At 42.0% G+C, this 243,626-nt stretch overlaps 2 protein-coding genes and 2 long non-coding RNA genes across 7 annotated transcripts in view; 2 read left to right on the top strand and 2 right to left on the bottom strand.

Annotated features, from left to right (window-relative positions):
• Positions 1–552: 552 nt before the first annotated feature.
• LOC143269411 (uncharacterized) lies at positions 553–1,886 on the bottom strand. Its single transcript, XR_013045809.1, has 2 exons — positions 1,650–1,886; positions 553–919 (listed from the first exon to the last, which is right to left on the bottom strand). It is a non-coding gene; the product is annotated as an uncharacterized LOC143269411 (long non-coding RNA).
• On the top strand, positions 1,870–152,306 carry C18H12orf42 (chromosome 18 C12orf42 homolog). Of its 3 annotated transcripts, XM_042263359.2 has the most exons (7): positions 1,870–2,006; positions 13,921–14,014; positions 64,711–64,779; positions 93,248–93,470; positions 96,487–96,598; positions 147,728–148,093; positions 151,716–152,306. In XM_042263359.2, exons 4-7 carry the CDS (start codon positions 93,366–93,368, stop codon positions 152,150–152,152), a joined length of 1,020 nt encoding a protein of 339 aa, XP_042119293.1. In that variant the 5' UTR covers positions 1,870–2,006; positions 13,921–14,014; positions 64,711–64,779; positions 93,248–93,365; the 3' UTR covers positions 152,153–152,306. The 3 variants fall into 3 exon arrangements, with proteins under 3 accessions (XP_042119293.1, XP_042119295.1, XP_076410684.1); XM_042263361.2 differs by lacking the exon at positions 93,248–93,470; XM_076554569.1 differs by lacking the exons at positions 1,870–2,006; positions 13,921–14,014 and having other exon boundaries at positions 64,571–64,779.
• LOC143269410 (uncharacterized) lies at positions 16,068–65,075 on the bottom strand. 2 transcript variants are annotated; one of them, XR_013045808.1, is made up of 6 exons: positions 64,599–65,075; positions 48,203–48,415; positions 30,742–30,796; positions 27,150–27,370; positions 21,974–22,243; positions 16,068–19,812 (listed from the first exon to the last, which is right to left on the bottom strand). XR_013045808.1 is itself a non-coding variant. In XM_076554570.1 (6 exons), exons 2-5 carry the CDS (start codon positions 48,224–48,226, stop codon positions 22,232–22,234), a joined length of 312 nt encoding a protein of 103 aa, XP_076410685.1. In that variant the 5' UTR covers positions 48,227–48,415; positions 60,597–60,770; the 3' UTR covers positions 16,068–19,812; positions 21,974–22,231. The 2 variants fall into 2 exon arrangements, 1 of the variants encoding a protein (XP_076410685.1); XM_076554570.1 differs by lacking the exon at positions 64,599–65,075 and adding an exon at positions 60,597–60,770.
• An 86,006-nt stretch (positions 152,307–238,312) lies between the features above and the next one.
• Positions 238,313–243,626, top strand: part of LOC143269322 (uncharacterized) — a 6,762-nt gene continuing 1,448 nt past the window's right edge. Inside the window, exons 1-2 of the long non-coding RNA XR_013045711.1 lie at positions 238,313–238,490; positions 240,962–241,010. This is a non-coding gene — a long non-coding RNA (uncharacterized LOC143269322). The remainder of the gene's footprint in view (positions 238,491–240,961; positions 241,011–243,626) is intronic.

Genomic DNA, 243,626 nt, shown 5'->3' on the forward strand with positions numbered 1-243,626 from the left:
AACCTCTGTTTCTTCAACAGCTGCCAGACCCTGGAATGAGGTCCATTAAGGGATACGTTTTTTTTTTTGTTTTTTTTGTTTTTTTTTTTTTTTTTTTTCAGCTCAAAGATCTTCAAAAAGAGGGTGGGTTTGAAATATGGGTAAAGGGTGGGGCAGAGTTCAGCTTAGAGCTCTGGTGTAGTTTCGATGTTGTTTTGTAGACAAATGTCCCATATTTGGCCAACTTGAGAATATTCTACATAGTAGGAGTTGTGAACAAAACTTAACTACCTCCCCCCGCCCCATATCTTCCCTCTGCCTGTCTGAGTCTAGGTTGCAGGCAGTGGCCTCCAATCCAGAGGCAGTTAGGCTCAGTGATGTAGTCTTGGCACCTGTGGAGTTGTTACTGTGGAGAAGTCGTGCCCTGAGGATCACCATGTCTGCCCTGTACCTGGTAGCTGACCCCTGTAATTCCAGCAGTTGGCGGGCAGAAGTAGGAGGATGCCTGCGAAACTGAGGTCAGCCTGGGCTACAAAGGGAGACTATGCCCCAAGAAAGCTAAAAATTGCAAAATGGAACAATGTTTGTATTGTGATTTGTCTTTGCCCCCAAATTTTGCAGCTTCAGGGTCCTGGTTCAGCTGGGATGCCATGTCGGCTTCGTAGCTGAATTGTGTTGCTATTCTAACATGGAAATCGATTTCCCATAGTTGGCACCAGGTCTCGATCAGTCACCCATTTCTGTGAACCACATTCTGGGTTGGAGCTGTGGCAAGCAGCCCTGTGGTGCCATCCTGATGTTCATGTCATAGCTTTGATATGGCATACTGGCTTACTTAAGTGCTTCTGGGGGGTCTTGTTTTGCTTCTGAGATAGTATGTTGGCCCATAGCCTAGGCTGACCTGGAACTCAGAGGTTCTTCTGCCTCATCCTTCTCAATGCTGGAATTATAGTAGTGAGCACTATGACGCCTTTCAGCTTTCAGACTATTTTTAACCCATAGAAACAAAAACCATTTAATACACACACACACACACACACACACACACACACACACACACACACACACACACACATATTAATGATGAGGCACTATGTGCAAGTAAACAAAACTTAACTTGCTGGGGGCAGTAGGCTCATGTGTGGGCAATCCCCAAATGGGGGCAGTTCAGATAGGACGGTCCTAGCGAGTTCCCGACCAGCCTAGGCTACATACACAGAATGTTCAGTGCTACACCCGGGCAGTGAGTTTGAGGCCGGTATGGGTTACCAAACAGTGAAACCCTGTCTCAGAAACCTAACCACTGCCACCCCAGCCCAGATTCAAAACCCAAATCAAAACCAAACCTAAACAAGCCCTGGCTTAGGGTTGGTTGCAGTGTGTGGTTCTTGGGTCTTTCTCTGCTCAGCTGCATACAATCTCCAGGCGGATGTGAGCCGCCTTTGTGGGAACAGCTCAGTCCTTGACTAGCTAGAATAGAATTTCTAGAAAGTTTCTGAACCAGAGAGTAAGTCTGTGGCTCACAGGCAAAGGGAATGGGCCCTGTTCCCAACTACAGCATCGCCCTGCCCCCTGCTGTTGGCTACAGCGCCATTATCCTTTTAACTTGAATTGGCAGGGGACTTTAGGAGACTTTTTTTCCCCTTCTTCTTCTTAATTCCTAGAACTACCTCCTTCGTGGAAAACCAACTCTGTCAAAAGGTCAGCAGGTGACGCTCGTATTCTTAAACTGAAGGCCTGTCCAGGCCTTGGTAGAGCAGACTATCGGAGAATGATGTGGACGCTGTCCCTGTGACTTTGGTGGCAGGGGCGGGGCAGGGTCTTGTCTACTCGCAATGCTGGCCCCATTGTGGTTGCCCGGAGACTGAGGGGCTCTCAGGACCGCACCCTGAGGTGCCCACAAGAGTTGGGTAGTGTGGGACCAGCTCGCTTGGAGGAGTCTGCGGCGAGCTCAGGACAGGGCTTTCTGCAGCTGCAGGTAGACAGGCAGAAGAGGAAGTCGTGGGTCCGGTCTGGACACCGAGGAGGTGGGTTGCTCAGAGAGGGACGCTGTGCTTCTGGCTTCTGTAGACTCCAGCCACCTCGGGTGGGGGCGGCTCTCGGGAGGGGCCGTGGGGCGGCGAGCAGCGGAGTCCGATCGTCCCCGGTGGTCGTCATCCCCCTCCACCCCGCTTGACCAGTCCCAGGGTGGAGGCGACAGAACTGCGCCCCGCCCCCGCCCCTGCCGCCCGTACCCACACCAAGACGCACACGCTCCTTAATCTCCCCCCCACCCCCCCGCCCCCGGTTGCCCGGGCGACGGCCCAGACGAGCAGGTGATGCATTGACAGCGAGCAGATGGTCCCCCGTGGAGGCGAGCGCGGCCCACAATGCGCCCAGCGCCGCGATCCCACTGCGCCGCCCCCGCCCCGTGGCCCGCGCTGCCCGCATGCTAATAGGGGTCGGGGGAGGGGCCTGGGGCGGGGCCGTGCGCCCTGGGCACGCCCCCTGATCTTGCAGTCTCTTCGCCTCATTTTTTTTCCCCCTAATGCCATCTCGAATCCCCGCATCTGAAGAGTTTTCCTATGTCACACCCAGCACGCTTCATCTCTCTCCGAACTCTGTCTAAGTGGATCCAGGATACCCCCCACCCCCCCCCCCCCACACATACACACTTTGCCTTTCTCCCATTCTGCAGTTGCAGGAACCCCATTTACTCCCTGCTGGCATTTCATGGTTGATCTGGGAAGACTAGAGGAATGGGGTTTTTACCACAGCCCAGCCTTGATCCCTGCTTCTAGACCTGGCATTGGAATGGCAAAATGTGTAAAGACTCCCGCCCCCCAGCCCGCCCCCTCCCCGCCCCCACCCCCTATCCCCAATGCTTCATGGCCTTTTCAGGCTGCTGCTTTTCCGGGACTTTCCTTTCTGGAAGTTCAGAAATAAATCACTCGCTGGTGACTAGTGTGCTGCCCCTCCCGGGAAGCCCTCCCATTCACACAGCCTCCCCCCATTCATTGGACGCACACACCCTCTTCTGTAACCTATTCACTGCTGTGTGGCAAATTGAGGCGATCTTATAGTAAGGGCACGAAAACTGCCGGGCAGTATTCACAATTTTAATACTAACTTCATAGCTGTCACATAAATTCATTGCCAGGCCAACTCTATAATGGCCACGAAATAACTTTAAGAGAAGGGGGCAGATCTGAGGACAGCGTCATGGCATTTCTTTGATTTGCAGGTGCTCCCCCCTCCTTTAAACCATTACTACAGTAACTGCAGATAGCTTTCTCTTTCTTTTTTTTTTAACTGTCACACAGAGAGCTTTAAAAAAGCCATCCTTCTCCTTTTTATTTTACAGTAGATAAAAAATGCCAAATGCCAATAAAAGCTTTAAAAAAAAGCAGTGGAAAAAAAGAAAAAGAAAAAGAGACTAGTGAATAAAGTTGGGACAATACTGGGTCACAGAGCTGTCGAAACTAATGTCATAGTGCGGCTGTTGGGCGGGCGTACAGAAAACTTCTTGTTTCTTGATTTTTATGGAGATTTGGTGTGTGGCACGAAGCACTCCCTGAACAGGTTTAGAACAAGTGGGAAAGAAAGCACTCACAATAAACTCCCCTCCGACGGTCTTTCTGCCCACAAACACCTGTGAGTTACAAAGAGGCCTTTTGGAGGACAAAGAGAGGCCAGAGGGCCGGGCTATTGTCGCGAAATGGATGCCTCATGTACTCAAGGCTGTATGAGAGGGGTTGTTTTATTTTAAAACATGTCCTGGATCCTTGCTATGCAAACTTACAACCAGAAACCAAGCAGTTCTTCCGAGGGCTCTTTAGGACTGTTTCAAATGCATCTGCTCCCGAGCCAGTGTTAGCCAGCGTTTTTGCTAAGTTCTTAGACTAGTGGAATTCAGTAGAATTCAGAGAGTCGATTTATGCAAGCCTCCTAGGGAAGGGAAGTTAGTGGTCATTACCCAACACAGAGAAAAAAGTGGTTAGAATGTGTACTTAAAAGACGGATACTATTTGCATTCATTTGAAAAATTATGAGAGCATGTTTCTTTCCCTGGGAATGGTAATAATTTTCTGTTTATCTTCTTGATCTCTCGCTTTTCTTTTTTCTATTTTTGAGACAAGGTCTCTCTATGTAGCCCCAGCTGTCCTGGAACTTGCCATGTAGAACAGGCTGGTCTTTGCCTCTACTTCCTGAGCGATGGAATTAAATGTGTGCACCACCACACCTGGATGCTTATCTTGATCTTATGATTTAGGCTTACTTATCACTTGAAGATTTTTGTTTTCTTGTTTCCCATTTTGACTTTGCCCCTCTTCTTTGTCATTTCCTTCCCAATAAGTTAGAATGATTGGAAAGCATATAAAACCATGAGGCAATAACTTTAAATTGGGTGACATTCCCTTTGCTTAAGATAACTAAAGGAGGCCAGAGTCAACCGTAGCCCGAAGCTAGTAAAGAAGCAGGGAAGCAAACAGCCATGTGGCCAGCAGCCATGTGGCCAGCAGCCATGTGACCAGCAGCCATGTGACCAGCAGCCATATGACCAGCAGCCATGTGGCCAGCAGCCATGTGACCAGCAGCCATGTGACCAGCAGCCATGTGGCCAGCAGCGGAGCTGCAAGGGTCTCAATTCACTGTCAGAAGGCTGTGTGGCTGGGGCATTGTGGGAGTGGGAAGAATTCTGAGACAGAGCTGGATGAGACTGGCTTGGGTCAGTTAGGAAGGTCTTTTGTGGGAATGGGGAAGGGAAGGCTTTTATTCTGAGATAAACAGAGCTGGGGAAGATTTTGAGGGATTTTCATGATTGGACTTACCATTTTAAGATAATCACTACTGCTTTGTGGAGTATTTTCTTAGTTTGCTTTGTGATGCTGCAACAGAATACTGCAGATACGAATGAATGGAGTCCTGTCTTGCAGTTCTGATGGCTGGCTTCAAGAGCCTGGGTGGCACTCGGCATTGTGCTATCTTATACTGAGGAGGAAGACAGATGGGCAAGGGTTGGCTAAAATAAGCAAGAGAAAGAGAGAACCCGGGGCCTCAAACTCTTTTATAATGGGCCCTGACCAGTTTATGAGATGAGAGTCCTTACAGGTTGTAGGGCAGAACTAGAACCAGACAGGCAATGGCTGGTTAGAGACCTGTTGGAAGGCCACCTCAGTCGCTAAGACAAAGCATAGTCTTGGAGTAAATTGTGTCAGCAGAAATGAAGAGAATGAATGGCTTCGGATCTGTTTTAGAGAAAAGTATGAGACCTGATGAATGAAAATGTGTGGGTGGGATGAAGAGAAGCAGCAAGGACAAGATCTTGGGGCTGAGGGTAGGTGTGAACAGCTGAAGGGGTGGTACACACATGGAGAGGGTAGGTGTGAACAGCTGAAGGGGTGGTACACACATGGAGAGGGTAGGTGTGAACAGCTGAAGGGGTGGTACACACATGGTGAGGGTAGGTGTGAACAGCTCAAGGGGTGGTACACACATAGAGAGGGTAGGTGTGGACAGCTCAAGGGGTGGTGCACACATAGAGAGGGTAGGTGTGGACAGCTCAAGGGGTGGTGCACACAGGGAGAGGGTAGGTGTGAACAGCTCAAGGGGTGGGGCACACATGGAGAGGGTAGGTGTGAACAGCTCAAGGGGTGGGGCACACATGGAGAGGGTAGGTGTGAACAGCTCAAGGGGTGGGGCACACATAGAGAGGGTAGGTGTGAACAGCTGAAGGGGTGGTACACACATAGAGAGGGTAGGTGTGAACAGCTCAAGGGGTGGGGCACACAGGGAGAGGGTAGGTGTGAACAGTTCAAGGGGTGGGGCACACAGGGAGAGGGTAGGTGTGAACAGCTCAAGGGGTGGTGCACACAGGGAGAGGGTAGGTGTGAACAGCTCAAGGGGTGGGGCACACATGGAGAGGGTAGGTGTGAACAGCTCAAGGGCCGGGGCACACATGGAGAGGGTAGGTGTGAACAGCTCAAAGGGGAAGTGCACACATGGATAGAGTAGGTGTGAACAGCTCAAGGGGTGGGGCACACAGGGAGAGGGTAGGTGTGAACAGCTCAAGGGGTGGGGCACACATGGAGAGGGTAGGTGTTCACCAGCATGTGGTGTGAAAAATCAAGACTTCAGTTTCAGTGTGTTAAGTTTAAGCTATTATTGAGGGGCTAAATGGAGATGTTGGGTGTAGGGTCAGACAGCTGACTTGTGGTGTGTGTATATGGTGCAGCTTTCCGGAGACCTGTGATGGGATGTGACATACAAAGATTAGCGAGGCCACAAGATTTCTCACTTTTCGAATCGGAACCAGAAACGCTGATTCAATGTGATAGTTAATCCAGAGGAAGACTCGAGAAGTCAGGGGCCAGGAAAGGAACCATCAGAATCTCAGTGCACAGATGTCATGAACAGGTAGGAACCTACAGAAGAGCAGAGAGGAAACCTGTCACGAGACGTAAGAGAGGCTGACAGAGACAGGAAGAAGCTACGCCACAGATCAGAGGAGTTTAGGGGTCAAGTAGTTGTAATGGCATGCAGCTGAAGTATTACAGTTCTTTCCACCGTGCTGAATTGTTGAAATTGAGAGACAATATGCAAATGACTGGCAAGTCTATTTAAGGTGGCACACGCCTTTAATCCCAGCACTCTGGGAGGCAGAGGCAGTTGGATCGCTGTGAGTTCGAGGCCAGCCTGGTCTACAGAGCGAGTTCCAGGAAAGGCGCAAAGCTACACAGAGAAACCCTGTCTCAAACAACACACACACACACACACACACACACACACACACACATACACACACATATATACACACATATACATACACACATACACACATTTACACACACACTCACACATACACATATACACACACTCATACATACACATACATGCATACACACATATACACATACTCACACATATATACACACATACATACACACATGCATACACACACACACACACACACCTGAAACTGAGAATGTTTTAGCGTCTCCAATAGGCTAAGGGTTATCTTGAGAACTCAGTAAATAAATTCTTCCTCATTGTCTCTTTCCCTCCTACCCTCTCTGCTCTGTGCAGACCAGGCTAAGCTTGGAATCACGATTCTCCTGCCTCGGTCTCCGGGTGCAGGGATTATCAGGGACGCCTTCCCTGTCTCCTCAGACACACACAGGAGCTGGGGTAGGCAGAAGGGTGGCGGCAGGGCCAACCTCTGCACCCGCAAAGTCTGGTTGTCATGGAGACAGGTGAGACGCTGGGTGTGAGCATCTGGGCCCAGGGAAGTAAAAGACGACCCAAGACAACAGCAGAGGCTGGGCAAGACTCTTGCTGTACTTCTCTCTCTTTTTAAAAAACAGATTTACTTTTGTTTTCTGTGTGTGAATGTTTTGCCTGTATGTATGTATGTGCGCCACATGTGTGAAGTATCTGCAGAGGCCAGAACAGGTGTTGGATCCCCTGGAGCTGGAGTTACAGACAGTTGTGAACTGCCATGTGGGTGCTGGGATTTGAACCTGGGTCCTCTGAAAGAGCAGCCAGTGCTCTTAACCACTGAGCCATCTCTCTAGACCTCTTACAACTTTTTCTTTAAAGGTCCTGGTAAATTTAGCCAAATAGGTGTAGGTTTTCTCCTGTCTAACCAGTTATCTGCTGAAAGGAAGAATACGTATGCTTTTTTAAAAGATGTATTAATTAGATAATTTATTTATTCATTCTTTGGGTTTTTTAGAGATAGAGTTTCTCTGTGTAGCTCTGGCTGTCCTAGAACTCACTCTGTAGACCAGGCTGGCCTTGAACTCACAGAGATCCGCCTGGTTCTGCCTCCCTGAGTGCTGGGTATTTTTCCTGCATGTATACTTGTGTAGCACACATGTTCAGTGTCCATGGAGTCAGAAGAGGGCATTGGATCCCTTGGAACTGGAGTTACAGATAGTTGTTTGTGGCCATGTAGGGGCAGGGATTTGAACCTGGGTCCTCTGGAAGAGCAGCTGTGTTATAATTGCTGAACAATCTCTACAGCTCTGGTATTTGTTTCAGTATTTCCTCTGGGGAGCAGAGCTGCTTCCAAGGAAATAGAAGGCAGGAACTAATTTTCTCTTGCTCAAGTGTGTAAAAGAGCCCTCAAAGGTATGAAATCACTGTAAAATTTCATGGCAATACAGTCAAGAGCCTCGACAAACTATTGGATTAACAGGAGAGATAATCAGAACTGACTTAAGGAGAGATGGAAGCCCTGGATAGAGCGACAGAAATGGCAGAGATGAGGAAAAATGCCTTGGGATAATTATCTCCAAAAAGGGCTTTGAGTCCTGATCATCTTACACACACATGTATTTTTTGGGGCCGAGGATGTAGCTCAGTGGTAGAGCGCTTGCCTAGCATCCATAAGTACTTGATCCACAGTGCTGCAAGAACAGAAAATGAAAAGTGAATTCTTTTCATGTATTAAGTAAACATAAATTAGTCATCGAAGTTATGGAATGTAAGAGCTGATGAAATTTTCCCAATTCATGACATTTTAGCTAGAAAAAGAATAATCAAACAAAGCCAACAAGCTATTTTACTCATACATATGTATGTTACTGCTTTGAAAACTTCATTAACACATTAGATTTATGAGTGTACACAGGATATATTAAGAGGGCATTGTTTAATGATAGTTTAGGGATTCCAGAAATGCATCACAGTAGGATAAATAAGCAGATCATCCAAAAATCCTATTAGATACTAACCATGAGATATGTCCTAGTTAATTTTGTTAACTTAACACAAGTTAGAGTTATCTGAGAAGGGGACCACAATCTTACGGGAAAAACACCTCCATGAGATTGGCTCGTAGGGAAGCCTGTGGGGCTTAACAATTGATATGGGGGAACCCAGTCCATGCAGCCACACTACCCCTGGGCAGGTGGTCCTGGGGTGTATAAGGAAGCAGACTAAGCATGCCCTGGAAGAAAGCAGTGTTCCTCGGTAGCCTTTGCTTAGGTTGCTTCCTCCAGGTTCCTGCCCTGACTTTTCTCAGTGATGGCGTGATTTGAGGGTTGTAAGCCAAAACAAACCCTTGCCTCTCCAAGTTGCTTTCGGTCAGTGTTTTACACAGCAATAGAAACCCCAACTAAGACACAAATGTACAACAGTTCTTCTTTTAAATGTTTTGCTTGCGTGCATGTTCATTCACCGTGTGCATGCAGTGCCCACAGAGGCCAGAAGAGGGCGTCGGATCCTCTGGAACTAGACTTATGGACGGCTTTAGTCACCATGTGGATGGGAACTGGAAACTGAACCCTGGTCAACTGCAAGAGGATGCTCCTTAACCACTGAGCATCTCTCAACTACACAATAGTTACTCTTTTTTAAAACTTAGTTTTGGTTTTTTGAGACAGGGTTTCTCTGTGTGGCTCTGGCTGTCCTGGAACTCACTCTGTAGACCAGACTGGCCTTGAACTCACAGAAATCTACCTGCCTCTGCCTCCAGGCTTATGACACCATACCCACTTAAAAAAAACTTTCATTATTTACTTGTTTATTTATTATTACAGTAGTTATTCTTTATAAAAGTTTAAAATGTATTTTAAGGTGTATTCTTTGGCAGTTTTACACATGGATAAAACACATTTTTAGTTATTTTTATCCCTGTTATCATCTCTTACCATCAGCCACTGAGAAAATAAAGTGTCCATTTTTTTGAGATTCATCATCATAGTTAACAACAAAAAGTTGGGAACGCATAAACTAGAGTGACAAAATAAGACAGTGTCACTATTGATTGGGACTGTTCTGAAAATTGTTAGCAAATCCATCAGACATGGACAGACATATGGGGTAGAGCCAGGTAAAATGAACAAGGTCACTAATGGCAAATAACATTTCTCACTAGTAAAATCTGGGAAAAACATACAAGATGAGACATAGAAATGTTAACTTTCAATAATAATCATAATCATAATCATAATAATAATAAACTAATAGATTTCCAGGAAAATGCACCCTACAGAAATGCAGCCCCAGATGAATAGACTTTAGGAATATGTCTTTGGAATTTGGCATCTATCTTTCCCTGAATTTGAAAGCAGGGAGACTGAGCCTTTTGTTCTCAGGAGAAACAGAAAGCTGTAGAAGATTAAAGTATGTACACCATACCATTGACACCTATTCAGGATTTCAGTGGGCAACTCCTATGAGTTCTAAAAAGACTGATTCTGTGATTACACACCTCTTAGAAGTTATGGCCATCATGGGAATACCTGTACAAATTAAGACAGATAATGCCCCAGCATATATCTCCAATAAAATGAGACAGTTCTTTGCTTATTACAATATAAAGCATGTTACAGGTAAGCCACACAATCCCACAGGCCAAGCAGTCATAGAAAGATCCAATAAAACTTTAAAGGATATGCTAAATAAACAGCAACAGGTAACAATGACTCCTAAAAATAGATTACACAGTGCTTTATTAACCTTGAATTTTCTCAATGCTGATGAGAAAGAATAACAGCTGTGGAGAGACATTGGACGACAGACAAAACTTCTGAGCTAAACCAACCAGTTTATTTCAAAGATGTGCTGACCTCAGAATGGAAACCTGGATATGTCCTACATTGGGGAAGGGGTTTTGCTTTTGTTTCTGCAGGAGAAGAAAAGCTATGGATACCAAAAAATTAATAAAAATTCGATTCAAACAGGAGAAACCCCTTGGTGAGGAGAAGTAAAAGATCATCCACCAGTGTGACATCTCTATAAGTTGTAAGAAAAATTTAACAATCAAAGGTTGGGGTAGGGTTCTGTTTTTCTTTCCAAGATAATGGAAATACCCATCTTCCAGAAATCATAAGGCCTTTGATATCTGAATGTTTACATCAGAAAGAAAGAATCTATTGGTACCAATCTACACTGTCTAACATCTATATCTCTATCAATCTGAAAAAGTTGTGGTTCCAATTCAATTATAAATCAAGCTGGCTTTGGGGATGGAATTGGCTCACTCCTTCTCTAAACCCAAGCATATTGCTAAAAGAAAAGGTTGAGAGATTCTGCAGTCCTGTATCAGAAGAGCCCTCTTGTGTGGGACAAAAGAAAACCAATAAAAAGGCACCATTGTCTTCAAGATTCTAATTCTCTCCATGCTTACTCTTGATTTCTTGGAATCCTTTCTTACATGCCATGTCATCTTTAAAACCAAACTTTCCATTTTGATAAAAAATAAGTTTTTCCAATAACAATCTCTGAAGAAAGATGGGGCTCCAACAACAACTCTACCCAATCCAAAATGATGCCATGGTTATCATCATCATACTACACTTCTTGCCAGAATTTCAGACAATCTTACCCATTACTCTGAGACTTACTGCGGAATCTACAGTTAGTTTAACTGAGATTTAACTATCTGAGCTTTCTCATAGTACCCAACAGAGATACCACACCCTCTAAACAACAGGAAACAATTCTAAGAAAACGACACCCCTTCTCCCTAAGGTTTCATATTTCTCAGGGTTATGGATGATGGTTATAAGGTTAGGGGTGAAAGGCATTCCAGTTTTGATCTGGAATTTCCAACCCCCATTGAGGCTTCAGTAACTGTCACGTCTACAAGGCGGGGCCCGAGAGAGGACTCCTGAAGACCCGAGATCCAGATGGGCTGGCTCTCTTGGTTCCTGGACCCTGGACGCTGGAGGTGGACGGAGCAGAGTTCTCCAGAGAACACTGCCGGACTGTGCTACACCTTTCCCAGACCCTGCAAATTATCCCTTCATTTGTAAGTTACACCACAAAATAAACCTCCCTTTTAACTACGTGGAGTGGCCTTAATAATTTCACCAATAGAACACCTCTTCCTGCTGTTGTTAGCATTAGAACTTTAAGTTAGCATACAAAGTAGTGGGTTTCATGGTTAAGGTGCTTTCCAGGCAGGCAGTGGTGGCGCACACCTTTAATCCAAGCACTTGGGAGGCAGATGCAGGTGGATCTCTGTGAGTTTGAGGTCAGCCTGGTCTTCAGAGTGAGTTGTAGTCCAGCCAAGACTATATAGCAAGACTATGTCTCCCGCACAAAACAAAACAAAACAAAGCAAAACACCCAATGAAAACCAAACAACAATGAGAATAAGGTGGTTTTTTTTTTTTTATCAGTAGTTACTCAAGTATGTGAGAGACAAGTAATTTTAACCATACACAGACTCCTGTGAGTGGTTTGGAAAAGTGACCATCCTAAGTCCTTTTATGGGACTAAATGACCTTGATGGAAATGTAAAGGTATAAAGGTGAGGGTGGGATGAATTTTATTTATGATCACTGAAGAGAAAATAGAATTAATATTGTGACAGTGATGCACCCCAGCACTGAACAGAAACATGCTAGACCATGGATGCTTGACTGGCTTACTGTTGTGAATTTTATTAGTATGACATTGTATTAACAGGTTAACAATGAAAACATGGCCGTCCTAAAACATCCGGAGAACATCTGCTCCTCTTTAAAAATAAAAAACAAGAATCTTTATAAGCTGAGAATGGAAGGGGGTCTGCTCAACCTTGTAAAGACATCTACAAAAGAGTTAGAAAAATATGGCACACTTTGTACCTGAGCATGGAAATATGTCAATTCTTTTAAATATCAGAAGCAATAATGAATATCCAATTCGTGGAAAGGCTGAAAGTTTGGGGGCTCCATCTCTTGAGTGTGCACACCCATGGAACTATCAGCATTGTCTGGTGTTATTTTTTGTACCCCATTCTACTTAGTGAACCCTTTATAGCCACTTTCATATTTTGCTTTCTGTAATAGAAATATCTTAAGATTTAAGTCTCAGAACTACAAATATAAAATTATTTATTAAAAATGAACACGAGTCGAAAGCACAGGGAACTACTGGAGACATAGACAGGGCTTGTCCTTCTGAGCCATTTTAATGGGTCAGAATGTTCCCAATTTCCCTAGGCCTCTCCTGTCTACCTAGAGCACTTTGCAAATCCCAGAATGTTCCAGATCCACAGCGAGGGCTACACAAATGTGGACTTACTATATTGCCTTCATAGTAAGTCTGTTTTGGGGGAAAACATCCACGTACACCACCACAGCTTCACCTATTGCAGATGCGAGCTAGTGCAGCAAGAAAAAACTTAGGGCTTAGATATTTGAAAGGAAGAGGGAAGAAGAGCGGTCGGTATTAGCAAGATACACAACCGTTCACGTTAAAGGTCTCCAGTAATCTACAAACACGTATTTCATCATTAATGTGAGAGTATTAGTCAGCTTGCAGTTTAAGATTCTCACCAAAGTTTAAAAGAGATTGTTTAATCTGGAGCCAAATATGAGTAACCACGGTCTGGGAACATAGCTGTAGATTACTTCAAATTTCATGATTCAATGAGGTGTACTAGTACTAGTTTATAGTAAAGAATAAAGAAAGTCATGAATCAAGATGAGAGACACTTTCCAAACACATTGGTGGGAACATCAAAGCAGGGAAATTCTGCTATAGGCTGCAGATGCTGTCTGAAGATATTCTCAGCCCTTGGGTTGTGGACCCTCTCAGTCTATAAGCACATTTCAAAGGGCTTACCTAATGGTCCTGAGGGTGTTCGGCCACACAAGTGCATTTTTATACCCTGGAAGTGATTTGAAAAATACACACACCTGTAGCTCTGGTATTGGGGATTCTGAGTTGGAGGCCAATTTGGGCTACATAGCCATACCCTTTGTCAAAACCAAAACCAAAACCAAAACCAAAAAACCATCCCAATGCAAAGATAAAACAAAATTAACAAACTGAAACAAACCTAAGCATTTCCTAGAACAGGGAATCTATGTCTTAAAAACAGATAAACTTACATTTTGGAAAAGTATAAAGTGTTACCAGAATTCATTGTCAAGAAATAACGTTTTAGGTAGGATGATGCAGTGTCTTATTAGATCACTACATCACCGTAACTGGCTCTTTCTCCATCTGTCGTCACAGGAGACTGAACTCACAGACGGATGCCTAAGGTGACTGGTATGGAGGAATGGGAGAAGCATTCTAACTAGATATTAGACTCTGCCACAGGATGCAGGTAGTGTGTGAAAGAAACTTTTTATTTATTTATTTATTTTTGATCACTGAGTGGGATTGCTCCAGGTCAGCCATTCATTTTGATTCTTGCAGCAACGGTATTGGCCTCACAGTTCGAAACATCCTGTTCGTTTGTATTCGCCTGTCTGCAGTGATGTGTGAAATATGCAGATGAGAGCATAATTGCGCATGCCTTCAGAACATGCAATTTTTTCCCCACTCGAACAAAACACTACACTTCTGTTAAGCACCTGGAGGTACAGCCCCCCCTTCTTTGACGTTGTATGTATTTGCTAAGATGGCGCGTGCCATACAGGCGGGGTGTATGGGGTTAAAGCTACCGCTGGGGTCCCTGAGTTGGACAAGCTCATGTTTTGAACAGAAAGCCCCCCCCCCCAAATCTACTGCCATGTAAAGAAAGTGAAAACTCTGAGTCGGCACCACCCATCCTTCCTGGACCACTCTCTGCAAACCGAGGGAGGGGCTTAAACGCTTTTTAGCCCCGAAGGTCAGAAGTCTGACACACCCTTTGGGTTAAAAATTTGGATGTTGGCTGTTCTCTGGTACTACCTGAAGACTTTCCATTTCTTTATCATTTCCAGCTTCTTGACCCTACCCGGGCTTGGCCCCTCTGCTTCTCTTCCTCATCAAAGCCAGCTGCCACAGGTTGCTGAGTCCCTCTCAAATGGCCTTTCTCCAGCCTCTCCACCTCACCCGTCAACTGTTAAGGACCCTTGAGCTCTCCTAGGCTAATCCTTCTTCACAGTCCTTAACTAATTACAATTGCGAAGTTCCATGGAACAGGAAGGTACCATGTTCATACAGCAGGTGTGAGGGCACAGGCACCGGAAGGGGAAATTGAACATTGGACATCATTTCCCACTTCCTCTGCTTGCTCTCCTCTGGCCATCTTTCCACATGCCAGCCTCTCTGCTCACTTGCTCTCCATGGTGTGGAATGGCTTACACTCTTAGTTCCTATTTCTGCTCAGAGGGCCTTCAAGGACCCATGTGTCTAAAACTTGCCCTGTGTTCTCTTACCTCATACTATTCCTCGTTTTTTCTTCATAGAACTTCTCTCTTCTGTCAGGGTCTTCTGCTGAAGGTGAGAAGCGGGCCAACTTTGCTTCCTTGGGCCACTGAGAAACTAGCCAAGCGCCTAATACACAGAATGAGCATATCAATGCAATTTGCCTCTTAATGTTCTATGTTCTTCAGTAAGCTGGATCCTAACTGAGTATTTTGTGAAGATGAGCTGGTTGGTCTTTGAAAGTGTGTGCCAGAGAATGCCGTGTGTAAAACAGCGCATTGCCGTTCTGCCCTTTGAAAGCTGGGCACACATATATTCTGCGGTCAGTAGCTTCTCAGAGACAGCTCCAGCTATGGGAGGGATGGGCTTTTCTTCTTTAACTGCTTCAGCACTGGCCTCGCTGTTTAGGGAACATGAGTTGAGCTAGTACAAAGTGTTTGTGGTGAGAGCTACCACCATGGTTGTAGCAAGGCAAGGGTCAGCTGTCCCAAGACAACAGTAGTAGTTGTAGTCCGGGCTTGTAGTAGTTATCTGCCTACTTATGCAAGCCAAAGCTTGCTGGAAGATCAAGTTTTATGAGGAATTAGTTTATTTTAAAGACTGAAATATCTGTTTTAACTTGTGAAGTAAGTTTTGAAGATTATGCTATGTTCCCCACTGTCCCTTCTAAGAGAACAGAATCGTTTCAGTCAATAAAAAAATATACTTTAGGCTGGGCGGTGGTGGCATACACTTTTGATCCCAGCACTCGGGAGGCAGAGCCAGGCAGATCTCTGTGAGTTCAAGGCCAGCCTGGGCTACAGAGCGAGATCCAGGACAGGCACCAAAACTACACAGAGAAACCCAGTCTTTTTTTTTTTTTTTTTTTTTGGTTTTTCGAGACAGGGTTTCTCTGTGTAGCTTTGTTCCTTTCCTGGAACTCACTCGGTAGCCCAGGCTGGCCTCGAACTCACAGAGATCCGCCTGCCTCTGCCTCCCGAGTGCTGGGATTAAAGGCGTGCGCCACCACCGCCCAGCTCGAAACCCAGTCTTGAAAAACAAATAATTTTATTACTATATATATATAGTAATAAAAAGAGATTATGCTACTCTAGTGGCCAGATTTAAGCTGACACTAGTTGGCGATGAACTCAGATGAATAATAGGTGTCCTTTCATAAATAGCCCTATTACTTGAAGTTTTTGAGAACAGAGATCAATAATAATCAGGACAAAATTAAGTACCATCATCTTTCCTGCCACTTACAGAATATTTACTGTGTGTCAGTTGTTAAATTCTTCATGTATACAAACATACATATATATATATATTATTATTTTCTATGTAATCTTTTCATCCCATGAAGTCATGGAGCATTTATTGTTTTGTCTACCCATCAAGAACATTCCTTTCACCCAAAGCTCATTTTAACTCCTCTGCTCCCACCAGTTCTGGAGATACAGCCTAGTTATGGTCTCTTAGTATCTTGGCTGTCAAGATGAACATGTGATCTAGACATAGGTGAACAGACATATCTCAGAGCAGTTCTTTACATGTCAGGAATCAAATAGCTACTGAATAGCCACATGGGGGGAATTTCCCTAGTACCTATTCCAGCCTGATTCCAACCATATTTCTGTCAGTTTGCTGTGCCATGTCTTGACATTCCATAGTTGCATTCAATCACCCACTCTTCCCATTCAGATGGCGTCTTGAAAACAGGGGGGAAATGCACACCCTGCATTTTTATCAGGGTGCGGCCCAGACAGTTGTTGCCTTCATTTGTCTTTTGGTAGATTAATATTTTGTTCTTGTGTCACCAGGGCTAGGATGTCAGGTGGGCTCCATCTTTTGTGCTAATTCTAGCGGAATATAAGTGGTTGTTTGGGACTCTGTGTTGAGACGATATTCGTTACTTTTCATCTCGCAGTGACCAAATGCTTGAAAAGGAGCAATTCCCGGGAGCAAGGCTTGGTTTGGGCTTACAGTTTGAGAAGATGCAATCCAACATGCAGAGAAGGGCCCGAGAGCAGGACGGGGGGCAGGTTGGTCACACTGCGATTGCAGTTGGGAAGCACAGACTGGACAGGAGGTGGGTCTGGCTTAGTGTCCGCTCCAGGGAGGCTTCAGCTCCTAAAGGTTGCTCAACCTTCCAGAACAGCACCGCCAGATGGAAATCAGGCGCTCAGACACATGAGCACCCAGGGGATCGTTCACTTTCAGCTGAAGACTTGTCCTGGGCTAGTGGGAAAGTGAAGTGAAGAAATGAGTTATTAAATGTATTCAAATATTTGACTGCATTTGGATTACATTTTGGACATAGGAAATTATATGGTTTTCTTTTCTTTTCTTTTCTTTTCTTTTCTTTTCTTTTCTTTTCTTTTCTTTTCTTTTCTTTTCTTTTCTTTCCTTTTCTTTTCTTTTCAGAGTGTGCTGAACCAAGAACTTCTAACTTGTTTGGCTCAAAGAATATTTCTGTTGTGAGCTCATCTGTGTGTCAAACTAAACTCTTAAATAAGCCTGTTCACTGCAGGGCAATGGCATCTTCTAACACCTCCCTTCTCTACACCGTGTCCAGACAGTCTTACCCAATAACGATAGGGACGGTGACATGATCTGAATTTAGATTCCGAACTGAATCATTGGTGTGTGGGGGGGTCACTCTTTTCGGAGAGAGGGGTGTTAAATCAGAGTCACCCTGAGAAAACTGTCATGCCCCGGCATTGTTGAGCCTGTCTGAGCAATCGCATTAGGGCTCCCGTTTTGTGGGTTGGGGGTTCCATTTCTTCATCTTCGGCCTAAGTTACTTAGCAATGACCAACTTAACTATGCGCCCGCCATATTGTTTTGCGTGTTTGACTAGAACACTGACAGATTAATAGGAAGGGTAAATAGTAACAGCGGAGGGACCCAGTGTGGGGCAGCAGGATTGACTGCGCTGGACTTCGTTGTGTTTGCTCAGAGGAAGCCGAAGCAAAAGCCTGCTGGGAGGAGGTGACTCGGGTCATGGGCATTTGTTTCTCATCTCTATAGAAAACAATTGTCTCCTCAATGGAAGATGGCTTTTTCTGAATCTACATGGCTTCACTGACAAGGAGGAGACATTCGCCGTTCCGGGGTGTTGGCTGAATCACACACAGATGAAAAGGCCACACAAAAATCCAAACGTACTAAATTCCTCAGAGAATCCTTTGACTTAGGCTGAAGGAGAGAAACCTGAGAAAGTTTATCAACTATTCAGCGCCTCCATCCAATATTTGATGTTCAGAATTTTATGATGTTTCAGAATGATCCCTTCTCCTGATCCATGAAGGTAGAGCCCTGGACATCAAGCTCTGTTGAATTTGCAAGCCTTGGTTTAGGGGAAATCTATTTTGACTCAGATTTGTTCTTTGAACTTAAGTGGCTGAGGTGTCTTGAAATAAGGGGAAAGATCTCCTTTGGGTAAAACTGAACTGGCTTCAATCAAAGACAAAACTGGGTTCCCAGGGGATTTTACATTTTAGCACTAATCTAGTTCTTTACGTTACAGCTCATTTCTAATAAAAGTCCAAGAGTTTCCACACAGAGTCTGACCAGTCCTTCTTGGTCTGTCTGTCCCTGCCCCACTGTGTACGTGTGCACATGCATTGTGTGCATAGATATATAAATCTTCCTTTGAATCTCCCGGGCAGGCACGGGATGGGGCGACATTGGCAGCCTCTCCCTCTGGCTGTCGCTCTGCTTTGCTGTCTCTGAACAGATGTTGTTTTCTGACGTCTGCTTCTGCTCCCTGTGTCTCTCTCCGCTGTTGGACTCACGGTTTCCTTCCTTCTCTTCTTAGCGCTCAAGGGTAAGGAGCCGCATGGCAGCATTGTTTGTCGCGGTGCTGGAAAACATTTCAGCACCCATAAGCTTCTCAAACGGAAAAACCATTGAGAACTGTCTGTTTTTAACAACACTGTAGCATTTGTACCAACACGTGAAGGGTGAATCCCTACTTCAGCGAAGGCGTAGACTGGTTTTCTGCCGCCTCATAATGTCTGGTCTGAGCCTGATGGAGGCGCCCTCACTCATGCCTGGCGTCTGAGTTGGCTTGATTCAAAGCTTCTGTTCATTTGAAACTATAACTCAGTGCCTCTACCCACAGCCTTTTCTTGTGGTGCAGGCTTCTCCGTAGTTTGGTGATATCAAGGCAGAGAGCTCTCTCAGGTGGTGGCTGATGATTCCAAGAATAGTTCTTCCCAGAGGACAAGGAGGAAGCGCTGTTGCCTTTAATCACTTAGCACAGAGCTAGAACACATCACTTTAAAACTCTATCGGCTAAAGCGAAGGGAGCAGAGACCTTTTGGTTCTTTGTGAAGAAGAATTTGGGGCCATGCTCTGTGCTCTACAATTCCAATGCAATGGGGTTGAGAGAGAAGAGACTGGAAAGTGCTGGGTGACATCATAGGAAGTGCTTGAAAACGACCTCCTGCAGACACCTGCCATCAGCAAGACACTGACCCCCAGAAATAACCTGCCCTTGATCTTAGGTAACCTTTTAGTACAGCTTGCCACCAGACCAAGCTTCCTAATGTCACTTGGTTTTAATTTATTCTGAAACAAGTTCACCTTTCATGTTTCTTCCCCTCCAAAAGGTAGGATCAGAGAACTGCTGGGTGGTAGGAGCACCCTGCAGGGGACGTGTGGAGACTCTGAAACGTCAGTGAGGCAAAACTCTTACCAAATGCCAGTTAAAATGTTCTTCCACCTTTCTGTTTGGTACACATCTTAGAGCAGCCTTTGATCCTACTGAAAACCTCGAGGACCCTGGAGTGAGTGAGAAACAGAAGACTCAGGTTTTAGTTCATCACCGAAGAGAGGCCCAGGCAGAGAATTTCTCCCTTGGCCTATCACGTTCTCTTTGAAGTCACCTACATTTTCTGATGATCCATTTTACGGCTGTGCAAATGGGCTAAATATATAAACTTTATGAGCAAACCAGGCTATTTATAATGCATTTTGTAGTTATAAACAAAAACAAGTGACTTTAGATATGTAATTGTGCTTGCCAAATCACCACAGGTTGAACTTTCTGTGTTGGTGGGAGTGTGTAATAAACATGAAGCCATCCCATGCTGCTGCGGAGCACACTGATTTCGGGGCCCTTCTGAGCAGCCATTTGCCTTTGTGCATTAGATATATTGATGAACTTGTGCATCTGTTGATCCCACTTCCAGAATCCATCTTACACACATTATTAGACCATGAGGTCGAAGGTTCTGTCCAAGGATCTTTATGAGAGTGCTATTTATAGTTACTCAATAATGGGGCCCCCCTGCACTTTCCAATAACAGAACATTCTATAACCTACAGGTCATGAACAACAAAAAGTAAGGCTTTCTATACATGTTTGTATAGACTTTGCATAAATTAATTTAAATAAGAATTAAAGTCTACCTAGAGGAAGAATAGGCAGGGACTGATGGAAGAGAGCTCTATAGAATTATTAGTGATCTTGTACCCTTTCGGGGTGTCTTTTTTATTAAAAATACTTATTTTATTTTTTAATGGGTGTATGTGTGTGTGATCTGTGTGTATATGTGTATATGTGTCTGTGTGTATGCTTGTGTGTATGTGTGCATATGTCTGTATGTGTGTGTGTCTGTCTGTGCGTCTGTGTGTATGTGTGTGTATGTCTGTGTGTGTCTGTGTGTATGTGTGCATGTGTGTGTATGTGTGTCTGTGTGTCTCTCTGTGTGTATGTGTGCATGTGTGTGTATGTGTGTCTGTGTGTCTCTCTGTGTGTGTATGTCTGTCTGTATGTGTGTGTGTGTGTCTTTGTGTGTATGTCTATGTGTGGTCTGTGCATGTGTGTCTGTGTGTGGTCTCTGTGTGTGTGTCTGCATGGCTCTGTGTGTGTGTGCATGTGTGTCTGTATGTGTGCATGTGTCTGTATGTGTGTGTGTGTCTGTATGTGTGCATGTGTCTGTATGTGTGTGTGTGTGTGTCTGTCTGTGTGTGTGTCTTTGTGTGTATGTCTATGTGTGGTCTGTGCATGTGTGTCTGTGTGTTGTCTCTGTGTGTGTGTGTCTGCATGGCTCTGTGTGTGTGTGTGTGTGTGTGTCTGTATGTGTGCATGTGTCTGTATGTGTGTGTGTCTGTGTGTGTCTTTGTGTGTGTTTTTGTGTGTATGTCTGTGTGGTCTCTGTGTGTGTGTGTCTGCATGGCTGTGTGTGTGCACGGGCACACATGTCGCAGGTGCCTATGGAGGCAGGAAGAGGTCACTGGACCCCGCTGGAGTTCTGAGGTCTTCTGAAGAGCAGTGTGTTCTTGTAACCACTGAGCCCATCTTTCTGTTCTTCCAAAAGCTGATGTGTATTATGTGTATTGTTGCTGTAGTCAGGAAAGAAAGCGAATGCTATGTGTAGCTGTCTGGCATACCATTTTTTCTTGTAAATACCTTGTCCAAAAGGCGGCTCAGTAGGTTAACACTTTCCCTTATCCACTCACCTGAACACCAGTGGCTGCTGTCCAGCAGTGTCCCCTCCCTCCCCTCTCCCCATCTCTCTGATTCCAACGGGGATTCCCACACTAAGGACTGGCTTTGCCATGGAGGAGGATGGAGGATGGATGGGCTGAGAAGGGCAAAGGCAGCCAGGATCTCCAGTCTGATCTTTGGGCTGCTGTGGGAACCTGTAGCCACAGGACAGCCCCAGGCCTCCATGTGGCTTCCTGCTTAAAGACCTCAAGTCCACAGGCTATTAACTGGATTTTACCTGAGTAAATTGCCCTGCTTTTTGAGAACATTAATAAATTACCAGGAAAATTCTGTCATCCCGAACACAAACATCTTTCAAAGACTTACTCACTTCACTGGCCTTTTGGTCTCAACTCAAGATTTACCTGTTAGCTTTACAAAAAGCATAAACTGAATTTGGAATCCCAAGGTAATTTGCCCTTAGGGTGTTTGATCTGGCACCTCCCTTACCTCCCCATACAGTTGGTCCTGTATCCAAACCCATCCAGAATTCCCCCAAAGGCAATCAGGCTTGTGTGGGTCGCAGAGGGAGAGCATTCCAGTGTAGCCCCTCCTCTTGAACCTGAAGAATGGAAGAGATTGCCCTTTAGTTAAGAGTAAGATAAATTTGGGTCTAAAATAGGGAGAAGTGTTACCTTTAAAGCTCTGATCCAGGGAAGGCCTGCAGGCTACACATTGCAGATAATTTGCATTACGACGTTTCCTCATTCAATTACCATCCTGTTTGTGGATATAATAAGCACATGCCTTAATGCTTGCAAATCTGGACAATAAATAGCTTTTTAAAACTTATGGGTATGAAAATGGTACAGTTGGCTCCTCTGAAAACATTAGCTTTTTGTATTGTCTGTTTATTATGTCTAATTATTGAAGGAAGGCTCAAAAAAGCCAGGAAGTAATGAACTTTATTAAATAATCACAGTATTCAGCATAACTGTTTAGTATACCGAACACTGTATTGAGGTTCCTTCTCCTAATGCAATCATACTCACTAATAAGGGACTTTTCAAGGCATCTGCTATGAAACCTGACTTCTTTTGTCTTTGTTAAACTTGGTGTTGGTATAGATTATTTATATCTTGAAACAGATGCACCTGCTCAGAAGTCAGGCAGCATCCCTGGCAGAAAAACAAAAGAACGTAGCTTTCTTGGAGTCTTTTCTAATGTGTAGATGATATCAGAGTTAAGCGGGCTCCTTCAGAGGGGTCCCAGGTTCTGGTTCCAGAACACAGGATTGGACAGGGATTCCTCGCGTAGCTTCAGAGATGCTTGCACAGCAGGGACTTCCCAGACATGCTCCATCTGTACCTGTGGTGGACCTTCGTGCATCACGTGTCTCCTTGCATCCTCAACACCCATCCAGAGCTGTGTATTTTACTATTATAACGAGCCCCAGGTTACCTGCAGGCACTCTGAGCACCTTTGAGCCGGAACCAGTGGCTCCGTGGCTCCAGACAGTCCTAGTTGGCCTCAGCAGGTGTAGCGGGTTCCCTTCTCTTTGCCAACCATCTTTTCTGTACGCTAATTTTGTAGCCTCTGGATGGGACCTTCTGTATCTCACTTTACATTATTCTTCTGAGTCACATATAGCAGAGTGCCCGAGCTGAGGGCTAAATATTTATCCACAGAGAAAGAGAAAAATCTCTGCCAAAAGATATGAAGCAAATCCAAATCCGGATCTGCCAAAAGCTGCAGGGTATTGGCTTTTAGTGATATGCTAGGCAGCTGCTAACTAGGAGATCCTGAATTCAGCTTGACATTCTGTGTCACTAAAAAGCAAATATTTTGGCAGTGGGCACTGTGAGCCTGTTGAGGCTCAGAGCTTCAAATCTCCTAGTCCAGTATGTCCAAGGAGGAGCATTGAGCCTAAGGGTCCAGGGGCAATAGAGTTAGGAGAGACGTAGAGGAGAATCCCTGTGTGTGCTGGACTTTGTGGGACAAAGAGTGAACCGGAAAGAGTGAACTTGCACCCGAAAGTGCCAAAGAAGAAGCAGGGTCCCTGATAGAAATGCAAAACCTTTTGTCTTAGCTCCAAAATATTGACAAGGGATATGTCAATGGGCCCAGAAACTTATTTGATGTGTTGTATTTCTTTGTTTTTAAATTTATTTGAATTTGTATTTAAGTGAATTCATATGATATATTTCTATGTGTGAACACGTTCATGCAGGGACACATGCATGCGAGTGCCTACGTGTAGAGGCCAGAGGTCACCCTCGAGTGTCCCTTTCTCAGTTGTACGTTACCTTATATTTTGAGACAGGTTCTCTCACAGAACCTGGAACTCACAGATCTGGGCAGGCCAGGCTGGCCAGCAAGCCCCAGGCGTCTTTCTATTTCTCCCTCACCCCTTTAACACACTTATTTACTTATTTGTTATTCGGGTGTCCGTAATTTGAACTCCTATGCTCATGCTTACGCAGCAAACACTTTCCCGCCTCGCCATCTCCCCAGCCCTGCAGCTTAGGTTTTAACAAACCCATTGGCCGTGCATTGCTATGTAATGCATTATGTTCAAACTCGGCCTCGGAGGACAGCCATTGTTATCATATAGTTTTTGAGGGGCTAGCACTGGTATCTCCAAAGGAACTGAGACAAGAGGCTCCTTTTCCAGGCTTGGGGTCCTTCTCAGGGCTGCTTACTTAATTCAGTGTAAAAGAGAGACACTACTTCTAGTTTATAGTCAAGCGGAGGCAACACGGGGGGGCCATATTGTTGGTGGATTCTAGAAGGGGGTCCTCAGGAAGTATCTTAGAGGCTGATTGCTGCCAAGCCCTCAGGACACACTCATGTCTGCTAAAAGGCTTTTTGTTTGTCTCATATATCCCTTGGAATCTACTAGTAGCTAAGGCTGGCCTTGAACTCCTGATCTCCCTGCATTTGCCCCGAGGGCTGGTATCTGAGACCTGCACTGCCATACCCTGCCTGCTAATGTTTTAGAGCTGCTAGGTTTCTGCAAGAAGATACAGGAGCATTCCGCCAACAGCGAGGCTGTAGGGGATTTTGCTCAGAAGGAACTCCACAGGTACTACAGGCTACCATGGGAATATTTTAGGGTTGGCTTTGGATTTTTTTTGGGGGGGTAGTATCCAAGTTTAGGAAATTTACTTTTTCACTCCATCTCATACCTAAAGTTGAGTATAACTTTTAAGTCTCATTACATCTCATTGCATTCATTACACACGAGTACCACAGTGTACTTGGACATTACATTTCCTGTTTTATCTTACTGTATCCTGTCTTTTGTTTTCTATTTCCCCATTCCATTCCCTTCTCCTTTGTTCCACTCCATTCCATTCCACGTTGCTCCATTAAAATAATCAGTTCCATTCCACCTAGCCGATTTCATAATGGAGTCCGTGGTCATGACTATCAGTTAAAACGGCCATTTAAAGAAGTTAAGAATCCGAAGAGCATGGGGTTAGATGAAGAGTGAGGAAGACTTAGCCTTGGTAATACAGAGACTCGAGGATCCCGGCCAATTGCAGGAGTCAGTAACTTCCAGTTTGAAGCACCCACCTCGTGCCGGGTACCATGTTAAGCTTTGTTATTTTGTTTCCTGTCTAATTTGCACAATGACCCAATTGCATGTCATTTATTTGCAGCCGGATAGCAAATGATTTCCTTAATACAGAGGAAACTCAGACTCGTAGAACTTAGCCACTTTCGCCCGATCTCCCCAAGATGGCAAGTTATAATGATTAGAGCTCAAACTTTTACCGTTAGCGGCTCCAAAGGCCTAGTCCTTAGCCCATAACTCCGCGTAGACCACAGGACATAAGACACAAAGATGTCAAGGTGACAAATTTAGGACAGTCTCTGTGGATGGACTTTCACTAGTGAGAACAGCATTGATTCTAAGCTCTCTCCGATGTTACGTAGCTATCACACCAACAGTGTCCGTACAGATGTACAAGCAATCTTGTGTGTGGAAACCCAGAGAGGTTGCATTACTATACAGTTAGACTTTAAATTAAACAAATGAAAACCGATTTATTTTTATTTATATATGTGAGTGTGTATCTGTGTAGGGTTATGTGCAGGTGCCCGCAGAAGGCAGAAGAGAGTGTCTAAATGCCCTGGAGCTGGACTTCAAGGCAGTTGTGAATCCCTCCCCCTCAATGTGGGTTCTGGAGACTGAGCCCTGGTCCTCACAAGTGTGGTTAAGCACACATAACCTCAGCACTGTCTCTCCACTCTAAGCTGTGTGTGAGTTTTCAGGGCTTGTGTGTGAGTCTCAGTTGGCAGAAAGGGCAGAAAGAGCAATAGTTTATTAAATATTGTGAAATTATGAGGACCTTCTTTTTCTGACTGTAGATGCTTTTCTTCATCAGGACTGAGGCTATGTTCTGCACTTTGTCAAGAGCAGAAGTAACTCAGCTTTGTAGATGATTTTAGAGGGTTTAGCATATCTGAATCTTAAACTCCACTGAAACTACTTTGGGTCTAGATTAAGCAGAGAAGCAAAAAAGATTAGGAAATTGATTATTTCTCTTTCAAAGACCCACTTTGCAGTTTTCATATCTTATATGCACACAGACACATGCACACACACAGACACACTCACACAGACACACACATAGACACACATACATAGAGATATAGACACACAGTTATACACACATGTAGACACACACACTCACAGACACACTCACAGACACTCACACAGACACACACATAGACACACATACACGGAGACACATAGACACACAGTTATACACACATGTAGACACAGACACAGACACACTCACACAGACACACATACACAGAGATATAGACACACAGATATACATACACACGTAGACACACACAGAGACACACAGACACTCACACAGACACACTCACACCGACGCACACAGACATACATACACAGAAACACAAACACACACATAGACAAACACACAGACACAGAGATACACACACACACACACGCACATAAACACACAGAGACGCAGACACACATACTGACACACACAGATATACACACACAGACACAGACACATATAAAGATACACACAGAAACAGACAGACAGACAGACAGACAGACAGACAGACACACACACACACACACACACACACACACACACACACACAGTGTAGGAATTGAACCCAGGGCCTTAGCACACGCTAGGCAAGAGCTCTACCACTGAGCTATACCCATTGCCATGTACATTTACTTTTTAATCTGAAGAGGATTCAGAGCCCTGGGGGGGAAAGAAGGCTACATGCAGCTTTCTGTTTGTGGAAATGAAAAGGCTGAAAGGTTCAAATATATAATATGGAGGATTGGATGTGGGCGAAGTCATTCACCTCAGATCTCAGTTTTATGTAGCAGGGAAGCAAAGCTCAGGCAGGTCGATCACTTGTCTGAGAGGACACAGAAAATACATGCAGAGTCGAGGCAAGCCGTTGGGTTCTTAGAATGCTACATCGGAGTTCTTCCTGCCACACCCAGTAGCTCCAGTTCCATGTGTCTAAGTGCAGACACCAGGACTATTCTAACATTGGTGCCCACACATCTGTGAGTGCCATGGAAATGTTTTGCAATGCAAAGTACGTCTGGAAGGCCCTCCCTGCAGATTTCTCCAATCAGGAACCCATTGTTCAACTTCTTAGCGGCACTTACAATCTCTCGGCTCTCATCTGTAAGCCCAGGATATTGCTCATCCTCGGAAGTGGACACTACAGAGCAGGAGTGTGCTGTCAGGGAATTGTGAAGGTTGTCATTCACAAAGAGGAAGCAGTGATGCAGCCTGGGAGGAAAAGAGACCCGTTTTCCTCGCGCAAGCAAAGCGCTTAGATTGCTTGCCGTTTTGCATTCTCTCTTGCAATTCTTCAAGGGTATGCCTGAAATGACATATTTATGTATGGGTAAGAGTCCAAAATAAAATCTCAACATAATTCAGTCAAGAAGGCACAAAACTTTGCTCTCATAAAACGTTGCATCACTTCACTGGAGGTCAGCAGTAGGCAGTGTTTTAAAACAGTTTATGGTGTCACAGAACCCACGGGAGCAAAGAATCCACTTAAGGATGTTAAGGTGGCCTGCAGCAAATCTTCAACAGAGTAGAGATTATATGTAGAAAATTCCAAATGGTCTCAGAAAGTGACTCCCTAACCTGCCTCTGCCCTGCTCCTTCAGATGCTAAACATGCAGTCTTGTCAGAGGACTCGAGCCAAGTGCCAGTGACCTTACGTTCAATGTCACACCGTCTCAAGGTTTTACAGGATGTGACATACACATTTATGCTCACGTACACACATATTTAGTGATTAATGTACAGATGGGTCTTCTTAGTCTGTTTATAACTCAAGACACATTTTCTCATAGAAAATGCCTGCCCCCAAATATTTACCAAAAGCCCAAACCTGAGCTTTTAAGCAGCCCAGTTGTGTATGTAAGTTCCAAAGATAACTTCAGAAACCTTGTGTAAATGTGCGTGTGTGTACAAGCTCACGTACAACACTAGTGCACGTGGACACTCAAAGTCAACACTGAGTGTTGTTCCCCAGGAGACACACACCTTGTTTTCTAGACAATTCCTCTCACTAGTCTTGAGTTCACTAAGCACTAAGCTATCTGGCCAGTGGGCCTTAGGGAGCCGCTTGCCTCTGTCTCCCCAGTACTGGGATCACAGCGGTTGCTGTCACATCTATTTTTTTTCCCATGTGACTCTGACTTCAAGTCCTTGTGTGTGCAAGATAAACACTTAACCACCTGAACTGTCCCCAGCCCCTAGGGACCCTTTAACGGTGTCCCTTGCCTTTTGAAGAGGGCCATCTCTCTGTGCAAGGCTTTAGAGTTTAGCCTGAGATGCCAATTCCCAGGCTTCAGCTCCGCCCTTAGCAGAGATGGTGTGGCAGGGGCCCAGGCAGGCAAAGCCATTGCCAGTCCTTAGGAAACGTGGCCTCCTCGGGGACCTAGGGAGTACATTTCCATAGCTTCCCCCCGTCAGTGCCTCTTTTTCTCCAGCCATGAAGACAAACTTAAAGTAAAGCAGACATTTCAGAAAGAAATATTTTCATATATAAAGTCAATCTGTGGACTGACCAGGACTTTAAGCAGAGGAATCCCAGGACTATTCTTGGTCATTGACCAGTGCAGTAGGTTCATTGGGTGGCCTTTGGTGTCAGCGGCAGAAGGTCCCTGAGGAGGACAGTCTTTCCATTGTTTCCTCCTCTCTTCTCCTTCCCCCAGGCTCAGGGTCTTCTCGGGCAGGTGGCCCCGGTAGCAAATCGCTCATTTTATCCATCTTTGTTTTTCTGCTTCTCAGAGGATTTGAACTTTCCCAGAAGCCAAATGTCATTTTCTAACCTCTCAATGTGTAAGTATAAAATGGGACTTTTGTTCTCAGGTGTGAAGGTGACCTGCTCAAGATCTCTGGGTAGATGGGTTCTGTTGACAATGACTGGTTGCTGGTGTATATCTTCCTTGGTGAGACAGGACTGTGGGGAGGAGCCCTTCGACCCATCTGAGGACCTGGGAGTCAGCTTGCAAGCGCCATTAGAGAAGAGAACTTTAAAAAAAAAATGTGTGTATGTGTGCTCATGTGCGCACACACATGGGGTAGAGAGCAATGTTGGTTGTCCCCACTTACTCTCTACCTTATTCTTTTAGACAGGGCCTTTCACTGAGCCCGGAGCTTACCAATTCAGCAAGACTAGCTGGCTAGTAAGCTCCAGGCTCCTCCATCTCTGTTCTTAGCGCACTAGGATTATAGGTGTGTGCCAATCATGCCTGGCTTTTTTGTGAGTGCTAGGATCCAAACTCAGATTCTCATGCATGGCAAGACATCTTTCTGGCCTGAGAACTTGTTTTTAAACACAGAGGTTCCTGGTAGAGACGAGACTATTAGTTAAGGTTGGTGCTTTCAGTACATTATTAAATGAAAATTCATCTCAGGCAGATGATTTGACTCTGAAGGGTTGAGGCTTAAAGAGGAAGCAATGTGCTGACCTCACACATCGGTTAGGAGGCGGAGCCTGCCATAATGGTCTCCCCTTCCCACACCCCACAGAGCCCATTTTGCTACATTCCTTTTTGGAGAAAAGTTTTGTAGTGAATTCTTCAAAAAGTTCTGTCTGCTTTTTTTTTTCCTTTTCCTTAAAAAAGAAAGCTTGAGACAAACCAGTTTCAGAGGGTGTAGAGAGGGCAAGGCTCCCCCACAGTTCTTTGGAGTCCCCACCTCCCTGAATGAAATGCCTCATAATTAAAAAGCGCAGACTCTGTACGGACACTGAGTCTTTTCAGTAGAAACTGCGACTCCAAAAGTGGTTATTATGCATGGATGTGCTGTGCGAATTAGATTTCTGTGTCTTGACTTTAATGGCCCTGTCTAGATATGTGATTAAGCTTTTGTTCTTTGTCTCAAGATGACTGGTTAATGGAGTTGTGTGGTTTTAATTTCATCTGAAGTGCAGTTGGGGAAGAGGTAACGAACAGAGCCTGTTGCTTTCTGTCTCTTGCTCAGTCACTGTGACCGCTGTTTCAATATTTTCAGGTCTTGTTAAACAGCTGGAGTGATATGAAATTATGTGATGAGAGGTTTTTGAATACATCATGGAACTTCTAATTTAAAAATATATGACACAAAGAGGGACAAAGAATGAATTTTTTACTTGTGTCTTAATCCACATCCCCAAAAGACAGAGTTACCAATGTGCAGCCTGCGGGAAGTGAAGGAAAACACAATCTAATATACATAAAATTGTAGTTCCCTATCTGGGATCATCGGTTACTATGACAACTAATTCAAATGCTGGAAAGACCCAAGTAGTTAGGCAACTTGACTAGCTGTTTCTGACAGTATGGGGACTAAATGTATTTTAAAAACAGACACACGCAGATCCCATCGAGTGACCCGGGTGACCCAATGGTGAGGCATTGCTGTGACAACCAGAGGTTTTCCACAAAAGAATGTAGTTTAGAATCAACAGTCGTAGCCAGGAGAGCAGGCCCCAAGGCTGCGGCTCCTCACTGCCGTGGGGGAGACAGGTTAGGTGCTCACGGCACCCCTGCTGAATGAATCCAGGCTCACCTTGTCCTCATCTTCAAACCACCAAGAAAGGGGCAGGCTACAGTTGGAGGACACAAACCTGGAAAAGGAGAAGTGTCGTTCCTAAGATGCACAAGTACCTGCCAGGGCCTTATTTTATCAACTCTATTAAAAATGACTTCCCCCCTTCCTCTGGGTAATGATAGAGAAATTTGCTCTTACCTGCACATTCAGTTGGAATGATAAACTTGTAGATTTCTCCCCTTATCATCAGGCACTGTTAGGTAGAAAATAGAAAGCAAATAAATAAAAGCAAGTTTCCACATCTTTTGTTTATGTGTGCATGCACGTTCGTGTGTGTGCACATGTTTGAGCATGCATGTAGAGGCTGGGGGACAGCCTCGGGTGTCATCACAGAGACAGGATCTCTCATTATCCTGGAGCTCATCAATTATATTAGAGCAGCTAACCATTGTGTTCCAAGTGCCCGTGTCTGCTGTCCTAGAGATGAAATGAGATCAACATACCTCATATTTTATAAAACATGGATTCTGGGACTTGAACTTTGCTCCTCCTGTTTGCAAGGCAAATGCTTTATGGAGCAAGCCATCCTCCCCACCCCCAGCATAGTTTCCATGTTTTTAAAGCAACGTCGATCAAGTTCCATGAACACAGTAGTTCCATATGTACCTAAGCACATACTTGGGTACAAAGTATTTGAGGAGAGTCTGCAGAAGCGAGAGGAGAAGTTAGACGAGGTTCCTTCCCTCTGTGTCATGTGGACTTTTTAGGCTTCTAGGAAACACATCTTCAGGACAGTGGTTGGGTCAAGTATTTTCCTTCTTCTGATGAAATTTTCAAAGCAAATTCAATTATTTTCAAAAATGAGAGCAAGAAAACAAAACACAAATCACTGAACAGAAGGATTTCCTAGACTGCTCATTTATTTAATGAAGGAATGTGCAAGAAACACCCTTAAATCTGTGAGATATTTTCAAGAGAAAAAAGACAAATGGATTCAGATGGAACTGGGCAATGGTCCCATTTCTTTTCTTTTCTTTTTCTTTTTGGTTTTTTGAGACAGGGTTTCTCTGTGTAGCTTTGCGCCTTTCCTGGAACTCACTTGGTAGTCCAGGCTGGCCTCGAACTCACAGAGATCCGTCTGCCTCTGCCTCCCGAGTGCTGGGATTAAAGGCGTGTGCCACCACCGCCCGGCTGGTCCCATTTCTAAGGTTTGGCAATACACCTCAACCTTAAAGCAGTTATTGGTTTTCATGGAAATATAGGCTGTACCATGTGGGCAGGCATTCAAGGCATCACTAGTGTTCATTCCCCTTATATTTTGCTACTAGTTCTTTCCTTATGGGTGTTCCAGGCAATCACATAACAAAAATGGCAAATACTATGTTTAAAGCCCCTCTCTCCACTTTCTCTGGTAGTGAAAAGGACATTCTGTAAAACTATGGATTTTTGTTTATTTTCTTTTAAACCGTGGATTTTTGGATTTAAATATTAGTGTATTACATCACCCATAGAAAGATTCTGATACTGACTTTTGCTTTTGACAAGGTTTTAAAATTCTATCTAATCTCTAGAAAATGTCCCACAGACTTAAGAAGCCTTTATGAACTATGAGGCGCTGTTCTGAAGCCATCAAGGGAAGAAGGAAGTGCTGGACAAGCAGGAGACAGGGCCCTGATGATCCTCTTCCTGCCTTTCTTGTTGGGAGTTCTAAATACTAAGAGCAGAGTGTGGGGGGAAGGCACCAGCCCGAGACCAGCAGGAGCTGCGGAGAACAGCCGGGTTGCCATCCCTTTCTCATTCCCGTTCCTTTCCTTCCTCCTCCTATGGATGGATTTAGTCAGAGAGTCCATTTATTCCTGGGCAGAAAACCCATGGTATAGTGTGCTTTAGAGATCTCCACTGCAGTGAAGTGTGGGACATTCACAGCAGCAGACCTACCCTAGAAATGTCTCCTCGACGTCGGAGGACCAGACTGCCATGAATCCCAGGTTTCTATTGTCCCCCACCCCTGACGTGTGAAAAAACGAAGCTGCCTCCATTAACTTGAGTGTTGGTTGTATATTATCAACCCCCTTCGCGTGGATAGGGCAATGGTGTGCGGTGAACATGCTCCGCAGGAAGCTTGGGAGTCTTAGTAGTGGAAGCTTATCTTGGAAAACGTAAGGAAAGGATACTGTGGTTCAACAAGATGGCTCACTGGGTCTAAGTGTTTGAGTTCAATCCCTGGAACCCACATGGCAGGAGAGAACTAACTCTCACAAGTTGTCTTCTGACCCTCTTTGGACACACATACACACACACACACACACACACACACACACTAAACAAACAAACAAATACATAAAAATAATAAATGTAGTGGAGTAGTGGATACCTGTTCTACCTACCTATGACCTTGAAGTAGCTGCCTTTGGGGTGTGGCTCGGGGGCTACCCTTGAGACCTGAGATGCATGTAAGTCATTCTCTTCTCTCCCTTCTGGGCTTCGATGGTGCAGACTGACTCAGGCGCCCAGAACAGTGGAGGACAGTACCTCAGCCTTCCAGGACCCTGTGACAATTCTCCTATCCTGTTTAGTGAGTTTCCTTTCCTAATAAATTCCTTTATCCTTTAAGCAGACTCCAATGGACTTCTCGCTATAACTGATGCCCAATGTGGGGCATGAACCCAAGACCCTGAGATTAAGAGTCTCCTGCTCTACAGACTGAGCTAGCCAGGCTATCCTTTAAGCAGACTCCAGTGGATCTCTCACTATAAACAAACAAACAAACAAACAGATGTAAAAAGAGACTAATCTGCAAGTGGATTTTTTTTTTTCCAGTAGAGAACAAGTAGATGTTTTTAAAGTTCACTTTGTTTAACAGTTATCCCATGCTTGAAAGAATAGCAATTAAAAACAGCACAAATAAAATTAGCAATGAACCGGGCAGTGGTGGTGCATGCCTTTAATCCCAGCACTCGGGAGGCAGAGCCAGGCGGATCTCTGTGAGTTTGAGGCCAGCCTGGTCTACAGAGAGAGATCCAGGACAGGCACCAAAACTGCATGGAGAAACCCTGTCTCGAAAAGGCAAAAAAAAAAAAAAATTAGCAATGAAAAAGAGGCTATAACTGTACATATAGAAGTCAGAATGACTATGAGAAAATAAAAACAAGCTTATGTCAGTAACTTAACAGTTAAAATGAAAATATTACAAGGAACAGAACATGTGAAAGCCTTTGCACAAACATAATTTTACATAAGTATTTTATAAAATACTGAGAAAATCCTGAAAACCTTATGATCTTGAGATACATTAGCTAACACTCTCATAAATACTTTAGAAGGAAAAGAAACCATTTGAATTTGGCATAGTCTTATAGAAAACTTATACTATAAATTCAAAGAATAGATTAATCTTAAGCAAACTTTTCCACAAACTTTGCGATGTTCCTTGTATCACATTGACTGTGAAAACTCTACATTTCCAATTCCTAACCTCTCCCTAAATGTATGCCATTTGTAATATGACTTTGGGACAGCTTGTCCCCAAAGAAGTGGGGTCTACTTCCTTAATCTTTGCATCAGGATTAGTTTCATCAGTTACTGTAGTGATTATAAAAGGTAATGGAAGGGATGGGCAGGAAATGATGATGTGCGGGTCATCGCCAGTGCCTTGAGAGGTATCCCATGCTTTTGGACTCCTGACCTATCCATCATGTGTGCATACCTTGGTTGGCTTGTTGAATGTGAAAAACACATAATAACTCAGTCATTCCTGTCATTTCATCCCATAGCCCACCAACTGTGAGGCACATAAATAAAGAAATCTTAGATGACCCCCAGTATCCAGCCCACAGACTTACCAGAAAAGGCCAACCACATCTAGTCTAAATCATGTGAATTTTCAGCTGATCCTCAGACTCATAGGGATTCATGCTTATTGCTGGAAGTCATTAAGTTTCAAGATGGCTTTTTCAACTGATGGAAAAACTAGTATCTACAAGTGGGGTGCCAGTAATACAAAAGCTGAAAGCATGTGATGTGGCTTTTCTAACTGGGCTTGCTTCAGAGGCTGGAGAAACGGTAAGCCAACTGTGGCAAAGCCAGAAAAATGGAGATAACATTGTTACTGGAGGGTGGCCATAGATGACATATGGTAATACTTGCTTATGTAAACCAGAATAGAGAAGATGACCTATAGATGCTTGGATTTGGTGACATGGGTTCTCAGGCAGAATGCTGAAAATGTCATCTGGCTGCCCCCCAAACTGTGCAAGATCCAGTCTGACAAGATAAAGAAGTGGTTAAGGAAGGACGGTTCGGTTTCTAGACAAAATGTAGAGGGCATATGGAAAGCAGAAGCGCTAGCCTGGAAATAAAATGTACTCTAGACTCTCCATTTGGCCAAAGTTTCTTAACTTTAAATAGAACCTTGAGGTGTGCATAAACTCCAAGTTGAGTCCTTCAGACTGTTTATGTAGACTACCGCAAGAAACTTACCGCAAGAAGTGGTGCCACATAGATCTGTTAAGGTCATTGTCCCAAAGTAGAGTCACATACCCAAAGGAGAAGTCTTAGAAACAGTGGTGGATTTTTTTTTGTAAGTTTTGAAAAATACATTTGAGTGGAGTTGGGTACATGACATGAGCTCTTGAGTGGGTTGTATAAATCAGCTCCATCAATCTTAGATAAAATAGATTGAAGAGTAGGTAAATTTAAAAATGACTTCTGGCCCCAACTTTCTTGTGGATGGGGGAAGTTTTTAGTGTCTAGTATCAACCACTTCCCCAGCCCTCAAAGATACTTTAGGCTGCCAATGAAAGAGTAAGTGTACCCCAAAAGGAAAGACAGGAACCATGGCAGAACAGTGGGCAGAACAAGTAATTACCAAGAACAGCATATTGGGAGGACTGCTCCGGAATATTGCGGAAGCCTAATCAAAGCTGTCTCCCTTACTGCAGGGATGGGTTTCCCTGGCAACGTCCCTAGGTGAAGTGTCACAGTTGCTGTAAAAACCCACAGGAGTTGACAGCGATAACTGATAGGCTTCCCTATCCTGAATTATGAGGTTCATATAATTTTTATATTGAAATTAGTCAAAGAAAATACAGTGATAAAAATCACAGAGCATTTTAAGGAATATTAGTATGAGAATTTGATCCAAAATATCAGCAAACTAATTTGAGAAAACTCATCAATGCAACAGCGGCCTAATGCTGGAATGCCAAGCTGTGTACTCTGACTTCAAAGCAAAAGAATAACACAGATGGGAACATTAAAGAGAATTCTGTCTTATGGAGCATGAGTGCAAAATTCTAAACACAAATCTACCAAGCCAAACCCACCATGTTAAATATATTTCGGGGAAGTGAGGCCAATTTTTCATGAGAAAACCAATGAACTCACCACGCTAAAAGATGAAACTATAAATGTAGGGAGTGTGCTTCTGGGTAACCATGGTGGATTAGAACTGCCCCTTGGGATCTAGTGAAGGAAGTGTTAGAATAAGAAAAAACAAACAAACAAACAAACAAACAAACAAAAAAAAAACCAGACTCTTCAAAGTAAAAAGAGAGGAAGAGTCTCAGAAATCCAGGAAGAAAATGAAGGGGAACCTGGAGGAAAGAAAACCAAAAAGACAAGACGAGAAGATGGATGAGGTGGAACAGTAAGATGAACACAGCCTCTGCTTCCATGTTCTCTGGTTGGAAGGAAGCAGAAGTTCCTTCCAAAGGGGAGCCGGGTGTGAGACAGGCAGTCCTTCCTACCCCAGGACAAGCCCACAGCCCTCCCAAGCCTCAAATCCAGTCTAGCTGTTGGTGAGACACTGATACCTCCAAGTCGGTCGGAGAGATGAGGTGAGGGAGAGAGGAGGATGGAGAGAAAGAGGTGTGTGTGTGTGTGTGTGTGTGTGTGTGTGTGTGTGTGTGTGTGTGTGAGAGAGAGAGAGAGAGAGAGAGAGAGAGAATCCACTTGTCAGTCAGTATGACCCAGGGGTCAGTGCCTGGGTGCCATCTTAACAGAGCAAACTGATGACTAGGGAAACGACTCCGTGGGGAAAGTATGAAGCAATGGTGAGGACGCTGGACTCAGATTCCCAGAATCCATGTCAAACCAGGCCTGGTAGCACACGTCTGTAGTCTCAGCACTTCTACAGTGAGAGGGGAGCCGAAGTCAGGAGAAGCCTGAGAGCTTGAAGTTCAGTTAGCCTGCCTTGTGTAGTGGCGAACAATAAAAGCCCTGGTCTCCAAGGGAGGGTGAGGACCAATATGTGAGGTTGTCCTTCGACCTTCCACGTGTATCTCCCCCTCCCCCCAATGATAAAAACCTAGAGCCACACAATGATAGAGTCCTCCCCTCCAACCTCCCAGCGATCCCGGGGGCTTGTGACACTGTTCCTGTGAGATGAACAAACGTCTGCTTAGCCCAGGTAGGGAAGTGACGACAGTCCAAAGTGCAGATACCACGAAAGTCAACCCGGTGAACGGATGACTCCTGTTGTGGTTACTCACAGGAGCATGGGTGAAGGCTTACCTACAGAGCCGAAAGGACTCAAAGCCTACCCAGCATGAAAGCTGGTGTTCACTGCATTATCTGCAGGCAGCTCGGAAGGCTGGAAAGTGTTCTCTCCAGGTGGCTCAGGTGGTCTGAGCGGGTTTTCTGGCAGCTTCGTTGGTTGGTCTCTGTTTCCTGCAGGCAGTTCAGATGATCCCTGCTTCTTCCAGGCTGCTTGTCTTGTGTGAGAGTTAACCCTTCAGCAGGCCTCACTGCTCACAGTGCCTGATGGAGCTGTAGCTTCAGGGACTTCCGGGGAGCTATTTGAAGTTGTTTACTTCCTGAGCTTAGAGGGCTTCGCTGCGGGATGCAATGTTTCACCTCCTAGCAAACATTCTGTGTCTCAATGACCTTCCCTCTGAGATGGAAGGTTTTTAATCTCAGGAAAGTGCCGCCCAAGAGCCTGAGAGGGAGGAAGAGCTTGCCACAGTCCCAGGGTGAGGGAGGTCCAGAGAGCCCCTGGGGAAGACCCGGGGGACCAGCTGAAGGGAGAGGGACCTGGTGCAGGGAGGGGGGAAGTACATAGGGACAGACAGCCTCACCTCACTGCTCACAGGAGCAGATCTCATCAACCGAAAATAACACGAAGTGGTAAGCCGAGGCCATGAGAAGGAAAACCAAAAAACAACCCAGAGCCACCAAGAACAGTGCCGTTCCGTGGTGTTTTTGTTACAGCCACGTTTTTTTCAGGTGATGAGTACCACCCAGGCGGTCTTGGTACAGGGACAGGACTTCTGCCTGTCCTGACCTTACTGCTGTGGCTGGAGACATCCTTTCCCACCCAGTTAAAACGTCCCCAGGTTCTCCCCTGCCCGCAGGCTGCAAAGCTAAGGTTGACCAGCAGAGGTCTCTGGTATGCAAAGAAGAAAAGCTACCAAGTGGAGACGAGGTGGAGACAGCTGGGGGTGGGGTGGGGTGGGGTGGGGGACAGACTTGAGAGCCTTGTCCTACCCAGAATATTATAAACCATAGGAAGACAAGGAGCCCACAAGATCAACCGAACGTTCCAGCCTCCAAGAGTGCAACCGCAGTCTCCATCTTAGCTGCTCTCTGCTCTCTTTGGAACCCTTGTTCTCCGTTGCCAGTTTTTACTGGAATTTCAGCAGGATTTTTTCCTTTATTGTTTTTAAAAACTGTATTTTACTTATCACTCCACATCGTACAATCATCTAATTTTCTTTACAATTTTAAAATTATTGGGCATGTTTTTCCTTTTTTCTTAGCTTTCTTTTTTCTTTTAGCCCCTGAAGGTCCTCCTTTGGAGAAAACTGTTTAGTAGTATTTTGACTTTCCTTACTGATTTAAGAATTTCCTTATGTTTTCATTTTGTATTCTTATTATATTTATCTAATTTTAAAACCCTTTTCACCACAAGGGACTCCCCCTCCCCATTTTTTCCACTTTAATCTAAATAGTTTTTAATTTCATAGTATATTCTACAGTAGTTTGGCCACTGTGAGTTTTTGTGGTCATTGATGATATATGAGAGAACTGTAATTAATTTTAAGTGTCCAAGAATTGATTTCATGAGAAAATTATAATTCGTTGAAGTATGTCAAAACCTGAAACACACACACACACACACACACACACACACACACACACACACACACACACAAAACATGTTCATATGGAAGATTTAGAATTTTCACTGTTTCTCTTTGCCTCAGGTTTAGACTTTGATGCATTTCCACCCAAATGTGAATGTGTTTTAAAAAATAAAATAAAACTAAATAAGTGTTCCAAAGTTTGGATGTGAGGAATGTCCAAGCTATTCCTACATGAAAATAATTTCAGGAGGATTTAGCTGTGTCGGATGTCAAGATTTGTTACAAATGGGTAGCAATTAAAAGGCCATTATGGCGAAGTAGCCCAATGGAATAGAAGAGAAAGCCGTAAATATGGAACCCTGCTGCCTGATAGAGTTTGCATTATACAGCAGACCCCATCAGAGAGTGGGCCTCACGTGTAAGCCATGGAGAGCAGTGGCTGATGTGAGGCGAGGAAGCCCAGGGCATAAATTGGCCGCTTCGAGTAGTGATGAAACTATGGACTAATCTATAAATAATGATAGGGTGACCGATTGCCTCACAGGACAAAGAAAGTTGATCCTTACCTCATACCATAGACTTAAATACCAAATTACCTCACACCAAAAGACTTAACTGTAAAACCGTAGTAGGCTAATCTTTGAGAAAATTCCTGGTATAGGGCTTATGAGATGGCTTGGCCAATGAAGGTCCCCAGATACCAGCCCTGGTGACCTGTGTCTGATCCCCAGGCCTAAATAGAAATTGTACATGAGGAATACATTCTGTTTATAAGCACCAAAACAATAACCAACCAAATAAAAATCAATAAGAGGAAGAGGAGGACACAAAGAATCTGGGGAGGGCTGGCACCCAGCAAACATCCCAATAGGAAGGCAGGTAAAGAACTCACAGAAACTTGTTACCAAACAACCTGTCCTAGTGGTGGCCAATGAGGATGTGAGGACAGTCATGCAGTCAAGAGATGCAGGGGAAATTGAAAATAGGATAGAAATAGGGATCTCCTCCACCAAATTGAGTAGGATGTTGGTCAGGTGTGAAACAACCAGCATCAGTATAAATTTGTGTATCTCTTTTGAACAAGTAGGTATCATATGCTGCATATAAACGTGTGCGAATTTCATCCCCGAATGCCAGCCTTGGAAATCCTTGCACATATACACAAGGAGTTAATGTTCAAGAACACAGAAGCATTGCTCAAAACAGTAAAATGAGCAAGTCCTCCACTGGGGCCCGCAGAGTGAAGCCTTGGGGTGTAATTCTGGATAAAATGTGGTGTGCATTGGCTTTTCTGGTTGGCAAGAGGGAGGGAAATGTCTTAGGAAGTGGTTGCGAAGGTTGATGGATATTGGCTAAGATCACAATGGCAAAGACTTCTACCAGGACCCTGGCTTAGGGACTCCGCCTGCGTTGGTGTCTTCTGCCTCACGAGTCTTCTCTTCTGTAGTGTGAAACTACTGCCTGCTGCTCGTTAGTTTCAGCAACAAGATGAAGAGTAAGATAACTGTGAGCAAGTGTTTAATAAAGCTAATCTCTCTTGCTTAGGTGTTTCAAAGAGGAAGCTCATGGTGTTTGACATCCGCTTATTCCAAAACACAGGGCCTGCTGGTCCCACCCTCAGCCAGTGCACGCAAGTCTCTCTCTTCCTCCTCCGCTTCACTGGCAGTTCTCCGCTACTGTTGGCCTATAAGCCCCTGCTAGCCCCTGCCCTGCCTGCTGTTTGGTTCTTAGTGCCCTGGGCAAAGGCTGGCATCTCATAGGCACTTAGAGAACATTTTCTTCATGGATGGATGGATGAATGAGTGATTGAGAAAGAGAAATTTCCAAGACAATTTCCCTCTAAAACAATTTGAAAAATCACATTTCTTTCCCTCTTCAAAATGCCTATTATTGTTTAACTCACTTTCTTTAATCCTAATGCATGTGATCTGATTTGTTAGAAAATAATTTAGTATATTTTAGGATGGGAATAAAATGTTTGTGCTAGGGCATCCAGGGAACTAGTGGCAGATACAGGGCTGGCTTGGGTCACAGCACAAGGAGCAAAGACAGAAGAATCTGGACCCATTTGGCAGATTGAAATGTTAGTGAGAGTGCTTTCCAGGAAAACCACCTTGTCCTCAGCTCCCTGAAGGTCACGGGTGCCCAAAGCTGCAGTCTGTCCACCTGCACAGCTGCTTCCTTATGCTTGAGAGTTCCATTGTCCACAGACTGCCATCCTGTGAGGCAGACATCATCAGTCACAGCCCTGCTTTTGTATGGAAATGGCATCCATGTGAACACAATTGTTATGGTTAATGGCTAACATTATCTTATTGGAGAAACCTAGAGACATTCACGGATATCAGATTTATATTTACAGAGGTTTATAATAAAAGTGATATAAAGTATTAATGCTGAAAGAGGTTAGGAAAATACAGAAGGCAAACAAGCATCTTGTGGAAGTTTTACTGAAGGTACTTATTTTTAAATGGCCAAAATTGCATTTTTATTTTTAAGAGAGAATTTCATTTCCAGCAGAATCACGTTGCTGCCTTTTTCTTCAAAACTTCCTGTCCTTCAACAGCATATTTCCTGGATCACAAGTGCCCCCTTGAACAGGACAGGGGACAAGAGAGGAGTATTGCTGGGCCCATTGGAAGATGGGGTTTGCATTGCATGGTTTCCAGACCCCTGTCCACCATCGTAGTTTCTGAGGACTCTGCCGTGATGAAGTTTAATTATTTAAATCCAATCAAAGCTCCCTTGGTCTCTGCTCACAGCCTCTCAGGCTGCTGCTTCTATGTGGCAGCTCTGAGGAGGTGCTTGGGGGTAGAAATGAGTGAGAAGTAGGGATGTTTGAGGGGCAGGAGGAGGCAACGAGGCTTTGATATGTACGGAAAACATTTCTTAAAATAACTTACCTTGAAATAGCTGTTTCACTTTTCCTTTTTTAAAAATTATTTATTTTACATCCCGATCACAGTTTCTCTCCCCCGCCCCCATTTCTATGTTTCTATTCAGAAAAGGGCTGGCCTTCCACGGATAATTACCCACTTTGCCTTTTTTAATGATCAAGTTTTAGTTTGAATGTTTGAGGCATGGAGAAAAAAAGTCACAAATTTCTGTAGGCTTTGATTAAAAAGCTTATGTTTTTGGTTGAAATAACGGTAACATTAAATTGTGGCGCCGTGACTGACAGATGGCTCAGCAGGTAGAGGTGCTTTCGGACAAGGTTTGACAACCCGAGTTCCTTTATCAGGACCTGGGTAGTGGAAGAAGAGAAGCCCTAGGTTTGTCCTGTGACCTCCATGTGCATGTAGATACATATGTCATTCTCTACCCTAATAAATAGATATTGGAAAACTTCAAACTTGTAGCGGTCCATAAGAAACTGGTACACTTTTTCTTTTCTTTTCTTTTTCTTTTTCTTTTCTTTTCTTTTCTTTTCTTTTCTTTTCTTTTCTTTTCTTTTTTTTTCTTTTCTTTTCTTTTCTTTTCTTTTCTTTTCTTTTCTTTCTTTTCTTTTCCTTTCCTTTCCTTTTCTTTTCTTTCCTTTTCTTCTCTTTTCTCTCTCTCTCTTTCTCTTTCTTTCTCCTTCCTTCCTCCCTCCCTCCCTCCCTCCCTTCCTTCCTTCCTTTCTTTCTTTTGTTTTTAGAGACAGGGTTTCTCTGTGTAGTTTTGGTGCCTGTCCTGGATCTCACTCTGTAGACCAGGCTGGCCTCGAACTCAGAGATCCTCATGGTTCTGCCTCCCAAGTGCTGGGATTAAAGGTGTGTGCCACCACCACCCGGCTTTACTAGTACACTTTCTTAGAGAATATCTTCAAAGGTTTGTCATGACCTTGTTGCATTACGTCAGGAGACACTTAACATCTCCCCAGACACCTTTCCGTATCTTAAGACTGGTCATGTATTTGGATGGAATCAATGCAATCTTCACATTGAAACCCCCTTTCATTAGTGACTTCAGGATCTTTTAACATCAGTTTCTGCATTAATGGTCACAATATAACAATCACCACATTCTATCAGAAGTTCTGCAATACTGATAGTATTTCTACAAAAACTTTGTCATTAACTATCTGTGTAGCCTGGGACAAGAAGGATAAGGAAAAGGATAGAGAGTTTCTCAGTTTTTTTTTTTTTAAATTTAATGAGTATCTGTTGGGTCACAAGAATTATATTATGTGTTAGGGACACCTAGTAAGCAAGAACATCTACATTCTTCTGCTAGGAGTTTATAGCATGGGGAATACAGTTAATAAACAACTACGATATGGTGTGAGGTAGAAAGCCTGTTCGAGTTCTCTTCGACTCCTAGCTTGAGGTGATTGTTATTGTTCCGATCTACTTTATAGAAAGTATTCATCTATTTGAGATGCTTTGAAAAGACCACCGATTAGAAAGCTCAAGTGAAAGAAAGTCAAATGATGGACAATGGCCATTAAAAGCTTGTGTGAGGAATCCAGCTGTTATTCCTTGGGCACTTTCAGTTGGTCAGGCTGAGTAATGTGTGTCTGTATGACTTCACCTGCAGAATGAGTCAGAGCGTTGGCCTTGTGGTTGATGCCATTACCATTTCCTGTTTTAAGTGGGAGGGGCTTGAGAGGCAAATGATCTGAGTTGTCTTAACAAATCAGAGCAGGGTGCAGGATTTGAATCCAGAGTTCACAGTCTCGTCATGCTATTTTTTTCTGCCCAAGACATTAGTGTTTTATTAATGGTCTTTATAAATGGTTTCCCACTAATGCAGCTTGGTGAAAATAACATGGGCTCTCGATTAAAAAAACAAAAACAAACACATTCTCCTCCATCACCCCTTGTCCTTTGGTATTGGTCTTTTGATGCTCCTGGACCACAGTGTCCCAATTCAGAAGGCAGAAACATTTCCCTGCCAGTGAGCACATTGGTGGCTTTGGGTGGACACCTGACCACCATGTCTGAGTGATGAAATTCATGATAGATATTAATGAGGCTACCGTCTCTTCCTACCTTAGGCATGTTTTCTCATTAGATGGGTGTGGGGGCAGCCATAAAGGTACGGAAGACAGAAGAGCATTAGGAGGACCTTAGAGCTATGGCTTCGAAGCCCACAGATCCTATCCAGTGTGTAATGTCTTTATCAGGTCCCCTGCACAGCACTGTGTGCGCTCATGATGTAGGAGAAACAGGAGGAGGAGGAGGTACCATGTACAGGGCAGGCTCTAATCCCGTTGGAGATGCTCTCTCAGGCTTCCTTTCTGCAGGGTGACTGGTGGGAATGTATTTCAGCATGAGGAATCGTGATATTCTTCCTTCACTCACCAATCAAAGGGGCCTTAATGTTGCCCCACATAGAAAATTAAAGCAAAGATAATAAACTACCTTTACTTTGTATACTGTGTATACTTTGAAATCCAGCTTCAGGAAATAAAACAGAATACTTTTTTTTTTTAACATTGAAAGACAAAGAAATTCCACCGTAGGTTATTTATAAATGTCTGTAGATCTCTTGGGGGGTGTAATTCTCACTTGTTATTAAAGAGGATGCTGAGAGGTCTGACTTCATTTGGAATTTTAAGTTATCACAGGTTGGGTTTTTTTTTTCTCTGAAACTCATTAAATTTTAACTAGATGCACACTTTCTGTGTTGAACTGTAGGGAAAGACATATTGGAATATCTGTCAAGTATGTTGTTGTTACTCATAAAAATATGTCTAGTTTTAAGCCCTGGAACACGGATCTGCTTGGAGGCAGCACTTGTCATCCGGCAGGGGAAGCTCCTGCTTCCACCGAGGAGCCCAGAATCTTCTCAGAAGTTCCCTGGCACATTAATACTCCAAGGCCAGTTTGAAAATTTCCCATTCAACTCCACTAAAGAGTTGAGGGGGTGGGATGGGGAAAGAAAAAAACACTTATCTTAAAGATTCATGATTCAAGCGGCCGATAGAATCTGCAGTTTCCATAGTGCTGGGCCCTAGATTTCCCTTTAATGTAATTAAGCCTCAAGATTTATGAATACAACAGGCCAGAACTTGATCCGTGTTCGTTTTCAATTACTGCAGTGAAAGGGCCCTATCCAGATGTCTCTATTTATAACATTCAAGCAGGCCGGGCAGGGGCTGAGGGGGGGGGGCAAATTGTCAACTTGTTAATTCTTCACAGAGGGTACTCAGCTGAGGTCCTGGCTTTGACCCCGTGACAAAAGGCTAGAGGCCCTGGGGGCGAGGGCATCAATGCTTCCAGGGACAACATGGTGAGCCCCGGGGGTCACTCGCTCTGCTTTGTAGGTATTTCTGTAATAATGGGGTCCATTCCTTATTTTTTATTTCTGTTACAGTTCTGGGAACATGGAAGGGTGAAAAAAAAAAAACTGGCTCGAATGTAGATGTGAAAGACAAATATATAGAATGAGAGCATCAGGTGTCCCCTGGCAACAGTAACCAGGATAAAATGCTACAGGGGGACCCCACAGTATGCAGTGACCCACGTAATCGGGCCTATTTTGGGAGCATTGTTTTATTTTTCTTTTGAAGGGTGTTGTGTCTTTTTTTTTTTTTTTTAAATGTTCCCAGGTCTACAATTTAGTTTTGCCAGGATTATTAGAACCCAAGTGTCTTTTCTTTTGCCACAGTTACAGGCTTATTTCTTTCTCGAGCAGGTTTTCAGCCACCAGAAACCCACCTGCTAGGGAAGCCTAAAATATTCTATTTTATTCCTTTTTATTTTTTTTTCTTTGTAAAAGATTTCTGTGCTTTCCAGGACCATTCTACAGGCTTCTCAGACATGTGCAAAGTGTTTTCTTACATGAATGTGGATGTCTGCATGGAGATATCATTTTAAAAGGAAAATCCCAAACAAAAGGCTTAGATATAAGAGCCCAGCAGGGAAGGCAGGCCCACTAATGAAACGGACCCCGTCCAGTAAAAAGCCCCAAATCCTACCCACGCTTTTCCTTGGCGGCATGTGTCTAGTCCATCATTTTATTTTCTAAACTCCCAGCCCCGAGTTGTTACCTTGTAAACAAGAATGAACTGGAATATTGCGTTTGTGGAGTGATAATTGGCTGTTACATGTGGCTCACTCAGCCAGAGAATGGTTGGCTGATTCCCTTCCAACTCAGAAAGTCCACTTCTGAAAGGGACTGCAAATCTTCTTGGTTAGTCCCTTTAAATCAATTTGGGTTTTTTCTTTTTTCGAGTCATGACCTTTACAGGCCTCAAATTTATTTCAATGAATTTAAACAGATTTGAATAGAACAAGGGCTTGTTAAAAAAAAAAAAATCGAGCTTCCACCAGGTTTAGTCCATTGATGCCCTTCAGCATGACACCTCTCTTTCTCTCCCTTTATTTAAGAAGTTATTTAATAATTCAGTACCAAATCCAATCAAGTTCAAAAACTTCATTAACCATAAATGTGCCCTTCTGGTTTCAATGAATATACTTCAGATACAAACATCATTTCTAACCACCAACTCCTCTTTTCTTTTTGAAAATGAATGTGTACCAGACACACAGGACAGGAGCTCAGGACTGAAATCTATCTTGATTAATCATTCCTCCTGGAAGTCTGTGGTCTGACAGTTTTAGCCATGCATCTGGGTCTTGCAGAATCACGAATGCGCGCTCCGCTCTCTCGCTCACCCGTTAGTTGCACAGTGGCTCTGGAACCCGCTTGAAAGAAGGCACAGTATTTCCCCAAGGTTTTCAGACGTCGCTTGGTTCTCTGCTGCTTCCGATTGGTTCTACCATATTGATAGGGTCAATTGTGTTGTCTAAAGTGTTTTTAAGTTACACTTACTTGGCCTTGTTTGTCTTTTGAAAGAAATTAAGAGTTAACTTGGGAGACAACAACTACTCATTAAGCTTTTTAAAAAAAAAGTGGGGGAATTTTCAGCAAAAGCGCTGAGAAGAGTCATCTTGACCTCACTGCAGAAGGTAGATAGGGTATTTAAAGTAGAGGCAGGATCAGGGCATAGGAGACGTGACCGGTGGCATAGGAAGTTTGGAGAAGCCAACCCTTACCCTTCCAAGGCTTTTTGATAATCTTCCAACCCACTATGGACCATGCTATTAACAGTGGTAAAGACTCCAGTGACCCCAACTCTTCAGATTCCACCTACCCAGAATCCTCCAGACTATACTTCCAGCTCCTCCAGTCTGCCCAGCATACATACCAGTCCCATGGACCTATGTGTGCCCATTTTATTAACTTGACTATTCTAGTTTAACCTTTGGCCTTCTTAGAGACTCTTATAAACTCAAGATTATCCTCTGGTCATTTATACTCTGGCTCCCCTCTGGTGAATACCTTGCTATATCTTGTCAAACAGTGCTCAAATCCTAACATTAATTTATAATCTTTTCAGGTCCTAGATACATATGTGTCCCACCTTTGACATAGTGACACAATGATGTCATCCACAAACCTCACGCTTGAGAACTGTGCATGCTTAAGTACTTCTGTTTGAAGTAAGTTTATGGTTTGTGTTGGTCACTGGCCAAGGGTTGGGCATGCCTTCTTCTCCATCGTCTCCAGCTGTTAGCTGCCTCGACGTCTCCTTCCTGCAAATGCTGCCACCTCTCCAGGCTGCTTGTGGGTCTCTGAATGCATAGCTCCTCTGCATAGCTTTATGTTCTCATTTGTCTCCCATCCAGACCCGTTTGGACAGTGATTATTATTATTTTTTTAGGAAGCCATATAAGGTTGTTTATCTCTTCTTATTGTTTGTGACTCACCTTGCTTAATTCTGTTTCCATGATGGGATCAGACTCACAGAAGCATGTATGGAAAGAACTCCCGACTTTCAACAGTGATAGATATGAGCAAGATGAACAATATGGCTATACAAAATATTATCCAAATATTAGACTGAAAATGAGCTTCAGAGCCATTTTATTATTTCTTAATTCAAAACTTAAATTATTTTGAGAATTTCACATGTGAGTACTATGCTCACATCATTTCTGACACCCCCTACCCCTTTAATTTCTCTGTGTCATCCTCAGTTCCTCTCAAATTCATGACCTCTTTATTTTCTCTCCCCCCCCTCTCTCTCTCTCTCTCTCTCTCTCTCTCTCTCTCTCTCTCTCTCTCTCTCTCTCTCTCTCACACACACACACACACACACACCACACTCATGCATGTGTAAATACAATCTGCTGAGTCCATTTAGTGTTGCTCCCGTGCACGTGTTTAGGGCTGACCTTTTGGGATTGGCTAGACTATTGGGGATTTGTCCCTCAAAAAGATTGCTTCTCCTCTCTCAGTAGTTAGTGTCTGTGTCTCTTCATCTAAAGGCAGCCTAGTGGACTTCCCACATCCATATTGCCATGTCACTCCAGCCACTTTGAAATCATTGTTTCTAGCCCATTCTTAGCTGATATCATATACACAAGTGCCCACTACAGAAAACACATGGGTATGAGTTGTAGTTGGATGTTTCTTGGGTCCTGCCATGCCCCCACAGTCCCACGGCCCTCTTATAGAATTGTCACTCAGAAGCTTATATTAATTGTAACTGCTCAGCCATTAGCTCAGGCTTATTACTGACTAGCTCTTATACTTAAATTAACCCATAATTCTTATCTATGTTTAGCCATGTGGCTTGGTACCTTTTCCCAGTTCTGTCTTGTCATCTTGCTTCTTCCGTGTCTGGCTGGTGACTCCTGACTTAGCCTTCCTCTTCCCAGAATTCTCCTTGTTTGTGTATCCCGCAGCAGTGAGTCATCCCACTTCTGTTTCAATGTAGCTTCTTAGGATCAGTTGTTTGCTGGAGATCAGACTGTCGCAGTGTTTAGTGGTAGAGAAGGGTAGGCTGTGTGCACCTAAGAAGAAACAGCATAAGCTTGCTGGGGCCTGGCTTTCATAGCTTGGCTTTGGACAGTGGGAGCTGAAGGCTTAGGAACTGATGGCCCTAAACCTGTATTTTCCATAGTTACAAAGATTACTGTATTAAAGTAAAGATTAATACAGTAAAGATTACTGTATTAAAAAATAGCTACTGAGGAAAACTATTTTCTCAGTCACTCAAAGGAAGATATGGTTATAGTGTTCTTAAGAATTAGATCTGGGTTGGCATTAATTAAAATGCAGTTTCTGTGTATTAATAGCTCTTGGCTATAAGACAGATAGAGGAACAAATTTAACTTCAAAATATCTTTGTGAACAAAGCTGGATTAGTCCAGAATTACAGAGCTAACTGATGTTCTTTGTAAGAATTTTGTTCAGTGTCATGTGAAATGCAGCTTCTGTCACTTGAATCTTATGCAATGACGCGATTCATTCATCCACCCAACTGTTTAACTATTCACTTACCCAGCCATTTATCTGGTCACTTGTCATCTTCTTGCCCAATAACCTGTCAATCCCACAATTTCTTTATGCAGTATCTTTTTTTGCCTCCCAACAAAATGATTATTTATTTTTGTATTAGACTAAAAGTTACATAAATCCAGGCATGTATGTCTTATAAGTTGTCAAAATATCTGAATCTAGGTAAAGTTACACATTACTTAAATATGAAAGGTATTGTGGTAAAAGAATCATTAAGAGATTTTACACTTGTGTGAACATTACGGAGTATTAAGGAAACTTAGATCACACAGTGCAATACACACCTATCCTGTATGCAATATGTCTTATGTAAGTTCTATTCAGTGCAAAGTTTTTTTCCTCATTGAGAGTATTCTAAAGACAGATGAGGTTATCTCTCTTCTTGAAGTGCTCCAAGCTTGCTTTATTTTGTTCTTTTTTTTTTAAATTTTATTTCCAGAAGAGGGCACTGGATCTTGTTATAGATGGTTGTGAGCCACCATGTGGTTGCTGGGAATTGAACTCAGGACCTCTGGAAGAACAGCCAGTGTTCTTAACCTCTGAGCCATCTCTCCATCCCTCTCTTTGTTCTTTTTTTAACAATAGATTTATTTATTTGTTTTTATTTTATATATATGGTGTTTTGTCTCTTTGTATGTCTATGCATCTGCATGCATACCTGCTGCCTGCAGAGGCCAGAAGAGGGTATCAGCTCTCCTGGAACTGGAATTATGGGAAGGTTGTGAGCTGCCATGTGGATGTTGGGCATTGAACCCGAGTTCTCTGGAAAATCAGTGCTTTTAACTGTTGAGCCATCTCTCCAGCTCCTTTTTGGCTGTGGTTCCTCTTGATTTTTGCTTTTGAAAGTGGGGCACACTGCCCTGTGCAGGCTGGTCTAGATACTGTGATTCCCCTATCTCAGCCTGGAGGCAAGTGCTGGAGTTACAGGTATGGACTAACACACCAGCTTCTCTGTGCATGTAAACACGTCTTGAATCGTTATGATCAGGACCTAGATGCACATGAAGCGAGATGTCAGTTGAAGGGATAAGTCAGAGTATGAAAGCCACCCACGGGAAAAGCAAGGAGAGTAGAGGGGACACAGAAGCGCTTGGGGGGTTGGTAAGAGTATGTAGAGGGGAGAATGCGGGCCAAGGTTGAGAGGGTGGTTTGGATAAGGAGCAGACACCCTCATTCCCATGAGAGATGCTCAGAGACCCTTTGTGATTTCTGAGCAAGGCAAGTAATACGAGGTTCAACTACTCTTTAGAAGGGCAATCCAGGTCTCTCTTGAAGATGGACACAGAGATCTTTACAAGCTAGTTATTCAGATTTGGGTCACTTCCAACACTCAGACTGTTGCCATAGCGAAGCTAGGGGGCTTTCCAGTGAAAACTACTCAGTCTTGTTCATATTTCAGGGATAGAAAAAAGAAGTTGCATTTGTAATGCTTTGGTTTTCAGTGCACATTCAATGTTGACTTTCTCCTAAATGTTGCAGAGATTCATTTGTACGTTCAGATTGTTCTTAAGCTGGTACTTTGGTACAGGGACATGAAAAGACTTGGGTGGCAGGGTGCGGGGATAGATAAAGATGTGTTCAAGTTTAAGAGTGGGCAAGGATAGGCCGCCTTTGTTAGGAAAAGAACTGGAACCTGAAACAAATCTGTTGTCTTTGCATGTAGTGGTTGTAATATCTTTTATATACTGCATGCAAATATGTATTTAACTCAGCAAGAGAGCCTGCTGTAAAACACAGAGCTCAGGGTACAGCAGGTTAAAGCAGGGGTCAGGAGTTGAGTTCAATTCTTAAGGTCACCAACTTAAAATCAATTACAATAACGCAGAGCAGGGAACAAAGATCCCTTTCACAGAGTGGTAGAGTTGTTAGGTCAGGACCAAATACCCATCTTGGTGGGCACAAAGCGAACTCCCAGTTGACTGTTAGACATAATAGCAAACCCAGCACGTGTGTGAGCGAATTCATTCCTGTTGTGTGGGTGGGTGCAGTGGAGAAGTGCATGCTTTCTTCAGCTTCAAAAATGTCTTGGATCCACAAAAGCATCAATCCTGCACAGCTCCGCTGAAAATTATCCAGTGAAGCTTCTCGGTAGCAAAGCAGTCTATCTGTCTGTCCTCACCTTCCAGGAAAAAAGATGTCTATTTCCTCACATGTTAAGCTCTGCCTATGTTAGGCTACTCTTTCCTCCCTGATTCCCTGATGCACTAAACCTTTTGGTTTATGTAAGATTCTGATATATTCTGAATGTTTTATTGGCTGAACAGGCCAACCAAAAATATATTGTAATCAGAAATGCTTTTTAACATCCACACTGCTTTTCTCTAAAATCCTGTATTACTTTTTAGGCATGTATGTGCCTCTTATTGAATACAATTTTTAATTATAGCAAAACAGACATCCAACTGACATCCTAGCACACACTTGTATGCCTTACACACTCAGTTGTAAAAAGGCCAAGACACACTCTGAGAAAAAGACCAGGTTGCCCCAGCAATCACCTGTTAAGATGTGTGAATGCATCAGAGAAGAACCAGGAAGCCGCACCAGGCAGAGGGGATTTCTCTTCTTGGAAACGGGGAGAAAAGAATACAATTTGGCACTTTCTCAGCGTGGCAGCTGTGCCTGTCTCCACAAGAAAACGCCATCAAGCAATTTGCGAATTCTTGTTATATAATTACTCTTCACTTAAGGTGACTATTGTGTTCTGTCCCTCATTATGAATATCTTGTGGTCTGATTTTTGGCACATTTAATCCTGTTCAAAACCAAATTAAACTCCTAAAGCATATGTTACCGTAAAGCTTGAGTCACAAGCCTTCCGTGATATTTTGCAGAAGGTCATCTGGAAAATAAAAACCCAGAGCAAAGCTAAATCCTCTATATGCCCATAGTGTGTCAGCGGCTGGACTGACTTATGGTCCATCATTACACAAGTGCCGTGTGAGGATGGGTGTCGTTTTGAGGGACTGCAAGGATGACATCACCCATAGCCTCACCTCTTACCAGATTTGGCTAGATGGAGGACTTCGTGCTTGCCTAGAAAGTCAGACAATATCATCTTTGGTTAACCCCACACTGTACAAGCTGTATGCTCCTGGGTGATGGTAGAAGTGGAGTTATTTGTGAAATGGGCTCTCTGGTGGCTCTTTCTCATTTGGGGTACATTTGTGGAATAGGCGAGACTGTGTGAAGATTTGACCAGAATCTGTTAAAAAAAAAAAAGGACCTTTTTTTTCCCCAAACATGAATACTTCATCTTAATGTCTGAACAAATTATTTTCCCTTACACAGTCATTTTTTGCCCATTCCCCTTTTGCTCTTCATGAAGTCTGTGTTATATCTAGGAGTCTTAATGAGCTGTCTAATTCTTTCAACAAAGTAGACTGTTCATCGCCATCTCTGTGACAACAGTGTCATGGTGCCCCTTCTGCAAAATATCATGGAAGGCCCCATAGTACTAGATACTAGCTGTGTTCATCTCTCCTGGAGAGACTACGCACTCATAGCTTTTTTCATGCTGCTGTGGAGTCAGGATTATGCAAGAATTATCTAATTCTCTTACATTTTATAGACACCATTAAGTGACCTTTGTTATTTCCCATTAGTATTTGAATATTTGGTTTTAATCTTTGGGCATGATTGCATTTTCCTCCTAATGTTCAAGTAATTTATTTCTGAAACACGATATTAATGATAATATTTACACATACTCACACCACTACGAGTTTTACTTACCATGTTTATCATCTGACACCTACTCCAAAGACTGTGATCCAATGGGCTAACATGTATAAAATGTTTGTTGAAGCTTGGGGATTTTATAAATGGGTGCTTTTGTTAGTCTATCCTAAAGGTCATTGAGTTGGCAGAGGAGGAAGAGACAAATGTAGCCCATTAGACTTTTGAGTTTAGTCTGTTTTTTCCACAAACAACATGTGTATCCTGTGTCAAGGAAAGCCAAGTCAACTCTAGTCCCAAATCTACACTCTGAGATGTGGTCTCATGTTGTTTGGGCTGGTTTTGAACTAACAATGTAGTGAAGGATGATCTTCTCCAATCTCTGATTCTTTTGTCTCCACCTCCCAAGTGCTGGGACTACAGGCTTCTGTAGCTAGAGTTTTCCTGCCTTGCCCACAGTCAGGACAAATCTTTGTCACCCACCAGTCCCACAGCCGCTCAGACCCAACCAAGTAAACACAGAGACTTATATTGGTTACAAACTGTATGGCCATGGCAGGCTTCTTGCTAACTGTTCTTATAGCTTAAATTAATCCATTTCTATAAATCTATACCTTGCCATGTGGCTCATGGCTTACCGGCATCTTTTCATGCTGCTTGTCCTGGAGGCGGCTGGCAGTGTCTCCTTCTGCCTTCTTGTTCTTTCTTTTCTCCTCTATGTTAGTCCCGCCTATACTTCCTGCCTAGCCACGGGCCAATCAGTGTTTTATTTATTGACCAATCAGAGCAACTTGACATACAGACCATCCCACAGCACAGCCAAGTGCAGACCATCTCAGACACCTGCACTCAGGCCCATGGTCCTAATCATCCTCTATGCGGACCTGCTGGGTAAAGCCACGAGGAACCCGAGAAAGGGCTCCCACAGGACATACAGAACTTCCCACAGCAGCTTCCACCTTCCTCCTGTTGTATGCTGGGTCTGACATAATCTTCCTGCATGCTTATGTTACATGTTAGGTAAGCCCTCTCTCTACCAGCTGAGCTACATACATCCTCATCCAAAGTTCTTTTTGGTGGTGGTGGTGATGGGTTTGTCTCTCTGAAAAGTTATTACAATTTATCAGACAACCACATCCCTGTATTTGCATGGCAGAACCATTATTCATTCATTATTGCTTGGCTGAATTAGAATATACTTAGCATTCAAGTGAGTAAAATTAAATCAAAATGGTCTCGGTGTGAAGTGTGTTTCTCACTTTGATTCTGAATGATAAGATTTTACTTCTGCTCACTCAAAGGTTAAAAATTTGGACTTAGTTAAAATGTTAGAATGTGTGCTTTATCTTGGAGTGTCAGATGGTGTTCTGTTGCTGTGGTAACAAGTCCAGATGTGACATACACCTGAGTGTAAGTATAGTCTGCTTAATTATGCTCAACAAACTCAGCACAGTAATTAATGTTTGTTGCATTGGCCTCCCAGTCAGTGAACAGCAGGGACTATATCAAGTTTTTATGAATTGTATTTAGAGTAGAAGTGGGATACAGAATGGCAGCATTCATTGTGTTCCTAAGTCTGTCTGTCTGTCTTTGTGTGTGTGTGTGTGTGTGTGTGTGTGTGTGTGTGTGTGTGTGTGTGTGGTGTATGTGTGTACTTGTCATAGCTTGTTTAGGCTGCTATAATAAAATTACTGGACTGGGTAATGTATGAACAATAGAAATTAATTGCTCACAGTCCTGGATATTTTGAAGGTCAAGGTCAAGGCACTTGATGATTCAATGTTCTCTGAATATGATACTTCATTGCTGTGTCCTGTGATAGAAGGGGCAACAATTTCCCCTTAGGACTTTTTATGAGGTCTTTAATCACATTTGTGAGGTGTTGTTTTTTCTCTTTACTCTTTGAGGGCTTCCAAATAATTACACATGGAGACTTATTTCTTACAAATGCCTGGCCTTGGCTTGGCTTGTTTCTAGCCAGCTTTTCTTAACTTTAAATGATCCCATCTACCTTTTGCCTCTGGGCTTCCCCCTTTTTTCTGTACATCTTACTTTCACTCCTACTCCACCCAGCTCTGTGCCTGGCTGGCAGGTGCCTGGCGTCTTCTCCTCCTTGCTCTCTTACTCTTCTCCCTCCCAGATTTTTCCTTCTCTTGGCTGTCAGCCCTGCCTATCTTTTCTCCTACCTCGCTATTGGCCATTTGCTCTAAGCAAAAGTAACACACCTTAAAATAATATTACCCAACAGTGAGGTCAGTTCATCTTCCAAAGGTCCCAACTTTTGATACCAACCCTTTTGTATTATGAATTTCAATGCACAAATTTAAGGACAGAAGCACTCAGACTTTGGCAATGACTGTCCATACCAATTTTTACTTTTGGTTACTAATTTTGTATTTTTTTTTAATATTTAGTGATATCATATGGAGCAAAGGGGACTGTTGTGGGAAGAATAAATTGCTATAGTTTAGCATAATAAAGAGGGTAGTAAGTCCTTTTGTTTATTACTTATCTTAAAGGTTTTGCACATTAAGAAGACTAAACAGGGACCTGAAGGAAGACTGGGTGGTTAAGAATAGGTATTACTCTTGCAGAGGATCCAAGTCTGTTTCCCAGCACTCACGTTAAGCCGTTTACAACTGCCTAAAACTCCAGCTTCAGGGTGATTGATGCCTCTGCCCTCTGGGCACGTGGGCATTCTCTCCCACAGACACAGACATACTGACCGAGACACACACACACACACACACACACACACACACACACACACACACACACAAATAGCAAAATATTTTAGCATTAAACATACCCCTATTAGTATAATGTTATTAACAAAAGACACAGATGGTTGTTTTACCTATGTGGCAAATGAGCTAACTGTGTAAAATAAAGATGGCAAAGGAATCTGTAGCTGTGCTGTGTGCTTTCATATGGATAGGAGAAGGGAAACAACTCAAATATGGTCTTTGTTGTCTTAAAGGTAGTTAAATCCCATTGTCAAAGTTATTGGACTGGGCTTGGGTGCTTTGGGTACAGAACTTGGTCTGAATCTCCCCTGTTCAAGAGCTGAGTGTTCTTGGCCCTGTCAATTTATCTAGTCATGTAGCCATCCATCAGTTTTCTTTTATGACTTGAGACCACAGTTCCTTTTCTATAGGGTGGTTGAGATGAGCTCAGTAACTATTGACCCTGCTTATTCCTCCCTCTTACTTGGCCTTCAAGAATATGGATGTACATAAATGTACAGTCTTCTACTCTGCACCCACTTTTCTCATCAGGAAGGGCAGAGGCTCATGGAATTCAACACTAGACATGAAGTGTTCTCTAAGTTGTTTCCTGTTCCCGCCATGTTCTTGCTGGCACCAGGTTACAGTCTTAAGTGTCCCTCTTGCAACCCTTTTCAAAGCAGTGGCTACAAAAAAGAAGGTACATGCTGTATCACTTCCCCATCCACTCTGGAACTCGCTTGTGGCAATGAAAATCATGGCATGCAGCCTGACGCTCTTTCATGTGAAACTTGGAAGGATTTCCAGGCAGTGGCTCCTTGTGGACTTCAGCAGATGTTCAAGTCAAAGATGACTCAACCGTCTGACCTACACTGGAAAAGTCAATTTCATAAAACCACACGAATCTTCAGAGATGAGGGCACACACTAATCTTCCTTTCACATGAATAGGGTGCTTGAGCAAATTACTCGAGTTATGAAATTGGCTTCAGAGCTACAGTCAAAATTTGAGACACTTGACTTCAACATTGAATCATGTTAGTTCTGTTTTCAATGTTTGCTTATGAGATTGTGTCTTCAGAAATGGATGGCCCTAGGAAATGGCAAGTTTGAAGTTTTTGTGCGAGTCCTAACTACAGATTGGATACAGTGAGGTGGCAATGTGATCAGGAGGTCAAACATCAGCTGGGATGCTGAATTACATGATCTGGAAGATACCTTTTGGGCCCTAGACCCTTAGGCTCATTTTCATTATATCATGTAACAATACCATTTTCTAAACATGAAATATCTTAGGAAGTAAGTGGCCAGGCCTGGGACTCCTTTGTAATCAGACATTTAAGGTTTTAAGTAACATCAGTTTAACTAACTTATGTTTGGTTTCCATGAAACACATTTAGAACTCTGGTTATATTCCTAAGTGCTTAATATAAGGTGAAAATTATGAAATTTAGAGAAGAAGAACCATAAATATTTAAGTTTTTTTAAGTTAAAAGAGCTGATAAATGCATGGCCAGACCCTAAGATTACTTTCTGATAAAGGAAAAAAAAAAACCTCTTATTCATGCATACCTCTCTCTTTAAAAGCATCTATGGGAAGCTGAACATTGAAATTAATTCCTGAATATGAGATTTCAGAGGCACGCATCTGTCCATTTTGAGCACAATGAATGTTAAATAGATGTGTGTGTGTGTGTGTGTGTGTGTGTGTGTGTGATGGGTATGGATGTGATGTTCTCATTGAGCCTTGAAAGCCACAGTGAGCTTCTCTTGTGTCCCATCTCCCCCTTGCAAGGCTCTAAATCTAACTTCTGCCCATACTATTGTTCAGAAAAAGTGGCCATATTGTGCTGATTGCTATTAAATTAAAGCAGAAAGGGAGCGACACAAACGTGGAAACCCATCTTGCCAGCAGGGATACCACAATCTTTTATTTTGCATTTTGGGAGGGTCAGAAAGTCATGACAGGCATCTGACCCCTGATAACCTCTTTGATGCTTCTGTGTGCAGGGTTTTTTTTTTTTTTTTTGGGGGGGGGGTGAACTTAATTAAATACAATTGAATTTCTCTGCTAACATGACCAGTGAAAGGACGCCTTTGAGACGGCTGTGTGTTTGCTGGTGAGGAACAAACAAAGATGCTTCTTTTGTTCCTCAAAGAAAAGTTAGCATATGTTAGTTAAGGATTTGTGATTTCTTTTGACGAGCCTGGCTGGTTCCTGGAAATTCAATGATTCTTCTGAAATGGTAACCACATGATGAGACAGAATGCGTGGTCCACAAAACCCCCAGTCTCCCAGCGTCCTGCTAAGGGTCTTTTTTTTTTTTGTAAGCTTGTTGTATCTAGCCACTGATCATCACTAACTTACAATGGACTTGCTGGTGTTTGGCTGCACATAACATATTTGTCCATTTCTTGGATTTTTTTCTAGCAGCCAAAGGAAGGGATATTTGTAGAGGCATGTTAGTGTTGTTTGATAGAAAACTACTTAAACAGATGTTAACGAAGAATATCCAGTTGTTACTTCTGCTTAGTTGACCGTGGGTGTCCAAAGTTGAATAAACATCCTGTCTCCTGCTAATTCTTTAATAATAATAAAAAAGCAACAGTTATAAAAACATCATTTAAATCGAGTTTCTATTGTTTTTCTTGAGCTTCTGGAATCAGTGGCTGACAATTAACAATTGAGGAATGAATTTATAATTAAGATGCACACAAAGAGTAAGTGATTTTGTTCAACTGGGAGCCTGTGTGTTTATCTAGAGGGAATAAGATTTACTTCTTAGACTCAGAATCTTTTAACCTAGATGGTTTTGTCTTCCTTGAAGAGAGGATTAGAACTGGGGACTGGCACTTTTGAATTTAAAGTTGACTATTGTATGTATTAAGCCTCCTTCCTCACCTCCACACCCCCTTTCTCTGTTTTTAAGCTTTCCTAGACCTCTGTAATTATTTAGAGAGATAAAGTCAACACTTGACCCCATCGCCCTGGCCGGCTTCTGTCTTATCTCTTGTTCTCCATTCACAGTGGGACTCCTAAAAGTAGTGTAGACTACACACAGCCCACGTTTCCACTTCCCCAGCATCCTGCAATGTAGTTGTGATGCTCACCCTTGTACCACATCCCACAGGTAATGCAGGGACAGTCAGCTGCTGTGTGAGGTTGGAAGGTTTTGCTCTTCATAATGACATTTACTCACCAAACCAAGGATTGTCGGAGGGCCCTGTCTGCCAAGAGAGGGCGCCTTGTTTTTCCAGTTTTGAAGTTCACGGGGAGCTCCACCAGGCTAACTGCCTTTGTCAATGCTTCCCTTGGCTCAGTTTCTGCCTGTCTAGTTTGAAGTGTACTTTCCAAAGTTGAGGTCTTTCAAAGGTAAAGATAGTTTGAAGAATCACTGAGAATAAAATTATGGTTATTTAAAAGGTCTGACAATTTGTTGCTGACAGGAGTTTGCCAAAGGCTGATAAAATAGTAGATCGCCATGTGACTGGAGTCAATTATTTTTTCTGTGTAGTCAAATATTCAAAGTACTAGCTGAAGAAAGGAAAAAAACAGAGTGGAATGTTTGCACAGAAATGCAATACTGGTCTCTTCTCACCGGCTGCCCCATGCTTCTCCATCTAGATCTTCTGAAATACTTATGCAAGACGCCATGAGAAGGACACAGGTCTTGCACCAGGCACTCTCATCTTGGGATCCCAACTGCTCAGTAATGGGACTGCCTTGGGATATAGTGAAATTCTTTGGGTTTCAGGTTTCTCATCTCCCAAATAAATCTTGATAAAAATAGAAGGCAACCAACAGTACCTTGGTTAAGGGACAAGAGCTATTATTGTCCCGATCTGCAGCTACCTCATGGTCAGAATGTCCTCCCGTCAAGACTTCTCTGTCCCTCTTCTCTGACGTCACCATTTTACATCCTTTTTTGCCACTAAGTCTATTTTTGCTTCTACTTCTGATTTTGGCTGAAAGACATTTGGCTCTTTTTTTTTTTTTTTTGGTTTTGGTTTTGGTTTTTCAAGACAGGGTTTCTCTGTGTAGCTTTGGAGCCTGTCCTGGAACTCACTCTATAGCCCAGGCTGGCCTCGAACTCACAGAGATCCACCTGGCTCTGTCTCCTGAGTGCTGGGATTAAAGGTGTGCGGCACCACCGCCCGGTGACATTTGGCTCTTGAAGGACATGTCCTTTAAGAAGTGGCCCCGATACGTTTTCGTGTTTCTGCCTTGTCTGATGGAGGCATATCTCCGGCACTCCATCCTGTCAGGGCCTTTGTTCCGCTGGGCTTCCTGGGGAGGACCATAGAGATTGTGCGCCATTTTGTTTTGCTCCTTTGGGGCTGAACACACTGCGGTGTGGATCAATAATTATCCTGGTTGCAATAACCAAACAAGTGGACACACATGCGTTGGGCATAGCTATGGCAACTGGGAAGTCCACTACATGGTGGCCAGACCATGTCTTCATTTTTGTTATTAATGGACATCGCTCAATCCCTGGTTCATTATGCTTTGGAGGACTCTCATTGGAGAGGAATCCATTTTCAAGGTTTCAGTTATCTGTGGTCTTAATCTCTTTATTTTATTTATAATTTTTGAAATGAGCATTGTTTAATAGCCCCGGCTGACCTCTTCGTGGCTACCTATGCAGAACAGATTATTCTTAGCAATCCTCCTGCCTCAGCCTCCAAAGTGTTGGGATGATAAGGCATATTCTACCATTCCTGGCCTCTTATATCCTCTTTAAGACAATAAATACTGTAAGGCTCAGAGGTTCAGTGACATGTTATAAGGGAACCATGTAATCAGGAAGCTTGCTATAAAAGCCTGATCTTGAGTCCACACTAGACCCCCTGAGCTAGCCGGCACGTCTTAACCAGTGAGCCCCAGGTGACCTGACTGTACATTAAAAGGTAAGAATTGTCTGTAATAACAGCTACTTCAATATCGGATTTCCTGAATTTTCTGACACACGAATTGTCTTTGACTGTAAAGACTCAGGAAAAGCTCCTGGGACTACTACAAAGGAATGGAGTGATGTATTAGTACACTGCTGGAGTGTGGTTTACATCAGGAAGCAATTTGCTGACCAAGGAAATTTCAAATGAAACACCCCTGTTCGGTTAACAAGTAGACAATCTGATCTATAAAAGGAGCTTCAATTAAGTGAGTTCATTAATGCGTTTTGAGAATAATATCTTGATCCTATGCCTAGAAACAAATGATTTTTCTCTTATAATCAAACTACATCTTTTAGAAGAAATAGCACTCACTGTGGCAAGCGTATCTTCCTATTTGGTGCAGTTCAGTGACTTAACCCGAGATTTCAAAAGCCATCCCCTGGTTTCCACTTTCCGTTCCAATCCTAGGGGCAAAGCAAGTATTTGCTTTTAGCGTTGTTGACAGCCAAGCACTTCGCAAATGTTTCCACAAGGCCAGCTGCCCTTTGTGGAGCCTCCTGGGAACTTTCTTTTGGTTACTAACCCTCAAGTACATGCGAACCTTTATTTGTGAAGGTATTTGTCACATCCCATCTTTAAAGGAGGGTGATCCGGACATTGACTCAAGCTTGAAAATCTTTGTTTTTAGTCCACTCTCTGGGTTCCTCTGAAGATTTTCTCCTGTAGCCTAACCATCTTATTGCTACCCTAGGAGGGAATGCACACACACACACACCATACACACACCACACACACACACACACACACACACACATTCTTTCTCTCTCTCTCTCTCTCACACACACACTCACATACACATTTGCATACACATGCACACATTCACATACTCTCATACACACACTCACACATTCACACACAACACACATTCACAGACACATTCACATAACACACTCACACATCCATACAAACTTTTACACACATTCACACACACACACACACACACACACCATACACACACACATATACATTCTTTCTCTCTCTCACACACACACATACACACTCACATACACATTTGCATACACATGCACACATTCACATACTCTCATACACACACTCACACAGTCACACACACACATCCACACAAACTTTTACACACACACACACACACACACACACACACACCTCTATTTTTCCTATTTATCCACTAAATTTTAGAGGACTGGAAATTTCGAAAACAGTGATTTCCTATCTGAAAGCGTCATCACTGAAGCTTTGTATGTGGCTCTGCAGAGACACTTTGATGATAAATTTTGCATGGAATTTTGTGCTTGCATCCTTCGCTTTAACCGGTCCAGCCATCTTTCCCTGGATTCTTTTCTTAAGGCCACCACAGTGCTCTATTCACTTTTGAAAGTTGTTGACTGTGTTTAATGACTGGAACTTTGAGCCACACACTACGTTGAATAAAGGCCCCATTCAGGTGTCATCTGAAGATCAAAATTGTCAGTGGTAAAAACCTGTTAATTCAATAGAGTGGCTGTCTGAGCTCCCCCCCAGCAGGTTTGGTTTTCACTGTTCATGCAGGGAATGCGTCATATATGTCTGTGCGTGCATGTGAATGGAGCAAAACCTGTATCCTGCAGTGTGTGACACTTGGTTTCACAATATTGTGTCACAATGTTTTTTATTTTAAATCTCAGTTAAATGGGTGGATCTGTCCTTATTTTTGGTAACCTGACTCTTCTCTAAGATATGGGCTATGACTTCATTTCTTCTCATCAGACCCACGCCTTCTGCTCATCACTTATGGTATATTTTTGCCTTCTCTTTCATCTTCAGAGAAACATGGGCTATTATTATTATTATTATTATTATTATTATTATTTATTATGAGTATTTTGGAGCAAAGCACCCTTGCTTTATGTGGCGACTCTTGTGGCTTTCTAAATGCACTTGATTTAGCTTTCAATGTGTAATTACTGCCAAACAAGTTAATTGCTTTATAAGTGTCCAGAATTCCCTGGTTACATTTGCTTGCATTTACCAACCTTCATCACACATCAACTCCTCAACGTCAACACAAATGATTGTTAATGAATGCCTAATGCCGTATTCATTAGGAAATCAGGTTAATGACCGACAGCGACTATCCCAGCAATTTTATTTCTTCAAGCCCCTCCCCCACTGGCTTGTGGATTACAATAGCCGTTTAGTTTGAAAATAAATTCTACCTGCATTTGAAGGTTCAAGGAGAGGCTTTCCCAGAGAGCTGATAGATAATCCTACTCTCTGTTGCTTCTTTTCTCTGGTAAATACCTCCCAAGTCATTAGTTTGTGGATATCAGATACATTCAGTCATTTGTATATCAGCTACACCTAAACAAAATGTTCTACTTTTCCTTCTAAAGGAACAGAATGTACTGTTGGCCATGGTGGAGCCTGTTTGGAAAGTACCCATTGCAGGACTGCTGTGCACACGTGGGGATACTGTGTTCCCATCCTGGGCACTCTGAATGATGCTCCTCAGGTGTGGCGCGACACAAGCATAGCTTGGACAGTGGTACCGAGGAATCTCTGTTGAAATCAATGTCAGAGCAGTGTGCAAAGGGTCCTGTCCACCTCAGGTAAAGGCTACCTAGTTGGGAAACCCCAGATGCATGGAAATGCATGGTTGGAGTGAATGCAGAGGTTTCACTGATGAGGGGGCCTGAGATGCATGTTGGGCATGAGCCTGACTTCCCCTGGTGGTCCTTCCGTCCTGCACAGATGAGGTGGTTTCCAGGTTTTCCAAACAGACTTCTGGGGTTTGAAGGCTGCATATGCTCCTAGTAACTCACCAGAGAGTTAAGTATTTAGAGGCGTCTAGGCTGGTAAAGCTGCATTGGCTCTTCACTATGTTGGGCGATCTGAAGTAACTTCTTCACGGAGCATGCAAATGGTGGTAGTTTAGGATTCCTTTCTGCTTCTTACCTGTGTTTTCTAGTCCTGTTTGTTGTATGTTTGTCATGTACAGAAATGACACCAGGGTTACCATGTAAAAGATGTGTTTGCTTGACTTCATCGGCTCACACCTGTGCCTGTATTTATGGTATATTTATAATCACTTTCAGGGCTCTTGGAAATCTTTGTACTCACTGGTATATTTCCTCTAGATTCCAGGAGTTTTATTCTTTTCCTGCCCTCTTAAACCTAACCTTTGATTTCTCATGTCATTCAGTCTTGCTTTGGATTTTAGGAAGACCATTATTTCTTCTTGATTTTTGTTGAGTAGGAAGACGTCTGTTTCCCAAGTCCACACCATCTACCACCATTGAATCTGCATACATCTGTCTGTCTTTCTCCTCCACAACATTCAGCTTTACTGCTTTTCCCTGCATGAGTCTTTGTAACTATCACTGTTTTAAATCCTGGTCATCCAGGGCTGAAGAAATGCTCCACAGTTAAAAGAATTTGCTGATCTTGCTGAGGATCCAGGTTCAATTCCTAACAGCCACACCAGACAGCTAACAATCAACCATTTCTCCAGTTACAGGAAATCACACACCCTCTTCTGGTTGCCTTGGACACTTTCATACATATGGTGAATGTACATACACTCAGGTACATACAACTACACATAAAATTAATCAACCAATGAAATGTTTAAATCCTTGCCACCTTGATGAAAAGTAGAAGGGCTACTGTTTTTCAGTTGCATGCCTGTATCCTGGCCTTGGGCATGTTGGGGTGTGCTCTTCAAGGTACCAGGATTGAGTTTAGCAAATGCTGGGTCAAGGGCTCTGAACACTGTGACTAACTAAATGAAAAACATCAAATTGGAAACAAGAGGTTAGAAAACCAATCCTGATATCATCTTATTAAGGTTTGACATTTTTCTGGAAAATGTCAAGGTTCTCTCCCATCATGAGGTCCTCAGGTTACCTTCTCTGGCTGCCCTGGGCAATCATATTATATGCATTGCACATTTGTTTCCAGCAAGTTTTTCCCATGTTAATTCTGCATAACATATAGTTCCAAATTAATGACTTCCACCAAGTAGTGTTCATTTCTTATTAATGTTCTTGGGTATGTGGGTTAGCTTTGTGTATATCAGTCGAGGATGACTCAAGATGATGGGACATATGCCAAAAGCATATGGCAAAGGGTGTACCAGTTTAATTCTGTTTCATCTTAATTGAAGTTTAAAGGAACTTCAAGAGTCATTTTCTCCCTTTATGATACACCAGCATCAACATTTGAAATTCATTCATGAAGTTTCTTTAAACTTCCTACATGTCGCTTCATCTGGACTCTGAAAAGTGGCAACTGCATTTGGAATTTGCCACAGTTCCCATGGTAACTGGGCCAGTGTTCTGGGTATTATCAGGTACTCACCGTATGAACGGCCATTCTTTGGATAAATGAGCTTCTGAGCTGCCTAAAACTCATCTCTCAGTGACAAAACGAGACTGAAGTGACGCCAGATGACTTGTTCCCTCTCTTCCAGAAGTCCCTCTGCTATCTTCCCATTGTGAGCAATGTGACCCTGTGGGAGAGAGGCGCATCTCAGACAAACGTGAGTAAACAGAATCCTGTTGCCTAGGACCACATCTGTACTGTCCTCTCTTGGTGTTCTGTAGCTTGACACTTGGCATCTATTCCTTCATACTTATTTCAGAAATTATAACTGTAAATTATTTGTGTTTAAATAAGGATGTTAAAAGATATTTCCCACAGAATCTTGAGTCTGTGTCTGAGAATCATGTGAGCTCTTTCTTCTTTGAGCACACAGATATATGTGTACCAAGGAAAGCCTCATCTGACTATGAAGACTAGAAACATGGACTAGATACTTTTTTCAGTGCCTATATGTGTCACAATTTAGGGGGTCTAGCATGATGATTTTGTCTTACAGTAGTCAATACAAGGAATGACTGGTTTGATACAGAAAACATCAAAACACTGAAAAATTTCAACACTCTGTGTGACCTCTTAGCAGGCTGCTTTTATTCCTTGGTTGCTAATGGCCCGTTCACGGAAGGCCAAAGTGAATGCCTATCTCTACGATGAGTGCCTCTCTCAGTGACTGTGGTGTGTACACAGAGATGGTCGCCTTGGCTAGCAGGCCAATCCCACTGTCGCGGAGCCATGGTAGCTTCCCAGATTTAGCCATACCTGAGCTTTGTTTACAAAAGCGGGGCTGGGAAAAGGAGGGACTTTTGTCCTGAAATACACATTGTAAGAGCTCTGTATGTCTCCATGTCCTTCCTATTTGCCTTGAGGGCAATTGCAATGTCATCTAAAGAGGACCTGACCCCAGAGTCCAGAGACACTGATGCCCTCACTAGAACTCAGGTAGATGAAGAGGGTTTGGGGGTGATTCTAAGATAGTTTTACCTTCTAGTTTGCCCTTTCCAAAAATTTGGTAGTTTCAGGCTAGCCAGGGCTACATGGTGACACCCTGTCTCAAACACACACACACACACACACACACACACACACACACACACACACACACACACACACCCAAGAACAACAACCAACCAATGGGACAAAGAAAAATTTGGAAAGAAGAAAGCCCAAATCCAACAACAACAAAAGCTCCATCACGGTTTGTGAGTGGGTTTGCCCTGAGTTGGTGCTTACTCAAAAGTAGGATGCAGTGACCAGAAATAGAATTCTAGTAGCAACCAGAGGTGTAAACTCATGTTCTAAGATTAAAAACGAGGCCAGCGTGGAGAAGATGAAAACATGGCCTACTTAAAACACACAAACAAAGCCATGACCTGATTTTATGCCGACTCTTTCTGTGCTGGAGCAGAGAGCTGAGTCTAAATAAGGCATCTTCAGCTTTCTGTGTCAGTGGTTGTTTTTCCATTCGGACTTGAAGTCATTGGCCGCCTAAGAATCCATTCAGCTAATGGAGTCTGTGACTCACAGCAGGGTTTTGTAGGAAAGGGAAAGGACATTACAGAATCCCCTTATTGAGGCCATTCCATTAGTGTGCCTAGACCCTCAGAAAGCAGAACTTCCTAAAGGAAGGTCCCAAGTCTCTCTTGGAGAGATGTGTTCCACGTGGCAGTCATGCATTGCCTACACTGATACAGTGACATAAAGCTTGCTCGCAGCTGACTCCCGGACACCCCTCTTTTCACTGGATTTCAGCAAGGAGTGGTGGGTGCGCCCTGAAGTCCTGTCTGAGCCCTGGGTCTTGGCGTCTCCTGGGTGCTCAATTGGACCGGCCACTTCCTTCCTTTTGTTCTTTCTTCTCCCCTCTCTGTTTGTGTGCTTTGGGGGAATCCCCGAGATGGCAGTAAACATTTTAAGATGTTTCTCTTTAAAACACTTCTATGTTGTCATAGGTTATAGCTACACTATATGCTAACTATTGTATACTTCATTTCCTATTATATATCATATTTAGGGTGTTCTGTATTGTATGTCAAATACTGTATAACACATAGCATATATTAAAGAACATATATCATATGTGGGGCACTATCATAGATTACACATTGGACCCCCTCTATCTGGCCATCATCTGAATATAGGTGTTGAAGGATCATGCTTTTTATATTGTGTTCATTGAATACTAAAAAAATGGTCAGATGGCTGTTATAAAAACAGCAGTAGAGAAAAAGAAAAAAAATTGCCTTTTAGGAAATCCATGTCCAAAGTCAGGACAGAAATTTTAACATGATAAGCAAAAAATTAGAACAGTTTTCAATTAAAATTCAAAATTTCCTGTTGCTTCTCAAAGAGTCTATCAAGAGTGTGCCATGCTCAGTTCACTGTGACTGAGTTTTATTAAAATGTCCAATGCCAGAAATTGCTATGGAGAGAAAGAGAGAAATATGTAGCTCATCCTTTGAAGCGAGCAATACTTAAAAAAGGAAACAAATTATAGATCATTATAATTTATAAAAAACATTAAATGGAGTGCTAGCAAGTTTAAATTCAGCAGTCTATAAAATAAAATGCATCATGACTAATTAAGATTAATTCTAATGATACACCATAGTTTAATATAAAAGAGAAATTTATGAGATACATATTAATAAACCAAATGAACAAAAACATTCCCATTATCATGGTCATTTATTTCAACATTAATTCATGGGAGGAAAACTTTAGAAAATTGGGAATAGATGGGAACTTTTTTATTTAAATTTTTTTTTGTACAATGTATTTTGGTCATAATTTCCTCCTCCCTCAACTCTTCCCAGTTCCTCCCTATGTCTCTACCCACACAGTAGTTCATGTTCTTTCTCTTAGAAAAACAAAACCAAAAAAGGAAAAAAGAAAAAAAAAGACAAAAAAACCAATACAACTCTCCTCAAATGAAGAAATAGACTCCCCCAACATACAAACCATCACCACCACCACCACCACCACCACCACCACCACCAACAACAACAACAATAACAATAACAACAGCTACTACTACCTCTATTACAATTGCAACACAAAAAGCCACGGAGTCCATTTTGTGTTGGCCTATGACTTCTGGGCATGAAGCCTGATCTGGACTGTGGTTGATCTACCCAGTGACATCCCACTGGAGAGCATACCCCTTTCCTAGCAGTCGTCAGTTGCAAATAACTTCTTGGTTATGAATGGGACTTTGTGTCCACTTCCACTTCTGAGCTGGGATCTAGTCTGGTTGAATCTGTGCAAGGCCTTGAACACGCTGTCACAGTCTCTTTGAGTTCATATGTGTATCAGCCCTGTTGTGTCTGGAAGATGCTGTTTCTTTGGAATCATCCACCACCTCTGGCTCTTACAAAGATGTACAGAAACAGGAACTTCACACACTGCAGAATCACTTTGGAGGACATTTAACAATTGCAGATGCAAACAGCTGTAAAACTCAATAGTCGTCACCAGCATATGAAATTAGAGTTGGTGAAGATACGCAAGAGCTGACTTTCTGAGGCCTGAGTCTTGTAATGAATGGGACACTAAAATGCCACTCATGCCCATCCACAGGGGAATGGCTGAATTCATTGTGGCATATTTAAACAATGGAATGTTGCAGCTGGTGTCAAGTGGAAGCTACATGCAACATCAAAGATACCCTGAATGACTTAATGCAGAATGAATCAAGGAGAATCATGTGTGTGGTTTAATATGATAGCTGTGTCCGTGGAGGTGATACGTTTATACACTTTGGTATTTTCTTCCTAGTTTAAAGCTATCTGAGACATGAGCAAAGCAAACAGATGGTGGTAAAAATACATTCTGGGTCAAAGATGGATTGAAGGACTTAGTGATGTTTCCAAAAACATAAAAACATCATAGTCTGCTTACAGGCACCAACAGGGTTCAGTTCCACTAACAATTAATTGTGAAGACTTTGTCAAGGCTCCAAAGGCCTGCACACAGACTGGTCCTCACTCTTGGCCTTCATGATAATCTTTTCCTTCTTAGTCTGTTTTCTATTCAGCCTTCCAAGCACACTTCCTTCTCGGATCCTCCTTGTCCTGTCTACCTGAAATGAACATACCTGAAAAGTTTGATTGATGGTTTTCTCGGGTGTCAGCCCCACTTGTTGAGGACGAATCAACCTGGTCTATGGGACATCTGGGGTAAAATGCTCCTAAGCAACTCCATTGAAAATAATTCATCAGTCAGTGTGCATCCGAGGATTAGAATAATGGTATTTAAATCTTTATTGCAAATACCTTGCAGTGATTAAAAAAAAATGAGTGTTCATATTCAATCTGCTTATGTTTATGTGTATATCACCCCACTTAGTATGACATTACAAGCTATATTATAATGTGCTTATAAATTATACATATATCATAAACTACATATCTCACTGAATTTAAAATATGTAAATAAATAAATGAAAGCAGAAGTGGACATATTCCTTCATATCTATCCATGATGTTTTCATAATTTCTTTGGTGGTGCTGTGGGTCAAATCTAGGGCCTCATGCTCACTGGCCAGGCATTCTACCACTGATTTTATAGAAGTTTTGACTGAAAGGAGCGAGTGTGTGTGAACAACTTAAACCAAATATGTATGAAAGTGCTGTAAGTATATCTGCTTTATATGCTAATTGAAAAATGTTCTGTAATCTTAAGCAAAAGGAAACGCGGAGTTAGAGATGTGTCCTGTGGTTGTGAGCAGGCACTGCTCTTGCCAAGGCCATGGGTTCAATTCCCAGCACCCACATTTTAGCTCATACTGTCTCTAACTCCAGCTTCAGAGGATTCAATGCCCTCTTCGGGCTTCCACCAGCACTGCTTGCACAAAATGCACAGACATACATGTGGGCAAAACATACACACACACACACACACACACACACACACACACACACACACACACACATACACACACACAAATAAATTTTCAAAAATGTTCTATGTGAGGGTCATCATTAATACTGAATGCGAAGTCGTATTTCCACAGGTCTATTTTAGTAAACTCTAAATATAGTAGCAAATTTCTCGGCAACCTGACGTCATCACCCCTTTACCCTGTCAAGTGGCCGATGAAGAAAAGCGTGTTGTACAGAAGCCCAGAAGAAAAGGGTGGACTTAGCAGTTATCCTCAACCGATTAATTCAACAAGTATTTGTTCAGTGTCTCTGTGTGCCAGACCATAAACTCCCTGAAGGCAGGGCCGAGTGCACCTCACTTACTGATTTATTCCAGGCTCCGGCAGGAAGTGTGGCTCACTTGGCATTTACTTACTGAGTGGGTGAGCTGGGCACTTTCCACAAGATGGAGATGCTCTGAAGAGCCCCGGCCACTGCTTTTCTATCACCCGGCATCCTCGTTCTGGGAAAGACCTTGCTTTGATCTGGGAGCTCCCACATCCACACTGTAGCTTCAGCTTTCTCTTGCTCCCCAGCCTTGGCTCCCACACTGGATGGGACTTGCTCTGTCACAATTTGGAATCAGCCTTTGGTTGCTGGTCCCTCCTGGGGCCTGGCTATAGGAAGGGGGACTCTATCTGAACTTCCTAGGGAGCTGCTTCACTGCCCAGTACTTGCTTTCCTTTTCTTTTTTTTTTTTTTTTTTCTTTTTTTTTTGTGATATATATTTTTTATTTTACAATACCATTCAGTTCTACATATCAGCCATAGGTTCCCCTATTCTCCCCCCTCCCACGCCCTCCCCTTACCCCCAGCCCACCCTCCATTCCCACCTCCTCCAGGACAAGTCCTCCCCCGAGGACTGTGATCAACTTGGTAGACTCAGTCCCGGGAGGTCCAGTCCCTTCCTCCCAGACTAAGCCAAGTGTCCCTGCATAAGTTCCTGGTTTCAAACAGCCAACTCATGGAATGAGCACAGGACTTGGTCCCACTGCCTAGATGCCTCCCAAACTGATCACTTGCTTTCCTTTTCAATGCTGACTTTCCTGACAGCGTAACTGGAGCCATATTAGAAACTTGTTGCTTTCTGGAAAGTGTGTTTCCAAATGATGCTACATGTCACATGATAGCCCAATCGATGATCAGCATGAAACGCATATTTAGAATCGTGCGATATTCAAGACAGGTAGAGAAGCTGTGTGTTAGCAAGAGGAAGGTTCAGGTGGCACTCAGCAGTTCCATGCTGTTGGGACATGAGTTCTCCACAGCTGCTGTTCAAATGGACATTTGAAAATGAGCCGTGCTGTGGTGGTTCTGGGAACTGTAAGGAGTCAGGGAAATGTAGGACAGATCATGGGCTAGAAAGGAGAGCCATTTTCCCAGCAGGTATAAGAGAGTCAGATGTGGACAGCAAAGGCATTGAGGCATCTTTTATAAGAAAGTAATATTGAGAAGTGGGCAGTCTTCATCAGCTCATTCCATGTCTCCTCTGACTGGATTAATTCCTACTGTGGCTGAGGTGGCCAGAGGATACCTTTATATTTAGGTGCTAAAGAGTGGTCTCTGAAGGTGTTTAGAAATGTTGGGCTTTTCTAATACCTGATACAAACATCTTATAGAAAAAGGGAGACATATTCATTCACTTCGGTAAACCTGTTACTAATGAGTACAGGGGAAAGCTGGCAGATCGGTGTCATGCGGAAACAATGTGGGGACCAAGGGAGGTCCTGCTAGTGACTCCCTGATCTCTGTCTAGATGGTAGAGTATATAGCTGCTGAAGAGGAATCACTGACATGGGGTTCAGGATAAATATCATTGCTTTTGGTTTCTGACAGATGCACATTAAAGCTTAAATAGATTCATAAGTGTTTCATTCATACAGTGAGTGAGGTTTTATTAAGTAGTCAGTCTACCAGACATTGCAATAAACAAAACAGAGGATTCTAACTTCACGGAGCTTTTATTCTAGTATTGAAACTGAACAATAAACAGATAATTAAAATTGTAATAAGTGGTACAGGTGAAAAGCTGGATAAAAGAATAAGGCCATATATTACTATTGACCATTTGTTAAATAGGGTTCCTATTTTGAACAAGGGGCTGTGGAAATAACTTAGTTGGTATGTACAAGCTTAAAAACCCGAGTTCAGATCTCTAGTACCGACATAAAGTGCTAGGTGCGGTGGTGCACACCTGAACCCCAGGACTGGGAAGGCAGAGGCAGGAGAACTCTGGGCTTGCGGATCATCCAGTCTAGCAGAAATTAGTGAGCTGTAGGATCAGGATGAGACCATATCTCTGAAAATAAGGTAGGGAGTGATTGAGGAAGACACTTGACATTCTTACACACACACACACACATACACACACACACACACACACACACACACACACAAGCAAATACAGCCCATACACAGAAAATATTGAACAAAATACATTAAGTAGTTCAGAGTATTTTTGGGAGAGCAAGGGAGTCAGAGCTGGGGTGGGGTTCTGGGCGGAATGCCCCCATAGCAGTGATCTGATACTGCCCACGCCTGCCATCGCCTCCACCACGGGATGCCACGGTTTTCACTCCTGCCGCCTGCTGCCAGGTACTCAGGCTTGCCCTTTCTGCTACTGTGTAGCTGGCAGAAACATGCACAGAACTTCCTAAGAGCGTTGCTGGTTCCTAAGTCAGTCTGCTAATGCCGACGTCTGAGCATTGGCTATTAGATGGTCACCGCACAAATCTCACTAAAAATTCAGTGTTAAAGCTAGCACACAAATGCAACAAATCAATACATAAAGGGTCAGTTGTGTTTGTATCTCCATCAATGAGACATCTGAACAGAAATAAAAAAAATCCATTTCAATCCCTTTCATGAAAGCAATACAATATGAATAAAATTAGCTAAAGAACTGAAATATTTGAACACTGGAAAGTACTTATTAAGGACACCACTGAAATAGCCTAGACAAATGAGAGACTTGCAATGTTTGTGGATCAAAAATTTCACATGGTTGATACAACGTTATCTAAAGTGGACTATAAATTCAATGCATATCTATCAAAATCTCAACTGTGATTTCCCCCCAGAAACCTTAAAATTCACACAAATTGCCAGAGGTACCCAAATGTCAAAACAATCTTGAAAGCAAAAAGGGAAATTTAGACACTCGAAAACATCTCATGAAGCTTTATTGCTTTCGGGCTGAATCCAAAGCCACACTAATCAAAATAGTATGGAAGTGGCGTATGAGCAGACATAGACCAAGGGAATAGCTTAGAGGGACCAGACGTAAATACACGTGGCCAGTGGATTTTCAAAAAGGGTGTCAAGATGATTCAGTGGGGCAAAGGACAGTGTTTTAAACAAATTGTTCTAGGTTAGCTGAATATCCATCTACAATAAAGTAAAATCGTATACTTACTTTCATCATATACAAAAATCTACTCAAAAGGTTTAAACATAGCAGCTCAAATTATGAAACTTTCAGGAAGAAGGAAAATCTTTTTGACCTCATGTTGATTTCTTAAATATGACATCAGACCAAGAGTTATGTAGGAAGAGAATGTGGTACATGAGTTCCCCTTACCTGGACTTTTAGAAGAGAGAGATCCATTTCTTCTGCCTTCTGTTTGGTTTCTCGGCTGGGAGGGAAGATCCTGCATCTTAGAGTGGAGAACAGAGTCATGGTAGTTCTGACAATAAGCTATTTTGCACACGGTCAAATCTCACTCTCTATTCCTTGGTGTAGAAGAGGCGACCTGAAGTGTTCTTCACAGCCTTGCTCACCTTCAGCCCAAATCTCATCTTCTGCTGCAAAGCTCATCATTGGGAAGAACAGCTTGCTCCTCCCTGGGCTCTGCTTCCTTCCCCACAAGTCTGTCTCAGGAGTCCCCACATCCTGCTCCAGCTAGCCAGATTTGGAGTAGATGAAATAATCCCTCTCTCTGGTGGGTGTCAATTTTCCAGACTGAGCTACCCCGTAGACCCACCAACTTCTCTCCTCTGGACCAGGGAGGCGCTAGAGCTACCCCTGGGGATGGAGAACCCAGACTTAGTAGGCAGGAGTGATTCCCGAGCTTGCTCATTTTCAAGGAGGGAGTATGTATGCAAGTCCATTTGTGTGAGAACACCTACCTGCCAGGCATCCCAATTTCCCATACAGTTTGTTAACGGCATGGGGGTGGGTCTGCTTGGAATGTGGGAACACATCTGGACTGTGACTGCAGAGTGGAACTGTGGTTTAACAGGGCCATTTGGCATGACTTCTTGGAGGCAATAGAGGTAACCCATGAGGAATTCTTCTAGATAATTGAGGTTCTGATGTCTGGCACCTGGAGTCAACACTCGATGGTCCAAGTGAGTATTGCAGCCTCTTTCAGAGATTGTTCACCTGGAAAAGGCCACAGTGAAAACAACAAATATGGAGTGATGTTTCAGTCTGCTGTGAGTCTTCAGAAACCCAGCCTGCACTGTGGGCTTTGGGTCCTGCTAGCCCCGACCATCACAGACTGTTCTCTGATGATATCTTGTCTAGAGATCAAAGACTCACATTACAGATGACATTAGGAAGACTACTCTTGGCAAATGATTTGGAGTACTTACCCAAATCTAGCAGCTTCCTTTACTCACATGGACATGATGCTGATCAGACAATTTTAGGGCTTATAGACTTGGGAGAGGAGGAGTGAGTTCATACTAATAGCCAGAGCTAGTCTGGAGTCCGGGTCAGACAGATATCCAAAGGCCAATTCTGTACCATAGTAGAGTTGCTACTGAGTTCTTTCTTGCATCCCAGGTTACTGAGAAGTGGTACACTGAGGTTCCTGGAACCTGTGTTTGGGTGGCCTTGGCTCTCATGGGTGGAAACTGAAGAACTAGTTGGGAATATTGATTGGGAAGACAGACTCAGAGACTAGACAGCCTGAGTTCAAGTCCTCTTCAGTTTCTTCCTGGTGACTTTGGGTGAGGTTGTCTGCAAAACCCTGTAATGAAAACATCAGCTTCATAAGGCACAGTGTGTGGGGGCCCCAGTGAGTTAGATGTGACTCCAGCCATGTGCTCCCATGTGCGTTAGAGGCTGTCACTCATTATCTTACTTCACTGATACCCTCTTTATGTGGATTCTGTTTTGTGGAGGTCATTCCTTTTGACCCCAGTGATGGGCAGACTGCTGTCTTTTGTTGTTGTTTGTTTGTTTGGGAAGTAGATGAGTTAGTTCTTCTGAGATTCTTTCTAAATTAACCATCAAATACTGGTTTTTAGTAGTGTGCAGACGGCCTCTAAGGCAAACTTAGCTTTTCTCTCAAATTGTTTATATATTGATTGGGGCAGGGTCTTTCTATGAAGCCTAGGTTAGCCTAGAACCCATGCTATTCTCTTGCTTCTGCCTCCAGAGTGCTAGGATTAAATGTGCACCACGTCTGCCTCAAAGTTTCCATTCTTTCTTTCAAACAAAAAAAACAGAGGTAAATGACACTCAGTCAAATTTCAAAGTAACATTTTTTTAAAAAAGATTTTAATCTTATTAGGCAAGTGAAATTTAGAACTTTAGTAAACAAACATTGATCATTCTTGTAAAACCAGGCAAGAAGTCTCTAATAGAGGAGATGACATGGGACAATTTATTATAACAATTTCAAAGCTCATTAGATGGATGGATGGGTGAGTGCCGTTCTACCTGAGTCGCTTTTGTAAGCTACGAATGGGTTACTTACTTATAATACAAGAACGAGTACATCTCAAGGAAGAATATCTTCAGATTGACTACTCATCATAAGTATAATTATTGTTTAACAATATTATGAAGGGCTGGTGATGAGACGCAGGTGTTTAAACACACAGAGCCAATAGATTTGACACGGCATTCAGTTCCAGGCGTATACATTTTTAAAGGCTCTATTCACCAGAGGGGACAATAAAACGCCACACAATGGTAAGAGTGTTTGCTAAAACATGAAGTGACTGGTTAATTTTTTTTCAAATGGGCTATTATATTCAGTACTAAGTGTTTCTAAACTTATTAGTTTCTACACATTATATATTTTAGGATGGGGAAAAAAACCAACTGGCTATGTGGCTAAAGCTGAACTCTCCGAAGCTTTCAAGCCATCTCTGAGGTTTGGAAGACGCTATGTGTTAAATTTTGTTCTGAGAAAGTTGCCTGCCAAGTGATGGCTGGCAGCTTTGATGGGCATTTTTAGAGAAGGAGTAACCTGAGCCCTCGTTTTCTGGAAGAGGAAACTGAGGCTATAGTTTCCCAACTTACTCTGCGGAGCAGACTCTACAGTAGAGCTTGAGGTGTCCCCTAACTTTTGTTACGAGGATCTTGCTTGCCAAGCTGCGTCCTGTCGAATGTGGGGCTTTATGAGTACACAGGCCTAGCTAGCAGGCATCGTCAAGCAGGTCCTGTGTTGTTGGACTCAATTGGATGTAACTGTCGATCGTTCATCTCTGATTGGTTGATGCTTTCTTTAGCATCTGCCTGTGGGTTAGCTAATACGTCTTCAGTTTGCCTCCAGTACTTGAGTACCAGTAGAGAAGTGGGGGAAGAAGTCTCTGTCTGCTAAATATGCCGTGCATTTTACATGTACTACTGCATATAAATTATCAAGCTTATATCATACTCTAGACAATGACAGACAACACCATGTAAGATTAACTGTCTTTAAAGGGGAAAATGTGGAAGATTTGTTTACCACAGCTTAATGTAGTGCCTGGCATACAAACCACTTACATTGCATTAAGTGAAGAATGAATGAATGAATAAATGCTAGGATTTAAACAGTGATCGAAGTGCCCCCAAAGTTCTGCTATTAGTTGTTTTTTTGTTTTGTTTTGTGTTTTGTTTTTTGTATTTTTTAGTATCAGGAATCACTCCCTTTGGCCATCACTTAGCACTGTGTAACCAACTGTTTTAACAAGTACATTTCTTTATGACAGCATTTAAATTACCCAAAGTTTAGCCTGTTTATATAGCTGTTACCTTGGTCTTTCAAGTTTTATTTACTTGTGTGTGTGTGTGTGTGTGTGTGTGTGTGTGTGTGTGTGTGTGTGTGTGTGTGTATGTGTGTGTGTGTGTGTGTGTCTGTCTGCATGACAGTCGTATGTAGGTGACTGCAGGTCAGAGAGGGCAGTGGATTCCCTTGGAGCAGGACTGAAGTCCATTATGAGCTGCCCAGTGTGGGTGCTGGGAACCAAATTCGGGTCCTCTGGAAGAGCAGCAAGAGTTCTGAACTGTTGAGGCATTTCTCCCGGCCCTCTTAGGTTATTTTTTAATTTTTAATAATAGAAATGATGTACTTATAAACTTAATTGTTGAAGTTGTCATTGGAAGTTTAAAGCAGCCAGAATGTCTTAATACAGAACTGGGAGTATCACCCGGAGCTCCACTGCCCATGTCCAGCTCTTTCTGCACTGTGCCTTTCAAACACTTCTGGTGATTGTCCCTGTCAGTGAAAGTTCATGGCAACAGATCGTTATTTAATGATTCCACAGATACTTTATTTTATCTCAGTGACGATCTTGAATTGCTCTGGGGCTAAGCCTCATTATTAATAGCCATTCATCTTATTCCATACAGTTTCTTAAAACTATGTTCCCTATGTTATAGGAGGAGAAAGTCGAATTCCAGAGCAGTTAAGCAGAGATCCTGTTCATAGCGTGAACCAATATGTCATTTACCTTGATTGTAGTTCACAGCTGTACACCGTTATATGTTCCTTTATTCAGTGATCTACCCAGTTAAAAATATGTGTGTATATAAAATATGTATATGTAATTATTTATATATTATATTAATTATGTTATATATTTTAAAATTCTATTATATATATATATTCAACACATTAGTAATTATACAAAGTTGTTCCAGGAAGACAGAAATCAATGCTTGTTAAGAAAGCATCTAGAGTTCCCATATGTAAAGAGACACATGCATCAATGTTTATTTGATGAAGCAGTCTTCCTGATGGTAAAATAATCAGAAACAACCTCCACACTCATCAACAAGGATCTGGGTCAGTGCATTCTTATCATTGTACAACCCTGTATGCTTTTAAAGAGTTGGAATGCTGTAACCACAGAAGCTCACCTGTAGGTAGACGCCAGCTGTAGTGTTCAAAGCTGTAGTGTTCAAGTGTCATGGTGTGACCACGATGATGTGCAGATGTGTCTTCACAGTGTTGACCTTTCTACTGCTCTTTGAGGAATGAGATGCCCTTGTTGCTTTGATGTGCTAGCGACATTTGCCTCTTTATTATGTCAATCCAGTGATAGATACAGAGGAGAACTGAGAATTCTAGAAAGCTTAGTGATTTTGGAATGGATTAGATCTGCTGATGTACAGGCAAGGTGGGAAGAAGTGTGTGTGTGTGTGTGTGTATGTGTGTGTGTGTGTGTGTGTGTACATTAGAAGTCTACACTGAGTCTTGAGGATACGGATATTTTGGAGGGAGTAGGGATAAATGGGGAGAGGGGCCCACAAGAACAGGATCTAGGCAGGAAGGTGAAAGGTGAACAGTGTTGGGAACCCAGTGTACACTGTGTGAGGTGACCCTTTTCTTGCACGACTTCAGTAAAACCTTGAATTGCTTTCTAGCTGGGTCTGAAAGTAGGTTTAATTGAGGAAATGGCTTTATCTGGTTCTGATATATATATATATATATATATATATATATATATATATATATATATATATATATGACTGCACATACCATTCTAATACATATACATCAAAACCCATGGAAGCACCTGAGAACATTTTCACTTTTAATTATCTGAGGGTGGTAAAATCTACACCCTCTTTAGTATGGTTGAGGATTTTAGAGTGAACAGTTACCACTTTTATAATAAAGAAGGGAAATTATTAACATTCCTCCTAAGGTGGAAAAGCTGTATTGAAATAGCAGCTCCATGGTCTTGCTGGGAAAGGCTTAAATGTAAATACTTCTGGAGACACCTGCTTCTGATGCCTAATTTAAGTCACCATAGCAGCACTGAGAAGTCCTGGCAGGGAGATAGGTATGCTGACTAAATGGGGCTCCAGCTATGTGCCGGGGCAGCAGATTTGACTTCCGTAGCTCCTGGGAGAGAATCAGAGAGAACCTCCTCAGTTTCAGCTTGGACACTGGGTGTCAGGGCCTCCTTCATGCCTGGAAAGCCCAATCTCAGACAGTGCCATGGGTTAAGAAGCAGATACCTACACGATGCCTTGGGTCTGGGAGATGGTCATCATCACCCTCCTCTGGAGGATGCTTCCTAGTGGGAAATGCCCTCCTTCCACAGAAAGGAGTTGGTAGGAGGCAAGCTGAACCAGATAGGCAAACAAACAAAACAAAAGCCAAACCAAATCAAATACTGGAAAATCGTCTTGGGTCTAAGCTGCCAAAGTGTAACAGTTTTTTGTTTGTTTGTTTTGTTTTCTTTTTTTCTTTGCATCCATTTCAATTAAAGAGAAATCAAAATACCAGATTGGCTGGGAATGCTGACTTAGGTGTGTGGCAAGTGAGCTTTCTGACCTGACTTCCAGCATGACAGCCTCCTCTGGACAACCCGGGTCATGCTTTGAAGTCCAGATCTCCTGGGAGCATGGAGATGGCAGGTGTGTTCCCTGAGAACCATAGGCCAAAATGCAGATGGAGTCACTTGTGTCTGCAGACTCTGAGGGACAGAGTGGGAAGACTTCTGAGCCAAAGATGCGCAGTTACCTGGTCTCCACACTTTTCAGTCAGATGTCTCTCTGCCCTGAGATGTGCAAGGCTGGTGTGTGGGCAAGCTTCCTTCCCAGGACAAAACAGGAAGAGTGCTTTTTTCCAAAGAAAGCAAATGCATTTTTAAGGGAGAACCAGGAAATCTGATATGGAAATTGGTGCCTTTAAATGACGCCCTTTCTTTCTAATATTCAGAAGAGTCCAGGTTAGCCCAGATGTGACATGAAGTCAGTCAGTTTATGTCCTTTACCCCTCCTACCATGGTCACCCTCATTGTGGGAAACCCTGAATTCTTCAAAAGGATCATCATCACATCTACACACAGGCAGAAGTGACTCATCAGCTCGGGTTTTGCTTTTGCTTCCTGTATCAAGGACTCGTAGAATTCAAGGTAAACCAATTATACCAAAGAGAAAGACCAAGAAAATCCAACAGAGGAAATGGTGGTGGAGAACCCTGACATCATTCAGAAACCAGAAGTAAAACCTCCCTCTAAAAAGACGGCTGATTAGTACTCTGGGGTGGGGGCGGGGTTGGTTGTGAGAAGACACAAGCTAAGAACAGCTGTGTCCTTTAAAAAGCAGCAATCCGCGGACAGAGGGAGTTCATGGAATCAAGTGTGTGATTGTTGGAAGCCAAAGTTTTAGTAGACAATTGAAGGAGCGTTGCAGAAAAACCTACCAACTTGCAAAGCAAAATGACAAAAATATGGAAAATGCAAGAGAAAAGTCACGTGGGATGAATGAGAAAGCGAACACATTCGGTTTGAAAGGCGGATGCTCTGAGGAAGGAGCGCAAGATGAGGAAAACTAAGAAGACACAGGAAAAGGACCTATCCCCTCACCCTGGAGTCTGATTAACATCTCTTGCCAGTAAAAAGTCAAGAATTCTTGCCTGATTGACAAAATTTGCACTCAAGTTTGCCTTCATAGACTCAGTGCCCCATTTATTTAATTTATTTAAATTTTTAAGATTTATTTCATTTATTTACATATTATTTGTGTGAATGTATATGTATATATGCCTATATGAATGTGTTTGCCTATGTGTGTTAATGTGTATGTATATGTGCCTATGGGAATATGTTTGTTCATGTGTGTTGATGTATATGTGTATGTGCCTATTGGAATGTGTTTGTGTGTGTGTGTGTGTTAATGTATATGTGTATGTGCCTATGGGAATGTGTATCTGTGCAAATATATGTATATGTGTATGTGCCTATGGGAATGTGTATCTGTGCAAATATATGTATATGTGTATGTGCCTATGGGAATGTGTATGTACACGTGTGTGAATGTATATGTGTGTGTGCCTAGCATATGTGTGTTAGGTGCTAGCATCTGTGTTCATGTATGGAGTCAGAAGGGAAGTTGGGTGTCCTCTTCTATCACTCTCTCCCTATTTTCTTTGAGGCAAGTTCTCTCCATGTTTTCCCAGCTAGGCTGGAAGCCAGAAAACCCCTTGTTCCCTCTCAACTTGGAGCTGGGGATAGAGGTGTGTGTGGGAGTCTGGCTTGTTATGTGGGTGCTGGGACCTACACTCTGGTCCTCAGTATTGCAAAACCTCTTAACTACAGAGTCATCTTTCCAGCTCCCTATGCAGAGATCTTTTAAATAAGAATATTAGGGGGCTGGAGAGATGGCTCAGCAGTTAAGAGCACTGGCTGTTCTTCCAGAGGTCCTGAGTTCAATTCCCAGCAACCACATGGTGGCTCACAACCATCTGTAATGAGATCTGGTGCCCTCTTCTGGCCTGCAAGCATACATGTAGGCAGAACACTGTATACATAATAAATAAATCTTTAAAAAAAAGAATATTAGTTAAAATGAATTATACTTAAGACCTAACCATATATGGTCTTAATTCCTTCTTAGAAGTCAACCTAATTTTTCTGGAAATCTTATAAACTGAGACTATAAACTTTTGTTTCCAGTAGAAACATGTTAACTTCATATTTATTTATTGGAGCAGAGTTTTACTTTATCAGTTATAATCCTAACCAATGTTCTTCAGAAAACATGTCATGGTTTCATTTGTATCCCTCAGCAATCCTTTGAGATACAACTTCAGAAGCCACCCAAATCACATGTATGTATGTCATAAAGACAACTAAGTATGAGTCTCTCTTGAGAAGGCCATGTCCACACTGCCATGTATTATCCTTTCCTCCTTTGCCTTTCTGTTAACTCCTGTGTTTGAATCTCTTAAAACATCTGCCCTGCGCCGGGCTGCATGCCTTTAATCACAGCACTTGGGAGTCAGAGGCAGGCAAATGTCTGTGAGTTTGAGGCCAACTTAGCTACAGAGTGAGATCCAGGAAAGGCGCAAAGCTACACAGAGAAACCCTGTCTTGAAAAAAAAAAGAAAAGAAATCTCCCTAACAAACTTGACACTGCTTCATGCTGATGTGTCCTGAAATTTGTTTCTGTAGCACAGTCAAAAATTCTGGCTTTCCTGTGAGAAGAGTTCCTCAGGCTGCCACAGGGGGCAGTGTAGAGCTTCCTTCAGCCCTCTACATGCCCAACCCTTCTTCCTATCCATCTGTGAAGACACAGGCAGGAGTGTGAGGGAGCCACTCACAGGCACAGAACCCTGGCACCTGTCTTCTTCCATCACTGGGCTTTGTGTCATCCCCTCACCCACTCTTTTAATCCCATGTGAAACCACAGGATCTATTTTGGACAATTCATTTTGTTCTTTTGCTTTTGTTTTCTAGATTATTTTAAAAAACTGCAGCCCAGCCTGGTTGGCACAGGTCTGTGATCTCAGCGACTCGGCTCTTCTTCTAGGTTTTCTACATATGAGCTCATATCACTAGTAAGGAGAGATTGTTTGACCTCATCCTTGTACATCTTCTGTTACTTTTCTTTTTTAACCCAATTATCCCAGAAGCGCTTCTAATACTGTGTTGAATAGATGTGAAAGCAGGCATGCTTGTCTTGCTCCAAAATGATGAAAAAGAATCATCAGTCTTTTAATACTGAGTATAATGTTAGTTGTGGGCATGTCATAAATAACCTTCATTATGTAGAAGCAGTTTCTCCCTATTCTGTTTCCTTGAGTGTTCTTTATCATGAAAGTTCATTGGCCGCCCTTGGATGCAGTATTTTGGTATCAACTGAGATAATCATGCTAGACGAATACATTACTTTGATCCTCTCCACTCAATACATTAAACCACCCTTACACTCTAGGAACAAAACCCACTTGGTCCTGGTACAGGATTCTTTTTATGTTTCCTAGATCTTCATTGAGGATTTTTGTACCACTGTTTGTTGGGGGTATTGGTCTGTCATTTTCTTGTGACATCTAAGTCTGTCTTTGATAACAGGGTGATGCTGGTAACTCACCTTGTCTTAATCAGAGTTGACATTCTATTATCAGAAACTCTCTCTCTCTCTCTCTCTCTCTCTCTCTCTCTCTCTCTCTGTGTGTGTGTGTGTGTGTGTGTGTGTATTTACATGTGGAGGACAGAGGACAACCTCAGGTATTGGTGTCATGTCTTAGGTACCATCTACTTTTTAATTTTTGTTTCATTTTGGATTTAGTCTCTCACTAGCCTGGAGCTGGCCAACTAGGCTAAGAGGGCTGGCCAGGGCACCCAAGGAATCCACCTATCTCTGCTTCCCGATTTCTGGGTTTAACATGCTCAGTAATTTTACATGGGTTTCCTGGGATTGAACTCAAGGTTGTCATGCTTGTAAGGCAAGTTCTCCACTAAGACTCTCCACTACCTGAGACTTATGCTCACCACACTGTGGACCTCTGGGCTCTCCACTACCTGAGACATATCCTCACCACACTGTGGACCTCTGGGATCTCCACTACCTGAGACATATCCTCACCACACTGTGGACCTCTGGGCTCTCCACTACCTGAGACATATCCTCACCTCACTGTGGACCTCCGGACTCTCCACTACCTGAGACTTATGCTCACCACACTGTGGACTCCTGGGCTCTCCACTACCTGAGACATATCCTCACCACAATGTGGACCTCTGGGCTCTCCACTACCTGAGACATATCCTCACCATACTGTGGACCTCCACGCTCTCCACTACTTGAGACATAGCCTCATAGTATTATGGAACTCTGGGCTCTCCCTTCAGTGTAGATAATTTCCCCTGGTGGCTTCTCATTTCTCAATAGCTGCTATTAGATATGATTGCTGTATCTGTAAAATGGACATGATATACTTTATTTCACAGAATGTGTAGCAAGCACCCAGTGGATTGATGTAGACCCTAATTCAGTGTGGTCGAGAGCTCTGTTGACTTGGGATGTAATTGTGCTCCCTCATGAGTATGTCCTATTAGAGCGGAGGGCTAGGGCTAAGGATTCTGGGATAGGAAACACTGTTTTCCTGCTCCCTTTTCCAGCTTGGTGGCCACTATCATCAACTGTTTTATCCTCTGCTATTGCTGCTTTAGTATCCCCATAAACTCAATCCCACGGATCTCCAGGGACCTGCCTGTCTTACAAGATCCCTCTTCCAAAGAAGCAGTTTATCCCTAGGTGTGCACAGAACCAGAAGTAGGTGGGAAAGCCACACACAGCTTAAAACACAATTTCCCATTCTAGTTGTTTCGTGGGGTAAATGCTGGGCTGGGCCAACTCAAAACCTTGGATGTGGGTCTGGGTGGTAGGTGATTTCATCAGTCTAGGTGGCTGAGGAGGGGCAGGGGGCGGAGCCAGCTCTCCTCTTCCCCGTGCCATCAGGACCAGCTCTCCCACGCCCATGATGAGAAGTAGCACCCGCTCTCCTGTGAGCTGGGTCAGCTCTCCCAGGGTCAGCGAAGGGCGGTGCTGGATCAGCACAGTCCTCAGATTTCAACACCCATGGTTCCGATGGCCCCCTGTGGTAACATGGACCACGGAGATCAACACAGATCCCAGCTGCAACAGGATCACAGACCCAGACATGCCCCTCGGCTGCAGTCTGGGCCCAGACATTGCCACGGCCCCAGGTGGCAGTGCAGACCACTCAGATCAACATAGCCCTCAAGACACCACCAACACAGCCTCAGGTGGTGGGCCAGACCTTGGGCATCTGTACAGTCTTCAGGGGCAACAGGACCAACAGAGGTCAACACAGGCCCTGGCTGCAGCAGGGCCATGGACATTTTTTTTTAAAACCTTTATTTTTCACTCCTACATTACATCCTGACTGCAGTTTCCCCTCCCTCCCTTCCTCCAAGTCCCTCCACCACCTCCCCTCTCTTCCAGGATCATCTCCTCTGTTTCCCTTCAAAGACAAAAAGAGCAGGTCTCCCAGGAATATCCACTGCACGTGGCCTAACAAGAGACAGTAAGACCGGGCACACACCCTCATGTCATGGTTGAATGTGGCAACCGCGGGGGGAGGAAAGGGGTCCCAATCTTAGGCAGAAGAGTCAGAGACACACCCACTCCCGTTTTTGGGAGTCCCTCAAGAACACGAAGCTACACAACCGTCATGTGAAGGTCAGATCCACACAGGGTCCGTGTGGGTCACCTTTGTCAGCCATGCGCTTCCGGTGTTAGCGCAGCGTGTCTGAGCCTATGCAGCAGGACGCTTGGTCCTTCCTCAAGTGCTTCCACACTCCCTATTCTGCCTCAATGACCCTGGTAAGGAGGGAGCTCGGGACAGTGCTTCCATTTGGCTTTGGCTTGGTGGAGGATGTGGTGGTGATCTGCTGATTGCTCAGGCCTGGGTTGGGATGTAGCTCTTGGGATTGATTGCTCATGCCTGGGTCAGCAGTCTAATTCTCCTTCAGAGGCCCAGCACCTTCCCTTTGCCTCAGGATGCCCTATGGGTGAATGTCAGCGCAGCACAGACATTCTGAGTATAGAACATGCAGCATCAATGCTGGGAACTATGAATGATTTCAGCTACCCATCAGAAATGTGAATGATAAAACTTGCTCTAATTGTGAAGGTAAATAAAAAAAAAAAAAGAACTCTATAAAATCTGGGGTGGTAGAAGCTTCTCTATATCATTTTCATCATTTGTAAAATGTGGAAAACAAAATCCTGATTCTGCAAAGTTGTTATGAGGAGTTGAAATGTCTAGAGCAGTGGTTCTCAGCCTTCCTAAAACTACAACCCTTTAATACAGTTCCTTATGTTGTGCTGACTCCCAACCATAAAGTTATTTTCCTTGCTACTTCATAACTATATTTTGATACTGTTATGAATCATAATGTAAATATCTGAGATGAGGGATTTCTGATATGTGACCCCTGAGGGGGTCATGAGCCACAGGTTGAGAACCTCTGGTCCAGAGTGTTTATAACAATGATCTATAGCAAGCACTCAATAAAGTATTAGTGCTTCTGCTATATAGTGACAAGAAAGCAAAATATATTGCTAAAAATAAAAATTTATAGCTGAAGACATTATGTATACCCACCAAAGCAGTTGCTAAAAAGGCGTTCTTTGCATATTACCTGGAACTATTTCACAGCCTGATTTTATCATCTTCACCATTAGATTTGGTTTCCTGTGCCAAATGTCAAGCGACTCTTTCAAATCACTTTTGTGCTCTGGGTCTCTGGCCTTTCTTCTTTGAGACTCGGATCCACATTGGTTGTATTCAGCAGTGTTCCCTCAGACACTCTTTTCTGTCAGAGCTTTTCCGCTCTGTGTATCTGTGTATCTGCTTGACAGTACGAAGCTTCACACTCAGCAATGGCATAAGCCCGAGAAATAATCGCATGCGGAAGAAAACAACGTCTTACTCCAGCTTAATGTCTGTTTGTGCAATGACCTCGTTAGGTAACTCCAAGACCCCTTGGTACATTTCCTATTAAAATTCTGCCTCATCTGCTTCTTATTTGATAGAAATAACTTTCCCCAGAGGAAATTGGGCAGAAAACCTTGCCAGTGTGTTCAACTTCTTGTCCTTTAAGAAATGATACTTTGATTTTAGAGGTTCGACTTTGCTAGGTAATGAAATTATCATGCTGGAACAAGGCATAGAAATAGTAAGTATGATAATTCTTCTTTGCTCATTGTATGCTCTTGCTATTCATAAAGTTTTAGGGCCTTAGATATTAGATACACTTACGTAAGGCCTCATGAACGGTAATTATCTTTTGGCCAAAGAAAAAGCCCAAACGAATGCTAAGCTGCATTATCGCTTGGCTTCTGACATGAGCTGATAATCAGATTTTCTTGCTTAAATCCATGGTGCTTGAACAATGCTACCCACTGTCTGCGCTTCCCGATATTACCCTTAATTAGAAAGAACAGAAACACAAATCTGAATTATTTCAAAATCTGGTTTCCATGGTCAGTGGTTTGAAAGGCTTAACTTTATTATAAATAAACCTGGTTTTATTGGCTAATGAAATCTGAAATGTGAAGCCTGGGATGGTGGGGGTTGTAGTACTCTGATGTTTACACATCCAAATATCCAGTGTAGGCAAAGTGTTTTATAATAAATCATTGGACAATTGAATTATGGTTCCTTTGTTCAAGTACACCAAGGAGGACCTGGAAGGACCTGGAATTTATATGTTATTGAAAAGCACCACCTTTAAGTTTAGTTATATACATTTCAGCAACTATCAAGGAGATAGTGACCTATTTTACATGTTTTCACTTTGTTCATTTTTGTTTCTTCTGAATATTGATGGTTTGTCTCTGTATGCATATGCCTCCTCAATGTTTGGGTCTCAGATATTTACTATGTGTGTGTGTGTGTGTGTGTGTGTGTGTGTGTGTGTGTATGTGCGCGCATGCTTGTATGTGTATGCATGTGTGTGTATGCAGTATATAATAATGGACGGGCTGGCATAGATAGGAGATCAGTTGCATTTTATTTATGGTCTAATAAAAAGAAGGCTAATAATAGATAAGGAAAACTGACCTTATTTGACAGGCCAATTAATAATGAAATACAGGTAGAAACTTTGATCATCTGGAAGATACCAGGACAAACTCCTAGGACAAACAGAACATATAAGGACCTCCAACACTATTGAGAACTGTGATCAAATGTATCACAGATGTTTCTCCAGTTTCTCTGTGGATAGGAGGACCCAGGTGTCTCTGTATGTCTAAACTGAGGCCTAGATCTCTTTTGTTCTTCATTTTAATGTTTTAAAAGAGACTTCAAAAAAAAAAAGACTTTGCAATTCTTGTCTTCTCCTTTTCAATGTTCATTGATATTTTTTTGCTCAATTCATGCACTCCCTTACCACCTCTGTGTTTGGCACTTTGTTCTGTTAGAAAACATTCCCACCGACAGGAATCACCCTGGAGAAAGCCCAGTACCTGACTGAGGACCCAAAGCCTAGGGAGGACTGTATACCGGGTGACTATCAGAGGCAGTTGGAGAATAGCAAGGATTAATCGGAGTCCCGGGGTCTGAGCACTCTTGTTCTCTGCCAAGCTGTGTAGCTTCCTCCAAATTAGTCTCTTTGTCTCCACAGCTCTGTATCACTGCTTAGGGGTGGAAGCCTTTCTCTTTCCAGTCACCAGGGTGAATGTGTCTGGGGTCCAGATTCCTGTTATTGAAGGGGTTCCTCATGGGTCCAGGTATTTGCCTTGGGTGGTACTGGTTGGGTAAGGAGCATAGCCTTTACTTCTTCCATAGGGATCAATTGCCTATGGTCAGAAGATGGTTTTGAAAGAGTTGGCTGGGAACTACGGCATGGGTAGTCTTCTGGAAAAAGCGGCCTACCTTAGCTAGTGAAGAAAGTGAGGGCTGCATTGTCAGACATTGTGTGCTTCCCATACTTCACACATCTCCTCCCTTCAAATGCCAGTGAGTTCATGATGGAAGAGACTTCTAATTTGCATACTGCACATTGCTTGCAGGTAGCTAGGGGATTGATATGTGTAGCTCTTTCAGAGCCCTGTGGAACCTGGCATAGCCTGGTCACGTCAGGCCAGTAGCTCTTGGCTTTCAGAGCTTCCCTGGGGTAACTCAATGTTTCTTATAAAGACTGTATATTTTTATTTTTGTCTCATATGATTCTGGAAATGATTGACATGTGCCACTTTGATGGAATGTACCTATGTTTAAGGATAAGGTCACAGAGGGGACTGTGTATCAAGTGATTTTGCTTCAATAATTCTTTGAAAGTAAAGATGCTTTAAAAAAAATGACAATTTCGACAGGAAGCAATGGCTTCCAACAGATGTCTATCCAGGGGCCTGAAAGGAGAGGCATTTTCTCATGCTATACCCACAGAAAACCCAGATCCCAATGTCTCCTTTATTTACCAACCAGCTAGTGGGGGGCGGGGAAGGTTTTAAAGGAGGCTGGTAAGAGGCTGGCTTCTGAGTTCTACCACCCTTGGCTCACCCTGCAGAGTCAAGACAAGGATTGACTTCCTGGAAACAAAGATAAAAAGTTCTCAACTCGAGGATGACATGGAGATTACACAGTAATATCTTGAAATTTTTTAAAAAGATTTATTTATTTATTTATTTATTTATTTATTTATTTATTTATTTATTTATTTATTTATTATGTATACAGCATGTATGACTGCAGGCCAGAAGAGGGCACCAGATCTCATTACAGATGGTTGTGAGCCACCATGTGGTTGCTGGGAGTTGAACTCAGGATCTCTGGAACCCTGAGCCATCTCTCCAGCCCTTGAAATTTTATTTAGTTGCCTTATATAAGGACCTTCAGACCATTTCCTCCTGCTCTGTTCCCCTGGATTTCTTCATCCAGGAGAATATCTCCCAGCCTTGGATTTGAGAAAATAAACAAACAAGCCTAAGAAATGTTTTTTTCTTGAACCACCAGGAATCTGTCATAGGAAAGACAGGCTTGCTGTCCCTTGGTGTTGGGACACCTGAGTCTGAAGCTTGGAGCTGGACTTTTAGTGTTTAGTGCTTTACTATGAAAAGTGAAGGGACTGTTGTAAAGTAGTGTCTCCTGGCCATCATGGAGATGTTGTGCCCCCGAATTCCCAACAGTGAGGTTCCATGCACATGGCCATACCAATCAACATTCCAGCATGGATGGAGAAGAGCTCACTCAAGGCTCCACCTCTGGTTGAAGAGCTACAGGAAGTCGATGGCTGCTGAGGGACGGGTAGTCAGCTTTCTTCAAGGACAAGTCCCCTGATAGGTTGTGTGTGCCCGATGAGTTGACTATTCCTATACCAAAGTACATATGGGCACATGAATTGGGCTTAGTAGTAGTAGTTTATATTTATCTATCTTTCTATGTATCTCTCAACAATAACCATGAAGGAAATGGTCATGAATTTGTGAGAGGAGAGAGAGGGAGAGAGAGAGAGAGAGAGAGAGAGAGAGAGAGAGAGAGAGAGAGAGAAGAGAGAGAGGAGAGAAATAATGTGTAGAGAATGGGAGTGGAAATAGAGGGATAGATATGATGAAAATACATTGTGTCCATAAAATAATTTCTCAAAAATAAATACTTTATTTGTTTTTGTTTTTTTGTTTTTTGAGACAGAGTTTTTCTGTGTAGTTTTGGTGCCTGTCCTGTATCTCACTCTGTAGACCAGGCTGGCCTTGAACTCACAGAGATCCACCTGCCTCTGCCTCCCGAGTTCTGGGATTAAAGTCATGTGCCACTGCCACCTGGCTAAAAAAAAAATACTTTTAAAAGGGAAAAAAATTAAAGGAAAAAGTGAATGGGTAGTCAAACCTCTTCAGGTCCCCAAGGGAAGTCTTTAACATGGGATAGACTGAAATACACAGAAGAGGGGAGTCCAGAGAAGCAAACAGACAAAATTCATCCATACCTGATCCTGCAGACCCCACACCCAAATGAGAGAAGAGACGAACTATCCCAAACACATGGCTACGATGCCATCGTTTAAAAAGAAGAGATCGCATGATCAAGAAAGTCACTGGAGAGGAACTGTGTGATGTGCCACGTGAGAGAAGGAAGTCCCTAGAAAGTAGAAAGGAAAACTTAAAAGAAAATGGAAAACAAGAGAGAAGGGGGTGGGATGGAGGGAGGAAAGAAGAGGAGGGAGGGGAGGAAGAGAGCAGACACACACAAAGAGAGTCTATGAATCATTTCACACACACACACACACACACACACACACACACACACACACACGCTCGAGCATGCGCGCACAAAAAAAGAAAGAAAGAAAAGAAAAAGGGAAAAGGGGAAAAGGTTTGTAAAACTGCAAAACAGGAATTTCCAGGTCGAGAGGAGTGGTTGGAACGCCCAGACAGTGAAAGAAAACCCACACTATGGCACTTTATTGTGAAACTTATTTCAATAGTGACAAAGAGATCTTAACGTTCTCAGAGATGCATGACAAAGGATATAAATAAAACAAATATCACCCGGACAGATCACAAAAGAATGTAAATCAGAATGGCACCGGCCCGAGATGCCAAAGATCAGAGAGTCACCGAAGTGCGTCTGTGCTGTGCTGTCTTTGACTCTAGAAAACTCGCACTTCCAGGAGATGGCAGATGTTATGATTTTCTAATCATGTGGCCAGAGACTGGTCTTAGATGTTTTAAGCTGTGGTAGGAAGTGCTCTCCCAAGACAGAAAGGCCACCTCTAAATGACACAGGGAAGAGATGCAGAATTTATTCACTGGGCTCAGGATTTTTGCCCTTGTCCAATTGCCTGTGGGAATTTAAGATTTATTCTGAAAAATTCTACAGATACTGTCAAGACCTGGATCGCAGAGCAAAATGTAAATGTCACCTGTTAATGGTAATAAAACAATACAGTTTTTAGCTTTAAAATACCTTATTATTAATACATGTGCCATAAATAATAGCAACATATAATTTTTAGTCAGGACCCACAAAATTAAAAAAATGATATTTTGGCATCAATTTTGTGCACTATAATGAATAATTTTTCATTAATGTTATATCTTAAGTGATCATAAGGATTTTTTGGCTTTCTATAAACCTACTTATGAGAACATTATTGAAATCCTTTCCTTTTAGCAATTTCATTTTCAATATTATAAACAATTTCTGATATATTTTTTTTATTTTCAGAAGGACCCTTCTCATTCAGCTGTTACTGATGTCGTTTAGTGTAGTTTATAGATTCTATTGGGCTAGATTTATGAGGAATTATTTTGAAATATAAATTTTAGTATGTCTAGAGGTGATTATTCTTACACAATAATTTAAAATTTTTAAGTTTATGTTTTATCTTCTGTGTGATTATTTTGCCTGCATGTACATTTGTGCATGCCTAGTTTCCTTGGAGATCATAAGATATTGAATCCTTTCAATCCAGAGTTACAGATGATCGTGAGCTGCCATGTAGGTGCTGGGAATAGAAATCAGAGTCCTCTGGAAGAGCATCCAATACTTTTAACCACTGAACAACCTCTCTAGCCTGCAGGATAAATTTTTTTTTTATATAAGAAATGACTCTTTGTACAAATCCATTTTACTTGGATCTGAATTTCCTGCTGTACAAGAGCCATGGTATTTCCCTGTTTCCTCTGAAACTTCCTGTAACTTTTGAATGTTGTAAGAAGCCGAAAGCAGCTGCAGTTGGCATGCACCTAAGGAGTGCTGTTTCGGCTTTTTACTCTAGGGTTTACTCCAGGTATTGACAACAATAAAACCTACCTCTTGATTGTAGGCATAAGGGCTGGTAGCAAGCATTGTCCCTTTAATTTGGGGGAGAAGTAGATTTCCTAGGAATTTCTTCCCAAGGCAGACAGAGTGAGTGTAGGTCAGTGAGTAGCAGCCTCATGTGTACTAACTCTTATCAGAAACAATCAATTTTACCTAGAGTAAAATTAAACTTCCAGGAACACAGCTTGCTTTTTGACTCCGCATCTTACAAACACAGCACACTGGGCCCCAGGAAGAATAGCACTGGAATACAGGCCACCCAGCTCAGCCCTTCTCATCCAAAGAGTGACAGGAAGCCTTGCTGTAGTGGGAGAACTGCCACAGCCTCGGCCTCTGCAGTCTGTCACCGTGAAACCTCCACTCAAGGAGTTCTGACAGAATCTCTGTTTGCCATTGGTCCTTAACTAAAGTTTCCACAACCAATAGGATGGAGGATGCAGTGATGTGCTCAAATAAAAGTATTGGCTTTACACAAGCCATGTGGATCCAGAACTGTAATCCGGACTCCCAAGTTCATGAAAGTAAAAATAAAAATAGAAAGAAAAATGACAGAAGCCCTTGTGTGTGGTCGGAGTAGCCTCGTAGGTGGGTTACTGTTGTGGGTCACTGGGTTGGTCACCGGGTGATAGGAATGACTCCTGTTCTCCTCTGGCAGTGTCCAGAGTGCCTTCCAGCACGGTGAACACTAGACGGTGCAGGGGTGAAGCATCTAGTCAGCACGAACTCTGTGTCTGTGTTCATGACCTAAGTGTTTTCCTCAGCAAGAAGGCTTTCCCATCAGGGCGTGGAGAACAACCGCTAGCCGGGGCGATAGTTTGTGATGCTGGGGACCCCTTTGGCCAACAACTCAACGTGATGTAACCCACTTCTGGCACTGGTGGTTTTACTTGGTGGCATGGGATGTCTAATTGATGCATTCTCTCCCCCATGACACGGTGACTTCATTGAAATTCCCTTTACATATGTATACGTATTTCGGAAACTTCTGCAGTAGTAGGCTTCCATGTCAGTTGTACCACCTCCTGTTCCCTTCTTTCCCTTTCTCCTCTTCTCTCCTCCCCATTTACTCCTCCTAGCTTCCCTTTTATCTCCCCAAAGCATTATGTAGCCTATTGCCCTTTGCTTTAGAGATCCCCCCCTCCCCACTCCCACAGCAGGTACTCGACCTCTGTGGTTATTCAGGTTGTAGCACACACATTGCAAGATTACTTCTTATGTTGTTATTGTTTAGGTCTCAATTCTCAGTTAAAGAATGGTTGCAGATTTCCGCAACACAAGTTAAAAAGCATCCCCTTTAATGATGTTAAAACCTCCACCCAACAATAAGGCTGTTGTAGAAATCCCTGTTTTTGCCTTTGGTCTGCAGGGGTGATGCATTTCCCATGATCCTAAGGGAGAAGTCCAGGTACAGGAGCTCCAGTTTCTCATTCTGTCCTCCTGTGTCCTCTAATTACAGTTGCTGTAGGTGGCCCAAAGCTGCTGCGTCCCTTCCATAATGCCAAGGGAGAAAGAAAATAGGATTTCATTGGCTACTGTACTTAGAATGGATCCTCCAGCCAAGAAAGAAAACCACAATGGGCTTTGGCAAACAAACAATTGAAAAGTACAGGTGCTGGGAGTGTGCACAGCCCCAAAATCAACACGACCTGGGAGGAGAGAGGGCTGGAAGACAAAGAAAGGTGCTTTTCATTCAGCGAAATTTATTTCTTTTCAATATTTGTGATCTGCAGCTGATAGTGCACGAGGCCACTTGGCATTATTTCCTGACAAAGGGGAGGAAGGCTGCTGTGCCGAGCAGACGCTCGAGCGGCCTGTGGCATGAGGTGCGCCATTTGTCAAGATCAATATTGACTGTTCTTGTATCTTGGTGGTGAAAGTTTGCGCTTCCCTAAAAAAAAAAAAAAAAAAAAAAAAAAAAAAAAAAAAAAAAAAGTGGGGGCTTTAAAATACAGAGCTCGTGCCCAGGTCAGGTACTGAACCAAGTGATTGCAATGGGTCTTCATGGAGAGCTGTCCCTGCCCAGTAGTGAGCCGTCCCTTCTTTAAGGATGAGGTCCATTTGTCTCATGACGCTGGCAGCCTCTTCTCCATCATTCCAGTTCAATCCCAACTCCATGAAACACACACTCTGAATGTAACAGTGCACTTCAATGTGTGTTCTGAAACATCAATTCTATTCAGTTCAATCCAACATAGACCAATAAATCCTCATGTCTCCTGTAGCAGGAGCTATGCTAAGGCACTGGGTGAATAAGGCGAGGGGCATGGACTGCATTCGCTTTTGATGCCTCAGCTTTCCGTAGTTTGTCATGTGTAGATTGCAGAGGAGAGAGTCCTCTGGTCTGCGGGCAGAGGAAGAGGAGGGAGTCTGCTTCACGACCAGCTTCCTTGCCCGCAGAAAGCATTAAATCCTTTACATCAAAATGTCGTCTAGGTCTTTAATCCGCTGGAAACTGTGCTGATGCGGATCCTGATTGAGTAGATGTAGGTTCATTGAGAGAACCTCCTGGTGTAATAGGCTTCTGGGTGGTGCTACTGAGTCAGCCCGGTGTGGTGTTCTAATAGAAGTTATTTGTTATCTGCATCAATTGCCTGGGGAGATTTCTTTTTTAATCACTATATACTCCTGAACTCTGCCATAGGCATTTTGCATCAGAATTTGTATTGTAAAATATATATTCTCCAGATGATTTTTAAAAACGACAGTTATAGACAGCTGTTTAAAACACAGTGAAGAGTGTACCTTATTTAGGGTTTTCTTTCAGAAAAAAGAATATGAAAAGGATAATTTTATGAAGGCAAACAAGCTCATGGTTACTAAAGGACTGTGGGGGAGTGAATGGGTCTGAGGATCTTGAGAGGCGAGATTCAAAGTTGAGCAGATCAGGAGAGCAAGAGAGAAACAGGCCAGGGTCACCTGCCCGGCTTTGTGCGTTTGTGTGGCTGGATGTGCCCGCACTAAGAAAAGGAGGCTACATGATGTGGGTTTGGGAAGAACAGATTTGGGACTTCCTTACAACAGCTACTTCTGCAGCCTTGGAGGGTTACTTAGCATTCCATTTTAAAGTAAGGATAACGATTGCAGGGAAGGAAGCCCTAGAAAAAAAAATAGAAACCGAGGAGCAGAGACGACAGCTTGTCCGGGTTCCTGCAGAGAGGAATGGAGGGATCTAACTGGACATTGTTCCAGCTTCATTTCTGTGGCTGGTACAGAACACTCTGGTCAAAGATGACTTAAGGGGAAGAAAGGGCTTAGTTAATATTTTTCCTTTTTTTTCTATCAATTAAATTTATTTATTTCACATCCTGACCGGTTTCCCCTCCCTCCTCTCCTCCCACTTTCTCCCCCATCTCCCCTCTTCACCCCCTCACAGCCCTGCCATCCACTCCTCCTCTGTTTCTGTTCAGAAAGGGGCAGGCCTCTCCTGGGTATCAGCAAAGCATGGCATATCAAGTTGCAGTGAGACTAAGCACCATCTCTTGTATTGAGGCTGGGCAAGGGAACCAGTATGAAGAACAGATTCCCAAAAGCCAGCCGAAGCGTTAGGGACAGCCCTGCTCCCACTGTTAGGAGTTCTACTTTGAGATAGATACTGTCTTCAATATTGAAAGTGTTATACATACAATGGTATTCAGTATCTAAGCAATGATATAATGTTCAATCATATCCAAACAATGAAAATGGCATATAAACATTGATGGACAATTGGTACTGACAAAACATTTAATAAACTGCTTCTCACTATAATCAGGTGAAATCGTCCTTTTGGTTACTTAATTCATTGTTATTCATTCAATATCTGTTGCTATTTCCCCTCTCAAATTTTGTTGATTGCTTCAAGGTCACAGCAGCTGACCTGAACATCCCCTCTCCTGCCTTCTGACTGCTTCCTCCTTTCCACAGCTCTACCCTCTGGTCTGCTAGACACTCCCTGTGTTTGTAGTGACCCTTCTCTAGGTCACCACATACTACCTACCGCCTTTGCCCGTGAGTCTAATTCTAAAGTACTCCCATCTGAGAAGCTGTATCTTATTTCTGTATATAAATTAGAGAGAGAGAGTGTGTGTGTGTGTGGGGGGCGGCGATGGGGAGATGGATCGACGGTTAAAGGCAGTTACCGTTGTTACAAAGGACATGAGTTTGGTTCCCAGCACCCACATAGAGTGGCTCACAACTGTCAGTCGCTCCAGCTCCGGTGGATTTGATGCCCTCTGAAGGAACCGCACTGATGTACACATACCCCTCCAAATATGCAGATAATTAAAAAAAATTAAAAATGAAGAGTGTTGCTCTTAACGTTTCCCCATTACTTTTAACCTTACCTAGTTTTCATCTTGGTGTCAACATCAAAAAATCTCCATTTGATATCTATTGTTCAATGTATGTCACCCTTCACTAAAATGTCAGTTTCATGAACCGTTTGTGGCACATGGTGAAACTGAGTAAAAAAACACTTCCTGCATGCCCAGGAAGTGTTCACTAATCCCTTTAATGAAACACACAATGTGTGTGTGCTATGGGCAGTGGGAGTCAATTGTAGTTGTTTTCAGGATTATAACTTTTCAAGAATAAAGAGACAAAAGTGCTGTTCCAAGGTGACTCATTTAGTGAGGTAAGGGCTGTAGGTGGGGGGCCCCTGTTTGTGGAGTCACAGAAGTAACATTGTTTGGTTTATTTTTCTCTTTTGCCTCACAGTCTAGCCCTCGTGGTGAAAAAACACCCTCGCCCTGCTCCAGGTTTGTGACTCACATGAAGAATTTTTCTGCATCACATAAAATGGACAGATTAAATTTTCTACCATTTCCAGGTAAATGAGCCCAGAGAAATTCATGGTTTCCAAAGAAACTATAGAGTATACAGGCAAAAATCATAAGCTTTCACTCTTTAGTGCCTTCCAACCTGGTGATGAAAGAGGTCCTTCATTGGTTTGTGAAGTCTGCAAATCCAGGGGGAGGTTGGCTCAAGTCTTGGCTGGATCCATGGATCCATGGACATTACTAGGGTTTTATCCCACTGATATTACTGGCTTTATTTAATTGTTGCTTTCGTTTTCAAAAAGGGTAGAAAATTATAGCCAGAGGTATGCATTATTCTTAGAGTTGATGATCTCAAAAGGAAAAGCTTGAGGCAGAGGCAGGCAGATCTCCTTGAGTTTGAGGCCAATCTGTTCTATATAGTGAGTTCTAGACCACCCAGGACTACATAGTGAGACCCTGTTTCAAAATCCAAAAGGAAGCAAACCAAAGTAAGACCCCATTTCTTCCTTTACATATATACATAACTTTACATTATGTCTGATGATTTTGATTGGCCAAATTTGGGTCTCAAGTGCCTGGTAAAATGAAGCATGTTAGGTGGGCCGCAGTGGAAACTGTACCTAAATTGTACCAAGTGTGTGTGTTTAGAGTGGGGACGGAGAGATAAAGAGAAAGAGAGGCAGGGCTGGGGATGGTTTTCCAAACTAAATTGATGGGGGACAAGTTTTTTTACAGGAATATAATTTTTTGACGAGGCCAATGAGATGTATAGTTGTGTTCTCATCTACTGTGTTCTTCCACTGCAGATTGTTATGCCACTGGGGACTATTGATAAACTTTGTTTTGAGGAGTATTTCCATGACTTGAAAGGGAAATGAGTCATAGGACCAATTTATTATCTAAGAGAAAGCAATAGTTTTATGATGATCGATGACGCAGGTGATGGTTGTGCTTTGATTTGTGTTCTGTTATTTTATCAATTTTGAACGTTAGAAAGTTTTCATTTGTTCACTTGCTTAAGCAATATACCCATAGAGTGTTAATTCCAAAGATGTGAGAAGCAAGACCAAATCATCATGGCTAAATTAATTAAAACCAGCAATTAATTAAAGCAAGCCTTTTAATTTGTGTACATGGGCTGCCTCCACCCAAGATGGGGTTCAAGAGGTCAGCACTGGATATGAGGAAGACAAGGATTTCATAGAGCTCAGGGGTAAAGGGTTTCTAAATGGGGGAAAAAAGGTGGGGTTACAGGAGCAGAACATGACAGGGGTTCAAACAAGGCAATCACAACAGGTGGTCATGACAGGTAGTCATAAGTAACAGGTGGTCATACCAAGGTAGTCATAAGTGGTCATATAACCTTTTGAAACAAAGACACTGTTGCCATTCCTGGAACAGGCAGTACAGAACCATTTGTAGTTAAGGTTACAGGTGGGGAATAGCACACTCCTTTAAAATCAGAGGTTTTTCATAAACAGGAACAAACCTAGTTTGTCTTTACCTATAATAAGCCTAACATGGAGTCAGTCTGGTTCTTCATTAGTTTCTTATATATACTTGGATATCAGGGTTTTATGATGGTGTCAATGTTCTGGATTGTATAATTTTGATGAGATCTTTTTCCAAGGCTTTATATCTATAGGTTGAACCAACTGCAGCTCAAAATGTATTTATGGCTATGATAAAGTACCTCTATTCTAAACATATGCAGACTTTTCAGTCTTGTCATTATATTAAATTATATAACAAATATTTACATAGCACATGTATTGTTATCAGGTATTGGCAGTAATCCAGAGATGATTTAAACTGCATGGGAAGCCCGTAGGTTATTTACAAGTACTGTGCCTTCTTATATAAGGTACATGGACAACCTCAAGTTTTGGTGCCAATGAACAAGGAGTCCAGGAACTAGTCCCCTTTGGACACTAAAAGACAATGGTAATATGGATTTCATATTTCAGGGATTTGGTAGCATATATTAAAGTGGATTTTCCCCACTCTTGCTAGTATTATACAAAGATCCCATTAAGCATTTACTCGGTTTCAGGCAATTGGTGTAAGTCAATAAAAGTAAATGCCAACATCTTAATTCTTCTCAAAATATAAAGGATGACCAGAAATGGTGACTGTATCTATCTGAAACATGTAGGATTTCAAAATCCAGTGCATGAGGCTCTTTAGAGCTAAGGCTATGGTTGTAACTGTTGGAGAAATGCCCTGCTTTAAAGTCATGTGACTTCCACTGATGGCTCTAAGTGCTTTAATATTCTTCTTAAATTTGGTGACCTGACGTCTTGATGTAAGCGATGACTAGGGACACCAGTGGGTGAGGGTAGTCATCAGGGACTCTCTAGAGCTGAGGCACATACTTGGTTTATGTTACCCTTAGGACAAATGAACAGCGTTTGGTTCTGGGTTCTGTATCAGGATGGGGATCTGAACTGGACACTTGAAAGAGGGAAGATCCACAGTAAGGCTGGCTGACAGGGAAGGGGGAATCATCGCCTTTTTCTTTAAGACAGGGATGTGATGTGATTCACTTGTCTCTAGTAGCAGTTAAAGACAGATTGAAAGGCAAGTCTGAATGCAAGAAAACTACTCTTGGAGCTGTTATAGTCGTCAGGTAAAAAGATGACAGGGAATGGTGTGTTTATGAAATTAGAGGAAAGGAATAACCAGAGGCGACGTGTAGGAGGTAGTTTTCGTTCACGGGCCATGAGCATGGATTAAAGATGAGGGCTGAGATCAAAGGCTGATGTGGGAGAGCGTTTACACTACCATCACTTTACCCAATAAGGGATGATTGAACAGTCTTCAGGTCACTGGCATCAGGCTACCTTTTTTGAAATATATACAGGAAAAAGACAGGTACGGTCCCTGTCCTCTTGAAATGTGCCTTTAAGTAAGGTAAAAATTGATAAGTAAATAAATTATCAAGGTTACAGTAGATAACAATAAAAGCTATGAAGAAAAATAGTAGGGAATTTTCTTATGTATCTTTGTAATCCCTGCACAACTGCAGACTCTGACAGCCAACAGGCTATTTAATATCTTCATAGTTCTCTCATTTCTAGGCTCTCATATCAATAGAATTATTTGACATGAAATTTCCTAAATCTAACTTCCTTCATTCAGTATAATGCATTTCAGACCTATGGTGTTAGTGTTGATGCATGGATTTACCACGGTTTATCCAGCTACCAGATAAATAATGTGTTTTTTTTTTTAATGAGAGGCTTTGTTGAGTTGACTGGAATGTTAGTTTAAATATTAATTGTGAAAATGATTACAGACCTGTATGTTTGATGAGGCATATAGCGGGGACACTAATCAGTGAATTATACACTATGCAAATTTTATTTCAGTAAATATTAAAGAAGCTTCTATACAATTTTTCAAAAACTTGAAAGATAACTTCAAGAAAAATGAAAAACAGATTAATTAGTGCACTGGAGGGAATATAGCAGACTAGGAGCTACTTAATAATATATGGTGGTTAAGAAAATTGGCATTCATTCTGGAGAAGGAAGGTGGTGTGTGAATTGAAGTGAAAAGTAAATGGTGCTGAGGGCTTGGGAGCTTTGTCAGTCACATGGAAGAGTTTTGGATTTTGTCCTAAATTGCATGGCAGCACTGAAGTCACAGCCAAAGATGTTCCTCTTCCCACCTACTTTAAGAGATCATCACCTTGTGGTTTGTATGCCTACCTGGACCAGGAACTGAACCAGAGGGATGCAATGGCTGTGAGGATGTAAGTGGGCGGAGGTGGAGAAGGAGATACAAATAGATACAAATGCTGATAATAATACACTCAAGTGTGTGCACACATGCACACAGAGACATACACAGACATGAGCACAAACCATACTCGTAGAGATCAACGTGACGACTGTTATTACATTGATAATCTCTCTCTGCCACAGATCATGTGTTCTCCAACATTCAGAATTCCAGTGGGAGTTACACAGATAAACACATCTTCAGGAGGGAGATGGGGAATTCATCTAAAGGCCATGGTCTCTGGCTGAGATGGATTCCTGTGATGTAGTTCAGTAGCGCACAGTAAGTGCTTGCTCTATGTCAAGCTCCATATTGGGCACTGGGGGCAGCCCTAAGAAAAATATATGGATAAAGTCTTACAGGTGCAGGAAAGTATAAAGTTACTCCAAAAGGAGATCACCAAAGCACACAGCTTTCTGATGAGCTCTATCTATTGATGTTGACCTGGTGACCACAGAATGTCACTTGAGAGGCACTGTCCCAGCTGTTGACCTCTGTCTGTGCAGTAGGGTGAGGAAGCAGAGTGTGGAGAGAATGGGAAGACAGGGAGAGGAAAGGGGGAAGGAGAGCTGGGACCTTGTTAACCTGGAGCCCTAATTTTTCCTAGAGCTCATAGCCAGGCACGACCCATGAATCTAGAGGTTTGGGGAAGATTTTTGGGTTTCCTGTCAGAGTCGCCATTCTGCCGACATAGCACTCAGGAGGGTCTCAGTAGAATTCATTCTCTACAAGTCTTATAAATCTTGGTGATCTCTAACGACCACATTGATTTCGCAGAGAAGCCCCAGTTTTGTCCTGCCATTTTGCTTCCTATCTTAGCTTGTCACGTATCTTGACCCATACGTCAGAATCACTTTGTAACCGATGGAAGAGGGTACCACCTGGCCCTGCCTCTTTTGCTGCCCTTGTCTCGTTCTTGAAGATTTCTTGCTCTTTCTTTGGCACAACTGAGAGCCCCATTCCACTCCCACGAGCTTGTGAGAACATGCTCAGATTCTGGTGGGGGCTCGTGGGAGTGCTCACTCCAAAGGGGTGCTTCCCACCAGGATCTGGAATATGTCTGTATCCTTCTCACCGCTTTCTCGCTACAGAGCTTGGGGTTGGCTTTGACACCTCACCTCTTGGTATAAAACTACTTTTCATGGGTTGACAGACATCTGCATCTGGGGGAACGCTTCCAGTTGCTCCGCTTTGGGGAGGAAATGATGCAAATACAAACCCAGGGCTTAGTTCTTGGGAAATTCAGGAAGTGTGTCCCAGAAAGGGAGGGAGAAAAACATTTGTCAAAGTGCTTGTGCCGCTGGGTCCCCTTGTGAATGCTCTCTGCTCTTTGTGCCGGCCAGACTCTGAAGAATGAAACTCAAGCACAAAGCGAAGGAGGCACCGGCAAGGGAGGCCAGCAATGTTTTCTAATCCATGTGGATCAAAACCACGCAGGTTTGGATTCTGCGGTCTTCCTTAGCATGCTGGATTAATCACACGGATTAATAACACACACTCGCCTTCACTCACTCCTGCCTCCTGGCCTTTGTGCTCACCCCCCCCCCCCCCCCCCCGCAAACTCTGTTTTTGAATTCCGTGAAGCTGGGCGAACAAAAGGAACAGCACTTTGTGAGTTACATGGCAGTTGGCCTGGAGGTCCACTCCTCCGGAAGATGGACTCCGCATTTCCTAGTGTGCAGAACGCTTGTTTGGGCTGCATGGTAACTAACCGCTGCGACTTGTGGATTATTTAGGATGTCTTTGGGGGCTTATGTTCTGTGTCGTTTTGCTGAGTGAAAAGCAGCACATTGGAGTTCTTTACATTGCAAATAAGAACCGAGGCCAGGCCAAATGAATGAAAGGCATCTGCCCTGAGGAGAGGTAGGGAAGGGCTTGGCTAGTGTGCTTGCCTTGACTATGTTTAATGTTTCCCTTTCATAAACTCAACACCTCTGTATTCTCTAGGGCAGGATCAGAAAGACAGTTTTTGTTTAAACAACACTCACTGAACACAATTAGGTGCTAACTATCATTTTGATACTCATAGAAACCCTATGGGGAAGTTGTACTATTATCTCCTCCATTTTTTTTTTTTTTTTTGATAAAATAGTGAGTCAGGCCAGTCAGTATCTCACTGGGTCAGAGTTGAGACAATGTAGACGGGTGCTTCACCAGTTAGTGATCTTTCTGGCCTACAGCTCATTTGTTTAAGCTTGGCTCACTGTGTCCTTGAGAATTATGTAAAGCTTTGAGCCTGTGCTTTAATGTTTCCTAACACATTGTCCTTTCTTTAAAGAAATGAGGTCCCATGGCTAGAGAATAGAAACCACGATAATTTCCTATTCCAGTTCAGAGAAATGGTTAGAGAACAAGACAACAACTGTCCAAGGGGAGCAAAATCCAAGTTCTGGGGAGGAAAGTCCTAGGCTTGGAGAGGTACTGATGAGCATTGCTGTACCATATCACTTATCCAGCCACGGTTCAAACACTGAATATCCTCTGCTCTATGACAGGGACAGGGCTCTGGCTAGGCTCAGAAATCACCTATGTCTATGATTATACAACTAGGGCTTTCTGAAAGAAATCACGTTGGGGGGCTGATCACTCATGACACAGGCAACCCTGAAATACTGTGAAAATAGTGTCAGTCTTAACAAAAGGACTGGTACTGTTATAAAGGAAGGTGAATGGTTATTAAAAATCAGTACAGTATATACTCGAAAAACCTCTGAGGGGTTAAATGTAAGGGGACACTTGGAGGACTCAGGCACCCAAAGTTTGAAGGTATAAATATCTGGGAGATTTCCAGTTATCTTTGGAAGACATACAGATGGACCTGAGTAGAAAAGGATATGATGTTGGGTGGGTATGTTCCACAATTCTATTCCTTGTAAGCTGATGTGTTCTTCTGAATAAGTCATATTTACTTTCTCTTTATACATATAAAAAAGAAAAGTTCTTTCAAATATATTGAATGGAAAAGAAATAAATGAAAGGACAAAACTGCTCCTAGGTGTGGTGGTGGAGGAGGAGGTTTATTATATATACACATGGCAGAGCATAGTCAGAGAAAGAGACGTCTGGGAGGGTCCAGAGTGGACGTGAGTGGACTGAGCTGGGCCACGTGGTAGAGGGGGAGGGGGAGGGGGGGAGAGAGGGGAACCAGGTGCAGCAGACAGGAGGCCAAAGGTACAGAGAGAGCGGGTGCCCAGAATGCTTGGATTGTATAGAGAAGAGCAGCCGAGCCCCCAAGCTGGAGAAGTTTAGGGGAGCAGGTAGAGTATGCCAGTCAGGAGGACCCTGTAGCAGAGTAGTGATGAAGGGGTGCAGGAAGAACTGGTGGCCAGGACTGCGTTGATATGTTAAGTAGGCACCTCAGCCGTTTGTCCCAAGTTTGAAACCTAACGTGTACCCTGTGCTTTGGCCGTATTCAGCTCCCCCTCTTTTCTGTCATTAATACCTCTCCCTTTCATCCTCCTGCTCTGTGTCCCCTCCCTTCTACTTTCAAATAAGAAGGGTACATATAGGAATACACACAGATACATGTATGTATACTTGTGGGTCGATAAGATTCTAGAACAACAAGCAAGATAAAATATGCACTATTTTGCATCTGACCTTTTTTTGGCCTTTTGTAAGGTTCAATTGTCTTTCACCCATCAATTACAGTGACAATTAATACCATACATTCGTCACATTGTTCTTTCCTTCTGTCTAAAAGTGTGGTTCCTCAATTTCTGAGCTGTCTGAGAGATCAAAACAATTGTGACGAGTCAAGTTCTGTAAGCATAATGTGACAGCCATACATGCCAGGATCAATAGTGTGACAGAGTGCAGCCTCATCTAGGGCGTGACATTTGCGCCCACAGTGACATCTAAACATAAGATTCTTTTGCCTTCTTGTGGAGCCAGGCAGACACACTTCTCTTGAACTTCTGTAGCAATAGAGCAATCACGGTGCATGGTTTATCAGCAAAGGAGTATCTAGTATAGGATTTATAAGCCCTGCTAGGTATCTACCAGTGTAGATCGAAAGAGCAGCCCATATGTTGACATGCTTTATTTAAGAACAGTGAATAACATCAATCCATTCATCCGCTATAATAGTCTCTATATCTAATGTAATTTCTCTTAAATGTCTACTTCTATGTATGAAATTGAAAGTTTTAAGATTTGAGAAACACCCAGGGGTCTGGAGATATGGCTCAGTAGCCAAGGGCCCTCACTGCTTTTGCAGAAGACCAGAGTTCAATTCTCATCACCCACATTGGGTGGCTTAAAACCACCCAAGGTATCTGCTCTAGTTTGCTGTAAAAAGACACTGACCAAAACCAACTTGGGGAGCAAAGGGTTTCCTTTATTTTATTATTAGGTCTTTTCATCCTTGAGGCTATAGTACACCAGCCAAAGCAGGAGATCCTCCAGAGGTGGAACCACCCACAGTAGGAGGGATCCTCCCACACCAATCATTGCTTAAGGTGTGGCCACCAGACAGTCTGATCTGAGCCATTCCTTAGTTGAGATGCCTTCAAATTATCCAGGGCTGTGTTGAGCTAACAAGTAGTTAGTTAACCCAGACACTTCGATTCCTGTCCAACTTGGCATAGAAACAAATTATTGTTAAACAATAACACCCCCTTTCTTGTCCTCCAAGATCTCATGTTAATTTTGGTATTATAATATAAAATGTGAGTATCTGACTTATTTCAATTAATGGGATGTCCATATCCATTTCCCAGCAAATGAAATAATTTCATTCCTTTTTTTTAATGGCTGAATAAAACTCTATTGGGCATGTATGCATTTTCCTTCTCCATTCACTTTCTGATTGAGTTTTAGTTTGATCCCATGACTTGGCTAGTGTGAATAGTTTTGCATGGCGTGTGGTATCTGTGATATGTTACCTTCGAGCCCTTCAGTATATACCCAGGAGTGGTAGAGTTGAGTCACATGGCAGTTCTGTTTTAAGTTGTTTTGAGGGACTGCCAGACTAACCTCTATACTTTCTGGGCCAATTTATACTCCTACCATTACTGTATAAATCTCTCTTTTCTCCACATCCTTACCTGCATTTATTGTCACTTATTTTCTTGGTTATAGCCATTTTCACAGGGGCGGAATGGAATCTCAATGTAGTTTTAATTCGTGTTTCCCTGATTTCTAAGGATGTCGGACATTTTCATAATTTTATTGGCCATTTGTACTTCCGAAAATTTTCTATTTGTTTCATTAGTCCATTTATTCTTTATTTTTTTGAGTTCTTTGTATGTTCTGGATATGAATCCTCAGTCAGTCATATAGGTATAAAGTATTTTCTCCTATTCTGTAGGCTGGAGAAAAACTTGTTCATTTTGTAGTGCAGAAGTTTTGGTGAATTCTTGGTATTACTTAGTGGACCACCAGAATCCTTCAGAATAAGCCTTGCCTGTGCCTGTTTCTTGACACACTTCTCTTAGAGGTGGTTCAGACATTAAGATAGTGAGAAAAATTACATATGAAAAAAAACAGTTTTCAAACTATCACATTATACTAAAATCACCTCATATTTACCAATGTCAGATGAACTAGTTTGCTTAACAGAACGTATATTGTAACAGGTAGTATTTGGAAAAAAAATCAAGTGATATTTAAATATTTACCATGGTTCAGCTGCTCCTAGAGTATACTTTCTAGTATGAAGTGAATTTGTTATTCTGTGTGATATTAATAGCAAAACACTGTTACTACATTGTTGGCCAATGCACACTACTGAAAACATTTCACACAAAGCAGTATCTTTAGACTGTATCTGGTGGACTGCAATTTCTTTGAACGTTGAAGGTTAAGAAAAAGCAATACTAATGTTAGATGATATTAACTGAAAATTAAATAGTATCACTGACTCTGCTCCACTATTTGCATGTATTTATCTCATTTGTCATAATCTTGAGTAAACATTTTAAATGAATTATCCAATTTCTGCTAGTCAGTTGTAACAATAGGAAACAGACCAAGACAGAACTAATTTTTAATAAACGCCTTTTCAAGCATGGTCTAGGGTTTCTCTCAGACTTTGATTTTAGGAAGAAGGAAGAAGTTAAACCCAGAAATGATGGCTAGACATTCATGCTGCTTTTCCAACAGTAAACTTTCTCTGCATCCTGCTAGATTTCAGGAATTTTTGCCACATTGATGCTTTACTGCAGACTATTAAAAAGACCCTTAGTGGAGCTGTGAGGCTGGCTCTGGGAGGGGCTGCCCATCAAGTTGCTCTGTGTTTCTCATCAGTTGATTCTGTAACAATGAATTCATTCTCCCCCTTCTGCATCATTAAGACAGGATACGACGGTGCACATTAGCAAAATGCATTTTTTGTTTTCTATTGTTTGAAACTTATCTTTATTTATCAATACCACAGGAACTAGTTTTTGCTTTAACCTCTAGCTGTGTTAAGATAAAAATCTAACGTTCTAATAGACTTGACAAGACCGTTAGCTTTGAGAGCCTGGGCATAGAGAGGGAGCCTACTGGGGAGTTCATCCTGGGATCACTAGGTCACTGGAAGCATATGCTTTCTGCAGGAGTTCCAGGAAGCCACACTGAGTATTCCAGAGCAGAACCAAATGTCTTTTTAATTACCTATGACTTGCTTTATTTCAAGATGCTATAGCCTGGCATAGATATGAGCCAGAAAAGACTAATGTGGGCATTATTTATTTAAAGATTTAGGCTTTAACCAATTCTAACATAATATTTAATGATGTATAGTCAAGGGAGGTTGTTTACAGTTAAAACTGTGAAAGGATTATTATTGGTTTACTCTGTCTGGAAAGAAAAATGATGTGTGTGTGTGTGTGTGTGTGTGTGTGTGTGTGTGTGTGTGTGTACTTTCTAGTGCTTAACATTGACTGGTAGATTCAAATTAATAGTGCACCAGGCAGTTATTTCTATTCAATTAACTATACAAAGCATGGTCAATGGAATCAGAGATCCTGCCATCTGCCTAACTTGATGAAATTCATCATCATGAGCCCGGGAGAGGGTCCAGTAGGTGAAGGCACTCGCCACTGAGTCTAGTGGCCTGAATTCTATCCCTGGGACACACACGATAGAAAGAGAGAATCCACTTCACAAAGTTGTCCTCTGACTCCACATGCAAACATGTGCGCGCACACACATGAATGAATATAACTCAAAATAAAACTCATCGATTTTTTTTTTTTCAAGACAGGGTTTCTCTGTGTAGCTTTGTGCCTTTCCTGGAACTCACTTTGGAGACCAGGCTAGCCTTGAACTCACAGAGATCCACCTGCCTCTGTCTCCGGAGTGCTGGGATTAAAGGTTTGCGCCACCACCACCCGGCTCATTGATGTTTTTAAAGACTCCGTATATACTCAGCTATTATATAGTTGCAGTCCTAAAGTATATACAATATTTCCTAAGATTGTCAACTGTTGTGTGTGTATGGTTGCTTTACCTGCATGCATGTCTGCAAACCACATGCATGCAGTACTGATGGAGGCCAGAAGAGGGTGTTAAACAACCCCCTCCCAGCCCCTGTATTGGTGAAATTATTAAGGCTACTCCATGTAGTTAAAAGGGAGGTTTATTTTGTGGGGTAACTTACAAGTGAAGGGATAGGTAGGTTGCAGGGTCTGGGAAAGGCGTAGCGCAGTCTGGCGGTGTTCTCTGGAGAATGCTCATTCTACTTCCAGCGTCCAGGGTCCAGGAACCAAGAGAGCCCATGCATCCAGTTCTCAGGTCTTCAGCATCCTCTCTCAGCCCCGCCTTGTAGGCGTGACCATTACGGAAGCCTCAATGGGGGTTGCAACTTCCAGGTCAAAGCTGGAATGGCTACCCACTACACCCCTGCCCCATGACTGGTGTTACAGACAGTTGTTAGCTATCATGTGGGTGCTGAGAATTGAACCTGGGTCCTCTGCAAGATCAACACGTGCTCTTAACAACTGAGCCAACTCTCCAGCCCCCCAATGTGTACAATCTTAATGTTTTATAGATAATTGTTTATCTTTCTATTCAGCTTCACAATGCAGTTCAATAAATCTTTATATATATTATATTAATAGCTCAACAATTTTATACCTACTTGACTTTGCTATCATTGAATTATGTGTTTCCCCCTTGGGGAACATTTAGATTGCTTTCATTTACTTATTCCTTTCATGGATGACTTGCCTCTGTAGAACCAAAGAGCTATATTGAAGTAAAGTATTGCCCCTGCTTCATAATGAATAGGTTCATTAGCAAAAATGGCCCTAATACAGAATGCAAAAGTCACAAACTCCTGCACAGAGGGAAATATCATTCCATCATTTTATGAATAATGGTTTAATCTTTGAAAGTGGTAATTATTAAAAGTGCTGCCGGGTCCTGCATGGTGCTGGGCTAATGATGATGGAGACAGTGGTAAGTGATGATGACATCATCAGCAGTGGTGGTATTGCTGGAAGGTTTACCGAGCTTTCACTATGTGCTGGATACTCCTTGAAGACTCTGTGTGTATTAACTCATTTAGTCCCTATGAAGGAAGGTCCATAGTCATTCCCATTTTATAGCATAGAACATCTATATTAATGTTACATTTCTAATTATTGTGCACTAATAGTTCTTACATCTTTCATATTGATAGCTTTATTAAACTGCTTCTTCACAAGCGTGTTTTATGTATTTCTCCTAAAATCCTTGGGAGGAGTGCTCTTAATGCTCTGGCTGTACATGTGAAGTGGAAGTCAAGGAGAGCAAGGCTAGTGATTGAGGTCACACTAACTCAGCGTGGTGAAGTTAGATGATTTACCAGCCCTAAAGCAGGACCTACGTCTGTTCTCCCAGGTTCATCTCCTTCCCTGTAAGCTGTTGTGATATTTATTGTCCTTTTCATTCTTTCTGTCTAAGGTTGTTCTCTGCCCCTCTCTACACCTGCCTCACTCTTAGCTCTCTGTAGACCTTCCTCTTTCCCATTTGCATGGCCTGCCATGCACAGCCCACGATGTGCAGTGTCCTTGAGGCTTACCAGAGCTTGATTGGTCTGGTTGATTTGGTCCCCATGCCTCCAGTTCAGATTCCTCCAAAAACGGTTTGATGGAGCTAATGAGGCTGAGGGCTTATTCCACCATCTGGATCAGGGAGGTGTGTGGGCTGAATAGTACATACAGGTTGTAGGTGGATTACACTCTCTCAGAGGAATGTTCAGGTAGAAAAGCAGTGATAGAATACAGTTACAGATTAGAAGACTAAAGCATGAAAGCTTTGTAAGCGGGGGAAGGGAGCATATGGGCCTTCTTAGCTACTTGTGCCCTCCCTTCTCAGCTTTTTCGTAGAACTTTCATATTCAGTTGTGCGTGAAGATGTCCAGAGTTCAGTAGACATCTTTCTCTGGCCACCATCACCGCCACCTCATCTGCTACCTTTGTACTATAATGCATCTCTGGGAAGCGTGAACGGCACTCTTCTTTACCTCTGTGCTTGAGGTTCTGGAGATGGTGCTGGGGATTGAACCTAGGACCTTGTTTGTGCTTTGTAAGTGCTGTGCCACTGACCTGCATCTCAGCCCTGGAGTCCTTTCAGGCTCTCAGTATGTAGCTCAAACTGGCTTCGACCCTGAACTCTCCCTGCCTTGGTTTTCCAAGTGCTGCTAGCATAGCAGGTGTGAGCCACCACACCTGTCTGGAATTCTCTGTCCTGATCCAAGCGTCCTCTTTTATCCTTGCTTTTGAATGAGGATGAAGACAGCTGGAAAGGACCCAGTTTGTACAAATTTTGGAGGGCCCTCGGCTTTCCCCTAATGTTGTCACTTAAAGTGATGCTGGATAACATGCTTGAGATTATCTACTGTTTCTTAATTTTATTTAAAGATGAAAAGGATAAAAATCTTTCCTTCTAGGCCGGTGGTGGTGGTGGTGGTGGTGGTGCATGTCTTTATTCCCAGCACTTGGGAGGAAGAGTCAGGAGGATCTCTGTGAGTTTGAGGCCAGCCTGGTCTACAGAGCAAGATGCAGGACAGGCACCAAAACTATACAGAGAAACCCTGTCTTGAAAAACCAAAAACCAACCAACCAACCAAACAACAACAACAAAAAAAACCAAAAACCTTTCTATTGATGTAACCAACCATCTTATTAAATAAGAAACACAGAAACAATGTAAAAGAGAAAGCCGAGAGGTCAGAGCTCAGAGCTAAAATCTCACCCTTCTGCCTGCGGTGTCCCAGCTTCCCGAAAGAGAGCTACTTCCTGTCTGTAAGTCGATTTTCCAGTCATTCTGCCCTCTCATTGGTTGTAAACCCAAACACGTGACTGCCTCGTCACTGTCTGAATGTACAGCCCCCTAGGTCTTAAAGGCATATGTCTCCAATGCTGGCTGTATCCCTGAACACATAGAGATCTATGGGATTAAAGGCGTGTGCCACCACCGCCACACTCTGTCTATGGCTCTAATAGCTCTGACCCTGGACAACTTTATTTATTAACATACAATCAAAATCACATTTCAGTACAATTAGATTACCACCACACCTTTCCTTCTGGGTGCAGTGAATATTAGTAATTGTTAGCATTTATGATGGTGTCAATTTAATAAATTTGTGTTGTTAAAACTAATAGCCTTGGAGGAGGACAAGCTTTCCCCCCACATTTCAATTTTAGCATTACCAAAAACTTGGGCTTCTGAAATACCTTTCAAATACGTGTCAGAAAGCAAATCTTGGCTAACTGCATGGCATCTTTTCAGAACACTCGATCACATGATGACTTTCGTAAATATTCTGTTTGACATAGAAAACGTTTAGCTAGTTTTCCCTTTTACAGCATTGTTTTGGTTTTGCTACATTGAGTTATTTTTTATCAGAGTAAAGAGAAGTCAATCAAAAGGAATTAATTTTGTGATTTAAATGCATGTATTACAAATGAAAAGGAGATATTAAAATCCCCATTTCTTATGGGAAGACAGCATGGGGGTGGTCATTGATAGGGTTCTTGGTGAAGAAGAGATTTGTTTTTTTTGTGTGAACTCTGGAGTTTGTTTTGTGAAATTGCATTAGTGTAACACACTGATATTTTGAGAATGGATGATTCCATTTGGATTTAGGTTACCATTCTTGTACATTTAAACGTTCTTATTTTGTGTTCTGAGTGGTGAGACGTGCCTGACAGTTCCCTAGAACTGCATAGTGTAAGTTTCAGACAGTAGGAGGATGCAGAATTCTCAAACTCATCCAAATCTGCCCCAGCTCTTGTCTGGTTATTTTCTCTTTGACATCTGGAAGAAGAGCAGAAACCATGGTGACAAGACAATGAGGCTTTCCTATCAGTGTGGGACCTCAGAAACTCTTGTCATCATTCTAATCTAATGCTCTCCAGGCATATCTCCATTTTGTAGTGTCCATTATGGAATTTAAGTGTGGGCTTGTTTCTACACAGACATGGAAAATGCATATAATCTTTCAGTCTGGATTTTTTTTTGAAATGGAAAAGAGTTGTTGTATGTAAAATTTACAATCTTTCTGATTAACTTAGCATAAGCTTCTTCCTTTATATTATGGAGCAATAATATCACATTAGGGCAGATTGGGTGAGAATTTATAAATAGAATAATTAGTATAGTGCCTGGTCCACAGTAGGTACTCAATAGATAGTTGACTTATCTATTCATTTCTTTTAGTATATTCTATCTTGAGATTCAATAAAGCATTGATCTCTGTCTATGTCTCTTGAAATAACTTATTCCAGATTGAATGTGATAAGAGATAAGGTCTAAAAGAAAAATCACTCAAAATCTGAACAAACCTTTATATGTTAGAGAATTATATTAGATTGAGGAGTCTTTCAAGTATGTTGAGTAGTGTCTGATGGTCCTTCTGGTTCTTCATGTGTCAGTGGTTTCCAACTTAGTACTCTTAAGTACCTGGAAGATCTCTGGCCATACAGGTGTGACTGCAAATCAGTCACCTTGGTGTAGGCATGTCTCCACTGTCTGTTATTTATTTACCTAACTACTACCAATGAATTCCAGGAGATTTGTTATGGGGATGGCGTCCATGGTTATAGAGAGCAGGGTGCCCCCAAAATAAGCCACTTTCAAGCTATAGAAGCAGGAAAGCCAATGGTGTGATTTCAGAGTCTGAAAGCATGAGAGCCGAAGAATCCAGTGATGTAGCTCCCAGCTGATGACTGAAGCCCACAGGGTGGAAGAGGCCACTGGTATAAGTTACAGACAGCCGAAGAAACAGGGACTTCAACGTCCTAAGGCAGGAGATGGCAACTGGCCCAGCTTAAGCAGAGAGAGCAAACTGGCCTCTCCCCTCCCCCTTTTCATATTTTTCTTATTTTGTCCTCAACAAATTAGGAATAGGATGATTCCATTCCATGGCTTCTTTAATCTATTGATCCTAACACTACTCTTTTCTCTAAATGCCCTCAGAATATACTCAAGAACAATATGTTGTTACCTAGACGAGCATCTCATAGACAGGGAAGTAGACAAGTAAAGTTGATGCTATTATATGTAATATTGATTACATATCTGTGGCAGTTTGAATGAGAATGGTTCCCATGGGCTCAGATGTTGGAGTATTTGGTACCCTGTTGGTGGTAAGTTGGGTAGGTTGAGGAGGTGTGGCCTTGGTGGAGGAAGGATATCACTGGGGGTAGGCTTTGAGGTTTTGAAAGCCTTGTTACATTCCTAGTAAACTCTCTCTGCTTCATACTTGCTGTTGAAGATGTGTGCTCTCAGCTTGCTCTTCCAGCTGTCATGTTTCCAAGTTGTGACTGATACTTTATTCCTCTTGAACTATAATCTCAAATGAACTCTTCTTTCTATAAGTTGCTTCTGGTCATGGTATTTTATTGTAGCAATAGAAAAGTAGTATATAAGTTGGTACCAAGGAATGGGACATTGCTGTGACAAGCCTAACCGTGTTTTCTGGAGGAATGTGAGACTTTGAAACACTGGACAAGAAAAGTGGTTGAACACTGTAAATACAGTTTAATTGGCCAATCCCAGGAGCAGACTGATAGACAGTGCTGAAAGGCATGTGTAATATTGAAGCTCAGATTAAGAGATTTTACAGGGGAACAATATTAGTAACTGGTCTAGAGGCCATTCCTGTGATATTTTGACAAATATTTGTTGTTTTGCTTTTTGGGGGGCCCACCACCCAGTTCCCAAATAAATCACCCATGGAGTCTTATTCTTAATTATGAATGCCCAGCTTGCTTTGTTTCTAGTCAGTTTTCCTTAACTTAACTTATCCCATCTACTTTTTACCTCTGGGCTTTTCCTCTTTTCTTACTTCTGCATCTTACTCTTACTCTGTGGTTTGTTGTGTGTCTGGGTGGCTGGTCCTTGAAGTTCTCCTCCTTCTCTGGCTGCTCCTAGATCTCTCATCCCAGTTTTCTCCTTCTATATATACTCTCTGCCTACCATCCCCACCTATCCTGTCTCCTGCCTTGCTATAGGCCATTCTGATCTTTATTAGACCATCAGGCATTTTAGACAGGCACAGTAACACAGCTTCACAGAGTTAAACAAATACAACATAAACAAAAGTGATACACTTTAAAATATTCTACAACAAACACTCTGGCTGCTTTCTGCCCTTGTCCTAGGAACTTGCCTGAGTTAAATTGAAAAGTAATGAACTAATTTCTTTGATAGAGGTAATTTCAGTATAGCATAATATTAAATTTGTGGTATGATTATTATTAATGACTGGTGTTGAGGTTTATAATGAAAAAAATGAGTGAAGTGGAAAGAAATACAAATATAGAGGTTAAAGAGAAAAGATCACCAAGAACTTAACACTGTGGTCAAGACCTGTGAGGCCCAATCTGCACTGGCATAGAGCAAACCCAATCCATGCTAAGAGGCCTTTTCTGCCCTATAACACAACAATGAACAAAAGCTGTTGTAAATGCGATTTAAGGGAGCCAAGGCTCACACCAAGCTGGTAGCTGAACTTGGCAGTGCTTTCCACATGGTGCTAATTTTAGATTCCTGAAGGGTATAAGAATAAAGGGGCTCCAGAACCCTCCTCTGTTGTTTCAGAGAGCCTCTGTGGCCATGCACTGTGTGGCAGGGTAATCCCTACATGAAGGGAAAGAAGCTCTGAGAGGAAGTTGCCTGAAAACTGAAAGTAAAACCTGGTTGTGTTGGAGACGTCAGGATATTGGAGAGTCATGATATGTCTGCCAGGGAGACCTGCATGCAGGAAGATGAACCAGCCTAAGAAAGAGATGAATGGTTCAGTCAGCAAAGTTGGTAGAGTGGGGCTATCTAAGCTCTTTGACACCACAGAATTTGATGTTTTTCCTCCTGGGTTTACGTCTTGCCTTGGTGCAATACTTTCTTGTTATGGTCCCATCCCTCTCTTTTGGAACAGTAATATATACAATTAAGAGATTGTCTTGGATCACAGAAGAGACTTTGGGCTTTTAGGCAGTGTTACTACTGGATGACTGTGGAGAATTTTAGAGTTGGAATTTTAAAGCTGTACTTTGCATTATGGTATGGTCACAAGCCTATGAGAACCAGGGAACAGAATATATGGTGGCTTGAGTTAGAATCTTCCCCATAGACTTGCATGTTTAAATACTTGGTCTTTGGTTAGTGACATTGTTTTGGTAGGGTTAGCATGTGTGGCCTTGCCCAAGGAAGTATGCCACTGGTAGTTGGCATTAAGGTTTCAAAGGCTTGTGCCATCTCCAGTATGCTATCTCTGCTTTGTGTTTGTTATTGAAAATATGAGCTCCCAACTGCTGCACCAGTTACCATACCTGCCTGCTTTCATGCCTCTAAGCAGTGATGGACACTTATCCCTCTGGAACAGTATGACCAAACAAATGCTCTTTCCTACAAGTTGCTTTTGGTCATGGTGTTTTATCACAGCAATTAGAAAAGCTTTCTAAGCATTCACTGGTGGCTCTATTTTATGTCACAGATCACTTCCCATTTTCCAGAATTTTAAAACAGTAGAATGATATAATCCATTGTCCTTTGTCAGGGGGTGAGAGGTACTTGTTGCTTTTTTGGTTTTTGTATCCAAAGTTCATTACTTCTTGAACTATTCACCATTCCACTGAATGGCATCCACAATGTGTTTACTAATTCCCTTGTTTAGGGACACTTGCGTTGTCTCCATTTGGGCTATGACAAATGAAGCTGAGGTTGTCATTTGTTTTCCAAGTCTTTATGTGGATATATGTTTTCATTTTCCTTCTATTGAAGAGTGCCATAGTCAGAGCAGGTGGTTTTAATTTGCATATTGATGACAGTAATGTAGAGAATCTTTTCACATGCTAATTTGATATCCACATATCTTCCTTCGTGAATGTTTATTTTTTTCTTATTGTTGAGTTTTGACGGTTCTTCATTGTGGAAATGAATTCTTTATCAAGTATTGCATATTTGCAATTACTGTCTCCTACTCTTGATTTTGTTTTATATTTTTTTTCCTGACACCATCTTTTAATTTTGTTTTTAACTGTCAACTAATAACATTGACTTTGTTGGCATACAGTTCTGAGTTTAACACCCAGGCATATCCCTGAACCCATCCCTGTAACCAGGGTACAGAACAGCTCCTGGTGAAACCTCTCATGTATCCTCCATTTTCTACTCACCTCTTTGATCAGGTTTTTGTCATTGTAGTTTTAGTCTTTTTAAGAATGTCGTACAAATAGAACCACACAGTCTGTGACCTTCCGTGAATGGCTTATTTCATCCTGCGTTTTGAGAATCATCCAACTTCTTACTCAAATCAATAGTCCAACCCTTTGTATTGTTGAGTTACATTCCATTTTGTGCTCAGCCATTAGCCACTGACTGAAGGACATCTAAATTGTCATCTTTTTTCTGTCTTCTCTTCATTTGTAATTTCCCTGACAATCCTGGATAGAGTTGTCTTGCTATTACATATTTCATAGAACTTTGGTATTTGTCTTGTATGTATATGACTTTGTGTGTGTGTGTGTGTGTGTGTGTGTGTGTGTGTGTGCGCGCACATATGTACAGATGCATGAGCATGTGTGTGGAGACCAGGGAACAACTCTGAGAGTTTATTCCTTAGGACCCATTTTTTTTTTTTTGAAACAGGTTTTCTAATTGGTCTGGAACCACCAAGGAGGCTAAGCTAACTGGCCAGTAAGTTTCAGGGATCTGACTGTCTCTACCTCCTCAGTGCTGGATTTGCAAGTAGAGGCCACTACACCTGCCTTTTCTCTATGGGTTGTGGGGCTCTAGCTTGGGTCCTCATAATCATGCCTCAGGCATTTCCTGGATGGAGCCATCTCCCTAGCATGGCTCCCATCATCATTGTTTATGTCTTTACCTACTTGAGTTTTAGTTTCTCTGAGGTTTTCTAGTTTGGGAGGCTTTGCAGCTTTCCTCAGCTGTCTGTTCCCAGCATACTTCCCTGAGAACAATGCACATGCTAATCTTCACAGGCACACTCCCTTTCTCCTCAACTCCAGGAGTCTTGAGAGTCTGCCAAGGTTCTTCTGAGCTCTTCCATGGCTGGAAACTCTCCCAAGGCTGCAAGCCAGACAGTCTTCAAGAGCTCAACTTCCGTCATCTTTCTAGGTCCATTTGCTTTCTCTGTTGCATTCTAGATAGTTCCTAACAGCTTTTAAGACACCTGCCCTGGTTTCTATGAATCACAACCGAGTGAATTTTATTGCACACCAATGATTTGATTTGTTAAATGCAGAAGATACTTTTGGTTTATCTCTTGAAACTCTAAAGTCATAGTCTTTTACATCTTATCATAATCTTCTTAGAGTTACTTGAGGCACATACTTGAATTTGCTCAATAATGTGTGTTTATTAGTATGTTGTCCTGCCTTAAAGAGCCAAAACACAAATACACTTGTCTTGAGTTGTTTCAACTGTGAAAGTTAAGTAACAGAAAATCTTCCAAGTCTAATCTATTTGTGGTGTTAAAATGAGTAAAATGATGAAATATAGACAATTATTTGCTAGAAATAATAGCACCACAACTCATTTGTGGTGTTAAAATGAGTAAAATGATGAAATATAGACAATTATTTCCTAGAAATATTCTAGGTTGTTTTTCATGAAAATGTGCTTTTCTGTATGTCATTATGATGACAGACAGATACACCAGGGAGAGAGAGAGAGAGAGAGAGGGAGGAGAGAGAGGGAGAGAGAGAGAGAGAGAGAGAGAGAGAGAGAGAGAGAGAGAGAGAGAGTAAAATCAGGCAAGAGAGCATCTTCAGGACAAAAGGCCATAGTGGAATTGTTACTACGGCAGTTCCCTGTCCTGGCTGCCTATTTCATATGTTCATTACCTACCACAAGCTGGCGGCCACTGTATTGGATTACTGTCCCATCCTTCTGCATGTTTCATGGTAAAGGGAAAGAAAAAGATGAGATAACAGATTATTACAGCTTAAAGAGGAGTTATTTATAGGTATGGCAGAAGAGGCCAACATTCCCAATGGAAAGATGGACATGAATGAATACACACACACTGTCCTGTGACAAGTGTCCATGGAGGTCACATGAGGTTAGTTGAATCTTAAAAATGGAAAGAGGACAGAAAAGGAGTGGGTGGATGGTACAGAGAGACTTGGGATGTGAAGGGGGGTTTACTCTGGAAGACTTGGTCTCCATGAGTGTGAGGATGAGGCTGGGAATAGAGAAGGTATGCAGTGTTGGTTAAGGAATATAAATACATCTCCTTCCATCTAAAATGAATGCTTCTCAATGGAGACCTGCAGGAGGTAATATTTTAACCCTGACCATGGCTATTTGTATGAAGGAGAATTTCAGAGCAAGTCAGTAATTCCAAGTAAAGATATAATTTGTTAAGAGAGACCTTACCCCAGCTTATTTCCCATGGATAAAAGGGCCCTGGCCATCCTCCATAGATTTGACCCTGACTATCACCTCAATAGAATAGAGCTTTGCAGAGGAACGTGTAGAGAATGATGTAAACAAGGCAGCCACTTAGCCATTCATTAGTGAGCACGGAGAAGAAAGGGAAGAATATTAATTCAGACTGGCATGGAGGAGCTAGGGTGTGTGCACATCATGAGGGTGACTGGTGTGAAGGGTGTGTGCAGATTGTGGGAGTGACTGGTGTGAAGGTGTTAGAGTGTGTGGGGATGCATGGGCTGGTGTGAAGGTGCTGGAGTGTGTGGAGATTCTGAGCTTGTCCAGCTAGAGAGATATCCATGTGATAAGCCATATCTCAGATTCAAATCCTCTGTCCACCAGACTTTCTAAAATGTTCCTGACCAGGGTCCTTATTTCTTGTCCTTATTCCTCCAAATGGGCTTGCTAACCTGCCAGACAGGGATAAGCTTCAGCTGTGTGAAAAGGGACTCCTACCCAGTTAACACCGAGAAAAGATCACTTTTGTAGGTGGTTACTTCTTAATTTCTAGTTGACTTTACACTTTTTCTTGGGCTTCTCCTTGAGTACATTTCTTGTCTATAGCTTTGACCAGTTTCCAACCAGCCTAACACAATTTAGGGATAACGTGGAGAATGCTATTTCTAGCTGTGCCACAGAAGTACTTCTGTTAAGGGCAATTTTATCAGCCCATGTTGACCTGGAACTTACTTTGTAGCCCAGACTGGCTCATAGTGACCCTCTTACCTCAGCCTCTGGAGTGCTGAGATTACAGGTATGAACCATTATGCCCAGTTCCAAATCAGTGTTTATTCCTTAAACTCAAAAGTTCCTGTCATCTCTGGGACTAAACAGATTTGATGATTTGAGAATACGTTAATTGATCATGATTCCAAACAGTGACCTTTTGTCGATAACCTACTGCACATTTCGTTGGGTGGTTTGTACAACTTGATTTTAAATGCTGCAAAGGAGGGGGTATTTCTCCCTTCTCCTGCTCTCTGTGAACAAGAGGTAACAGAAGGTCAGGAATGGAGAGAGAGATGGGGAGGGAGAGGTAAAGGAGAGAGAGTTTGGTTGATGGTAAATTTTAGAATGCAGAGGGTGGTGTGATTTCATAATTGTGCAGTGTCTCCAAGTGTTCTGGATATAAACATGTGGAAAACACTTGATCAGGTACTTTTTGACCATGAATGGAACATGTTTGCCCTGTGATTTTAGAGCAGAAGGATAAACAGGCTGTGAATATGATAATACTTAGATGGAATTGAAGGTGCCATAGGGTGCTATGTTCAATATCAGCTTATAATTCCTTCCACCTAAGGTTATCAATCAAATCTAGAAAAAACCCCTAATTCCCAGACTGCTGCTTACAATATTCCATATTGTTTGAAGTATTTGCTCAGTGAACACTTGCAGCTGGTACTGAGCTCTAGGTACTGAGAAGAGAGTGTGCGGGAAGCAGATGTGCGCTGTTGCCCGGGGGCTTTAAGTACTAGGGGTGTTGTTCTGATCGTCAGAAATACAAAAAGAAAGGAAGGAAGGGAGAAGGAAAAAGAAAGAAAGAAAGACAGGCAGAGAGAGAGAAGGAAGAAGAAAGAAAGGAAGGAAGGAAGGAAGGAAGGAAGAAAGAAAGAAAGGAAATAAAGAAGAAAGAAAAGAGTTATTGTGTCTGGCTCCAGTTTCCATTTTCTTGTACGATTTTTATCTATCTCATCAAGCTAGCACTTCTCCTTTGACTTATTCTGGAAAAACATTTCCTTTTCAGCTACAAACTGTTGGGGGAGGGCCTTTGGAGTCTTCCTCTGCTACAGTATGATGGTCTGCAAACTAAAGGTATTTGAGAACCATTGGTCTATGGCTGGGCTCTCTGAGACCTGCACTGGGGAACATTTTAATTCTGTCTTGTTTTCTCCCCGGAGTCCTATGTCTGCACGCAGAGAACGTCCAGGCCAAAGTCAGAATGAAGTCAACATCAAAACAGAGGGGGCGGGGCCTGGACAGTTAGTGCTCCATAAACAGATAAATCAAAAATGGTTACAGACACATATATTTTTATCTTGAATCATGGAAGGGACATATATGATTTTTAAAGTTACATGTTGAACTTCCATTACTTGATCATGATTCAAAGATAGTCACATTTTATGGATGACCTCCTGGGAACACTATCCTCAAGGCAGTGGGACACGGAACAAACACTTTGATTTTCACACTTGAAGTCTTCTATATGCTTCCAATGTGTAGAGAGGAGGTTAAGAGTTTATTTAAGGAGGCCAAATAAATGCATTCTGCTTGGTCACAGAGTATATTGTGATTCATTATTGTATATGCATCCTATTACCTAACTCAAGGATTCTGATTTTCATATGGGTTGAATTGATCATTTTTAGAAAGGCAGATAAAAGGAAGACACTTAGTTGTGACAATCCGTTTCCTGCCGGGTTGCAGAATTTAAAAAGTAAGTAAGAGAAAAATAGAAAGAAAGAAAATACAGTTTACTCCTGAATGCTTTGCATCCTGTCACCTTATTAAAGGGGACCAAAGCCAAAGAGGCCAGAACTTGAAGGTGAAAAAGGAAAAAAAGAAAAAAAAAAAGGGAAGAGCATTCCCACCTCTGTGAAGAATGTATAGGCATTCAGTGCCCACTGCTTGTTAACGTACCTATTGCTAAGGCTTGGCAATGAAGTGGACATTTTTCTTGAGTGGGGTCGAACAACTAATTATTCGCCATATGGTGGTTGGCTCGGCAGCAATCTCTGAAGCTGTGGAAGCAAAGGGAAGTTGGCTGAGTGATTTATCTGGGCAGTTTGCACAGCTCTGACTCTCTTGACATATGCCATTCATGTGGCCCCTGGAGAACAGATGGGCCAGGCTGGGAACGCTGGGGAAGTCATGGCTGGGACCTAGTGGCAGCCTGTGTCTCTTTATCCTTCAGAATGACTCCAAGTCACATGGCATTGGAGAATAACAAGGAGGGGATTGTGTTCTGAGGATTTCCCTGCCTCCTTTTATAAAGGCACAGCGTAATTTTGACTGCCTTTTCGTATTTTGTTTATTAAAGGGATCAGGGGTTTAGATGAAAGAGATTCCTGGGTTGTGGGTAGGGTCTGGCCCATGCCAGTGACACTTGCTCATTGTCAGGAGGCAAAATGCTGGCAGTTTGATAAGGGATAAGAAAATAGACAGGGTTTTAAATTAAAATTTAAATTACTTCTTGTTTGTTCTATTCTTGCTTGTAAATCTCTCATAGGCAAGTTAAGATAAGCGCTGGGTTCGATTCAGGATCCTGAAAGCTCCTACAGAGAGCTCCTGGGAATTCTTTTATTTATTTTTTCCCTTCACCAGTGGGTCTGAGGCAGTGGAGCAGAAAGGAATATGAACACTGCATAGGTACCGGCTGGGACTTGGGGGATTTTTACATTGTTGGAAGAGAGCAGGATGCAGGGAGGGCAGTTGTCAATCAGAGAGGAACTGGGCAGTTTGGGGCATCAAGAATACAAGTTGTCCATCAAGCTGAAGTTGTTCACACTCAGCAACTCGGATTATAACTAAGAAGTGGCACTTGACGTTAGGGCCTCTGAAGTGACAGTCCAGACAGGTCCTGACACTGCTGGCGACCGCCTGACTTACAGTTAAATTGGTCTCCAGGCCTGACCTTACAGAGACAGCCTCCCCGACCCAGGCTACAGTGGCTCACAATTCGTGGGCTCACAAAAGCCCAGAGGCTTGGCATCCACAATAGAAGAAGAGTTCTATACTTGATTTCTTCTTTTTTACATTTTGTACTGCCATCTCTGAGAATTTGCTTTTAGTTAATAAGATGATCTTGAAACAAGTTTATGTTCTTTGCCTGAAAGAGGGACGACTATTTGTGTTATTTCCTGTTTCCACAGTTGAATTTAGACTTTTGGGACATCTACTGTAACTTCGATGTTTTGAAAAATGAAGCTATGTTCTTTATAGTATGGGTTTATATTTCCTTTTTATGTGAACTAACGCCTTGGAATCCTGGCTTCTGGGAATATAATGATGACTGGTCCTGGGCCTCTGCTATGTGACGCATATTAACTTGGTACTCAACAAGCGCTTCATCTGATTTCAGCCCTGCCATTGAAATCATGGTATTCTATGGTTTCCTCTCCGAAGAAACATGGTGCCATCAGGAGTTGTAGTGGAGAGGGAGGGAAGCCTGCTCAGATTATTGTACACCTCTGTCCAACACTCTGACCTCACCTAGTATGGTTTTCCTTTATCACCCTATGGGATCCTAAGCCATAATTGGCATTGTACTGATGTGCTCATCACCCTCCTCCCAGTTCCTCTCTGTGCACCAAGCCTTTGGATTGAGTGGTTTTTCTGATCATTTGTTTGACTCTTAGAAAAGTGAGGGAGTCCCGTTGGCAACCTGGCTCCACAAAGTTTATTAGCTAAAGTGAAAATTGTAGTTCTAACTATTTTGGATTTTTCAGGATATAAGTGGGATAGATTTGGTTTGTAGAGTGTAAAGTACTTATATATCAATTACATCTGCAAGGGCCTTTCGTGGGTAAGTGCACATTCGTGGGAATAGGCTGTTGAAAGTTAACACGTTCATGAGGCTCGCCACAGCTGAACCCACAGCACTGCCTTGCAGGGTGCAGGAGTTACCGAAGATGCAGCAGCAGACGAGGGAGACTGTGCTGTTAGAGTCTGACACGGTTCTCCAATGCTGGTGAGTGCTACTAGAAAACCATGCAGGGGAGCCACACAGAGACTCACATGCCTTTGGCGCTTGCTTGTGTGGTCTCTTGAGGATTTGTGTGTGTGTGTGTGTGTGTGTGTGTGTGTGTGTGTGTGTGTGTGTGTGTGTGTGTCTGTTCTAGAGACTGAACCTGGAATCTCGTACACTTTACCAACTGAACTATATGTTTTGATTTGAGAAAGAGTTTCTCTAAGTTGTGCAGGCTAATCCCAACTGTAGCCCTGGCTGGACTTGAACTCCTGCTTCAGCATGCCTGCTGGCTGGAGTTTGTGGAACTGCCACAAGATTCTGCTGATGAGGATTCAAACATGCTAAATCAGCAGTTTCCCTGCATTGTTCCCAGACTCCCATTTCAAAGTCACCCTGAACTTCACTGTCAAGGGAGTGTCTCCAAGCGATGATTTTATTGCCCTGCCCTATGATGTCTTTAGGAATCAGTTGGCATAGCCAGCGATCCAGACAGCCCACCCCTTACCTGTAAAAATGACTGGGTTCTGGTTTCTCATATTAATGGTACTTCAGTTTATAAAGCGTCAGTCCGGTAAAGTGATGGGAGTTTGCAGAAGTCATCTGGAATTGATATTAGAATTGTTGGGCTCAAGTGTTTTCTTAGTTGATTGTCATTTTTAAGACAATCAGGAAAACTTAGTGTTTTACTCCGTGTGTATAAAGGGCTCTCCTTGTAGATCACATTTAGGTTTACACTGAGACTAAATTTTCTTTGGGGAAATTTAAAGATACTTAGAGAATTGCATTAAATTTAAATAAAATTTAGACCTTGGAGCAATTGCTTTTAAGAAGGCCTCTCTTTTGTTAGTGGAATAATTCATCGGTGTGTCAAGTGCTAAGACCAGCGTCCTGTACTTAAGCCTCCATAAATGATTAGTCTATAGCAGGAACATGGCACATCTTACATTTACGTTGTCTTCTTTCTTTTTCTCAATAATTACATGAAACAATTGTTTTCTATGATATTTCATGTATGTACATAATATACTTAGATCATCTTTAATCCTCCTTTATAATATCCTGTTATTCCTTCCCATCATCCCCCTTCCTCTATCTCTAGGCCACCTCTGCTGTACGTATTATCTCTACTGTTTCCTCTTTGCTGTTTTATTGCTTTTCTCTCATTACTGTTGTTGCCTGTATACCTGCATTTAGATATATAAATACAACCTGCTGAGTCTGTTTAGTATTGCTTAGATGTATATTCTTTAAGGGCTGACCCTTGTTATTGGATAGCCAACAGAGAGCTAATCACCGTGGGACAGTGAGTATCCCTCTCTTGAGAGTCATTAATGACTGTAGGTCTTCATCTATGGGTGGGGCCTTGTGAGATTTCCCTCACCCATGTTGGCATGCCTTGGGTTCAGTTAGACAGCTATTGGTGGTTACCTCCAAGATATAAGTGCCACTATCTTGCCATGCTGACCATTGTTGTGATTTGCACCCAGCACAACCAGGTAGGGTTCAATATTCCTGAAATTGCTTTTCTCCCTTGGCAACTTGCATAGCACCTTCCAATACTTTCCTTTGGTTTCTTTTTGTTTGAACAGTTTAAGTATCATGCTCTTAATCTCACTTCCATGGAACTCCTGGATTTCTGTCCTCCCAATTTCTGTTGATACCATCTCTGTCTGTTGTCAGATGCTACAATAAAATAGTTGAAACTAGGTAATTTATGAAGAATATGGGTTTTTTCTAAGGTATGGTCCTAAACACTTGAAAGTTCAAGAACATGGCGGCAACATCTGGTGAGGACCTCCCCACAGTATCACGATTGCAGAGGGGTGGACCTCCCAGGCTGTCCTCTCACACTGGTTTTCAGTCTTGTACTATTTATAGCTAGTTTTCAGAAGGAGCTGACCTGTGACGCCTGATGCCCTTATCTGCTTCTCTTGCATCTCTCTTTGGGATCTTAGGCTTGCCTTGTTTTCACCATTCTACAGTGTGTGTGGGTGGCTGGTTTCCCACCATACTGTAAGCTCAGTGGGAGCATAGCCTGGCTCAGCCTGTCACACAGCAGCCGCTCATTTGATGGAGAAACAAATGGACAAGTTCCCTTCAGTTCAAGTAGTTACAACTGGATTAGTGTTAACTGTCAAGTTCTGTATCTTTTTAATATATCTAAAAAACATAATTAAATGTTATTGTCTTTGTGTGTGTGTGTGTGTGTGTGTGTGTGTATGTGCGCGCGTGCGCGTGTGTGCGCGCGCATGCGCGCGCGTCATGGCACATGAGGAAGACAGAAGACAACTCTGTGGAGTTGGTTCTCTCCTTCCACTACGTGGGTTCAGATATCAAAGTGTGTTGCACATTAGGTGTGTGCAGCAAACACTTGAGAACAGGAGTGATGTGTCACTTGTGCAGGAAGCTCTCTTGAACATGGCCACTAAGTGTTCTCAGTGAAGCTAGATGGGCAGTTGTTTTGTTTACAAGTGGCAATACTAGAACACAGAGCATTTCCTATCTTATCAGCTCATCTGCAGTGGAGGAGCTTTGGTCCATCTTAAGGTCTTCTCTTTCCATCTTTAGTTCTGTGTCTGGTCATGAATGGGATGGAAGGCTGTTTTTAAAACTGTGCTCCTCTCAGGTGGGAGAAATTATATGTCTATATTGTATTGATATTGTGCTTGTCTATGAGACAAACATTGGCTACTGAAATATGAACAGAAATGAGTCACTCTGAGCAGCAACTGTGAGGGCCACACTGCTTTCCCTTCTGCTACAAACAAGCGATGTCTCACAAAGGGGATCCTTCTGCATGAGCCACAGAATGAAGAGTATATGGGACAGCTCACTGGTGAGCATGAGTCATGAATGATAGTAGTCATTCCAGGCTTCAGTTAACTTACAATTTCAGTTGTCATAGCAGCATAACCCATCCTTAAACTTACTGAAGAAGATGGCTTAAAATCAGATGCTAGGTAGTTTACTATCTGAATTCAGATTTTGGAGTGAACTGGGGCATTGTTGAATTTATATGTGCTAGAGAAGTCTGGCAAGAACTTAAGGTAATGATAGATGGATCCCTCAGTTATCATAACTCTTTCTCTTCTAGGATAAATGAGGTGTCATGCTGCCATGGAAATACAAGTTAGCATAGCTTTCTCCATGCCTGCCTGCCTATCTTTAGCTATGGAATCCCCGAGTACCTGAGCTCTTCTGAGCCTCAGTTCTCCCATCTGCAAGGTGGTAATGTTAGTGTCACTATATATCACAAAACTACTTTGAGGTGCTACTTCCTTATGAACACAGCTGTCACAACTCTGGGTGACTGTCCACTTTCCCTCATCTCTCCAAACTGAAGCCTTTTAACAATTCTAGAGACTGAATTCCATTAATTTATTACCCCCACATCATGCCTTGCATAGAACAGCGTTTGCAATGAATTGTTGCATGAACTTGGTAAGTTGCAAGTCCTGTTCGAGAGTGGATGATACATGGAGCAAAGGCCCTTTCAAGATGGAGTGGGCACACTGGTGACAGGAAGCTGACCGCACTCTCCCTGGGCACACTCAGCAGTTTGTGCTTGGTGCATTCTGCAGGGTGATGATGCCGGAGTCACTAACTCTGCCATCCCTCTGGTTGAGAGCAGATACAAGCATCTAGAACAAGGCCGAAGCCTTAGTATTCTCAACCACTGGGAACACTGGGGGAGAGAGTGCAGCGTTCGTCTGCGTGCAGGCAGGTGAGAAAGCAGAAGGGTCACCACGCACAAAGGCTGTCTGCCCGTGTAGTGGTGACTGGCCGGTCATCACCATCCTGTAAAGAGGAGCAGAGCTGGGGATAAGAGATTAGGACAGTTGAGACTTCGACGTGTGCCTACATTTAGACACAAAGTGAAGGGGATAAGGAAGACATCGATACCAAAGTCAAGTAAAGACAAGATAACTGTAATTCACGATGACACGGGTGGTGAGGATAAAGCCAGTGTGGAGTTAGGACAGAGAGAGAAGCAAAAAGTAAGTACTGCTAGGAAGAAAAACCTAAGGATTTGGGAATAACGGTGATGGTAGGCTTATGGCTTCCTTGTCCCTCCCCAAGGGGCCATGTTTGCATCTGTTCTTTATTTACCTCATATTGCACAGTGGATATGTAGGCTTTAGAAACCAGAATTGGAGAAGCCTGTGTGTTCTATGGAGAACGGTGGCTCTCTTTCCTCGGGCTGTGCCACCTTCTTGCATTGCCACAGCTCTGAGTGTATCTGCCTCCAGAGGACCTGGGCACAGTGTCCCTTGCATCTTATCTCTTCTTTTATCAGAACAAAATATTGTGCAGGAAAAGAACCACAGTTAGTTTTGTATCACTGACATTTGTGGAATGCCTGGAATGTGGTAGGTGATCCATAATTGCTTTCAGCTCCTAAATGGTAAGTGAGAGGTAACCTATTCCACCATTGCCCATCCATGCTTACTGGAAATGCTCTTTCTGGAGAGAATCAGAACGTGGCATCCAACAGGTCCAGCATCCATTCTTAGTTTTCTATTTAGGCATACAGAGGCCAGGGGTCCTTTTTCAACTGAGTATTTGAATGTTGGTGGGCCTCATGTCCCTTCTTCAAACAAAGTCACTTCCTCCAGATTGACACCACCTTATTAAATGAAGTCTTCTCTATGTGTGGCCCACAGTTTAACCCACTGGTAGAGAGACGTTCAGAGCAGTGTGGCATGACTTGAGGTAAATGATGCCTTCATTTTTGAGAAATATCGAGCTTTCAGATATAATACAGGGAGCTCAATTTATTTTTGGATGTTTTAGTGTAAGCATGGTCAACACAGGATAGTCAGTGTTCATCTGAAATTCTGGTTTAATTCTAGTTTGCCTGTTTTTGCGATGTCAGGCATGTCTCTAAGGCCCAACAGGCACTGCTTATGAAGTAAACTTCCTATTAGGGTAGCAGGATATGAAAGAAGTACTGTCTTAGTTAGGATTTCTGTTACTGTGAAGAGACACCATGACATGGCAATTCTTATAAAAGAAAACATTTAATGGGGTGGCAGCGTACAGTTTTAGAGGTTCGGTCCATTATCATCATGGTGGGATGTGTGGCATACAAGCAGACATGATTCTGCAGTTGAGAGTCCTACATCTTGACTGGCAGGCAACAGGAAGTGAACTGAGACACTGGGTGTAGCTTGAGCACATATGAGACCTCAAAGCCCACCCCCATGGTGAGACACTTCCTCCAAGGTCATACCTACTCCAACAAAGCCACACCTCCTAATAGTGCCACTTCCTATGAGCTTATGGTGGCCAATTACATTCAAAGTATCCCCCCACAACACACACACACACACACACACACACACACACACACACACACAATCATGTGATTTCAGTGGTAGGTCATGTGAATAAAATTAAGGTAAGGACAGACCAATGTGACTGAGAAGTGTCAATTTAGAGAAGGTGACGAGAAAGGTCTCTTAGAGGAGGTTATGAGTGTGCAAATCTTGAGGGAGAAAAGAGGCGGAGCCAATCAGTGTCAAGGTCTGGAGAAGAAGCATTCCAAGCAGAAGTAACAGCGAAGGTATGGGCCGTGAGTGGGAACAAGCTGTTTGGAGCAGTTAAGAGGCAGGAAGAAGGCCGCAGCAGTTAAAGTGAGAATGGTAAGGCTGATGAACAGAGTGGAGGGAACCAGAAAACGGACAACCTTTTGGCCATCAAAAGATACTTGAGTGTGGGTGGGGTGGCTCAGTGGGTAAGGGTGCTTGCTGCAAACCCTAACTCTCCGAGTCTGGAAGCCACCAATGAAAGGAGAGAGCCAGCTCCCATGAGATGTCCTCTGACATTGGCACGTGCACACCATAGCACACATGCACACTCTCACACACGATACATGCTAAAGAAGGTTTTGATGATTTTCTCCTGTAAGGGCAAAGGGAAGCTGGTAAAGGAGATGACTGAGGGAATAATAGGACTTGATTCAACTTTTGAAAACATATACTCTGGTGGTGCCATGGAGAATAGACAGAGAAGTGAAGGAGTGGGCAAGAGGCCCAACAGTCAGACAGTTGCAGACATCTGGGCCCTCCCTCAATACCCCTGCCAAGCTGCTTCCAGTCCTTTTAAAGGCATCACAGTGTCCTGGGGAAGGAGTGTGGTCTATGAAACCAAGCAGACTTGGGTTTGAATCAGCATTTTGTCAAGAATAATCTGTGGGACATTGGACCAAATTCCTAACTGTTGAGAGACAGTAGGTGGGGTGAGGAGGGAGGGATGTAGAGAGGAAGTAGAAGAAGAAGAGGAGGAGGGGGAGAAAGGAGGAAGAAGAGAGGAACAAAGAGGAAGAAGAAGAAGAAAAGAAAGAAGATGATGAAGAAGAAGAGGAAGAAGAGGAGAAAGAAGGAAGAAGAAAAGAATGAAGAGGAAGAGGAAGATGAAAAAGAGGGGAAGGCGCCACCTCATCAGATTGTTTGGAGACCTAAATTAGCTAATACAAGTACAATGCTTTGATTATTTCCTAGCACATCAAAGTGCTGGAAGAATTTGCCTATTATTGTCACTCAGCGTATGTTGCTTCCTGCCATGGGACACTGTTCATTGGGCCAATGGTTGTTCATCTACATCACTGTAGAAAGTACTTATCATTTCTGTCATATTCTATTGGAATAAACAAACGATAGGTCCAACTCAGGTTAAAGAGGTGGGAACATTTTACCTGAGAACTGGGTAATGTGAAGGATTGGGATCAGTTTTGCAATCTGCCATCGAAAACTAGAACACAATTGTCAAAATGCCCATCAGAGCACACACTTCCTGTTACTGAAGTCCACAAAGACTTTGTTCCAAGACAGTTTCCATCTTTTATCATGGACCTCAGTGCTCCCTCCACCCCCCGCCCCCCCCCCCCGTGTGTGTGTGTGTGTGTGTGTGTGTGTGTGTGTGTGTGTGTGTGTGTTTCCAGTGTTAAGGATTGAACCCACAGTTTTGTAAATGTGAGGCCAGTGCTCTATCACTGAGCCACAGCTTCATCCTTCAACTTTGGTTTTGCAAGGCTGACTCTTCCTGTTGTTCAGAATACTGGCTGACACCTTGGCTCAAACCTGCTGCCTTCCAAGTGGAAAAGTTGCTTAATGCATTGTGTGTGATGAGCATGTAATAAGGAATGTGGGAAGGACCCTGTGCCGGAGCAGTTTACACATGCCCTGTAAATAGCACTGACTTCTCAGTACAGAAAATTCCAGTTAGTTGTCAGATCCAAGCAGCGTGGGGCCAGGGGCTCCAGCTCAGTCAGCATCGGATGCTTTGCATGCTGTCACCCTGCTTTGCCACCATGATGTCACTCAAAAAAGGAGTCCCTCCCTCTGCCAATGAATAAGGCCTTCTCTGCCAACACCAGTTCCAGCTGTGAACTGTAATCAGCTCTTCTAGGGCCCCCAAAGGGTAGTCCCAGAGCCTAAATTTAATTTTCATGCATATTTGTCTCCTTCTCCGACTTTATGCAAAATCTACTTTGTCGCCAATACAGGCGCCAACTGTTTTGTTTGGATAATTGCTCCAAGTCAACCCTGAACTACAGGGAGCCCCCTTTTCCCCGAAAACACATTTTGGTTAATTTTTGGTTAACCAGATTATGGCTTTCTCTAGCATTTCCTTCAGACTTTCCAGGATAATTTTCTGTAAACATTTAGTTTATTTTGAGACAGTTTGACACCAATGTCAGGTTCGTTATTGCCTACATTGATTGGGTCATTTGGAAGAAGCAAATAAATGGGAGCTGTGTAGCCTAAAGCTCATCTTATATGGCTGTTTTTTCTTCCACGTAATTCTCTACTTTTCCTACTACAATTACTTGCTCTTAGAATGGCCGGGGCAATTTGTGGCTGTAGTAGAAAAGAGGGAACTTGGGAAAAGAACACTTGTAAAGCAAAGATCTTATTTTTATGGAAATGAATAGTAACTCTGAAGTGAGGGTGAGGCATATGGAAAAGAATAAAATATGAACAGAATATTTTAAAATAGACAGTCCTCAGCACTGTTCCACATGGCCCAGCAGTATTTAAGGTAACAGAAACCAGTGGCAGCTGCCTATTTATTCCTGGAGTTTAGACTCAGTTTACAAAATGGTACTTTTCACTTTGTCTTGAGTATTTCCTTTGTCTACCTCCTGGGTCTAGTTCTTTTAGATTTGTGGGGATGGAGTATGAGTTAAATTAATGAGTTACTAATTAAGACTTGTGGTTTTCATAAATTGTATCTCATTCTTAATGGAGTTGGAAATTACTCCTAAGTCAGCATCTCACCTACCCAACTTGGTCCACATGAAGACTAACTATAGTTTCATTTAGTGTTTAGGCTTAACAGTATTGCTCATAGCTGAAACACAAATCAAAGAAATGATACCGGATATTAAATGCCATCGTCTAAAAGTTCAGTTCGCGTATTGATGCCTTGAATTATACACAATAGCCATGTCTAAAGAGTCAAGCAGAAAATTGTCTGGCTTTTGCCATCAGTGTGGACACCAAATGAGTTTTGTGATTTAGAACTTTTACAGATAAAATGTGTCTCAATATACTTTTGTGTGTCATAGAAAATGAGGGTAATATTTAACTCACTAAATATGAATCTAAGGCCGGTTGAATGACTACATCATAATATGTTACGTGCCGGACTTATCGAAAGAATGGTGTCTTTTTAATATCCTGGGCTGGGACGTAGCTTGATATCCTTGGTCACTGTCTTTGTCTCTTCTTGATTTTGATCTTCAACTTGGGTTTTGAAAATGAAATAAAAATATCAGTGGAAAAGGGAACATACAGCTCGACACAAACAGTTTAATGGATCTCTTTTTGTTTTCCATATTCAGTTGGGTTTCTGTTTTTCTGTGTGTGAGCATCAGGAGTCATCTTTTCATTACTCCCATCTTGAGGTTTGTAAGCTCTGCCAGGCTGCAACGGACCCACTGTCGTGACATCTGTTTCTCCATCCCTCGTCTGATCAATTGAGTTCATTTTTCTCTGTTGCTAAACTGTACTTTTTTTTTTGGCTGAATCTATGGGGTGTTCAGCTTTGTGTAGACATAGTGGCACTGGAAGTTGCCCCCTAATTCAATAATTCACCATGAAGACTGGTTTTTATTCTCATTGTGTTGAACAGGCATCTAATCAACCATTAATTTCCTTTTTGCTGGATGAACAGAATAACTGTTTCTGTCTTTCTTTTTGATGAGAAACAGAGGCAGGGAGGATGGGGGCCACTCTAAATGAGAAGGGGGGATTACAGGATTCGGCTACAGGGTGAAGGGTGGAACAGAAAAGGGTCAGAATTTGGGGGAGGCTTGGGGGAATTAATGGATATGTGCCTGTGGACTGTGAAACAACATTTTGTGTATTTTATGCTGGGCTTACAAGACTCCTCCTACCATTGCATTGGGCAGCCTCTAACAAGTAACTGAATTTCTCAAAGCCTACTTCTTCGCCATCTGTAGAAGGGGGCAGATAGAGCAGAACCCTTTTTACAAATCAATAGCAAATATGTACCTACCTGTTATCTTCACCTGGGGCCTTGCCATTATCATGCTGCCTTGTGAATTCAGCAAGAGATGGTGAAGCACAGAGCCACATTTATGAGGAGGTCTTCACAGTTTATCAAGTATATCATAGCACTCCATTCATGCAAGTGCACAGATGCCCCACGGCATCTGCCCGAGCAGACCGTTGTGGAAGGGAGATTAAGCTCATAGGTGCAGTTGTGGCAACTCAGGTGTGGTAATAAGGACTGGTTTTATTAAAACTATTTTTGATTTGACATCACAGAGTCAATCTGAATGGCATTAGTGAAAGGGAGGGGTGGTGCCTGTGTCTAAAATACATGGAATTTGGAAGAAAGTGGACCTCGGGGGAATATCTGACGCAAAGTCTTCTGAACTGGTAGAGCTTTCTGTGTGTCTTGTTCTTATTACATGCCATATTTCCTCATTGTAGTCTTTTCAATATAGACCTAAAATCTGGCCTCCAATAGCTCCCTGAGTATATCCCAGCACCTAACTTTATAAAGGACTAAGCTATAGCCTTTGTGGCCCTAAGAACAGAAGCCCACTGAGGAAATCTGAGGGACTAGTGTGGCTCATTTACATGAACTTGGACCCATTAACTCTGGCCAAAGAGTGGGGTACCATCTTGGAGCCTTTCCCCCTGTGTATCTAGTTAAGATCTAGGAACATGAAGGCTTCCATTTCAAACATTTAGAATTGTAGAATCACAAGTCTTGGGTGGAGTGAGGGAGCAGAAAGAGTGAATCAAGATCATAGTGTAGTTTAATGTAGCATTTTATATATATGTGTGTGTGTGTGTGTGTGTGTGTGTGTGTGTGTGTGTGTGTGTGTGTTTAAGATAATTGTTTGAAATCTTAGAATGGCTGTTTGTATGTTCATGTATTTATTTAGCAACTGTTTATCGAGAACTCAGAGTGGAGCACACTAGGCACCCTGTTAGACTCAGAAAAGAATAAAAATGAGTATTCTTTCTTTAGAGACTTACCTTTTTTTTTTTTAAACAAAAGGAATATTTGTTCAAGACTTTTGGTTACAGTGTGTCCAATGAAGTTTTTCCCAAAAGATGTTTGGAAGACAAGGAGCTTGGTGTGCGCCTGTGAGCAGGCTGGAGCTCCACAAAAGACTGGGGCCTTACTTCTGGCCTTCAAGAGCAAAGTTTTTATGTGGGGGATTTTTTGAGTGGAGAAAAGGCTCTATGCTATGACAATTGGATCAGTGTTTGGACACACACACACACAAATACATATATATACACACATATACACATACACACATATATATGTATATATGTGTAGATACACACATACACACATATCTGTTAGGGACAGACTTTCCCAAAGTACTTCTTAAAATATATGACTAATTTTCTTAGAAAGTGTCCCTTATGGTTTCTGCTTCTCCTTCCCTCCCTCTCTTCCTCCTTTTCTCCCTCCCTCTTCCCTCTCTATAGGTGAGAAGACAACTTTCTAGAGTCAGTTTCTTCCTTGTGGCTCCTGGGGACTGAGCTTAGGTGTGTGGCAAGTGCCTTTGCCTGTTGTGTTAACTTGCCGGCCAGAAAATTGCCTCATCCCTGTCCTCTACCAAAGGCCTTGTTCTGAAAGAGTGGAGCACAAATCAGTGAGGCTTTAATTCCTTCTTTGCAGGATAATAAAGGCAAACTGCGGTGATTCATGTGCCTGAGAATTTCTGTCATTTTACAGAAACACATTGCATGTCGAGCCAAGTGTGAGGGTATACACCTGCAATCCCAGCACTCAGGAGGTTGAGGCAGGGGAATGGAAAACTTACGGCTATATATAGAGACCCTGCCTAAAAATAAAATAGGCAAGGAAAGGACGAGAAGAGGAAACTTATTTTCAGTCAACAAGTGCTCAAATCAGACTTGGATCTTATTTTAATTTTGCAATTTGTTATTTATACATACGTGTTTCTAGAGCATCCGCGGTGATAAAATAAACATTCTGTCTCTCTCCTCTTGGAGGATGGAGTGATTGCGAAAGACACGATTATCAACAAGCACTTTCAAATGTTGAGAGTTATAACAAAACAAACTACTCAGGGAACCGTGAGAACACGCAGCAGAAGGAGCCACATGGAAAAAGAGTCCAAGGACTGCTTGGATAGTTCAAGTAGGAAGGGACTAGGGAGAACATTCCAGATGGAAAGGGCTGCCTGTCAGTCAAGGCACCGTATCCATCCCCCATGGAACTGAGGGTGCTGTCCTCTCCTGATTTCCTCTACCCGGGCGCCCCCGCCCATGACAGTGCAGCCAGAGGGAGAGAGGAGACGTCCATTCTTACTCTCTAATCTTTCTGTTTCTTGTATGTTTTACTCCAGACCTTTTAAGAGACACTTTAAATCTTTTTAAATGATAATATGCAGTAGCCATCACCTCATTCCCCTCATTGAACAGAGAACTTTCTCCAAGCAAGATTGACAAGAAAGAGAGTTTATCTTGTGGTCTTTCATGTGCTGTTAAATGCATGGGACACCACTGAGCTCCATTCAGTTCGGCCTTGGGCTCCACTTTGTTTAAACTTTAACTAAAAGATACAGTGTTGCCAATGAGGCTAGACCCTGAGTCTCTTCTTCCAATTGTATTCATAGTTCAAACCATCCTGATAGGTTTTTTCATCTATCCCTTAGTATTTACTAAGAAGAATATTCAAGATGCCGGGATGTGCTTTCTCTTTTTAGAGCAGAAAGTTCTGCCTGTTGGAAGCAGATGCCATTTGGCTTAATGATTACATGTTCTTAAATTGGTATTTTAATTGGATTGCCTGGTTATTGAAATCCCCTGTGTCCCCAAGGTATATTCCTCAAATACTATCTCTCACCATAATGTCTGCTGCTTCTTCAAAGGAGCAAAAAGATACATAAAGAGGTGCTCATCACTCAAGGCCATTTGCCTCATTGGTGTCAGCTGTCAGCCCACTACATTTATTTAGACAACAGTAGGTTCGGACAGAACATATAAAGTTCTCTTTCTCAGCTGTGAAATATGATGGATGTGCCATACTGATGACCTTTACACAAGGCCACATGTTAATATTCAGGACCTCCCTTTTGTTGGACCTGAACAATGGCTGTCATTAAGAAAGCTTGGCTTGCCAATATGCCCTCTGTTAGGATGCTGGACCACTCCTGATTGGTCACCAGGAAGTGTCATGTGCCTTTGATGGCAATGACATGGAAGATGTATGGTCAAAGTGCTGTGCTCAGAACCACTGCTGTGCAGAGGAGAAAACCACCATGACCCAAATAGCCCTGCACTCAAACAATGTCGCACCAACCAAAGACAACGTATTGGGAAGAAAAATGCTTGTAAACTGCATGTGTTAGAAGATGTATTGGCCAGACGGCCATAGGGCAATCTTTGAACTATTGAAATCTTTAGAAATATTGTTTGGTTCTGAAACAATACTTACAAACCTAATTAATCAAGCATAGATGGTTTATTTTCAGGCCTTCCACGGCGTGTTGCTTTAATGCAAGAATGGGGTCGGTTGGGTTCTTTTTACCATTTCATGGAGCCGTGCGAGAACTCAGCATGCAGATTCATGTTCATACAAGTTGAAGCCCTAAATTTCAAAATAATATCGACACAGATCTCTGGTAATGCCATCGACAAAGGCTGGGGTTGAAGGCAGCCTGAATTCCTTTTTCAATGGTTTCAGATTCCATGTGTAATGTTTTCCTTCCCATCTTTCCTTTATTCACCAGAATCATTTATTCATGCAACCAATTATGAACCATCTCAGATGAGTTTCTGTGACTTTAGTAAAAGACACTTCAGGCTTTTCTTATACAGTAAATGCAATGAAGAATTTTTTTTCTGGACCATTCAATTCTGTGATTTTAAGTGTTTATAAATGTCCCTCCCTGTTTTCCTATATAGTTTCATGTTTTAAAAGATGGATTGCAGCAGTGCATGTGTTCAAGTGGGCAAAATGAGAGCTGTGAAAACAATTTCATAGAAGGCTGAGCACTCTTCTAGGTGGTAACAAGCAGGAAGCAAGAAGCCTTTTGTACATCATGCCAGTTGTGGCTGAAGTTAAGTAAATCATTGGGATGAAGGAATTGTCCAAGTACTTCCTTGCATGCAAAATAGTGCTAGACCAGACTGGGACGGTGTGAGTTCAACCTCTGAAGGTCAGCTCCTGGTTATTCATTTCAAGGCAGACTATCAACGCTTTGGATCACCTATGTATTCCGTGTTTCCCCACTTTGTTCTGCTGGGCTCTGTCCCTACTTTCCCGCTGGTTAGGAAACAGAACAGGGGAGAGAAGGGCTGTAAACTCTGTCCACAGTTATACAAGTGCGGACCACCCCAGGGAAAGCTTTAGGAAGAGGAGCGATGGTTGAATTTGTTCTTTATTAGGAAAACACAAAGTAAAAGCACAGCGGAAGTATTGTCTTATGTTCTCCAAGATGGCCACAAAGAACAACACATGTTGACTACAAGCAGCTGCAAGCATTGACAAGGTGTGGAACAGTAGGCAGTTGAGTAGACTTGTGCTGGGAGTGTATGTGGGTAGGGACATTTTGGATGAAGTAAGCAGCCTGTAATAAGGTCAGCCTGTCTATGGCTTGGCTACTCTACTCCTGAAGAAGCAGAGAATATGGCTTCATGACCTTCTGCTGGAGAACCGTGTGGTCCAATGACGCTAAGAGAAGGTATATCCTTCCCCCTCAAAGGCAGGGATGGGCTCCCTTGCATACAGCAGGGTGCCTGAGTCATGACAAATGGCCACCTTGTGACTGCTCCATTTTCTCACACTCATGGCAGACATCAGTGAACCTCAACACAGTCCTCAAATTCTTTTAAAAATTTGGTATCACAATTTTTTTTTGATGAACTGTTGTTTGAGACAAACCTTGTTCGCCCTCCTGGCTTGGGCACAGGCACCATGGTTACTAGAGCTGGGATGGTGAGTGTGGTGAACTGACAGATGTGGGCCAGTCCCTAGGCGATACGCAGGAAGAGTAACCTGAGGAGGTGAGCATGGAGGAAGGTAGCCTTCATACTGAGGAGCATCCATCAGAGAGGGCAAGTGACTCCTTCCCTCATTTGTCCTACCTACAATAAATTTTTGACTGTCTAGTAAATACCAGGGATAGAATTAAAAATTCGTATTTGCCTTCACCAAACTCGCATTCTGGTGAGGGGATCAAACTTAGGAGCAACCAGGCATATGGCATGTTAAACTATTTGAATAACGGTACCTCAGAGAAAGGAGTCAGATATGTGGCAGAGGAGGCCATTTGGGAATGAAGTGGGGACTATATTTTGTTTCAGAAGTTAACTGTTGGGTCAATTAATAGTTAGGAAAAAAGATCATTGTATTCATCTTTTCTCCAAGTTCTGTCTTTCTTCATGAGATTTGAATTTGTGATCTATACCCTTTTCCTTCTCTCTAAATAATTTCCTTTAACATCTCTAACAGGACAGTGTTACTGGGAAAGAATCCTTCAATTGCTTTGTGGCCATTGCTGTTCTCAGAAATTTTAAATTTGTCCTTTATTGTTAAATGATATTTTTTTGGGATATAGACTATGTTTTTATTTTTGTCTTTCAACACTTCAACACTTTGAATATTTTATTTCACCTTCCCATTATGTGGCTTCTGAATTCTGTTGTGATTTAATATAATATAATTTTAATTAAATGACAATACCATACATATTGTATATAAATGATGCTTTGAAATATGTATAATTATTGACTGACTCAATCATACTAATCACCTTATACTTTACTTTGTATTTTTGTGATATGAACACTTAAATCTATTCTTGTGGTGACTTTTGAAACAGATTGTTATTAAATATTCTCACTATTGTGTATCATAGGTCCTTCCCTGTGATTTTTTTCAGGCTTTCATTTAAGATAGTGTTCTTTCTTCCTTGGCTTATTTCAAGAGTCTTTCTCTTTAGTGCTGGGAGAATGGCTCAGTGCATAACCTGTCTGCCCAAAGTCCTGTGTTTGATCCTCCGAATCCATGCTCCTGTAATTCCAGCCCTGGGAAGGTAGAGACAGATAGACCCCTGGAACTCTCTGGCCAGTTTAGCTGATTCAGCAAGCTTTCCAAGCCAGTGAGAGACACTGTCTCAAAAAAGACAAGATAAATGATACCTTAGGAATGACACCGGAAGTTGTCCATACACACAAACACATACACATGCACCTGCATGAATGACATCCACACACGCACACATGCATGTGCGCACACACACACACACACACACACACACACATACACACACACACACACACACGTTTACATGTTTTTTTTCTTCTCTTTGTGTTTGACTTTTGCAGTTTAAGAATGATGGTCTCAGGTGGAGGATTTCAGTCTCCATTTTGCATTAATCTTGCTTGATATTCTTTTAGATGCTGGCCTCAGTTGTCTGTCGTTGACTTTTGAAAGTCACATCTTCAAACAGCTTTTCTGCCTCAGTCTCTTTTCTCCCTTGCTGGTATTCCAGCTATGTGGATATAGTTGTTCAGTTGTCTCACTTCTTGTACAGTCTGCTCTTTTTAAAACATTCCCTCTTCTCGATTCTTCCTCATTCCCTTGGCCAGATGCACTCTGTGGATGAGTCCATCAAAGACATTTTTCATTTCTCTTACAGTATTTTGCTTTAAATTTCAGACATTTCATTTTCAGTTTTTCTTAGAGTCCTCATCTCTCTTTTTACCTCACCCAGCTGTTCTTTCATGCTCTTTCCTTTCTGCATCAGAGTTTATGCTAATGAACCTGTTTTAAATGATCCGATAATGCCCATGTTGGTGTTGTATCTGAAAACGTTGCTTCCGCTTGCTTTCTCTCTTCAGACTAGGTTTTTATTTGCCTTTTGATGCTTCCCAACTCTTCATTCGAATACCTGTTAGATGAACTGAGTAGTAGCAATGACATCAGTCCATTTTTAGCGTGCATTTTCTGTTCACCCAAGTAGGTATTGTGTCCCGTTTAGCTGTGTGTTTTAGCTGTGGCCCCAGAGGCTTCAAGTTTCTCATGTTCTTTTCCCCCTTGTTTGGACTCTGAGCTGCCCTTGCTTGTCTTCCTCAGAGAGAACCTACATCTTGAAATTTTTGAGTTCTCATCCAACTTCATTTCACTAGAACAGTGGTTCTCAATCTTCCTAATGCTGCGACCCTTTCATACAGTTCCTCATGTTGTGGTGGCCCTCAAACATAAAATAATTTCTGTTGCTACTTCACGACTGTAATTTTGCAGCTGTTGTGAAACATAATGTAAATATCCGTGTTTTCTGATGGTCTTAAGTAACCCCTGTGAAAGTGAGGGTCACGATCCACAGGTTGAGAACCCGTGTACTGGAGGGAGCCAATGGTAAGGCTTGGGAAGTGTGGGAAGCTTCTGTAATCTCATCTTGTGATGAAGTCCCAGGCTCAGGCCCTGAGATGTGCAAGTACTGCTTAGGTTGTTTGTTTCCTTTTTAGGTTAGACAGGGAGCATGGAAGGGGAGTAGCATGGGAAAATTCCCTCCCTCAGTTAGAATAAAGTGTTGCCATGCTCCCGTCGTGGAGAACATTCTGCTTATGCTTTGCAAAGCTCCTTCATCCCATCTCCCTGTCACAACCTTGCAGAGATCTTTCTCACAAATTCACCTTGAGAATGTGGTAGAGGTTTTTTGAGGTAAAATCCACTAAAATGTAGGAACCACCTGAAACAGGTCTCCAGGCCTGAACTCTCAAGTTCATCCGTAGCCAGCAGCCAGTGACTGATCAAGTCGACTATTTCAATGTTCCCACCAGTGCATGGCTGCACTGGTAACTTCTCCAGGCAAGCAAACCCAAGATTGACCTGTTGGACTCAGCTGTCTCTCCAGAGTTTGGGGGTGGAAGTTTCCCCTGAAAACTCAGTTCTCTGATGGGTTTAAAGGAAGTCATCGCCACTATAAGGATCAGCATGTTAGTTTCCAAGCTGTTTACATGATGGAGTTGAAACTACAAGATTGTATCGTTCACCTTCCCCAACACTTTTGTTCTTATAACCCCAACCTTTCAGGTGAAATACCTTCGCAAGTTGGCCAAGCCCAAACTACTACATCCATCTGGGTTCCCGTTTCCTCTTACCTGCAAGGCTGCCAGCAGCCTTCTACGTGTCTGCCACTGGTGCCTCATCCTGATCATCTTTCAGTCCTTTGTGAGTCACACGCGACCTCTAGACTCCTCCCCAGTCCCTTCTGGCTTACTTTATTTCAGCTGTTGGGGCTGCTTTCAGTGGTCAGGGTGGTATTTTTCTTTACCCCTGAAGTGAGCAGATCCTTTTCAGACTCCAGGTCTTCAGAGACGAAATGTCACTGCCACATGTCACTATCCAGGAATCTCTGTCTTACTTAACCTTTTGGCTTTTCCTTGATACTATTCACTATTTGTAACCGTTTGACTGTGTTGTTTTTCTTTCCTGTAATACACAGTAGTTACTATGTTTCTTGAGGGTAAGGACCTCATTTATATTATTCTCTTGCATCTCAAGATCAAGTATAAGAGGCACATAGTAGGTTTTCAACAAATATTTTTGAATGAAGGAGTATATAAGATGAGTCTCTGGACTGTTGAATGTATATTTTTTTCAGGAGGTATAGAGAGGGAGGTGTGTGTGTGTGTGTGTGTGTGTGTGTGTGTGTGTGTGATATGTGTGTTGTGTCTACATGTTCATTTGTATGTATATATGTGTAGTGTATGCATGTGGAAGTGATAGCTTGACATCAGATGTCTTCTTCTATGCTTTACACTGTTTTTTCAGGAAGGGTCTCTACTGAACCTGGATATCACCAACCTGGGCATGCTGGTGGGACAGTGAGCCCAGGGATCCTCCCATCTCTGCCTCTTCAGTACTGTGATTACAGGTGACAACTGCTGTACCTGGCTGTCAGGGGATGAGAACTCAGGTCCTCATGCTTATGTGGCAACCAATGGACTGAGCCCTCTCCACAGCCTTTGAGAAAGGATAGTTGTTTTTAACCAACAACAATAAGAATGGCTAAGATATGTACTTCCTATTGCCTAGCATTGCTCCAAGCCTTATTTTATTAAGTAATTTATTTTATTCCAAGGTACATAATTTCCAGTTTATGGGAGCACTTAAGTAAGGGCCAAAGTATAGATTTGACTCCAACAGTCTAGACTCAGGACTTGTGTGTGCTTGATCTCAAATCTCCAACATCTCTCAGAGCTTGATACATCCTGACAAGTCTCTTGTACTCAAACTCATTAGCTCAATCACGAGTCTTAGTCCGCCACTGGGAGAAAAGGGGACTGAGAGGCGACAAACATTATTATGGTCTAGGAATACCTTTAAGAGGTATACTGCAGGAGGATTTTTGTTTGTCTTAACAGAATGGAGAGTATATTTATGATCAATGTTTGATTTTAGATGTGAGAAAACAAAAGGAATTAGGTGTAGCCTTTAGTCCTACCTAAATGCTATAATGGACTTAGGGGAATTAATTACCTTTAGGTCTTAGGTCGGTGTTTCTGCCAGGCTTTCATAGCACAAACATGACAGGGTTAGAATGACTGTTGAGTACAGAGCTAAAGTCTGGGAAGCGAAGACACACAGAAGCTGAGAAGAACGGCCATGTGAAGGGGCGGAAACCTTACTCTTTGGATCTAAAAAGGCCCAAAGACATGGAAGTCAACACGTTTGCCTTTGTATTGACTTGAAAAGGAATATACAAGCTTGGTCGCAATAGTGAGTTCCAGGCCCTCTAGGCCTGTTCCCACTCCACCTCCCCCAAAGAATATACCAGCATCTATCACGATTTATCAAAATGACTCTGCAACTCAAAGAGAATAAGAAGTTGCTTTGGTAAAATGCTTTCAGCTCTTAGGTTTATTTTATGGTGTCTTTAAATCTCCTGTCTGACACAATACTATTTAAAATGAAGTTAGTAGCTGATAGAAGATCTATGGTGCAAATAGGAGACCGAGTTACTTGTGCAGCAAGGTGACTGGCGCATTTTCAGCACATCACCACTACTACCACCACCACCAAAACACAACGGTCTATAATTGATGAAATATCGATCCCTGTACCAGGAGCCTGAAAGCATGGTTTGAATGAGGGATCTCATATGAAGTATGCATAGGTTCAAATCCTGGTTCTGCCAGTTTTATTCACCACTGGTTTTATTCCACCTTTTGAAAATGAGAATCTCTACTTCCCTGTGTTAGACGTGTTAGACATACTGCTGGCACCATTTTTTTTTTTATGGCTAGGGCCTGGATAGTAGAGCAGGCCTAGCTTGTGGTCAGTGCCCAGAACTTGTTAGCTGATGTCATAGGTACTTCATCAAGCCCAGGATATTGCGTTCATGTGTATCCTTGGGTAGGTACCACCAGCATGTATTATGAAGGAGCAAAACAAAACCTACCCCAAATTCAAAGACCTGGATCCTGCTTTCAGCTCAGCTAGTGATATAGTCAAGATGATTATTTTTTCCCAGCTTCAATTTCTCAGTAAAATTTGTAAGCCAGAGAGGTTTATTGAGCTCAAGTGAGAGGGTTGATATGAAAACAAGTAAAATGTAAAGAAATACTCAAGTTATACGGAGTATATATGCTGGATTCTGAGATGGCGTCTGGATGCAGAAGATGTCTGAAGAGAAAGATGGTATTGATTTTTCAGCTCATGTTCATGATTATTTCTGTGTATAAAACTGTCAAGAGCCTTGGGAACCCATATAATTTACACAGGTCAAGGACTCTCTACACTGATGATATACTTTAAATCACAAACGGCCCTCACAGGACAGATGCTTGGGTCCCTCTCACTGGGTTTGCCAATGGTGGGACATGATATGTATTTCAAAAACATCCAATATGTTGTTCTCTAACATATATCATCCAATGTGCAGCCAGGGTTAGGAAACAATGAATTAGACTTAGGTGTATAACCTGCCAAGAAGTGCTGGACTTCAGGCCACAGGCTGTGGAATTTGGCTTAAATTTTGTTACTATCTAGGAAGGAAAATTAAGAAAAAAGGTCATTGAAGATTGCAAAAGAACTTTGAACACTTTCTCTCTCTATTTAAGACCAACTGGTTGTTCTATTCATCTAGGTCACCTGGCAGTGGTATCATAGAGATACCAGAAACAGATTCATGAATCTGTGAAATTAGCAGAATGTGGTTTGGTAGGATTCAGTTCATTTTCCTGTAAATCAACTGATACATGTTGTCTTAAAAAATGATTGCTTGTATTGAGTAGTATCTAATCTGTGGCAGAGTCTTTAAAATATTGGTTGAATAATTAAATAAATAACCACAATGACCACCCATCTTAATACTTCATACGTAATATGTAGTGGTTTTATTGTTTCCTGTACACAGAATGCCTAATATGTCATAAGTGCAAAGTTACTTGCCCTTCTGGGAAGGGGTGGGATATTTGATGCAAAGGTGCAAAAATTTAGTCCCTCAGAATATTTCCACAGAGTTGGATGTTGAAAGTGGTTAGTCTCAGAGAACATTTAAATTTTCTTAATCCCAAACTTCCTGGACATGAAGGGAAATGGGATGTATATAAGTGCTTCAGATCTTACATCATATCCACAATATTTGAACAAACAAACAAGAATGGACTGAGTATCACTGATTATAATGGCATTCATTTTCCTTTTGAACTAAGAAACCTAGTGTTATACATTTGAAAAATCCTATATGTTTCTCTGCATTTTGGAAAGCCTGATAATTTTTGTCTACCATGTCAAATTGAGAGGTTTAAGATGAAATAACAAATCACTTTAAGTGGAAATCAGACATTCAAGTTAATATGATGGAGGTAGACCAGATATCTAGATCTAAGATTTGCCTGTGAACAGAGATTACAAATGCATTCCCATTGATCTAAGATGAATATTTATAAAATTATGTTCTAAGGTGAAGATGCTATGGAAAGAAGTAAATGGTTGTGCCACTCATAGGTCTGGCTATGTGCCCAACAACAGAAACTGGTAGCTTGTGCTTATTCAGAGAGCAGTTGTGTCATGTATTATACACTACATAATTAGAAGACTAAAAAGATACACTATTTACAAATCAGAAGGTTTTACATTCTTAAGCATTCTTGTTCTCTCTATAAAATGTCTTCTTGGCCTGGAATTTCCATTTCTTCTTGGCAATAAAAGGATTGGAAGGTGTCTGATCCCTTCAAATAGGACAGATACTTTTAGGATCACCTCCACTTTACTGGTATACCAGAGCACTTTCTATGATTATCCCTCAGTGTACAAGGTTGTGGTTTTGGTAGAATGTGGTAGTTAGCATGGCCAGTATCCTCTTGGCCACCTGTGACTCAACATGCACAATATATTTCCTGGTACTTTAGCCCAATTCTTCTACATGGTAGAACTCAAGTCATCCAAACCACCACTTCCCCTTCCCATCCCACAACTATCAGATTTGGGGTCTTTCTCTTTTCAATCTCCAAAATACAAAAAAAAAAAGAAAGAAAGAAAGAAAGAAAGAAAGAAAGAAAGAAAGAAAGAAAGAAAGAAAGAAAGAAAAGAAAGGAAAAAAAGAAACCTATGTTTTGGGTGAAAGAGTTTTATTGGTGATTAGGATAATGTGCACAAATTAGAACTTTAATTTACGCAATAGTTCTGTGGCTATTGTGGCAAATTACCACAAAGTAGATGGGCTAAAACAAGAGACCTTATTTCCTCGATTTGGGGAGCAAGAGTCAAAGCTTTGACTGCAAGTTCTGAAGGAGGATTTATTCAATGCATGTTTAGCTTTTGGTAGCAATTCTTGGCATTCCTTTACTATTAGAAACACCTCTTCAATCTGTCTCTCCCGCCCCGTGGCGTTCCTCTATATCTGTATCTCTGTTCTCTTCTTATAAGGACACTAGTCCTACTCGATTGAGGACTACCCCAGTGAGCTCTGCTTGACTCTTATGTGTAAAGAATCAATTTCCAGCTAAGGGCAGATTTGTAGTTACTGAAGTTCAGGGCTTGAATCTATTTTCTCCATAATTCATTTGGTCATACTGTCACAGACTCAATATCTTTCTGCAAGTTCCCCTTCAGTTCTTAAAACTAGCCTGCTTAGCACTCAACCAAGGGAGATTCCTAAGCCCTGGAGATTTCTCTTTCCCTACACTACTTCCCACATTGAAGATCTTATCTTATGTCACTGTTATGTGAAAAGACATGTCATTAAATACATCTGCACCATGAATGCTAAACTATTTTAGCTCTCTAAATTTTATTTTTGTCTAATTAATGATTAATAGAAATTCCACCATTTGAACTGCTAATTTTAGTTTATTTTCTTGAAATTTTGCTCTTTTCATTGTGTGCTTTACATCTTTATGTTTAAGAATTATTCTTTCATATAAGCTTGCATTTACTATGTAATAATGTCAATATTTAATATTTATTTTCTACATGCTAACTATACTCTAAATACATTGTGCACACCTTCTAATCTGTTCTTTATAATATTCTCAAGTAGTTGTAATTCTCCGTATTTTACAAATGAGAAACTGAGATTGTGTAACTTAAAGAGACATTTCCCAGGCTATTGAGCTGTGAATTGCAGAAAACCATGATTCACAGCCAGCTTCAAGTTGTAGTACTTTCACTACTGTTCTGAGATGAGAATAACATATCTTAGATATAAACCAAAATTTATGTTTTTATTTATGCAAAACACAGAATTGCAAGAAGATTGAATTTGGTAATTAGATAAAAATAAGCTTTGTCCATTCTCATACCCCTCCCAACATTTCTCATTCCCAAAAAGACCTCAATTGCTTTCAAATATAATCCTAAATCAAATCAATCTCTCTCTCTCTCTCTCTCTCTCTCTCTCTCTCTCTCTCTCTCTCTCTCTCTCTCTCTCTCTCTCTCTCTCTTTCTCTCTCTCTCTCTCTCCTATATTGTCCATCCAGAGACTTATTTTTCTCTTCTCCTGTTTTTTTTCCCCTTTATAACTCACCCATTACTTCTGGTGAGAGGTCAGAGTTGCTTCTTAGCTATCTCTTTAAGCCTTCTTCTCTCTATTTCCCTCAGGCCACCATTGTCTGTAGCGGGGAAACGGCATTGTCCTCGCTGTGTCCATGGCTCTCCTTGACTACAGAAGGCTCTCTCACATTTACTCTCTCCTTGGCCTGGGACTAGCCTAGCTGCTTAGGATGCCTAGCTCCTGAGCCCCAGAGACCCGCCTATCTCTGATTCTATGATGTTAGGATTACAAATGTGCCCATACATAGGATTTTTTACATGGGTTCTGGGATATCCAACTCAGATCCTCATGCTTGCCAGGCAAGCACTTTCCTGGCTGAGCCACGCCCCCTAGTCCTCTAAAGCAGCTTTCAGCAGTGTGTTTTTCCCCTTGCTTGTGCATCTAAAGAAGAGTCTGGCCCACTGGACCTGTGCTTTGGGGTTGAGATTCTGGGCTAAAGTTCTAACTCTGTTAAGTAATGTTTATGTGATCATGGACCTGTTACCTGTTCTAAGTGTACATTGGCTTCTTGGGGTATTGTAAGAAATGGTCACAAAAAATGGGTGGCTTAAAATAACAGAAATTTATTCATTCCATTCTCGAGGCTAGAAGTCCCAAATCAAGGTGCCTGCCTGGGTATGCTTCCTCTGAAGGCTCTAGAGAAGGGTTGTTTGCTTCTTCACTCTAGAAGCTCCTCATGTTCCTTGACTCCTATTCCCTGTCTCCATCTTCACTGGGCTTCACCTGTACCTGTGTCTCCATGAGGCATGCTTGTGTGTGTCTCTGCTTTATAATAAGGACAAACAAGATGAACGTCATATTTAATTATATTTTTAGAAACTTTATTCCCAAACGAGGGCACATGTGCAGATATTGAAGGCCCCATGCACAGGTGTACAGGTATTGCAAATTAGAACTTCAATACAGCTTTTTTTTGTTTATTTTTTTATTTTTTTGGTGGCAGGAACTTATTCAAGCCAGTTTCCGGACTATGAAATGGAGATAATAATAGTTTCAGCTAGCTGTAGCTTTTGCAAGGGTTAAGTGGCAGCTATGTCCAGGGCATCCTACAGCACCTGCTTCATACCTCTGACTCAGAGTATTCACAGCCCTTTATGCCTCTCTCCACACCCTTCCTACCTTTTTTTCTTCCATGTAGATACCCCAGTTCCTGTCATGGTCATTTATTTTTGCTCATGTTTGAAACAGAAAACACACACAAAGCCATATATAACTTGATCCATGCTTCCTTTCATTAATCTAGAAGATGATTTTGAAGTGATTTGTTCAAACTAATGTATTTCCCTTTTACAGGATGTGTAGAAGGGACTCATAGTCCAATGACAGGTAAAAGACCTCTTTACACTCACCAGAACACAGTCCCCAAGTCTCCCATGAACACAGTTTCTTTCAAAGAAGAAATTCATGGAGAAGCCTGTTCTTCACTGTCACCATCCAGGGAAATGGATAAAGGCGGTTTGGTCTTTACTGCCAAAAAGGGAATGCAGAAGCCACCTAGCGGACCACCCAAGCAGGCCTGGACCAGCCCACTTCTGGAAAAGCAAGCTGCAAATAAACCTCTTGAGAGATCACACTCAGTGAATACCATTTCCTCGGAAGCTGCAGGTAGACACATACCGTGCCAGAACCATCTCTTGGGCAACTCCAAGGGGGATTCTGGTAGGTATCACATTGTGGTTTCTAACGTTTCTCATCTCAACTTTCTGGTTTTAACTACAATATAAACGAAACCACTGGTTATTGAATCAATGGTGAGCCATATTCTAGAAGTGTGACAAGAGATTTATTGGTGAGAGCTTAGGCTACTTGTTGACAAGCATTACATTTGAGGAGATATCAGGTGCATATTGATGACAAGTTATTCATAAGTCAGGTGTTGCACCAAACAGTAGCAGTGACATCATTATAGCCCCCATATGTATAAAGACTCTATGTTGAGCATTTTATTTACAAAACCAACATACAACATTTAGGCAGCTGACTTCCTACTTTACAAACAAAGAAGCTGTGAATTAATAGGGTAATATGTGTGACAATTAAATGTATCAACTTCAGCTACCATAGTAGGAAAGATTATTAAATGTAAAGAAACAGAAGATGGGGAAATCGTTCAGTGGCTAAGGCATTTGGAAGACCTGAGTGTGAATCTCTAGAACCCATGTGAGCCGGGCATATGGGCACTTGTCTGTGATCTCAGTGCTTCAAGTGTGAGAATGAGAGGCAGAGGAGACACGGGAATCCTTGGAAGCTCACCGTCCAGCAACCAGCCTGGACAGTGGTGAAAGACAAATGGGGAGGGTGTCTCCAACAGATGAGGCTGTCTGCTGACCTTCACACACATGCTGTTTTATGCACAAGTCTGTGTTCACCCATGTGTGTTTACACAAGCATGCATATGGTAGGCACACAGGTACACAGGCATATACCTGGGCACGCCACACAATACTTTTAAATGGAACATAAGAAACGGGTTTTGGAATTGAAGATCTTCGCTCAAGTCTCAGCTCTCTCCCACATCAATTCTGTGGCCATGATACAGTTGCATGGGTGTTTTGTAAGCTTGGTCTTTTCATCCGTAAATCAAGGATAATTAGTTCTATGAAGACTACTTGTACTTGGAGGGTTTATTTTAAAAAATTACCTAAATGCAGTAGAGACTGTATAATGTTGGTGGTGTTTATATCTATGTCACGTAGAAGGATTGGATTGGTGTTATGTAGCCTTCTTGAAATGGAGATTTTTTTTTTCCCGAGGAGAGGAGAGAGATTTCACTCCAAATGTTAAGACAGGTTCTGTAAGATGGTCTGCTGACACTGAGTCAGAGAATCTTTTATTTCTGAGATGTTGGACCCATGAGGAGAAGCAGATTATGTGAGTTGGCTAACACTTTTTAAAAAAACGTATGTGTGTATATGTTTGTGTGCATACAGGCACATGTGCATGCATGCATGCACGCACGCATGTGAACGTGTGTGTGTGTGTGTGTGTGTGTGTGTGTGTGTGTTTGTGTGTGTGTGCACGTGTGTGTCTGTGTCTGTGTATATGTGTGTGGAGGTCAGAGGAAAATCTCATATCTCATTCTTAGGAGTCTGCCTCCTTTTGAGACAAGGTTCATTGGTCCACATCTTCCTAATTAGATTAGGCTGGCCAGAGAATCCTGGGGACCCTCCCATCTCCACCACCCCCTAACTCTGAGATTGCAAACACCTGTTCCCACAGCAGGCATTGTCACATGGTCTCTGGGGATCTAACCCAGGTCCTCATGCCTATGAGGCAAGCGGTCTATCAACCGAGCCATCTCTCCAGCCTGGTTAACTTTTTGGGTCTTGCTCTGTATAAGGCAATGTTCCAATGTGCACATGCACCTTCAGCTCTACTCTATATGATCCTTCCACTGAGATAGAAAATGTGACTTTCTCATGCTATAGAAGCAGATTTGGAGGCCTGTTGGGGTTCTCTTTCTGTAGGGCTGAAGTCAGGATTCAAGCCTCCCACCCTGACTCCGGGTCGGAACATCCTTGTACTAACAAGTTGACAGGGAAATGGTGGTTCTTCAGCCTTAAGCACTTTCTATGTTCTCAGGGCTTAACACTTTGTTGTGGTCTCTCCTCAGACATTCAACTAGTTTATTTCTCCATAGTCAAGTCGTTAGTGAAGTATGACACATTCGGTCTTTCATAAGCTTTCTTGCTTTATTTTTCTCTTAGGATTTAGCACCAAATTAAGACGTCTAAGCTTTCTTATTTCTTGTTCATGAGTCAGCTTCCTCCTCCTTCCCCCTCCTCTCCCCACAAAGAGACTGTAGGCTGTGTAAGTGCAGAGATAACGTTCGCCTTATTCCCTTCTGTGTCCCTGATGTCTTGGATGCTGTTGGGCCCCTACCAGGTGCACGCATGATAGCCAATGAAGAAATGAAAGAACAAATTTAATTTCATCAGCAGTCAAGTGCCATGGATAGCGGAAGCTCCACGTTCCCCGTGAGAACAAAGAGATTTAGGGCAGCTGAGTTTCAGGATTGGACTCTGACGGCCTGGATTTTGTTAGACTCCACTGTCACACTAAACCTCCTGCTGGTCCAACGCATCATCATGATTACCGGAGTCCTTCAAAGGAAAGGATGTCCGTTTTTCAGCTCAAGAGAGAGGAAAACATGCTCTGCCTAGCTGCGTCCTATTATGCTGAATTCCAGAATTTCAGTAGATTCTTCATGCGCTGAATATGGACAATAATTAAATATATACTATTTATATACTGGTGCTGGAAGTCCATAATAATAGGTATTATTAGGAGCTTGCAAAGCACCGAGTTTGAAAGCCTTCACTTACTTAGACCTTTGGAAGTGTTCCATTTTTATGTCCAGGAGTAATTCTTACTTTGGATCAGTCAGATCCAGTAAGCTGCTGTTGTTTTGTTTTGTTTGTTTGACAGGTACATTGAGTGCACAGTGGAAGATCAGTAAGATCAGTACGTACTAGGCACAAAGCAATGTGGTGGGAATTCGATTTGACTCTTTAGAGATATACTGGCTGTTAGGTGACACCATGCATTCTAATTTTATGCAATTTTGAACTGGAAAATAATTCTGTGGGTTGTTTCAAATATTTTAGGAATTTCCCTGTTACTAAAAAAGCCCATTAGAGAGCTGCGGGAAATGATTTAAAGTGCGTAAATTATCATAATTTATTAGTAAAGGACTAGACTTCTAATGTGTGTATTTCAATGTGTAGAATTTCTCAAACTAAAATGGAAGACTAGATATATAAAATGTGGATAGAATATATAACACTGGAAGTGTGATTGGGGAAAGAATAAAAATTTTTACTTGATATTAATGTCAGCATGAGGGTGTGGTGTTGGGTAGACTCAGCTTCGGGGCCATCTACTTTGCGTTTTTGTTTCAGCTGGTTTTACAGTTTCTGATAAAATCCATGGCATAGCTAACTTCTGGGTTTTCTTTCAGATCATCAGCTGTCAGTCTGTGTGGGTCGTTGATCCTCGCTGGCCTATCTAGCATGATTCAATAACTTTCTCTTTACCAACTTCCCAGAGTTAGAAGCTCGTGTGCCGCGTTAGTCACCAAGTCCTTCTCTTTCTCTCGGGGGTGGGGGGGGGGTGTTTGAACAGGTTCCTTTGAAACTGTTGTTGCCAGCAAAGGACTAGTCAGCGTTTGGACTGTGTGACAACGTGGTTAGGGGGTTTTGTTTTCTCTCTCCATCCCAGCTGCAGTCGCGCGATCCTTGTCCAGGCTCGGGTTCTATTATCACTCTGCTTTGACTTCCAGGTCCCGTGTTGAGACCTTTCACCGCCATCGGCCTCTGCAGAAGTACCAGCCAGAACTCCTTTTCCCCACAGATCACCTATAAGACGTCCTTGGAACCTGAGCAGCGGAATCAAGTGGCCGCCTCGAGATCCTGGACAAGCACAGATTCCTTAAGCGTACGCGGAAGCGCAATCGGAAGGGGCTTGGCTGCAGTAACACCAGAGATGACCCCCAAACATCCTTATACTGCCAAAGAACATAGGTTAGAGACAGTTCTCGACTTCCGTGGCCGCGCAGCCAAGGAGCCACTGCCTATGCTTGTGGGCTCTCCTACCCATTTATTTTCCAGGAAGTTAATGAAGGCTTGCTCCTCAGCAGCACCGCGCCCACCCCGGCGCTCCCTTACGGCTTGCTCACAGACTCTTTCGAGGCCGGTGGTGAATGCTCACTTACACTGACTGCTGAGAAAGAATTGTTCTGCCAGTGTGGCCCATCTTCCAATCAATGCCTGCTCAGAACAACAGAAAGGGCCTCAGATGGATTGGTTTCCATAGAACCATTGTTAGGCTTTGTGAAGCATTTTTGAACCTAATAAATAATGTCAAAAGTCTCTATCGAAGCCCCAAAATGTCCTTTTTGAAGCATTTGTGATAGTATTTTTGCTCTGCCCTGTCTCCCACTGTTACAAAGAATCTGTGCTGCACAATAAGGATCGGGTGCACCGCGTGCCACTTTGCCGCTTGGCCTGCCGGGATCAGAAGGTCGGGCTTTTTGTTTTGCTGATACAGGTAAAAGGTTTTATTTGCCAGCCTCCACTTAGGGCTAAGGATAGTTTCTCAGGGCCTTCAGGATGTCTACGCAGACATTTGGAAAACATAGTCAAATGCCTGTAATTTAATAGTTAACATGAAATTTGATTACACCAGAAGGGCCTAGGGAAATTCTTCAGGCTCTATGAAGGGTTTTGTGTCAGAAACCTGAAGCCAGATCCAGATCTAGCTGGAGGCTTTGAAACACTTGGAAGTAAGTTTATTTATTTATTTTTTAAAGGAGAAGATACCAAAGTTTCTGATTTGTAATAGAAAAGTCTGGCAACTTAGGGAATGTACTATCAAACTGGCCATTCTAAATAACACATTTAAAATGTTTTGGAGTAACTTAACAGACTCACATGGCTACTTTTCATCACAATATAGTGTTTGATACTTTATCAGTGATTTAATGGGATGATATTTGTTCCTTTTAATGTTCATAGAGAAATAGGAACCAGTGTGGTTGATATCCGCCCACAGTCTTGCAGTTTCCCCACAGGCTTGGCTTTGGGAAATCAGATGCATGGAGATTATAAAGATTAACTGTATTAATATTTTCCCTTTAGTTCAATAAATATGTATGCATATATGCAGGTAAAATAAGCCTACATTTGAGACACCATACCTCATGTTCAAATTCAATTCTCAGAATTTTTTAAAAGATTTATTATTATTTTTTATAAATTTTATGTGTATGAGTGCTTGCCCACATGTATGTATCTGCACCACATGTGTGACTGTCACCCAAGGAGGTCGGAAGAAGGCATGGGATCCCTTGGAACTGGGCTTGCTGGTGTTCTGAGTTGCCATGTGGGAACTGAACTCAGGTCCTCTGCAGGAGCAGCAGATACTCTTAACTGCTGAGCCGCCTCTTCAGCACCATAAGCCTCGGAATTTCATCGGGAGTGAAGTGCTGCTGTAGGAAAAGGGGTTAGGAATCTCTTTAGTCTCCCGAAAATCATTCAATTGATAAAAATAGTATTTTTCAATGAGTAAGAAACTTTAGAAAAAAGTGACATACCCAGACTCTAAAACTTTTCTGGTTAATGAGATTTTTTTAAGGTGCAATGCTTTTCTTATTGTTCATTATTAGCATGGTTTATTATGAGAGAACGCACAGATCATATCCCAGGCATCAGGTCACCAAAGTTCATGTGACAACTGCAAGTTCAACCTCATGCCCTTTGATTGGAGAGCAGTGTGTAGATAAACTGATGGGTTTATATACAGATTCTGGGATATTTTAACATGTGATTTAATTATGAGTTAGCACACAATGTTTACAAAGCAGGAGAACATTGCCCAGAGAGATTAAAAAACAATGAACCAAAATTCATAATAGTTTCTAAAATAGAAACTGGACTTTACATGGTAGAGGGACTCCCTACCTATTGAGGTGTTTTACATGGTAGAGGGACTCCCTACCTATTGAGGTGTAAATAAGTGAATATATCTGAAGATTCAGTGCAGAAAAGGCAATTCTCTCCAGAACTGACAAAAGAGAGACAGGCAAAAGACACAAATCTGAGTATATTACAGTTAGAAGCAGTTTTCCAAATCCAGTCCATGGGATACTAGAACTAGAAAGATGTGGTGTGTCATGGGGAGTCTGTAGCTAAGTCTATGAGGGTGGCTCACTGTGATCTCTCTCTGGGGGGCAACACTAACATATTAGGCCCTAGATAAATTCAATAAACTGTTTAACTAAGTGCATATCTACTTTATTTATCAGAGACCTTTGGATTGTGCACATGTATTTTTGTTTTCAGACAGGGTTTCTCTACATAGCCTTGACTGTCCTGGAACTAACTATGTAGACCAGGCTGGCCTCTAAAGATCCCCCTGCCTCTGCCTTCTAAGTGCCAGCATTAAAGGCATACACCATCATGCATAGCATGTACATGTGTTTTTCAAATAGTATATATTAATATCTGCTAACACTAGTGTTCTGTGGAATACATATGAAACGACATTTTGGAAAATATTTCTCTAAGCATGCCAAATCCACATATATTGGTAAGGATTTCCATTCAAATAATTGGGGTAAGAATCAGAGACCACCAAGAAATCCTTCAAGAATCCATTTTAACTTGACTAGTGAATGAAGAGGTGTCTCTGGCTATTTCCTCTGTCTTTGAGTACATGTATTTGGTGTGTGGGGGGTCTTAGTTGGTCCAATTCAGAACATACTTAGTGATGGATGATAAAGCGCTTCTAATCCTGACTGGTACAGACATGAGCTTTTATGCTGAACCTGGTTCCAGAGCTTAGATACGAGGGTAAGTGTACTGAGCCATTTCCCAGTACTTTGGAAAACAGTGCTGGATTATACATTCACAATTCAATGTTAGAAAATACCTAACATGTACTCACATATCACCCAAGCAGGGAGGACAGGAGTAAGGTCTCATATACTATGGAAAATTATTTTATAGGTTCAGAATTACAGCTTGTTCTTTCTACAGGGATCTGTGATTTCATTCACAGCATTTATTACCACATACTCTAGTGTCTTAGAAACAATATAAAATTTCCTCTTTGTGGAAAAATAATGATCTGGAAACCACATTTGAAAGTACGATATTAACCCATTCTATCAGACCACCATGGTATAAAGTTAGATTTCAACAACAAAAACTACAGAAAGACTACAATCTCATGGAAATTGAATAATGCTCAACTGAATCACCAATGGGTTAAGGAAGAAATAAAGAGAGAAATTAAAGACTTCCTAGAGATCAATAAAATTAATATACCACATACCCAAACAGATGGGACACTATGAGAGCAGTGCTAAGAGGGAAATTCATAGCATTAAATGCCCACACAAAGAAGTTGGAGAAATCTCATACTAGTGACTTAACAGTACACCTGAAAGCTCTAGAACAAGAAGAAGCAAAGTCACCCAGGAAGAATAGACACCAGGAAATAATCAAATTGAGAGCTGAAATCAATAAATTAGAAACAAAGAGAACAATACAAAAATTAATGAAACAAAGAGTTGGTTCTTTGAGAAAATCAACAAGATAGACAAGCCCTTATCCAAACTAACCAAAAGGCAGAGAGAGAGAGAGAGAGAGAGAGAGAGAGAGAGAGAGAGAGCATCCAAATTAACAAAATCAGAAATGAAAAGGGAGACATAACAACTAAAACTGAGGAAACCCAGAAAATCATCAGGTCATACTTCAAAAACCTCCTCTCCACAAAACTGAAAAATCTAAAAGAAATGGATAATTTTCTGGATAGGTAAATCATACCTTGATTTAACATACCTAAGTTAAATCAAGACCAGATAAACTATTTAAATAGTTCAATAACACCCAAGGAAATAAAATCAGTCATTAAAAGTTTTCCAACCAAAAAAAAAAAAAAGACCAGGACCAGATGGTTTCAGTGCAGAATTCTACAAGATCTTCAAGAAGAGTTAATACCAATACTCTTTAAATTGTTCCACACAACAGAAACAGAAGGAACATTACCAAACTCCTTCTATGAAGCTACAATTACCCTGATTCCTAAGCCAAACAAAGATGCAACAAAGAGAACTACAGACCAATCTTCCTCATGAACATTGATGCAAAAATACTCAATAAAATACTGGCAAACAGACTCCAAGAACACATCAAAACAATTATCCACCATGATCAAGTAGGCTTCATCCCAGGGATGGAAGGGTGGTTCAACATATGAAAGTCTGTCAATGTAATACACCATATAAACAAAATGAAAGAAAAAACCACATGATCATCTCACTAGATGCTGAAAAGGCATTTGACAAAATCCAACACCCCTTCATGATAAAGGTCTTGGAGCGATCAGGAACACAGGGAACATAGCTAAACATAATAAAGGCAATTTACAACAAGCCAACAGCCAACATCAAATTAAATGGAGAGAAACTCAAAGCGATTCCACTAAAATCAGGAACAAGGCAAGGCTGTCCACTCTCCCCATACTTATTCAATATAGTACTTGAAGTTCTAGCCAGAGCAATAAGACAACATAAGGAGATCAGGGGGATACAAATTGGAAAGGAAGAAGTCAAGCTTTCGCTATTTGCAGATGACATGATAGTATATATGAGTGACCCCAAAAATTCGACCAAGGAACTGATAAAGCTTATAAACACCTTCAGTAACATAGCAGGATACAAGATCAACTCAAAAAAAAAATCAGTAGTCCTCATATACAATTGACAAACAGGGTGAGAAGGAAATCAAAGACACACCACCCTTTACAATAGCTACAAATGATATAAAATACCTTGGGGTAACCCTAACTAAGCAAGTGAAAGACCTATATGACAAGAACTTTAAGTCCCTGAAAAAAGAAATTAAAGATGTCAGAAAATGGAGAGATCTCCCATGCTCATGCATAGGCAGGATTAACATAGTAAAAATGGCAATCTTACCAAAAGCAATCTACAGATTCAATGCAATCCCCATCAAAATGTCAATACAATTCTTCACAGACCTGGAAAGAACAATACTCAATTCATATGAAAAAACAAAAAACCCAGGATAGTGAAAAGAATCCTGTATAATAAAAACAACCTCTGGAAGCATCACAATACCTGACCTCAAGTTCTATTATAGAGCTACAGTAATAAAAACAGCTTGGTACTGGCATGAAAACCGACATGTGGACCAATGGAATTGAATTGAAGACCCTGACATTAATCAGCACACCTATGAACATATAATTTTTGACAAAGAAGCCATAACTGTACATTGGAAAAAAGAAAGCATCTTCAACAAATGGTGCTGGCATAACTGGATGTCAACATGTAGAAGGCTGCAAATAGATCCATATCTGTCACCGTGCACAAAACTTAAGTCCAAGTCAATCAAAGACCTCAACATAAATCCAGTTACTCTGAACCTAATAGAAGAGAAAGTAGGAAGTAGTCTTAAACGCATTGGCACAGGAGATCACTTCCTAAATATAACACCAGTAGCAACTGAGAGAAACAATCAATCAATGGGACCTCTTGAAACTGAGAAGCTTTTGTAGGGCAAAGGACACAGTCAACAAGACAAAGCCACAGCCTACAGAATGGGAAAAGGTCTTCACCAACCCCACATTTGACAGAGGACTGATATCCAGAATATATAAGGAACTCAAGAAATTAGACATCAAAACGACCAACAGTCCAATTAAGAAATGGGCTTTAGAACTAAACAGAGAATTCTCAACAGAGGAAACCCAAATGGCTGAAAGACATTTAAGGAATTGCTCAACATCCCTAATCATCAGGGAAATGCAAATCAAAATGACTCTCAGATACCACCTTACACTTGTCAGAATGGCTAAGATCAAAAACACTGAAGATAGGTCATGTTGGAGAGGATGTGAAGCTAGGGGAACTCTCCTCCACTGTTGGTGGGAATGCAAGCTTGTATAGCCACTTTGGAAATCAATATGGCCCTTTCTTAGAAAATTAGGAATCAATCTCCCCCAAGACCCAGCTATACCACTCTTGGGCATATTTCTAAGGAATACTCAATCACACCACAAGGGCACATGCTCAACTATGTTCATATCAGCATTATTTGTAATATCCAGAACCTGGAAACAACCTAGATACCCTTCAACTGAAGAATGGATAAATAAAATGTGGTACATATACACAATGGAGTACTACTCAGCAGAGAAAAACAATGACATCATGAGGTTTGCAGGCAAATGGATGGAGCTAGAAGAAAGTCATCCTGGGTGAGGTAACCCAGACTCAGAAAGACAAACATGGTATGCACTCACTCATAGGTGGATACTAGATGTAAAACAAAGGATGACTAGACTGCTACTCACAACTCCAGGGAGGCTACCTAGAAAAGAGGACCCTAAGAAAGATACGGATTGCCCAACGACTGAGAACTGGATAAGATCTACATGAGCAAACTGGACATGAGGGTGGGTAATGAAGGGCAAGGTTCGAGGGAAAGAGAGCTTAGGGGAGCGGGAGATCCCAGCTGGATCAAGAACAGAGAGGGACTTCTTCTCCACACACGTGTCTCTCCCACAGGCCTGCACACTCTCTGTCCCTTTATCTTTAATAAAACTCTTATTAGCAGACAAAAAAAAAGAACAGAGAGGGAGGACAAGGAAAAAGAGACCATGATAAATGAAGACCCCATGGGAATAGGAAGAAGCAAAGTGCTAGAGAGGTCACCAGAAATCCACAAAGTTCCCTCCATAATAGACTACTGGCAATGGTTGAGAGAAAGCTCTACTCTGGTGATAGGATGGCCAAACACCCTAACTGTCATGATAGAACTCTCATCCAATGACTGATGGAAGCGGATTCAGAGATCCATGGCCAGGCCCCAGGTGGAGCTCTGGAAGTCCAATTGGCGAGAAAGAGGAGGGATTGTATGAGTGAGAGTTGTTGAGACCAAGATTGGAAAAAGCACAGGGACAAATAGCCAAACTAGTGGAAACACATGAACTATGAACCAATAGCTGAGGAGCCCCCAACTGGATCAGGCCCTCTGGATAAGTGAGACAGTTGATTAGCTTGAACTGTTTGGGAGGCCCCCAGGCAGTGGGCTGTCCTTAGCGCATGAGCTGGCTGTTTGCAACCTGGGGCCTATGATGGGACACTTTTCTCAGCCTGGGTGAAGGGAGGAGGGGACTGGACCTGCCTCAACTGAATTTACCAGGCTGAGCTGAATCCCCAGGGGAGTCCTTGCCCTGGAGGAGATGGGGATGGGGGGTGGGCTGGGGGGAGGTGGAGAGTGACTGGGAGGAGGGAGGACAGGGGAATCCGTGGCTGATTTGTAAAATTAAATTAAATTATAAAAAAAATACCGAAACAAAACAAAACAAAAGTATGGAATCCATTTTGTGTTGGCCAACTACTCCCGGGCATCAGGCCTGCCATGGAGTGTGGTTGGTATGGCCGGCGGCAATCCATTGGGGAAAAGGAGATTTTCCCTTTGCCAGCAGGTATCAGTTGCAAATAACTTCTTAGCTGGAGGATGGGACTTTGTGCCCACTTCCATGTATGTATTTCATTACTTTTTGTTGTTTTTTATTGTTACCAATTCATGACTGTCATATTAAGAAGGTCAAAATAAAACCTTAAAATATGTATGATGTTGATGGACATAAAATACTGGTACATTAGAGGAAGGGGATATTTGAGAGAGACTTTGATGAAGGATGTTCATAAATCAGGAATATTTTTGTAACATAAAATAAATAATTGAAAAGGAAACGATTTGTAGAGTCAATGTTTATTGCATACGAGTGGTTATTCTAAGTACTTGATATTCCCTAATAATTCATTTATTTCTTACAATGATTTTATGAAGCAGTTTCTGTTATCTCCATTTTGCAGATAAAGATTTATTTCTAATAATAATAACTACATACACATACAAAAATAAGCTCAAACTGTATTATAAAATTCTATCCTATATATGTTACTATAGCTAGTATATTTGCGTATATGGGGTGTGTGTACATTCTATTAGTACCTATAATTGTAATTGCATACCATGCTGTTTATCTATAGGTGAGGTAAATATAGGAATTTTGCCTAAATCCTTGCCTGAGAACATAGTGGAGAGAAGGAGATCATAACTGTGGGCTGACAATACAGTATGTTTCAGAGCGAAGCAGGATCGGGGTTCTTAGCACCCAGTTCTTTGTTTGAAATGATGATGACCCTGTGAATGAAGGCTCAGAAGATGAGGGAAGGTGAGTCTGGAGTTTATATGAGATTCAAAATTTCAAGATTAGTGGAGTTGTCTAACATCAAACTCTTGAAGGTGACAGAAGGAAACATTATAGAAGGCAAGAAAGTGTCCTGTGATTGTGACTTGAGGTTGGCACTACTTTCTCTGACCCACGTTTCTTCACTGTTAAACTAGGCTGGCCTATTTGGTTTGCTGTAAAGAAGATGAAACTTGATATCAAGCCAATGCGTCTTGAAAAGCAAGAGTGGTGTGCAAATGTCAGTTATTATTCTGTATTGACACATGAGTAATGTCAATAATAATTAGCATTCCTGTTATCACTGGTTGAGCTGGACCAACGCATGGTGCTTGTGGTTCCATCTGCTTTATATTGTGCATTGCTTCTGGTGATCATACTGCCATATGCTCCTCTCAGAAGTTTTTAGAAATGATATTTTTCACCTTCATCACAGAACCAGGAGGGGAGCAGTAGGATACCATTTACCAACCAGGAACTGAAACTCACTGTGTGGCCTCTGATTGCTTCCCTCACCCCAGCTCACAAACACTGCACCACAATAGCTTACGTAGAGTAAGTTCCATATTTCATAAAATTGAGACGTTAACTGTTCACATAGACTCTTCAATGCATTTATTTAATTTTATTTCCTTTGAGAAGGGGTCCTGCTATATAGTCCAAATTACCCGGAATTCCTGGTTCTGCGTCCAACTCTTGAATGTTGCCTTTGCAGATGGTCATGTTTGGCTGAACCTTCAGTAGAGAAAAGGTAAGCTTAAAGAATGGCAGTTGGCATTCTCCAGGTGTGATCTCTTAGCTGACCCTTTATAAAAGATCATGAGATTCCACACAGAGGAGAAAGAATAAGGCCATTGTATTAAAATTTATTTTTGTTTTATGTGTATGGTGTTTTGACTGCACATATGTCTGTGCTCTGCATGCAGAGGCCAGAAGAGAGGACTGGATCATGGTTAACTGGAGTTACACACAGTCGTTAACTACCATGGGTGCACTGAGAATTGAACCTGGGTCCTCTGGAAGAACAGTTAGTCAGTGCTCTTAACAGTGAATCCATCTCTTCAGCTCTAGGGCAATGTTATTTGTAACTACAAATGTATTTGAAGATCTAAAGTAATGAAGGGCCCAGAAATGAGGTTGTTGTCAGGGAAAGATGGTATTAGGAAAACTACTTCAGCATTCTTTAGATGTGTGCCTTCTCTTTTTCACAGTCCCAGGTCTTTGTGAAATAGGATCATCTTCAACTCTTTCACATGTTCCAAGTTCCTTTTTTGCCCCGTGACTAGGCCCCTATTCCTTTCTCTCTCAATCCCTAACCTATATTTTCCCTCTCAGAGAATAATCTGATTTTGAAACTTTGTAAGTTGGGTGTCAACCCTGAAGAGTTGGTGAAGTCCTGGTTGGGCACTTACATTTTAGGGAGTTGTGATTACAGCTTTGAGAGCTGAGTCAATCCAATCAAAATTAATTGTTCTCATCATGTTCTAGGGCCTGGTCTGGCAATTTTGGCTAAAAGAAAAACAATCCTTTCCCTTGACAAGCTAGACCAAGTATAGTCTAAAATTAGTTCTTTCATTCATTCTATAAAATTGATTGAATACCTACTATGTGCTATTTATTTATTTGTTTATTTATTTATTAATATAGCAGTGAAAGTCCATTTTGGTCAAGTAAGCCTTGATAATGAGTCATGTAGAATGACTCAATTACATTCAGGTTGATAGTCCTTTAGAAATTGTTCTGAAATCTTAATTTTCAAAAGTTTAAAGTTCACTTGTTGTCAATTATGAACCAAACCAAACAGCCTATTTATCTCAGTCATTCATTTTGATGAAGATATTGCAATTCATTTTACTGTAGTATTATCTTGAACCCTGCTGTATAGTGTTAAACAAAACTGATTAGTCACCATGACACAAGGTATAGTTTATGGGCATAGTATCATCCCAAATCCCAAACTCCAAACTCAGTTTACCTAGAAGATTTTTGAAGGAGGATTTTGAAGCTTTATGGTGAATTAAATGCAGTGGTGACTCAGGTCATTTGAGTTAGAATAATTATAGAAGGCTTCCCATGGTAGAGTTTGAACTTAATTTTGGATAGTAAAAGATTTGGGGGATATGAACTCTAAAGAGTAGGAGGTACCAGCGAGGGGCCAACCAATGTTTGTGGATACAGAGGTGTATACATTTTGAATAGACACCTTTAAGGAAAAGAATGCTAAAGTTTGGAGAACATTGCAAAGGACCTGAAGCTTAGATCTCATTGGGTGCTTTATAAATCCATTCCTGAACAAGAACAAGGATGTAGCTAATTTTTTAAAAAATGAAATGAAATGTACCCAAAGATATATAAATAAATGTGTTGGCACATGGGAGAGAGAAAGAAGAGAGGAGCTGGGGTCTTGTGGATATGCTTATGTGCTTTATTGTTTATAAATCTGAAAACTGATAACCAAAGCAAGCTGTCTTTAAAAGTAAATGTAGGCACAGTATGGATAGTCTTTGGTATATAGTCCAAATACATCTTTAAAGAATGAATCTAGCTGTGGGTTTAACCCATATCACTGAAAACGGAACAAGAATGGATCCAACTGTGAATGCCCTTTGGAAGGAATGACCTAGTTGTCTCATGCTTCTACAGTCAACTGCTAAAGCTTAAAGCTTTGGCAGTAATAAATGCTTAAATAAAAAACTCTTCAACGAAGAAGAAAAAATGCATTTTATTGTGAACTTTATCTGGATAATTTAGGGGGTACACTGTCTTTAGAGTTCAGGGATGAACTTGAATTTAAAAATACTAAGGTGAATTAAGGTATCAATTTCAGTCTGACTACAATAGCATATTTTTCAGCATTCTTTTAGAAAGTTTTTCAAAATATTTCATAAGCTGGTGAAAATAATTTTGATAGTCATACATCACGCCCTTAAAGCTGTACCAGTGACTTCTAATTTTTATTGTAATACCACTACTCCCTCCCAGTTTTATTTTTTTATAATCCTTAATTGTTTTTGTGTGTATGGGTATTTGCCTGCCTGCATGTCTGTGCATCACATGTGTGGAGCAGCCAGTAATCTTTTTTTCTGTTATTTTATTTTATTTTATTTTATTTTATTTTATTTTATTTTATTTTATTTTATTTTATTTGACAAGGTTTCTCTGCGTATCTTGGAAGCCTGTCCTGGAACTCACTCTGTAGCCCAGGCTGGCCTCCAACTCATAGAATTCCACCTACCTCTGCTGGGATTGAAGGTGTGCACCACCACTGCCCGGCGCAGCTGGTGATCTTAACTGTGGAGTCAGCTCCCCAGCCGCTTCCCACTTATTTTCATGGTAAAAGGAAACTTCTGAAGGCAGGTGTTGGTACGATGTAAAATTTCAAATGTAAAATTTGAAAGCACGAAGGCATGGTAAATTATTTTACCAATTTGGAAATTCCAACATTTTGGTTTTAGTTTGAGAGAAGTTCATTTTGAAGGCCAGAATTACCGACAAGCCCCCTCCCTTTTCACACTGGAAGAAACTGAAAACAGAGAAGTTTGGTTACTTGTCCAAAGTCACATGTGAGCACAAGGCAGATCCAGCTCACACACCTTCGGGCTGACTCACATCTGCCATGCTGCTTCTCCCCATGTCAGCTATCCTGAGATCTCTACGTCTTCTAAATAATAACAACAAAAATAATAACTACTGTTCACGTGCACTCTCCTCCAGCTGCTTATAAATGATCTGATTAAATATTATACACATTTCCTAAAGCATATCCAGAAAATATAGTTTTAGAGACAAGGTCTCATTGTAGCTCAGGCTAGCCTGAAACTGACAGTGTAGCCCACAGAGATTTTGAATTTGTGGCCATCCCTCTGTGTCAACCTCCCAAGTGCTGAAATTACCACAGTGTCTGGCCAGAAAATATAAATCTTGACAATATAAATGCTTACATGGAGCAACCATTTCTTACATGTTTTTTAAAATCTGCCTTTTCTCATTTTGCCCTAACTTGTGCTTATCTCAACACAGAGTGCGTCTGGGTGTTTGGAATGGCAAAAGCTATCCCTAAACTGTCAATTAACTGATCCTCTGCCCCTTAATTCTTCTTCAGGGTGAAATCAGAAATTGGCATAGCATGCTAGTTGCCTCCTTCCCACACCTCTGTGTTAAAGCTGAATTCTTTGAGATCAAGACGTGTGTGTGTGTGTGTGTGTGTGTGTGTGTGTGTGTGTGTGTGTGACTTTAACAATGTTCTCTTCACATGTCCATGCATAGACTCAACAATTGCTTGTTGACCTATTTTAACCTCTTTTGAGCGTCATCTTCAAAGTGTAACTGTCCTTGACAATGAAAGAGACCTTCCTATTGTCTGGCCCTTCCAGTCAATCTTTAGCGTGGATCTCAATGGCTTTCAGATCGGGGGGGTTGGCAAGAGGAAGGAGACAAAGTAAGCTGTTGTTCCTGAGTGACTTTTCTAAAGTTTCCCCTTTCTCTCTTAGAATGGGGGCATTTCTATAGACGATGACAGACGTTTTGACAGGTGCAATATGCTTTGAACTGTTGTGTCCGATAATTCTTTTGTCTTGGCTTGCCGCAGCAGAATGGTACATCTTAGGACGCTGATATGCATATTGTTTGCGTTTCATTGGTGTGGTGAAGCCTTCCTTCTTGTCTTTCCCCCACCTCTCTCTTTAGGCTCTTTGCACGCATGTCACTAACCCAGATGGCAAGGCCAGCATTGGTGCAAGGCATACTCCCCCACAGGCCAGCCCACCTCCTTTTTTAGAAAATGTAAATCATGTCCTTCATGGTTTCCTCATTACCCTTTTAAAAATAGAATAAAAGAAAGAGAAATTACCTGAAGGTAAGAAAAAGGCAAAAATTGTATATGACCCAGTCACTTGATGGTCACAACCATTATTTGCCTATTGGAGCATATCCTTTCCGATATTTTCCTTGGCACATCCAGACACAGAACTATTTTATAAAAAATGAACTCCTGCTATAAATATTGTTCTATGAACTCATTTCCTTCCATCAAATATACTGTGTTAAATACATTTTATATATCTTTGTTTTGTATTCTTCACACTTGCGATGCAAATTCTTAATTATGAATTGGTTGGTTAAAACATATTTGGTAACTTTTGTCCTGGTCCAGAACAATTTTTAAGCACTTTATCTAATGTGCTTTCTGATTGGTAGAAATTAAGAAACGGTGATGTTACTTAGAAAAGATTTAGTTCAACCCGCAGGTCTACACAGAGATTCTAAATTAAATCATCTTCATTTTGATTTCAGTGAGTTTGATCTACACAGGCTTTTTCTGCATTGGTTTAAATGTGGGCAAGTTTTTCAACTGGAAAACTAGAGGACTACTCTTTAGGAATTAGAATTGGGTCCACCCTGGTAACTATGGATAACAGGACAGTTCTACTGTTCCATGTCTGAGATGACACAGCAATAATACTTTAATACTGTTTAATTAATTTTTCTGGTTAGTGGTTTGCATATTTCCACTAAATGTGGTTATTGTCCAACATATTGTTCCAAGAGCCACTGGAAGGAATAGTGAGAATAAACACAAGGGTCATGTTTATAAAGTGAAATAAGTACAAACAGCTCTGGTCTCCCGGCAGGTGATGCTATTCGTCTTTTCGGCTGTATTTTCTGCTTTTTCTTAGTACTATGAAAAATCTAGAGTCTGCGAAAAAACGAACTAATAGAGAATTTGGGGTTGGGGGCTTATGGAAGAAAATAGCATGAGGAGATGTTAAGTCATCTAGCTATCTGTCTTTGAGAGCTTCGTAACGCCACTGCTCCGACTTAGTGTTAAAGAAAAGCAATGCCACGGTGGGGCGGGACCTTTTATGAGCCTGACATGCTAAGCTCTGGTTTGCAGGGAATCTGAAAAGACAAATTCGTGTGAGGTGGGAAACAATGAACTATCTGTGGCTCGCACTGAAAAAGAAGATTAAATTTGAATGTTTCCTGAAAACTATGGGTTAAAGGATCCAGTTTTCAAATGAGGACACATGGGACCAGATAAGAGAATAATTCCCATTTGTGTCCAGTATGCTTTCTGAGAGGTACATCTTCAGCATGTCCTGTTTTCTGGAATCAGCCTTCACACCCTCCGCAGACCTCTGGTCTGTCTTCAGGTGTCCATTCTGTTTTATTCAGAAAGTCTCCATAGGCTTAAGGGAAGCCCTAATAAGAAGAAACAATATAGATTATGACTTCCCCTAAGTTACAAAGACACATTTACCGTGGTGCAAGCTGGGAGACACTGTCGTGGGGCCACTATGGGTCACATAATCGGGTGACTTCTATTTGGGCTTCATGAGCCTGCTTAGTAACAATTGATTGATGGTGTGTGGTAACTTGGAGAGCAGAGCCCATCAGCTTCCCTGAGTTTGAAGACTTCCTCATTATCTTGGGCCTTTCACGGCTGCCCTTAGGAAATTTTACTCACAAATTAGGTTGAACAAAGTCTTCTCAAAGAAAATTATTTTCGCTCTTTGGTCATCAGGGAGCAGAAGGTTTGATGGTCATTTGCTGCATGGAGAAAGGGGAGGGAAGCAAGCGGTGATTGAAGAGCTGGGCTGTGGCTCAGGCTTCCTACCTAGGCCTGGGTTTCCAGAAGAAGCCACCTAACAAAGGCTCTCACTTGAGTGACAGGTGTCCCCGCCCCCCCCCCCCCAGCTGTAAGGTGTCGGGGGAAGGGAGAAGTTTAGAATTTCCAACGTTTCACCAGGTTTTGAGGTTTAGCACCTCATGATGTCTGAGTTTGTGACAGTGTCCAGTGTCTTTCCACTGTTTGCTGTCCTCTGTGATGGGGGAGACTCCTGTTTTATTTGGAGTAGCAATGTATGGGTCTAAGAAATACTTTATCTCTATATTTCTTTGTAGGCAGAGAAGCTGCATTAATCTGTTTGCATTATAATTGTTGGGATATAAACAGCTCTCTACCTGTGGGATATCAACAGAACTGTACCTGTGGGATATCAACAGAGCTGTGCCTGTGGGATATCAACAGAACTGTACCTGTGGGATATCAACAGAGCTGTACCTGTGGGATATCAACAGAGCTGTACCTGTGGGATATCAACAGAGCTGTACCTGTGGGATATCAACAGAGCTGTGCCTGTGGCAGAGCTGGAGATGCCTGCCGTTCACCTCATTTTGCCTCTTCGCATGAGGAACAGCCTCCTGAAGGTGGGATGATCAGTGAGTGAGCGTGCTTGTCGGTCAGTGCTCCTTTTCCACCACTTCGGCCTCAGTATGAAGATTAGCATCAAGGGACGGTGCTTGCTAATGAAGCGTCTGGTTTCTTTGTTTCCAAGCAGAAGCCTAATCTTAAGGATGCACCCACACAGTTTCTGTCTACAGTTGTTTGGCAGGTTGAGCAATGCAGGAGGGCCCGCCCTTTTGTTTGTTATTCTTCTAGGAAGCTTATTGGATGCACTGGGGAAGTGAGCAACATTCAGGGGGATCACTTCTATCACAGGTCCTAGGCGAGAGTCTGCCCTTCCGGGTACTCTCTCTCCCCAGCCTCACCAAAGTGGTATCTTCCTGCAAGCAGCCACCAAGTATTTATGCTGTTTTCTCACTCTCGGTGATTAGAAGGATCTTTCCCAAAACCACATTTTTATTTGGATTCTGACCATTCTTTCGAGTCACTCCATCTCTCTGAGCTCTAGATCTGAGAGAAGGCGAGCTACTCCCGAGCTCTGCCATTGATGCAGTCATGTAGAAAACATCCTCTGGGCAGCTGGAACGTGTCGAGGAAGCAGGGAGCAGGCTGGTGAGCCAGGGCATTACCTATTGCCTTATGATTCGTGATAGTGAATGGGAGACACACAACACAGAAAGAATAACAGGGAAATATAGACTTATTCAGAGGGTCTAAAGAAAAAGAAGGGCAAGAGGAAGAATATGTCAGTGTGAGCCCCGGTTAGTCCAAGACACTGGAGAGGAAGCAAATTGCTGTGCTTGTGGTGATGTGTTCAGACCCAGCCCAAGTTGTGTGAGCCTATGCAGAGATAAAGCTGGGCAACCTAGTGGAGGTCAGGTATGAGGACCATGAGGCCTTACTAAAGATTTTTATTTCCTCCTGACTGTGATGGAAAGCATGAAGGTTTTTAAGTCATTGGACTTGTACCCTGAATTCAGAAAACAGGGCAGATTGGAACAGAAATGGGTGCAGCTGGCTCAGAAACCAGGCAGCTGTGGCCCAGCGGAGTAAGGTGCCACTTAAAGGCAGACATCAGTTGTGGAATGGAGAAAAGGCACCATTGCCCTGCTATGAGAACTGTGGGCGGTGTTTCTGTAGCGCTTGAGAGTGCTGTCCATGTGGTCCGCTCATGGAGTGAAAAGGCACAGGACAAAATATTAGGGAACCGTTTCCATTCCATAAGGTGGCGTGAAGCATCTTTCTACATCAAATAAAGCAGAATATAGGATAGAATGAAACACCATGCATCACTCTAAAGCCCAAGCAAGATTTCAGAGACATTTCGTCTTGACCTGGGATCCTCTGAACAACATCTTTTGATTTCCGTGTGTGTGTGTGTGTGTGTGTGTGTGTGTGTGTGTGTGTGTGTGTGTTCTCGTGAATATATACATGTCATTTGCCTTGCATTTGTGTGGAGTAGTTTCAAAAATACTGTTTTCTTGCTCCCACCCTAAATGGTTCCTATCTTTTTTTTTTAACTTTTTATTGATTCCTTGTGGATTTCACATCATGTATCCTGAATGCGTTCATGTCCCATCCCTTTGCTCTCTGCTCTTGCAACCGCCTCCTAAATAAAATAAAATAAAATAAAATAAAATAAAATAAAATAAAATAAAATAAAATAAAATAAAATAAAATTTAAATGAAAAATCATACATCTTTACTTGCAAGAGTTCATTGTAATGAGTCATTGTTCTGGTTCGAGGCCTCTGGCTCCTGCTACACCATCAATACTGAGTCCTCACTGGGATTCCTCCTGGATATCCTGTCATTGTCCTGTGTCATGGAGATCCTGTAGCTTTGGATCTGCAGGATCAGCCCCTTCACATGCTCCAGCAGTTTTCCATAGATGGGGTGGATGTTGGGGTGGGCCAACTCATAGCCCCGGTTCTGGGCCTAGGTGGTAGCTGGGTTAGTCAGCCTGCCAGCTCTCCCTCATTCTTACCACGAGGTCGAGCTCTCCAGCACTGCCCCAGCTAACTCCCCCCGTGCGTCAGGCAGCAAAGGGTGGGGCCAGTTCTGCTCTCACCCCCCTCCCGCAGGCTCAGCTGCACCCACACCACCAGGGCCTGTTCTCCAGGGTGCTGCAGTGGGTGAGGGGCAGGGCCAGCTCTTCTGCCCCCGAGGCGAGCTCTCCTGTCTGTACAGGTGGCCAGGGGCCCGAGAGAGGAGGGCATCTTTCCCTTGCCCACGCCACCACATGACAGACAGGAGGGGCCCGGCCAGCTCTTCCGCTCTCGTGCCCCCAGGGCTGGCTCATCTATACCTCCACCAATAGGGTCAACTCTACCGTGCAGCCCAGGTTAGAGGCAGGGCCTGTTCTCCTGAGTGCTGCAGCTAGTGAGGGGCGGGACAACTCCGTGTGACCCTACAGACAACAGCACAGACCGAGGCTGTGGCAAGGTCACGGACCAGACCCAGACATGGCCCCTGGCAGCAGCCCAGGTCTGGACATCACAGTGGCGCCGAGTGGCAAGCAGGCCACCCATCTCAGGTGCTCCTCACTGCCTTTGCCGCTTCAGAACCGCCTCTCTCCACATGGCGTGAACCATTCTGCCTCCCGCTCGCTCCCATACCCCACCATATTTGCTCACCATAATGGCGCCTGAACACGTGGCACTGCATGCAAGGTGCTGGACAGGATGTAGTTTCTTCTACCCACCCGGACAAGTGACCTCAGGCAAGCATGTGTGTCCCCTTCACTTGGTTCCTATCTTTTAAGAAATGAGTTTGGAAAGAGCCAAAGGTTTTCTCAACTGAAAATACTCCTTTAATGGGATAGTGCCCAACACTGGAACAGGGTCCTTGAGGAAGTCACTCCCGTCACTTTACAATGGCTGATTTCCGTGCTAAAGACAAAGCTGGCCTGTGTGCACTTGAAATTGGCATTACAATGCATCCATATGTTTCTGTTCTCGCCCTCTTCTCCCACACTACTTTCTGCTTTTATGACAATAAGATCTTTATTTTTGTTCTCATCTTTCAAACTATTCTTTTTAAAGTTGATTTGATGTGTATGAGTGTTTTGCCTGCCTGTATGTATGTCTGCTCCTGATACGGATGCAGTGCTTGAGGAGGCCAGAAGAGTGTGTTGGATTCCCTGGGACTGCAGTCACAGAAGGTTTTGAGTCACTGTGTGGGTGTTAGGAGTGGAACCCAGGTCCTCTGGAGGAACAGCCAGTGCTCTCAACTGCTGAGCCATTTCATGCTGGAGGATTTGCTTTGAAGCTGATGTTTAATGTAGGTTACAGCTGAGTTGATTCAAGTTATGGAATCACATAATTCTTAAATTTTATTATTTTATGTGTAAGGGTGTTTGGCCTTCATGTATGTCTGTGCATCATGTGTGTGCCTAATGCCCATGGGGGCCAGAAAAAGGCATCAGATATCCTGGGACCACAATCAGAGATGGCTGTAAGTTCTCATTTGGGTGCTGGGAATTGAATTCCAGCCTAGTAGAAGAGCAACCACTGCTCTTAACCTCTCTGGCTCATTTGCAGAATTCCTAATGGTCATTATAACATTTAAGAATCTTGATTTTCAGCAACCAGAAACTGCTTTCTAATTAATATAATAAAAAAGACCATGTTTTGGTTCACATAAGTCTGTGGTTCTCAACGTTCCTAGTACTGTGACCCTATAATCCAGTTCCTCATGTTGTGATGACCTACAACCATAATTTCTTGTTGCTACTTCATAACTGTAATTTTGCTACTGTTGTGGATCATAATGTAAATATTTTTGAAGATGGAGGTTTGCCAAAGGGGTTGTGACCCACATGTTTGAGAACCACGGACATAAATGAAGGTTTGTGAGAGGCTTAGACTGAGTCCAGGAGCTCAGATTTCACAGTCTTCCCCTCCCTTCTATTCTGCCTGTCCTCAGTGGAGTGAAGGATCTATGTGGTTTTTTAAATTACACTAAAGTGGGACACAACAAGACACTTGCATGTTGCAGAAGTAGCAAAGAGGAATAATGATTGTCCTCATATAAATGCACTTCCCATAGGAAGGCAAGGTGGGTGGGCTAGGTAGGGGAAGTCATCTACAGTCCTTGTTTTGCCTCCTTCGACCTAGATACAAACTCAACTCTCCTCTAAGCCATTGAGAATCTTGAAATTCTGTGTCAAGGGTATCATCAGTACAGAATTATTTTTCAAAAGGACACCACCTTGATGAAAGGTTACCTGATAGGGGAGCTATACAGAGCCTCCACAGGAATGACATGCTAGTGATTTTGGACTATGTAGATATCTAGTCTCAGATTGTCAGTTTCCCTAGAAAGCCTCCCTGACCCACTGCAAGGTCTGGTCTGTGGCCCTCCTGTATAGAAAGGTGATTTGGAGAATTGGATATTTATTCAGAGTGAAATTCTAGGCTTTCCTCTTACTTGCGGGTGACCTGCAAGTTATTTTTCTCCCTCTTGGATGTCATTTTTGTTCACACCATGAAGCGAGGAGAGTAATCCCTGTCTATCGGTTTGTTTGATGGACTAAATATGATAACATTGGCAAAGCTCTTAGACCCACACTAATGACTTAGCGTAAAGGCTGCATGACAAGTAGCCTTGATGAGGCCATGTGAATTCATTGCATGCCTTTCCCTGACCTATGAGAGAGTGGCATTTGCCTCTTCTTATTGTCTCAGAGCACAGACTCTCTGATCCAGCTGGAGGTGCACTCCGGCTCTGCTGTTGACTATCTGTGTGACTCAGTCAGAGGGTCTAACCCACCCCAGCCTCCATGTCCTTTCCCAGAGAACGCATTGAATCCTGGCAGCTTTGTAAAGATGCTGTAAGGACCGAGGGAAGTAGCATTTGTCAAGAGATCAGCATATTATCTGGGATATAAAAATTGAAAGCTTATTATGGTTATTAGTGGTGTTGGTGTTAAAGGTTTAATGCCTTTATCAATATCTAGTAAACAGTTGGCGGGCAATGAATAATTTCTAATCAATTCTTTTTTATACTTTCCCTATAATGTACTTTTTCTTCTTGTCTTAGGGTCTTTGTTTTCTGCCCCCCTTCTTTTTCATTAGCCCAGCAGGTACCATGACAATAGGAAGTCTGCTCTCCAGGGATAATGTTGCTTGTCCCTAGGACTTGTCAGCGCTCATTCAGTACAACAGGACACCGTTTGGAGTGGCAGTTTTCATGCTTAAACTGTCTTCACCAGTTCTCTTGGGACTAGCCCTCTGCCCGTTTATCTTTTCTTTGGCACAGTGCTGTTCTACCCCTGCATGTGCTCATATCTTCACACACACAAAATGCTTCATAATTTTAAATTTTTGTTCTGTGAGAATTCCATACAATGTGTTTTGATCACGCTCATTCCTCGCTCCCAATTCCTCCCAGATCCACCTCCCTGCTTCCCTACCTGTCCAGTTTGTGTCCTCTTTTTCAAACCTTTCAAGTCCAGTTTGCACTGTCCATATAGTCTTGGATGTGTAGACTTCCACTGGAGCAAACAGACTAGGGTCTGTGCTCATAAAGAAACTGACACCTTTTCTCTCAGATGCTTCAAAGCTAACCTTTCTAAAAGAATAACCCTACCTTCAGCCAAAGACTTGTCCTCATGCCGACATCTGATGGCAGGGGTTTTTCTATATTGATGGCTTCAGGTAGAAGTCACCATGGGTAGAAATTAGTGTGTTAGCTATTTCCCTGTCTATTAGCCATTGGTTACCATTTATTATTTATATATTTTGTTATGTCTGATACAATAAATATGTAAATAAATAAGTATAATAAGAACATGTGTATAGCTAACAGGCTATCAAGGTACAGTTCTCATACAGTGTTGGTCCTCATAAAGCCCAGTGTAACTTCCCAAGCCTACCTCGAGTTTGGCAACCTGTCTTTGGACATGACTTCTGCATATGAGTGACTCAGCTTAACCCAACCTAGTAATTGCTGAGAAGTTACCTCTGCCTAGTAACTGCTGAGAAGGCATCATCTCATTGGCCCACTATTCTCACCCCATCTGTCATCACCCCAACCTATATAAGTCCACTCCTGATGCAATAAAATAAGCACTCTCGGCTCAGTGTGCTTCTCTCCAGGTGGACGGGGGAGGTCTAGGCCTTTGACATGCACCATCACGCTCAGCCCCAGGGAGAGCCCGGCTGGACCAGTCCTGCCTCAGCCCTACATGTAGGTCAGCCCAACAATACAGAAAACTTCATATTTCATATATAGGATTTGGTGGGTTTGGACATAGTATACGTGTGTGAATCTGTCATCACCATCAGTGTTATTGAGCTTCATCCATCACCTCTAAAAGCTTTCTCTTGTTTGTGTGCCTGGGTGTGTTAAGAGCACTTAACCTGACATCCCCCCTCTTGACAAAGATTTAATGACAGTTCAGTATTGTTAGCTATGATCATCATGTTCAGCAGATACCTAGTGCCTAGTCATCTCACCTAACTGAAATTCTGTATCTCTTGATAATATAATATTATCCTGACTGCAGAGAAGGAAGTTCTGCTGGGTGTGGCAACAATGACCCTGTGCTTAGGTGACTTGTCATTTTTCTTTAGTCTACTAACAGGAATTAAATGGAATTTAGGAACTGTCTGTCTTGTTTTCCTACCGGACCATTATATTTAAATATTCAGCTAGCTAACATCTTGAGATTTTTGCTTCTCTTTAGTTAGATGAGACTGAATTACACTTTCTTTTTGTATGTCTTTACCTCGCTTGCGTATAAATTGATAGCCGTATCAGGTGGACTGGGGGGCTTTATTTTTCTAGATTCTAGAGTACTTCAACTAAGTGTCTTCTGAGGTTTGCCACAGGTTGTCTGGATCTATGACTTATTTTAAGGGGATTGGGGAAAGATCTTGCAAATTCGGTGTCATCAGCTGGTGCCTGTTCAACTTCCCATCTCTTCTGTGTCAAGGTTGGCTGTACACATTTTCCCTCCAAGATGACACACATTTAACATAGGCTTCAAAATCGTGGTGTACAGTTCTCAACAGCAGTGGCTCACGGCTTTAAAACATTGGCACTGATGAAGTTCACATTGTTATAGCTTCTGTTTTGACATGATGTTATCAACTTGTTTCCTTCCATTTTGGACAGACCTTTCAATCACAGCCTGCAAGGACTGGCCAAAGGACACACATATGCCCCCCCCCCACACACACACATAGACACACACATAGACACACACACACACACACACACACACACACACACACACCAAACAAAGAAACAAACCAACCAAAAAACAAACAAGCAGGCAAAACAGTATTTAAGGCGTAAATCCAACTGAAATTAGACAGCACATTTAGTATAAAGATTTTTAAATGGAATTCAGGTGAGAAGAGAGAGTTGTGTTTTTTTTTCTCCTCCAAGATAATTTTTTTGATCATAAAAGAAAACAAAGGTGCCAAATGTGGCTTGAATAGAGTGTTTAGGACATCCGAGGGCAAAGAATTTGCTCCTGGCATCTCATGTAGGAGCTTAGAAACTAAGGGAAATCAGCTTCAAGCTGAGCATAAGTGCCCAGCCAGATTAAAAGAGTAATAGTTGAAAATGTCGGCTCATCAAATTTGACAAGCTAAGTTTCTTTCTCTCCATAGGGCAACAAATGCTAAGTATTAAGATGGATTTAGTTGTTCTGTAGCTATGAAAATGTAGGTCAAAATGAAGAAGTGCACTGCATGCATCTGCATGTGTACACACACATGCATGCACACATGCACATAGGTGTTCTATCCACCAGAGAAACAAAACACCTTCTATTTCCAGACACACCAATGAATTCTAAACCAGCGTCCCAAATGAGCTGTAGTGAGAATGGGTCACCAATGAGGAACAAATTATCCATGAAAAGAGGTATAGGGATGCCAGCTGAGACGAGAGACTTCTAAGTGGTAGAGGAAAGATGCTTCAGCCTTTAGAACAAACAAAGGATCACATGCATTTACTCTTCATTACAACCTGGGAAGGTAGGTTTCTTTTAAGATGACCAGAGGTCCACATCTCATCTGGGAAGGGCAGGAGTACTGGGCACATGTTCAAGAGCACAAGCTGCAGACACATCTGAGGTTGAGTTTCACTCTGTCACCGTGGCTGCTCTGTGGCCTTGGGTAACTATTTAGCCCCTCCAAACCCCTATCTGAAAAATAATGTTACTGACAGTGTCTACTTTTGGCCTGTTGTGAGGATTAAATAAATGGATGTACAATAAAACACTTCATGGGGTTTCAGGCCCAATAAGCCCTCCTTAAGCTCATACTGCCATTCTAAGAAGGAGACCAGTGGTTCTCAACCTTCCTAATGCTGCAATCCTTTAACACAGTTTCTCATGTGGTGGTGACCCCCAACCATAAGTTTATTTCTTTACTACTTCACAACTGCAATTTTGCTACTGTTACGAAAAGTAATGTGAATATCTGATATGCAGGATATCTGATGAATCTTGACCCACAAGGTGATAACTACTGCTGTAGACGCAGCCAAGGCCAAAAGATCACTCTTTTTTAAAAAATTATTCTTCTCTCATACAATGCATCCTGACTACAGCTTCCCCTCCATCCACTCCTCCCAGTTTCCCCCTCCCCCCCAGGTCCACACCTCAGCTCCATCTCTCCCCAGAAAAGTGCAGACCTCTCTGGGAAATCAGCTGAACACAGTGCAACAAGATATAGTAAGACCAGGCACAAACCCTCATATCAAGGTTGGGCGAGGGAACCCAGTAGGAGGAAAAGGGTCCCAAGAGCAGGCGAAAGAATCAGAGACACTCCCACTCCCACTGTCAGGAGTCCTATAAACACCAAGCCAACAACCATAACATATAGGAGAGGACTGAGCGCAGACCCAGGTGGGCTCTGTGAACTCTCATGAGCCCCACTTCATTGATTCTCTAGTCTCATGTTCTCTCTGTGTCTTTGACTCCTTTGGCTCCCACAATTCCTCCTTCTCCTCTTCCTGGGGAGATCTCCAATCTAGAGTTTCTCTTTGCCCAATGTTTGGCTGTGGATCTCTGCATCTGCTTCAGCAGTTGCCTGAGACAGCCACTCTGATGATGCCTGGACTAGGCAATGACCTATGAATATAGCAGAACATCATTAGGAGTCTTTATTTGTTTGCTTGTTTGTTTGTTTTGGGCCAGTTGTGTTTGGTTCTACCCTGGGTCTCTGGGTTATCCAGCCTCTGGTTCCTGATCATCCAGGCATGAGCTCCCTCTCTGAGGTGTGGGCCTCACATTGGACCAGTCATTGGTTGGCCACTCTCACAAGTTCTGCGCTTCCATTGCCCCAGCCCACCTTGCAGATCGTAGGTTGAAGGTTTTGTGGCTGGGTTGGTGTCCCAGTCCCATCACTGGAAGCCCAGAAGGCCACTCCTAGGAGGATGTTTCTTGACCTTGAACTTGGGGCTACTAAAATGTCCTTTCTGCTTCCTTTCTCAGCTTTGGATGTTTTATAGCTGAAATGACCAGTGACAAGTGACCTGATGTGTATACAACTTGACAATCTTTAAGTCACATAATTGAAAGTTTAAGAAGCCAGAACTTACCTTTCATAGATGAGCAAGCAGGCTGTGGGACTGAAGTGATGCCTCCAGATGGCAGCTGGTGATAGAGTTGCTTAGACCATGTCCTCTAGCAGTCAGGAAATATATTTTCTGTTACAATGGATAGAATATGCCCAATATTCAATACTATATGCAATTTTTACTATTCATATTACTTCCTGGTTTTGACTTTAAGAAAAAACAAAACAAACAAACAAAAACAAATGTGCTGACCCCAAGTGGAAGAGAGTGTTCCCTCTTTCCCTTATCAAATGGGCTTGGGCAGGCTCCCAGTCATGTCTCTATGGGTCACTGGAGGATCGAGGCTGTCCCAGATGGTCTCGCACTGAGTCATCCCAGCATAGAGGGAATGACTAATATCCTAACAGGTACACATCATCATGAAGAAGTAGGAGGAAATAACCTGTGTGAAAATGCTCTATCTACGTCTGAAGGGAACACACAGCCACTATAAAAATAGACTAGAACAAGTGAGGAAGCTTGACTTGGTGTGTGAACTAAAAGGAGCGTGTGATTTATGGGAAGTAAAGAACCTGGCCAAATCCTGAGAACACACGCTTGGGTGGCAAGCTGGGACAGATGCAGGTTCTATGCCAGTCAGGAGGCCTGAGTGTCCCAGATCACCTTGATATTTAACTAGCTGTGTGTCCATGAGCTTGGGTCACCTGTCCTTCCTAGGACCTTCTTTTCTCCTAGGTGGGGGAGAGATGTTGAACTTCCCGCTCTCCAAGTTTTCTTTAGATTCAAAGCTAGCATTCCTCCTTGTCTTGATCTTGCACTGTTTTCTGTGAGCTTATATTTTATGGTAAGCAGAAGGCCACCATAATTGTTTGTCTGTGGTGGCACATCAGAAATCAGACTCATCCTTCCTTGCAATGTATTAACAGAAGATAAGTCTTCAAAACCACTTCTCATCAGGGTAATGACCTCATAGTTGTCATAGTCTCGGGTTTGGGGTATGGATAACTGTTATCTCCCAAACGGGCCAAATGATATTTATTGGGGTGCAAAATTGCTTTGGGATGGTTTGCTCGGTGGAGCTATTGTGGAAGTTAAAAGATTTAGCAAGTGCCTGGCATGTCAGAAGCAGTCAGTGCTGTCAGTGGGTCTGGAGTGTTTCTAAAGGCATGTGCGTGAGGTCTTCCTCCCTAACTTGTGCAGTTTGGGGGAGCTGGTAGATCATTTAAGAAGCACAAGCTGGTGCTAGGCCTTTAGGATTTTTTTGGGGGGCGGGGAAGGAAGCCTTTAAAAGGTATTGTGGGCCCTAGTATTGTCCTTCCCCGTTACCTGATTCTTTTAGGTCCTTGTTCTGAAGTGAAGGACTTTCCTCCTCATATGCCCCATCCCCACAGTGTGCTGCCTCACCACAAGCTCAAAAGCAAATGAGCTAACTGGCCATGGGCCAAAACCCTAGAAGCCGCCACAAGACAAAAGGAACCTTTTATCTTTATATGCTGGTTAGAGTTGATATTTGTTTTAGTTGCAGAAAGCTGACTAGTATAGTATCTTAGGGTTTTATTGCTTTGAAGAGACACTATGACCATGGTAACTCTTATAAAAGAAAGGAAAGCAGGGAGGTATCCCATGGCTCTGGCATATTCAACATTTTGGGGTCTCCAAGGCAATCCATGCTTCACCTTCACAGCTTCACTAATGGCCTCTCTAGGCCTCCATACCTTGCAAGGATGCCTCCTTTCTCTGATGACTCTGTAGCTTGTGTCAAGTTGATGCACAAAACCACCCAGAATACTGGGAAGCATGGTGGCATGCAGACAGACATGGTGCTGGAGAGGTAGCTGAGAGTTCTACATTTAGATCTGCAGGCAGAAGGAAGAGAATGCCACACTGGTCAGACTTGAGTATCTGAGACATCAAGGCCCACTCCCACTGACACACTTCCTCCAACAGAGTCACACCTACACCAGCAAGGCCACACCTCCTAATAGTGCCACTCTCTGAGCCTTTCTGAACCATTTTTTTTCAAATCACCACATATAGTATTGTCGTTGTTCATAATCACCTAGGCAAGGTGACTAAATGTGACCTTTAATGACACACTCTTAGAATGCTAAAGACCAGGAAGTAGCATCACCATGTCTAATGTGTTGCCATGGATACTGTTTCCTCTCCCACCATACATTCATTCAATAATATTCCTCTAAGCAGTATTTTACAAAATATTTCAACATTTATTTTCATTTATGTGTATGGATGTTCTGCTTGCATGTACCTTTGCACCACACACGTGCAGTGTCCACAGAGGCTGGAAGAGAGATCCCCTAAGACTGGAGTTACAGACAGTTGTGAGCTACCATTTGGGTGCTGGGGAAAAGCCCAGGTCCTCTGGAAGAGAAGCCAGTGCTCCTAACTGCTGAGCCATCATAGCCCAAGTGGTACTTTTAAAAACTAATTTAGTCATCCTATTTCCATTCTACCTCCATAGTCTCACCTCTTAGATCTTCTTCACGTACAGGATCTTGAATATTAATACACTTGGCAGAGGTCTAATCATGAAATGAAAGAGTATTTATCTCTCACGTCATAGATGAGAAAATATGACAAAAAATTACAGTGTCCAAGGTGGCAGATTTAGGGGAAGAAATACAATCACATGGCCTGGATGTGGCCGCTAGCAACCAACGGCATAAATTTCCCATTATAGTTGAGCATGGCCACTGTTTCATAGCATATTTACTTTTGAGATTATTATTAAGGGCAATGGGCATGGTGAACAAAACAGACTATCGAAGTGCACGTCCTGGAAGTAAGTACCAGTCATAGCAGTTAGTGACAACCATTAGCACACACACACACACACACACACACACACACACACACACACACACACACACACATGCAGAGAGAGAGAGAGAGAGAGAGAGAGAGAGAGAGAGAGAGAGAGAGAGAGAGAGAGAGAGAGAAGTGGATTTTATTACGGCATTTCATTCATTGTACAGAATGTAATTTTGATCATATTCACCCCACATTACATTCTTTTGTTCCCACTCCCATTGATCCACTCTCTTTCTAATCAGTCTCCCTTCTGCTTTTGTGTTGTATATGGGTGTGCGAGTGTGTGTGTGTGTGTGTGTGTGTGTGTGTGTGTGCCCACCCATGTCTGCACATGCTTATGTATTCTTCAAGTATTCCAAACTTGTCATTGTTCTAGAACTTCTGTTTTCTCAGCACTTTCTAAGCTCTGGTCACAATACCAGGTGCTTCCTGTGAGATGAGCTCCGTCATCCCATTTTGCAGCAGAATAAACTAAGGTTAGAAAAGATTCCTGCTGGAGATCCTACAGGAGTCAGCTGCATGACTCCCAGGGTCCCACTTTTAATAGGGGTCTCTCTGGAATGGAAGCCACACAGCAGTCTCAGAACACACCAAGATGCTATCTCCCCATTTTGGAGCTGTGAAAACACTTAGTGAATCTTTCCAGAATTACTGTGCTGTTATTGGCAAAGCAACTAATCAAATTTAATTTCTGGACTCTTCTCTGAGTCCTGTGTTTCAGTATTCTTCCTGACCTTGCTTTGGGAAATGGCCCAAACCATGCAACAATAATGCTGTAGCCAGAGCTAGAGAACACGCTCTATTTTGAGCTGATTACATCTCCTTGTTTATCATCCTGACACATTTTTTTATTTCTTCCCTCATTTTAAATGCCTAGATGTTTCTAAAGGGTCAAAAACCAAATTAAAAACAGCATTAAAATCTAATTAAGGTTTCCCTTAGCTCCGCGTTCCCGGTGAACTTTGCCCTCCTTTCTCTTCCTGTTCCTTCCTTTCCGCCTCTTCCCTCACCATCTTTTCTCTTTGTCTCCCCAATTCCTTCCTCTCCTTTCCTCCCAACCTCTTCCCTATTCCTTCCATCCTTTCCTTTGTGACTGGTGAAGTCCTAAAAATCCTCCAGAGCCCATCTCAGAGCGATCTTTTCTGGAAAGCGTAAACTCAGCCCTTTCCTTTGCAGTGTTCTCCTGTCCCTTGGCTCGTATTTCTTCGCAGTGCCAACCATGTTGTATTATAACTATTTTCGGCTAGATTCAAATGCTCTGCATGACTTCCCTGCTCGAAATACTTCAGGGACTTCTCAGGCACAATAGAGTAACTTGCAAACATTTTAGTCTGGAGTCCGGTATCCTTGGTGCTGTAAACCCCAAGAGCTTTTCTAGTTTCATATTCTACCACTTACCTGTCCGTGCTGAGTTCCAGAAACAGCCTGGGTGTTGGGAAGAGCTGCTCTTAGTATCCACATCTCTAGTTCTCTTTCTCTAAGGTCCTTGAATGTGTCAGCTCTCTGCCCTTGGTCAGCTCAGGAGCCTGGGCTGCTGGCCCCTCAGCTGCACCTTCCACGCTCTCCATGCCATATAAGGAGCTTTCTCATGGGTCAGCAGACTACCTCACCTCTCCTTCATTTGCCCATGAACTTGAGACTTTTTGAGACTAGTTTTTGTCTTCAGCATCCAGCTGAGTATGAAGTTCAATTTAGGTCCTCAACAAATTCTAGTTGAATTTAATATGTAAGAGCAGCCGTTGCCAATGGTGATTCTATCAGCATCATTGCATCTTGGCATGATCATGAAACAGTAGTTTCTAATCTTGTAATAAGGTAATGCAAAAACATGGCCTGTAAGCAGGAGATAGTAACAGGAAAGGCAGATTCCAAAATTGACTTGTGATCATCATCAATGTGATTATTACTAGTACATTTTGTTCGTCAAAGCTTTTAAGGTAGGAAACACAATATGTAGAGATGCTCCCCTGTTCAATGCAATTGATGAAAGGCCAAGTGCCTCCTGTGAATGCAGCCCAGGGGCTCCATCATGAACAGTGCACCACACTTCGCTTAGCTTTGCGTCATTTGTCTACTTAGGTCAATTTGATTCCTCTGTCAAGCTCTCCCTCAACTCTGAATCTTCTTCTGACCTCAGTAGCTGTAATATGATCTGTAGTTAATGCGTGGTTGTTTTCAGCAGTACTTTATTTTACAGGTTACACAATGAACTCAGACCCTTAAAGTACCAGAAGGATAATGAAGAGCCAGAGTAAATACCCCTGAAGTTGTAGTTACGAGTCTTACTTCTTTATTTCTGGTTATCCCCCCTCTTTATCCCCAGCAGCCCTGCATTTCCACACCCCTGGTCGCCAGCACCAAATGGTAATTTATCATCTTTCCTGGCAGGCTTCCTGTTTCATCCTGCACCTGCCTCCTTGAAAGAAAACAAGACATCAGATACTTATTCAAATAATGGACTAGCTGATCAACCGGGTATCCACACAATAGAGAGTTATCCGTGCTAAAAGAACAACGTTTTCACGCTTTCTGTGTGACATATGCATCCTTTCTCTTAAGATTTATGAACCCACAACTATCGGTATTGTTAATATAATCAAACCTTTATAGCCTCACTCCAAAGCTTAAACGTATTATCAATCAGTTGCTGGAGGGAAGTCAATCAATTTCATAAATGCTTAAACACCTGCACTCTCTTTGACTCAGGGGGAAAAATCAATACCTGTGCCCATTTTTCTTGAGGCAGAATGTAACCAAGCATGGCTTACAAGTTTAGGGGGAACTTGTAATTCAAGGAGCCATGCTTGAAGAGATTGTAAACTTCATCTTGAGGTTTTCAAGAAAAATTTATTCTTTCTCTTCTTCTCCCTTGATGCTAACTAAAAGAGCAGGCTGCCAAAGAAAGCGAGGCAGAACAGAGCAGGGTTTGCTGGCACTGCTTCGGATTAAATCCCTACAAGTTGTGGGAGTCTTGCAGGATGGATGTTCATTCTGGGTTCGCAAGACAAACATTCGTTGTAGTCGGAAGGTTTCTCAGGGCCACTTATAAAATAATTACTCAGAGGCTTATATTAATTACCGATTGCATGGCATATGGCAGGCTTATTGCTAGCTAGCTCTTATAACTTAAATTAACCCATTTCTATTAATCTATGTTTTGCCACATGTTCTGTGGCTTACTGGTCTGCTGGCATGTTGCTCCTTGAGTGGCAGGCTGGCATCTCACTGCCTCTCCCGTCTCTTCCTGTCTTTTTGCTTGGATTTCTCACCTGCCTCTAAGCTGTTTTGCCATAGACCAATGCAGCTTTATTTATCAACCAATAATAGCAACACATATTTATAGCATATAGAAAGACACCCCATAGTACTTCCCTTTTTATATCTAATGAAAAAGGAAGGTTTTAACTTTAACATAGTAAAATTACATATACTAGAACAGTTATCAAGCAAGAATTACAGTTACAATATCTAGTCTATTTGTATTTGGCAAAAATAAAAAATTCTATTGTCTATCCTGTATTTGTGAGTCTAAAGTTTCATCTCTAATTTATCTTTTATCATAACCAAGGAGAATTATAACTATTTAGTCTTCAACTACATCAAAGAAGGATATAATATTATCTAAGTAAACAGGAAGAGCATTGTAAACAACTTCCAAAAATCTAGTATGACAGAGACAGCTGGGTGCCTGGACAGTCGCTCAAAGTTCCTCTGCAACATTTGGGCATCCATCTTCAGCCAATAGACCTAGAGTCTCTCAGTCACTTCTCTCTGTGTCCTGTAGAATATCTGGCAGTCTCCTCTGCAAAGCAGGAACCTGAAGGACCATTTTGCCTTGTTTTGACAAATTCAGTGGTCATTTTTCCATGGTCCTGCATGTCCAGTCAATACAACATTTTGTCAAGCAGTCCAGGCAAGAACAGTTTCTTGCCCAAATGACTAAGTTTTGCCATAAGGAAAGCTAACTCCATGTGGAGTTTCTTCAAGGTCCATCATCCTCCTTGAAGTAACGGGTACTGCCAGGAGCAGACTGTCTCATTGTCCAGAAAAATCCAAGTTCTTAAAACACTTAAATGCCATATTCTGTAGGTCTTTCAAGATTATCTACTAATTGAAATGTATTTATGTATACCTAGAAAACTTAACTAACATGAATATAAGCTTGATTATCATAGATGACTAATTGTTAATCAGTATTTCTCAATTATAAACGACAATTTCAAATAAGCTGCACAAACAAAATACTTTAAGCAAGAGTAGAAATACACATACAGTATAAAAAATTAACTTTAAATTTGTATCAATAAACTAAAATCCATAGCAATGTAAAACATTTCAAACAAGTTGTTGCTCTTTAAAAGTAGATTCAATAATCTACCCTTTTATACTATCATATCTATATCCCCCTTTCTTTAAAATCAATCCCCTTTAAATAAAAATAAACATTTATGAACAATATTTTGGGAATCTGGGCATAGCTCCTCATACTACTTCCTGCCGGATGGGGGCACTGGCAATCTTATTGGGATCCTGAGGAAATTAAGAATTAGGTCAAGTTCTGGATGGAGTAGTCTGTGAGGCTGCATTGTCTGAGCCAGTTGCCTTAAAGCTGATCTGGATGTTGGAACATCTGGTGTCATTGAAAACCTTTCAGGGGGTCTTGACTGATCAAACCATAAGGAGTGCTTAGCCTGGAAGCATTCTACAGGTTCTCATCTTCTGTGGAAACAAAAGCAGAACCTCTTTTCCAAAGCAATGTATCCTTAGACATACACTTTGAAGTCAAGATACCTTTAAAATATACATATTGGTTTAACTCAGTAGCATTAACAATCAAATGTCTTTCTGTAGTTAAAAATTCCAAAGACAATATAATCCAGACTCTCTGTGTGATTTCCATATTTATGTGGCTTATCTTTTACCGTCTCTTTAAAGACTTTATTTTTAAAAACTATCTATTTCTTTATATGACTACATATACTCCTTTTCCTTTCTCTTCCAAGCCTATGTACATTTTTACACACACTGTAAACTGTTTAGAGTTTTATTCCATCTGAATCTGTTCTTACTCTGTTTCTGTAATCATTGCTTTAAACCGCAGCAGGGCTAGGACTCAATGGGCAGGCCTGGCTGCTGGCTCTGCCCACCTCAGCTTCCCAACATGGCGGAGGTAATTCACTGCCAGCTCTGGGAGCCGAGCTCTCTCTGCTGACTCTGAGAGGCAGTAGGTCCATACCTCCATCTAGCAGCGTGGAGCCCAGAAAACTTTTTTTATTTTTATTTTTCTGTACTAGCAAAAGCTAAATCCACTACACAGAGCACTGCGTGGCTTGGAGCAACCTCTGAGTACCTCAGAGGGAGTCTGCCATGGCACTCTGGGAACCTGCCATAGTAAAACTCATGGCTTGCCTGAGAGACACATTTAGGAAAACGTTTTTAGCTCCATTTTAGAATCTTTTTTTTTTTTTTAAAGGATTTCTCAGGTTTTTGGTGGAAATTTTTGCCACCACATCTGGGTGCCATTTATAGTCAAAAGGTTTCTCAGGGCCACTTATAAAATAATTACTCAGAGGCTTACATTGATTACCGATTGAATGGCATATGGCAGGCTTCTTGTTAGCTAGCTCTTATAACTTGAAGTAACCCATTTCTATTAATCTATGTTTTGCCATGTGTTCGGTGGCTTACTGTTCTGCTGGCATCTCTCTGCCTCTCCTGTCTCTTCCTGTCTTTTTGTTGGATTTCCATATGCCTGTAAGCTGCCTTGCCATAGGCCAGTGCAGCTTTGTTTATCAACCAACCATAGCAACCCATATTCACAGCGTACAGAAAGACATCCCACAGCAATTTGTCACCTGTTAACCAGGCCTGGCACTTGTCTGTGGAGCTGCAGGGTGGCTGAGACAGGGTCCCTGACTTCAGGATGGTCACAACCTCATGATGCAAGAACAAGTTCTAGCAACATGTTCTAACAATTATAGACACGGGATGATTTCATTCTAAGTCAAAGGAGTCATAGCAAAAAGGAAGGAAAGAAAAATGTTAGAGAAGAGGCATGAGAGAAGAGCTTGTCAGATGCCTATTAAAAACAGAGCAGTGCCTTTGCCTCTGTGGTACCTGGTAATGTCTGTTACGTAGTGAGGATGGGAAGAGGTGTGAGTCCAGGAGGGGTTCAATTCCCCTCTCTGTCACGTTGATTTCTTTGTAAGTTTGAAAAGAATGTGTTGAAATACAGCAAAGCAGATTCTGCTGGAAGGACAACTGTGTATTTATTATGTTATTATTAATTGTTATAATTAACAATTATTACTAATTGACATTTAGCCTTTGTTCTCTCTGCTTTGTGTGTTATTTAAATAAAGGGATGGGGATACTTGGATATATTTGGCATCACCTCATCCTCTCTTCTCCCCTGGCCCCCCTCTCTCTCCCTGGGGGGGACCCTCTGTCCTGGACCATGTGCTTAGTGATCTAACCCATTTGTCTTTAAGCTTACCACACTAACTTACTCATTTGTTTTATCAAGTATAAAATTCTGCCATTAAAATTAGCCATCCATTCTATTCCTTGAGATTTTTCAAAGCATCAACTAAAATACTGATGGTAAAATATTTTCAGCTTGTAAATTACTATGGGGATGTTATCTATTATTATTTTATTAATAATTTTGATTATATTTATAAGCAGTTATGGTACTTTGTATGTATTTTTTTTTTGGTTTTTCGAGACAGGGTTTCTCTGTGTAGCTTTGCGCCTTTTCTGGAGCTCACTTGGTAGCCCAGGCTGGCCTCGAACTCACAGAGATCCGCCTGGCTCTGCCTCCCGAGTGCTGGGATTAAAGGCGTGCGCCACCACCGCCCGGCTACTTTGTATGTATTTATGATTTACCTAGATCCATATACATAAACATAATTCACATAAATTCACATGTATACACAATGTTTATGTGTAGATAGATAGATAGATAGATAGATAGATAGATAGATAGATAGATAGATAGATGTACTTATACACAGATACACACAATGAGTCCTTTATATGCATGGACTCCATACTGTGGATTGAACCAAGCAGTATTTTGGTAAAACATAATATTGGTGCCAAACATGTAGACATACTTTCTCTTGTCATTATTCCCTAAACAATACAACAACTATTTACATAGCTTTTGCATTAGGCATTAGGCAAAATTCAGATGTGACCTCCTATAAACTTCCATTGGTGGCCCTGCCTCTTTCTTTCTGTGCTCATATGGTTCCTGAAAACATGGTAAATGTTCCTAAGACCTGCTGGACTTTCTGCAAGAGATGTGGCAAGCAGCCGCTCCACAACGTGACAAAGTACAAGAGCAGAGAGGAGTTTGTGTGCACAGGGAAAGAAGGGCTATCACAGGAAGCAGCGTGGCTATGGTCGGCGGGCACACTCTGCTCATCTTCTGCCAAAGGCTAAAACTACAGACAGGGTTAAGCTGAGGCTTGAGTGTGCTGAGCCCAGCTGCAGCCCTAAGGGAATGCTGGCTAGTAAGAGATGTGAGCATTTGAACTGGAGGAGACAGGAAGAGAAAAGGCCAAATGATTCAGCTTTAAGCTGGCTTTGTTATGAAGACAATAGAAAAATGAGCTTTTACTCACCTCAGAAAAAAATTAGACATGATGTAAAGCATGTGGCAAGCTCTCCATATGTTATGTGCAAGTATTGCATTATTTCATAAAAGAGGCTTGTGAATTTATGGTTTTTAGTATCTCCTTGGGGGTCCTGGAACATGTTTCCTGATAATACGGAGGGGGGACCATATATATGTACGTATGTATATAGGTATGTATGTATGTATGCACATGAATGCATTCATACATATGTGCCACCTCTGACTTTTTTCTCAGTATTTTGCTATGACATCCATCCACAATAGTTTGTGTCCATAGAAGAGTGTCTGGCCTTCACTAAGTACTCTATCAGTTCAATCCATATTTTTTTTTCTTTTGACAAGGTTTAATTATGTAGATCAGGTTGGCCTCAAACTCTCAGAGCTCTGCCTGCCTCTGTTTCCCGAGTACTGCAGATTAAACACATGTATCACCATGCCTGGCTCCATCGACACTTTTTGAGGGTTAGGATCTTTCTTTTTATTAGCCATCTTAAGGTCAATGCCTGCTTTCATTGCTCTGGTACCTCGAACCCAGCACAACATTAGTGAATGACAAATGTTTGTCTAATTGACTTGAGTGAGAGACAGCTTTCTGGGATCGATGGCTTCGTAGATGAGACTAGAGAGCAGGCAGGGCTTCCACAGGTGGGTGAAGCCTGGGCTAACGCTGAGGCTGAGGAGTAGAGTGGCCCCGAGCAGGTGCCTCTGAAACCAGGCTCCCACTTCTGAGTATTTCTTCTGGGTTTGGAGGTGTTCATAATTAGCACACACCTTTCTAGCAGTTATGATTTCTTTGCAGTTAAGTTGTGAAGCAAAATGGTTGTCGGTAGGGCAACGGCAGTCTGACCTTTCTTGGAATTCTCCCCACACACCCTCCAAGGTTATTTTTCTACTTTCACACCTGGTCTGCTGTTTGATAGTATGACACCTGGTGACTGGAATTTTTTAGCTCCCCACCTGCTCACAAAATATGTTATTTATTTTGTCTAAAAATAATCTATGTTTTTTTTAAAGGTGTAGAACAGAAAAGAACCCAATTAAAAAGTTTAAATAGTCAAATTAAGCAAGAAACATCCAAGGTTAGCCTGGTCACCATCTGCCTGGTTTTTAGCTCTTGTTCATCCTTAGATCTTGAATGGACTCAGGTGGGCAGTGCTTGCTTTTGGATGTGACCAAATTGGCACTCCTTTGATTTGCTTCCCCCACTACAACCCATGCCTTCAGACTTTGAAAGCCATGGGGGATACCAAGATTGCTACTTTAACCATCAAAAGAAAAACCCAGAGAATGTCCTGATCAGACCAGATAACCCCATAGATGGTCTCCAGTCATGGTGTCTCTGGTAACACAGTGCTCAGCACACTTTCCCACAGTGATAGCCACTAGCCAGACAGTGCACGCTGGCCACTTGCATGAAGATACACAAGGATGCAACCAATCTTGCAGAGTTTGCTCTATGTGACTTTCTCTTCCATTTTAGTTAATCAACTTTCAGAATGTTGGTGGCATTTACAAATAAAGATGTATTTTTTTTTCTGATGCGTTATCAAGATTTGATATTAAAGGGATCATTGGTACACATACTTATTTAATGTTTTTGGAAACATTTGCCAAGGTTTATAAAAAGAAGGCATATTGCCTGTTTCGAAGGGGTACAGGTCCCATATCAGATGACATCAGAAACCTGTTTGAGCAGAAATCACAGTCTTTGCTTTTTAAGACTGTCCAGTCCTCCTCTTTAGGTATACTGTGAGGATTGTTTTCCCACAACAGGCCATGTTTTGAAAAAAGGTGTGTTTTGAAGATGAATGTGAAAGGTGATCTTGACTGACAGAATGGGAAGGGGAAATATCCAGGCAGGGTTGTCGTAGTTCTTTATAGTCTATATAGGCCTAAGAAAACCAAGCAAATTGAAGGATTTTCCACAGCAAAGATGGCACTGGGTGTGGACTGGTTTTCCTGCACCAGATGCTTGTGCCTGATTTTCTCTCTCCTTGATATTTCTTGGGTCCATTCCCTGGCAAGTCTCAGTTTCTACATATCCTTGGAACAAATCTGATAATGTCATGAGGTTTTCATCTTGGCTCTGTCATTTTATCATGACATTAGTGCTAACTCCTCTTACCCCATGGTTTTTTTTTTTTGAACATCAAATAAGATATTGGTTGTGAGACTATTTTATTATTTTTACGTCACTATTGAAATATTTTCTTTTATTATACAATCCTTATTCTATTACAATGACATAGAATTGAACACACAAAGTCGCCAACTCACCATTTCAACAGAAGGTTATCAGCTAAGGAATATGATTAGTAAAAGTTATTAATGTGGTTCTGTCCCTTAGCATAGTGGCTGGACACATACAGGGCACTTGAGGAAAGAAATCAAACTTAATAAAGAATGCATATAGTGTGAGAATTGTTGAAAATTATATGTTGAATTCATAATAAGACAATATTAAGAGGTGTGGACTTTGTCATGTAATTTGGTCTGAGGGAGTGACCCGCATTAGTGAGATACCTGCCTTTATAAAAGAGACCCAAAACACACCATTGATCTTTCCCCACCATAGGAGGATACAGTGAGAATGTGGTGGTCTATATCTCAGAGGGGCACTCATCAGGATGTGAATTCACTCTTACCATGATCTTGAACTTCCAGCTTCTAGAACTGTAAGAAGAAAATCCCATCATTTATAAGCTATCAGTCTATATTGATTTACTATAGTAACATCAACTATGATAGTGACAATGTTACCAAAGACCATATACTCTGAGAGCATAGATAACTAAGAATCATAGACAATAAAGACAGAGAAGGGCAAATCAGAAGAGATGAAGATTATCCACCCAAATACAAGTGTATGTGAATAGAATATGATTTAGGTTTAGACTTTAATTTTGAAGTTAAACATAACTATTTTTATTTTTCTTTTATTAGTTTTCTATTTATTTGAGTCCTCCACAAAGACAGAACCAATACATCTATCTATCTATCTATCTATCTATCTATCTATCTATCTATCTATCTATCTATCTATCTATCTATCTATCTATAATGATAGATAGATAGATAGACGAGAAAGGAAGGTGTATTTATTGTGGAAGCCAGCCCCTGGAAGTACCACAATAGGACATCTGCAAGTTAGGGAACCACAGAAACCCACACATGCCTGCCCAAGTCTTAAAGCCTCCAAACCGTGGAGGCCAATGGTGTGACTCTTAGTCCAAGGCTAAAGGCCTAAGATTCCTGCAAAAGGGCACACTGGTATAAATTTTAGAATCAAGAGCCAGAGAGAGCCCAGAGTCCTATTCACAGGCAGGAGAAAAAATATGTTAGCTCCATTAGAGATCCTGTAGCTAGAGTTTTCCGCCTTGCCCACAGTCAGGACAATTCTTTGTCACCCGCCAGTCCCACAGCCGCTCAGACCCAACCAAGTAAACACAGAGACTTATATTGCTTACAAACTGTATGGCCGTGGCAGGCTTCTTGCTAACTGTGCTTATAGCTTAAATTAGTCCATTTCCATAAATCTATACCTTGCCACATGGCTGGTGGCCCACCGGCATCTTCACATGCTGCTGGTCATGGCGGCGGCTGCAGCCAGTCCTTCTGCCTTCCTGTCCTTTTATTTCTCCTCTCTGTTAGTCCCGCCTATCCTTCCTGCCTAGCCACAGCCGATCAGGTTTTATTTATTGATCAATCAGAACAACTTGACATACAGACCATCCCCCAGCACAGCCAAGTGCAGACCATCTCAGACACCTGCACTCAGGCCCATGGTCCTAATCATCCTCTATGCGGACCTGCTGGGTAACGCCACAAAGAACCCAAGAAGGGCTCCCACAGGACATACAGAACATCCCACAGCAAGATCCAGATTTGCCCTTCTGTCTCTTTGATCCTCTCTGGGGTTCTAGCCACTGGGTGAACCCATCGTGTTGAGAGCCCATCTTTCCATCCAGTCCTCTTTGGAAACATCTTCATGGATATACCCAGAAACAATGCTTTACCAGCTGTCCATCTACCTCTTAACCCAGTAGTGCTGACACACAATATTAACCTTACCTATAAATTTAGGTCTTTCATCTAATCACTGGAGCTAAAAGATAAAATAACATGAAAAGTTGAGGATTGTGGTGAGGAAATGCAGGCTGAAGGAATTTATTATCAAAGCTGATTTGAATATGTGGCATGCTATTAAAAATTCCTAATGATTTGTTACTATCCCCATAGATCAGTGTACTTCTCAACCCTCATCAAAGAAGAAAACAGTTAACACAGAGTCCCACAACTTGTGAATGTGCAGGGGAGAAGAGACTGGGGAGTTCTCATCCTTAAATGATCTTCTTTACCAAAATCCTTCCTCCCAAGGTTCAGGGATTGTTGTGGGAAAGGGGGCAGAAAGACTGTGAGAGCCAGATGTGATGGGTGACTTTAAGGACACAGTGTTTTCTGGACACAGCAAGGCACTTGCACATATGAAACCATGGTGGTTGTGACAACATCTAAAAGACCTGAAAACATCCTAGTGTGGCGGTGAGGAGGTGGTCATGAATCCCATCCTAGCTAAGGAGCTATTGGCATTTGTTAGCTGCTGGGAGAGGTAGTCAGTTCTCTTTGAGTGTGGGCCCTGGGAGGCTGAATACACTCCAGAGTAGGCAAGGCTCTGCACTTAGGAGCAGTTGATTAACACGAATTGAACTTTATGGGTATTAAACAAAAGAAAAAATAGAACTTGAAGTTAGGTAGATGGGGGAAGTAGGGGTAGATCTGGAAGGAGTTAGGAGATGAGAGCATGAAATATGATCAAAACACACTGTATGAATTCTCAATTAACTAAATAATTAAAATATCATTTAAAATTCATTAGCAAGATATAGTTAAACTACCTATAAATAAATATTCATGTTTATATTATTCACAGACCAGTGCTTCTCTTAGCCTTAGGCAGAAACACGCCTTTTTACAATGGGCAGTGGTGAATGCAGAGATTTATAATTGGTCAAAGTGCTGAGGAAAAAAAATAACTGTTAAGTGTTCAGCCCTAAATAGGAAATCTACATCAATGGTCCTCTCACCCCAAAGCCCAGGGAATATTGTGGAAGAGGGGCCAGAAAAGGGCATAAGAACTGGAGAATGCAGAGGAGTGCTACTACACTGCCTTCTGGATGTAGCATGGTTGTGGATATCATGGATAAACAGCAGCTGTGGATAGCTGTGTGCGATTGGGCCCTTTGCTGTTCCATCATGGATCACAGAGGTGCTCAGAGGCTCTACCCTTCCCGAGGAGCTGTTGGCACTTAATTGCTGCCAGTGGAGGGAGGTGTGATTTTCTCCAGCAGTATAGCCCTTGGTAAGTTGTCTCTGCTTTAGTAATAACCTACCCATGCTCACACAAGCAATTTAATTAAATTCAGTGGGTCAGAAACAACAGCAAAAGACAAGAAAGTAGAGGGGAAACTAGTTAGAAAGTAGAAAGGGGTCAGCAGGGGTGGAAGAGGACTAAGGTACAGTAATGGGGGGTGACCATGGTCACAATCCATTTTAAATATATGTAATGTATTATGCTATATGTGCATAAATCATATATATGAATGAAATTATCAAAGGAAATTATGTTAAATTTGACTGCCTTTGCAGTCACAGTATGGGTGAATAATAGAATTAAAGTTACTAATAAAAATCACTAGTCAATTATCTAGTGAATGCTTACAGAGGAACGACTGTGCCAGACTGTGGAGGGAGTATAATTTTCTTTAGTGGTGTAGCCACTGGCAAGTTGTCCAGGCTCTAACAGATAACCTACCCATGCTCATACAACCAACGTTAATTAAACCCACTGAGTAGCTGTTTAGCTTGGCTCTTTGCTAGGTGTACTTGGAACAAAAGGTATAGTTTCAAGACAACGTTCTTCTACTACATATTCATTCATGCTTTTTTATGACTGGGTAGCAGAATATATATATCAAAAAACCATGATACCTAGTAATCTCATTATTCAGAAAGAATGAGTTAAAGTTTTATTTTCCTAATTAAAAATCACATTAAAGCACTCCTGCAATTTCACTTTTCAAAAGTTGAATTGGATTGCATCAAATATGCCTTGTGAATCCTTAATATCATGCCATGTATATTTTGATGTCTGATTACACATCCTTCAAAAAGGCCTGGTCTTCTATCATGTAGCTGTATCATAATGTCTGATTGAGTATTTGGATAACAAACCTTCAATAAACAGTCTTATTCACAGATCTTGGTACACATCTCTTATTGTTTCTAGAAATCCCCCGCAGTAAAGTTGATGAATTAAAGGGTACAAATGCTAAGTTTCTTGACTGTGATTATAAACATTTTAAGTGCACATTTATTAAAGTAGCTTTATTGTACAGTAAATGACAAACTCATAAGATTTTCTTATTCATAAACATATTTTGAAAACACTTTCAATTAACTCATAAGTATGAATGCTTTGGCAGCAGTCATTAGATCTGGGTATTAATTCTAATTCTACCACTAGCCAGCTATTTTTCTTTCACTTTTGAAGATCCTTGCAAAATCTCCTCCTCTCTGAAGTAGGTGTGTTAAACTAGAGTCCTCCATATCTCCTTTTTGCTTTAAAATTCTGTGTTCTTATTCTTCATAATTTTATGAAAAAATATTTCATAAGAAATATATTTATTTGAAATTGTATAGCTTAATAAATATTTCGTTTTTTTTTTTTTTTTTTTGGTTTTTCGAGACAGGGTTTCTCTGTGTAGCTTTGCGCCTTTCCTGGGACTCACTTGGTAGTCCAGGCTGGCCTCGAACTCACAGAGATCCACCTGGCTCTGCCTCCCGAGTGCTGGGATTAAAGGCGTGCGCCGCCGCCGCCACCGCCCGGCTAAATATTTCTTTTTTATATATTGTTTTGTTTTTTTTTTTCAAGATGAGTTTCTCTGTGTAGTTTTGGAGCCTGTCCTGGATCTCGCTCTGTAGAGCAGGCTGCCTTGAACTCACAGAGATCCACCTGCCTCTGCCTCCTGAGTGCTGGGATTAAAGGTGTGCGCCACCGCTGCCCAGCAATATTTCTTTTTAAAATTTTTTTCATACTATATTTTGATCATAGACTTTCCTCTCCCTCGACTCCTCCCCACGTCCTTATCCATCCAATTTCCCCTTCTTTCTCAAAGCAAAAACAGAAATAAAGTAAAATGAACAAAAAAAATGAAAAAAATCCAAGTCAAAACAAAACGAAGTCAAAAGCTCACAAAAATAAAAGCCCAAACCTATGGAGTCCAGGTTGTGTTGGCCAATTACTACTTGCTGTGGGCCTGCCCTGGGGTGGTGTGGTTGATAGACCCAGTGACACTGCTCTGGAGAAACTTGATTTTCCCTTTCTCAGCAGGCATCTATTGCAAATAGCTCCTTGGTTAGAGGTGGGACCCTGTGTCTTCTTCTCTTTTCAGTGCTTGGATTCACCTGGCCTGAATCTGCGCACATCCTGTGCATGCTGCCACAGTCTCTTTGAGTTCATGTGTGCATTGGTCCTATTGTTTCTAGAAGACACTGTTTCCTTGGACTCATCCATCACCTCTGGCTCTTACAATCTTTCTGTCCCTTCTTCTGCATAGATTCCCGAGCCTTTAGGGATGGAGTGTGAGGACTACGTCCCATTTAGACAGAGTGCTCCAAACTCTCATTCCCGGCACTTGTCCAATAGTGATCTCTGTGTTAATTCTCATCTTTTGAAATAAGCTTCTTTGATGAGGGTAGAGCAACACACTGATCTACAGGAATAACAGTATGTCATTAGGAATCATTTTATTGATATGTTCCTTTAGCAGATTAATAGTATTAAGTTTCCCTGGGAACATGTCCTATCTTGGCCACTTATTGGTATTAGGTGTGGGTTACATCTCATGCAGTGGACCTTAAATCTAATAACAAATAATGTTTGGCTATTCCCATGCATTTATGCCACTGTTGAGCTAGTGTGTCTTTCAGACAGGTCGCTATTGTGGGTAGTAGTATTTGTATGTGGGGAATATTGATGGTTATCTTTTCCTCTAGTAGTATGCAGAGTGCTTTCTGGTCCTGTGGATGCTCGTCGGTAGGGGTGAAGCTTCTAATTAGGCACCAGCTCAAATTATACGTGTTTGATGACATACGTAAGTGGTGTCTTCAGCCACAGGGCCTTATTAGCAGGTTGTAGAGAACCAATAGCCTTGAGAACAGCCTGTGATGTTTGGGTATGGTCTATGGGGACCCCTGTGGCCACAAGTCAACAAGCTATAACCTATTCCTGGCACTGAAGGTTTTTACTTGGTGGCATATGGTGTCTGGTTGGGGCTTTTTCTAGATTTTTCCTGTTGCCCCCTTTAGCCTTTCCTTCTAGTCTATCCCCATTCCTTTGTGACTCCCACTGACCTGAAGAACCACTTTCTATCAGGGATCCACAATGGTTACTCCTAGCTGAGGTTCAGGTAGACAGCCTTTATTGTCCCTGTCCTCCATTCTGGTCTCTCTGAGAGACTTAGTCCTATTGTGACTTAATAAATATTTCTTAAGTGACAAGAAATTGGATGTTATAATATTTAGTATACAAAGTATATGTCACTCAAAGAATAATCTAATGAGCACCTTTTTTGGGTAATAAGTTGAATAGCCAGGCAGTGGTGGTACAGGCCTTTAATCCCAACACTCAGGAGGCAGAGACAGGTGAATCTCTGTGAGTTCAAGGCCAGCCTGGTCTACAGAGTGAGTTCCAGGACAGCCAAGGCTACATAGAAAAATCTTATCTCAAAAAAACAAAATAAGGCCGGGCGTGGTGGCGCACGCCTTTAATCCCAGCACTTGGGAGGCAGAGGCAGGCGGATCTCTGTGAGTTCGAGGCCAGCCTGGACTACCAAGTGAGCTCCAGGAAAGGCGCAAAGCTACGCAGAGAAACCCTGCCTCGAAAAACCAAAATAAATAAATAAATAAATAAATAAATAAATAAATAAATAAATAAATAATAACAAGTTAAATGGACCACAGCAATATAAACAGGGAATAATGCTTGCCTTTAGAACTTTTTCATGAAAATCTGTACATGAATTCTGGTGTGGGAATTTTTAAATACATAGGAATTATAGTAATTGACTTTAAGATACTTATAATCTCATAAGTAGACATAAGTGAACGCAGATGAAAGGGCACAATAGAGGGACAAAAAATTAAAGATGTGTATAATACATCTAAAAATATTAGAAGGGCAGTTTTACACTTATCTGAAATGTAAACTATCAATATAAAGATAAAAAAGAAATAATATTGTATTTTCAGGATAACTCGTCTTAATTTTGTTAAGGTGACTGACTGTTCAGGGGACCATTAAGAAGCTCACAATATATATATAACCAGAATGTGGTACTCACCTTAAGATGGAAAATATGCCTTTAAAATGTGACCCAAGATACAAAAACCACATTTCTGATTATTAGCCACGGCTTAGGAACAAGCTATGCAGAAGCAGATAATGCTTATGGATGGTGTGTTTAATTCTAGTTGCATACTTTGCCAAAGCTCCAAAGATCTCTCATTCAGGGAGGGTCACATGCTGTTCTGCAAATTAATCTTTTGAATATTTTAATCTGACTTTCTTAGGTTTATTCTTCTTATTGTGGATCTTTAATTTGTCAGGTCACTTTGTACTTTTTGCCAATGCTCAGCATATCCTAATTTTCCCAGGGAACACTTGAGTACAAAACCATTACTTAAGACCTAGCCTTAAAGCCCTTGACTTAGGAGGCTCCCTGGCAAGCCAAGCAGCAGAACTAATAGACAAAGCTTGCTGTATCTGGTTGCCTGGGCTAGTCGACTTGCCTTGCATATGTGAAGATATTAAGTTCCTAGCCAGTTAATTAAAAAGAGCTTCTTCGTGTGTCAACAATGCAGGGCCGAGTCCATACACAGGGTGCCGTTATTCCTGTTTCAGGAGACAAGGCTCTCCAAGTTTGCACACTTTTAAAATCGGTTTGTTTCCTGAAAGTGCCTGCTTCTCCCCTGCACATTTCTTGCTAATAAACTGATTTCCCCCTAAAAGTAAAGCTGATTAAATCCAAAAGGTTGTTTTCAAAAAGCCATGACTGGTTGCTTTTCATGAATTCATTATGTTCTCTTTACTCTGAAGGCTGACAAGGTGTCAGTTCAGGGCAAGAGAAACATTTCATAGAGAGCTAGTGAGAGCGGTAAGTAACTGACCCCAGGTCTTGCAGTCTGATAGACATAGATGTGTGTCTGAGCTCCATCTTACATTTAACTCATCTTCGTCTTCTCTAAACCTCACTGCCTGACCATAAAACAAGGGTGGTAACTGCACCTGCCTATGTAACTGTTTTTAGATTTAGCTGCTATAAATTATGTGATTCTGAATCGCAGGACAGGTTCCAGCAGCTGCTGCTATTATTATTATTATTATTATTATTATTATTATTATTATTATTATTAATCTATTTTTAAGATACGGGTATATGTGAATTTTTGCCATGTTTTTGTTTCCATGCACATTTTGTACTTATGTGACAACAGAGACATCTCTCAGGATGAGAGATTGTTGACAAAAGAAAGATAACTCTACAATTGACACTTCCTATCTGCTTTGTCATTTTTACCCATTCTATCATAATATATAGTTAAAGAAAAGCCTGTATAAAAATTAAACCCCCCAAATTTATGCTATTTTATATGTACAAAGGCAAGACCACAAACTAACTCCATGAGAACAGCTGTTATGATCCAGTCCCAGCTCAGAGTCTAAGAACAGTGAAACCTGAGCCCTGAAAAAATACTGATTTCAGACTCTAAAACAAAGTTCCAGGAAACAATTATAACTTAGGGTTCAAACGTTCAGGTGTGTGGTACTGTTTCTGGGTTGTGTGTACTAACTAGTCAGTTGATCTATTCACCTGTTCCTGTACCAAGGCCACATTCTTAGTTATTACAGCAATGAGTCTTGTATGGTGAGGATCCCACCCAGCTAAAAATAAAATTTCTTGGTCTGTTGATCTCTTATGTAAGTTTTGGGATCAGCTTATTGGTAGGGTTTGAATAGAAATTATGTAGAGCTTATAGATGAATTGAGGAGAACTAAGTTTGTGGTTAGCCTAGGCTTCTGAGACCGTTTCAGACTAAAAAGATGGAGTTGCTTGTGACAGCCCTTCCTAAAGTAACTCTAAGCCAAGAGGTTATGGAGAGAATGTTCTTGGACATGGTAACCCCAGATTCTACTTGTTTTCCGTTTATGCTATTGGTTTCAGACACAGGCATATTATACCATAAGACGGAGGCTTAAAGGTATAGCCAGAGGAGGAATCTACAGGCAGAGGAAGAATCTATAGCCAGAGGAAGAAGCTACAACCAAACGAAGACCTTGTCTCATGGAGAAAGATTAACAGTGGTCAGATGACCTTGCAAAAAAAAGAGACTTGGAGCTCAGTCCACGCTGGGCTGGGACCCTACCTTTTATGAACTGCTTAGTTGCACATATGTCTTAGCTTCTATGAAAACCTTACTCTTTTTTTAAAAAAATTATTTAACTTTATTTTATTTGTGTTGGTATGAAGGTGTCAGATCCCCTGGAACTGGAGTTAGAAAAAGTTGTGAGCTGTCATGTGGGTGCTGGGAATTGAACCCAGGTCCTCTGGGAGAGCAGCCAGAGCTCTTAACTGCTGAGCCACCTCTCCAGCCCCATAAACCTTACTCTTATGTTAGGACCCAAAGGTTAGACTTGTGGTCTATGTCCCCCTTACCAATATGGACACATTGAATAAATTTTCTTTCTCTGCTTTTCACTATTTAAAAAATTCCTTGGTTCTTTGATTTCTCTATTTTCAAACATTTATTATTTAAGAATTTCAAGTATACATGAAATTTGATAAACGCCACCCATATTCTCTCCAATTCCTCCCTATAACTCCAACTTTTATTCTCTACCAATTTCATGGTTTTTTTTTAAATCCATCAAGTCCACTTAGTGCTGTCTGTATGTGCTTGTGTATAAGGCTGTCTACTGGAGCATGGGTAGCCTCTCAAGGGACACATCCCTGGAGAAAAAAGACTCTCCTTATCCAAACAGCCATCAGTCACCAACAGCAACTCATCTTGTGGTAATGTGTCATGTTCTTGTCCCCTTTCCATACTTGGATTTTGTCTGCCTTGGTCTTGTACACATCTTGTGCATGCTTTTATAGCCTCTGGGAATCCTTATGTGCAACTGCCTTCTTGTTTTCTGTAGACCATGGGTTTTCTGTAGTCTTCCATGCCTCTGGCTCTTGCAATCTTTCTACCCCCTCTCCTAAGATGACCTACGAACCTTGGGAGGAGCGGGTGTCATAGAAATGTCTCATTTGGAGAAGAGCACTCTGAAGTCCCTTATTTTCTATACCATCCAATGCCTGACACCAATTGCCTATTTTTTTTTCCTTTACATCTTGATACCATTTTTTAAAAACATTTTGGGCATCTAAAAGCAATAATCTGGTTCATATGGAAATTAAAATTATATTCCTTCAAAACCTCCAACAGCAACATGTTATTCCAGAATAAAATTGAGCAGCGTCATGAAGATATTTAGAAGAATGTCTGAGCTAAGGTTTTCATATTCACTAAAACTGACTTTGCAGATGGCAATAACATCTGCAACAATATCAATATCAAGGACTCACGTAATATTGTTACAATGAGCCCCTCCTGGGGAGAGGACATCCTGGAAAAGCTAAGTGAATAAGGGATTAAGACTAAATCTGTGGTAGGATGGGTAGGGTGGGGCAATAGTATGCAACAGAAGATGGCTCTGAGCAGGGACATTGCAAGCTGCATGTTTTAATGCAGTCAGAACTGGAAGAGGTATGTCATATATCATAAATCTGAAGCAAGCTATGTAACATGTATGTGTGGTCATTCTGTTTAAAATCATAGTAAATCAAGGAGTCTTCATCATCAAGTCAACATTGTACCAGAGTGCCATATGTCTTCATATATACAAGTGATAGTCCAAGATACGAGGGGCCAACAAATGCTACAAGCTGTTCCGATCAACAAAGACTGCAAAAGACTACGGGCACAAGGTAAATACTCAGAAACATTGTGTTTCCCCTGGTGAACAGTATATGCTTTTAAAGTCTATGTACTTTTTCGTTTTGTTTTTTTGAGACAGGGTTTCTCTGTGTAGTCCTAGCTGTGCTGGGACTCGCTTTATAGTCCAGGCTGGCCCCAAACTCACAGAGATCCTCCTGCCTCTGTCTCCCGAGTGCTGGGATTAAATGCATGTGCTACCCGTGTGCAGCTTAAGTTTATGTGTTTTTTCAAATGTGTAAGATTTATTCTGGCTCCTAGGTTTTAGTGCATGCTTAGCTGGATGGTAGGGCAAAACATCACGGCAGAAGGGGCGTGTGCCAGGAAAGTTGGTTTTCTTCAAGGTGGACAGGAAACAAGGTGGACAGGAGACGGGCCAGGGACAAGGGCGCAGCCTCAGTGAGGAACTTCCTCCACCGAGGCCCCACCTTCTAGTTCCCGACATCTCTTAATCATGCCATCAAATCACGACTCCATCAATTAATCCACTGATTAGCTTTGAGCTCTCATAATCCAATCAATTCTAATAGCTTCCCTCCCTGAGCATCACATTGGGAACCAATCCCCCAGTGTATGAGCCTTTGGGTCATTTCATACCCCAACCACAGCAGATTCTTAAAACATATAATTGGAGGAAGGAAGTTAAGAAAAGGTGAAATTTGAGCCAACAAGAACAATGGCATTTTAAAACACAGCTTTCTGCTAAAGTAAGGAATTTCCATAAATCAGTGTCTCTCTTGTCTAATACCAGCCTGACTTCATTTTGCTGTTTGGAGACCTCTTGAGCAATAGTTTATAGGCAAGACTGATGAGCACGCTTTGTTTGCCTTTCCCTTCCTGGAGCGCACACCACCTTGCGCTTCTCTGTCCATGATGGCTGGCTTCTGCAGGGAGGCAGAGTTCAAATGTCCCACTTGAACTGTATATTGGAACTTCGAGTTTGTGCAGTTGGAGACAAGCTTGCTCTTTTCATTACATAAAAGGTAGAGATGTGAGGGTGGAAGGGGCTGAAGTCATCGTGTGTGTGTGTGTGTGTGTGTGTGTGTGTGTGTGTGTGTGTATGGAGGTGATGTGTGTGTGTGTGAGTATGCACGCAGGTTTGTGTGTGTGTGTGTGTGTGTGTGTGTGTGTGTGTGTGTGTGTATGGAGGTGTTGTGTGCATGTGAGTATGCTCGCAGGTTTGTGTGTGTGTGTGTTTTCAGAGGCTGACAATGAATGAAGTGAGGACTCCTTAACCACTCCTCACTTCTCCACTATATATATATATATATATATATATATACTTTTTGAGACAGTGTCATTCACTGAATCTGGAGCTCACTGATCTGACTAAACTCAGTTTCTCATGCTTGCAGGCAAACACTGGATCACCTCATCAGTCCTGTCAAAATGGAAGAGAGATCTGGCAGAGAGAAAAGCATGGCCTGGTAACATAATGTGAGCTCCCACTTAGGTCACTGCTGGATCCAGCCCTATCTCAGTTATATGAACTAATAAACCTCTTTTCATTTTTATCTCAACCTAAAGAGTCTTATCTGGCATGCCAAAAAATGAATGTGCCTTATTTATTTTTATAAGTGTACATATGCACAGATACCCTTCATTTCTCAAAAGTGGCAAAAATTTTCATTTATATCAAGCAAGATCATGATTCCAAACACACAGAAACTGATGTTCTACGTTGGTGAGAGTCAAGTGAGTCTTTCTTTGACTAGCACGCAGCCCTCCTGAGTCAATGTTGACATATGTAACTCTCTCCTGGAAGGTCAGGATTTCTAAGGGTTGACTGGTTTGCTCACTCACCCTAGCTTTTGTTTCCTGATGAATGGGTAATATTAGTCTTTCAGCGTGATAACATAAAGCAGGCTGCTTTGCATCCCTCAGTATCGTCGGCCCCGTGTGTTTGAATTTGTTCTCCTATTTAATATGGTCTGCACTGAAACTGGGCAGGCCCTGTTTGTCCAGCGGCCTCTTGTGAGTGTCTGCTCCCCTCCTGGATTGCGCTGGACCAGGAAAAAGAGATGGGGAGAGTGCGAGAACAGAAGACTTTCCGGTTAAATGAGCCCCCCCCCCTTTCCACTACTCATAAGACTGACAGACAGGGTCTTAGCCAATCACCAGCTTCTCTAATCGTGGTATTACCATATTACCACCCCTGCTTTTTGATATTTATACTTATAAAACACTGATGCCACTCTCTACCCCTGCTGGTCCATGACTGAAAAGCAGGAACGACTTTTACACTTTGCTTATGGGGTTGTTGGAGGTAGCTGAGAAAGTGTAAGAAAAGAATAGAGCCCCATCTAACATGCTCGTGGACTGGAGTTTGATTCCTAATATTGCAAATGTGTATTTTTAAGAAACCCAACTTGTTATTGATATATATATACAATAACAATATATATATATATGTCTGTCTCCATGTCTCTATGTCTCTATCTATCTGTCTGTCTGTCTATTATCTATCTGTCTGTCTGTCTATCTATCTATCTGTCTGTCTATCTGTCTATCTGTCTGTCTGTCTATCTGTCTGTCTGTCTGTCTGTCTATCATCTATCTGTCTGTCTGTCTGTCTGTCTATCTGTCTAAGCACCCACAAGCCCACTGCACTCCTTACCCCTGGCACGCTCACTCTGGTCCTCTGTCTGCCTCCCTTGAGGTCTTGCCTCCAGCCCATTCCTCCTCCACTCACTGCTGATCTCGATGCCGGCACATTATTTCTTGTTTCTTGGTTTCTGATTGTTTTTATCCACTCAACTGTGACTGCATTAGAAGTTGAATTTTCTTTAGTCTCTGTCTTCCAAGGGGATGAACCACGTATACAGCAGCATTAGCTGGGGTGGGGTTGTCAAAAGTCATATGGAAAATGTTAAAAGAAACTAAAACACTAACTTTTTTTGGAAAAGACAACTATGTCACAAACACATTGGAAATACTTGCTCATACCTTTTTTGTGATATGCTTTTTAACAATGGAGAAACTAGACAGAGATTAAATGGCTTGTACAGCCCCACAGCTAGGGGACAAAAGACCAAGATCCTGTTCCAGCTTTGTTAGGTTCAAAAGATGCTTCTGCAAAGCAACTGATAACTCACTCAAAGATGGCTTCCTCCATCTTTGGAATTTTCTCCATCACCACCATATCTGTGTTTTTCAAAAGGATCAGAAAATTGCTTTCCCATATATATGTATATATCTCTCTCCATATACATACATACATACACACATATATATGCAACTATCATGCAGACTACACACACACCCCATTTGAAAGAAAGACAACCTGGTTTTCCAATGGAGAATGCACTGTTCCCATAGAAACTTTCTGTGAGTGATCCAGCCTGGGGTGGATGTCTGAATTACAGTCTAGCCCTGAAGCCTGCTGGAGAGAAGTTAAACCGCACTCTTCAGAATACTTCCTTACTGACTCGCTGTAATATCAGACTATGTTGTTTGAGTTGTGAGTATTAAGCAACATATTGATGCCTACAATTGTAAATGGATATTGTGGATATTGATGACACATGCTAACAATTTATTTGCTCGATAGCTAGACATTTGAGGAGAAAGAAATTATTCATTGCTTTGAAGAGAAAATATTTCCCTATAAAACCTTCTTTCTTAAACAAAATTTTGTTGACTTTACTTACATTGTGTCTGTCTCTGTGTGTGTGTGTATGTCCATACATATGTCATGGTGCACATGTAGAATTCAGAGGGCATTTTTGTGGGAGTCTATTCTCTTCCTCCACTATGGAATCCCTGGGTTCCAACTCAGGTCATCAGGCTTGGTGGTAAGTGCCTTAACCATCTGAGCCATCTCCCTGGCATCAAATCCTTACAAGTTCCTAACTTACATCGCATCAGAATTTTAGGTCTGAAGCATGGATACGTGCTAAGGAAGTGCACCACGGTGATAAAGGGGATGGAAGAAAGACGGAAGGACCCGAGACAGCCTTGTTTCCTCCTCTGCTCATTCCTGCTTGCTTCTATTACTAATCCTTTCCATGCTTCAGTATTCTCTTCTGTACAGACGGAAGATATATATATTGGCAGATGATGGGATAGTTGGGAAGACAGACTGACAATCCATGCAACAGGTGAGGTACAGTGCCTGGCCCCCACTGAGAATCTGATATTCATTTGGGGCTTGAAAATTCTTATCAAATCTGGATTTTATAGTTTTTTTAAGCATAAAACTTTTTAAAATAAAGCATATCTTTACAAAGATAAAATATTAAGAGGATAAGAATAAATTATTGAGAACAGAGAGAACAGATATTATTAATTCCTTTCTTATAAAGTTAGCCCCCCATATTAAAAATAAAAGACACTTATTAATAATAATATGGGCTAAGAAATTGTATCCTTAGATGATTCTGCATTTTCCCATACCTGTAATAAAGAGCTCCGGGCCCACAATAACTATGGGAGACTTTTAAGACATGGTCCACATGGTCACATTAAGCTCTGCATCTTTAGTTTCCTCTGCTTTCTCTCCCCTAGACTCAAAGCCTCCATCTGTTGGGCACAGAGGGGACTGTTTACCCTCACTGTATGAACAGATAATCCCTTCTCTCAGGTCTATGTCTTTAAAAAGATATTACATTTGCGTATGGCTGAACTACTTTTATGACTTCATTTCCAGTATTTGAATGTCTAGGCTCTGAGGGTTATATCTACCCTGGAGGCAAACAGTGGCATCCTTTAAAAAAAACCTGTTTAATTAAGTTCAATCACATATGGTACAGAGTCATATGGTATAAGATCATTTGAACACATCTTGGTATTCTTCCAAATCCTTTAAATTCATCCCTCTTATAGAATAATTAATTGCAAAAGAAATATACTCATGTATGGTAAATGTTTATTCAGTAGAACTTCCCTTCATAAAAATGTCCTTGGCTTCCAGGCTGCTGTCTTAAAAGAAATGGACTAGTAAATTTTAATTGATGTTGAGAGGGCTGGCTGATATAATCAGCCACATGGCATCTTTTCTCTTTACCTCGTTTTTCTTGTTATTGTTTATTTTTATGCTTTAGTGTTTATTTGTTTAATTAAAATATATTTATATAATTTCCCCTTCCCTTCTCTCCCTCTAACCTCTCCTGTGTACACCCTTTGCTTTTCCTCAAATTCATGGCCTCTTTTTCTTTAATTGTTATATACATGTATATATATATTATTATATATTCTTAAATCTATAAATACAACCTGCTCAGTCCCTATAATGTAACTTGTATGTATGTAGGATTTCAGATATTGATGTTAGATAACATATTCAAGAGCTCTTAGCATTCCTTAGTTCTTTGCCTAGGGGTGGGGTCCTGGGAGATTTCCCCCTTTCATGTTAGCATGGCTATTGATCTTTGTTCACTTCTTGTTTAAGTAGACATGATTTTGAGACTTCATGGGTATAGCTTTTTTTGTCATTTCTAAGAGACACAATCTCACAAAGAACTTCCTGTTTCTCTGACTCTCACCACTTTTTTTCCTCTCTCCTCTTTCACAGTGTTTCCTAAGCTTGTTCGAGAGTTGTGTTGGAGAGGTATCATTTGGGGTTGAGCACCACATGATGGCTTGATATCTGCATTTTTGACCAGTTGTGGTGTTCTGTAATGGTCTCTGTCTGTTGCGAAGAAAAGTTCCTTTGAGGAGGGTGAGAGCTTCATTTATCTGTGAGTATAAGAATAATATTTAGAATTAAGTCAGGAATTATGACGACTTGGTCATGAGGCAGCTGTAGGTTCCCCAAGACTCATGATCTTTTAGAGCCCCAGTAGTTGGCTAGTTTCAGTACCAAGCCTGATTTTCTTTATGTTAAGAAAGCATTACGTCCAATCAGAGAACCATTGGTTGCCTCCAAGATATGCACACCACTGTCATACTCTTAGGGTAATGATGCCATGGTGGTAATTGTAATTCATAGGCTTCATAGGTGGGCAGGACTATTGGTTGCTTCCTACCCTTGGAAGATTGAATGGCATTTTCTGGTACCATGAAAGCTAGTCCTCAAGGAGGAGGTTTTCATACCAGATGCCCTGGCCTCTGTGTACAAAGGGCATGGTGTCTTCTGCTACAGGGACTCACCTTCCACCTCTGAGAGGTGACCAAGGGCATTGATGACAACCTATAATGATTTGGGAGTCACTTGAGCAACCCTGACCAACAACTCAAAAAGAGGCTTCCCATGCCTGGCTTTGGGATTTTTGTTGTATTGCCTATGGCTCTTGTGAGAAGAAATGTCAGCCTAAGGGGGAAATTTTCATTTAAACTACACATGTATATTATACATACAGATTTATATGTAATTTTAATTTAATCAGTAACAATATGATTTGTTGTGACTTTTACTATTGTTTACTTTCTTCCTTCCCTTTCCTATATTGACCTATGCCCCTCCCTAATTAAAGACATCCCCCCATTTTACCATTTTTCCCTCCAAGTCACTTGTACCTTGCTATTTCTGTGTGAATTGCTCCCATGTTTTGGCTTCTAGTATAGTAGTTTATTTTTGTTGGCTTTGATTGAATCTGTGATCTGGGGCCAAATTGGCAATTTTAGGATCACCTTTGGTCAAAGATATAGCCCAATTAGGTGAACCTTGCCCACTTCTTTGGGGACAATACTGATTAATTTATGTCTATGCCACATAGATGTCTTCCATTCATATTTTAGTCCTCTGGCTGGCAATGTTCTGTTCAATAGGCATCTCTTCCTTTAGCCTCTGTACTGCTCTGGGTGGAAATTTCTGTGGGTCTTATTTTCTCGCTTCAGGCTGGGATAAGTCCTTCAGTCATTAATTCTTTTGTATTAGTTCAATAGGTATTCTCATATATGTTCCATATCTCCTCTAAATAAACTGGCTTAGGGAAAAGTAATGTATACATAGTTATTTTTCTTCAATGGTTTCTATTCATCAGGGCTAAATACATATTTTAGGAACACATTTATAATTTAAGAGTTCAGTATTTGGCTCCTACAATGGCTACTCTTTTTTTTAGTACCTCTCAATTTTATGGGAAGTGATAATGACTATCAATGATAAACTGCTCAGTCTGCTTCTGTTGGTTAAATAGTAGGCATTTTATTTGTTATTTCATTAATTCTTAAAATTAACTCTTTAGATTGGGTATGATGTTAACTCCTTTTCACACACAAATGGGATGCTCAGAGCAGTGAAATAACATGCCTGTGACTGTGGAGCCAGTAGAACTCAACAGAGCTTTCCGGGTCCATAACTTGTGTTTCTATGAAACAAAAATGTCCTTCAAGAAATGTTGCGTGGAACATGCAAGAAAACTTGAGAGCCTAACCTAACAGTTTTGCCTAAAGCTGCATGGTTTAAACTAAACCAAACCAAACCAAACCAAACCAAAATGAAATAAAACACAACCAAAGCCTAGGTTTATATTTCCTTGCTAGGTGAGACTTTTAAATCCTGTTTCCAATTAATTTGCCTTATCTCAAAGTCACAGTAATATATTTTATACTTTTGGGTTAGGGCTTGGGTTACAATCTGTGCTCTGGGATTATGTAAACAGTCTGCTCATTTGATGCATTTATTGATTACATTTGTCCCCAGTCCTTGGTAAAAATAGAATATAATACTCTCTTAAAAAAGCATTTCTTTTCTGTTTATCCCATACTATGCATCCTTCCAAGAAATGAAGTGGCATATTTTCTTCTGAAAGTACCTCAAGTAAAGGGCTATGGTGGGATTTATAAATTTTGGAGTAGTTTTTGGTTACTGGGCAGAAATACTTATTTAAAGATGTTGCATTTATGGAATACTGGGTAGATTTCTAGACTGAAATGGAGAAAACATTAATGACATGGAAAGAGTGGGAAGTGAACCTGAGAAAATTAAAAATACATTGTGTCCAAGTAAAAAATACATTATAGTCAAGGCTTTAGACCAAGACACCAAAGGCAGAATATTTTAACTGCTGTTGTTAGAAATCTAGGTAGTGTCATCGCTGACCAGAATTTTACCTTGACACAAATTAGAGGGGTTTTGCTTCTATTTTCTTTTTTCAAACAATTCTGGGCATTCTTCGGTGACGGTTGTCTTCAGAGGCTGAGATGGACTGTGTCAGAGTTTCCTGGAGTGCATGGAGTGAGGACCATCCTTACTCCTGAGCATTCATTGATGAAACAACAGACACATGGATTGGAAGCCTACAGAGCAGATGACCTCAGGGATGCCTGGAGTGGGTAACTCTCATCTTCTCGGAGCATCAGGTCCTCAACGGAGGAGTCCTTTTAGGTTGACCTTAGCTAACTCCTCTCGCAGGCCAGCAATTGGGGGTTGTACCTGTTCTAAGATTAGAATATTAATTCAAGTTCAAACGGTCCCGTGGCTGAATGCTTCCCTTGGTGATATGATCCACTGAAGATATAATGGATAATAAAAGATGGAAGTCACAATTCTTATGTTCACCTTGCTTGTCCTATTTTCCTAGATATTATCCTTGTTTATACATTAAAATTGATCCTGGGAGCTTTAAGCAGTGTCTGGCCATATCTCAAAAGAGTCTAATTTAATGGAAAATGGGTATCACCTGTGGGATGGGAGTTTCAGAATCTCCCCCCAAGTAATTCTAATGGGCAGCTGATGATGAGAACCACTGCCCTAAAGTACCTCTTTCTTTCTGATATATATAACACACATTCATTTTCTTTTCCCCACTTTCAGACAATGAGTAATAGCCATTTTTCTAACAAAACACAGGTGACTCCTTTTGTCCTCTATAGCTGGAAGGAGAGAACAGAAGCATTTTTATAAAAGGAAATCTAGTGACTAAGAATAATTACTTGTATGCTGTTAAGTTCATCATAAATTTTGCTAACAAAAAGATGTATTTTATACTTGTGAAATCATTTAATTTGTTAATGTAATATTAATCGTACTACAATAAACATTAAAACAGTTTAATGTTTTAGAGAAGACTTGAACAATTCAAATGGTAAGGCAGTGAGTAAAACTAGGGCCTCATTTCCCCACACACTTATAGCTAACATAAATTATATCGGTGATTACAGTGATAATATTGTGAATGTTTTGTGAACAGTGGGGTGTATACAACAGAGAGACGTTTGTCAGCTATTTATCTTTCTGATTATTTGTTTTCTAAATTTTACTTAATTTCAAATACAATGACTACTATGATTTATCATAATATTCAAAGACTCTCCCAAAGAAGCCCAGAGAGTTTAATTGAGATTTTGTGACAATCAGAATAAGGGTCATTATGACAGTAACCATGATGGGAATCATGATTTCCATAATAGATAAGTGCCACCCAAACTGGTTTAGATAGAGTTTTTAATTAATAAACTTCCTTTCATTATATTAGTAAAACCTAATGTAGGTAGTATCATTGTACGTCATTTTGAAAAATAAATCCACCATACATATATTATTTGTATAAATTTGAATAGTTACATGTTTTACCACAGTAGCCATTATAATATGTTTTTGTTTTTTTAATTAATTAATTTATTTTTTCTATTATCAGCTTGATACAGTACAAATTCTTATCCTAATAGTGAGATGTTTCACTGGGGCTTGCCCAGTAACTGAGTAAAACCAAAACTTATTATAAGCCACAGTCATCCTAGGGTCCCCCCTGCTATGTAGCCTCCCTGGTTCTGTGGGTTGCAGTCTGATTGTTCTTTGCTTTATATCTAGAATCCACTTATGAGTGAGTACATACCATGTTTGTCCTTCTGAGTCTGGGTTACCTCACTCAGGATGATATTTTCTACTTCCATCCATTTACCTGCAAATTTTATGCTGTCATTGTTTTTCTCTGCTGAGTAGTCTATGTTGGAAAGGATGCAGAGCAAAGGGAACACTCCTCCACTGTTGGTGGGAATGCAAACTTGTACAGCCACTGTGGAAATCAGTATGGCAGTTTCTCAGAATATTGCCAATCGGTCTACCTCAAGACCCAGCCATACCACTCTTGGGCATATTCCCAAGGAATGCTCAATCATACCACAAAGATACATGCTCAACTACGTTCATAGGAGCACTATTTGTAATAGTCAGAACCCAGAAACAACTTAGATACCTGTCAACTGAAGAATGGATTAAGAAAATGTGTTACATATACACAATGGAGTACTACTAAGCAGAGAAAAACAATGACAGCATGAAATTTTGTTTCTTTTAAACATATATTTAATCATACAGCCCAACTTGACAGAGTTCTGTTTCTATTGGGAATGTTAGGGTGAATGTGTCTTGTGAACTCACAGCTGGTGCCTGTTTTTTTTTCAGATGATTAATAGGATAAATGACTTCTCAAGGACTAGACTTTTAGTAATTTTAACCTTAAACATTTTTGAGCAAAAAGAAAGACATAATCTTGAAATTGTAATAAATAACATTTTTTTAGAGAGCATGAAGCATAAGAATCTATGAAAAACAGTGTTTCACAGACTAATCAAAAATTTCTATGTACTTTACTAATATTTTAAAAAAGATATTGCATGGTTTTAGCAATGTGGAAACCACAACTGGGCTATGATTCTAGGAGTTTCTGTTTTAAAAGTTAAGACTACCTTGGAGTCATGAATAATGTTTTAGTGCACATCTGAAAGGAAACAGATTCAGGTCAAGCACAAATGCAGTCCATTGTGTACTCAGCATCTCCATGCATAGAGCAAGTGGGTCTCAGAGCCTGGTTCCAGTGCTGAATTTGTAGCATCCATGAGAAGGTCAACAATTTGTTCCTTTGTTAGCAGCTAGAGGCTGGATAGTCTGTGGTTCATCTCCAAACCAGCTGAAAGCCAAACGAAGAAGCTATAACAGAAAAAGAGATGCACCTAGTGTGGAAAAAGTCTCCCCTCTTACGACTTATTTTTTCAGTTGTCCTTTGAAGAGCTTTCTAAATTATTTAGGATTCTGTTAAGTAAAAGCACTCAACCTGTAGGACACAAGGATGGGTAACAGTTTCTGAAAAGGACTTAAAAAAGGAAGCTAAATAATCTTAAAATCAAAGAGTTCAGCACCCATGTTTTTAATTCTGAGTTGGCTCTGTTGACCTTGAAACCAGTGAGGGCAGAAGTACAGCGTCTGCAGCCCCATGCCTCACTCTGATGGAGTCTTTGGCAAATACACATTAAATAAATCAGTATATAATTTTAAGGCAGAGAAGGCCTTTAGTGGTAATTTGGTCTTACCTGATGATTTTAAAGACAAGAAAAAAAAAGAGATCCTCAAAGAAGAAAAACAGCAGCCAATGGTCACTCTAGCCTCAAGATCAAAGCCTTGGCTCTGACCCAGATTTCCTCACATGTGATACAGAGCTTTTTCCATTCTACCTTCAGAAGGTAAACAGAGAAACCTGCCAGATACTTTTCAAATTACCCATGGAGAGTTGTCTGAATGGCAGGTGCAGCCATCAGACTTGGATGCTGGGTCGGTTCAGTTGTATTTACCTTTCAATCTGTTTGCTCTCCGAACAAGAGAGGCCAGCTCCATTAGGTGAGTGCCTAGCCCACTAAAGTGGAATCTAAATAAGTGAAGTGGTATCTTAATGCTGCACGCTGTCATGGAGCAGAGGAAGAGGAAGCCAGGGATGAGGCAGGGAGGACTCTGAAGAGTGACCCTAGTGAAATGCTTTTCTGAAACTACAGTTATCATTTTGTAGGCCCTTAAGCCATTGTGACTCTTAAGACAAAGTATTTTTATAATATAGATAAGCATGCTGTGTTTTGAGAGTGTAAATTAACAGAAAATATATTAGATATGTGCATTTCTCTTCCTGACAGTTTGTCTGAGTGTCTTTTCACAACAATCGAAGGATGTAAGAGCATTGCTGCTTGCCAGGAGGTGTTTGTTACATCAGCCATTCATTCCTTCTTAAATCCACTCAGCAGTGTGTGTGTGGCATCTACAATGTTTTAAATATTAATGATTTAGAATTTAGAGCCCTAGTCTCATAGTCATGGGAGGGGATATAAAACATTCCCATTTTGTTTAAAGCATTTCTTGCATCAAAGGGCACGCAACAATGGCATGGTTAATGGTACAGGATCCGGAATACTTTGGTAAATGTTGCCAAGGTGTAACACTGCAGTGAGTCTTGGAATGGTGGCTAATTAGTGTTCCTGCTTACCTGAGGCAGGGAAACAATGATCATGACATTAAATATAAACACCACTGTAGACCTAACCCAATTACTGTTGTGTCTTATGGGTGCATCGTTACTCTGGTGCTGGTTACTCTAGAGTAACTGTAGCTATTCTAGCCTTGAATAGAAGCTTGTAGGGAAGGGTGTGTAAAGTCTCAAACTGAACAACCTGAATGCTAATTCCCGTCACCCTGACTTGGTATCACCTATCTCCCTTTCTTGTCTTGGTTTCCTTGTATATCAATGGTGCTATTATGGGCTTTGTTTAGAGCTTATATTGCGTTCATGTGCCCAGAATGGTCTTCTCAATTGTTTCTGGGTGGTGTTTGTTCAGATTGCTTTGTGCCTGAGACAGGGAGTCTGTGGACATTTTAACCATCTTCTGCCCTACTTACCAGGTGGCTATCAGTTCTAAAGAAGATTTGCATGCTAAGGACTTTGTGCCTAACACATAAAACACTCAGAAAATGTTGACTTTTGTAGCAGCAACAACAATAATAATTGGTACTGTTATAAGTAACGTGTTACACAGTGGTATTAGGTAACTGTGGATATGAAGAATTTCTGTAAGTGTATTTTTCACATGGTGGAAATCCATAATGGTTTGTAGTTGCATGTCTTAATAGGGTTGCAGTAACTGGAATTAGAGCCTCCTTCTTACTTCCTGATTTCCACAGTTCTCTCAAGTGGAGACTTCATCTCATCTCCAGTCGGAAGTTTGGGAGCTCCGTCTCCAGTTCCTTTCTCCACCCTGATTATAAAGCAAGCCTCAGCTAGCTGTGTTGCCAGTGCCTCCTCCTTCCCTTAGGCCAACATGGCTTAAAAGAGGGAGACTATGGGTTTTTTTTGTGTGTGTGTGTGGTCTGATTGTTCTTTATTTTATATCTAGAATCCACTTATGAGTGAATACATACCATGACTGTCTTTCTGGGTTTGGGTTACCTCACTCAGGATGATTTTTTTCTAGTTCCATCCATTTGCCTGCAAATTTCATGCTTTCATTGTTTTTCTCTGCTGAGTAGTACTCCATTGTGTATATGTACCACATTTTTTTCATCCATTCTTCAGTTGACGGGCATCTAGGTTGTTTCCAGGTTCTGGCTGTTACAAATAGTGCTGCTATGAACATAACTGAGCATGTATCTTTATGGTATGAATCAGCATTCCTTGGGTATATGCCCAAGAGTGGGATGGCTGGGTCTTGAGGTAGTTCGATTCCTAATTTTCTGAGAAACCGCCATACTGATTTCCACAGTGGTTGTACAAGTCTACATTCCCACCAACAGTGGAGGAGTGTTCCCTTTGCTCCACATCCTCTCCAACACTGACTGTCATTGGTGTTTTTGATTGTAGCCATTCTGACAGGTGTAAGGTGGTATCTCAGAGTCGTTTTGATCTGCATTTCTCTGATGATTAAGGATGTTGAGCATTTCTTTAAATGTCTTTCAGCCATTTGTAGTTCTTGTTTTGTGAATTCTCTGTTTAGCTCTTTAGCCCATTTTTTAATTGGACTGTTCAGTATTTTGATGTCTAGTTTCTTGAGTTCTTTATATACTGTGGAGATCAATCCTCTGTCAGATGTGGGGTTGGTGAAGATCTTTTCCCATTCTGTTGGCTGTCTTTTTGTCTTATTGACTGTGTCTTTTGCCCTGCAAAAGCTTCTCAATTTCGAGAGGTCCCATTTATTAATTGTTGTGCTCAGGGTCTGTTGCTGTTGGCGTTTTTTATTTAGGAAATGGTCTCTGGTGCCAATGCGTTCAAGAGTGCTTCCTACTTTCTTTTCTATTAAGTTTAGTGTAACTGGATTTATGTTCAGGTCTTTGATCCACTTGGACTTGAGTTTTGTGCATGGTAACAGATATGGATCTATTTGTAATCTTTTACATATTGACATCCAGTTATGTCAGCACCATTTGTTGAAGATACTTTCTTTTTTCCATTGTATAGTTTTGGCTCCTTTGTCAAAAACCAGGTGTTCATATGTGCATGGATTAATGAGACTATGTTTTAATATGTATTCCTTATATATCATTTTCCAAGAAGACTGCCTAGCTTTGCCTATTCCCAGCTAGTTGAACTAAATGTAAATAGGAGACCATCATACACTGCATAGAAAAGCCTAGCATAAAAGGATAAGTTTGGCTGGACAGTGGTGGCTCATGCCTTTAATCCCAGCACTGGGGAGGCAGAGGCAGGAGGATCTCTGTGAGTTTGAGGCCAGCCTGGGCTACAGAGTGAGTTTCAGGACAGTCAGGGCTACAAACTCTGTCTCAAAAAAACAAAACAAAAGCAACAAAAACCAAACAAATTAGAAAGAAAGAAAGAAGGAAGGAAGGAAGGAAGGAAGGAAGGAAGGAAGGAAGGAAGGAAGGAAGGGAAGGAAGGAAGAAAGAAAGGAAGAAAGGAAGAAACAGAAGAAGGTAGAGGAGGAGATGAAGAAGGATAAGTATGGACAAATAGATTCTCATAGTGGGAACCATGGAGGGAATTTGTCAGCTAATAACAGAACAGAAGCTAAGTGATGTCTTTTAGAAAGGCAAGCCAAGGGCATTTGGAAACCAAAATCTGAGCTACTGAAACACTCATAGAGAAGATGCAAAGGATAACTATTAGGAAGAGAAAGGCATCTTGAGAATGTAGAGAGATGAGAGGAGGGAGATTAGAGAAAGGTAAGAAGTCATGGTTAATTCCAAGATGCACCTGGGATCCTGATAGCTTTAGGTTCTCTCTGTAAGGACAATGGCAAAAATTCCCAGTGATGTTTGCGCTAGCAACAGTGATATTGACAGTAGATAATATTTTGTTACAATGTTATGTGTTCTAGATACTACTGTAACTCTTTATGACTAAATCAGTTCTCCTAAGAAATCCACAAGGATGGTTTTCCTTCATCCGGTTTTGTGGAGAGCCTGTTCTTAGCTTCAAAGATCCCATCCTCCACCATAGGCACCCAAAATACTTGAGGAAAAAACTAAATTCGCAGGAAGACAATGAGGATAGGGACCACCTCAGCCACATTCTCAGGCACAAGGTTAGTGGTCTGTTCTCATTACCCCACAAGTCTCCTTGGCTACCAGTCATAGCCCACTGTTGTATTAGGAGTGACCTTGAGTGAGGATCTCTTATATTTTTGGATCCCAGTGAGCTTTTAGAACTGACTCCTACAACCTTAATTCAGAGCACATTTCTGGTGATTATATGTCCTTTAGCCTCATCCTGACCAGTCTGAACTTAGGGGTCTTCACTCATGCTGTAGCCCTGGAGCAATGGCATGTGCCTTGCTGGGGATGGACAGAGCACCTGAACCAGCCTAGTATCCATGACCATTACAATAAACAATACTTACTGGGGTCTAGCTCATCAATATTTATCATTGAGTTCCCACACTCTCCAGATTATGTGCAAGCCATCTAACTGCTGTCTAGCATTACCCAAACTCCACGAGCTACCCTGAGGGAATCACGTTGCCATGGAGATTCTGACAGCCTGGTTCTTAGCTTCTGCGTTTCTCAGAAGCTAAGAACAGGTGATGCCAAAGCTGTTGGTCCATAGACAACATGGGGGGCAGCAAAGCTCTAAAGCAGATCTTTGCATCTAAAACAACCAGATGGCACTTGAAGCTTTGAAGGCTATTTCATCCAAGTTTCAACCACTGACCTGCACTGTTGTGATGGGAAAGCAAGCAGATGTACAAAAACAAACGGATCCAAGGGTGTTCCTATAGAATGTTATTTATGAAAACAAGCAGTGGTCACATTTGGCTCATGCCTTTGTCTGTTCTTCCTATAGCTAGGGCCACAGTCTACCGCATGCCTCCTGCAGTATATTGATGGTATTGAGAGACCCAATCAACGGTTTCCCTATGTCTACATTCTTTGCATGTGAGTTTGCATATTATTCTCTTTTGATTGCGGCATTGACTTATGCTTTGCTTCAGTCTATGGGCTTTTCTTCTAAATTACTCTGGCTATTAAAACACAGCAGAAGTAATCTCATGCCAGTTAGGAGGCCCAGTCTTCAGGAAGCCTTCCTCCCATCTGCTCTCCTAGATGTCTCCTCTGGAGGAACAAGCCTGCCTTTATCAGTGAAGGAAGGAGAAGGGCAATGAAGGGAAACCAAGATATCCCTGCAATTTAGGAGGAGCTGTTGGCAGACACAAAGAGGAGTCCAGCCAAGACCAGAACTGCCAAGCTGGACCCCATCTCAACTGCCAAATATCAGGATCATGAGAGAATGGAAAGACTTTTATTTCATGCTGCAGCGTTTAGGTTGGTTTGTTAAGCAGTAAAAGCTAACTGATTCACCTACTCTCAGTTGTTATCAAGAACCATTATGAAGAATCCTCCGAACCAACCCAGGGATTCCATATTGTGTCTGATTTACAGACAAGCAACTAGGGTGCAGCTAGGAAACTTCCACAGAGCAGTACAGGGGGGAGGTGACAGCTGGAAGTCTAAGTCACTTCGCAGGTTGAGCTCTTACCACTGTTCTGACATTATCATTCTGGTTTGATTTTCTTCTCTTTTCTTGTTCTCAACCTACACACACACACACACACACACACACACACACACACACACACACACACACTAAGCATTTGACAGTTGCGGTTCTAGATAGTTCTAGAGTAGAAAAAAACTTCCACTGTGGCTTAAAGAGTTTTGTGAAGACTAATGTTCCAAGTGTGTTTCTCTCTGGTCATATGACACGGGCGCCATTTTAAACCATGCACCATCTAACCTTCAGCACCGTGATTCACAGGCTGAGGAGCTCCTTGAGGATCAGTGCTGCCTGTCCACTGGTTTAGACCTCCTCGAAAGAGAGGCTAGCATGACCCCTGTAGCAGGCAGGCACTAGAGAGGGCTACTGCGCTTCTCACCAGACTCTCAACCTATGGCCCGGGTCTGGCAGGTCTACAATCTTTTCCTGAAGCATATGTTTTGGTCTTACAGATTTAGTGAGGGGTTGATTTCCTCCCTTCCTGGACAAGGACAAACTTCATGAGATGGTGACTTGATTCACAAAACAAAAGCAGCATGAAAGCACTCTTCAAATTAAGTCTTCACACACAAAGAAGTAAAAGAGAGAAAAAAAAAGAAGAAAAAGGCAGGTTCATTCAGAGTAATAGATCACTTTATTCTTTAAAAAGAAAAACAATTGGACTTTACTAATTCTCACTAATGACAGAGGTCCTTTGTAGAGGAACCAATTTCACTGATTACTGAATCATAGAAAGAAATGAAACCTTGGTCATTCAGGACCCTCTGTGATTCTTGCTGAGAAATAGGCACCCACTGCTGCTCTAATTTGGAGAATGATTGGGTTTGCAGTTTAGTGAACTGAGATAATCACAAATACCATCCAACTGCAAATCTGCGTTTCGGTCATTAAAGAAGACATTTGCAGGTGATAAAAAGGAATAGAGCCGCTGGGGGCAAATCAACAATGTATTGAGTTCAGGACGTGTGTATTTAGGGGTGTGTTTGGTTTCTTTTAAGCTATTGGGAGAATAAGATTTCCAGTTGAAAGAATTTATTCACCTGGAAAAATCTGAGCCAGGAATTTATTATCTCAATGTATGCTTAGAACCTTGATAATAAAATAATATTTTGACATGCAAAGTCAAAACCAGCTGTGTACTTAGAATATGTACCAGATCATCCATCAACATAACAGATTCTAAAGGCTGACAGCTAATTAGAATAGTTAAATGCATTTGTTTATAAGCAAAGGAAAATGATAAAGTGCTTGGGAAACAGGAGTGTGGAGAATTTCAATGATTGATCTTAGGAAGTCAATGCTGGCAGGAAAAAAGTGGTTTTGCATTTGACTGGAAATAGTTCTTTATCCAACTTACAGGGGTGTTTCTAAACTATTTTGTCAACGTAGGGCAGTGCTAGAGTTGGCGTGCTGATCAGTAACTTGTCATCCCGACTCAGATGCCTCTCTTGATGTCTTTACCTTTAACCAGTTTAATTTACCCATTGGCAACAATGGGGACAAAACCAGCAACATGGGAAATGAGAGCTGACTGTGGCAAAGCCTGCCATGGGAGTGAACTGACTCATCAAAATCATTCAAGTGGATTTTGTATAACAACCCTACAACACCCATGCCTTCAGTTAAATAACCATTAGTTCAGTGATGTCTTAGTATTTATGGAAATATCTTCTTGCTCCATAATCAGCTTCTTCTAACCTAGAACATTCATTATATCCCCACAGACAGGTATGTTCAAAGTGATTCTTAATTAGTGAAGTTACAGTCTGAATGGTCCTGCATGTGAACACAGGAACTTAAGTATTCTTTGAGCATTTATACATTGAGTTCTTCCTATGGCAGTATTGCAGAGTGACTGAGATTAACATCTGAATTTCAAGGTACATAGTGATTCAGTAGGAGATGTATATTCACAAAAAATCACATGAAATGCAAAACAGGACCATTTGCAACCGAGAAAAGTTGTGCTATCAATGTTCAGAGGAAGGAGGAATCTGGGAGAGCGCCTATATAGGAGAGCAGAGTTTTCCTCTATGGGATGTGGAAATACGTCCGAGAGAAGGCAAACGAAGAAAACAAAGGCAAGCCAAGGCCAGGAGAGCAAAGCAGGTCTAAGTAAGGCATGAGGAATGTTGTGTGGAGATTTTGGAAACTAAACCAAATATAAGCTGTGCTGAGACCTGCGACCTGTGATCGTTTGATCTACAAAGAAGTAGATGTGATGTGCTGGGCAATTTGGCTTGGTTAACCATTTTCAAAGAAAATGTGCCCAACATATGAATCCTTTTGACAGTCCTCTTGATTCCTCAGCTCACAAACCACCAATCACTAGCATGCCAGAGCTCTGTAGAGCAATGTCATACTGGATAATGATACAATGTAGACCAGTAGAAGACTCAAGTTGATAGGATTGTGCCAATGGGCACAGATGGAACACTCTGGCTGTACTGCAAAGGGGGCAGCTACAGATTACTGTATCGCTATAATGATTCCACATTCTTGGAACAGAAAGATTTGGAGTCAGTAAAAAGATATTATCTGTGTTAGGGGGAGACATGTATGAATCACTCTTACTACATTGGATGAGTCTATGGATCACTCTTACTACATTGGATGAGTCTATGGATCACTCTTACTACATTGTGGATACATGTACCACAAAGTTGTACAAACTCACAGAATGTGCAACTTCACAAGTGAACCCTCGTGTAAACTTGACTTTCAATGATAATGATGTATCAGTGAAGATTCATCAGTTATAAGGGATGTACTACTCTGTGTGCTGTTCAGACCCTGGGTAAAATTATGCATGTTTCAGGACAGAGGATACATGGTAAGATCTCTGTCTTTTCTGCTCAGCTTTGATGTCAAAAGAAAATGTCTTTGAAACGTGAAACCATTAAAAATAATATGTCCCAAGCCATAATGAATTTAGGGATTGGTAACAAAAAATAAGTATAATCTAAAAATCCTATATAGTTTGTAATTTAAAACACATCTAAATACTTCATGAACAATAGAAGAAACTGGAGTGGTGATTATGGGTACTATATGAACAATAAAACACAGTGTTTACAAGAACATGGGAATGCAATGAATGCAGAGACGTGTATAGCCTTGAAAGCTTGCACCTGGCAAAAGTCACATCAGTTGTTAACAAACTAAATGTGTAACACAGTCATGAAGGGGATGGGGTAATAAGCCTGTTAATGAACCAAGTACCATGTATGTAACCCAGCCAGTCCCACTACCATCACTTAAACCTTTAACCTCCAGCAATCTCCTCCAAGAGAAGTTTTTCCCTTGGGTTGGAAAATGGTATGATGCCATAAAGCTTTTACGTGCAGACTTAATTTTGGTTAAGTCTTTTACCTGCACCTCATTTCCCTACCCATGCTGAACTTTTCTATACCCAGTAACTTCTGCTTTTTTTGAAGAAAAAATTTTAATTAAAATATATTTACCTTATTTTCCCCTTTCTGCTCTCCAACCCATCCCATTTCCCCACTTCACTCCCTCTCAAATCAATGACTTTCTTTTCTTTGATTACTATGGTAACACACACACACACACACACACACACACACACACACACACACACAGAGAGAGAGAGAGAGAGAGAGAGAGAGAGAGAGAGAGAGAGAGAGAGAGAGAGAGTTGTCATTTTATCTGTATTTTACTATTCTCTTTTCCTTAAGGCATTCATCCCCAGTAGCCCATTTCTATTTCCAGGTTTCCACATATGCTTCAGGTTAAACAGAAAAATCAAAGATATGAAGCAATGAACCATATTGAAGAAAGAATACATCGTGTGCACCTTTTCTGGGCCTTTGTGATTCCAGGGATGGTAGGGGATGAAGCCAGGCTCCTTCCCATCAGGTTCTTCAAGGAGTGTAAGAGAATTCTTAGGCAATAATACCATGTCAATCTTTATAATTAAATGCTAAAATTGGCATAATGAGAGAATGCAACAGAAAACTATTGAAAACTGGGCCTGAGATGTTTCATTCTAGCATAGTCCCCACTCCAGGGTCAGCAAAAATTGACCACTAGGAGAATTTTCAGACCCTAAAATTTTAGGGCAATTGGCAAAAACATTCCCTAGAGTTTGGGACTTAAAAGGGACATTTTGCAGGATATTTCTGGGGGCAGTTGTCTGGGATAGTACATGATTTTAAATGATGACATAAAACACAATGGAGTGTAATATTTTGACGGTCACTTGTCCTGCTTAATTCTGCCTCTCTGCGCTCTGATCTTCCTCATGGGCCATCTTCTTCCTGAGTTATCTCAGCATTCACTCAGCTTTAGTCCAAGTAAGACTAGTATTTCCCGAGTTGTTTGACGTTCAGCTGTTGCTGAAGATGTTAAAAAATACAAGCAAACCTGCTAATCATTGCCAACAAAGCGGCTTAATCCTGGCTGACTGGCGATTTGTTTTGCAGCCTTTGGTGCAATGGAGAGATTGGAGTTTATAAAAAGAGGTAAATAGTCAGTTAGAGATTAGAAGCCATAAAAGGAAAAGACTCCTTTCCCCAAGACCACACACTGGTAGGGAATCTCCCTTGAGCAATTGTTCCTGAGCGTTTCATGTTTCTCCCCCTCCCCAACCCATGCTTCTCCACTGCCCACCCACCCCCTCCCTTTACCACCAAAGGCTTGATTGGCACTTGTCACTACCACAGAGAGGTAGAAGCTTCAGGGCGGAGGGAGGGGTTGGGGGAAGCATCCACCTCAAAAGCCTTGGGAGTCAAAAGATGATTCAGTCTTTCTGCCTGTGTTTTGTCTCTCTCTAAATTATTCAAATCTGGGTGGCATCTTGGATAAGTGGCATTTTGACACAGCTTAAGGGATTGTCCCACTAACACCATTGAGCCAAAGCTGCTATCCTTTTAAAAATGTAGAAAGAGAGATCTTTACTATAATCTGATATGTCTACAAATGAAAGACAGTTACATTCAAAAGGCTTAAAATATTTTCATCAATTATATTCATCTTTGACTTACTGTTTTGTCCGATTCATCTAAGAGTGATCTTTATTAGCCAAAGAAAGGAAAAGCTCTTATGCAAATCTCTTTAGAGTGTTGATGGCAGATAGGTGTTGCTGGATGGTTTTGAGGCTGAGGCAGCTGGCAGAGAAGAAAATGTGGAATTTTCTAGATCAAAAAATTGATAGGAATACCTTGCATGTGGGATATGTAGGGAACCTTGGCCTGAGGTTTGTTATGTCCTAATTCTAGCCCAGAAACCTCATCCTTAGCTGTGGGATCTTGGAACAGTCACAGCACAACCCTAGAGCATATATTTTTCCCCTCTGTCAAGCATGACAGAAAACATGCATCATTGGAATTTAGTTTTAACACTAGTCTTGTTAGTAGAATTTTACCTTTGTCGATGATGATGATGATACTTACTGGAACTTTAAAGCACAGTTTGCTTCACTGACAGCTTGTTTGTGCCCTGGCAGCAGGCTTGTGCTTGATGACACTGAGGTGGGATGAGGGACAATGTGGGTGGAAGAGATGGGGATATGAGCTTCCTGATTTGTATTGTCAGAGAATTCAGCCTTTTGCTTCTGTCGTCTTACTTCTGGAGTTTTATATATTTTATGTGCATATGTTTACCCCATTTTTTGTTTCCCAAAATAGCAGGCTTTTCAATTAGTTTCATGCAGAAAGATCTGCTCAAAACTACCAATAAAATCACCAGAGCACAGAGGCTGTTTAGTTTTTGAGATAAAGGATAAATAATGTAGGTACGGAATGTTAAAACAGGACCACTCTTCTTGTGGACTGTTCTATTTAATGCATACAAAGTATCTGAGTTTCATGTTGTCCTTTCCTATTTCCTCTTAATAAAATGTTCTGAAAAGTTTTGTTCCCAGGTTTAATAAATAAAAATACAGAATGCCCAGGAAATATGCAATTAAAACAATGAATTATGATTGTGTGGTATCTGGGATATATTCACAGTAAATGTTTATTTACTATTAATCTGGGCATCCCACACTTTATCTGACAATTCTTAAAAACTCTTCATCTCCTCTTTCAGATGTTCAACAGCTCTGCTCTTGCCAGGGTTTTGTTAGCCTTGAGTAGAATTGAATCCATGAGAAAATTCTGCACATAAAATTATCTTGGAAAATATGCTTATTTAAACCCATTTAAAGAAATAAGCATTGAAGCCAGCCATATTCTGGAAGCTGGGTAACATAAAGCCCATGTCCTTGTATAGTTTATGGTCTAGCAAGAAGGAAGGAGACACTTAAAATGCATTCACACTTGGGAGTGACTTAATTCTTACTATCATGTGGCCCATTAGGAAAATGTATGGTCCAATGAGAATATTTAACAGAAATACTAACTCTGTGTTGGGGATTAGAGCAGCATCCTGAGGAAGTGACATGTGATCTGAGAAAACTGGGTGCTGAGAAATAGTATCTCCAATGTAAGAACAAGAGGTAGGTGCTGACAAACTATGGGATTTGTTTCCATGTCTGTCTCATCAAGAAAATCCATCTGTGATAACATCATTGGCTGGTTAATAGGGTTTCCTACTGAATTCTTCAGTTTCAGAAGTATGCATGACAGACATGTTCCTTCAATATTAAGTACAGCAACAGGGAGTTGATGTGCCACCTTGACAAACTCCGGGGAAGCTGAAGTGGGTAATAAAACTCTTATAGTTTAACAGCTAAGCTTGGATGATAAAAAAAAAATTAGAGCACTCTATCATTATTGAGAAGTCAATCCATGTGTAAAAACCTAACATTATTTTTAAACACCCCAGGACAATTAAAGACCATGAGAACAAACAGCAACAGTACACAGTCAATGTTTTTAGTTATCTGTGTTAATTTTTTTACCTGGAATCAGAGTTCCGGTGCTAAAATATCTGCTCCATCACCCTCTACTTGCGTGACCACATGCAAGTCATGTAATCAGTGTAGAAACCATACCAATGTAGATGGTATTGAAATCTCCATGGTGACTGAGTCAGGAGTCCTTCCAAACAATTTGCACAGGTAAGGCACTTAATATTAACTGACTTCATCCTCAACTTTTTCACCTAAAAATTGCTGATGGTAATAGAGTGTACCTCCTAGAGTTGTAATGAGACTCCTGTAGGAGGAAATTATACCACTTCAACAAAGCAGGCACCTTTCATAGCATTGATGATGGTTGCCTATGCCTTTGTTCATAACCTTGCAGGATCTGAGTTTTGCCTTGCCCGCCAGCACTTTCAAAGAGCAAAAGGAGCTGCCTCTGTCCAGAGTTCTGAGACTGCATTGCCACACTGAAGCAAATATTCCACTTGATCTCTAAGATAGTGTGTGTGTGTGTGTGTGTGTGTGTGTGTGTGTGTGTGTGTGATTATCATTCAGACTACTGTAGAAATGACCAGAAAATAAAAATAATGTTTGTCCATTTTCTGCGTTTCCATCACTCGCCTGCGTTTGCACGTATAACAGAAGTAGTTCAGCATTGGCTGCTTTGAGCCAAACACCTGAACCACCTGTCATCATCCACAGCCTGACTTTGCTCCAAATGAAAGGTGGGCACCTCTGCCTGAGCCTTCTGTTGCTGGGTAGCAGCAGAATTAGCTGAGACAGACTCAGGAGTCCATGAAAGCACTTCGTAAAATACAGAAGCCTTGAAATTCAATATTTTGTGGATTCCAGTTCCACTCCCTGTGGTCAACGTTTGGCGACTGAAGAACACCCGTGATGTACAAACACAGAAGCCAACACTGACTGACAGGGTCAAGCAGTTCTTTTGAGTGCCCAGCATTGTGTGGCCACTAACTTTCTGTGGCCAAAAGCAGGTCTGAATTTTCCCTCGCCTCAGAAACAGTATGTTCTAGGGAGAGAATAAAGATTTTTAAAACTCCATTTCAAGGTAATTCAATATGTTGAGTGGTGTGGTAGACAAGTGTGCCAGAACTTCAGGGGAGACTATAGGGGCTTTCAGAATAGAAGATGAGAGCTATGGACTCCTTACCCAGGGCAAGAAAAAGCCTGTCTTCGTGGAAAAGTAAAGGCTGTGATGAAAGATGAAGAGAGAGACAGGGAGACAGAGAGACAGAGAAAGGGGAGAGAAAAGACAGAGGGGAGAGAGGAGAGAGGAGAGAGAGAGAGAGAGAGAGAGAGAGAGAGAGAGAGAGAGAGAGAGAGAAGAAAGAGGAGAGAAAGGGAAGAGACAGACAGACAGGCAGACAGACACACAGGGACAGAGAGGAGAAAGAGAGGAGAGAGAAGGGAAAGAAAGATTCAGACAGACAGACAGACAGATGCATGCATGCATACAGAGAGGGGAGCGCTCCAATACATTCTCCAGGAGAACAATTTCCTGGTATACATACCTCCGGTTGGTGTTCCACATGACGTGATGTCTAGGGATGCGTGGCATATTCTGGGCATTGATGCAGAAAGACAGTTCTATTCAATTTAGGGAAAGCAGTTTACCAAATACGGAGTACTTTTAGTATGTCTCTGGGTTGAGAGGTTTAAAATTTTGTTAACTTAGAAAAGGTTTGGGATGAGGGTGGAAGAAGAATCATTTGGTCTTTGGGGAATTTTCCAGGATCAAATAGAGCGCCAGATTCACTTTCTCGGAATCGAATTTTATCGTAGCCAGAGCAAAGGCTCCCGTGAGAGGGGAGAAGAGGCCGGCTGCCTCTCTTTGCTATCACTGCTGTTGTTTGGCCAGTGTCCGGTGACTCCATGTTGACCACACATAGCCCGGCTGTGGTTTCAGTAGAAGTAGGAGAGCCCTCCATCAAGGAGCCAGTTCACCAGCATCTTCCCATTAGGCGTGGAAGAGGTGGTATGGGGAAGCGAGCAGGAGCCGTTTAAACACCGCTGCCTTCTTGCACCATGTAGACATTTGTAGTGAGCCTTCTTTCAAACAACGAATGTTCAAAATCTCATATTTCCTCTTGCTCTTATTCTGTGTTCCAGAAGTTGGGAATTTTTACCCTGACCAAGAAGGAACATTGTAACACCATTGGTGTCCTGTATGGGGAAAGGCACTTGAAGTGTAATAGCTGGTTAGTACAATGGGCTGGTTGCTGGCTGTATTACCAACCCTCAGTTCCAGAGCTTTAGGGTACCTGATGAAGCAGGACAGACATGTTTATCCAGGATCACTGCCTTTCATGCGTGGTGTCTGATAATAGAAATACATCTGGAGGGATATATTTGAGTAAAATAATCCTTTAAGTGATCAGTGGCTATGGCCTTTCTACCAGTAAGTTATATATTCATCCTCCACAGAAAAGAGTGCATTCTCCATGGACTCAGTGAGGATGGGTAAGAGATAATAGTGATAGTTTATCAGCAGGCTCTCCAAGTGAAATAAATTCTGAAAAAATTTATAGCAACAGTTACAACCTCAGTATATATGTATTTCATCTGTAATGTTATACATTAGCTGTGACTAGTGTGAGTGTCTGCAATAGTCTTGGTATCTGTGTTATTGAATAAGTGTCAATTCTAGTGCTAGTATCAATATTTGTGTTAGTGTGTGGAAAGGAAAAAATCTACAGCAGTGTTTTGACACAATCAGGGCCCAAGAAATATTTATTTCCTTTCACTGAAATTTTGTCTTTCATTTGGGAGAAAAATTAGTCATATTTGTTCCATGTGATAAATCCTTATTAAGACTCATCTTGCTGAATTAAATTAAGCCTTTGGTATTTTAGGAAGAGCTTTGATTAAGAAGAATGTGGATTGGTAGATTAATTCTGGGAAGACATGGTGTAGCCATATGCAGAGGAGAGACTGTTTTCTTGACAGGTTTGGTCGGAGAGATACAGTAGCGAAGTCAGAGCACTGGACTCAGGTTCTGGGTGTGGCATGAAAATGAGTGATGCAAAGGAGCTGTTGATCCCTTGGGAGTGTTCATGGTCTCCTTCTACCATCGTCATTGACTCTTGCATCAAGCAGGAGTGGGATGTCCCATTTTAATGTAGGTAGGTTGCCTGGAGGACCTCCTCTCCTACAGAGCGATGTTGATGTGTTCATATACCAGCTACCTTCTCATCCAGGTCAACACTTTAAGTAACAATGAGTCATTTTAGTCTGTTAAATATCTAGAGTCCCTAGAAGGGGTGTGAGCTTACTCTGTTCAGTGTACTTTGATATTATTTTCCTTAAACACTTCACAGGGATACTATCACTCCATTTCACAAAAGAAAACACCCAGACACTTCACTCAAGTAAACAACCATGGCATAACCAGGATGAGACCCCAGGGGATGGGATACCAGAGCACATTCAAGATTGTCCTTATTTGGAGTCACACAGAGACCCGTTTTTTGATTTCTTATTGGAGAAATGTTAAGGAACTTGCTACAGATTGGCTGGCAAGCTTCTAGTAGGACTTAAAATGCTATAGAACAGGCACTCATAGGTTCAGAGGAAGATTGTGTGTCTAAAGCATGTATGTATGTTTATATTCTGTTGACACAGCAAACCACAGGGCCTCAATGTCAGCAAAATAGAATTAATCCCAGAAAGACCAGTCAGCATGCCTTCATGTCCCTTTTAGTACCTTGGTTCAGCACTGTCTTTGATTGTGGCGAATTGTGGTACTAACCTGGGGTTTGATGAAAACATTCTAAGCTTGCATAGCCCTTGTTTCACGGTTGTGTAGCTTTAACGATATCATCATTTAAAATTACAGATGATGTTAATATAGATGCATGCATGCTGGTGTACACAGGTATGTACATGCATATCTGAGTACCTGATACACATAGATTGTAATATATTCACAAATAGGATACATCTAACAGGTAGAACACCAAATTATCAAAGATATGGAATCATATCTGGGGTCAAATGTTTACTGTTAAGTTCAGGAGGAGTTTAAAAGAAATCATATATGCTTTGCTTCAAGATAGATAAGTAGGTATTAAGGGCAAATATTTCCTTTGCAGATATATTTCAGTTAGTAAATGAGGGTGGAATAATAGAATTAACTCCCTGCCTTAATGGTTCAGTGGAAAGAGACAGTAGATGCTGGTGGATGCTGACTCCCCATTAGTTGGATCCTTCTGATGGGTGTGTACACAATCCTATCACTGAATACCGAGTCTGCATCAGGTGAACCACTTTATCAAACATACAAGGATGTGAGGAACCACACTTGAGAGATGCAGTCACAAAATAACTCAAAAGCTTTGTTCTGTTACAGGACAAACGTCTTGTTTTGTCAACAACGTTAAAGCGTCGTAAGACAAAGGGGAATTGTCAAGATGGCTTGGTGGCTAAGGGCGCCTGCCTGAGAACTTCATGATCTGAGTTCAGGGTCTGGAACCACACGGTGGAGGGAGAGAAGTTATTCCCAAACATTGCCCCTCTGACTCCCACACATGTGCCATGTCACACACTGTAAATAAATATCTACAATAAGATTTTTAAAATTTATTCTTCTCTCATACTGTACATCCAGACTGGTTCCCCCGCCCTGTACTCCTCCCAGTCTGTCCATCCTCCCTCCTCTCCCCCAGATCCACTCCTCCTCCACTTCCCTTCAGAAAAGAGCAGGCCTCTAGGGATATCAACTGAACAAACACAAGATACAATAAGACCAGGCACAAACCCTCATATCAAGGCTAGACGAAGCAACTCAGTAGAAGGAAAAGGGTCCCAAGAGCAGGCAAAAGAGCCAGAGACACCACCCCCTCCCACTGTTAGGAGTTCTACAAGAACATCAAGCTAACAACCATAACATACATGCAGAGGACCTAGTGCAGACCCGTGCAGGCTCCGTGATTGTTGCTGCAGTCTCTGTGAGCCCATGAGCCCTGCTTAGGTGATTCTGTGGCTTTCCCTGCTGTCTTCTACCCTTCTGGCTCCTTTAATCCTTCCTTTTCCTCTTCCATGGGATTCCCCAAGCTCTGCCTAATGTTTGGCCGTGGGTCTCTGAATCTGCTCCCATCGGTTGCTGGACGAAGCCTCTCTGATGATGACTGGGCTGGCTGCCTCTCAATGGGTAAAGCCACTTGCTGCCAAGCCCAAGGCCCTCAGTTCTGTTTCCAGGACTTACACGATGGAAGGAGAGAGCAACTCATGCAGGATATCCTCTGATTTTCCCACAAGCGATATGGCGATATGGCATGCATTCTCTCTCTTTCTCTCTCTCTCTCTCTCTCTCTCTCTCTCTCTCTCTCACACACACACACACACACATACACATACACATAAATATAAATCAAATCAAATAAACATTTAAACAATACAATCCTATAATTTTGGTTGTGAGCCTACCCTTTAATGGCTGAGCCATCTCTCCAGCTTTTTATTTTGTTATATTAAAAAATGAATGAATGAATGAAAACCTAGCCACGAGGATAAAAGTTAACAACTGAACTGTCAAACTGTCTTACATACCTTCTGAGAGAGGGAAAATCAGTTTTCTCCAGTGGAGTGTCACTGGGTATATCAGCTACTCCAGGGAACTTTAGGAGTAGTCAACCAACAAGTACCCTCCCCCCCCCCCCCCCCCCCGCATCAAGGCTAAACAAGGTGTCCCACCATAGGTAGTGGGCTCCAAAAAGCGAGCCCATGAACCAGGGATGGATTCTGATTCCACTGCCAGGGGGCCCCTTAAGCTGATCAAGCTACACAACTGTCTCACTTATGCAAAGGTCCTAGTGCCAGACACAGCTGTTTTATACACGGCTGATATCATTAGCTTTCAAAGTCATCATTAGTTAATCTTGTCTTCTTAAGGATTGCATGGTATACGCCAGCAAACTAATGTCAGAGCAAGACTTTGAGAAAAAGGCATAGATATACTCACTTTCCAACTGCTGGCAAAGGTTTTAAAGGTGTAAAGAAGGGCATTTTGTTTGTTTTCTGTTCATGTGACAAAGTTTCACTATATAGATCAGGCTGTCCTTGAACTTATGATCCTCCTGCCTCAGCTGCCTAAGAGCTGAGATTGTAGGTGTGCACACTACATCCTAGTTACAGAAGCAGCCTTTTGTCTTCTGATATTCTTCCTAGAGCCTCCTGTAAGGAAGAGACATTTCTCACCTAACGGAAAGAATATACCAGAAAGTACTGATGTTTTAGGAAAATAAAAATATACCTTGCCGCACAGTATTTAAGTCAGGTCATTACGTCAAGTTTAGAAGTCAAGAGTATATGCAGAAGAAAGCGTCTGATGCTGTTTCTTAGTGGACATTTCACAGTCTACAAGGAGCTTCGTACTCCCGAACCAAACTAGGGCATCCCATTTACCATGCACAGAGTGGATTGTTCGCCGTTTCATTTTATTTTTTACCCAAGCTGAGAAAAAAAGGAACAGTTCATCTTGACGAAATCCGGTTTAGACTGTTAGCAGTCGGTCCAGTCTGTGATAAAAAGAATTTCACTTTGTTTCTATGAAAATGAGATTAGGCAAACGGAGACACTGTGCATGAGGATAATTCTTCTTCAGTTCTAGAGCAGACGCCCAGTCACAGCGGCTCAGAGCTCACTTTACATCACACAGAATCCAGCATTGCCACCTGCTCAGGGGCCAGGCAAACTGAGCAAACGGAATGGAAAAAGAAATAAAGGGAAAGATTACAGCAGGAAATAAAAACTCATTTTCTTCTGCAAGAAGGTGGGTGAGGAATGAAATTGCTGCCATTGTTCTGAATGTTTTCCTAAATTGAGTCTTACTGGAGTAAATAAAATTGTGTCTAAGTCCAAAAATGGACTCTTTTTCTGGGTTAAAAAAAAGAAGTCCATCCTTTTTTCCTTTGCCCTAATTTAACACGTTTCTGTTCAGCTTTTCTTCAGTCAACAATGTAAACACAAATGTGTTGCTGATCTGAAATTTGTTTCTTGTAGGGTGTGCAAACACTTTGTAGTTAATAGAAATGCAGTGATTTTCTAGATTACCATTTCATGGTAGACTGCACACCCAAACAAGCAACTGAACCCGCGTCTTTTATGGGTAATGTGGGTGGGTGGGTAGGGAGCCATCACCCCCAGAAGTAATCAGATAAAGCGGGCCGCGGTGGTATTAGTGTGTTAGCTTTGTCTAAGTCCTTGGCATCTTCAATGGACCAGGCCTCTCTTCATTTGTCAGCCCAGCGCACCTTTTGTGCTAATCATTTCCCACTGGTCATCACCCAGAGCTGGGAGTCGATCGCTGACTAGCCTCTTCGCTTGGACCATTATTTCCAGCAAGCTTGGTACGTCTGCAGCAAATCCTGGAGGATTTAGGGGTGGACCAAGGAAGTGTGAGTGACAGGCTGGGGTGATGAGGCCTAGCTGCAGCTGAGAGGAGCGAGGGCTTTTCCGTCCCGGCCTGATGTGGCATCTGAATATTGGATCTGATCAAGCGGTTTCTGCCAGCTGTCACGGGGTGTTCATACAAGTTACAAATGAAATCGTGAGCTCTCCTCTCTATTTCTATTAAGCTTGCTTATGAGTTGCAATGACAAAAAAAATCTCTTTTCTTGGCTTTATTTATTTATTTTCATTATTTATTTTTTTATGTGGTGACTGGTAGGGAAGGCAGACAGTGGATATTCAAGAAGGAGCGTCAGATGAGCCTGGGAGCTGTTTCAGTGGACGGGTCCAGATGAAAAGGCAGGGCCCAGCTTTGTACAGCAGTGACAGACAACTGTCAGGTGTGAGAGCAAAAAAAAATGTGGTTTAATCAAAAATTCGCAGCTTGCTTGCAGAGGGGCTCTGAGGAGCCTCTTCAAAGCAGAGCCACTTTTAAGCAAGATTACATCTGCTGCTGCTGCTGCTTTGTATGTTATTTTTTTTTCTCGTCTTGGATTTTGGTTTTTCATTTATCCAGAAAAGCTGTACTAGGAAGGGTTTGTTTACCAGCATTGGCTTATCCTCCCTTTCCCCCCACCCTGTGTGTGGGTGCACATGTGTGTGCACTGTGCATGTTGGCAGAAATGGAGTAGTGTGGCATGGGACAAGCATTCGCACAAGGATCTGTGCAGCGTCTTTCTGTGGCACCTAGAACTCCAGGATGCCCTGCTGGACTCTGTACCTGTCTCAGCTACGTCTTGCTAACAAGTGACTGAGCTCTTCAGTGGCTCATGGCAACAAAAGCTCATTGTTGACCATGCTGTGTGTCCACCCAGAGACATCTATGCCCAGGGCCGTTTTCCTCCATCCTCTGGGACCTGTGTGTTGGCAGAGCTGCTGGGGATGTCTTTCTGTATGCTGCGAACGTGTGATGCTCTGATCTGGTTGATAAATAAAACACTGATTGGCCAGTAGCCAGGCAGGAAGTATAGTATAGGCGGGATAAGCAGAGAGGAGAATGCTGGGAACAGGAAGGCTGAGTGAGGAGTCACCAGCCAGACACAGAGGAAGTGAGATGTGAAGGTAGAACTGGGAAAAGTGGTCGCAGGACTGGCAGGTGAGAGGGATTTGTCCTGACCGTGGGCCAGGTGGGACACAGGAAAAATTCAGCTACACAGAGCCTCTCTCACGACACAGGGAGGGAGGACAATGCTGAGTCATCCACCAGCTCCTCAAACCCCTGTTTCCACTTGCAATTCTTTGGCCTTAGCATGTTTCAAAGAAGAGCTTTCATCTCTGTGTGGAGAGAAAATAACTCCACATGAAGGAAGCAGTCCTGTCTGGACACACAGTGATTGAGTAGCCTGTAGCTCTCAGTCTATCTTGTAAGGGAGCTGGGCGTTACTGATGGCCTTTGTGACACCATGTGACAGAAGTTCTTGGGGGTAGAGACTTCCCAGAAAGGCTTCAGTGAAACAGCTTCAGGACCTTCATGGCATAGCTAATTAGTGGGACACTCCAGCAAGGGTGGCTGAAAGGTTATGTTATCTGTATTATAGTAGAATATTTGTGTGTGTGTGTGCGCACATGGGTGTGTGTGTGTGTTGCTACAACTTTTTTTTTTTAAACTAAAAATAAATTTGCTTCTCTCCTTGAGGAATGAGTCTTTTTATAACTCCCCCTTTTGTCTCTGAAATATAACACTTGCAGGATCTGAAGAGGTTAGGTCTTTTAGAAATAACAGGAATACAGCTACATGTCACTGACTAGCAGGACATGCACTCTCCCGGAAGCTCTAGTATTTCCCTTCCCACGTACACCACTTGTTTCCCCTCAAAGGTGAAGTGTGAAGATTGTCTTACAGTTTCTCACAATACACTCCAGCAGAGTGGTGAGGGATATCCACCTGTTGGGAAATTGGGGAAGCAAATGCTCAGAGGGAGAAGCCGGACCATCCCATGATTGCTTCAAAGGTAGCCAATCCCATGTGGGCCTCAACAGTAAATGGGCTAGCTCTTTGGCTTTGCTTTAAATGGAGGCAACTGAAGCTGGCACGCTCTAGTCTCACTTTAACCCTTCAGGAGACACTAGCCACGGGGTTAGCCTCGGGAGGAATGTGGCGCAGGATGAAGCAGTTCCCAGTGGCCCTGACTCATTTCCAGTGAGGGGTCAGCTAAGGATGCTCCTGGCAGCTGAGAATGGCGTTTGCATGTGATCTTTATGTACTTAGAGCTCTCTTCGGTTCTTGAACATTGTTTGTGAACCGTGCTACAGTTCCACCTTCACAGATATTTGTATTGCTGACTAATGTCTGCTGTTTCAACTTAAAGAATCTTTCTGGGCATTTCTAAAAGGCAGGGCTTGCAGTGACAAACTTTCTTAATTTCATTTTTTTTCTGAGAAAGTCTTTTCCTCTTTGAAGGGACCCGAGCATGGCAAACACGGCTCTGACAGGCCTTTCTCTCCCATTCCCTCTGCCTTGCTAAAAACCATTAGATCACATTCCTAAAGCCAGCCACCAAGGTCTATTCCCTTATCTGGCCACCTCCTCCTCTTGAGGCAGTCAGCAAAGGTCCAGCAATCAATCAAAATATTAAAGTTCAGCAATCAAAAGCCCCCTTTGGCTGTTCTAATTAGCATGCCCAATTAAAATTAAATACCTGATCCTAACATGGGGGTTCCCCTTGTACCTTTATAAACAGTAATTTTTCGATGGGCCCATGTCTCAGCTCTATCCAGAGGCAGTCCTTTGTTCTTCCTGGACAAATGCCCCTCCCCCCTCTCCCTTGTTCCTTTCCTCCTTTTCCCTCATCCTCTATCTCCTGTCTTTGTGCCTTATTCCTGCTCTTTGTTTCTCTGGGGAAAATAAATCTCCTTTGTCCTGACAACTAGGTCTTGGAGTGTCTTCTGCTGATACCTGTCTCTTCACTCTTCATTTTAAAAAGGCCATTTCTGCTGGGTATAGTAATTTTGGTAGGTAGTTTTATTTTCCTCATGACTTTGACCATATCAAAACATTCTTTTTTTTTCCATATAAAGTTACTGCTCAGAAATCTACTGAACGTCTTGTCAATGCTCTCTTAATGTGATGTTATTTTTTCTTTCTTTGAGCTTTTCTCTTTGTCTTTCAACAGTTTGATCATAATTTATTTTAATATTGACATCTTTAGATATAATGTATTCATATGTAAAAATTTCCAGCCATCATTTCTTGAAGTAATATTTTTGTTAGCTCCTTTTGTTTTATTCTGAGAATCTTGTAATATGTATATTGGTTTGCTTGATAGTTTCTCAGAAGTCCTGTAAACTTCTCCCACTTATTTTCAGCCTTTTTCATGAAGTCATTTCAAATATTCCTCACTTAGCTCATTGACCATTTCTTCTGTTTGATCAAGGCTGCTATTCAGTTTCTATGGGAATTTTACAGTGACTGTGTCTTCCTTCAGCATTTCTGATTGGTTCTACTTTACAATTTTTATCTTTGGATTGAACTTATAATTTAGTTGATTTTACTATTTTTGATACTGCCTGTGTTCTCTTAAAATTCACTGAGCTTCTTTATGATGTTTGACTCTAAGCCCTCTGTCAAGCAGGCTGTAGATCGTCATTACTTGGAGTGGACACTGGTGTCTTATCTTACTCTTTAGGTGATATGTTTCTCTACCATTTGAATGTTGTAGGCCAGCATTGAAGACTACATGTTTGAAGAAGTGGTTATCTTTTGTATTGTTTATTGACATTGAGCAAGGACAGCCCTTGGTGAATTAGCCTAGCCCAGGAGTCTGAGTGATCTGGCTGGTTTGAGCTATAGATTAATCTATTGTTGAGGCCAATGGGAGGTGGAGCTGATATCTAGATCTGTAGACTGGTGTTCCTGGTGTGTATGTTTGTGGGCGGTCCTGGCACTGGGTTCTGTGGGTAGACTTGGTGCTTGGGATGTGGGTGACGACCTGGAATTTTGAGAAACAGTAAAGTTATACACTCACTTCACTCCACTCTTCCCTTAGAAGAGCTCTTTGACCTCGATATCTCTCTTGGACCTGAGATATCCACAGTTGTGGAAGCAATAATCTAGAAAGAGTGACTCTACCCTTCTTCCTCAAGGTATGTCCCCCTTCTCAGTTCTGTGCACCCTGACTGCAATTGGATCCTGTAGCTGTCATGAAAGTATGTAAAAACATTCATACATGTGCTATTTCTATGAGGTGAGAAAAAGCTAGACCTTCTTATTGAGCCATCGTGATGATGCCTCCTAATACATTCTTCTTTATGGAGGTCCATAGAAAGGATTCTTGTTAGATTCTTGGCTCTAGGACTAATCCTTAGACATGTAAACTCTGGGTTAACTGCTTATTTTACTGCTTGCAAAAAGCTCACAGCCAACGCAGTAGACTACCTGATGCATGCAAATGCATTTATGTGTCAACCCTAAACCCGTCCTTGCTGAATTTCTTTTAATAGTTTTAAATCCGTGTTTTAATAAAGAGTATTTTTTCTCCATTTCTAATAGCAGAAGACTCAGATTATTTTAGTCAATACAACAAATGAGCAGGACCACCACAGAGGAATCCTCAGGCACTAAAGTGATGCCATTGCCCTTCCTTCTATGTAGAAGTGTGTCTTCAGTGAGCGGATTGACTTCTTTCACGGTAGCAAAACAGCTTCTAGTACTTCAATACTCTCATAAGATCATCAACAAATTGATCAAAAGTAAGAAACAGTTTACCTCCAGAAACATGAGAAATGTTTTTCTAGTTTACACTAGGTATAGTCATACTAGTTAGCAATCCTTAAATTATCATAGGAGAAATAAGCCAATGCTTGGGTTAATCCACCTATGGCCAGCCCATCTCTGAATGTGAAGATGAAGTCAATCTACCCAATGCATGTAGAGGAAAGGAGTACACTTTCTAGGGAAATTTGGGGTATTCTTACCAGAATGGGGAGAAGTGGGTGTATCAATTACAATTACATTCATTAGTAATTCCTTTTCCTCACTTACTGATTTTTAAAATACTTATAGGTAGTTTTAGAAGCCAACTTGAGGCATGTTTGGCAATGACATGGAGCATACGCAAACCTGTAGATAGATAAGGTGTGCAGTGAACAGTGCCATTAGAAGTTCAGCTAGTAAGTGCTCCACAAGTAAGAGAGAAAATGGATGGTTTTACTTAGAACTTCATTCCAGGGCAAGCCTGGATGCAGTTGTTTCTCAGAGAGTGGTGATGACAGCCATTTCTACTCCAGGACATTCCCAAGTATAGAGAACACAGATCCTTACACATCCATTATTCATGAGCTCATCCCCGCAGATATAAAAAGGCTGTACAGAACAAAAGCATATGCTTTACAGAGACAAAGAGATATTTACTCTCTGTGATCATGTGTTCTTGTTAAGAATGGAGTCTATAAAATGGCCTCAATGGTCATGCCATCTGCCCTGTTCAAAATGCAGCATAGGCTAGTGATAAGCTTCAGCTCCCGGGGTCGTGTTGCTGTGGTTTGAATCCTGACTGCATTAATTGTTGTGGCTATAGACAAGGGTAACTGCCATACCTTCACTGTGCCCCAGTTTACTTATCAGCCGAGTTGATCACTATAGCAATACTGTGGGATTTTTATGATGCTTTAATGACTGAAATTGTAAAACTAATCAGAAAAGCACACTTACTATACTGATGTTCTTGGTAAGTATTATGTAAATATTCATACCCCATCACCTTAACATAATAAATTATTCTTGGCCAATTTGGGCTTTTCTCCTTTGAGAGGATTAATCCAGCAGTCAGGGCCAGGTCTAAACAAGGTCAAGAGGCTGAAAAAAGTCTCCAGGATTTTATGGTATTATACATAAGGAAGTTATGATATTTTGTGAGGTACAGTGATTTTTTTTCTAGGAACAAATTGTAATCAAAACACAAATAATTGAGTGAGAGAAATGGTGAATAGCACCAGTGTTCTAAACTTTGTCCCTCTAGCTTAAGTTAAATTAGGGGACTAACATGACCTTTTCCTTCCTCTAAGAATGGATAAGGAGCAGGTGAGCGTAATGTTGCCCTAAATCCTAGAATGTCCTAGGCCACTAGATCCAGGCATATCACCTGTAAGAGCCTATTTTAATGTTTTCCCCTTGAACCCTGTGATGAAATTATATTGCTCCTCCAAAATTGTGTTCACTTCACTAAAATATCTTTCTATGTTTTAAATGAATCAATCAAGTTGATATTCATAACAGTCAAAAGACTAAGTCTATATGAAGTTCTGGTGCCTCATGTGAGGTTTTTGATTAGGCACTGTACCACTTTGGGCTTTCAGACATAATAAAAACCATATTTCATCTCAGATCAACCCAAACTAGAAGTATTTAAGTAAGACACTAAATTCCTAACTAACCATCCTCTTACTTGCCATCTTTTGTGGTAGAGAACAAGAAATTCATGGAAAGAATTAACATGGAAAGCATCTTCTTAGTGGAACATGGAAAACATTTTCTTAGTGGCTGGACTTTGACATGATGTTGACAGTTTCTGTGTGGTACAGTCTGAAGCAGCTGAAGCAGTATGGACTCTGTCTTAGCTAGGGTTTCTATTGCTGTGAAGAGACACCATGACCACAGGAACTTTTATAAAGGAAAACATTTAATTGGGTGGCTTACAGTTCATCATGATGCAATATGGCAGCATGCAGGCAGACATGGTGCTGGAGAATGAGTTGAGAGTTAATACATCTTGATCTGCAGGCAACAGGAAGTAAAATGTCTCATTGGGTTTAGCTTGAGCATGGAGGACCTCAAAGCCCACCCCCATAGTGACACACTTCCTCCAACAAGGCCACACCTACTCCAACAAAGCCACATCTCCTAATAGTGCCTCTCCCTGTGAGCTTATGGGGGGCAATTACATTCTAACTACTGTACCCCAAGTGCCAGAGTCCTAAACTTAGAACCCCAAAGACGTACTCAGTGGCCTCTAGGCCTGGTTTCTCCAGCTCCTATCTTAATCTCCTTTACCAAGAACAAGTGATTGCAAGGAGGAAGTCTGGTAGGCTACGCATATCCATGGGCTCTATGTCTGTAACTACAACTAACTTTACATTAAAAACAGGAAAATATTTTTATTGAATATGAACATATTTTCATTATTTTTAAATGATAAAATATAGTAATAATTTGTACAGTATTTATACTAGCTATAGTAAGTCATTTAGAAATACGTTTTCATATTTTGCAAATACTGTATTTTTGTTACTGTAAACACTTTAATTTTTATTGAAAAAATGTCATAAATATATTCTGATCACAGTATCCTCTCTTCCAGCTCCTCCAATATATTGTATTTTTTTGTATACTGAATGTTAGTGACAGTGTTGCATATATTAAGTCTCTTGATATAAATTTTTTCCTGTAGCATGAATTCATTTTGTGTTTCCTTGTGATATTTTGACGAGTCTATTAATGTTGCAAACATTTTCATCATATTTTTGGTGGTCTGTGAACAGTGATTATTTTGAGGTACTAGAGATTGAGCCCACAGTCTCTTAGACACATCCTAACACTGAATCACATATCAGCTCTGTGGTCAGTGATTACTGATGTTACTTTCATTACTGTTGGGGAATGTACTGACCTACACATGTGTGCAGTGTCTGTTTCCACTGTCTACTGATCAACCATTCCCACATCTCTCTCCCCATGGGTTTCCTTATTTCCTAGGACAAGACAATACTGACACTGAGTAAAATTATTACAGTTGTTTCCAAGAGTTCAAGTGAAATAAATGTCACTTGCCTTGCTTTATTGGTTTATTGGTTTTAATTATGTGTCTATGTGTGTGTGCAGGTGGCTATGGAAGCTAACAGGTTCCCACAGATGCTGTAGACATGAGTTCCCCTGAACTGGAATTATAGGCAGCTATGAGCCTCCCAGTGTGGGTCCTGGGTGCTGAACTAGGGTCCTCTGTAAGAGCAGCACACTCTCCTCACTGATGAGCCATCTCTCCAGTCCTGTCCACCTCACATTAAATCAAAAGCTGCAAATGATTGATTCATGATGAAGCTGCATCAAAAATCAAGACCGTCTGAAGGCTGAGCCTCCTGTCACAAACAGTGGTTCTGTGACTATAAAATAGAAGTTCTAGAAAATGAAAATTGCTCATCTGGTGTAGCTAGAGTTTTCCTGCCTTGCCCACAGTCAGGACAAATCTTTCTCCCCTGCCAGTCCCACAGCCACTCAGACCCAACCAAGTAAACACAGAGGCTTATATTGCTTACAAACTGTATGGCTGTGGCAGGCTTCTTGTTAACTGTTCTTATATCTTAGATTAACCCATTTCTATAAATCTATACCTTGTCACATAGCTCATGGCTTACTGGCATCTTCACATGTGGCTTGTCATGGTGGCGGCTGGCAGTGTCTCTGACTCAGCCTTCTACTTCCCAGAATTCTTTTTCTCTTTGTCCTGCCTATACTTCCTCCTGCCTGACCACTGACCAATCAGTGTTTTATTTACTAACCAGAGCAACACATTTGACATGTAGAACATCCCACAGCAATCTGGTGATCACATGAACAATACAAAAGCAAAATGGACTTGGTTCTGATCTAGGCAATGTCTCATTGCATGGATAAAAAATCAAGCCACCACACAGTTTCCTTAAGCCTGTTAGCTGTATCAAGTCCTGGTGCAGAAGCTGCAGTGGGGCTATCCTGGAGGTCTGGGTAAGGCATCTGCAAAAGTGCCTGCACTAGACAAAAAGCCAGATGGCCAAATGCAATCACCTTGGATTCAGCTATGATGTCTAAGACCTTCATGACTAAAGGGGATTCAATGCTTGCTTTCAGAGCTTCTTAGAACAGGTAGACTCACTTGGAGCTGATGACTGAATGGCAATCAGCACACATGTAGCATTCTGAAAAATCTTAGAGCCTTTAAGAATTATATGAGCTGGCTTTTTGGAGCCCACTTCCTATGGTGGGACACCTTGCACAGCCTTGATGCAGGGGAAGAGGCTTACACCTGCCTCTACTGAATGGACCTGGCTCTGCGGACTCCATGGGAGACCTTGTCTTGTTGGAGGAGGGAATAGGGGGTTGGGTTGGGTGGAGAAGGTGGGAGGGGAGGGGGAAGGGAGGAGAGGGGGATCTGTGATTGGTATGTAAAATGAATAAAAAAATTCCTTAAAATAAAAAGAATTATATGAACTCAGCTGGGTGGTGGTGCTGGTGGTGGCACACACCTTTAATCCCAACACTGGGGAGGCAGAGGCAAATGGATCTCTGTGAGTTCGACGCCAGCCTGGGCTACAGAACAAGTTCCAGGACAGCCAGGGCTCACAGAGAAACCCTGTCTCAAATCCCCAAATCCTCCCAAAAAAATTACATGGTCTCTTCTTGATTTCTGCTTTGTAAAGAGAACAATAAAACCTGGGTGGTACATTGTTTGCTAACCATCTTATTTACTGAATGTTCTTTTTAAAAAGATTTCTTTTTATCTACTTCCATTTCCCCTTTCAGATTTTTTCATATGTTGGTAACACGTCCTTCCCAGCTTCAGATTTAAAAGGTATTTTATTTTAAATTGTGTGTGTGTGTGTGTGTGTGTGTGTGTGTGTGTGTGTGTGCGTAAATATGCACACAAGTATGTCGGTGCCTGCAGAGGCCAGAGGTGTCAGATTTCCTGGGGTTGGAGTTACAGGCATTTGTGAGCGGCTTCATGTGGGTGCTGAGAACCAAACGGGTCCGCTGCAGGAGCAGCACGCACTCTTAACTGCTCAACCATATACACCCCCACTTTTGATAGCCTGCTCAGTCTGGTTAGGGCTGCCCGTATGTGCAGTGGGGCGGGGGGGGGGGCATTCACTGAAACGTGAAGAACCTGCCAGTAGCTACATCCTCAATAAAGAATGGTTCCCTCTTCTCCAGCAACTACCCATTGCCAGAAACACCTCTGCATTGGATGGGGCTTGCAGATAATCTACCCTATCTATCTCACAGTTTTGGCTAGCATGATATTGTGTAGGTCTCATGCTGTTCACCGCAGCTGCTGTGAAATCATGACTGTGCTAGCTGTGCTGTGTCCAGCAGAAGGCAGACTTTCAAAGCATCCCTTGCCCCATACTCTGGCTCTGACATTCCTTTTGCCTCTTCTTCTGTGATGGCCCCTAAATTTGGCTGTTGGGAGGTTGATACAGATGTCCCATTTAGGGCTGAGCACCGAGTCTCTCATTCTCAGAACTTTGACCAGTTCTACATCTCTCCATAGATGGCTGCTCAAGGCAAAAAGTAGTTTATCTGACTGAGGTTGAGAGCACCCCAGGTTTATGCAGATAATCAGAAACATTTAGAGGAACATTTATCAAAATAACAATAGCAGGCTCTACCCTAGGACCTACTGGTATTTTTTGTTATAAATATGCTTCAATTTCTCTAAACTGATTACATTTAATTTTACCCCCAACCTCTCAGCCATGGGCTTTTGACTATAATTTTAATTACAATACAAGGCATAAAATTCCTTCCTTTGGAACAGGTCTCATCCAATCAGAGAGCAGTTGGCTACCCCATAATAGTCCTGCCACTACCGATTCAGTGAGCACGTCTTGCTTAGAGGGTCAGTATTCCAGCATGCAGGATCTATCAGTGGATAAGACAACTGATGTCTTTCTTCTTGGAAGCTTGTACAACACCTTCCAGAACAATGAACTAGCCAACAGGGCAGAAACATCCTGTCACGTTGAGACTGATCTCTGTGTGTCCCAAAGCCAGAGTACATGGTGTCTTCAACAACAGGGTCTTAGTATGTAGTTATGGTAGGTAACAAAGGACAGTGGTAATAGCCTGTGTTGTTGGAGACCTTGGAGACCTCCCTGGCGATTAACTCATAGGGAGGCATCCCATGCCTTGCACTGGAATTTCCATTTAATAACCCATGTCCTCTGGTAGTGATATTGTCCTCCCTGAAGGGTAATTCTATTTGAACTTTTAAAAATTGTATTTTGATATTAGATTACTAACTAGTTGGTTCCATAGGCTTTTCATACAGCTTCATCTACATCATACATCTAGACTCACCCACTAGCCCCTCTTCCTTTTGTAGATGCATTTCCCTCTCCAAGATTTGAAAAGTGGGAGCCCTGGGCTCAAGGGCTGCTTATAGCAGACTGTGTATTAGCCTGACGCCTTCTCTTTCTAATTCCATATCCACCAATCCCAGATATCTAATGGTAATTTTTAATTGGGTAATTAGTATGGTGTTGGAAGAAAGTAGTTGATTTATTTTAAATGCAGACCCATGTTCTACTCATGGGAAATTCTCAAACAGTATCATGGGAGGTCATGTGCTGGAGGGCGGGGGTGTCTGCATTTTAATAAAGAAGCCAGTTGATTCCAGCAAACGAGATTCCTGTTACACTACGTCAAGAGATGTTCCCTCCAGTTCCAATCCCGCATCAAGCTCCACTTCAGCCAAGGAAGTCCGCTTCCCTTCCACTTTTACCATTTAGCAATATAACTGTAGTTCAAGCTACTGCTCTTCCATAATTACACCACTGTCAACATTCCAAGGAGCTGCTTTGGACTTTAAATATTTAACGTTTCAACTCCCTGCCCCCCCCTTTATCTTGAAATTTCTCTAACACTATAAACATATTTGTTTGATGTGGTCCTTTGCAGAGACACAAATTAAAGTATTCAGATTTTTTTCCAGTGCATCACCAAAGGTTCATTTCCATCTCTCGGGCAGAGATGCTGTCTACACAAGGATGCTGCCTCATTTAAATCAAAGCCCTGGGAAGCCCACAGTTCCCGTGAGCCTCAGATCCCAAAGTGCTCCGTTCATCTTTCCCTGAGGCTCTGCTTCTCAGCAGCACGGCCACCTGTTGCCAGAAATTGTTCCGGAAGTGTTGCAAATCTACTCCCAAGCCCTGCATGGTCGATTTCTACCTTCCTTGGAATGGTGGCGGTTTTCTCCTGGCTGCTTTCCCATGGCCGTTCTTCAAATCTGTTTCCACGAAGACCTGACTAAATTTAGGTCTGACCTTCCACCCCTGCTTTTATTCCTCAGGGGCTTCCTGCTGCCAGTGAGATGAAGTTGAGACGCTTCAAGATGGTGACCAAGCTCTCTCAAGTGTAGCTCTGGTTCAGTCTATCCATCTCGTGCCTTCTTTCTTCTCCTTTCCGC

This window comes from Peromyscus maniculatus, chromosome 18 (assembly GCF_049852395.1).
Source record: "Peromyscus maniculatus bairdii isolate BWxNUB_F1_BW_parent chromosome 18, HU_Pman_BW_mat_3.1, whole genome shotgun sequence".
Classification (NCBI taxonomy): domain Eukaryota; kingdom Metazoa; phylum Chordata; class Mammalia; order Rodentia; family Cricetidae; genus Peromyscus; species Peromyscus maniculatus.

Excerpts from the sequence above, each read along its gene's own strand:
- LOC143269410 (XM_076554570.1), bottom strand. The coding sequence starts at position 48,226 with ATGACAAGACAGAACTGGGAAAAG. Across the intron at positions 30,797-48,202 it reads CAAGACAGAACTGGGAAAAG|TGCCTGATGATAAGGGGAGA; the intron begins GTACCAAGCCAC and ends TCTACCTAACAG. Across the intron at positions 27,371-30,741 it reads CATTCCAACTGAATGTGCAG|GCATACCCTTGAAGAATTGC; the intron begins GTAAGAGCAAAT and ends ATGTCATTTCAG.
- C18H12orf42 (XM_042263359.2), top strand. The coding sequence starts at position 93,366 with ATGGGCTTTGGCAAACAAACAATTGAAAAGTACAGGTGCTGGGAGTGT. Across the intron at positions 96,599-147,727 it reads AAATTTTCTACCATTTCCAG|GATGTGTAGAAGGGACTCAT; the intron begins GTAAATGAGCCC and ends TCCCTTTTACAG. Across the intron at positions 148,094-151,715 it reads CAACTCCAAGGGGGATTCTG|GTCCCGTGTTGAGACCTTTC; the intron begins GTAGGTATCACA and ends TTTGACTTCCAG.